At 40.5% G+C, this 256,174-nt stretch overlaps 10 protein-coding genes across 15 annotated transcripts; 7 read left to right on the forward strand and 3 right to left on the reverse strand.

The window, feature by feature from the left end:
• Window positions 1–7,775: 7,775 nt before the first annotated feature.
• On the reverse strand, window positions 7,776–36,186 carry LOC121899278 (WT1 interacting protein). Its single transcript, XM_042414995.1, has 8 exons — window positions 34,363–36,186; window positions 25,190–25,291; window positions 15,002–15,069; window positions 13,505–13,567; window positions 13,006–13,136; window positions 12,635–12,686; window positions 12,101–12,169; window positions 7,776–10,509 (listed from the first exon to the last, which is right to left on the reverse strand). The coding sequence occupies exons 1-8, from the start codon at window positions 35,864–35,866 to the stop codon at window positions 10,357–10,359; spliced, it is 2,142 nt and encodes a 713-aa protein (XP_042270929.1). The 5' UTR covers window positions 35,867–36,186; the 3' UTR covers window positions 7,776–10,356.
• Window positions 36,187–37,194: 1,008 nt separating this feature from the next.
• Window positions 37,195–39,703, reverse strand: sdr42e1 (short chain dehydrogenase/reductase family 42E, member 1). 2 transcript variants are annotated; one of them, XM_042418003.1, is made up of 3 exons: window positions 39,488–39,703; window positions 39,005–39,081; window positions 37,195–38,708 (listed from the first exon to the last, which is right to left on the reverse strand). In XM_042418003.1, exons 2-3 carry the CDS (start codon window positions 39,064–39,066, stop codon window positions 37,610–37,612), a joined length of 1,161 nt encoding a protein of 386 aa, XP_042273937.1. In that variant the 5' UTR covers window positions 39,067–39,081; window positions 39,488–39,703; the 3' UTR covers window positions 37,195–37,609. The 2 variants fall into 2 exon arrangements, with proteins under 2 accessions (XP_042273937.1, XP_042273940.1); XM_042418006.1 differs by lacking the exon at window positions 39,488–39,703 and adding an exon at window positions 39,346–39,446.
• Window positions 39,704–40,931: 1,228 nt separating this feature from the next.
• On the forward strand, window positions 40,932–43,293 carry LOC121901313 (arylamine N-acetyltransferase, pineal gland isozyme NAT-10-like). Of its 2 annotated transcripts, none has more exons than XM_042418038.1 (2): window positions 40,932–41,077; window positions 41,876–43,293. In XM_042418038.1, exon 2 carries the CDS (start codon window positions 41,881–41,883, stop codon window positions 42,751–42,753), a length of 873 nt encoding a protein of 290 aa, XP_042273972.1. In that variant the 5' UTR covers window positions 40,932–41,077; window positions 41,876–41,880; the 3' UTR covers window positions 42,754–43,293. The 2 variants fall into 2 exon arrangements, with proteins under 2 accessions (XP_042273972.1, XP_042273963.1); XM_042418029.1 differs by having other exon boundaries at window positions 40,948–41,106.
• Window positions 43,294–43,819: 526 nt separating this feature from the next.
• On the forward strand, window positions 43,820–46,575 carry LOC121901307 (arylamine N-acetyltransferase, pineal gland isozyme NAT-10-like). The gene is made up of 2 exons (XM_042418014.1): window positions 43,820–44,801; window positions 44,968–46,575. Exons 1-2 carry the CDS (start codon window positions 44,795–44,797, stop codon window positions 45,843–45,845), a joined length of 885 nt encoding a protein of 294 aa, XP_042273948.1. The 5' UTR covers window positions 43,820–44,794; the 3' UTR covers window positions 45,846–46,575.
• A 387-nt stretch (window positions 46,576–46,962) lies between these two features.
• On the forward strand, window positions 46,963–49,905 carry cnep1r1 (CTD nuclear envelope phosphatase 1 regulatory subunit 1). The gene is made up of 6 exons (XM_042412477.1): window positions 46,963–47,069; window positions 47,489–47,560; window positions 47,952–48,025; window positions 49,005–49,114; window positions 49,331–49,385; window positions 49,486–49,905. Exons 1-6 carry the CDS (start codon window positions 47,045–47,047, stop codon window positions 49,525–49,527), a joined length of 378 nt encoding a protein of 125 aa, XP_042268411.1. The 5' UTR covers window positions 46,963–47,044; the 3' UTR covers window positions 49,528–49,905.
• A 167-nt stretch (window positions 49,906–50,072) lies between these two features.
• On the forward strand, window positions 50,073–62,429 carry heatr3 (HEAT repeat containing 3). The gene is made up of 15 exons (XM_042417575.1): window positions 50,073–50,369; window positions 50,749–50,921; window positions 53,893–53,980; window positions 54,370–54,470; window positions 54,904–55,013; window positions 55,886–56,026; window positions 56,323–56,615; window positions 58,133–58,223; window positions 58,469–58,623; window positions 58,949–59,031; window positions 59,161–59,297; window positions 59,738–59,826; window positions 60,346–60,489; window positions 60,560–60,736; window positions 61,072–62,429. The coding sequence occupies exons 1-15, from the start codon at window positions 50,223–50,225 to the stop codon at window positions 61,183–61,185; spliced, it is 2,043 nt and encodes a 680-aa protein (XP_042273509.1). The 5' UTR covers window positions 50,073–50,222; the 3' UTR covers window positions 61,186–62,429.
• Window positions 62,430–63,530: 1,101 nt separating this feature from the next.
• tent4b (terminal nucleotidyltransferase 4B) lies at window positions 63,531–89,529 on the forward strand. Its single transcript, XM_042410432.1, has 12 exons — window positions 63,531–64,448; window positions 80,542–80,665; window positions 82,198–82,244; window positions 83,493–83,613; window positions 84,457–84,564; window positions 84,935–85,063; window positions 85,275–85,488; window positions 85,590–85,716; window positions 85,922–86,025; window positions 86,121–86,320; window positions 86,660–86,806; window positions 87,114–89,529. Exons 1-12 carry the CDS (start codon window positions 63,877–63,879, stop codon window positions 87,267–87,269), a joined length of 2,049 nt encoding a protein of 682 aa, XP_042266366.1. The 5' UTR covers window positions 63,531–63,876; the 3' UTR covers window positions 87,270–89,529.
• Window positions 89,530–89,977: 448 nt separating this feature from the next.
• Window positions 89,978–151,426, forward strand: adcy7 (adenylate cyclase 7). Of its 4 annotated transcripts, none has more exons than XR_006095424.1 (28): window positions 89,978–90,069; window positions 117,511–118,275; window positions 123,911–124,108; window positions 124,284–124,451; window positions 124,716–124,865; window positions 128,222–128,382; window positions 130,615–130,726; window positions 131,109–131,236; window positions 131,868–132,026; window positions 132,706–132,838; window positions 133,286–133,474; window positions 134,153–134,196; window positions 136,092–136,151; window positions 137,081–137,158; window positions 139,184–139,253; window positions 139,373–139,470; window positions 139,728–139,812; window positions 144,161–144,298; window positions 144,422–144,523; window positions 145,040–145,242; window positions 146,001–146,109; window positions 146,210–146,368; window positions 147,429–147,575; window positions 147,872–147,979; window positions 148,259–148,373; window positions 149,437–149,561; window positions 150,116–150,511; window positions 151,027–151,426. XR_006095424.1 is itself a non-coding variant. In XM_042405751.1 (28 exons), the coding sequence occupies exons 3-28, from the start codon at window positions 118,111–118,113 to the stop codon at window positions 150,260–150,262; spliced, it is 3,351 nt and encodes a 1,116-aa protein (XP_042261685.1). In that variant the 5' UTR covers window positions 89,988–90,069; window positions 115,796–115,902; window positions 117,511–118,110; the 3' UTR covers window positions 150,263–151,426. The 4 variants fall into 4 exon arrangements, 3 of the variants coding, with proteins under 3 accessions (XP_042261677.1, XP_042261694.1, XP_042261685.1); XM_042405751.1 differs by adding an exon at window positions 115,796–115,902 and having other exon boundaries at window positions 89,988–90,069; window positions 150,116–151,426; XM_042405743.1 differs by having other exon boundaries at window positions 150,116–151,426.
• Window positions 151,427–151,478: 52 nt separating this feature from the next.
• Window positions 151,479–160,280, reverse strand: brd7 (bromodomain containing 7). The gene is made up of 17 exons (XM_042405774.1): window positions 160,153–160,280; window positions 159,569–159,762; window positions 159,343–159,436; window positions 159,193–159,253; window positions 158,929–159,073; window positions 158,457–158,567; window positions 157,918–158,087; window positions 156,996–157,110; window positions 156,651–156,726; window positions 156,112–156,219; window positions 155,870–156,005; window positions 154,618–154,729; window positions 154,472–154,519; window positions 153,593–153,680; window positions 152,402–152,545; window positions 151,897–152,028; window positions 151,479–151,653 (listed from the first exon to the last, which is right to left on the reverse strand). The coding sequence occupies exons 1-17, from the start codon at window positions 160,199–160,201 to the stop codon at window positions 151,583–151,585; spliced, it is 1,854 nt and encodes a 617-aa protein (XP_042261708.1). The 5' UTR covers window positions 160,202–160,280; the 3' UTR covers window positions 151,479–151,582.
• Window positions 160,281–217,025: 56,745 nt separating this feature from the next.
• Window positions 217,026–250,770, forward strand: nkd1 (NKD inhibitor of WNT signaling pathway 1). Its single transcript, XM_042405969.1, has 10 exons — window positions 217,026–217,226; window positions 217,334–217,366; window positions 217,579–217,718; window positions 237,927–237,984; window positions 243,564–243,667; window positions 243,823–243,918; window positions 245,814–245,961; window positions 246,831–246,912; window positions 247,365–247,492; window positions 248,104–250,770. The coding sequence occupies exons 1-10, from the start codon at window positions 217,202–217,204 to the stop codon at window positions 248,634–248,636; spliced, it is 1,347 nt and encodes a 448-aa protein (XP_042261903.1). The 5' UTR covers window positions 217,026–217,201; the 3' UTR covers window positions 248,637–250,770.
• Window positions 250,771–256,174: the final 5,404 nt, after the last annotated feature.

Raw genomic sequence — 256,174 nt, forward strand, 5'->3', positions numbered from 1 at the left:
CTGGGTCAGTTATCTGGTTATCTGTGTGGGTTTCTGCATACTGAGCACCCATTGTAAGATTTTTGTTTTCACTGTCTATCCTGATATACAGATACACTGACCGACATCTGGCTCTTATTCAGGATCACAATGTTAGAGATTGAAAAAAAAGAAGAAAGAACACTCCCACACTGATTTCAGCGTCTGTTGGTCTGCTGGCGATACAAAATATCCTGATCAGAGTGACGGTTGTTATCTCACATTTTTTAGATCAAGGCTGTTTCTAATTGTGATGACGTATTTGGTGCCAAGCGGACATGACTGTGGGGTTTTTGTAGCCAGCAGCGGAGGCAGGATCAATTACTTTAACCTTCACAGCATCTCATGGAAATGACGCTGGCAAGCATTACTGAAAATAGAACAGTTTGTTCAGTCCTTTTTTTTTTTGACAAAAAGCAACTTAACCCCAAAGTCGAAACTGAGCCACACACTTTCTTCATGGATGCAACTTTTTGTTTTAAAGGCTCTGTTCAGTGAAATCACAAAAAGCACTTTTTTTCACCTTCACCTTTTGTTATCTGACCAGCAACCACATTACTCTCATCAATCCAGAGGAACCTGGGTGTTGTGTCTAGTAAGGCACATTGGCGCTGAGTCTTTCAGATGTAATTTTTCTAGTCCTTTAAGCAATTAGTGTCAAATCAGCTCCATTGTATTGACATAGCATCACAAGTTTCAGAGGTGAATGTCTCATCACGTAGGAATTTTTTATTTTCTGTGAGTGAGTTTGATTTTAACTGTAAAGAATGGGTCCAAACACAATATGACTCATTTTCTTAAAAATAAATCTTTTATGAAGTGACTCATCCCTACTATCCACTTTGATGTCTTTTCAGTTGGATTTTCTGTGGATGAAGTTTGATTCTCTTCAGGTGATGCTCTCAGTTTTTCCAAGAAAAAACAGACATGTTCAGAACATCGTCTACGTTTATTAGTTTACTCACTGCTGTATCTTTCTGCTAAAGAGAATACTTAAAAATGATGTGTATAAATGAGTGAAGAATCAGACAGATTGTAAGAATCAGGAGGCTAAATTTTTTTTGCTATAGGAAGGGGACAAAGTGTCAGTAACCAGAGATTCAGAGGGTATGAGGTAATCCTGTAGCGAGCATATTTTCACTCGTTTCCTGGCAGTGGAAGGACCTGTGTTCTCCAGAAGGAAGGTACTCTTTTGTGCGGTGTAACAGAGCTCACCTCACAGCGGATCCCCTGGGGCTCCGCTACCTCCACACACACACACACACACACATACGGCTCCCTGAGTCACAGGGTGGAACCCTCATACACATAAAGGGCGCTTTGTGCCCCAACTCATGGAGCTGTCAACCAACACCAGAGAGCTCCTCACACTGAACACCACTGTTCAGCTCACAGGAGAGCTCAGTCAGAGGGCAGACTGCGCTTTTATGTTCGCCCACGCAAAATGAATCTGCACCCCTAACTATCTGTGTATCAGTGGCTTATAAATACTGCTGTGCCTCATGTAATTGAAATTTGAGACTGAAGGGATGAAAGGGCTGTGCCTGTTTTGAATTTTTCTTTTGCGTGTTTTATTCCCGGTGCAGGTGCAGCCACTGCGACAGTCTGCTTGCTTAATTTTTCCTTTTTGTTTTTTGAAAGTTATACAGTCTGGTATCTGCAAGTATTTTCCGTAACTGAAAAGAGAGGATGACTTGGTTTCTTCCCACAGTTCCTCTTGGGGATTGAGCCAGGCAGCAGAAATTTTAGCATGTGAGCAATAAAAAGTGGGACTTCTACTTATACTGAAACCCACCCACTCACCTGCAAGATCTCCAGGGAAATGACAGCAGTACAGCCTGTATATGTCATGGTCTTGTCATAGTCTGGCTCTGTGTTCCTTTGTTGTTATTCTCCTCCGTTCCACCAGAGACTCTCAGCCTTTTCTTCTTGTTGTTAAACCATGTTAAGTCTGGACTGAGTGGGAGAAGGACAGATACCTTGAATATTAAGATGTTTAATCCTGCGTTGTGCTCTTACACTGCCATAGATGCCCTTTGTCTTTGCCCTTTGTATCTGTTCTCTATCGATATTCAGGAATAGATTGAAGGGGAATCTGTAGGTGGACAGAAGGTGGATGTTCTGTAAATATCTAACATGCTAAAATGATTCGACAGTGTCAGTCTGTCAGAATTTTGTTGTTCTGTATGTTGGTTTCACTTGTAGGTTTGAAAGTTTTAAATGTTAGTGTGACATATTGAGGAGAGGATTTAGTTTCTGGGTTTTTGGTTCGCTCAGTGTTTTTCCTCCTGTGTCCTCAGCCTGCTTTTCCCTCCACACTCGCCCTGCTCCCTGTGTCTTCCCCAGCCTGTCAGCTCTTTTCCTGTTCTCCTATTCCACCTGCACCTCATCCCCTTGTCACTTTAGTTTGTATTTAAGTCCTGGTTTTCAGTTTAGTGTTGTTGGGATCATTTGTTCTGCTCTGCCTTGTTCTGTTTCTGGTTTGCTCTGTTCTGCCAGCTGTACTTTGCCTACAAGCCTTGAATAAAGAAGTTATTCTTCAGCCTTACTCTGCCTACAGTCTCCTACATTTGGGTCCACCTGCTCTGCTCCACCCAACAGTATGTGCCTGTATTTTCCATCTGTACAACCGGCCTCACACATGGAGATAATATCTTTTAAAGCTGCTATAATTAATATTTTTTATATTGACAGCGGTTCAAATAACTAGTGTGGAAAAGGTCGCTTCTACTGATGAAGCGACCATATGAAGCTGCAGTTTCTCTCAGCTCTATGTAGTGTTTTAGCATCTTTTAGCAGTTTGTTTTGGTTTTCCAGCCCACATCTTAACAGTTTTACTCTCAGGCAGCTATTTTCAGTGAAACCCCTCTGATCAACACACTGTTCACTACCTGCCCAGCACAAAAGTGAACATAGTGGATCATTTAGCAGCTTAAGAGCCATATTTCCCTCTGTAGTTGTTGATGAAGATGATGATGAAAACAGAGCTAAAATGAGAGAGAAAGTTAGACTTAGATTTGTCAGGTGACCAGAAACACAACTACAAATCAATGCTAATGCTGCTCTGTGTCTGCTGGATGTGCTAACACGTTCACCATAGCAACTTTATAAGGTGGAAATATGTCATTGTTGTGTTTACAGCAAAAAAGTCAACAAATGCAGGTTTAAAGATATAATTATAACGTTTACATGCAACCGCATGTATGGCCAGGTGTCCTAAGAAAAAGATGCAGGGTCTATTCTTAGTTTAAATCCAACTCCAGCTTGGAAACGTTGGCAGAGTTTAAAAATATGAAATGTTTAGTTTAGTTTTTGTCATTTTGACCTGCTGTACTGTGGTAAAACCTTCCTGACTTGGATCCACTACATTGTCCAGAAACCCACAAACACCTTTCATTAAATGTCACTAAATGTCCTAAATGTGCCTTTGTTTCTTCTGTTGAGGTTGTTTCTTTTCTAGATAATATTTATTTCAAATCAAATGAAACATTTTCAACCTGCATTTCTCTTACTGTCTGCCTCCTCCGCAAAGATACTTTGCTTTATGATCTCAATTAACCTGCCTGGTTACATCACCGCTGATATCTGGTGGAGATGTAATCAAGAGTGTCTCTGAGTATTTATAGAGTGGCGAATGTGAGAGAGTGAGACCAGAGTTATTATATTTTTGTGTTTTTCATTAGTTTTCATTTTTATTTTTTTTTAAATGTTCATCTTCAATTCAGTTTAGTCTCAGTTAGTTTCCAGGGTGAGTTTGCTCGTTTAAGTTTAGTTTTTTTTAGTTTCAGTATTTATTTTAGTTTTTTATTATAATATGGTGAGGTATTTGTCAGGGGCAACATTTAAGAAGTTCAGAATAGGTATTACAATACAAACATAGTCATGTAGATATCAGTCTCATGCACCAATGCCTCCTCAGGCTTGTTGTGTTGACAAATTTGACCAAACTGACAAAGACTAAAACTAAAGAGATTTTTCTGTGTATTTTTATTTTAGTTTAGTTAGTTCTGTAAGTACACAATATCGTTTCAGTTAGTTTTTTTTCTAAAGTCTTTCAGTTAACTAAAATGGTTTTTTCACACCTAGTTTTTAGTTTTATTAACTATAATAACCTTGAGTGAAACACATTTCGAATGAGCTTCTCTACCAACCCTTAACAAGTGTCTATGTGATGACATTTCAGAAACTCTTGTTCAGCTTAAGGGTTGGATGAAGATTCACACTTTCATATTTGACATTAGGAGGAGAATTGGTGTAATCAACCTACTTTATGCTCCAATTAGCCCAAATGTTGTACAATACAGCACCACAGGGGTGCAGTCTCCTCATTCATCTCAACAGCTCAACAGTTTTTATTCAGGTTGTAAAACCTAAACAGCCATTTAAAGACCATCATGAAACAGCAACAGGAACTTTAACAGCCTAAGAATGGGCTCCTCAAAAAATATTCTCTTATTCTGAAAATATCTGCATCTCCTGCTTAGTATTTAGTCTAATTCTAAACTGAGATAACAGCTTTTATAGAAAAGTGGAAGTTCCTATTACCAAATGATTAATAATATGAAATTGAAGACAATATATGTGCTTCTAAATATATAGAAGCTAGAGCATTTCATGGTTGACAAAACTTTGATGCATTTCTTTTCTATTTTTGCAACTGAAAAGCTTCAGTCCACGGAGGTCCCCGCAGCAGTTTATCATGCGTGTGGTATTTCCAGGAATGTTTACATACTGGAGCAATTCACTAAAAGAGTCAGTACCAAGAGAACCGCCTCATCTGTGACAGTGTGTGTGTGTGTGTTTCTGCTGGTTGCTCTGTATCTTCTCATACTATCGTGTTTCAAATTCACATTTGTCAGTCATTTGTCTCTAGACCTTTGCCACCAAGCTCAGTGTCAGTATGGTTTTAAACCTTTAGCTGGATAAAAGGTTTTCAGCATCTAATGTCTGCACAAGGCATCAGATTATCTGACCATCAGAGTGCCGGGCCACATCCCACAGGGGACCAGGGCTGCGTGCATAGATGTAATTATGCAAGCGTTTTACTTAACTGTGGACAGAACCCACCAGAGCACATATTTTATATTCTAAGCATTTATTGTAGCCAGTAATGCTTTGCGCTGGGGTTTCTGTCCTCCCAGTGAGGGCCTGAAATTGGGAGATGTAGTTGTACTTATTAAGTAAAATGTATTATTTTATAATTTGGGAGATGTGAAGACTCGAGAACTTGACACGAGCTTTAACAGAAAATTTAAGAGCCAGTTGGAAGGCAGGGCAACGACATGAGATCTGACTCTCATCTACATCCAACCACACTTCAAATCTGGCCCAGCCATGGGAAAACCACTTACATGTGGTCAACTGCAAGCCATTCTTGACCGGACTCCATATGTTGCTCCAGTCCGTACCCCTAAACTTTTACAGTACTGTACCATTACTTTGGCTCCGTTCCAATAAGCAAAAGTCTTCATGCAAAGAGCTAAACTGATGGCTAAATTTGTATCTTAAAAATTAAAATGTTGTCCTCACATTCAAAGTGCAAAACATAAATCATATGCTGAGTTCTAGGAATACAGATGCCTCATATAAGCAAAAGTCTCAATACTTTACAGCGTGTAAGATCACAGATTCAATAAAACATTTGTCTACAAACATTATTTTAAAATTGAACATTACCTTGGTGAGCAGCAACAGACTGGAATCACTTCACCACCAGTATCACTTACTTCAAATGGAAAACAGTAGTGAAAAAGGGGGAAAAAAGAAGGAAAAAGAAATGCATTTTCTTTCCTTTGATTACTGTCAAAATGTTGCAATATAATGAGTGTCTGTTACAGTAGCGTAGCGGCTCAATGTTGTATTGCAGCTTTCCTGTAGCTTTAATGCAGTTTAGATGAGTAAACTTACAAGTGATTGACTAACATTTACAATAAAAACTAACTTTGTGGTTGATGCAGACCAGTAAAAGTCAGCTGATGCAGTTAAGTGCAATCAGTCATCAGTTGTTAACTGTAGTGCTGTCAGACTCTAGACTTTCATGAATTCCTGAGTGTGCTGTGAGATCTTTAAACTTTTTTAACTCTGACTGCAAACATGATTGTAAAAAAGAAAAACACACCATCATTGACCATCCTGTCAATGAGATGTAGTTAATATTCCATACATAGTTTTTTAATTTCTGCATTGTGTAGCATTAACATTTTAAAGTGATCATATGATGAGTGCTCAAATGTCAGCGAGATGTCAGCAAATTAAGACAACAATAATCAGACGTTTTTATGCAGTTAGCTACAAAACCACTTTATTGAAAAAGCAGATTATGTCATCTACAGTTAAATGATACGTCCCGATTTTTAATACATTAAATAACTTTAGACTTTTTTCATGTTTAGATAAATAGATCTAGTTTCCATTTTTATGAACCATCTAGGTAATCAAAACACTTAGCGATACAAAAGATGTGTGACAGGTGTCGAGATGTGCTTATTGGAACTACCAGTAGGAGAAGAAGTCTTCTCTTTCCAAGTGATTTTTGACAGAAAAATAAAATACAACTAGCCTCTTTATGTACAGGGTAACTAGCTGTGTGCTATGCAATAGAAACTTAAGTAGTACTTTTAAAAGAGGTGATTTTTTTTTTAAAGACATCTTTAAAAAGGGGGATACACTCTGGTCTTACGTTTTTTCTTGGGGTTGATATTGTGCCTCATTCTTCAAGTACAGCACACATTACTTGACCAGAACCCTTGTACAAAGTCAAGGTTAAACACATCAAACGACAAGGGGAATGTCTCACGTATGCAGTCCTTTGTTCTTTTCTGCTTTTACAAATATACAACAGGGAGGAGGACAAACACTAATCATTATTACATTCGAATGAATCTCATTACATCAGGTTAGAAAGCACTTTCTGCCTGTGTTGACCCCTGCCGTCAATCCCCGCTTCAGTCTCTTTGACAGATTCAGTAGTATTTAATCAGGCCTGTGTGTGTGTGTAACAGTGTGAATAAGAGCTGAGCCAGTGTTTGAAAATAATAGTTAGTGATTGTTTCACGACATGATGCCAGCTGCTAGAATATGTTGGACAATCAGATTTGAGAGTCAAATGAGAACAACTTAACTGACTCTGAACTGTGTTAATGTGGTAAACTGCACTCAGGATGTAAAACAAAACACCAAGAATTAGACACAAACAGCTGGAACGAGTAACGTGATCATCAAAATCATCACTGGGTTGGCAACAGAGAGAGCGGAGAGGGGGGTGGGGGTCATTGTGTTGGATGCTGCGCTGCCCTGCAAACACAGTGAGGTGCATGTGCCATGGCCCTGCCACTAGTACACACACACACACACACACACATACACACACATACACACACACACTTGACACATTCACACAATTTGCTCATACTTGACATAAGCAGACATGGTTGGGATTTATCTGCATAAATAAATGTGCAGCAGGTCAGATTTTTGCTCAGTTTTCCTCAAAAAGAGAAGTTCCCCAAAATATCTTCAATAGCTTGCAACCTTTCATGTAAATGGAATGTGACTGATCTGCTGAACGCCAATCCAACAAAACTCATTGATGACAGAAGCTTAGAATCCCAGTTGGGAGAGGTGAGACTTTTTTTTTTTCCAGCACCACCACATCTTGGTGTTTCAAGTGTTTTTGTCTCACGTAGTTTTTTTTTGTGTTGCATATATACACATACACACATGCAAGCACCTGCCCATGCACACACACACACACACACACACACACACACACACACACACACACACACACACACACACACACACACACACACACACACACACACAACCAGCATGGGAAACACTGGGGGATTCCCTAAAAAACGCGGGTGGGACCAGCAGCTCCGGGTTTTCAGGGACATCCCCCCCCCGAAAACACGACAGCAGACTTCATGGCGGACCAGAGCGAGACACACAAACATACCTGTTCTGTCTTAAGGCATGCGGACAAGTGGAGGTTCCTTGTAGTAACGCACCATGTTCTCAGTGCTCAAATGACAAAACCAGTGTCTGGTAAAACATACCAGGAAACAGTGTCATGAACAGACCTGGAGCAAAAGGTATTTGCAAATAATCATTTCATTTTTTCTGTATCTGCTCTTTGAGTACCAGATGGGCCAGATGCCACATTCAGACATTAGCAGGGGAGGTGTCGGTGACGGAAAATTACTCTCAAATTCACGCAAGACCTTTAATGTTTACTTCTCATTTGAGGAAAAGTAACTATTTCTTGCTATTTGGTAAAAAAAAACCCCATTAAAGTCACCAGATGACTTCATATGCTAACCTGCATATCAATACAGACTACCAGTTACTTTAAGCATTTGTCAATGTTTCAAATTCTTTTATTGGAAATGCTTCAGATATTTATGTCTCTGATGAGGCACCTGTAACACACAACATGCTGCACTATCTGTCACATCTAACACTCTCTATATAACATATAGTTGGTCCAAATCTTGTCCAGTCAGAGTTCTGTTTCTAAATTCCTTTTCAAAGTTTAACACAGATACTTTGCTGTAAGACAATCTGTCAGAGTGATAACAGTTAATATTTTCTCTGCTGTATTCAGACATTTGCCTTCTGTGAGTACTGAGTGTTCAGTGTTCCACCAAAGAGCCTAAATCTTTGTACTTAAAGACCTATTTCTTGGTGGATTTTAAGATTATGCTTGATCTTAATCTTAGTGCTCTGTGTGATACTTGGTAAAAGGTCAGAATTTGCTATTTTGAAGGGTCTAAAGTTAAGATAAATGCATTCGTTACAGTTTGTTGGAATTAAATACAACACTGGTAAAAAAAATAACAATTAAGTTAACACATAGAGCTTTAATTACTGCCTCATTAAAGGCTGGAATGTTTATCCTGATAAGTCTATATGTGCTGGCATCAATTGTAACATAAATATGTAGATTGATCTACATCTACTCCATTTCCACTTAAATAAATAATTCAAATATCTAATAAGTATATTGCCTAAGACTTAAAGACAACTGTAGATTTGTTTGACTAGCAGTGTTTTACAGCTTTCTACAGTCAGTGAAGGGAGGGCTTCTGCTGTGTAAGAGAATAAAAATGTGTAGCCATTACTCAGCTCAAGTACTAACCATTTGGTACTCAAAGTGGGAAAAAAAACTATCAAAGGCAAATAATATTTGAACCAGGTCTGCTCCTATAAAGCCTGTGGATCTCTAACCCACTGACAGACACAAGGAAGCTCTGTGTCCTGGAGGAGAAATGATACAACACACCCAAAAGTTTCAGAGGTTTCAGACTGTGTGACACACAGTGTGTTTATCCTCTGAATCTATCATGAGCGCAGCAACAAAAAAAACAAGAATCTACATCTAGCATCTTATGTGGAAAACATCTGCAAAATATATATTCATATATAAAAGACAATCTATGTGCATCTAAAATTTTCTTTTTCTGTCATAATATAATCATTAATTAAGACACTGCTTGTGAATCTCTCAAGGTCTCGTCTAAGACTTCTAAGTGGAATGTCAGTCGGTCCTCCGGGCTTGTGGTGCTACGGTGCATCTGTTATTTCGGGGTTTGGTGCGGGGCGAGGAGCGATGAGAGCCCTGTGTCCTGATGCTGGGTGTCCTTTGCATAGCCTTTAGCAGGGCTCCATTTCAGTGTTAGAAGCTGCACGGAGAGCGACCTGCTCTGAAGGCACAGCATGCCCACCCTGGGGCCTGTCCGGTCCAGCCAGTACTGGAATGTAGCGGGCTCGTTCCCTGGCCTTCCTGACGCCGACATCAGCAGCGTTCTCAGCCGTGACAGCCCTGGTGAATTCACTGCGGTAAACCGCTTCAGTCAGAGCACAGGAATGAAAAACATGGAAAGGAAGAGAGGGGAAGCAAGGAAGAGAGTCAAGTTTGCATTCTCTCCTCCAGTCCAAAAACCCTCTTTTGATGAATGTGCAGGGGTCAGGAGACGTGACGTCACCGGGGGCCTCTGGGTGAGGCGGCGTGTTGGCTTTCAGGGTTAGGCACCCAAGGGGAAGGGGGAGGAAAGGACCACAGATGGAGGAGGAGAGGAACCCTTTTTTCCCAGCCCTGTCATGTGACAGAAGGGCTTGTGGTGGGAGCTGCACAGTGTGTGTAAGTCCACGGCCGGGCCGTCCAGTTGAGGACAGGGGTGGTGGCTCAGATGGCCACACAGAGGCCTCCCTGGAACTGCTGGGTGTGCGGGCCGAGGGGGTGCAGGCCTTTTTTTTTTTTTCTTTACCCGCTGCTGGTGTCTCAGGTCACCTGGGAGGGAGGGCTTGGTTGCTGCCCACCCTCCTCCCCCTCCCTCACAGCTCGGTTACATGGAGGGGGTAGTTGGGGGGCGGGTGTGCAGGGACCTGGGACTGGAGACGGTGAATGTGGCAGCCATGGCAGAGAAGGTGGCCTTCCAGAGGATAACAGCGGTGGCCCTCCTCGTCGTTTAGCTGGAGACCACAGTCCTGATAAAGAGTGACAGAAACATGAACACAAAAACAATCAATAATCAAACCTAGATGCTTTGGTATCATGAAATCTATTTAAGCCTGTGCCTAGTGAATGAGCATATTTACAGTAGGCACACTCCTACCTACCAGGGTCTCATTGGCAATTAAAGGTTCAAGGAGGTGCAGGAAGGACTGATGCATTAATGTAGCGACTCTGGTCACGCGGATATCTTACAAGACTCTCGTGGTGAAAAGAAACCTGAGCCTGAAGGCAAAGCTTTGACACGAGTGACTGAAATGTGTTGCTAACAGTGTGTGCAGGTTCATCCTTGGGGGATTTCTGAGTAGACTCCTTCATACTGAGAGAATGATTCAGACATCTGAGTACACCTCACAGACAGGTCCCTATCTGTGCTGGCTGACAAGTACAGACGTTCTATGCATTTATGAATGAAAACATTGAACCTTGAACCTGCAGAAGAACTCTGTGCACGTCTGACAGGGATGAGACCCTCGTGGTAGACTCTGAACATGCTGGAGGGATTACACAAACTCACTGTCACCACTCTGCTGTCATGATTTAAAGCTGGATAAGCAGCTGAAAATTCATGTGTAAGAAATGAATTTTCACATGTTGCTGCTGCTCAGCATTGTCAGGTCCCGTTGAATAATGATAAAGTTTCAGTCATGTGTTTCAGTGTTTGAAAAATGTGAATTCTTTTCAATATGTAATGAATTTACCACCTCCCAGGAAGATTCAGCTCAGGACTTTACCCTTCCTCTGTCTACACCCCCTCACCCCCACATCCAGAGCTCGGCTGAATGATTACCCATTGCTTACATAATGATCTGATCCATTTCCATGAAGTGGAATGTCAGCCATTCAGAGAAGTCTCATCCTGCTTGTGCAGCATACAAATAATGTTTTTCTGCAATTCAATATTCAAGATTCAGAAAAAAAAAGCAGAGTCACTGCATGGTGGTGTAATATTTATGTTTGTTTTACTTTCTGACCAGAAATTACACTTGAACTGCGAACAGTCTGACGGAGTGTAGTGGCAAGATGACTGGGATATAACAAGTCTGGTTGAAGCAACAAGTCCCCAGCTGAGTTCAGAGCTCAACGCTGGAATGTGCTTTGTCAATGAGTCACAGTGTTGATCTGTAACCTTGGGTTGGTATCTGTCTGTGTTTGGTTTTTTTTGGTGTGTATGTGCGTGTGTGTCTCTTTCATTACACAAGAGACAGCAGCAGTGATTCACACTCGCCAGTAAATAACAGTCTAGTCTCGTCCCACAATTTGCTGCTATTACCGAGGTTCACTGTGTCTGAGTGGGTGTGCACGTGTGTGTGTGTGTGTGTGTGTGTGTGTGTGTGTGTGTATATAACAAGGAGAGTGTGGCTTTGTGTGCCAAGAACAGTGTGAACTGTGTGTGTGTGGCATCTTGTTCATTTTACAACTGCCTAAAAAGTTGAATCATACACAGTGATGCTAAATTGACTCTAGTCAAATCACATGCATGTTAGGCTGCTCTTACTCATCCTGTGTGTGTGTGTGTGTGTGTGTGTGTGTGAGGACAGAGTGCAGGCAGGAGCAGCGTCTCACCTCACAGTGGTAACACTCCACATGGTAGTCCTTGTCCATAGAAACAACTCGTATTGTTTCCTCAGAGCCCTGCAGAGACAAATACACAGTCAGACCGTCACATTACATCAGTCTAGTGTCTCATTAAAGTGATGGTCCAATAACCAGCAGGTCTCAGGTTTGATCCTCGCAGCTGCCATGTGTCCTGAAGCAACACACACATGACCTGCTCCACTTCCTGCCTCCTCTCCTTGTAAAGATACATGATACTCCAGAGCTGCTTTAAGTATACTGAACAAGTTTTTTGGTAAATAGAAGAAGAAAATTTGGATTTTTCGGTTTTGTTTTACCTTTTTTTTTATTATTATTATCTCATCTGATCTTTATCTTTAAATCTGTCTGATTAAGCCTGTAAAAGTTTTCTCAGTTACAAAGTTTTTAGCTTTGCTAACAAGGGTGTATCTTTATAAATGGTGGTGTTTCTTGAGGAAATAACAAAACTAACAGCTATTTCAGATATTTTGGAGCCTGCATGCATTTGGATGTGCTTGTTACCTGTGCTGGAAGGATGGGTTGGTTGCAGGAGGCACACTTGGGAGCAAAAACCCTGTCATGGAAGAGACAACATACATTAGAAACTGGAATATTCACACCAGTCTTTATGTAGTGTGTAAAACCTTTCACTTGCACATTTTCTACACTTTTCCAAATAAATATCAGGACTTTTCCTGTGGCATCGACGTTACTTCAAACAAACAGACAGCAGGAGTAGAGCGAGAACCACACATCTCATTTCATGAGCGACTGTGCTATTTCCATGTCCCAGTTTTTCCTCTTCATGCTGATCTGCTTGTTTCCAAATTCCAGGCCTATCTTGCAATAATCCAATTTTATCAGTGTACCGAGCAGAGAGATGTTCTCCTTACGTGTGGTAGTCTTTGACACAGTAGATATTGTTCTCAACGTCCACGGTGAAAGGCACTCCATCTAGACCCTCTTTACACACCACGCAGCGAAAACAGCCAGGATGGTAGGACTTGCCCAGCGCCTGGAGGATCTAAACACCCACACAAACACACAGAGAAAAAAACACATAACAATAACACTCAGGAGTGAGGCCACGGGATTCATGCAGTATCATACAATGTGCTGCCGTCAGGAAGGTTTCTTAAAGTCCAGATTAAAAACTAAAACTTAATGAGGGTGGTGTGATGTCATGTATCTAGGGAATTGAAAATGTTGTTACAAAGCAATGAAGAGTAAAAGAAAATGAAGATTTTTAAATTTAATATACTAAGTTAGGATGCGAGCTATGTCGGCACAATATCATAACAACTCTACTTCATTTATGATGAAATATTCTCTTGCAGTGCAGCTGTATACTGAGTCCCCTGCTCTACCTATTTCCTTTAATAAAGCTCTTACCATCTCCATGATGAGGTGACCGCACACAAAGCACTTCTCAGCCGTCTGCTGGAAACCAGAGTACTGTGGGCGAGAGAAGACGCAGGATTATTATCCTCAGTGGTGAATATGGGAGAAATTGACTTCATTAAAGGAAGAGAGCATGTGAGAAAACTCAATCACGACTGCTTTTGCTGTCAGTGAAACATGTACCTCTTCACACCTGAGGCATTAACTCATTTCAGTCTTAAAGTCATCTATAGAGGGTGCTGCTGCGCTCTTTAAATTGACATGAAAAGGAGTTTGTGCAGAATCCTTTGCCTCTCAGCTGACAGGTTCATCAAGCTTAATGCATTTTTAAACTTTATTTGGGGAAGGGTTCTGCTGTTTTTCTACATGCATACAGTTGTGTCCATTCACATTTAGGAATTGCTGTGTGTTGGCCAGTGAGCATCTCCGATCCCTCAACCAACTGGGGGTTAAGTTCCTTCTGTGTGTTACAGGAAACAAAACCTTAAACTCAGAGTGCAGGCAGATAATGAAGGTGACCATCTGCAGCTCACAATCACCTCAGGGTCATGACCTGATGACTCGGGTTGGGTGGGGGGGGGGGGTCTGGTAGAAGAGACATGACTACCAGGTGGAGGTGGGAGGTGGTGATGGGCAGACTGGCCCCTGCCCTGACATCTCCACTCCAGATCTACCATCTGCCGCCACATCCCCCCACGCCCCCCTAAACACCCCTGGGGTGACTTGTCAAATCTCAGCCATATGAGGGAGGCGGAAGGAGATTAGTCTCATCCCGTCATTCGACCTCTAGTATCACCGAGGCAGTGATTGCAAACGCAAAGCAGGAATTTAAGTATTTCCTTACAGAACAAGGGGTTAAAATATAAGCAGGCGCTGCCTCTAAACAGGAAATATTGATAACAGATGAGGTCATTTGGGTCATAAAGTTGTTTTCAACATTTCTGTTACAGGAACGTCTCATAAGCTCCTTCCTTTATATTCAAATGTTCTTGGACTATAAAAAAACATCACTCAAAAACGTTCAGAACAACCACAGTACACAAACAATTTGTTGTCAGAAACATCCATCTTTCATACGTTAAATGTACAATATTTCTGACAGTAAGTGAAGGCATCGTGAGAGCAGGCTCTGTTGTCTGTCCTGTTAACCTGAAGCAGATGGACCAGGAGCCTGAGAGCTGCAGCTGTCCCACACGCCTCCTCCCTCTTCTTAATTGTAAGTGCCGGAGAGCAGCTCGTGGGGTAATTGAGCTCCTCTGGGACATTTGGGGAAATTAGTGTGAATTGGAGGGGTGGTCCTAGGCTCTAATTGTAGCTGTGATGTCCGCTTCCTCTGGAAGCTTGCAGAATTCATCCTGAGATCTTTATCCCTTGCTCTGCTCCACCGGCTCCTCTGTCACCCCACCATGAGGCAATGGATACGGTGCTACCAGCTGATCTACTCATCACAAAGCTAAATCAATAATCGTGAGCACATATGCCACTTACCAGGAAGTCCTCCTCACAGTAGACCTTGCCATTGACGTTGTAGAACGCTTTCCCTCTCAGCCTCCTCCCTGAAAAGAACACAACATATGAAATTTACACATTCAAGTACATCCAGGTTTTCAGGAGTTCTGCTCATTTTTTTTTATCTGTTATGAACTTGTGGTCTGGGGTTGGTTTTTACAGTTTAAAGTTAGTTCCCTCCCATGAAGGGAAATCCTAATGCTACAGAATAGGAAGGTATTTTACACAATAGTGTGTTTCTAACTCAGGCTGCAGTTTGGGGAAGGTCCTTTTCCTGTTTCAACATGACACACAAAGTCCATAAAGCAAGAAGATGAACTGGAAGTAGGGCTGCAACCAAAAATGATTTTTCTTATTGATAAAACTGCAGATTATTTTCTCAATTAATCATCAATTAATAGTTTGGTCTATGAAAAGTCAGAAAATAGAGAAAAATGGTCTAAAAAAACAGACATCTATTAGTAGTTAAAGAAAAGAAAAGGCTGGTTGATCTCTCAAATATGTCTACTTTCATTGCTGATAAATACTTGTGTTATGTCTTCTTTCTCTAAAAGAGCTTATTTATAGGGGCAAGACCAGTTTGTATTTTCTGCCTTAAATGTGCTTAAAATGGTCCTATTTGTCTGACTAGTCAAAAGCTCACGTTCTAGGATGGACTAATAGTTGGTATAACTTGTCTTGTCTCATCATGGAATCAATAAGTGTTGTAAAAAGTATGATAATAAATTTCAGAAATGACCACTCACTTAATGAGGCTCTTATTAAAAATACATCATACAGTATGCCTCTTCTTTAGTCTCTCTCCTTTACAGCCACAGCAGCAGGTCAGTGCAGAGCAGATGGCTGGCTGAGAGTAGGCGACACTCTGCTTGTGTCTCCGTTTAATTACTTCGACCATTGATCCCAACAGCATCTCCATTCACATCCCATACACAATCAATACAGCAGGCTGCTCTCCAAACCCCCCCCCACCTGCCCCCACCCCCAAATCTCTCCTCTTCCCTTCCTTGCCATTGTGCACCGCTCACCGACTGGAGGGAGGATGTCCCCAACTTTGACATACGCAGGAACACCAGCGCTGGAACCATGAATCCACTGACAGAAAATGACAGAGAATTATCCATTTAGAATTCTGGTTTGAATTTTGGTCAGCTTTCGTCATTGTTTTTGGCATACTGAGACAAAATATCTCGAGAATAATCCATAGTTTAAGCCCAACGCCATACAAACACATCCATAGAAACATGCCCACAGCACAGCGGGCCCAGGTTCAACACGCTGAGCTTCCAGCTCCGAGTGTGAAGGCTGAATTCCTCTGGGTGAGCCTTCATTCATCAGAATCCAAGTCTGAATCCAATCTAAAAGGAAATTCTGCTGCAAGCTGGCTTCTGCAGCCCCCTGCCATGCATCCCTCACAGCTCACCCATTCAAATTCATTTAACAGCAGCGGTGTCTCTCTGGCAGCGCGATGACTTCACCCGAGCCTGGCAGACGATGCACACAGATCTCATAAATCTGCTGGATTAGTCAGATTTAATTGTCGTCCCGAGCCACCATTGATTTTATGGGTGTTCCAGCATGGGAAAGACATGCCCCCCCGCCCCCCCATTACCCCCCCCCCTTCTCTCTTTTTAACACTGAAATTTATGCAATCGCTGTATTTCACACACAAACACAGTGTCACAATGCTGGGAGATGGCAATACATTAACACCCACATAAATGGCTGGAGCAGCCGAGGAATGCTGTCCACACAATAGGTGAGACTTTTAAGACTTTGAGACTGAGGAGCAATTAGCATTTCGGTAGCGTGGAGCAAAGAGAAAAGCAGGATTGAGGAAGAACTCCATGTGAAGCGACTCATAAGAGACACCGTTTAAAACCGAGACTTTGGAGAGGCTAAACTTGCAGGAACAGTGAGATTATAGAGAACAGCACAGCAGCGGGGGCTGCGAGGTGTTGCTGTGTGCTCGTCTGTGGCCTCTGCTCTGGAGTTTGGGGTCTGGAAGGTGAACACAAAGGCCCCAGCGCTGATGACTGTGTGGTGCGCTGCTAGGGGAGCGGGCCGACTGAGCAAACGGGGACATTCTTTCTGCCTGAGGTCACTAGCTGGTCCCATTCAACCCCCCGCACCTCTCCAACACCCGCTCTCTGCCCGCTTCCCTCACCGAGAAAGGGAGGGGGAGGGCTCCGTGCCTCCCTCTCTCACTCTCTCCTCTGGCCTTTTGTCACCAGACAGCACTGCAGAGAGGCAGAACCTCCTCGCAGCACTGCAAGTTATAGAACCTGCAGCTCCATTTACAATTTGCTAACCAAAAACTCAAATACTTCAAGCCTGTAAAAATATTAAATGTAATTGGATATAACACAAAATTAAATGCACAATCCAAGATCCAACTGTAAACATAATGGATGTGAGACTGGAGCCTAAATTCTGACCTTCATTTTGAAATAATAATGTGTTAAAAACAAAGAAATTCTTTCGGTGTGAACATGCAGTTTGTCAAACATATATGGCAAGACTGACTGGACCTAAACAAGCTGGAAAAACACTTTTTACCAAGTGAACAGCCAACGAAACTGATAATTTACCCCATAAATGGTAACTTGGATGGTACATAAGACAGTTGCCTCACAATAATTAATAATGTTACTTTTGACCTCTAAACTCCCTAATGTTGGTTGCTTGTAATTTTTGGTCATTTAGGAATTAGAGCTCTCTCTGCTAATGCACTCATTTCTAATGTTGCTGTTGCCATGGAAATGAAAATTGGTCTGGTGAAAAGAGGACTCGTGTGTTACCGTGGCAAAGATGTTATTTGGATAAATTTTCCTCAGGTGCAGCGGTTGTGTATAGACTGTATTGAGCCAGTTGACACATAAACTGGAGGACACTCGGTTTGGTGAATAAACCAGCAACATTTACTGGTTGCCATAGCAGGCTGTTGAAGATGAGTTTAATTTAAAAGGGGCTATTGGTGGGGGAGTGTTGCTACAGGTACCAGTGACACAATGGTTTGAGTAGTATATCCATGAGTTTGAAGGCTTATCAGATGCCAGTAAAACTGCTCTGTGCACAGTTTATATTGGACTGGATTATCTGGAAAAGTCTGGGAGGTTATTTCTGCATGTTACCACATTATACTCTAAACTGTGCAATAAGGCTGTTCACATTACAAACATTACAAAGAAAATTTACAGCTGGTGCTCTATGTTCCTTCACCAGTTGAACTTGTGAAACCACCAAGCAAATTCACCACTACTCAAAGAGTTTCCAATGAATTTATTTGAAATCAGTCCAAATTGTTTGCTTTACTAAATGCTGGTGTGACCAAACCCTTAGTTTATAAATGTGAAAGTTATTGAACGCATGCCAGCAGCTTTACCCACTGAATGCAAAACTCTTCTTCTACGGTGAATAAACAGGACTGAATGTATTGTGACGCACAGACCAACACTATGCTGAATAAAATATCTCATTCTCAACCCGTGAATCATTTTAAATTTAACATTTAAATACTGATCTCCTGAGAGTGCACACACACGTTATTTAAAAACACTGAATAAATGTTCATGTTAGTGTGTGTTTGTTCACTGGATAAACCACTTAGTAGTCTTCTATCTTTGCAACATCTAAATCTACATTGCAAGTACAAAACCATTGCAAAAAAGGACCACATCGTGTCACATTCCGAGCAGAAGTATTTCTCAACTTCCCATTTGTCATATGCCTGTTTATGTGCTTCAACATGTGATCACTGTTCCTCTTTGCCAGTTTTTTTTTTTATAAACGGACACACCTGCAGTTTACGCCCAAATGATCTGACTTCTTCTAAAGCTCTGTTAGTTGGCAGAAAAGCTAATATTACCAACATTTGAAGAAGTGAAATTATCTTCATAGTTGAACACTTTTTCACTAACTCCTTCCATTATTCATCCCCATGTAAATAATGATAAACTGACTGGTTTGGACAAACTCGTCTCATTTAGGATTAGAAATGTAATCTCTGGATTGGAGAATCTATAAAACTTGGGGGAAAAAAGGGCTAAATGCAGAGTGATGAAGCAGACTCGCTGACTGTTTGTAACGGAGTCTTGCACCAGCACCCTGCACATCCTCAAGTAAGACATTTTTGGTGCTGCCTGACTGACCGAATGAGTAGATTACACTTGACGCTGGTCGCAGCTGATAAACCTACAAGCAGACACATCTCTGGTTGTGCAATCGGATTGATAAGTCAGAATGATTGACAGTTTTTGAGTATCCAATGACAGCCTGGACCTGCCTGCATTCACACTGAGGCTGTCTTGTATATACTACACCGTGCACTATATTTACTGTCCACCACAAACCCAATCCTCAATAATCCCATGATGTAATGTTCTGCATTTCATAGATGCAAAAAATACTTGTGTGCGACTCTGATAGACAATAATTAATGAGTGTCCAGAATCTTGATTGACTGCTCACTACAGGATACTATTTAGTGTCTATTATAGAGAGTGTAGTGAATGAATAACAGCCTGTTCAAAAGAACTCATCACAATCAGAGTGTTTTCTAAAATTTAGACATCCACACTGAAAGAGCAAAACAACAGGACGTCTTCTGATGTCTTCCTCACCTCAGTATTGTATATTCCACTGCTTCTATGTTTTGTGACTGACTATAAACTGGTCTAATGAGATGTATTGCTCTTGCTCCTGCTGGTGGAAGGCATCACTCAGTCTCTCTGTTCTCTCTCTCTCTCTCTCTCCTCTCAGCTCTGGCCTGGCTAGAAGGGTGGATAAATCCGGTGACTCGCTCACAAGGGAGCTTCAAATGGATTTTTTTTTTTTAAAAACCATGCAATTGGCCTGCAGCCTCAACAAGATTTTAAGTATTTTTGGTGAAAACTCTGCAGTAGAAGGTATAACTCAAGCAGCATTAAGCATACAGTATAATCCGGTATGGATGAAACAGTTCTCTACTAAGATAAGTTACATATCACCATGTTTTGACCAGTAATTGCTGCCACACCCATTTAGCCAGACAAGGCAATACTGAAACCAAACAACACATTCCAGCACTGTCTCATGTCATGCTCAGATTACAAGATATTTTTTATATTTACCCCAACTTTACCACAGCATAGAGTTGGGGGAGAGGTGTGCTCCAGGTCCTCGGTCTGAGTCTGTGTTCAGCACATAACATCTGGTAAGATGAGGCCTTTACAGGAAAGATTTTCACTTCCCAAACTGCTGTGATATTTTCAAAAATTTGGATTAAATTTCACTGTTCTCAAAGCACACAAGAGTGAAGCAGCTATGGACAATGAGAGACAGATCTACAAAGACAACGGCAAAGCTGGTTTGACCTTTAACGGACAGCTGTGGGAGAAACGCTTTTGGAAATGTGGCAAGAAAAAGAAGAGATGCGGAGAAGATGAGAGTGAGAGAGAAAGCTTCCTCGCTGTACCTCCCGCTGGAAATATAATGTTAATAATATCCTCCAGTCTGTGGTGCACTGGTATTGTATCATCTTGCAGTGTTGAGTGTGTTCACCATTTGCAAGCAGATAAGCTGTGAAATTTCTACTGATGTGTTTTTGTGTGTTTCGAAATGAGACAGGATTTTCATCTTGAGCCCGATTTACTGACAATAAAATGTTTCAGCTCCCATCACCATTATATCTGTCCAGATCACGTTCAGAGGAAGATGCACTGGTAGTTTGGTAATGCAGCTGAGAGTGCAGAGTGAAATTTCCAAAAAGCAAACTAATACTGTAAAGAAAGTATTAGGTGTGATGGTGAGGTATTGTACACAGCTGAGATGTGCAAATGTACAACAGCACTTGCCTGCACTAAAGCAGAACCGTAAAAATTCACCTGCAGTCACCTTTTCCATGACAACAAATGCAGACATGAAGCATCATGGTTGACTTTGGCCCACGCATCGCTGCTCAAACACAATGAAGAGACTTCTCATTGCGTTTTCGAGCAGCTTGTATTGTGAATACAATTACTCATAATGAAGACAATCACCTTGTTTACATACAGCATAACCTGAAATCTATGAGGAACCAATAATATAACATTTTGATCAATGTTTTTATAGCTGGTAATCATTGAATTTCCCCAATAATCGGGCTAATGTGATGAGTTTGATAATCAATTTTAAGTGTTCCTCCTGAATCATCTGTTCTGGTGATTAAAGCAACAACTGGGGTGACTGATGATCAATTTGCCAATTTATGTTATTCATTGCCAATTTTTGATTATCATGTAACCATTAACGTCATTCGGCAGGTAAAATTCCAAACATAACTGCTTCTCAAACTGCTCTTCTACAACTCAGAGCTATCTGAGTATATATAAGAATTCACTTTGGCCTTTAATGACATGTAATAGTCATTTGTCATGATTTTGACACTTTATTTACTATATAATCTCTCTTTTTCTAAAAAAAACAAAACAAAATACATTACCACATTTAGCTGCAGTCCAAATAGAGGGCACATTTATGATACAGCTGCTAGCTGCAACATGTCTCACAGCATCCATTCTGCCTATTGTTCATTATATGAAGAGGAGGAACTCAACACCAAGTCCAAACAAACCAGAAAGGTTGAAATGGGGATGTGAAAAACACAACACTGCTACAGGCTTGTTAGGTGTTGGCTCGCTGACCACCTGCTAATGGGAACACTTGTAAGCTGTTAGTATCTAACAAGCTACTGACTTTTATAGCAGTATATTTGATATGTATACAGAACATCGGTCAGATCTGTACAGAATATTTTATTCTTTTAGTGACCAGAGGTATGTTCAGTAGCGAAGAGTAAACACCTTATCAGCACAAAATAAGATCTGGTGTTTGTTTTAGTTTATCTTCACAGTATCGTCCTCAGTCTTCTTACCTGCAGTGATTGTGCATAAAAACACCACATTGGCAGTATTGCCTTGTTCTGATCATAATCCAATTATTTCTAATAACACTGCTATAATTAGTGTGCATGTAAACATACCGCATGACACCAGGAGCGAAACACAAAGAACTGAACGTTTCTGATTTCCGCTGCCTGGCAGGTGCAACTGGTGGCGGTGAATGATATGAGAAATTTAAGCCCCTGAGCTCTCTTCTCCTGCCAGCGCTTTCAGAGGCCCTTTGGATTACTGTAACACAGGAATGAGTCATCAGCCTTGCGGCAGACAGACTGCTCATCCAGCCTGAAGCGGCGTGTTTATTTTTTTTATTTTATCCTGAGAAGGCATGCTTATTTTCAACAACACCCTGCCTCACAGTCGCATGGAAATAAATATGCACTCCAGTGAGCGTGCATTTTTGTGGGAAAATAAATCCAGCGGCAAAGCTAACTCAACTTTAGCTGCAGAGGAAGACAAGTGCCTTGCTCAGTGGCATTTTAATTAATATTTACCTGACAGGACCCACTTATTTAAGGCCACCATTTCTAGTACGTACAAAAAGAAATAAATGAAGGCCTTAAATCCCTAAAACTGTGTCTGTTTGTGTGTTTAAGTGTACGTATGTTTGCTGTTTAATGTGAGCCCATGCCCGGCCTGCCCCTTCTGATAAGCAGGTCTGGTACACTTTGTGACTGTCTGATCGAGGTCCTCCAGGGAAGGCCGGCTGAAGTGGAGGGGGGTAGTTTGCATTCTTGGCCATTTCATGAAAAAAAAGGGTGCAACCATGGGAGTAAGCCAAGAGGAGGGCTCAATTATGCATGGTTAAACAAAGCCCAAGGCTACCAGCAAGCAATGTCTCAGCAAACTCAGCCTCACTCTGGAGCTCCAGACTCCAGGAGGACCCTACTCAGGGGCACGGGGGGGGTGGCGGGGGAGAAAAAAAAGAGAGAGAAACCAAAAAACAAACAGGGACATAAGCTCCTGATAAATCACTGGATTGTGTTATGACAAGTGCAGCCACTTTGAAACTAAACTTCTCAGAGGTCTTCGAAACTCTGCTTAAAAGAAAACATTCCCATTCACATGAGGTCAAATGATACACCACACAGTTTACGTTACCAATAAACCATCTCGAGAGACGAGATGGCCTGTGAAGTTCTCAACGACGACCTACGCTGAGCACGGAAAATTACTTGTTAACTAATCGCGGACACAATTTCTCCAATAAATGGGACAATAATTCTCTCGGGAGCTGTCTTTGGTTTTTGTCAAACAGCAATAAAGTCCCACATAGTTGTTTTATGATGTAATCACCACACCTCCACAAATAATCCAGTCAGAGTATTTTTAGTCTCGGGGGGGAAATAAATAATCTTGTTGTTTAACAAGTTTGCTTGAACAATCTGATCATGAGAACAACCATTTTCAGCACTAAATAAAGCCTAAAAAAATTATTACCAGGACTAAATGAACGACTGTTACACCTGAAACAGGTCAGAGGCTATTTTTTCCACAGCGAACCCTACAACTAGGGCAACTGGACACTCAGCATCTGGCCCCTCTTTCTTCAGACACACAATAAATCGGAAAGTATGTGGGTTTGGTTACATGTAAATTATAGGCAGTTCTTCCAGAGCCGGAGGGGGTGGGGTGGAGGATCAGTATCCATGTATAGTACACATATGAATGGAAGCAACCTGGCTAAAAAGCTCTCTCCCGACATCTTCCTCTTGTTTCCCTGGGAAACAGGAGAGGCGGGCTGGAGTCGGGTGACAAGAACATCCAAAACACACTCACACTCACACACACACACACAATCTATACTGTACTCAGAGCTCAAAAACAGATTTAATTACAGTCCTAAAGACCAAATATTATCAGCATTTTTTTCTTTGTGTCCTGCTGCAAAGAGTACCGTTATTCAACTAAACGGACTTGAGGCTGGAGGATTTTTTTTTAAAGCACTAGATGTTTTGATCCAGACCACAGCCCCACCTCTGGCAGCAAGCTGGTGATACTAATGATGATTTTTCAGCAGAGGCAGCAGCTGCTGAAGCTTAGAGCAAGAGTGTATGAGGGAACACAGAGATCTGCAGACAGAGTAGGTGGTGGAGGTGGGGATCCCAGACACAAACTGAAGCAGACGTATGTATCGGCACACGTTTCCCCCCCTCTTTCCTATGTTCTCAGTGCGATATGTGAGCGATGCTGCACATTTGAAGCAACAGACTCATGGATTTTAAACACATGACTTGTCTTCAATCACCCAAAGAATACTAAAGTGTTAAGCAGCAAACTAACAATGCATTAGCCTGGTTCCACATCTTTCAATCACTATTCACATCTGTGATTATTTTCAGTAATTCAATCAGGTTTAATATTGTGCTAATTGATGAATGATTTCCCCGGGTGGAGAGACAAATTGACCTATCAGAGCTTTGTAGAATGAGGACACCATCTTTCTGTGCCAAAACCAGAGAAATAGCAACATCTGTGGCAACAGAAACACAACCACAATAAAGGTGATAAGTGTGGATGAGATGAATGCATCAGTTGTTGTAACTTATAGAAAATTACAACTTAAATTGTCATATTTCTTCGATTATCATAAAAAATGTGAAATGCTCTGAGCGATCGCTGCTGCAGCTTCTGTGTTGACTGAAAATGACGCCTGCTGGATGAATACGTCACTCACTAATGATTAATTAGGGAAAAATAACAACCCCCTCCAAAATAGAAATCAGCAAACATGAACATGACAACAGGCTGAATGAATGAAGAAAAACAACATGATGATTCAGTTGGATTATCAGGCAAAAAATGAAGCCAGCCCTTTCGTAGGTGCAGTCCAATACTGCAGGGATCAAATATAGTACAACAATCTAAATAGGTGATTTATTACCAAGAAGTTAACTGTTCAGATTTTTATGACAAGCTGTTAACACTGAATACAGTAACTCTGCTCCACCACTGTGGTCTCCAGATAAAGAAAACAAGCAAACTGTAAAACAAGCTACCTGCAACCTTCAGGGTCACTATAGAAAATAGTCAAATATAGAAATAATGTCAAATAAAACACTTCAGTCAGCTAAAATGAAAACCAAGGACAAATGCAACAACACACAATGGTGCCATGACCAGATTCCATGTTTCAGCAGCGGGAAACAGTTAAGCTTATGTTTTTTTCATTGAGTCATTTCTGGAATCTACCACATTTGCAGACTGGATGGATGGTTTTCGTCACTGATTTGCAAGTCTTACTCACCGCAGGAGCAGCAGGTGAAGCAGTTTGTGTGATACAGGTTCCCCATGGCCTGGCATGCTTGGCTGGCTCCGTACACACCCTTCCCACATTTGACGCAGATACCTGTTGGTAACACATCAGTTAGTTGAGTAAACTACAGTGTATGCAAGAATAAAATAAAAGCATCTTACATCCAGTGTGGAAAAGAAATCTCCTGAGAATCACTTTATACTGAGAATTATTCATCATTCTTTGACTCCAAAGCAAAGCACTTTGTGATGTGTGAACACTGATTTATCCCTGCATTAAGATTGAGTGGATGTTGAGCTATTCGATGAATATACTGCCTGCTACTAGAGTGCACAGTTATGATCCAAACTATTACTGGTCATGCTGCCAGCTTTGTTGGAGTGTTGTTGAAAAGCTGATCAAAAAACTGACTCTGCCAAATCCTCAGTGCACTCCTTTAATTATGCAACAGTCGAAGCAAACATGATCATGAGTCTGAAAACCAGCATAACAATTTCACAAAAACCCAGAGATATCAAACCCTGAAAGCCAACCGTGTCAAATGAAAACATTTCACAGATTATTAAAGATGTGTTTGCTTGAAAATTTAGATCGTCCAAAATTTCAGTGACATCCTCGACTCGCAAGCAATACTTCTTGTAATGATTTCTTCTCGATATGCATAAATCAAACTCACACTGCTGAAATTTCCATGCATTACATCATCATCAAAGCAACACTACTTGAGGAGAGGCGATGATTATATTAAAATGCGTTGACAGGAAATGCCGCAGATGTGGGAGGATTGTCAGGAAGGGCAGGACAGAAACACGGCCTGAGCCCAAACATCTTTCTGTGCTTTTCCTGGTTCCAAGTAAAAGCTGAGTGAGCGTCAGTACAGTTTCTGAAGGTTTTCCAGAGGGGAATTCTTGCACCCTGAATTGACTTTTTAGAGTGTTTTGGTCATTTCTGTTTTCATTTTTTTGATTGAACTATGAAATAGAACAGCTGTATTGCACATAAGTAAATAAACACCCAACTTGTACAACTAGAATCTGTTTTACAGGCTTTACAGATTTCAGAGGATGTTGACGTTTTTCTTACTCTTCCACTATTTTAACGGTGGTTACATTTTTGAGTTGCCACACTGTTCAAACCCCTTCAGTCCTATAAACAATACTGAGAACATGACCTTGGTGTCTTCCATTATTTTCATTATTGATTAATCTGCCGATTATTTTCTTGCTTAATTAATTAGTCATTTGGTCAATAAAATGCCAGTAAAAGGTGAAAAATGTTGATCACTGTTTTCCAAAGCCAAAGGAGACGTCCTAAAATGTTTTGTCCACAACCCAAAGATATTCAGTTCACTATTATAGAAGCTAACAGGGAATTTTGACTCAAAACGATGAATCAATTATCAAAAAAGTTAGTGATTAATCTTCTGTTGATCGACTAATTGTTGCAGCTGTAGCTATGCACCCTGACTTAAATGATTTTTGATCTGTGATAATATAGTGATTAGTAAGGAGTCGACTTTTTTCTCTTATGGGCACTACCAAAGTGGGAAAAACCACCTGTAGTGTTCAACAACAGAGGACCATGCAGGACATGGTGCATTCACACACAATTAACAACTTAACAAAAAATGCAGGAGACTTTTTCTCCTTTGTTTTTCATGTCATGGACATTTTATGCACTTCAAAGCTCCAGTCCAACAAAATGTCTAGCACGAACTGTTTCGCACATTCATGACGGGAAGCTTCACAGTCCAACCAGCACACTGAGCAGTTTAATTGGAGATACTGAGGTTTACCTGCCATGCTTAAGGGTAGCTTGACAAAAAGTCGTCAAGGAACTTACATTCTTAATCATTCACTTTTCTCATCTGTTCCAAAAGTCAATCCTTCTCTTGTAGAAATGTATTTTTACCATCAAGGTTACTGTCAGTCACAAAACACTGTATGGAGGATGAGTGATGCACTGACCAGCACAAGGAGGAAATGCTCAGCTATCCACAGGTACACAGGGTGAATGGAAACCTGAGGTGTATACACTTAAACCTGAACTAACCAATTACAGAGCATTGTGACCTTAGTGAAAAAAACAAACTAAAACAGTGGCTAAAACTATTTGGATGCAGCAGCAGCAGTCTAATGATCTCCAAACTCTCACGCACAAGACAACCTCTGCTGGGGTCACATTCCTCAAGGAGTGCAGGGTCAAAGCCTGGGTGGGGTGAGTCCAGGGTCACAGTGCCTACAGGACACAAGATCTCACAAGATCCCAACAGGGGATCTACAAGCAAAGTCCCCCCCCCCCCACACACCCCTCCTCCCACACGCAAATTATTACATTTTACATATTTACAAATCTTTAAAATAAACATTTTTTCTGAATAGTTTCAGTGACGCAATCATGGAATTCCCTGACTATCTGAGGCAATCATTTCCTTTTCATAACAGCTGCAGCTGCAGTCTGTGACATTGTAAAAAGAGATAAAGTGCAAGGGTACTGGAAAACCACCCAAAGGTTACATGTCTTCCCTTTAAACCTGAGTGTTTGAACATATTAATTCATTCGAAGTCAAATATTGGCATTTCCTGGTGTGACCTGAACTCGTGACTGCACTCAAAAATAACAGAACAAAACAGGTGGTACGAATGAAAAGGTAAGCTTTAAATGATTAATTGTTCGCTTCTATGATGAAAAATCATCAATCTCACTCAAACAGAACCAATCTAACTGTTAAAAAGATGGATGTTTACATGACGCAGAGTGAGCAGAGGTCCAGCAGGCTCCCTGGACATCCTGATTAACGTGTCTTTTCGTTCCTCAATGGACATCTGACAGTAACTAGTTCAGCAAAGGTAACCTTCATGTTTCTTATTCATTACTGCAGCTCAGGGGAACATGAGGCTCCTTTGTAAATAGAAAACATTTTTATAAACTGAATGAGACAATGACTGTAAATAAATATGCCCTCTTGTTGGCTTCTTTCATTAGAGGAACAAGCACACACTAACATCCTAGTCAATTATACGAGCTACATTTCTGGTCAGAATTGATCAAGTATAAATCTGTTCTTCAAGCCTTTTTCATTTACAGTGTCACAACATGTTTTCCTCTTTGACTTCTGCAACACAAACAGTACATTTGTTCATTGTAATACAGAGAAGAACTGTGACAGTAAGCCTTTATAATAATGATCATACTTGGTATTTGGTCACTGTATTAGTTCTGCTACTTCTATCTCTCCTTATTCTACTCTAGCTGCGTCACTATAATTTATATCTATTCCTTTGCTCATTACTCCCTGCTACTATAATGACCTAATTTTCTCTCTCACCTTATCTTGTACACTATTAAACCAGCCACTATTAAGCTAGTATTGTTGTGTTTAATTGCCTTGTAATTAAGAACGCTACCCTTTTCAATGTGTGCGTATAGTTAACAGAACCAGTGTTAAGTTTAGTGGCTGAAAGAGATCCAAACTGAACTCTATGTTAATACGAGGTGTTTCCTCTCTGCTACAGCATTAGGGCAGGATACTTCTCTTTCTGGTTATGTGCAATTAAACCAGTGGTCTTTTACCTTCCTTTTTACTCCTGCATCTGTATGAAATGTTTAACTATACGTAAGCACACTGTCCTGAAAGCACAAACTTTTATTCCTCTCTATGGTCTTTTGTGTACTGTAATTCCCTTTTTAAAGTATTGTCATCCTGCCACCTGTCGCCCCCGTACACTAAGCCCAACATGTAGCCTTGACACCAAGGTTACTTCCAACATTTCAACATGTATTCACAGACCAACCAGAAACAACTGACTCACTACACACACATCCTCTCTGTACGATGAGCAAAGTCACCACTTCTCTGCATTACACGGTCTACAGCCAGCAGACTGGCATAATGACAAAAATATGACAATGAGTGTATTTTTCAGACAACTACCTAAGAAACATTTTCAGTGTGTACCCGATAAACAGATGAGTATGTATTTTTAACCTCAAAGCCTTCTCTTATATACAATTATCCAGCTTCATGAGTTATTGAGTTTAATAACTGGTTATAAGCAGCATTCATTAAAAGAAAAAAAAAATCAGCTCCCCGCTCCTTTCTTAGGTCTTATTTTCATTTCTTTCCCCCAGAACTAATCTATGGCCATGCAGTTACTGATGATGCTCTTGAGGTTTGACTCTACCCAAAGGCTAAACTGAAAAGAATGATTTATTTATAAAGCCACATTGATTTATCTTCATTACTTTATTCCATCTGGTTGCAACTATATTGCAGTTACTTAAAAACTATACCATGTGTCGGCCTGACTGCAGACATTTGATTTGTTAAAATGGAAACTTTCTTTGTCATGAGAAAACAAATTTGAAAACACAAATGTACATGGGGACAAACACTGTGTTCTGTTGATTTCCACACAAATGCTAAAAATCCTTAAAGGTCCTATGAGTATGTGGTTAGCATTTTACAGGACAGTAGGGAACTCTCTGAGGCACTCTTGTTATTCATTTAAAACAGGATGCTGATTCCCTCATGTGCCCATTTCATAACATGTCCATGTGGCAAGGACAGGATGTTGTGCATTCACTGGGGTTAAAAATAAAACTGCATCGCTTGATGCACACATTCCTGCACCTTTGAACTAGTAAGATCAGACTAAACTGTTTAGTTTTTAGATAGCTGTGCAGAAATACACTGAGAATCAAGCTCGAATTGATCAGTCTGATGATGGAAAAACAAATCAAGTGATGAACCACTTTGATTCATGATATGTTCATCAGTATAAAGAAATTATTTAATTTCCAAAAGAGGAAAGTCAGGAAAAGTGATGTGGAAGATCAAGCAAAAGGAAACCTTTCTGATCTTTCTGATGTAATAGTAACACGTTGTGTGAAATCAATATTAATATCTTGAATATAAAATATGAATAATAATCATTCATTTCTGCATGTGTATTATAAACGTACTGGACTTAATGTTCCACCATCACTCAAAACAACACAGAAGGTGCTGTGAGTTGTAAGAGGGTTTGCACAGCCTGAGTCATGAAACTTTAATGACCACTCGGTGTGTCTTTGACTTCTTGAAGTATAATATCAAACCGATCTCCGAAGATATAGGCAGATTAAGTAAAAGCTGTTTGTCATACAAATACAGGGTGAAATTCACAGAAATGCGGCCAAATGCTTAAAACAGCTCTGTACGTCTGATAGGAGTGATTCAGTTACTGCAGACAGAGCAGGTACATTTTTCCACTATAAAATAATCATGTATGGTAGATCATATGAAGCTTAACACTATCAGGGCGTGTGGTTGAAACCCAGCTGGGGCCACCTCTTCTATAAAAAAAGACAATATAGTTCAAGGGTACTTGTTACGCTCATTTCCAGCTCTATATTTTTATTCTGGGACTCCACTAGAGTACCTTTGTATGATTCATAGTTAAAAAAAAAAACCTCCTTATTTATCTTAAAGTGGCCCTTTATGCAGCCCCTCAGTTCAGCCTCTGACTTTTAACAGGCAGTCTTAGCTCCTGTCTCTTTAACCTTGTTTCTAGACAGCAAACATAGTGTGCGCAGCACGCAGTGTGTCTACACTGGAAGTGTTCAGGTGAAGTATTGAGTGTAGGTCACTTGCGTGATGGAAGCGTTCAGAGCTCAAAACACAACTGTAGTGACACACATAAAACAGAAAAATAGACTTGACGCATAAATGAACACTTTAGGTTGCTGTTATGCCTGTGAGATGCGGCTGAGATGCAAGCCTGCATGGAGGCAGTGTAAACAGCTGCACAGATTAAAGTGAGAGTATGGGACATGTGCGTGAAAAACGCTTGCTATCTAGACATGGGGTAAGACCCCCCTCCCAATGAGCCCGCTCTGTTCTGATTGGCCAGCTTTCGTGAAGCCTGCTAAGGGGCAGCTGTATCAGAGTTGTGTTAAGTTACCGCTGATGAAAACCCAACATTTCCTGCTTTACTGCTTCAAATTAAAAGCTTTTAAATTACTAAATAAAGTGAGACTTTTGTTGTGAGAAATTTAAAGGAAATGAAACACGTTCCTCACTGAATTAGCGGCGCTTCGTTAGCGGTCAACACAACAACATATGGACATATTTGGAGCTCTTTGTTCAGCAGATCAGTTAGAAATAATGAAAGGAGGAATAGTACAAGCAGAAACAACCACAACGATGATGATGTTTGATGAAGAGCTGCAGACGACCAGCACACCTCTACCAGGTAAACAACTTATTTTACTTTGCCTGCTGTATAATGGAAAAACACTCTTAGGATGCCACCTCAACTTGAGTCATGGCTCGGCGTGTCTACTCCCAAAACAATGGAAAAACACCATAATGTTAGTGGAGCGGAGCAGTGAACTTGTGCGCTGTGTGTGGAGCAGATGACCATATAAAGAAATCTGTCACGAGCTGATGACGGCTCGGGCTGAAAGTAGAAAAAAAACGTTGGAAAACGAGTGTTCAGAGCAGTCTGAAGCTGGTGCTTTTTGCTCACAGGGATTACTGCTACATACATTTACCTCAAAATTTGAACCTTTGGCCACATTTAATATGAACATCTGACACTGTAACATTATAAATATGATGGAAAATAAGGAAAAGCAGAATAGGTCCCCTTTAAATATACTTGGATCAACGAGCATCAAAAGAAAGCTGTGATGGTATGCTTAGGTGCATATGTTGAAAAAGACTACAGCAATTAACTTCCCATCAAGCTGCGACATCCCAAATTTATTCAATCAAGTTTCAGACACTTGAAGAATAACCGCCCTGGTGTTTTATGGATGTTCTTGTGGCTTTTGGGGGCCACAATTATAGAATTCTGCAGCTGGTGTTTCCTTTGATTAAAAACATACTGACACAGTGATGTGAAAAAATTGAGCATTTCTACATTGAAATCTGCAATAAGGAACAGTAAAAAATGTGTAGCAGGTAGCCTTTCCAGCATCAAAGCCTGGAAATATGACATAATATCAGGAGGAGTCTTCCCTTATAAGACATCTAAGAGAATTTCACACATCAGAGAATAATGTAGGGTTTAAACTTAAAGTGAGACCTAATAAATTATACATATATTATCTAATCTTATGTCAACTCCAGCTTCTGCAGTACAGTATATATTTTGTTAATCACACTGAGGACGCAGGGCAGGCCGAAGTGCAGTTGTTCACAAGTCAGCATCTGTGTGTGTCAGGCATGTGCATGACTACTGCCATTATAATTCTGGGCAGGTGATCAGACTTGACCCCCACCAACTATGTCTGGCCCGCCAGCCAAGATCGTGTGCCAAGTGTCTGGTGTTGCCCGACTCCCCACTGGCTGGTTAATGAAGGGCTTCGCGGGGGAGTCAGGGCGGGGTGGTGGTAGTGGAGAGGAGGAGGGGGGGTGGGGTGGGCCTCACTCCGCTGCCTCAATTGCAGGCCTGTATTGGGCCAGCTGTTGATTCACAGCTCCTTCGCCACCACAACAAACAGAGGCCACACAAGGGCCGGCCGGCAGAGCAGAGTGGGCAGTGTGGGACACTGGCAGGCAGCACTGCCCCCCCCTCACCAAAAAAAGCCCCGGCGATCAATTTCTCCACTGTCGCTACGGAAACAGAGCTGTCTCTATTGGGCTTGGACTGACTGCATTCTTCTATCGCCCTCCCTTTCCTTTCTCTCTACCATCTCTATCTATTTCCACCCTGTTACTTCTTTCTCCTTTATCTCTTCTGCTCTCCCCCCTTGCCATCTTCCTTATTTCTCCCGCCTGTCTTCCATCCTCCTCCTCCTCCTCTCACCTGCTCCTCAGGAACAAATCAACAGCTGTCTCAGCCTCTCTCTCTGAGCAAGTGCACCAGCTATAAAACGTGCCGCTGTTCTGTGACTGCAGCCGTTTGTCTGGCTGCTGATTCAAAGGTAGACAGCAACTTCCTCTGCAGGCTTTCTGTAGCTGTGTTGCTGCTGCTGAAGCAAACATATTTGGTCTCAAAGTCCTAAATCACAGAAACCTGCCACAATGTTCATTACTAGAAATCAGAAAAAAAACAAACCTTTAAAAGCCTAAATGGCAAGAGGAGGGCATACTTCAAACTGTTTTCATTCCAAAATACCTTTCAGATGGCTAACATTTTCAGTCTGATGGCTCCAATAACAATCACATCCCTACTGTAACACCACCACAATATATACTCCAAGAGAGGATAACCGCATTTTCATCAAATCGAGACCACACTGCTCTGAATGACCGAAGGCTGTCTGCCCCAGCAGAACAGAAGGTTCCATTGAGCATGGCGCAGCGCTGTGCAAATGTTAGCTCTGCCAAGACAGAAATTACTATTGCCCTGCAAAGCCACTCTTATCTGCCACAGAGGGACCTGTTAGTGGTAATGTAGCTTTAGCCACTTGCAAATACAACTTGAAGAGAGGACAAATCTGTGACTGTGATTCTTCCAAAAAGCCCTCCCTACACAGAAAAATAAACATAAGGACTGTTTACTAGTAGTATTCTTTCTATACAGAGGAATTAATTAATGACATTTTGCACTAGTAATACTACTACATGTTTGTTCAATTATAGCCATGGAGAATTATTTGTATTCACTGGAATAAAAGAAAACAATGAGAGGATTTGGAAAGCTTTCATCTTGGACCATTGTTTTGGATTTTCAAGCTCTATCTGCCCAGAACCGAAACCTTCAGCAGAGGTTTCAACAGTGAAAGCGGAGCTCTCCCAGACACCTGTATAGGGTCAGAGCATCAATGCCTTACACAAGTATGTGAGGAGAAACACTAAGTGTGGACAGTTAAGTGCCAGCCAGTTAAACAAGAAAGCAGGTCAGAATCTCACTCAAATAACTCAGATTATTGGATATAATCTCCTAGGATGCAAAACCTTTGGTGGTGCATGTGTGCAGTTACTTTAAAAGCAGCATGTACAATGCACCTTTGGCAGTCTTCTACTGTTAAGCTTAATATTGTAGTTTAATACTGAGTGAATGTAAGCTATGCGGAAACCACTTCCTTATAATAAAATTGATATCTGTAACACAGGTTTTTTTGCATGTTGTGATAGTTTTTTCCACTATGCTTCCTTGTAAAAACTGTAACATAAATCCCCAGATGCAAACATTTGACTACACAAACCTCTTCCACTTAATATTACCTACCAAAGTATTCCTTTTTCATATGCATCTCTAACTCCTTTTCCAGCTCCAAGGTGAGCGCTTCCAGCCGTCTCTCCGCCTGGCTTGGCCCACTCTCTCGACTCGGGGTCACCTGGTAAGGCAGCTTAAACCTCTGGCTTGAGGAAGCTGCTTTTGAGGACACCCCATAACTAAACGACGACGGCGACCCCGCAGTCATCTCCGCAGCAGTCAGCCCCGTCTGTGCTGACTGCTGCTGGGGCTCTGGCACCGCCGAGATGCCCTGGAGATGGATGCGATTTTGGATGCCGCTGGAGTCTCCAAACTCCTGCAACAGCGTGTCCTCGTGTAAACCGCTGCCCAGCATCGACGACCTGGGTGAAGGTAGCTGCAGGTCCGGGTAGGTGCTCATAGAGCCCCTGGAGCTGCGGGAGCTTCTGGAGCTGTGGCTGGAGATGCTGGACCGGGGACTGACCACACAGTTCGCGGTGGTGCCCGGTCTTGCGCTCCCGTCCTGGCTGCAGATGCTCGAGCGTGGACTCGCCAGCGGGGCCGCGTGTAAAATCGCTCCCTCCAGATCATGGTTGACCACGGGCCCGTACCGGGAGTCAGAGTAACTGGATCTCGGGCTGGTTGTGAAGGAGTACTGGCTCGCCGTGCTCGACCTGGGGCTGGTGTGCCTCTGGTCGTAGCCCATGCTGATGCCGCTGGTGCGGTTGCTGCTGGGCTTGCTGCAGCAGTCGCAGCTGTTGAGGCTGGCTCGGGGGCTGGAGTGTTTGCTCGTATCGCTGGCGGTGCTTGCATAGCTGGACCTGGGACTGAGGACATTGTTTCCCTCACAGTGAACCAAACTGGACCTGGGGCTCGTGTACCTGTCCTGGCCCGGCACCACTAAACTAGTACGCGGGCTGCTGATGCTCGACCTGGGGCTGGCATGCTTGCTGTGCTCTTGGGAGGACAGGGAAGATGCCAGGCTGGACCGGGGACTGGTGGCGTTGTATCTCCCGTCGTGGCTGCTGGTAATGCACACACTGTTGCACCTGTTGCCGGGCAGAGCCACCGGCTTGTTGAGGGGCACGCCATCGAAAGCGGAGCCGGTGCTGTACCTGTGGCCCTGCACCTCCAGAGAGTATCTCCTGTGTCTCTCGGAAGCGCCCGTGTAGCACGGCAGAGCCACTTCGGATTTGGTGCAACAGCCCTCCTCACTGTAAACCGCGTCTCTTTGAGGGGCACAAAAATCCACGGGAACGGTCCGGTTGCAGTTGACTGGGCGCACTGGAGCCGCGGTGTACACTTTATTCCCAGACGTGAAATTCTCCACTGTGTGATGCTGCTGGTGGAGCACAGAGGTACCATTCATTGGCTTACTTTTATGCTCTGCCACAGCCGGAGCCGAAAAGTCTAAATCGGGGTTAATCACCAAGTCTCTCCTCGCGGTGTACATCCCGTCTTTATACGCATCATACAAGGAAAGGTCCTCCATCAATTTACTGGCCCGGAGTCCCAAATCTTCCTGATAATGCTCCATGTTGTGCTCCCGAGGCGAGGAACAAGTTGAGAGTGTGCTCCGCTCCGCGAGCCAAACTAGCGAGCACCGCGGAGCACTAATTGCGTTTCACATGGAAATCAAAACACAACGCCGCGGTACAGCCGTCGCTCATTTACAGAAAACCACCAACGTACTGAGAAAGCTCCACCGAGAGCCGCATCGTCTTCTTCTGCTTTGCCCTCTTCGCCGAAAAAACAAACTCTTTCTCAGTGTTTCAGCCGACAGGGATACGTTTGTCAACTTCAGTTTTTGTTAAGTTGAAAGGTCTTTACAGTCAATGGCGCGCTGCGCGGAGGAATTTCCCCTTGTTGGTTTTTTCTCTAGATTTCTCTTACGCTCACTATGCTGGAAATCAAAGTAGGCTGAATAATCGGATACGCCATAAATACCGGTTGTATATCCATCTGAGCCCAGCAGGAGAGCGAAAATCCAAATAAAATAGCGTTTTACGCAGGGGACTCGTTTGCGCCAAAGGAATGCGGGGATGAAGACAGGATGCGCTGCGCCTCTCTGGAATGTGGTTAATGCTGCAGAGAAACAATGATTGCGACCAACTCAGCAAGGGGCTGCCGGCTCTGAAAAGAGAATAGTTTAGAGAGAAGGGGACGTCTGCATTCATCCCGGGCAGACTAAAATACCACACAAAGCACGCCTCACCTGGTCCGACTCTTTTTACACCAGGAATAAGCTGCAGTGAATTGGTAATATGGAGAGCAAATTCACTTTTTTTCAGTCTGACAAAGATTCTCAGGTCGCCCAAACTAAAGTGAATCAATATTTCTTTCCTTAAGATGATGTATTATAGCTATGACTATGAGCCGTTATTTTAATATTAAATAGATATCATGTTGGTGAGAAAATAGGAAATAAAGGTGGCCCATGTATCACAAGGAGGTAAAGGATTGTTCTGAGGTTGCATAAAAATATTATATTGAATTTTAAATAGGATTAAACTCAATGCAACGTGTGTGAGCCAATTAAGGAAACCAAATAAAAAGCTGTGGGGAAAACGGTTGTTTGTCTTATTATGACCACAAATGGAGCTTCAGTTTATTGTTGTTACAGTGTGGCTGTGACATATTGAGTATAAATGCTATAGCCATAAATGAATGAATAGCTAAATGAATAAGTAACCACTAATTCTTTACAAAGGGCTTGACTACCTGTCTTAATTTGTCTCTGAAGTAATAATTCGACCTTATTCTGAATTTTGATTTAGGTTAAATTATACATGTAAGCTGCAGTTGGTTAGTGTAGATTGTTGAACTGACATTTGTGAAAAATTGTTAAATGAAAAACAAACTGCATTTGCCTTGTAAAGTTTTATTTATTACAGAACATTTCTTACTATTTATTACAGTTTCACACATACAGCATGTAAAACATTGGAACGTATTCAGTAATTATCAGTTTTTGCCCCAAGAGATTTTCACTGTTGAGGAGAAAAGAGGTAGCATTTGACTTACAGTCTCTGGAATGAAGACATGAGGTTACAGACATTATAAGATTCTTTTCACATATGATAGGTATTACAGTATCAAAGCAGCTGCTTCTTGTGTCTGAAGCACCTGCCAATAATTACCATTTTGAAATAAAATATGTACTTGTCATATTAATGTAAGTTGACATGTAAACAACCTCGTTATGAACCAGTCTTTATACAGAAGGCTACATGTGGCATTTTGGAAAATGTCAGAATGATATTTTTGCTTTAGCTGCTAATCAACTGCCAACGACTGGAAGAAAAGAGAGAGCGACAGACACACAGGCAGCGATGACCAGGAAGTTTAGCATGAATCGACTGAGGACGGAGCTGTGACGTTTTTTCACATGTCCTCTGCTTCTAAACCACTGTACAACCTCATCCAGGTTGTGCTTCTGAGGATCATAACCGAGCTCCGCCTTAGCTTTTGCCATGCTAAAGTAATGCGTCACACCAGTTTTATACACCTCTGTACGTGTCAGCAGTGGCTGGAAATTATAGAAGGGGCCGATGATGTGATGGATCATTTCTGTGAGAAAGGCAAAAAAGTAAATGAGAGAGATAGGTAGGCGCAGTTTGGGGAAAGGATAGCCCAAGCCCTCCACCAGAGGTCTGAAGAACTCAAAATTGTTGACAGGCTGGCCGTCTGAGATGAAGTAGGCCTGGCCAGCAGAGCAGTGCTGCTTCTCTGCAGTCAGAGCATCTGCAGCCAGCTCATGTGCTGACACCAGGTTGTCCACATGGACAAACTCCACCAGGCTGCTGGGTTCACCATAAACAAACCTGAAGATCCCCTTCTCTATGTAGCTCACTATCCTGGGCAGGTGCCTCTGCTCTCCAGGCCCGTAGATGCCTGCTGGGCGCAGGGCACAGGTTCTCAGCACCTCAGAGCCGTCCTTCAGTTCCGTGCCGCTGGCTTTTAGCACTGCCATCTCAGCCAGGGACTTGGTTCTGGAGTAGTGGTCGGGGTGAAGATGGAGAGGTAGATAAGGGAGGCTTTCATCTCCGTTCTCTATCACCTGGCCTCCGAACACCACATTGAAGGTGCTGGTGTACACCAGCCTGGACACTCCTTGCTCCATGCAGGCCTTCAGGATGTTCTGTGTGCCTTGAACATTCACTGCCTCAATCAGATGCCGGTTCAGCTGCTCCCTGCCAGACATGCCATAAGAAGCAATGTGGAATACACAGTCCACACCAGTGACTGCCTTCTCAACTTGTGCATAGTCACGTAGATCTCCTTGCACAAACGCAATGTCCTCTGGCACTTCTTGGTTTGGAGGGACTTTGTCAAACAGAATGATTTTGGCTCCTTTTTTATGCAGGGAGCATGCCAGGCTGCAGGGGAAACATGTTACTAAATATGAGTAAATCTTCAGCACAAGTCTCTCATTTTACATAAATCATTCTATGTATATTCATGACAAAAATACAATAATTATATATATTTCTATTTTCAAATTTACCACTGTTCTGTACGTTACATAAAAACTAACAGAAAACTGGTGCGACAACGCCACCCTGCTGTGATAAGCGGTATAACTGCACAAGGAAAGTGAAATCAATTACTGTAGGTTTACTGACTGTATTTTAATCTTTCTCATTAGTTTAAATCAACATGAGATTGTGCTTACCGATAACCAAAATACCCACATCCCCCGGTGATCAGAAACGTGTCGGTACGTGTATTTCCCATTGCAGGAGGACGAATCTGTGAGTTCATAGAAACGAGGATTAGATGTAGGTATCAACAGGAAAAAGACAACGCGTTTTAGTAGATAATTTAGTACAATGCAGTCTATGAAAAGTACACATGAAGCTTTCTCGTAAATGTGGAAATTGTACAGTTCCAAACCAAAAAATCAAGAATGGCGATAACTAGGTAGTTACAGTTCACACTAGTTATTAAACTGTGTGTTATTATCGAAGTTAAAGTGTGTTATTCCAATGTGGGCTACAGTTTATGTTAACTTACATAAGTCAAGTCTATTACACCGGTGTTACATATGAACCACACACAGACGGTTACTTATTTTCCTTAAGGAGTATTTCAGCATGCCGTGCCTCAAACTAAGACAACAAACACGCACAGACACGTGAGTTCTGGCGGTACCAACCTCAACATAAACCGAGTAGAAAACCAGTGAAATGCCTTTTGAATAAAACTCATTCAAGAATGACTTGATCTCCAATGTGGCACCGGTGTATGGTCTGCTCTTCCTTGGTCGGAGTGGTACGTGCTTACGTAGCCTAGTTTACGCAAAAATGTGTCTCAAAGCGACGCAACCCAACCAGCTGCGTCAAGTGAACGTACAAACAGGCAGAATAACAAAGGAAGCGAGGCGGCTGCACTTCCACAATATGAGGTGAGATAGATATATACTTATGGACGTTTTTATACAGTTAACATTTTTTCTATACTGAACATATGCTCTTTAACATTTTAATACTTATATTAGGCTACATATATTTATATATTTTTCTGTGAAAATTTGTCTTTGATATTTATTGTTTCTAATCAAGTGAAGTCAATTTTATTTATATAGCGCCAAATCACAACAGAAGTTATCTCAGGGCACTTTTCACATTGAGCAGGTCTAGACTGTACTCTTTAATTTACAGAGATGAGCAAGCACTTGGTGACAGCAACAAGGAAAAACTCTTTAATGGGAAGTAACCTCGAGCAGAACTGGGCTCAGGTGGGTGGCTATCTGCTTCAACCCAGTTGGGTTGAGAGAGAAAGAGGGAGGGAGAGGGGAGAGAGAGACACACAGAGAAGCACAGCAACAACAATAACAATAGCAATAACATTAACAACAATAATAGAAATATGACTACAATAATAGTGGTAGCAGTGGGCAAGTATGACTAATAATAATTAGTAGACTAATAAAAAAAAGTAGTAGCTATTTTTTAAAACTCTTATTCCATTTATTATGTTTTCACATTCAGCCTTTTAGCACATCCTCTAGACTATGCCACCCTCACATTACACTGCACATATTGAAAATATGTGAGTACATGACAAATAAAGTTTTGAATCTTACTTGAAAAATCAATCCGAGATACATCAAATACAATTAAAAGTGAATTGGAGAGCTTTATCGCGTATAATTCTGAAATTATACTGGTCTGTACGTTTTTGCCATAGGTTTTTGCCCATGTTTTTGCTCATAGGGATTTTATTTCGAAAGTCAGTTTGATGCGCTCAGGCAGCAAAAATGAAACTTCCGGTATGAGACCCGTGCCCTCAGAATAAAAGCGAAGAATTAAAAAAGTCACGAAATGAACTGTTTTATCCTATTTAACAAAAACGTAATAAAAGTAATAACAGAAATATTGTCATCTGCGGAAGTTTTTGACTGCAGGGGCAACATGTAGTAGATATAATAATGTAAAAGTGTCTGAACTAGACACTGTAAATTTATCTTAAATTAAATCTATCTTAATGCATAAATTATATGGTTAAGGACTCCCACTGAACGATATCCCCACAGTATTATTTAATCTGTGGTCATGTAAAACAAAAAAAAACTAGTGAGACTTTCTACTAAAGTGGACTCTGTGTGTGTTAAAGCGTCCTCCAGCGGTGACCGTGAAGCCCTACAACTGCAAACAAGCTCACGGATAACGTCGTCATGTTTTACCTCCAGCTCTAAACTTCAACAACGATTACTACAAGCTGCAGGTTACATCACAGTTTGTGGGTAAGAGGTCATTTCAAACGCTGGACCAGGTGATTTGAGATAGGATCAATTAATTAAGGGGTTCAATAAACTACTTAACGAAATACTGCTAACTCTGCTGCCAACTGAGGGGCGAGGCATGTTTACCACTAGTTTTGAGCCTATACGAGTGTTAATGCGACATTAGACGATCTTGTTAAGAACTATCTATAACTTTTGCAGGTACAAAGCTTTGTATTGGTTAAAGAGGAGCGGAAGGTATGCAGCTCTCAAAGAAAATAGCTGGATGGCATTTCCTTTGTCTTTTTACGGAAGAGGATCAGGGCCACGTGAAAATTTTATTTGAGTTCTGACTTTAAAGTCAGAACTCAAATAAAATTTTCACATGCGGCCCTGATCCTCTTCCGTACGTTTTTGATCACATACTCTTACGAATTACTAATTTAAATGGCAAAGTTAAGCTTCTACACATTTCATAACTGCCTTTTATTATTAATAATATATTTATTATAACGTAATATGCATATTCAAATATGCATATTACGAACCCTTTCTAATTATGACAAATTGTCATTGATGAAGAAAAACATAACTAGAAACATTTGGTTTGTTCATGTTGGACTAGAGCAAGTGATGAAATGGTTTAAAACGGATTTTTAAGAAGTAATTGAGACTGGTCTTTTAAATTCATGGCTATCATTATCTAGTAATACTTTGTACATGTTTTATACGTGTTTTTTTTTTTTTTTGAGTTAAAAAACTTTTATTATGGGCCAGTAGAAAGTGGCATCAATTCACGCAATATCCTGTATTTTGCAGGCAAGATGAATTTGGAGGATTACTTCAAAAGGATTGGGTTCCATGGCTCTTATGATAAACCTGATCTTGCGACACTGACATTGATCCACAAACAGCATGTCATGTCAATTCCATTTGAAAACCTCAGCATTCACTGTGGTGAGAGGAACGTCATGGACCTTGAGGTCATTTTCAATAAGATAGTTAGGAACAACCGTGGGGGCTGGTGCCTTGAGAACAACTTCCTGTTTGGCTGGGTGCTGAGAGAAATGGGCTATGACACCACCACATTGGGCGCCAGAGTTTTCAACAGTATCATCAATAACTTTGTCCCCCATGAATCTCATCTTATCAACAAGGTGGTCATCGATGGAGAGGCTTACATAACAGATGTAAGCTTTGGGGTGTCTTCTCAAGTGCGTGGGCCCCTGGAGCTCATCTCTGGAAAGGACCAACCTCAGGCAGCAGGTGTCTTTCGTCTGATACACAAGGAGGATGTCTGGGTGCTGGAGAAGACTGGTAGAAAGCCAAAGGTTCTCAATCCAGACTTTGCCATATCAAGTCTGGTGAACAGGAAGGAAACGAAGATGATCTACTGCTTCACCTTGATGCCCCGAGAAGCAAAAGATTTCTTTGATAAAAGCGACATGCTTCAAACAGATCCTAGTTCACTGTTCACCAATAAGTCCATCTGCTCATTGCAGACACCTACAGGATTCAGAGCTCTTGTTGGCTGGACCTACAGTGAGGTCACCTTCAAACCTGAGGATGGTGTTGATCTCTTAGACATGAGGGACATATCAGATGATGAGATAGAGCAAATTCTGAGGGAAAAGTTCGGTATAAAGCTGCAGAACAAACTGCAGCCTGTAAACAACAAAGCTTCTTACACTCTCTGAAAAGTAGATCCTGTTGTTGTCCTTTGCAACTTTTGTTGCTTTCATGCCTGAGCGGGTGGAACAGCTTGTTGAAGGATCATCTAATTTAAACATTAACAGTGCTTTGAGTGATGATTTCCATGTGTTGTTGTATCAAGGAGTTAGCAGACTGTTGGAGCCCTCTGGATATATCTGGGATCTGAGGGTGGTTGAATGACATGTCTTGGATTTATGATTTTGGTATATGTGTGTAGAAGAGCAAACTATCTAGAATTGATAGAAGGAGCAAAATGCCTTTCTTAAAGAAAGTACAAACCTAAGAAAAAGTTATTTTATATCTGAGAAAATCTACATCATAAGCAAGGCTGTTTGCTGGTATTATACTGTTGTAATACCATTGCTGCTTGCTTTAGTTAAAGTTGTATATTTAGCATTTTTAAATACATGCTGTAAGACCTAATGAATAGTAGGGAAAGCTAAGCCCCAGTTGGAGAGTTTAATGCTAATTTGTTATCCTAGGGTATTCTTGCAACTGTACTCATAAATAATGCTACAAAATTATACTCATAAACTTGTGTATTTTTTTCCCTTTAAAACATGACTGAGCCTGTGGTTTTCTTAGAAGGCTGTAGGAGAAAACTGAGTTTCATGATGAGAGAGTGCAGTGGAGTCCTTTATATAATCTGAAAAATCATAGAAAACAGGCCAATAAAATGGTCAGTGACCCTTTTGGGGTTGTTTTTGGAGCATTATCAGATTTATTGTTGCCTGTAGGTTTGAGTATTGGGTGAATAGTCTGTTCTTGCTGATCAAGATCAAGAGGAGAAGGCATCCATCTCCTGCTGACAGAAACTCAGATCCTCCTCTTGTCCTCTTGGCCACACAAAGGCAAATCGTAGCATAGATCAACAAGTGTTTGACAGAACAACCTAAACTGTTTTTTTTACGATTACATTTGAAAACCTTGTGTTTATACCTGCTGGTGGGTCTTATTAAAGTCATTTAACTTACTTGTTTCATAGTGTTTTCTGTGAGGAGGCACCTAAAACTCTTTGCTACTGGTGTGCACACAGTCTGCCTTTTCTCCACATTTTATTTTCCCTGATTTGGGGAGGGTGCTTATTCCAGTTCAGTATTTATACCTACCCAGTTACACCAAACCTCTGCCAGATTGTCAAAGTTGCTGCAGAGTTGTAGTCATTCCCCCCTGTTCTCGCCTGCCTTTACCTGCTTCTTCCATCACAACATTTATGTAGACCTGCAGCCTGCCTTGCCCTTATGGACTTGTTGCCCGAGCGGACTGATCCAAGCTCCCAACCTTTAAGCCTCTCCTTAACCAAGTTCCTTTACTTAACTTACAGGAATCCTTAACAACGGGCTTTTGTTTTTCCTTTGTGAAACTCCCTGCTCATTCACAGCCAGCTCACAGGTAGTTTTCCACCTGTCTTTGAACGTGGCATCATACTGTAAAAGCCCAGTTGATCCATTTGGCTCCAATGATTTCTCCTTTGCCATCTGAAGAGGCCCTCTCCCTTCATGCCCATAAACAAGTTCAAATGGGCTGAAACCAGTTGATTCATTGACAAAATCCTGGAAGAACATCATGGCTACATCCCAGTCTCCTGGGCAGTACACAGTGTCGGCTTTAATCAGGGCCTTGAGAGTCTGATGGTAGTTCTCAGTGACACCTTGAGACTGAGGTGCAGGTTTACAACCCTCTAGAAGGTTGTAAACCTGCACATGAACTTAGACCCTGCCAACACACCGCATATCATATTAAATCACAGAAGGTACATTTATCTGTCTGCTACCTGTATATTTTGTAGCATAGCAGGGTAGCAGTGGAGCAACACCTCTTGTACAGTGGAACATGTGGCCCAGGTAAATCAGTAACCCAAACACAGTCATGTTTTACTGACTACATATGCTCCACCTCTTTACAGCTCATTAGACTTCCTAGAAAAAGTAGCCGATTTGCATTTCCTTTTTGGTGCAGCCTTTGCTCTGTGCAAATACTCCGTCCAACACGATTTTGATTGCTAGCCAGTCAACCTACAGTAACATGACAGGTAAGGCTGAACACTGCTGCTTACGTAGAATTTGAAATTTTCAGATATCTGATTTATTAAGGTTAGGGTTAGGTTTTGAGACAGTTAGGAAATGACTTTGCAAAATTGTGCAACTGTAATGGGTAGATCAGTCTTGTAAATTTATGCAATTTCCTGTATTTTGCAGGCAAAATGAATTTGGAGGAGTACTTCAAAAGGATTGGGTTCCATGGCTCATATGATAAACCTGATCTTGCGACACTGCAGTTGATCCACAAACAGCATGTCATGTCAATTCCATTTGAAAACCTCAGTGTTCACTGTGGTGAGAGAAACGTCATGGACCTTGAGGCCATTTTCAATAAGGTAGTTAGGAACAACCGTGGGGGCTGGTGCCTTGAGAACAACTTCCTGTTCAGCTGGGTGCTGAGAGAAATGGGCTACGACACCACCACATTGGGCGCCAGAGTCTTCAACAGTATCATCAAAAACTTTGGCCCCCGTGAAAATCATCTCATCAACAAGGTGGTCATTGATGGAGAGGCTTACATAGCAGATGTAAGCTTTGGGGTGTCTTCTCAAATATTGGAGCCCCTGGAGCTCATCTCTGGAAAGGACCAACCTCAGGCAGCAGGTGTCTTTCGTCTGATAGACAAGGAGGGTGTCTGGGTGCTGGAGAAGACTGGTAGAAAGCCAAAGGTTCTCAATCCAGACTTTGCCTCGTCAAGTCTGGTGAACAAGAAGGAGATAACTACAATCTACTGCTTCACCTTGATGCCCCGAGAAGCAAAAGACTTCTTTGAGATAAACGACACACTTCAAACAGATCCTAGTTCACTGTTTACCTGTAAGTCCATCTGCTCTTTGGAAACATCTACAGGATTCAGAGCCCTTGTTGGCTGGACCTACAGTGAGGTCACCTTCAAACCCGAGGAAGGTGTTGATCTCTTAGACATGAGGAAAATAACAGATGATGAGATAGAGCAAATTCTGAGGGAAAAGTTCAGTGTAAAACTGCAGAACAAACTGCAGCCTGCAAATAAAAAAGCAGACTACTCACTCTGAAAAACAACACACATTCTGTTTTTTAATTGTTGTGGAATGTGCTGATTTTTTTGAATGACCAGGTAGGGCAACTTGTTGAAGAAATGCCTATTTAATTAATGCCAATAATAATGCTTTCAATCAAATTGTAAAATGTAAATGATGCAATTGTATTAGAACTGAAAGAAGTAAAAATAGAGAGTAAACAAGTTGACCCGTATGATGGGATCAACCTGTGTTGATTTCATTTCATTAACTATGCTTTGAACTTTTTGCGCCATTAACAATGCCATTGTGTAACGACTGAAAGTGAAAATAAACACTTCGCAGATCCAGAGTTGTGTGGTAAGTAAGCAAGTACATTTAAAGCAGGTACCCAAGCATGCCTCATAATATAAATATTTGCAGAAAAGTAAAGAAAACTAGGATGTAGAGGTCTGAAATAAAGCATTATGGACAGATGAAACCAATATGAATCTGTACCTAAAATGATGGAAAGATGAAAATGTGGAAAGAAAAAGGAGCTAATTCATTCTTTTCTAAATATCATCATAAAAATGTAATTCATGTAGTATGGTCCTGAATAAATAAAATGATACTCAAGCTGTCTAGACTATTTCCTATACTGAATATATCCATAATAATTCAGCTTTGAGAATTATGGAGAGGGGTGTACTTTTTTTTTTCTTTTCTTTATTGAGAACAATAAAGAACAAGGTACATTCTGGTGAACAAAATGTCAGTGGGCACCACGAACGACACATAAGAAATAGAAAGAAAAAAATAAAGAATAAATATAATGAATAACAAAATAAAATAAAAACAGTTAAAGACACAAAAATATACTCTAACAGTTTTTACAGCCTTATTAGTGCAAGATTTGATAGTCTGTAAGTACTGTTCACATTCTTTAACAAAAACTGAGAAGGTTTTTTTTGTTGTTGCTGTCGTTGGCAAACTAATTTTTATGAATATTAAACTTTTAGCTGAAATAAATGTGTCTGACCCTCACCTGCCACCTGAGAACAACATCACAGGCGTCCATAGGCTCCTTATTGGACAATGAGACAGAGGCGGGACTTTAGCTCTCAGTCCCCACCCATTACTTAATTTTCATCCAATCATGTTAGAGCTGAACACACAGGCAATGCGGATTGGCTTATTCGGCCTGTCCTTCAGCTGAGAGGGGCGCAGGCGCACAGGAAGGACGAGGCTCAGACATGAACTCGCTGGAACAGGCCGAAGGTAACCAGCACAGAAAACAAATTACCACCTTTTTATATAGCCCTCGACTTGTGTTAGCCCCGTTGCTGTAATTACAGGATACATTCAAAACAAACGGCTTTGGTTGTGATTTTAAAGTTAGCTGCAACAGTAAGGTAACTAGCTGGCTAGTCTGCTTACGACACTTAGCATGTTTGTTAGCTTAACTGACAGCAGACAGTCGCTTGTGTTGTGGGTAACGTTAGTTAACAAGATAACATCAGTTAAATCTGTTATTTATTGACATCATGTCAGCTACTGTATATATTACTTTACATATTCTTCAGAGGGGAAAGAGCATTTCACAGGAAAGTGTATTCCCTAAGTTGCCAGGTGATACACCAGTGATACAAAATCCCTTTACACAATGTGTATTTATGTGCCTTTGTCTTTGTTGCCAGACCTGAAGGCCTTTGAGAGAAGATTGACAGAGTATGTCTCCTGTTTGCAACCTGCAACAGGCAGGTGGAGAAGTAAGTAACTGTGAGAGTGGTGATCACCCAAACCAGGGTGGTGAACATGTTGCACCCTGTGGCTCACAAGCTACTATTATTTGCCAGATTTTTTAGTTATTTGATAAATCCCATGTATTTCTGTTCATTGACGTCAACCTGACCCCTACTTCTGATGATTTACCAAAGAGAAGAATCGAGTAAAAAATGTATAGCAAGTATAGTAAAAGCAGAAGTTGGTGCAGACATAATTACAAGTTTCAGACGTCAAAGTTTGTGTGTGTGAGCAAAACTGAGGATGATACAGCAGTTAAGTGTCACTAGCATTGAGGAGAAGATGTATAGAGGTTTGTTTTTGGTGAAATACATTTCACGTTGCGGCACTGGGCCTAATTCTCTTGTCTTATCTCAGTGATTTTGATAGTGGTGTCTGTCTGCACGGCTACTGGGGCTTGGAACTGGTTAATAGACCCTGACACACAAAAGGTATGTATTAATGGGCAAACATGTCTAGTTGTGAGGACTGAAACATAAAGGGGAAACTCAGCATGGAGGTGACAGTTTTGTTTTATTTTATAATTTGTGCACTGATGCTGGTTGTTTGCATCAGAGCTAGCGTCATCAAAAAATATGATGGCCCCATATCCCAACAAAACCATGCCAGGCTTTAGCTCAGTTTTAGACCTAAGCTATTATGTCTCATGAAAAAATTGATGTGGAACTGTTTTTCTTGCACAGTCATATCAGAACTGACTGTTACTAAACCTCAAGTAAATGAAGCAGCATTTACTTGGTCATCGGCATAATAAAAAAACAAAACTGTGTGGTTGAATTATACTGTTCTTCACTGAACAGCAACGTGACTCAGACTTAATGCCGATGGGCCAATACGCAGTATGTAGCTACTGTCTTAAGTTTTTAGTTCAGATTGTTAGATAGATATTGCCTCTGTTAGCTTTAATTTGCCTTATCCTTTTTTCTACTGCGGAATAATCACATTTCTTCTGGAAGCCAGTCATTTTTCTTTTTTTATGTTCCATAACTGAGAACTTCCATATTTCACTATAAATAAGTACTGTAAAAGTGAAAGTGTTGCCCTCAGGACTGTAGTCTATTCACCTCTAAACAGTCAGACACTTTAGCTTTCACATTTTTATTAGTATGATAACATCTTCTACTCTAGTGCAAATCTAATCGAGTCCCATCCATCTCTCAATGGCTTCAGGATGTCATGCAACCCTTGATAACATACTTCAACTCACCACCAGACTTTTTCCTTTTTCCCTTCTCCCTTTTTTTGTCTTTCTCCATCAGCTCTGGTGAGGGTGGATGATTGGGAGCTGTGGGGGAATTGGAATAAACAAATGGGGGGGGTATCGGAATTAAATTTTTCCTGTAATTTGTTGTTTTGTTATCGACATAATGAGTAACAGTTGCTGTGGCTTTGTTCCTCTTTGTTCTGCAGGTCTCTTTCTTCTCATCACTGTGGAATCATCCCTTCTTCACCATCAGCTGCATCACTCTCATAGCTCTTTTCTTTGCTGGGATACACAAACGAGTTGTTGCACCATCAATGTATCCTTTTGTCTTATTTCAATTCATATGAAGTAGTGTGAATATCTTGGCATATATTTTCCAGACATAATAGTCCAAAAAATAATTTGGCATTTGCACTTCGGCTCATATGAACCCTTCTTGTGCTACATTGTACAGCTTTAATTCAGAAAGGTCTGTGATACGCTTTTTGTCTGACTTACTGTTGGTTAACATCTTTGACCTCTACGCCTTCAGTATCGCTGCCCGCTGTCGGACGGTTTTAGCAGAATACAACATGTCCTGTGACGATGTGAGTTAACAAATCCTTTCGATGTTGTGACCTGTAGCCTTCAGATGACTTGTTTTTGTGTAAAAATGTTAACACTCGTCTTATGTGTGTCTTTTTACAGACGGGGAAGCTTATTCTCAAACCTCGACCGAATATCCAATAACCACAGGCTTGTGTATGTGTGTGGTGGTCAGACAGTGTATCTGGTCTTTGTGAAAAAAATCCGCTGATGGATCACCCTGTATCTTGAGTCCTTTGGGTGATCGGAGTGGATGAAAGGGGAACAGTAACCAAGGCAGATTTTGTCAGCATGATGGAAATGCTTTTGGAAGAAGGAAGAAGAAATGAACGGGGCCTTTTTTTTAACAGTTTTGAAGTGGAAGCTGCTGATCTGCTCACATAAGTCTTTGATATATATTTGACTCATTGAGTGTGAGTTCAGATGTGTTGATCTCTGTTTCTGATGTTGAGCATGTATTTTATCTAAATGTTTCTATTTTTTAAAGTTATTTACCTAATAAATTCTTAAGGTGTATAAAAAGTCTCATTTGTATTATTATTATTATTATTATTATTTTACATGTCATGCTTTCGACTAGTTTATTTGATATAGACGACTGTGACTATGGATACGTCTTGCGCATACAGTCTATGGTCTTGCATATGAGAGATTTTGCGACAGAATTTTCTGCTTTCCGTTAGCATCGAGCACTTTACGGCAGGGAGCAGTCTTCCACATGGCCTGCTGCTCCAACCAGGCTGAGGTGTGTTGGAGGTTTGTTCGTCACGCCGGTGTGTAATATTACAAGAGGAAAAACGACACGTTTATGCGCCGCTCGCACTTGAAATAAGACTGAAATGGGTAAAAGTAAAACCACGAAGTTCAAGCGTCCGCAGTTCAACACGGTTGGTTTGCCGGCGAATGCTGTGAAGGAAGTGGACGCTGAGGAAGAAGACCACGATGATGATGATGATGGGTGTCCAGCTGCAGAGTTGTTGGAGAAAGTATGAGCACAGTCCAGTCGTGTTTTCTCACCAGAATGACTTTATGTTTAAGATGTTTTGTAATTAAGTTGTAGTAAACACATCCCTGCCTATGTCTAAATGGTTGAATATAGATATACAGCTTCTAAGTTGATCTAGTGTTTGTATTTATGTCAAAATTCTTTACTTTGGCATTTGTTATGTTAAGAATTATTGCTCTCATCCACTTGACATTTGTCAGTCTGAAGTGACCTGTCTTCAAGCCAGATCTGACACTTTTATTTCTTGTGCCAAAGGAGTGCAGCTGGGGATTCATCTGTGTTTCTGATGTTGAACAGACTGCAGGAAGTCTGAGGTGGGCCAGGTTTTTATGGTTTATTCCATATTATTCCTTCCACAGTTGCAGAGTCCCAGTGCAGACGTGCGAGAGTTTGCATGTGCCAGCATTTCTCGGGTGGTGCAACAGAGCCAGACTATCCCGGGCTTCCTGCAGAGGGATGCTGTGAGGCGCCTCGGGCCCATGCTTTTGGACAGCAGCCTGTCTGTCAGGGAGACCGCCACTGGAGCACTCAGGTGAGTCAGTAGTACTGTGGTGGGCTGTTAACTGCACCAACAGAACCCTGTTTCTGCAGAAGCATTTGTTGACTCAGATGATCTTATTTCATCTTGGCCTTCAGGTGCTTTTGGGAAAACAGCAGGAGAGGAATCACTCATCAGGTCACTATGTGAAGGAGAATTTATAACAAACAGGAGTGTCAGCAGGGGGAGAAAGAGTGAGTTTATAACAGTGACGGTGACGCTCAGTGGGCTGACATCTATGAATCCAGGAATCCTGGGTCAAGTCCTGTTTCACCTAGAAACATGCATGTTTTGAGTCTTTCGGTTGCAACAGTCCTCCAAAATCTCTATCAAGGGTTCTTGAATAGACACCTTTTTTAACTATTAACCAACACCAACGTCACCAGGCTTCCACAGCAAATTTTGACCTGTCAACAACAGGAGGAGGAAGCACTGCATGGTTCTGATGACCCATATGACAGGTGCTCTTCATTGGGGCAGGTAAAAGTACAAAAAACAAAGTCCAGGAAGTATTGCTAAATATTTGTCCTTAAGTAGTGCAGACAACCATGGAAAAAAGGCATCCTGTTGTCAGGTGAAATAATATAGTGAATTTATATATATATACATATATATAATTATAGGCAATCAAGCAGACCAAGGCGTATCGACTCTAAGTCTTCATCAGGGTCTGATGAGACCCTGATTTTTGTATTTTGACTTGTCAAATTAGAAAATATCCAGGTGGAGCTAATAACACTAATGATGGCAATGCTCCATCCCAGGAAGCTACGTGCAAGCACGCAGAATAACTGGCAAAACTTATTGGGATGCAGCATATTACTAGTGGTGTTAATTGCACCTTGGCTCCTCCTGCAGTGACTTGTCAAAACGTCTGCTGTAAGTAACTGTGGCAACCCCCTAATGTAAAGTGAGAAAAATGATTCAGTATAGTGCTTCTTTTCAATTTATGTTTTTTTTTTTTTTTTTTTTTTAATCTTAATGAGAATATTTCTGAGGGTTATTAGTATATTTACAATATGAATAGAGTTTGTTTTCTTTGAAAAAGACCTATTGAGGGATCAAGGCAGAATCTACTGTCTGCCAAATTAGAAATCCCTGCTCAGTCCAGTCAGTGTCACCAGCTGATCCAGGATGTTACCCTGTGGTGAAGGTGGGAAGTCCTGCTTAAAGATACCCCGTGGAGATTTTGGCTATGTTCACATTACATGCTGAAGTGGCCTAAATCTGTTCTTTTTTGCCTCCAAGTGACTTAAATAGGATTTTTTCATGGAAGTGTGAACAAACCAATTTTTACAGATGAGATCTGGGCCACATGCATATGTGATCCTAGATCTGATTCATATCCGATCTCTGGTTATGCGACCGCTGTCGGAACGGTCAGATCGGAATTCACATACCGACAAATAATCCTGGACATGACATGTATGCTAGCACAGCTATGACATCCACGTTTATGATTTGACTGTCACACGAATGACATTATTGTTGCTGTTCTTGTGCACATACGGCTCACATTTCAGTTAAATCAGCACATGTCACTTACAAACATGAATGTGGACCATCAACACAAATAAAAATTCGGAATTGAGCATTAAGGCCAGTGGTGTTAACGCAGCCTGTCACCAGCAGTAAATCAGTTCGACAATGTTTTTACGAGTGAGTGCCTGTTTTTTTTTAAAACATCTTGCATGCAGTTGCACCAGTTTCAGTTCTGCTGGTCAACAGTTGGCGGCGGTGATGTGCCAGAAAACGTAACAATTTGCCAACAAAACCATTGAAGAGCAGCAGCAGGATGTAGGACAGATTATATAGTAATGCTTATAATAAACAGTAAAGAAAATTAGGTTCATATCATGTGTCTTTTACACTCTGCACACCCACGCAGGTGTTTTCAGTTAACCTGACTGATCTCACACACACCTCTCACATGCCTCTTCTGTCCTGAAAAGAGTCTAATCAGGCACATAAGTGAAAACACCTGTGAGTGTGTAGAGCCGGCTATAATAAACGCTCAACTTTTGGGCAGCTTGCAACTGCTGGCACAGACAGCACAATATTTTTTTTTTCTATTAGGATTTACTGATACCAAACCATGTAGAGACGTATGTGTTAACAGCCTCTGCAGTCTGTTATACTGTTAGCCTTCCCATGGTTTTTGTTTACTTGCTGCACAAGCTACGTGTTATGTCGGGATATGCTGTATGTGCTCTTGATGATTTTTTTTTTTTTTTACAAAAGATCAAAAAAGTTTAAGGGAAAATATGTGTTGCAACAGAAATAGCCTGCAGCTAGAGAATATAAACAGAAGATTACAGTAGAGGAAAAATAAGCTTTGCTTCCAATAAGATTCAGAGCACATTATTTCAATCAATTAGGTTCTTTCATGTGGGATATTTCTGTTTTCTGTAGCATTTCGTGTATGGGGTACAGAGGTATTTGTCATATTATTTCTATAGGGGGCGCCATGCTCCAATAAAAGGTACGACTGTAAGAAGATACTGGGAATTGTTCATGATTTGATGGCCTGTGTTATTAGTGTCTCATGACATAATGTACGCAATTATACACTTACTGGTGTTCATAATGTTCTTTTTTTTGTGGGAATCTGACATATTCTCATACCTGTTACATGTCCATCCCTTATTCTAATTAGTTTTACCCCTAAATAACTATCTAAACTCCCCCCAAAGAAACTTCAGTTATGATGACAATCTAAACTGTTTCAAACATCATCCTCTTTAATCAACACTTGTTTTTGTGCCAGAGTACAACCTGAACCCCTGCACTGATTATTGTCCTCCAGCACACCTCAAATCAGCTTACATGTCCTGAATACACACACACACACACACACACACACACACACACACATACACACATACACACATACAAACAAACAGCATTTCTGACAGCAAATCCCCTCCGTCTGAATGATGAGTGTGCGTCTCCCTCTCCATGACAGAAATCTGAGTGCATGCGGAGGTCAGGAGGTATGTGAGGACATGGTGAAGCACGACGTCATGACGCCTCTGACAGCACTGCTTCGGGAGGTGAGACTCCGCCACTGCTTTTAGCTCATCCCATCACTTCAGTTCCTCCTCATCAGCAGCTGCTCCAGCAGGCGAACCATATCCTCAGCAATTAGGTCTCACTCCACACCAAAGATATTCACGATATGTAAATGAGCTACCATTGACCTGTGGTTGAAGCTGACAGTTGAAATATGCGAATCACGTATTTTTATAGATTTTACGAGTTTTTACGTAATAGTTCCTGGTGACTGAGCAGGTAAGTATTTGAATGTAGGTGGATGTACAGTATGTTGCCACGGGAAAAATCTTGCCAGTTTACATTTTAACATTTTTTGGATGGGTGTTGGCAAAAACAAAGTTCATACCTGTTTCGCTTTCATCTGAACACAGTCTGGTTTTCTTTCCAGAGCTGTGCTGGTTTTGATGGCGCTGCAGTACAGATGAATGACCAGAAAAATGCAGTGGAGGACGTAGCCAATGAGGCTGTGAACCTCCTGTGGAATCTCTGGTGAGCCGAGAAGTCATGCAAGCTGGTTGACAGCAGTGTGTTTCTCACTTTTTACTGTATTTATCAAAGGACAGTTTGCTGAACATGCATTCCCTACCACTTACTCCATAGATGCACACAGGTTCTCTCTTGTGAGCTAAACGCCCTGTATTACCAGTCTTCTACTGTTGTCTACTTGGTAGCTCATGAAGCTATTAGGTGTTAAAAAATAAAGGTACATTTGCTACAGCTGTGGAAGAAGCAGAAAACAATCTTTATATACTTTAACCTCCTTAAATTATCTCAGCTAGTCCAGAAAATCACCTGCCCTCTACTTGAATTTTTGTTTCTGCCATTGTTGCTGACCTGAAATCATAGTTATTGACCCAAAGATGATGCAAAATGTCCCTCTATGAGTATTAATTTCTGGTATTCCACCCCCTCGTCCTGCCAGTGAGAGCAGCAACCAGGCGCTGACTGTGTTCAACAAATCGGGTCTTCTCGATGTGGTCATCCAGTGTCTGGACAGACACCCACACAACGTGGAACTGGCTATATCTGCTGGTAGGTCTAAATGATGTAGTGTTAACTTGTTATAATTGGTATTTTTAGTAAGGGTGTATTTATAAAGGTGTTGAGTACATCTCATCTGGACATATGTTCACTCATGGTCACCTTCAATTTTCTCCAAATATCAGGACACAGAGTTCTCTTTCTCCTGGTACTGGTCCTGTTGACATAAACGTGATTGTACCTCCAAACAGTGCTGACAGTCAGATCCTCACCAATGCTAAACTATACATGTACATAGCTGTTAACTTCACTGCTGAGTCAGTGAAGCAGGCAGGTGAGACTCCAGGAAGTCACTGTGGGCTCTTTGGACAGAGCCAGGCTAGCTGTTTCCCTCTGTTTCAAGTCTTTATGCTAAGCTAGGTTAAACAGGCTGCTTATTGTAGCTTCGTATTTATGGTACAGACATGAGAGTGGTATTAATCTTTGCATCTAATTCTCCAAAGCGAATAAACTAATCAAATCTCCCAAAATGTCTAACTGTTCCTTTTAGATCCAGTCCAGCAGATAACATAGACTCACCTGAACATCAGGTGGATTTATGAAAATTGATATTCTCAAACATTATGTGTGACGTGGGAAACGTTTTTGATGTGATGACAATGTGTAAATAGAGCAGACACTGCGAGCTCTGTAATTAGGGTGATCACAGAAATGACTTACAATGTGTGAACTGATCATTGACATTTACACGTGTCCTATAATAGCTATAACTGTACAGGCTCTGTCCTCCCAAATAGGACTTTCACCATTGTTATTGGCAATAAAGGCCTTTGGCAGACCTAACCTTTAACTAATTTGGTTTCTCAACTTTGAGAAGCCAGCTTTTAAGAGAGTCTTTTTTTTTCCATCCTGTGTTCTTCCAGCCCACTGTTTGCACACTGTGACTGAGGATAACCCAGAGCTGCTATGTAGCATGAACACTGCTGTGCTTGGAGCCCTGGAGACTGTGCTGTTGTCATCTCAGCCTGGCATGGCACACACTCTCCTCAGGACATTGGCTGCAGGTAGAATTTGTCACTTGTCATGCCCCCCTTTTTTCCCCCTAAATTGTACAAAACTGAAACTTGGCACTATTACACATTTTGAAAGAGACATTAGATAGTTGAAGCTGTGTATAAATATAGGAAAGAAGAAAAAATATAATCTGAGAAAATACCCTTTTTAGTGCTCTTGATTGAGCTTTATAGAAGTTGCCAAAGCTGCAGCACCCAGATAAACACATCAATTGATGAATCCTTTAACTGTAATACTCATAATATTCCTCCTTTAAGCCCTAACTGAGCCTTCTGTATCACCTCAGGGACACTGTGGAACGTGAAGGGCAGCCTTCCCGCTGCCCGCCAGGCCCAGACCCTCAGCACCGCGGTGGCCACCTTGTCACAGTGCCTGGAACTGGACGCAGGTACGCTGATCCCTGAACTCAGACAAGCAGAAGAGGCGCGCCACAGTAACGCACCGGCTGTGACAGACATGGACGACCAGGCTGCAGGAGAGCTTGCTGTGGAAGAGATGGACGACGACGAGGAAGCACCTAAACACAAGAGGAACGGAAAAGCTGCAAGAGTCGATAACGACTTCTCTGACCTCTTGCCTGTAAGTGGTGTCTCTTACTGCCACCCCTACCCCCGGTACTAATTTGTTAACGCTGTTAGAATGTATCTTTTACATGTCACTATGAGACACGCATTCATGTCAAAACAAGCTGAAGACACTTAGAGATGGAGGCTTTGGCTGTTATGTCAAACCTGTCTGGACATTAACGTCTTAACTTCCTATCAGTGTTTCACAGATAAATGCCGGGAGATCATAATGTCCAAGTTGGTATTTAATTCCAGTACTCTAGATGTCGCTTTTCCTCGTTATGCATACAGTGAGCTTGAGCCCCTCTGGCCATAGAGGTTGACCTGTGAACACAGTGAATCACACTTGTCAGAGAGACTAAAAACCCCTTTCCATTCTCCGTAGCATCCGTCATCCGCTGCCGTCATCAGCAGATTGCAGGAGGATAAAACATAGACGTAAAGACCCAGATGTAAATCAACACCCAATGAAGAGCTCTGGTCTGTTTTCTGATGATCGATCTTAGAAATTGAAGTGTTTCTATGAACGATCTTTTTAACACACTTTTCCCAAATCAGCACTTAAAAGCGAGTGCTCATGCATGCTGTCAAGAGCTGCTTAACGTCAGCTGTCTGTGCTGCTGAAGAAAATGCTGAACAAACTTTAAATTAACGCTGCGTATTCAACTTTCTGTAAGCAGTGCTATGTATGTGTATATAAACAATAAGTAAACAACAAAGCGGAGGTGCAATCCTGATCTGTTCAAGGACTGATTTGGACACTTTGAAAATACAAATAAAAGGCAAAGTGCCCTAAGCTTAAATATAATCATGTAAAATGACACAAATGGACAGAAACGCTGCAACAGTAATGGTATGACATGCACAGAGGTTTGTATTTACGGCGATCCACTTTTGTATTTTGGCGGCGCATGTTAATGGCAGGTGAAAAGGTGACGTATGAGTCATCCAGCAGTGCAAGCCAGACTGACAGAGCAGACAAACCGCCGGGTTCGGAGGGAGCAGACTAGGGACACTCAACCAGGGTTCAACTAGGGACCGGCTTCTGGCTTCCACCACGCTGACAGTCCCCAGACCTGACCTCGGCGAGACAGAGCTGTCCCTCTCAGCTCAGTCACAGCCAGAGCCCCAAGATTGCGGCTGACATTCACGATGATGTTCCAAAATACCCTGTAATATTGTGGGTTACACAATGGGGTTATTTCGATCCAGGCTTCGGTTTTTCTTGCGCAGCAGTGTAAATCTACAGCTACGGAGAGCAACTCTCTGTCACAACACTGCTAAACAGACACAGTTGCAATCAGTAGACTGAATAGATAAGCAAAAATTTCCCTTCTAAAGTAACACCCTCAATGCAGGTTTTCACTCGCATCACCAGTTCAAAATGTGCAATTTGAAACGTCTGGGTACAACCGTTGAAAGAAATCTCTTCTTTGTGGCGGGTAGCTGAGCTCCAACTGGGTGATAACAGTGATAACAGTCATCGTTTTGGGAGGATGTTGACTCACATGGCTGGTTGTTTTTGTCCAGAGGGGCAAGGAGGAGCTGAGGGAGGCTATGGCCTTGCTGACAGCCCAGCAAACGTCCCTAGAGATCATCGTCAACATGTGCTGCTCTGACGGTGAGTGTAGTGGGCACGGACAGCAGTGCTGACCCCGGGCACTTTTCCTATCAACATTATTTCCTGTGACATGGCCACCCAGTATGTGTTTTGTCTATCGTAAAGGCTATTATAGCATGAAATACATGAAAAGAGTTAATTTGAGAACCTAGGAATGCCTTTTGTCGCTCCGCATTAGCCATGTTCGACTTGAATCTGTGTCACGATTGCCCTGATCATAACGTATTGTACGTGTGCCTGTTCAGACCCATCTGACGATGAGTGGGAGGAGACGTCAAGCAGCGATGAAAGTGAAATGGGTGCTGATGGCCTTTGTGATGGAGTGTCCAATCTCATGTCTCCACTGTGTTTGTCTGCTGAGGTTCACGGGGCCTTGATCAATCACAGCATCCCAGAAAAGGCAAATAACCTGTCTGCTTCTTCAGTCACACCTCACCTCGGTCAAAGAGTATCTGCAACTAATCCTCAGTGGAGCTATCACACAAAGTTCATCACAGCGTCAGAAAGTTTAGACAATAATCAGAATATAGTCAATAATAAAAAGTTAATGTTTCTATAATTACCAATCTAAAATATGGTTTAATTATGAGGTGAACCCCAGTCATCTTATACTCCAGGCAGAACGGATTTAATTATTTGGATCTATTTACATATATACACCTATGTGACCACACTGAATAGCATGAAGATGTTTTTAATGTCGTTTTTTTCCCTCTTGATTCAAGGTCCTCAAAAAGACTCAGTTCCCCAAACAGGAAGCCATGGATGTGTGCCATCAGAATCCCTCCTGGAAAAGCCTGATAAAAAAGTAACTCTCTCACTTAAAGTTTCTCTTAAAATCCACTGATCAGAAGTTGTTAAAGGCACTCTTGCACTTTCTGTTGTCACATCTTCACTGTTAAGTTTTTTTCTTCTTTTCTTATCTGCTTTCTTTCAGGATGCAGCGGGTACAGTCCCGGGCGCTGACGTGCCTCCATAGCATCCTCTCCACCATGGACGCTGAGTCTCTGGGAGGAGCAGCAGCCCTGCAGGGAGCGGCACAGCACCTGTCCACACTGGTGTTTGGCACAGCAGGTCTCATATTTATGTCACAGCACTGTAACGTAGCACACAAGTCACATTTGATATTTCTGTGTTTAGCAGAATTTTATATTTATTTTTTATATTTATAATACACACAAAAATGTGAAGAGAAGGGAAAAAATACAAATTTAAGTAATTTCAAGTCTAGATTTTGAATCAAAATTGTGATGAAAAGTGAAAACCACAAGTAAATGTGACACAATCTGATCTGTTTGTAGAATGATCATTTAAAATTGTCAGATGGAAAAAAAGCATTCAAATGTTTAATAAAGATATTTATGTCATAACAGATGACACACAGCACAAATAGCATGGCACACAAATGAAAAACACAGCAGGTATACAGTGTATAGAGTTGCAGTAGTGAAGTATTTAATTCATATGCCAAGTAAATACAGTTGACCTTTTTTTTTTTTTTTTTTAATTTTCAGAGCTACCCAAAGATGAGGAGTTCCTAGAGGCTGTCATCAGTGCCATGCGATCTCTTCTACAGATGATTGCCTCTAAAAATATCCCCCAGGTACAGAATACATCACAGCTTTGGCCTCTCCTCTGGTGATTTTAAGCATTTCCTTTTATGGGTGGTTTTAAAATGTGCACTCCAGTGATTAAGTGTTGCACTTCCATATATCTGGGGATCTCACAAGAGACAGATTAAAAAAAAAAGAGGAATCAAAATCTATGCAGTTAGTAGCTAATACGGGTTAAGCTCCCAACATCCTGGATCCTACATTTCCCATAATGCAACTAAGTGACATCTTTAGTTATTCCTCTCCTGCCTGGTAAATGTCCACACTTTTCAAACCCACTAATCCAGTTTGAAATGCAGACTTTGTGTAAAATTGGTGGAGTGTCTCATAAACTTTGGTTCCATGTTCATCAACAGTGAATAAATACCATGCAAAATAAATACAGAGGCAACACAGAGGCAAGACTTTGTATTCCTCTCAAAGTTAAAAAGCCAGTTCACACCAAACACTGTTAACCATGTTTATTTTGGACAGCTCAATATCTGTGCGGTTGGTTTTGTTTTTGTTAGCACATGACCCCCCAGCAGCTGATGAGCCTGAGCGAAGCAGCCACCCGCTGTGAGGTTGTCAGTGTGAGGGTCAACGCCGTCGCCATTCTAGGCATCACCGGCAGCACATTAGCCAAAGAGAAGGGCACTGCTGAAACCCTTCAGGTAACATTTTTCTCTCCTTTTTCTTCTTCTGGAGTATCTGTTCTGCCTCTAAGAAACTTTGCCCCCACAGTTGATCGGAAACGCCTTACTTCAAATTGCTACAAGAGATGTCGACCTGGTTGTAAACGGAGAAGCACTCGACGCCTTGTTTGATGTTTTCGCGGATGGAGACGAGGCGGAGACGGCAGCTAAAAACATCCAGTTACTACCTGCATTGAAGGCACTTCAACCTGTGTTTAAGGCCAAGGTACCAGATTCATTTCTTCTCTGAATCCTGTTCTTTTTGTTTTATCCGCGTTTGGCTATAAGATATTTCAAATGCATTTGAAGCATTATTAAACCAACCCTCCCACCACAGGAATTTTTGTTTTTTCCTCCTTGTAAACGGTACTGCTCACTATGGCCTCGTCAGTTTTAGGGAACAATAATAGTTTAGCAAGTCACAGGTGCAAAATATTTGTTGTCCTTCTTGTTTTGAGAAATAAAAAAGATTCAAACATTCTCTCGTTATCTTTCCAGTCGGTTGTGAGATTTTTTTTTTTTTTTAACCTTTTTTAATACCATCATCTTTTCTTCTCCTAGATTCGTAAAGAAGGGAGAGGCAAGTACAGCCCTCAGCAGCTGTGTGTGCTGGACAACATCAAAATCAACCTGAGAAGATTCATCGGTTATCTGGAGAAGGTGGTGAAGAAATGAGAACCTGTATGATTTGGAGAGACGTTTGCAGGACCTTAGAATGAGACAGAATATGGTTGTGAAACCATTAAGTATTTATTATGTTGGTAATAGACCGTTTGTTATTGCTTGATTTCAATGTTTATTTTCTCTAAATAATGATTTACTTAGTGATGTGAACGTGTATTTGCTGTGAAGAGAGACAGGGTGGAATCTATTCATTTTTAGTTACTGCATGTTGCAGTAAAGTTTTTTTTTTTTTATTTTCTCCTTCTTCAGTTCATATTCATCATTCAAACCAAAATAGTTGTCAGACTTGAATTTGTATATTTCCACCACATATGTTCCAAGTAACATTTTAATAGATCTGGTGTGGAGACCTGACACCAGATTTTGACACAAATACCCTGATTCTTGTCCCATATTTCAGAGGGCCAAACATTAGAATGAGTTGGAGGCAGAGCTGTTGAAAACTGCTCATTGCAGGCCTGTATAGGAAACATTCTAGTCTCTGCTACTTAATGAGAAAGAGAGGATTTTGTGGATATGAATATTGTGTAATTGAATTTTGTTAATTGATTGGCATGCCTAAAGAAGGAAGAAAAAAAAATCAGTAACTGACTAAGCTGAAAGGGTTTGGTAAGCTCACTGCCAAGTTTGTAATAAGACTAAAATGGATTTAAACAAGACATTCTCTACCTCTTCCTCTCTGTGCCTCCTCCACCTCCCGTCTGTGTTCACAGCAGTAATTGCACACTTTGCGAAGCACTACTGTGTGTATGGAGTTGTAGCTGCTCTTGCAGTGCTACATTTTCAAACTGTTCTGTCTGCAAGTTGCCACAGTGGTGAATAAATAAACTGAAAGCATTCTTGTCAAAAGTACAAATAGATTAATAGTGATCAGTCAGCATCCATAAATGCTGCTACAACAAACCAACCTGCTCTACAACAGAGGAGGTTTGAATAATGTACATGCAGGATAGGGTCATCTCTTTTGCACATGTTCCATTGTTTATCATAATTTAAGAAGCTTACAAAGTAACAATCATCAGCTTTCGATTATCCTCTAAATAAAGGTGACTTTCACCCACAAATGAGTCAGACATGCTTGCCAGATTTGGGTTTCCGGCAACTTTTCAGGGGAATATCAATAAAATTGCATATCACTAAAAAAAAAAGAAACAATTTCAGAGATACATTTGAGGGAGAATGTGTCTTTAGGCTATGAATAAATGCCTTTTTTGAAATAAATCCTGATTTCTTAAGTATGTTGTGAAAAGTGTTTTCTTTGCATAATATGAAGATTATCTGGAGTAGGTATGCATGTGGATTTTCTTATGTCCTCCCAAATGCTGTCATGGAAAAAAAGATGGTTCAACTATAATGATCAGTACTAAGGTTTGATACGAAACATTGCTGTTGCTTTATACTGTAAGGAATTTCTTAAAGGTAATTTCTTATTGAGATTAAACAATAGAAAAACACAAAACAGTAAGCAGCAACACAGAATGCATCATACCAGTGGGGGAAAAAGACAAGGTTATAAAGTATTAGGAATTAGTGCAGAAACGAGTTTTCAGCTGATCAAGTTATTTTCCAGTTATCCAAAATACTTATACTGGTCTCACCACCTCAGTGAGGATATGCCGTTTTTCCTGTTCTGGTCAGATAAAACAAGCAATTTGAAGTTGTCCCTGGGCTCCGAGAGAGCAGATTCAGACATTTTGTCATCAAAAGGATTAATTAACTTGGTGAAAAGAAAGATTAATCACTAATCAGAATCATTTTTACTGGCCCAGTATGTTTACGCATTCAAGGAATTTGACTTTAGGTTAGTGGCTTCCAGTGTTCTTAGACAGAATAACAACACAACAATCTTCAGAAATATACACAAGGAATGACTGTACACAGGTTTAACCGTTTCTGTGAAATGTAAACAGGATACAAATAGTGCAAAAAAGTGATGAGTGCAAGGAATGCTGAGATTTATATTAAATGGTAAAAATCTTATTTCTCTTATCTCCAAGAGTTTTAACACAACCTAGTATGTATTATTATTTACATTATGGGTAGTTTTGTTTTAAATTCATTCTAAAAAGTGGGTAAAACGCTAAGATGTTAGATAAAGCGGAACATAAACTTTTAAGCAAGAAGACCAGTAAAATTAAGAAATATGTTTGGCTTAAGGAGAAGTACAAAGGGGAAATATTCTTGTACATTTACACCTTGTCCATTTCACTTTGATGAGAGAATAATAAATCAGATATTACGTAACAAAAAAACAGTTGTCCGTTGCGTAACAACTGTTTCCCCGCCCCCCTTTTTTCATTCGCTCCGCGCCTGCGCAGTAGCTCCGTTCACTCCGCCATTGAGGGACGTACGATCCGGAGGAAAAAGGGTCAGAGAGGCTCTTCGACAGGCAGCCGCTACACGCTTCTACAGCCTTCACCCGTAACTTTGGCCTCAGATATCATTTTTAACACTTGACTCGCACTCTTGTCTTATCTCCGGTGTATGAACTTGTTTTACTACTGACTATCGTCACTACTTGAGGAGCGTCTTTTTTCAACGGATTGTAGAAGTAACGGGCAGCTATAACGAGGCTATAGCAGGCTAGCTAACGTTAGCTAGCGACCTGGCTAGCTGCACACGAGCTGAGCGCTGCTCGGTGGAGGTGGTGGGGTGGGGGGGCGGTGTGCCTACTGTCGTTTGATGGATCCAAGAATTGCCTGGTTTCAACCAGAACAACGCGGACCAGCTAACAACCTGTGGATGCAGATTTGGGAGACGACACAGGGGCTCGGGTACTTGCATGTAAATAACAGCTACACCGCTGGACCTCAGAGCGCGTCGAGCCTGAAAGCGACCGTCAACGGGGCGTCGGGAGCCGTCCTCACCAGCAGAAACGGAGCACTTGACTCAAACACCGGCAGCGGGGAAGCTAGGACTCAGGGGATGTCGACCTCAATGGGGGACGGAGAAATAACGGAACAGCGAGACTTTATACCACTAGAAACCAATAGCAACCACAACAACCGAGCCGCTGGCAGGGGCGGTGTCGGCGGCGGAGGAGGGGGGCAGCAGCAGCAGGGCGGCGGGGTCGCTGTGGTTTGGAGGGGGCCGACGGACGGACACCCCAACAAAAGGAAAAGAGACAACAAAGCTAGCACTTTCGGATTCAATTCCAGCCTCTTGAACAGTGACAGCGGCTCCAACACAGGAGGCTACGATGGTTACACGGGCACGCCATGGAAAGTGAGGAACTACTCAGAAGGAATTGTAGGGTAAGAGAGAGTTTATTCAAGATTGGCTGTCTCATTTTTGAAAACCCGCTGCTGGCAGCGGAGGCGCTCCCACAGAGCAAGAGCCCTCATAAATCAGATTTTACTGAGACTGGCGCACAGTGGATCCAACAGGCGTGAGGCTGTTTCAGGGCATCCCATGTGTAGACTAAGAGTTGGTTACTTTGACTCTTTTAAACGCCTGCACCCTGAAATGACACGCAGGGAGATGACTGAGTTGTCAGTCTCACCCCACCCACTTTTTCACTGTTTCCTAACCCATTGAATAGACAGTTGGATAACTCTGTAAAGTTACATGTGACACTGACATGATCTACCAGAGTGAGTCTGTCTACACATTTAGTCTGCACATTTCCAAATTTTATGAAGTTTCACACAGAAAGTTTTAAGCTGCAGAGCATTTTAATTTAGAAATTAAATTGAATAAAACTACTTTTAGTGACTCACCACTTCAGAAGGTGGGGGATGTAACTAGAAAACTGGGCCTGAAACAAGATGAATGATTATTTTATTCAGATTTAGAAGAACACCATCGTGGATTAGCTATATGAAACCAACTGTGTCAAACTGCAGGTCAATTGTTCCAACACTTTTGAATTCTGTGTAACTTTTCAAAAAATGCACATTTCAGAATGCATGATGATGGATGTATGTTCAAACAGCTTGGAGGGTTAACCATTTACTTTTTCTTACCACTGGTTTTCAGTGTTCTTTAGGTGTTACTGTATGAACACAGAACAGAGCTCTATTGTTTTAAACCTGGCTTGTTAAGATTATATTATTCATTGAAGGTTACAAATCAAACACTGTGTAAAGGAACATGCATAAATTACACCTACATAGTTTATATATTGCTAGGTAAGATGCGTATTTGAGTATGCTGCTCTGTCATCAACAGATAGTTTAAAGGGAGAGGACAAATAGAGCATACAGGAGGTAACACGTTGCCACCTAGGGGTGGTTGAAAAAAAATTGATTCACATAAGAATCGCGATTCTTATCTTCTACGATTCTGAATTGATTCACAAATGTCAAAAATCGATATTCCAAATAAATAACGTGATATTCAGGGAACAAAAAAGGTGGAACTCAACTGTGAGGGCAGTGCAGCACCTGGACAGCTCACAGTGCGCACATGCTAAAGTTATCTTGTAGTTCATCTTCAAAAAATGCAGCGTTTGGGCACATTTTTTGATTTAATGACTAAATAATTACCTTTGTTAGACGAACGTAAAGTGTATTGTGAATGTGTTCACTCAGAGACTAATGCTAGTGGAGCGGAGTAGTGAACTCCAGCAGTAACAAAGGAGACCTGCTGACCAACACACTGCAGCATTAAACAACTTAAACCAACTTTGAGGTGAAGAAAATAACTTTGTACTGGTCTGTTTCACCTCAAAAACCCTGTGCCCACTCAGTGTCTTGGACAATGATGCAGCCGAGGCTAGAGCTAGAGGCCACTGTTAGATACGTGACGTTAGTAACAACACAGTGGAGCAGTCCGCCTCTCCTTACTCTAGAGTGAACACACCAACTTCTGTTTTTACAAAAGACATTTAACCAGTGATCTTGGTCAGTAAGTTACACTTCTCATAGACTTTAAAATGCTTTTTAATTAATTAACTCTGTTAACTTTTTAAAATCAAAAAGCTGCGGACCATTTATAACTGTCAGTTATGTTCCATGTTGCATTTCAGTGGAATAAAGACACAGTGAATGGTTTGGCACACAGTGTACCGGATTAAGAGACTAAAACTTGCGCCCCCCTTTCTATTCATTCAATCGAGAATCAATTTTGAATCGAGACTCAAGAATCGATTCTGAATCAAATCAGACACCAAGAATAGGGATCAAATTGTGAGATTCCCAAAGATTCCCAACCCTATTGTCACCCTAAACAACAGTGACACTTTTATTGGGCTTCTTCACTGGCCCTCCCCTAGCCGCCTCAAAGTCACAGATATTAGGTTGCCAGTATATCAAAGGAAATAAAGTTTATTGTTGGTTAAACTTGTTCAACTGTGCTGTGAGTAATGATCAGTATGCTCACTATGACCGAAATGATGTACTAGCACGAAGTTGTACATCCTCAACACTCAGCTGAAATGACACAGATAAAGACTACAACCAATTACACAACATTGTTGACTAATTGCAGGCGATGTTGTGTTTTGGGAAACCAAACAAGTCTCAACCAAGCTGGCACATCAGAATGTGCCTCTGATGGGAAAGGAGGATCCCTTGTTTGCTCCTTCATGAAGAACAGCAGTTGTGGTGACAAGTTTTCACATTCTAAAAGTATCAAAATGCTTACAAATCATCAAAACACACATAGTATTCTCAAATTATGGCTGAATTCACAGCGTCATTCAGACAATTTTTGTTGCGTTTGGAACAACTCAGCACATACAGATGGATGAGGGAGTTTAGAGGTTTTAACACTGTTTTAAACAGTGAGAACATGTTTTAATATTTTTGAAAACATTGTAACTGATTGTATTTCATCTGATCACAGCTGCTGTTTTTTGAGGAAACTTAAACACTGATTACAAGCATGATTCAAACCTACAGGGGCTGAGTGTTTGTTACTCAAAAGGTGTTGGGTGAAGTATAATTTAACTATGGTATAACTCTTCTCTGTGTGCTAACCTTTGCATAATGTCAACAGGTATAGTTAATCAAATCAAATCCAACAAAGTGGCAGGACTTTTATTTTGAAATCAGTTGAAGGGCAGGGTGTGTAGTCGCGGTTAATGCCAACGTCAGTGATCCTGTGGTTCATGCTTCATGTGCTTCAGCTTCTGTCAGTTCATGAACCACGCTTCATTCAGTGAGTGACTCAGTGACTCGTTCACAAACAAGAGAGCCCCGCTTCATTCACTGAGTGTGAGATTTGAGATCGAGATTGAGATTGTACATTAGTACATTTATCTAAGCCTACACTGTTGCTCATACTAGGGTTAGTCCTCTGACATTGGCTGATGTCAGAGGACTAACTTAGTACAGTATTAAATCACAAAGTACAATAAATGCACAAGACATTTGTTAACTTGTAATCGCGTCAGGGGACCGCCTTTCCCCCGGAGGCTCTTTTAGATGTAATAACTGGAGAGAAATGTTTTGGTGGGTGGGGCTCTGTTTTAAAGACCTTTTAGGTGCAGAGATTTGTCCCCACCACCACCACCCCTTTCTATTGGACATGTGTAGACAAGCAGAACACCAGAGTGTGGAGCTCAGTCTTTGGTTGATCCTCATTTATAGTAATATGGAAGCTCTGTGTTTGCATAAGGACATTCCTTAGTGATTAGCTCTGCTAATACCAGAACCTGAACCTCAGAGCCATGATCACACTCACCACCACTGAGGGCTCTCTGTCTGGCCATACTCTGGCAATTCACAATGCCAGCATGCTCTCTGGCTGTGTGTTTCGAAATGCTCTTGTAAAGTCCAGTCTGTGTGGATGTGAAAGCTGCTTTTGTTATGTTAATTCCATGTTTAAATCTCCTCTCATATAACAAATGTCTTGTTGCTTGTGAGATACAGTCTGAATGTGTGATGTGTAGGAGAGTGATAAACATCCAGTTTCATAGTTTCATCGTGTCAGTTTAGTTAGTTACTATAGTAAGCCTTGCCATTATGGGTGATAGCTTTGAATAATATGATGGTCATGAGCACGCCTGTTTTGTTGAATTCGCAAAGCCTCTTTTGACCACATTTCCCACTTCTCATGCCTGCTTGGCTTTTGCTTAACGATACACATACACTTTTTTTTAGCACCCACCCCTGCTTCCAAATCCCCAAATTTCCTTCCATCTCTCTGCTGACATTACAGTTTGGTTTCTATGTGTCAAAGGATGAGAAGCGAGAGGGATTTGGGAGTGTGATTGGTTGCTGTATCAAAATCAGGGAGTGGATCTACATTTAGCAGTTGCATGAGAATAAAAAGAACAAAAAAAGTAACAAACTACACAGTCCTGGGATGGTGGTGTTTTTTCCACTGGCTAGCTTACCTCAGCTGTGAGTGTTGACTAGAGCATTGTTGTAATGGACATTCAGTGGTAGTGATGAGCATTCTGACTTTAAGGATAAACAAAGAAATAGAATATTAAGGAGCTCTATTATGAATATTTCAGTTTTGTAGATTCTTGAACAGGATTTATAATCTAAAGCTGAACCTTTCTTGCCATTTTTGCTTACACTTCCCTTTTTGTACCGTCATACATTTGGATGCAGGGCATTAAAAAAATATTTGCCAACTCAGTCAGGGTGAGTGACTTGGATAGTGTACAAACATAACTCTAGGAATCATTGTTGCATTTGATTTGCAAGTAGCAAAAAGGGTGAAGGAGGGTGTGTGTTCAGATGCATTTTTCCATGGGACAGTCAGTACACTATACACTATATTTGGCCATGGGGGTTGGCTAGAGAGACAGAGGCATGTGCTTATTTGTGTTTTACGCTCCTCCAGTCTTTCTGGAAGTGAGTGGGTCTAAGCAATTGGCCCGCCTCATGATGGAAAAGGATCAGTGTTTACATGCTCCACACAGCCTCGCTTCCACAAAACAAAGCCACCCCTCCGAGAGAGAAACCCTAGCTCCTTCAGTGTCTGTCCAATCAGACTGGGAGTTTTAAGGGAGTGTTTCCACCTCATTTTTTGGTCTTGTAGGACAGCTATTTAGATTCTTTATATGGGCACAGGAAGTTAGTGTAGCCTGGGGGAGCTGTGGCCCATTTCTGTCCTTCTGAACTGTGTCCTGGTCTGGTATTGTGTTTCATTACTGTGTTGTCAAGGTACAATATTCCAAAGTTCCTATCATTTTATAACAGAGAAAGCCCTTGTAAATCAATTAATTAGACAGTGAAAGATTAATTTACTAGAGGAATCTGTTGCTTTCTGTTTAACTTCCCAGTGTCATTCTAAATTGACACATTACTTTGCGTAAAATCAACATCAGTTTTGAGATTGATTTGAGCACACTTAGTTCACAGTTCAGTTAATTTGTCATTTCCAAGTAGATGTCACACAAACCCAGTTTAACACTGAAATAGCAAGCCCTGCTAACAAAGTCTGGGGGTGGTTTACAAGTAGTCTAAGGCTGAATTCACACCAAATCAGGCATTGTGGTGCACCTCCACAGGGTTGTGCGGAGGTGCAGGGTGGGGGTGTGTTTATTTGTAACCGCCATGAACAATCAGAAAATAACCTTTTATTCCTCTCATTCACCGACTTTCTTGCTACCACTGCTCGCTCTCTTCATTCACTCTCTGGCTTTCTCTCTCTCTCTCACACTGGTGCTCTCAGCTCGCTTGAACTCTCTCTCTCTTTTTTCTTGTCTTTTTTAAATGAGTCGGGAAGCCGACAGCAAAGCCTAACTTAACTTTTAATGTTATCAAACGAAGAGAAATGTCCTCCCCTCTTCCTAATAACGTCCTTGTCCTCCCTCATGGCAGGGTTGTTTAGCTCTGATCAGTCTCATCTCCAGCCGTGATTGGCCACCGCAGTGTGATGTTGGGTTGTGTTTCTCCAAAAGTTGATTCTGGCTCAACTTTCTTGCTGCAGGCCGCTGTGGTGCCCCTGCGGCCCCTACCCTTGCAGCCTAAATGTGCTCCGCCATTCAGATGAATGGGAGGACTGGTGTTTTCGCCGCGATGTCTGATTTGGTGTGAATTCAGTCTAAAGGCCCGGTCACTATAGCCTTTGTGACAAAAAAATGTATTATCATATTGACTTTCATTTAAATTGAATTGCTGCTGTAAGTGGATTCAAATAAAGAAAAGTACATCTCTAGCTGGTGAGTGCTCGGATTTGTTGTCATAGAGTAAGACAGCTGCTTCAAAGTTGGCAAACAACCTTGTCATAGTTGGTAATTTCGCCATCTACGACGTAACCCCCCACAATACTTCCACACACTGCATCTCAGATGCTTCAGTGGACCATGCAATAGGTCAAGCTGATAGTGAATTTTAAGAACGCCCTCTGCTGGATCACAAGGCAAACTACTGCAAAACTTGCCGTTAGCTACCGTAAGTCAGCCAGCCTAGCCATCCTAGTCTGTCTGCTAAATGGATGAAACACTAGCTAGGTTGACTGGGCACAGTCTTTTATAAATAATAATATTTTAGTTCCCTTTTGTTTCTTTTGTCTTAAATTGGTTATCATATCTGTCATGGTACGAAAAATGCATATTGTTATCGGACATGGGTCACGTAAATATTTGATCAGTCTAGAGCACCAGGTCCATCATTTTGTGCTGAAGTTCACATAACAATATTTGGGAAGCCTACAGACGATATTCTTGCACAACCTGAGCCCATCTGGCCCTGTAAGCAGGGTAAAATAAAGTTTCACAAGATTTTTTTTTACTATTATGTGAATTTAACTGTTGCATCTATGGGAGAGACTGGCTGAAAAAAGACACTGGTATGCGCCCTTGGGTTGTGTTTGTAGATGAGGCATCACCTGGTTACGATAGATGAAGCCACAGGAGTCTGCTAATATGAACTTAATTCATTCTTTTCCTGACAGGTAGCTAAAGCTAACTAGCCGGCAGTCTGCAGATATCAAGCTGATGTCATGTCAAAATGCAAGCAGCATGAGCAGGTGAATTAGTGGATGGACTTTTTTGAAAATGATTAAACCTGATGTCTGTGCTCTACTTGAAGTATCTGATACTGACAGTCCATAGCTGTTGGGCATAACCTGTATTTGTAATATGCTTAACAATGACAGCCTTGAAGGTGGTGCAGCCCTTTTGTTGTTCTTGTTCAACGGTGTTGCACATAAAGTTCTAAAAATATGACGCTTCACCCATGTTTTAGTCTTCCTGCATTTTGCAGGGGAAAAACTGTGAATCTTCTTGACCTTAAAAAAAATCAAATTTTTTTGGCCATGTCTGCCAGACCTACTTGAGTAGTTGTTGTGTGAAAGAATGTGTCAGTTCTTATTTTGCTAGCTTTCTTGAGAATGCAAAGGCATGAGCTTCTGCTCGTTTCTTCTGACGTCTTCATTTAAATGTGGTGAATGTCTTATTCATGTGAAGCACTTTATTCCTGTGGCCCAAAATGGTTATAATAACAGAGCAACCTGCAGTTGATTTATTTTAGTGAAGCCTGGTGTTGGCAGCTAGTTCTGAGTAGTGAAGCAGGACATCACTTGCAGGCTAATGAAGTGTGTGGTTAATCGCTCACTAATGAGTAGCCCTGGCTCATGAGTTTATTGCCATTTATTACCACTGTCTTTTGGAAATTTATGACTCCCAGCTAGCGCACAGATAGCACCTCTGTGACTGAAGCTCCATTATTAGAACGGTGGTTCATCCAGTCTCTACTGGCTTTGACGTCTGTCACGCTCTCCTCTCTCTTTCTCTGCTCGCTGGCTGGCTCTCGGCCAAAGCGTGTAAGCCTGCGGAGAGAGAGAGAGAGAGAGAGAGTGAGAAGCCTGCATGCTGGTCCTTTGGACTGTAGGTGAAACAGGCCCCCTCTGAACAGCACGTGTGGGCAGCTCTCCATAACTCAGCCTTCCCATGTGTAGTGAGGAATGTGTTTTTCTTTTTTTTCCTCTTCCTGTCCAAACCCTTCCTATGCTCCAGACTGATGCAGTCAGCATGCGACACATGGCGTTCTGAGGCTTTTTTTTCATAGCCCGTGTTTAGACTGTGACCTTCTGAGCCTGTGTACAGAGTACTGGACTTTGACCGTTTCCTTTTGCATTTTGTCTATGATAATATTGTTTTTTAGTGATGATTAAAAGCCATGTGAAAATCATTATCATCAAGTGCAGTAATTTAACAAGTTATTTTGCTCATTTATATTGGCCTTTTAATTTGAATGAAATGTAAAGAACAACAACAAAAAAAAACTATTGTTATTTAGGGCCTGGACAGTTTGTGCTGAAGTGGAACTTTACTCTTGATTACTTAAGGCAAAACAACATAGTCATATTTGAGGCTTGAACATGCTTCACGTGCCAGTGCTTTTGCCAGTGTTTGGGAAAACTACTTTGGACCCATAACCAGTGAAGCTATAAGCTACTTCTCATTGGAAGTAGTTAAGCTACAGCTGTGCACACTTTGTTGCAGTGTAGCAAGCTGTGCTATTTTGCTACAAAGTTAGTTTCAGAAAGCTTAGACAAGCAACAAGAAGTATTTAAATGTATGATTGACACCTTATCAGATACTGTAAGCCCTGCTGATGTGATACTCCAAGCCCAGTTCTGGCACCAAATATTTTTACTCCAACTATTCCTGTTTTGACCACAGTCAACCCCTGCATCACTCAGGCATGACCAGGCTTATCACTAGCAGCCTGCAGTGTTTGGGCTTCTGTGTAACCGGAGACGTTTTGTCCCAGTGGCCAACAGTTAGCACCCCAGATCAGTTCATTGATGAAACATTAACGAATCTGCCATCTGCGAGACACTGACACCGTAGCCTCTGTTTGTGGTTGTCCTAATTTTGAAAAGCAGTGTGTGATCTGACGTGTTTGCCTACTGGCAACACTGTCAACCTGAAGCTGTTCTTCGTTACTTAGGTACTCTATTGTCACAGCAGTGTCACATAACACACACCACCATCTTTTGTTGCAAAGGTTGGCAAGGCCCAAAATTTCAAGCCTTTGTGAAAATAGGGTCATGATGTTCGGACTCTTTCTGGGACACAATGGCCACAACACTGGTGACAATAGTTTCATTAAGACCAATTAGGGGAAGGCAATAACTAAACATTATTGTTAATCATCTTTCACAATAATCATTTTGGAATGCCATCATCATCTCAGGTTATTGCCTAGGCCCACTTATGTATTCTATTTTTACTAGCGATTTACCTCTCGTACTAAAAACTTGTAAATTAACTATGTATGCAGATGACATTACAGTACATGCATCAGCAACAACACCTGCTGATTTGACTGCTATCTTGAACAGGGAGCTAGATATTATCGGAAAATGGATCCTTGTATTTGGTTCAAATCATTCTCTAAGGCGAGAGTCAGAGCTTAAACTCTTTAGAAATAAAACACCCATCCAGCAAGTAAAGGAAACCAAGCTATTGGGCATCACAACAAATTGTCCTGGTCAAAACACATCAACACTATTGTCAATAGAATGGGCAAGGCATTAGCTGTAGTAAGGAGATGCAGAAAATGTAAGATGCCTTACACCCGATTTAACTAAACTAAGTACTCTTATTCTTTCACAGCTTGATTACTGTCAGATAATATGGGTGAATGCCAGAAAAAAAAAATATAAGCAAACTTCAGCTAGTACAGAACAAGGCCTTGCTCTCCAGTGTCCGTACAGCATCAACAGCATACACTTCTGGCTGATCACTGCACTTCTACTCTCAACATGGAAAGTTTCACAATCCAAAGTCCAATCATATCAGTACAGTTAATTAAAACACAGTTTATAGTCATAAACATATTCCACCAGACAGGCTACAGAAAGATGGTTTTCACTTTCCAAGGCAAACACTAATTTCCTTAAGCGCACTGTAGTATAAAGAGCAATGAAAACATGGAATTCTTTTCCACTAACTGACCAAATTAATACAGAAATGAATGTTTAAAAAGCAAATAAGGAAACTCCTAGGAACAACATATTTATAGGATGCTATGCATATGCCTATTTGTGGTTTTTTGCAGTGTAGGTTTTATTCATACATATTAAAGTTATTCTCTAATATATGTCTTATGTTTGCCAGTTGTGTTGACTGTAATATTTCATGTATGTTTTTAAATGTGGACCCCAGGAAGATTAGCTGTGCTTTAGGACACAGCTAATGGGGATCCTAACAAATAAACAAAATGTCTTGATACATGCTATTACACTATGTTGTACTGAATTCTAAAGCTATGCTACAGGCAGTTGTAGTGCTCAGTGTGAAGGGACAATAACCTCTTTTTCCTCCATCCTACCCAACTTAACAGATGGCTCTCGTTCACATGAAGGCATTTCAGCACCACACCCATTCCAGTCTGCCCCTCTCTTTCCACTTTTCTGTTTCACCTTTAATGCTCGTTTCTATCCAGTTACCTCTCTGTTTCTTCATTTCCTAGCTTTAACTCACTCTGTCTTTCTTTTTCTTTACCTTCACAGTCTCACATTATCCCTTGTTTTCTGTTTTTTTTTTTACTTTTCCTTCCCATTCCTCCTCCTTCTGGCAGCCTAAAGGCTGAATTACGCTCCTTTGATAGGGTGTTGTGGTGCCTTCATGTGGAGGCTGTACAAGAATGGCGAGAGTCTGCTGTAGTTTCTTGTTACACAAAAATGCGATATCACAGAGCTCAAAAAAGGTTGGATAGCAATATGTATGGAGTGATTCCACTTTTTCTCCCCTGATACCAGTTCCAATACATAAAAACTCAGTTTTGATCCAATACCATGGGCAAATGTGACTTATTTATCCATTTAAGAGAGTTTTTCCATTTTCCATTTATCAGTGAGTTTTCCATTTGTGGTGTCATATCCAAAATGCCTTCACACATTACTACTTATGGTTTGGTGTCATGATTATCAAATTTTGCGTTAATGAACACCCACTGTTCAAGGAGTACAAGACATGGCCTGTTGCTCTTAAACACTGAATTTTGAATTTGAACACACATCAACAGAATATTAGATTTTTTCCCAACATTGAAACGGTACAACAGTAAAATTAAAAAAAAACAAAAAGTAACTAGTTCTACTTCCACACAGGTACCAGATCAAAACAAGGTTAGTTTAAGAAAGCTAAGACAATCAACAATGAGTTGTTTGTTGAGTTTTTAGTCAAACCTTGTTTAAAAATATGATTGAAGTAAACATAACTGTAAATTTGTATTGTGAATTGCAGCGAACCGTGAGCTGATTGTGTCTTTATACATCTACTTAGGGTATACAATGAAAGCACAACACTGTGATAATGTGCAACATATTCATGTAACCTTGGCAGGAGTGCTACAGGAGCTCAATTACTGATCAAATGATCCATCATAAATTAAGGCATGTGTAAACATCCCAATATTAGACACAGAAGCACCATCTGTATCTTTCTATACATAAAATATACAGGACAAGCTTTAACTCCTACAGCAGTAACATTACAATCAACCATCAGTAAGAGTGTCACAGTACCCTGGCAAAATTTCAGTGGCATTAAAATAATCTTGTCAGAGAGAAATGCTAGGAAAAGAATAAATCCTAAGTAAGAAAGATAACATTTTTTTCTCTCCTATTGGAGCTCCAGCTCTATGGAAACCTGTTCCACAAGATTACATAACATTACCGTGATATAGGCAAGCGGGATTATCTGATAAGCTGTGCCAAGGGTCCATGTGCTCTCTAGGCAGGAGCAAGACAGACATGCAATTTGATCCTAGGAGGTGGGGCGTGAGTTGTGTTTTGTCCTATCACGTGACAACAAGGGAGCATTAGTGGCCTGTTTGCTGTGAAATGAAACCTATTGCTGCTGTTGTGGAGTGGAAATGCTTACAACGCAGGGATGTCAGATTTTCTGAAAATGGCTTTTAGTTTATCATACTGCACTGTAAAAGTCTTTTTTTAGCTTGGTGTTTGTGGACGTTTGAAAATACATCGGACCTTTAAAGCTAAAGGGAATCATGCATGTCCCCAACCTATAGAATTCAATTTCAGCACACATTAAATGACCTTAATTTGCTGTAAGGGTTGTGGTATGTATATGATATAAATGGAGCAACACAGAGGTTTTTCTGTTTACCATGAAATCAAAACAAATGCAGCAGAGAGTAGCAGCTGAGTTTCTTTTACCCTTAAATGAAACCTAGTGTCTCGGTGATGTAGGCTGGAGTCTCTACAGTTTGCACTAAGAAAAGAGATTAGTCATTAAAATATAGAGTGCTTGTCAGATGTTGGAGAGGCGGTGACAAATGGAAACAGAAACTATTTGCCTCTACCTCCCTGGCAAAAACAAACAAATGATATTTTGAATAGTGCTAGTTTTGGTATTTCTGTTGAGTAAGTCTTCGAAACAACCTGTTACCCAATATTATATGTTGATCAAAAATTTTTAAAATCAAAATACATATGATGAATACAAAGCTTAAGTTCTCAGGCACCATGCCTGATGTTAGGCATACAACAGTTTTAAATTCATATAATAGTTAATTCAATACATTGTACACATTTCCTGCTGGACAACTTTTCAGGCTCACAATTTTTTTTCTTGCTTTAATTCCTGCAAATAGTCATATGTAATGCTGGGAACACCTCATTACTATTAATGCACCGATTCATTTAGTAGATGTAAGTGACTGTTGTGTGTGTGTTTTAAAGCAGTCATAACAAATAGAAATTCAGTTTCTCTTGGTATGAACAAAGGAAGTCACTGAAATGAAATCGTGCCATTCACTTCACTTCAATGTGGTCGGCTCTGTGTGAAGATTTCCCAGAGATGAAACCACCATATATATCTATATAATACATATACACACCAGTATATTCATGTGATACAGTATGCAACACAGGGCAGGGAACTTGTGTTGTTGTTTACTTGATATAGCGGTTGGTTGTTTCCAGTGAGTGCTACCCCCAGTTTCCTCAATTCATCTGCACTTTGAGTCACGCCCTACATTTACATTCAGTACATTCAGACTTGTGAGCAGTCAGTTAAGCTGGGCTCAGACTACAGGAGTTTTTGGCCGGTTTATCTCTGATTCACCCCTCCCGACAATCAGAGGAGAAATCTGGTCTGGGACCTTGGTCAGTACCAGATTATCTGGTAATGTGAGGGATTTACAGATCCAATCTTAAACCTCCAGAACTGCTTGCAGACTCATCGGGGCCGCCCAATAATTTCAAACATGTTTGATATTTAGGATATAAAATCTGGAAGATTACGTCACTACATTGTGAGCACGACCACAATACAGTAAACATTCAAGAATTTGAGGCTAACGTTAGCTAGCATACATACTACTATTAACAGATTAAAACTGAGAGTTAAAATCTCACCTCCAGGTCTCACTAACTAAAGAACAGATGACCTGTGTTGACCAACCATTTTTTCATCCAGACTCGTTTAGCCTTCTGCTTTTGTTTTTTCTCTCTGCGAAGTATTAAGGAAGTTGTTGATGATGACCATGTCAGTCTCCATTTCGTTTACATCTGCTTTCCCTTGAGATCATGTGAGATGATGCATCGCTCCCTCTGGCACGATAATCTTAATAATATCCTGTAGTGTGTGATGCGCCATTATTTCCAAATCTTGTAGTGTGTGAATGTTTGAGATTAGAGAGAACATCTGTGAAGTTTCTCCGTATGTGTGTGATGCAACCCAATTTCAAAATTGTTTAGGATTTTAAAACTCCTGTAGTCTGAGCCCAGCATTAGGCTGCATTCAGAGGGACAACAGCTATGCATTAAAGATGCAGCCTCTTCATTCATTTCCATAAGACCACATCCATGGAGCAGAATGCAGCACGCCCCCCAAAAATGTTAATCCTGGCTTTATTTTGCTGCAGTGCATTCCAACATCATCCATCAGTGCCAATCAAATACCTGCAAGCGAACTTTTCAGATAGAATAATTCTCAGCATGTGCTGTATATTTTGCAAATTTGACTGTTAATCTCATAAGTGTTGAGACTTTTCTAGAGTATAAAATGCTGGTAAGCCTTCAAACTAGTTGTCCTGTTTTATTTTACATCTTCCCACTGGTAACTGTAGCAATGTGCAGACACTAATGTTGTGTCTTGGGGTTTTTTTTTTTTTTTTGATGCAGTGTTGCTGTCTGTCTGATCACAGCCTTACAGTGAGACCACTGGCTGCAGCAACTGCGGGTTTAGTTTTTTCTCTCAAGGTCACCATGGAAGCATTTGTGTAGGGAGGAGATGGTTCTATTCTGCAAGTATTTTCCCTAGATGGTTCGTGGACCGGCAACCTCGCTCTGCTGCTTCTGTATCCTGAGCTTCTACTACTCTGAGATCCAAGAAATTATATCGGTGAAACCCAGTCAACTTTCACTGCTGTCAGGTGAAGAGTGCTGGTTACGTAAAACCCAGACAGTAGACACACACACACGTTGTCCTAGGTCATTTTTGGGGACATGACATAGACTTTCATTCATTTCCTGGAGACTTACCCTAACCTAAACCACTACCTGCCTGACCCTAACCCTAACCCTAACCTTAAGCTAACCGTAACCTTAACCACTGACCTAAAAACCAGCGTTTTACAAATTGGGGACACGGCTTTTGTCCCCAGTTGGACAAGCCATCCTGAATTAATTGGTTTTTAGTCTGAAATTTGTCCCTGAAAGTAGCCTATGACAGACCCACATACACACACAGTGCTCTTTGAGGCGTAATCCAAAAATCATTCACTCAGCTGCAAGTGTTTCTCTTGTCCAGCTTTCTGTGGTGTATGTGCAGGAATTTTTTTTGTTTGTATTATTTATAAATGCAGAAATATCTTTTTCCCTCTCTCTATTTCTGTGGTTTGCCAAAGGGAGCAAGCCTGTTATTAGCCTAATTCTTGGTTTATATGGTTGTTTGTGCACATGCACGTGTGTTTGTGTTCTTATTTGTCCACCCACAGAGACTTGTCCCTCCGTCTGTGTGTATGTAGACAAACTGGTCAGTGAAAAGGTCATCGCATGTGGGCAGAGCGACCTGTTCCAAGGACAAATGCGGTACTCTTGCTTAGTCTGCCCTTATTGAGTGCAACTTATGTACTGACATTACGCTGTGGCACAGCAGGGGTTCCTGGTTTGTTTTTTGCTCTGCCCTTACAAAAAAGAAATGGTTGGTTTGAGATAATGTTGAACACACAGCTGCCTCTCTTAGGGGGAGATAAAACCCTCGCTTTCATAGTGTGCCTAAGACAAACCTTTTGTATTTTTTTTCTGTCTTTCCTTTGTTTTCAGTAATTATTAACTTCCTATCAGTAAAGGTCAGTCCATGTGTGGAGGAATATTTTTTTTTCTTGCTCTATAGTCAGAGAAATTGACCTGTAGGACTTGAGAAATGTGATTGCCCAAGTAGGTGACTCATAAAATCATACTATTAGGACATATCAGTCAAGCTAATATTCCAACCAGTGATTTTGCTGATGGGCATGAATCTACCTGTACCTGATAATGGAACTATTCAGAGAACTCAGCCACTCCTGGAGACTCTTGCTCTTTTTTTAGAAACTTTTGTTTGCCAAAGGAAGGCTGACGTGTTTTTGGCAGCACCCTGCTTCACATTCTGCTCTTACATAAATCCATATCTTGGAACTAACTTGTACAAAAACTCTTCAGCTGTTGGTCACAGGAATTGTCAAGTTAAGCTGCCTGGCTGAGTGACACCTTTGTATTATTTCATCCTGAAGATTTGAACCAGCCATCTATCAGTCAAAAGCCTTGTTCGCTAACCTCTTTAGATATCACATCCCCATTACCAAGCATATGTGATTTATTTTTATTTCAGTGCTTTGATTATTTAGCCTATCTGAGATGGGAGGAAAGTGATCGAAAATTGATGCCTGTGTGTGGTGTATGAAATGAGATGTGGCTAAATCTTGAGTTGTAAAAACAAACATACTTAACTGATCTATTCAGTAAACTATCAGTTACACTAAGCTGCACTGTTTGACCTGTTCAGTTGTCTAATCTATGTCTTACAGTTCTTATCACTATAAACCTGCTAGAGTATAAGTAAGATGGTACCTGCTGTGTGCATGTCTGTTCTTGACGTCTGTCTTAAAAAATCAATTTGTGACATGGTTTGAGTAAAGCTGATTTGTAAATGAAACCATGCAAATTAATTGTACTCAAGCCACAAATGTCACAAATGGATGCTGAATGTAAAATAAAGCCATGTCATATTTGGCATCCTATTGAACTTAATGTGCTATTTATTATCTGACTGGAAATTATGATTAATGTTTAATTCATTGGATTACCACAAAAAAAACAGAATCCCATCTGGTGATTGTATTTATAAATGGATTATGTGAAAGCATTCATCTTCTAGTCTTTTAGGATATAACTGCTCTGTGACTGTCAACTTATATTTTCCCCTTATGTGTTTATATTTGACCCTTCTTACAATGATATGTCCTGTGTGATGTGCAGGTTACATGAAGAGATCAGCGACTTCTATGAGTACATCTCCCCGCGGCCGGAGGAGGAGAAGATGAGGCTGGAGGTGGTGGACAGAATCAAAGGAGTCATCCACGACCTATGGCCAAGTGCTGAGGTACACATGGGTTGTTCTTTATATCATAGGGTGTGACAGACAGGATTTTTCGGCGTGCCACTGATAATCAGGGTGGGAATTGCCTCCAGCTGTTAGCAAGAAAATCTTGGCTGTAATCTAAAAGCCTCTTTTGAGGGATGCCATGCATCACTGGAGGTTATTTTCTTTTGGCAGAAACAAATGGATTTGTAGAAAAGTGAAATTAGTTGAATTACACTGAAGACAGTGGTTTGTGCATTTGTTCAACACTGTGATCAGACTACTTTGGACACAATGATCTCCGTAATTTTCCAACATTCAGTAGCCACAATTACTATAAAAGCCAGACTGTATGCAATCAAGCAAATGACTTGGAGCTCCAGCCTTTCATGAAGCTTGCGCTTGTTTTTCTATTATCTCTCTGCTGCACGGTACTCTGTTGTGGTCATGTTATCAACAACACCTCAGGCATTCTTGTACCCACTGACTTTGATCCTGCTGTTAGAGCATTGTGCTTGAAAGTACGTCTGCTCTGAGCTTAGCAGCTCCTAAATTAAGGAGCACAGTACTGTCCCAAGCTGTATTCCATTTCCACTGCAATCGGTGGAGTGAGCAAGGGCAATTTGGTCAACCACTTAGTGTTATGCTAGGTTAATTGATGAGCTTAGATGCCTAGACATCCACCAGACACTCTGGAGTGTTTCTGTAGTCTGTCACAGAATCATGAACTTGCCAGGTATCTTCAGAAGCTTGTTTTAACCAGCCGTACCCAAACATATGATGGAAAGCTTCTCTGTCATAGGTCATCTCAGGCCCTGAAAATGTTTTGTTACCACCTGTAGTTACCTCAGCTTTAGCAGAAGTCTAAAGGACTTCCTATTCATTCATTCACAAACATGGCTCTGCAATCAGCTTAGCCCGGGACATGTGACTGTGCTGTACACCAGAGTTTATACTACGGCTTGATGCAAGATGGAGGGAGGAGGTTTAAGCGAATAAGAAGGGGGGTCAAGGCTTAAGTCTATTTCTGTTCAGACACCAATTTGTGTGCTGCTCAGTGGGAGGTTTAAAAGGTAGAAGGTTGGAGTTATTTCTGTCACTTCTATAGCGTGCAGGTTAGGAGATCAGTGGTTTAAAAGGATTGTCTTGTATGTAAACAAGCTGCAAATCATTTCCTCAGCATTCAATTTCCTCATCAGTGCAGAGAGTTTAAGTTTAAGCTCTGGTCTTTGATTCCTCTGTCCAAACGATTTTAAAATATTCAAATTACAAACTTTCTCTTACCCCTGATAGGTAGTTTTTGTACCACGCCCGTGCAGTTTGTTTGAACTTGTCATTAACTTAACACCATGTTAAGATGTGGAATAGTAATATCTGTGCAGCTTGGAGAACAGGTTTTTGTAATAGTGAAACTTGGCATGGGAAAATCAAAGAATGCCAACTCGATGCTCACTGTCACCAAGCAAACATCAAGGTGTCTGAGTGAAGAGAACTGTATGTCTATTTGTGTTTTGTAGTGTAATTATTGTGTTTTTTATGTCTTGTCTCTCCAGGTCCAAGTGTTTGGGAGCTTCAGCACTGGTCTTTATCTGCCAACAAGGTGAGCCACTTGGTTTCCTGAACCAGCCTAGAGATTAAAACTCATGCTCTCTGTCTTGATCTTTGCCAGACTGTGAGTCTTACCAGAAGTACTTAACTGGGTTATGGAGAAAGTGCTCTCTCTAGCCAGCAAATCATTATTTGCTTGTGTTTTGAGGATCAAGTAGTTTAGGTAATTTTAGCACTGCTGATCCTGGATCTTTTTAAAACTTAATTCTGAGGCCTGCAACTGCTGACCACTTAAAAACAACAACAAAGAACTGCCTCCTTAACACAAACACACATACATGTCACTTGGATTAGTGGACTCTTGACACTGTACCAAGAACTCTAATGGGACTAAGCTGTGTGTGGGGATGCATGCATGTCAGTGGGTGGTGTGTATGTCTGTGCTCCGGATTTTCTGAGTGTCTGTTTCTGTGTGCCTCTCTCTGTCTGGAAACATTTATAAAAAAGCATTTATTGAAGTTACAAGGTACTGATGATTTACTCTGTGTGCACATGTATTTGTGTGTTCATGTGGGTTTTTTTTAGAGTGGTGCTTGTGTGTAACATTCTGTATGTAGTGAACACACACGTTGCTAATTTACTACACACGTTGGTTAGCTTCCTGAAGTTCTGTCTGAAGTTAAGTTAAGTATCCACAAGAGGGGAGCAAAGCCACCTGTCTGCAGAGATCTACCATGTGGAGGATATTTAAAAATGGCTGTTAGGCTGCAGTAATAAGGAGACCTTACTACTGCATATAAGCTTAGATCGCACTGAAAGAAACAGGGAAAAAAATGCTGTTGATAATGCAAGTTGAGGAAGATTATTTTCTGGTTTTATCTGTGAAAAAAACTTATTTTGAAATAGGCAGATATCATTAGCAGATGTGAATCAAATTTAGAAAACCCCTATTGTATGTCTTGTTTACTTATGACAACCAATGCAAACCAGAGAGGCATCTGTTAGTGAGCTGTTGTTGAGTTATTTAGTGAGCGACATCAGTTAATAGGCATGTGCAGCCACTGTAGTTACATTGGGAAGCCTATCAGTTGTTGTTGGTTTGTGTGTGTGTGTGTGTGTGTGTTTACAACAGAAAGGTGTTTTTGCTCATAGCTGTACATTTCAGCCACTTGTTTTTTGCTCTTCTGTATGTTGCACTGTGTTTGTCACGTGACTCATTGAAAAGTTTGAATTAAACATTTTGCAGTGTGAGAAAGAATGGGCCTAAGTGTTACCTGCCATGTCTCTCTCTTTCCTCCAGTGACATTGACTTGGTAGTTTTTGGGAAGTGGGAGACACTCCCACTCTGGACGCTGGAAGAGGCTCTCCGGAAGAGAAATGTTGCAGATGAGAACTCCATCAAAGTTTTGGACAAGGCAACGGTAAGATTGTACTGACTCACAAGTGAACATTGTGTTGCTAAATTAGATTTCCTTTGTTTTTATAAGAGTTTTCTAGATAGTGGAGTTAGGAAGTTGGTACAGGGATCATTTCTTTAAAAAAAAGTATGTATAAAAGTATGCAGTATTTTAGATTGTGGGTTTACTTTTCAGATTTCTTTTCAACACTTATCTATTCTCAGAAATTCACTTGTGCAACCCAAGATTTTGACTCATTACACATTCACAGTTCTCTGTAACAACTACACTAAATGAAATAAGTTTGTACATTAATTTCTAGAGGGCGGGCAGTTTTCTGCTACCCAGAAATTCTTCCTACCTTAACAGAAAGCATTATTATTAAAGTTGAGAATATTATAATTACTTCACTGTAATGATTTTATACGTTTGACTGTCAGTTGTGCGCCATGTAAATCCACAAGTAAAAATGCCAGAATGTGGTAGATAATATGATCGATAATCATCAATCATTCATTAAGTCATTAGTCAGTATGATGCAGACAAGTTCATGTGAATGTTAGCTGTCAGATAGTCAGTTACACAAACTATAAATCACATTAGTACAAGCTGTTGTGACATCTCCAAAACTCTGACTACACTGGTTTAGCATACATGCTTTGTTTTCAGGCATGTACACTGGCATGTGCATCAAGGCAAATGCCAAAAGTGGATTATTGTGTGTGTTGTTTCTAGGTTTACAATGGACTTAAAGTAAAGGGAATATTTACAAGTGCTTAAAGCGTCTTTAACAAGTGTCAGGAGGCATTTAGGCAAGCTTGGCCGTAAGTGATTTCCTGTCTGAATGTGTGTATCGTGTGTTCCCAGGTTCCCATCATCAAACTGACTGACTCCTTCACTGAAGTCAAAGTGGACATCAGCTTCAACGTGAAAAGTGGTGTTAAAGCTGCTCTGCTCATCAAGGAATTCAAAGAGGTACAGTATGCAGTGCCTGGGCACCTAAAAACCCCACAGAGATGGGCAGAGCAAATTTCAAGGCCAGGAAAATACAAGACTGTTGGAGTACTGCTTGAGCTGTTCGTTGTACTTCCACAAAAACAGGACTTTTTATGTCTTGTATGACATGTTGAGATGTTTCATTACCCACTGGCAAACACAAGGAGATGTATTTGTAATAAAATGTTTTAAATGTCTCAAGTGGGCTGTACCTTTTTATACACCAGTGATCAGGCCAATGAAAACCCTGGATCTTTTAGACTTTAATGATCATTTTCCCTCTAGAGGGTGCTGTAGACATCAAAATGCATTCATTATGTCCTTGCTGTGTCTGTCTCTTGTCCCGCAGAAATACCCTGTGCTGCCTTACCTGGTGCTGGTGCTGAAGCAGTTCCTACTGCAGAGGGACCTCAATGAAGTTTTCACAGGAGGAATCGGTTCCTACAGTCTCTTCCTCATGGCTGTCAGCTTCCTGCAGGTAAGTTATACTCTGTGATTAATACTGACAACTCTAGGGGAAAAAAAATCAATATATAAATATATATTCATAAACTATTCTACCTAAAACAAAACTGTTAATCTACTATGTATATGTAGCATGACAGATTAATAATTCTGTCAGGAATTGGTCCACAGTCAGCGCCATTTACAGTAATTCTGACATCAAGCTGTACTGTGTTCTTGTCCAGCTTCACTACAGGGAGGATGTCTGCAGTCCTAACATCAACATCGGTGTTCTGCTCATTGAATTCTTTGAGCTCTACGGTCGCCACTTCAACTACCTGAAAACAGGCATCAGGATAAAAGATGGAGGCTGCTATGTTGCCAAAGATGAGGTTCAGAAGAACATGATGGATGGCTACAGGCCCTCCATGCTCTACATTGAGGATCCACTGCAGCCAGGTATATCTCTCTCACAGCACTTCGTTCCTACTGCACACAGTAGAAACAAAGGTGTGTCAAGTATATTTACACAAATCGACCATCTGTCTTGTGTCCAATAGACAACGATGTCGGCCGGAGTTCATATGGTGCCATGCAGGTGAAGCAGGCATTTGACTACGCCTACGTGGTGCTCAGCCACGCTGTGTCACCCATTGCCAAGTACTACCCCAATAACGAGACGGAGAGGTAAGGCGCTAATTAAAGAAGCTGTCGATCACATATCACGGAAGAATTGTTTCTTCTTAATAGTCAGTCAGTCTATTGTTGCAATATTCAGTCAAGCTATTGTTCTCGTCCGGGTCGGCTTTTTCGTGTCACGCTGAAAATATTAGGTCAGTACCAGTAACTGCTTTATAAACACTTGTATACCTCTTTCCATATCTCATGGCAGCATACTTGGCCGAATAATCCGGGTGACTCAGGAAGTGGACGAGTACAGGGAATGGATCAGAAAAAACTGGGGGAGCCAGTCTCAGAACGATCTGACACTCAACAGTACGTTCAAACGGTTTTCGCAACTTTTTTCTGAATTTATATTTCTTGAAGTCCTGTTGTAACTGACTTCACCTTTGTGTTTGTCTTTCTGATAGGAAATGACGTCACGCTCTTTGAGTCCCAGCAGCTCGATGAATGCAACAACAACGTCCCAGATGACGACGTTGTGGTTCTACCGTCTGCTCCTCACAGCAAAACCTCCTCTAACTCCTCCTCTCCATCCCCTTCACTGCGCTCCTCTCCCTCCTCTTCCCCGCTGTCGCCCTCCACCTCGTCCTCCAGCTCTAGCGATGCGGTCAGTCCTGAAACCACACACACACACCGTTCAAATGCTGCACTATTGCCTATATCTGTAGCATTTAGTAGATTTTCAAGTACTGTTCAGTTTTAGGTTTATTTAAAGAATAGTGCTACTAAATATGTAACCATTTCTAAATCTCTCAAATGCTAAATAGAACTATGTTATTGACACAAATACAGTACTTTTGGTCTCTAATTTTTTTCTACATAAATTACAAAATTGAAACAGCGATATCAACAATGTGTATTTCTAAGCAGTATGCATGTATGTACGCATGATGAGCCGATGTGAAAGGAAGGCAGGTTGTTACATCACATTGCTGGTTTTCTCCAGGACTCTGACGGCACGCCGTGTAAGACAGCCAAGCAGCAGTCTGGTCGGGGCCCCAGCACCCACAGAGAAAAGTCTGCGGTTGTCACTAATCACCGGACACAGAGCCACACTACCAGCACTCCACCTGGAAGCAACAAGGGAGGAAAGGTATGCTCGGCTTTACCTTATACATACGCACACAACACATTATACACCACAAAATTTAAAAAGCAACAGAGAGAAAAACAATACTGTAGTAAATGTAATAACACTGAACACACATAATAAAAAAGTGGGTCTTTCTGATAGCTGTTAAGTATTTTGTGGTATTTTCTTATAAAGAATAATTGATATAGAGCTTTAAAATGAGATCTTTATTGTCATACTTCTCCTTTATTGCAAGGCTGTGTTGTATCAAGTAACTAATCAATAATCCTGCAGGAACACTCATCTTGCTTTTATGCTCTTCCCTCAGGCCAGGATGTCTCGTTCCCACCACAAGAGCGGCCACCACCCGCAGCAGAGCTCCTCCAGCACCAAAAGTCAACAGAGCAACAAGCCACACCACCAGGGCAACAGCAAGAAGAGGAAAAATGTGCGAGACTCCACACAAGAAGACCTCTGCAGATAGGGGTGACCTCGCCTGCCCCCCCCTCCCCCCTCCCCAGCCTCTCCCCCCTTCCCCCAATCCTTGTCTGCAACTGACTGACTGTCCCACTTCTGCTGCCAGACTCCAGCCTTGGGAGGTTGTTAGTAGTATTAAAACTTCTACAGTATCTGTCTCTCTGTCAAGCTTTTCGGGGTGACAAGCAACAATTTCTAGCAGGAGAAAAAAAAAAGAACAAAAAAATAATTGTTTTAGGAAATGGGGTCTAATTTCTCAGACCTTGAACTGAAATCATAAAGGATAGTCGCTCATCTGCTTCCCAACAGCTTCTTTGACGGAGCGGTTTCCCCTTCCACAGCCAGCACCTACACAACATGCCTCTTGCGCCTCCTGCTGTACAGGAATAGACAGGTCAGGTGTCTGGAATCTACTCTGGAGCAATACGTGGAACTGCTGGCTGTACTTTTCACAGACGAAAATAGGATCAAAAATTTTATCAAAAACAAAAAAAGACGAAAAAAGGCAAATGGCTTAAAATGTACAAAAACAAAAATGTTGAACAACAAACATGTACACTGATTTTTTTAAAGATGGTAACTTACAAATGCAATCAGTAAGAGTGGGATATAACTTATGCATGAGATTTCTTTCCGTTGGTTGATTTTTCTGTTGGTTTAATCTGTTTTGTTATGTCTAAACAGGTTATACAAAGATTTGTACAAAAAACCGCAAATGCAAAAGAAAAAAAAAAAAAAAGGAAAAAAAACACTAAAAAACACATGACACAAGTAAGGGGAAATTGTTTCATATGACCTTTTTACAAGATATACCGATTGAAGACATGTAAACGTACACATCTTGTGCCCGCAACTTTTTGGCAAAAGCCAAGAGCTGGTTTGGGTCCCATTGCCAACATCAATCATCAGCATCAACGTTTACTCCTGGTTGCTCTCTGTGAGTGTGTAACAGTGTTAACATTTAGCCTTGAGTGAGCCAACGCTCACACGCAGCCCTATAGACGACTGGATGGAGCCTGATCTCTCACCCAGCTCAATAGCACAGCCACAGAAATGTAGAGGCTTTAAGACTACAGGTTTAAACTAGCAAGGGGTCATTATGGTTTTATTGAAAAATCCTACACTTGAAAAAAAAAAAAGTGTTAATACAACTGTGGGTGATAATCTGTTTCTTTGGTAATCTACCTACTACAAAATCATTTGTATTTGTTAAATGTATTTATTTTTTTATTAATTATATGAACATAGTATGGATATGTGTATTATTAACATTAGAGCCCATATCTTTGAGTCCTATATTTGAAATAGGATAAGTTGCTGGGAGGTGGGGGGGCGGGTAGAGGTATATTGAGGTACAGCAAAATGCCACCTTTATTATTTCATTGGGATGTTTTTTTTTTGTTTTTTTTTTCCTCAGTGACAGTTGAGTGACCAAGTTACTTTGAAACGTTTGAGAGACCATTTTACTAGTTAATGGTGAGAATTTTGTTTTAATATGTGGCTGGTCTACTTACTTTAAAAGGGAGCTGTATTTTTTTTTTTTTTTTTTAAATTTCATTTTATAAATTATCATCGCAACAAACACACTATGTCAATCCCCCTCTGTCATTGCAGTACAACAACTTAACCTCTAGATGGAGTCATCGCTCCAGTCTGAGTCCACACAGAGTTTGGGCTTTTATACTGCATTTGATTGGTTCATCTCTGCGTTATATTTGTGTTTGACTCATAATATTTAAACTGAAGGAGCAGCTGCACATAGAAAACATGTTAAGCTGAGTACTTGCTGGAGGGAGTAACACACCAAAGCACACCACAGTCCTCTTATTGTCTCTATCCCAGATGTCACCCCCCAAATCACCCACAGTAATATGAAACAAATAGCCAGCAATAATTACCACCTGACATTATACATTATTAAGGACAACATGCTCATCCCTGAGCAAGTTTTAAAAAAGCACATCCATGCACTAACTTACAGCCTTTTAGATTTGGTGTTGAAATGCGTGTTATTTAGTTGTTTTTTTTTCTTTTCTTTTTTTTTGCCCCCTACTCCTCAGTGCTACAATTTTAGCGGTTTAAATAAATGCAGTATATAAGCGCTGGTCTTGTGGTAGACGGACAGGGAGAAAGGTGAATTAAGTTAGCCGTGCCATCTGAATGTCCACTTACCATCTCTATATTCACCGCAGGAAGGCTTCAAACCCAACTGTACCCATCTCTGCAGCTATTACAATTCATGCAATAAAAACAGTACAATGAAACCACGTATTGAGACATGGTCCTGCTTTTCTTGCAAGCTGTTTTTTCTCTCTATTTCTGCTAAAATGTCAACAGTTCACCATAACATTCATATACTGCGATGATAATTAGATATGAAAAGGAGGGTTACATTACAATTGGAAAAAGAAAGTGTGAGAGCGTTTTTTGTGTGTTTTTGTTCTCCATCTCTATATAAAACATCACGACAATAACTGAAAACAGACATAAAATATAACAACTTCATTACTTAACTTTCAATTGGTTGATACATTCAACATGGTAACAGGACACAAGGTAAAAGTAATAATAATAAAATAAATAAAAAGTATATTTAAAAAAACAACAATAGAAAAGGTAGGTAAAAACATCAGTTTTTATCAAAACGTGAGAGAGGGAGCGTTTTGCAGGCGCGTGGGTGTGCGCGTGACAGACACATGAAGGAGGGGCGTCCCCGCTCGGAGGAGCAGCGCGCGCACGGACAGTTGGGAGAAGGAGCACGGGGACCTTGATACATCTCCGGGACGTTGTTTTAAGATCTTTCACAGGTAAGAGACTAAAATTGTGTTTAAACAGAGAAATGACGGCTCTCTTGTGAGACCTTTAAAACCTGAGACCACGCTGGCTGCTGCCACACCGCGTAAAGGATAAATGTTGCTGAAACAAACAAAAACCGTTAAAAAACGTGTTTCTTAGCCAAAAATATTCACCTTTGACAACAGCTTTCGATGCGAGTTCAAGTGTATAAATTACAAATGTGTGGTTTTTGACAGATTTTGGGGTTAAAATTGACGACTTTCTTCGGTCTTTTCCTGCCGCCTTTTCACCTGGCAGCCCTGTCATCTTCAGTCTTGATGTTGAGTTTTAGGGCATGTCGGCTGTTGACTTTGACTCACTTGAACTTAAGCTGCCGTTAAGTTAGAGAAATGCTCCGACATTGTAGATAAAACTGTATCAAGTCTACGGGGGTCAACTTGTGTTGTCTTTCGTCAGTGACATGGTGTTCTTCCACCCTAAGTCTGACTCAAAATATTTTCGGGGACAGGAAACGTTTTTTTTTTTTTTTTTTTACAAGTATGCAGAAGTGCTGCTGTGCTGTCTTGAGATGCTGACTTGAAAGAGCTTATCTCTTCATATCTCTTAACTAGAACATTTTACTCATGTTTGACGGGACCAGCCCCCCTGCCTGTGTGCATGCACGCACACTCATTACACTTATCAGTAATTTCAGTCTCAGTAAAAACTGACACAAAAAACAAGATTTTTAAGCTATATTACGGGTTGCATCTTCAGTCCTTATTCTCAGTTTACATTACTGGTATTGGTTTTATCTCCTGTCTCATTGTTGGTCAAATGCTTTCAGTCTTTGCTGTTCACAAGTAGAATTTTTTAAAAATGAACATAGTTTGGCTTAAACCAGTCATACACAATATGACCTGTGTTCATGTGACATGCCGTTCATAAGAATGGTGTCCTGTCCAGTTTTTAATAATTATTACTACAGTAGAGCTTTTGATTATGTGAGGCTATGGCATGAGATGGCAGGGGGCAGCAAAGTTTGTTACTTTATATCAATGAAAAGCTTTGACCATTAAACCTAAAGGGCACGTTTGCCTAACATAGAAAAAAATCTCACCTACCTACTGCATGTACAGATACAGAAATCCATCTCTGCAGTTTCTGCCATCGTGCCAGTACAATGGGGGTGGACGAAATCTCGTGGTGGTTCACAGTATTGAGAAATTACACTTAAAAAGTTCAACAGCAACATATTTTTCCAGTGTAGCAGTCATAAATTCAGAGTAATCCACAGACTTGTCAGGAGTTTTCATTGGAACTACTTTCTATTGAAGAAATAGGCCTGAAAAGTGGTTGATTTGTAGTTTATTTCTGTCAGTACATCAGAATTGCTGTTTAGAGCCATAGTTTTATGGCTTCTTCCAAGGTAAATGCGTATATTAAAGGGTTGTTTTGATGTGGAGTTGACAGCCGAAGTGTTTTCTAAATGGATATCACTGATCCGTGAGGTCAGTGCCAAACTCACATTGTCAACCCATGTTTTTACTAACCCAGCTGTGTGCAGCATTTTGCATGCATGTAATGTTGCATTTGCGCACAAATCCAACTAACAGACAGAGATTATTATGGTTGGATTTTTGTTAATGTTTACATGCTAGCAAACTCTCTATTCCCAGCTATTGCTTTTATTTCAAATTAGGAGAATACATTAATTAAGATGCCACGTTACCACGACACAACATATTGGCTTCCGCTGCAGTGCTGCTTTGCTCTAATATATTAGGAAGAATCTGGGGGCTAATATATAAATATTATCACATGTCAATGTGTGTATTTCACTCCTCATTTACATGTCAGCCATGCTTCATTTAATTCAGTTCTTTGGCTGACTTTTCTTAAGTAGAGTTGCAAAGTGGACTTTTCCTGATATCATTATATTGTTTAAACACTGGATGAAAGGAAATCCTGAGGTTTCTCTTAAGTGGCAATGAGAGAGATTGTGTAGCTGTACAAACACAAATGTCTTGTGAAAACATCATGTTGCGCTTTGTTTATTCACTAGAAAAATAAAAGTACAATTCTGCTGATTAAAGTTGTTTGCTCAAACTTAATACCTATTGCTGTTTGCATTGCAAACTGAATTCCATGTTTCATGTTCACTGTAGCAAAGAATGGGAGTTTGTAAAATGTGTAAACCCACGGACAGGATGATTAATGCACTCCTGCCACTACAACTGTGCACATAGATCACATTTTACCTCATGTTTCTGTCTATATGGAGCATACATAGTGTCACCATCTGCATAAAGATGACAGCCATGGTGTGTGTGTGTGTGTGGCGAGCGGGGGGTGTATCATTTGGATGATTACATCACTAATCCCTTTGTCAATAGCTTATGGGGTTACAAGTAGCTGGTTTTCTGTGGTGAAGACAGAGCTTCAGCAGTTCCATTATTCAGCCAGAATAAAATATTAACATCAAATGTATTTAAATAGTGAGTGTAATAAAACTGAGTTCTCACAAAGGTGAGGGGAAAAAAAGCAATGCAAAGGGTTAAAAACCAAGTGAGGAGCAAACAGGGCATTGATTTTGAAGTATGGAGCTTGTTTGTGTGACTATAATAGGCATACAAGACTACAGAGCGGCACCACATTAGGCTGGGGTTGAATTCTTGGTCATGGCTCAGTGGATCAATGCACTGCTGCGATGGTTAGGCCCTTTCATTGAAAAGCTGTAATCTAAATTGGTGACATACATTGACATTTACCATTGGTGTGCAGTTATCCATGGTGATGCTGTGGTGTATCTCATTTTGACACGATGGGAAGCTTGTTGTGATTGTGCATGTTATTAGATAGATTTTACAGTTAGATGGATCTGGACAGGGACCGTCTGTTGAGGGTTATGCAGCATGGACACACACGCGCTCACGCAGAACAAAAAACCCAGGGACAGATCTGTACTGTTTAGAGTGACGCCAGAGTCTACTATCCTCAGTGTTGTTTTGTGACGAGTCTCTTAATAACCAGTGGTAGAGTTGTTTTGTGTTTCTTTTTCCTCTGTCATGCAGCCTCAGCTGACCAGTGGTTCCTTGAATGAGGTTGAAGTACTTTCGTTAGCAGTTCTCCAAAACTTTTATTTTATTTAAGAAAATCTTTAATTTTCAGATTATATATTAACTGCCTGCACTGTTATGTCACATTCACTGTAAAAAAAAACAGTGTTGCATTTGCAGTCCTTGAGACAAAATTAATCAGGTCATTTGGCCTTTTGTGGACTAATGTGTATCTATTGGTGCATCATCTGTATCCTGTGGTGTATTGTTAATCTGATCATGTAGTGGCCATAGTTTCTGACTAACTGATGCTTTTTCTTCCAAACCAAAGTAAGAAGAAGCGTTTGGTCTGTTCAGTTTAACTCCTGAGTTTTGTTTGATTTATACAAAATATACTCTTTGGTGCTCAAATTTGTGTGCTGGTGCTTAAGAGAATGCTGATGGCTTGTGTGGCTTACCTAAACATACACCAACCTCCTGATGCAAACACACATGCATTCAGCACATACATAGTCAAGGCCTGCACTTGACAGTTATGGTGACCTTGACAGGAAGTATGGGGAACCTTCACAGGAAATGTGAATGTGACTTCTGGCAGGTTTTCTTCGGGGTTAACACCATCTGACAGACAGAAACGCTCTCTTCTTGTACTACTTTCAGTATCTTCCCTGCTCTGCAACCATCTTGTCTTTTCTGTTTATAAAGGATAGAATATTTATTTATTCCCAATTAGTTATTCATAAAGTAGTATACAATCACATTAAAGTATCTAATTTAAAATATCTGATTTTGTGCAGTAATAACACAGTAAACACCACCCACATCCCAAAATAGCATTATTCTTATTAATTATTTCTCTCTTGTCCTCAGGCTTGAAATGAGAAGGGCTCCTCTTGGTGGACAGTGTGCTAATCCCTGAACACACACTGGGGACTAATCGGACTCATTAACTCTGACTCGGGTGCTTCTAGCCAGAGATCAGCACTAATCCGTCTTTCACACAGCCTTTGCCGTGTATGTTATAAATGCTCTTTCTCTTTTCTTGCGCTCCATTTATCATGCAAATTTAGAAAGACATCAAACTTAGCAGACGAAAAATCAAGTCGCCTGTACATAGTGATTTTGTGACGTTGTATTTAAAGGTATATTATGCATGATTTTCCTTAAAAACAATGTATGGACTCATACAAAATAATCCCTCTCAAACATCACTTATGACCCACTAGAAGTTTGTGGCGGTGTATTTATCTGCAGAGACTCTGCCTGTATTTTCTTATTATTTTGCTGTGTTCGTGGTGCTTCTGGGGATCAACAGCATGCACGGTGTGAGGACTCGTGGCATAGCCACAGCGGACAGGATGAAGCTCTGCATTCACACAAAATCCGCCAATTTGGGTTGTGCTGAGGTGCGGCATGTTTATTTGTGTTTTAGAACATAACTTCGTGAAACAATCAGAAAATAATGTTTTAATTATCTGATTCACGGCTTTGTTCTTGACAGCGCCACTCGCTCTCTTCATTCACTTTCTAGCTTGTTCGACCACCACTGCTCTCTCTCTCTCGCTCTCGCTCTCGCTCTCACTCATTGACCTTTTAATGCTGTGATTATAAACACCAACCAACAAATCCTGCGTAGAATGTCTTTAAGCTTTTCAAGAAGACGCAGTGGCCCACTTTAAGCGTGAGGTCAGACATCATCTCAGAATTATTTCTGACACAATGTATTCACTTTTTACAACAGGTGTCATGTGAGATTGTTTAACATGGCCTTGGTGGAAGGCATACACAAGAGCAAAAACACTGGTCATCAGGTCATTGGTCAGTGATTCAGGCCACTTAGTACCACTCACACCGGAGCCACCATTCTCTGGATTGTTTTTACACTGCTTAAGCTTGTTTGATCTATTTAAAGTGAACCTAACCTCATCTCAGTACCCACTGGTCTAAGCTTGTGAGGCTCGGGTGTAGGTTAGAGATGACCTTTAGTTGGGTGATGCCTCTCTCCATCTTTCACTCCCAGGATTTCCCCCATATTGTGTTGTGAAATTGTAGGAAGCTTCCCCACTGTAGAAAAATAACACACATAAGCAGGACGCCACTGGGACCGGGTTCTCTAATGTCACTCAAGGTTCAAAGGTTTCTGTCATTGACGTCATCAAATCTGCGGGAGACTCAATCTCACTGTTTAAACTGACTAATGGAATCTATGAGCAGCTGTTTATATATATTTTTTTTTTTACACTGAATACATATTTTTCTTATCTCAACCGCTTGACAGTTTAAAATCAGCAACTTCAACTTGATAAAACCCTAATTGATTTTGCATCACACATTTTCTCATGATTCTGAAAGCCTGTGAACTAGATACATAACACATACTGACTGATTATCTGCCCTTTTTTACAAACCACATCTAATTTCTACCAAATCTCTACAAACTGATCTAAATTAACTACAAATTTAGATTAAAAAAAACAATTGATTGCAAGTATTCTCTTCCTTACGAATTCCACACGAATTATCACTGCTGCAGCAAGTTGTTTTTTGTATAATAAGTTGAATCCAGATCCTTTGTGTGTAATCAATGTATGTTTAGTGGTTTTAGGTTAAATACACCTGTATGTTGAGGGTCTGGTTAATAAATTTCCTGGTTAAAAAAAACTACATTGTGAAGACAAAGGAACATTGGAACAACAAATCTGTGACAAAGTTTCTGAAAAGCACTAATTGAGGAAATGATACATGGAAATTTTCAAGGCACTGAGGGGCAGCACAGGGGACTCTGGGTGTTAATCAGACTTGATTGGCTGAGGGCTTTTCTGTGTCAGGGGTTTCTTCAAGTGCAGACATGCAGGGTAGGTCAAGTGGAAACTAAACAATTGACAATAGGTAGGCCTAAATGTTAGTGTAAATGCACAGTATTTGTCTGTAAATGTGTTAGTCTTGTGACAAAGTGGTGAATTTGTTCCATTTATAGTCTATAAGTGATGCACATTGTCAAAGTTTTATTACAGGTGTTAGAGGCAGTGACGTCCTCAGGACACATTAGAGACAGTTACTAGGAAAGTTATTGAACAATTTAAACTTCTCTCTCCTCTTTGCATGACTGAAACCCCTTGTGTTCATTCCCGCTTACCAAATCTAGGTTACAAGGGCAACAGCTGTGTGTATATTGTGTTGCACAGGTCTGACAAAAGCAGTGCCTGAAGCGTTATAATTTTTATTGCAATAGTGTGTGGCCTGTGGTTGGGCTGAACAACATGAAGTGAAGTTGATTTAAGGCTGTTACTATATCTGTATTAGATTTCATAGCAGTGTGAGATGAAACAAGGATTTGTTGTAAAAGAAAAGAATTACATGTGGATGGTAAACACAGTCATTACAGGAACTTTGAATTCACGCAGATAAGGTCTTAAACTGACACTGTGGCAGCAGTGACATCACTGTTGCAAGTAGACTTAGTCAAACATAACTGAATACAACCCTAATAATCATTTAAGTAAAAAATGTGTTAATTCAGCCTGCAAAACACTTGATTACATTTTTATTTTTATTTTTTACTTTTATTTGCTGTACAGCAATGTATTTTAACTGCCAGCATGGTTATTGTGTGGTTCACTGCACATCATTACACATGGAAACCTGGTGACCTCCTAAGATTTGATGTTTCCAGGAATTTGAATTAAAAGAGACATTGTCTGCCATTGGCATCATTTCTGGGTTGATATATTGGCAACTTTCCTTGTCCCAGAGTCCCAGATAAGTTTCTCTTCTGACTCTCTGCTCCTCAAGTGCTATGTGGAGCAACAGCTAGAGCATCAATTTGTAGAGAGCACTGCTATTAAAGGCAATGAGAAGACCTAATGTGATCACCCATACTTGTTACAAGTCCCTATCACACCCAGTAGTGAAAAGTAACTAAGTACATTAACTCAAGTGCTGTGCTTAAGTAATTTGAGGTACTTGTGCGTGTTATATGTCTATATATGTATACATGTATGTATGTATGTATGTATGTATGTGTGTATACACACACACACACACACACACACACACACATAGATGGGTGACAAATTAAAGGAAAAACCAAAATTAAGTGTCTTAGTAAGGTGTTGGGCCACCATGTGCTGCCAGAACAGCTTCAATGTGCCTTGGCATTGATTCTACAGTCTCTGAACTCCTCTGGAGGGATGAACACCATTCTTCCAAAAAATATTCCCTCATTTGGTGTTTTGATGATGGTAGAGAGCGCTGTCTAATACTTCGGTCCAAAATTTCCCATAAGTGTTCAATTGGGTTGAGATCTGGTGACTGTGAAGGCCTTAGCATATGATTCACATCATTTTCATACTAATCAAACCATTCAGTTTCCGTCGCAGTTTCCACACAGTTTCCTTCCGTATTTACTGATTTCTTTCCCATAGATCTAAATGCAGATGTCACTTTAGTCACTGTTACTAATGAAACACCAGCCAGCTTCTGCCATTCGTGCCCCAACCATTAACTCGTTCAGAGTCACTTACATCTTTTCCTCTTGCTATCTTGATACGAAATCAAAATCAACTGGGCCTGCTCAGCATTTCTATACATGCCACAGAGCATGATTGGATGTCAATTGCTTAACTGTACCTTACAGTGCATCTGTTTGGAAGCAGATGTTTCTCCACTCATTTATTTAGGTTTTATGTATGTATGTGTATATATATACACTTTTTATTGCACTACATTAATTTTACACTTTACCTACTTTACCTTACAAATGAAGATTTTACATTAAAAACATATGAACTTATAAAATTTGGTGTATTATTATAGATTAAGCTACCTAACAGTTTATAAAGTAGTTAAAATCAGCTCCTTTTCAACCAGCTACACAACAGTTAAATAGCACGTAGACGTAAATGTATATAATAATAATCTAATAATAAAATATTTAAAAGTACAACATGCACAGGTATAGTTTTTCCTGCATTGAATACTTTTACTTTTCATACTTTAAGTAATGATACATAATTTTACTTAAAGGTACAGTATATAGGATTGAATAGCATCTACTGGTGAGGTTGCAGATTGCAACAAACTGAATAGCCCCCTTTGCCCTAAGCGATTATCCATTTCTGCCAAGTCTGTTCAGCTAGATACCACTAAATTCTACACACTGCACTTTTAAGTAACATTTTCACTGCAGGACTTTTACTTGTTATGAAATATTTTTTTGCAATGTGGTATTGCTACTTTTACTAAAGTAAAGTAATGTGAATACGTCTTCTGCCTCTGACCACACCTGTTCCTTCCTGATACCATCCTTTTTTCATGTACGCCCTGTGCCCCGGGTGCATTTCATGCCTGCCACTATAAAGATGTCACGGTATTTTCTCACCTCATGACCACACTTTGTACCCTGATACACAAGACTGGCCCCCTCAATAAAATATTCTGAGCATGTACATGACATTTGATAATCATAATCTGGATTATTTTTACATGAACATTTATATTATATATCATTATGCAGGCCCAAATAACTAATATCTACAACCATAGTTGTGGTTTGTTTTGTGGTTCTGATAATTCATGTTTATATCCAGTGTCCCTGTACACACCTTACAGCACTTTTTAGCTAAACTCATTTGTTTTTATGAGGGAGTAGGTCTGCAGAAATTTGAATAGTTGAATCTATTGTGACATTTTTTTCTCAGAGCATGTGCTTCAATATTTGAAAAAGGTGGAAGGCCAAAAAAGAAACTATATGATCTGTGATAGGACTTGAAAGCAAGTATCCCTGTTTCATGTGTGTTGTTCAGCTTTGTAGCTAGCAGTGAGCAGTCATGCTACAATAAAGGTAGCACTGTAACACCCTGTGTGTATACATTGTTGGGGTATTAATTTATGAATTGTGTTTTCATCGTATATTCTATTGACATCATCTAGCCTCTAATTTTCAGTCACAAACAACTTGTTCAAGACTGCTAATGTATCTTGCTCAGAAAAGCATTTGAGGGGCCATAACAGGCCATGCCCTCTTTTACTTCTGTTGTTTGGAGAGGATCAGTGTTGCTGAGATAGGATGCTTTGGAGTGCCATTAGAGGAATGCCTCTTCACCTATTGTCTGTTAAATTGTTCCATTTACCGGGCATCTTCCCCGCCCACAGCCCCTTTGTGAAAACACTAATTGCAATCGGCCTTCAGCAGTTTGGTGATAAAATGTATTTTAACGCAAACACACACTCCAAAAGAATCTTTTATTTATAACCAAAAAGATACAATCAACTATACATTCAAACTTCTAAAACCATGTATAATGTGCCTATAATACATTGGCATGAAATAATGTGTTGACCATAACCTGCTTTTATATGTGTGTGTGTATATATATATATATAATATCCTGGTGTGGTTAACTTCTAGACTGAATGCTATGTCGAATGTTGAAACACCCTGCAGCCAGTGTGAGCTGATCCATGCCTCCTGTGAGCACTCGTTTGAGTGTGGATGGTGCAGATGTGTGGGTGTCTTGCTCTCTCTCTCTTTTCCCCATTTTAATTTCAGTATTTTTGTGTTTTTTTTGTGGTTGAAGGACATTATGTAATGCTTATGAGAGCACCCCATCTGGAGAAGTGCCGTTGAGATGCAGAGTTTGCAGAACTCACTTTAGAACTGAAAAACAGCTTACCTGTGAAAGACATTAGTAACTGAGGACACTAAAGGAAAAGGAATTTGCAGTGCAGCAGGTAAACAGCTCTTAGGCATGAATAATCTCTGTAATTCTGTGATCACCCATTTTGAGTATTTTTGATGGATATTTGGCAAGTGTTAATATTTGAGATATTGCTAATATTCCTTGACTTTTTTTTATGTAGTAAATCTAAACTTGTTCTAAAACATCAGCTTGTCATTTAGTGTTTAAATGAGTTTAGAGGTTTGCGCTTGGTGGATGATGTTTTGTGGTGTTACTGTGTGGGTATGCATGTTCGCTCTTTCAGAAATATGTAATGTTTGAATGCCACAGAGAGGTTTGTGGCACTTTGCTGCTTCAACAAGCCACTCATTGTGCTCAGCTGGTTAATGAGTGATTAGCCAGGATTCTCTCTCTGTTTGAGAAGAAGAGCTGGTAGACAGTTACATGAATAAAGTGGAAACCCCAACATTAAGGGGGATATAACTGGGTAGAGGCTGGCTGACATTAGGGATGCGCAATTAAAACGGCACTAGATAAAATTTTATACATTTGTAGCTTGAATAGAGAAATACAATAATTATCTGTTAGTGAAATGTCATAGGTGTGCCTTGTCTACAAAAAATATTATCATTCAAAGATTTTTATTGAGTTAAGTGTTTTAGTTGTTTTAATTTGAGGTGTGTTATTACATTATCCAGCCAGTGTTTATGAGATGGTGATACAGTCTTTTTCCATTTTAGGAGATTGATTTGTTGAGCCAGCAGTGTATAAAAGGCCACAATTATAGCTTGGTTATCTTGGTGATCTTTAGCCCCTCGTCAAACACTCCAAATATGGCCATGAAATGGTTGGGGAAGACTTAAGAAACCAGAAAATAATCACATTTAAGAAACTGGAATAAGACAATTTGGACATTTTTGTCTTAAAAATGGCTTGGAATGATTAATTGATTATCAACATAGTTGGTGATTAATTTAATAGTTGGCAACTAATCGATTAATCGACTAATTATTGCAGATGTAGAATGAACTAGACCAACCGCTAACTGCCAGGACATTTCTGATTTTTTTTTTTTTTTTTGAGCCGAGCTCCTTCTCCCATTGCACCTTAATGTGGTCCAGGGAAGAAGATGTGGCTGTGTGGATTGTCTCATATAGGATAGATACTACACCCTTTTGCAGTGGATTCATTTCCAAGCATTCAAACTGCTCTGTTGTTGAAGAAAAGAAATATTTTTTGACAAAACTTCTGACCTGTAGGTATCAGCAGAAGTTAGACTAGAAAGGCTAAACTCTGACTGCAATCTTTAGAATGAGAGAAAGCATATCTACAAAAATGAGTGAGTGACATTTACAAGTAGAACAACCAATTTTACGTGTTTGTTTAATGGGAATATTATAATTTATCAACTATAATTTATAATTGTAATTTTATTGAACATTGCAATGAAACTAATGAATTCCTCATTTTGTTGTTGCACCCTTTTGACCTTGTTTTGGCAACCACTTTTAAAAGATCTGGTTTCTGTAGTTTCACACACACACACACACACACACACACACACTGCATCCTTTGTGAGACTGTCACAGGCCGCTGCTGTCACCATTTGTGAAGCAGTGGTCCAGTAGAACAACCCAAAGCTTTAGGCTCAGGTGTCAAGGGAAGCTATTCCATTAATGAAGTGTGGTTAGTGATCCTGTTCTGTGATGTTATCCTGTCTTTTTTTTATTCAAAAAAGTTTTTGCAGAGAAGAATGACTTGTGTTACGTATTGAGACTACATCCCTCTTATTTGTCAGTGCTGCTCCTCTCAAGGGCAGAAACCATGTGCCCATAAATCAAAAATAAATCAGCATCTGCGCATATCCATCCTAAGTAGATCATTGTTTGTCCCCACATAACTTAAAATCAGTGGTTGCTTTCATAACAGAATCCATCTGTGACTAATTGTGCTGTGGCTGTAGGTTCCCTTTTTATGAAGCTGTCCTTGCAGTGTTGTTAGGGAAATGAGTCATGGTTGCCAAGGAAGTGAGATGGTGTGTGGTCGACTGTATGTCACAAGGTATGGTTGGCCTTCACTCAAGAGAGCTCTCAGAGCATGAAGACTTGTATTCTTGCTTAATGTTAGAGCTCTGTAGAAATGCATTCAGATTTGGAGGAATAAAGAAACAGAGAGAGGAAAGTAGAAAGGGTGAGAGTGCAAAAAGAGTGGGAGGGATAAAATTTTTAAACTTGTGGAAAAAAGTGTTTGTCTTTGTGCTGTCAGCTCATTTGCAATATTCTGAAACCCCAGCACTTAAATATGGTGCAATCTGCTATAGGTTGAAAACCACACACACATACCAGAAAGACTGGCTGCAACGACACATTTACAGAGGCTGCTTAGACTGGCTAAGTTCTACATCTTGAAGTTTTTAAGGTGGCAATTTAATCCAGAACTTGTAGTTACACATTTACAGTATAAATCAATTACTCTGCTCTGTGTAACTAAATTAACTTAATTCAAAGCAATTATTGCTAACAGCTGGCAGTTTGTTGAACATAAATCTCTCTGTCTTCCTCTTTCTAATGTGTGATGCGAGAAAGTGTGTTTGTGTGTCTCTCCGTGTGTGTGCCGTTGCTCAGTACAGGGTGGTCTGCGAACATTTGAAAGGTCGATTGATTTTGGTGTTTTTAGAAAATTCCAGTATCTTCCAAGCTCAATGTGCTAGACACTCAAGCTGTTCTTCAAGTAGTTTTAAATTAAGTTTATTGTTTATTTATTTGTATCTCCATTAGCTGTTTCTAGCATCTGTAACATCTACTCTGCCTGGGGTCGATGTGAAGTCTATGGTGTCAAGCAATTAGACAGAGACAGTCAAACAATCAGGCCAGTAGCCTACTGCCATGTCTCTTCCTTTGATTTCTGTTAATGAACTGCGTTGATGAATTTGAATAACGTGGTTACAGTTGTACGTTGTACATTTATGTTGGAACAGCTGCACAGAAACTTTGCCTAAATAAAATGCAGTATAAAATAAATATCATTTTAATTTAGGCATTATAAGTGGAATCTCTGTAGCCGCCATAGCTCTGATGTAGTTAAGTTTATTAGGAGGCACATGTCAACTATGGTGTAGCCTACAAAGTAGCTTCAAAGCCTACGCACATACTGTAGCAGCATTAGGCACAGCGTAACGCAGAATATAAATCCAGTTTAAGCATCTGGTGCCACTTTCAGTACTTGCCCTGTCCCTGCGTCAGGAATAGTCCTATTGTCCCAGTGCTGAGATGTGTCAGTTCCCACATTTGCTCCCCAGATTGACCCATCACGGCTACTGTACTAAGCTAAGTTTCAGGGTTTAAGGACTGTCAGCATGCAGGTCGATGCAGTTTTCTTAATATTTCTACAGTAAAATACCTTAGGCAGAAGTTTTAACAGGTGCCAAATTTTCAGTCATCTTGTGAAGATTTGGAGATTGTGTTCTTTGTTGGCTGTTCTCCGTTTAATTGATGAAGTGGCTGTTTTTTATTTCATGTTTTACTGAATACTATTGGGTGTGTTTTCTCAGTGGGTAGAGGTTTAAAGAGACTTAGCACTGTGCAGTATTTTCATATTGCTATTTCTACAGTAAAATATTAGGAAAAAGATGGGATTTTTAAGCAGTTGTTTTTTCGTTGTTGTTGTTGTTGTGGTTATGTGTGTTTTATCAGAGGGCCTAGGTTTAAAAATTGTGTGATGTTGGATAAGGCCTGCTGCGAGATACACTGCATTGCTGAACTCTGATATATGAATCAGCACAGGTCACTTAACCATGATGTATCGGTGTTTGTAGAGTCTGATTTTTGTTGTAAATTCACTTCAGACGGATTGTCTAATAACTGAGAGAGAGAGAGAGCTGCTTTGAGTTGATTTTGATCCCTCTGATATTAAATCATGTCTTCAGATTGCCCTTGGTGTCTTTCCTCAGGTTGTTGTCAAATTTGTGGTGTTTTCTAATTGCAAATATTAATCCTCAGTACTCAGCCAATAGTCTACTTGTGCCCAGAAAAAAACTTGTAAAACTGGAGTTTCTGCATCACTCCTATAATGTACAGTGACAAGTCCAATGTGTGTTATGGTCATCAACTGATGTGGGTCATGATGCCTCCTATGTGTGTTGGCCTGAACTGATACTTTACGCCTGGGACACACAAGATGCGTGAGCAGTGCGTCTGCGTTGCAGAACCTCTTGCTTTTCATTTCAGCGCCCATAATAACAGGTTAGAGCAGCCACACAGCTATGTCGCGTTATCTAGAGATTAGAGGTCTCGCCTATTTTCTCTGCGTGATGCGTTCGGTTCTCAGCAGAAATAGGGAAAACGATAGAAAGATAGGGCTGCCATTAGCAGCGCAGCAGAAGCACCGCAGCAGACACGCTGCCTGTGTGGATGCTGCAAGCATACGAGACGCAGCAGTTTAGCGATGCACACGCACTGCTCACGCATCCTGTATGTCCCAGGCGTTATTTATGTAAACAAATCAGTCCACACCTAAAAAGTGCTGAAATTTGATACCCAGGCCAAGCTATAGTTTTAATCATGTTTTTAAGGAGTGATATCTACAGCTACATATGAAACTAGCCATTTGTTAGTGAGTTAACCTGACTTCACATTACCCCTGTTGAATATGCAGACAAAATACTCTTTTATGCCTTTGGTTGGGGACTTACCCTTAACACATACGGTGAGTTCTTCACACCTGGATGTGGCAAAGTGAGACTGTGACTCACGTTTGGGAGGGGCTGCAATGAAACTTCAGTCATCTCAAACCAGTTCCTTTGAGCAATACTGCACAGCAGAAAGATTCTCAGTGGGAGTAAGCTCGCCTTCACCCATCTCAGCCAAAAACTCCTCTTCCCACTCGGCCGCAGAAACCCCGGGAAGGGTGCCGCTGCCTCCAGACATTCCTGGCTGTTTGACTGTTCAACAGCGATGCTTTCCTGCACATTCCTTGGCTCGCAGTGGCAAAACATAGGGGGTGGCTTTTACAAAACATGTAACTCTAGCCCTGTCACATACTGTATGGCTGCCACAGACAAGGCCTCCATTGAGAATCAGGAAGAGTAGTGTGCCACAGGTGAAGGCAGAGCCAATGTAAAGTCCATGAGGTGGAGTAAAGAGGCTCTACTAAGGTTGTTCAACACAGGTCTGATGTTAGTTGTATTTAAAGGCTGATACAGGAATACAAATGATAAGAGTATGTCTCATAAACAATGCTAATAAAGACACTCTGTGGGAAGACAAGGATGCTATTAGTTAAATCTTCAGGCTTCATCCACTCCAGTTATCCATAGCTCCCAGGAGGCATTTGAGGTAATGAGATCCCTCAGTGCTCCTTCTGCGTCACTGCCACCGTCTGACCTCTCAGCTGCTGCACAGCTGTAATTGAAGGCTTAGCAGAATGTGACGTGCCATGCAGCGCTTATAGCACATACAGTCAGCATTTCTTTTTCCCGTTACATGTATGGTTTTTCTTAGCACAGCTATTCAAGTGGTTCTACCATGTACACCAGGGAGTCAGTCGATCAGCCTTGTTCAGTGGCAGTGAGGCATTAAGTGCTTGGCTTACATCAAACCCAAAAGCTGTTTAAAATTGAGTTAGTTAAGTTATATATTGTTTACCTCTGTGGTGATATTTGTCCCATGCATTTGAGCTATCCTAATTAAAAGCAACACCAGTTCTGAAGCTTGTGCCTTAATCAAGGGCAATGGCTGGAGTATTCCTAATACCTAACACCTAACATTCCTGTCTTTTGGCGTCGGAGGAATCCTATGTGATGAAACACTGCACCACCAATCAGTTTTATGCTGATGGGTCTCTGAGCAACTCTGTTGTGGCACTTAGGGTTTAAGTGCTTGGTGCAAGGGCAACTTATCAGTAGGAATGGGAGAGAGTATATCAACACTCCGTCACCTCACCCAACCTCACTTCTTTTGTAATAGCACTGTTGGCTGCAGTCACCTGTGCTTAGACTACACACTGGCTCGATGGTGTGGTGTAAGTGTGTGTGATGGTGTGCGGACAGGGTGTGTTTCACAACACTCATTGGTCCTCCATGTTTGGGCCAGAGCCAGGCAGCTGTTCTCCTATGCAGACAAGCTGACTCCTCCCTGAGTTCACACCCATGTCATTTAGAGTCCAGAGTAAAGTACAGACCTTACATCCTTTTTACCACTTGTTCCTGGCTTTAAACATACTGGTGACTTTTTTATATGCAGTTAAGTTTTTGTCGACCGCTCAGATGACCTTATGACCTGTTGTGTCCATGTTGATGGGTTACAATCTACTGTAACATCTTGTCCATACAAATAGTGTTTCAGCTGCATTTTTCTGTCCATCTCATGCATGTCTTGATTTAACAGATATGCATCTATTTTAATCAACACAGCTGTCTATACAGGATGTCTATCACCTCACATTTCACTCATGCTTTATGTGCGTAAGTGCAACCTGAAGTGCGTTTATACACTTAAAGTTTATTGTGTTTCGTTTTATGCACAATAACAGGGATTGTGTGCTGTGTCAAAATGTGCCCTAAACATTGTGCCTGAAGGCATTCTGTATGGACTCTGATGGAGGGCTGAAGCTGCTGCTGCTGCTCTGCTACAATAACATGCTGGTTTCACTACACCGCCTGTGTAAATTCAAAAGAAGAGTACATATCTTTTTATTTAGATAAGACCAGTTACATGTACAGAGGTTCATACTACTCCCTAGACACCTCCCTCCTCTGCACAGATGCTTTGGCAAACAATATGCTTGTGCATTCTTCCTGACTTCCCACTCAGAAGCACTGCATGATCAAATGCTGTAGAATGTTAAAAGCATTTAAGAAATTGTTGTCTACTAGGATATGGCTATGGTAAAGTCTAATTTTGAAGCTTTGCAAATGTCCACAACAGGTGTAGCAAAGAAAATGAAAAGACCTGAGAAAAAAAAAACTGGCACCCAGGAGAAAGTTCAGACAAATAAAAGTTGACCATTGCCCTTTCACACATGTAGCATACAACAGGAGATTGTCCGTGTCAGATGTTTTCTCACCTACTGGAAATACTCTGTTTGGTTTGGGCGAAGGGTGGTGCCTGGGTAGAGCGTGCAGGGGACAAAACATGATGCAAAAAGTACACCACGGAAATAGCTGGGTTTTCTTTATATTCCTTCAGTTTTGCGCCAGTCACATGATCAAAACTCCGGACAATGGCCTGCTCTATTCACATATGGGCTCAAGCGAACATTACACAGACTTTGTAGTAGGGAGCTGGCAGGATAAAGTTCGTTTAATGTCCAGTCCAACTGATTCGGACATTTGTGTTCTCACATACAGCTACTCCAGGTAATGTCCAGATAAGTTCAGGGTTGCAGTGCATGTGTGAAAGGGACTTATGACAGTTGATAAACTGCCACTGAATACAAGATAAACATAACCCTGCACATTTTTGACTACACATTTTCTGCTAATTTAACACACAGTTACTCTTTATGTGCTTAATATAATGGACTGGGGTAAAATACAACAGTAAATGGGGTATTTGCAAAGGTTTATTGTCAGTCAGTAGTAAGTCAAACCTTCTTTGGCAGAAATAATAGACTCCAAATGATTCTTGTCACCTGCTAATAAGCTGTGTACTCTTGCACGCAGAACACTTATTGTACTGAAACATTCTTAGTTTGCACTGTATGTTTGAGATCAAACCTAATCTAATTCGGAGGCACCTAACCTAACTGTTTCGTTCCACTTGAGTTTGAAGGCCTGTATCAGCTAACCATTTTTTTCAGTTTCAGTTTCCTCACTGGAACATTACCTTCCAGGATACATTTATACGTATTTGAATCCATTTTCCAGTATATGCTGTTCAAATGCAAACCTGCATATTTTAAGTACACCACATATGGTACTTTGAGCTCTGTACATTTTCAATTAAAAATCAAATCAGAATCTCAAATTTTAATTTTTTTCATCGAAAAACTCCAGGGATGTAACTGGAGTGGAATGTGTTGCTTTTGCTAAAGGATGACAGATATGGCCTTGAGAGAAAAAGGCATTAAAATCTTGTTTAAAACCCAAGCCAAGCTTGTTTTACATATTATTTTTGTCATTCATGTTCACAATGCTTCATTTGGAGACCTTGAAGACTGCAGGAATAGAAAAGAGCCTGATGTGCAGCATAGAGTTGGAATGCTATCATGGCCACATCATTTTATATATCCTGACACAAGAATTAAATATTGCAGGGGATGAAGTCGCAGTCTGTACATGGACTCACCCAGGGAATTTTAATCCCTTCAATCTAAAAGCTTTGGTCTAATGTCACACTAATGCACCACTATATTTGAACATTAGATCCACCGGTATGAGAACTGCTGTTTTGTATTCCAATAAAAGCTGTGTGAGAATTGGTGGTCTTATCCGTCTCATGCTATGTACAACCGTAGTACAGACTACATCTTCAGTAAATAGTACCGGATTTCATCGATGTTCTTCTTCGTGTACTCTGAATGACTCATCATTTGATGTGAAGGGATTTTTTTGTCAGTGGTATTTGTGCATTAATTCATATAGTAGCACAATACTCTGACACATAGTATGACCCTACCCACAGAGGAAAGGGATAATACATGACGTTAGACAGTAAACTACAGGTACAGTATTCTTCCACTGTAAATACTGCATAGGGCTTTTGGCTTTCAGCAGGGCGTATGAACATATTGTGTTATTGTCACAAAATTCAAATGAAGTACAAGCAAATGGACCAAATTGCTGATAAAACCTAGAACACTGAGAATGCTAAATAAATCACATAAATTTGAACATGTACAATAAAAGAAACATACACAATAAGAGAGAAAAAACAATCACAGTCAGCAGGCAGTTTTAAACATAGTCCACACGTAGCACACACCCTAAGTAAACAGTACACAAAAACTACACAGCATTGTCATGCAGTGCTTTACAGATTCAACATTGGAAAGAAACTAATGTTAATTTCATGCACGTTTTGGCAATGCAGGCAAAGTCCATTTACATTATAGGTTTATTTAACCTTGAGTTGTCAGTTGACACAAACAGCAGATACGTGTTATAATTAAGGTTACATATGTCAAATTTCCTTTAGTTAAATGGTTCATACATTTTTTTTCTCATTTACTTTAGACATTGCCATCATAGTGTGAAGTGTAAAAAAAAGAAAAGAAAATTGAACACAGTACTCGGTCACAGACACATACACACTCTTACAGTACAATGTCTGAAAGCAGATTGGTTGCCTCCCATTTTCCTGTGATGTTGTAGATATTATGTAATTCCATTGTCAATGCAGTGTGTAAATCACTGCTGTCAAGACCCGTTTAACCTTAATTTGTTTTTTGATATGGAACAAAGCCTCACCCTGTTGTACAAACACTCCTGACTCAATATTAAGAATTTAAAATTCTCTATAAATACAGACACAGTACATAAACACATGATGGGGTTGTAATATAAGTTAGAAAAGGCAATGTTTCACTGTTAAATTTGTCTTTTTATGCAACTGAATAACTTGAAAGCATTTTACTGTATATTTAGTCAGCTTTCTCTGTATGTTTACTCACTATGAGCAAATCAGCTACATGTGTGAGTAACTGTTAAAGATTCTGCCATGAGACACATGTTTGCTTTTCCATTCAACATTTTCCCATTTTCTTTCTGTTTCATTATCTTATCTCCCATGAGAACTACTCACAGAAATGAAGAAGACATCTTGCTCATACGTTTTTTTATAGACTTGCATCTTTCAGTGACCGTGCCACAGGATGCAGGTCAGACATCACACAGTGGACAGATGAGGGTGTGGTGGTGATATAGCACTTCACTCATCTACACACATACACAAAAACAAGAAGAAGAGTTGGTTTGCAGGTCAAACAATTACAACACTACTGGGGTTTTCCTAAAGCTATAGCTCTATCCAATCCTGCCAATTCCTGGCGTGGCCTCTATTGTCTATACTTCCCAAAGATAACAGAGAATGTGTTTTAATGAGGACAATCATCATGGAATATGTTTCCCTCTAATGCCTGGCAGTTGCATATGGGGAATTCTTAATCCTTGCTCCTTTAGCATCAAAGGGCCTCCCTCATTAGCACTGTAGGCTGGCTTGTAAACCTGTGCACTTACACTGCAGTGTAAACCTCATTCATCCTCCACATATTAGCTTCTGATGTTAAAAGGAATTTCTTCCTCCTCAAAACATGCTGTTTGATAGTGAAAGTTAACCAGTGCACTTATGGGTGCATGTACAGTATGCTAGTTATGACAGTAGATTGTAGAAAAGATGCACCAGATGGCCCTGTCAACTGTCAACAGCCAGAGATTTATGGTAGCCTGGAAAATTACCATCATTAGTCCAATCTCAAGCTGCCACCTATTTCTGTTGCAGCAGCTCTGCATGGGATCCACGTTAGGTATTGTTTAGCCATGTAAACAGCTCTCTACTGTGCTGGTTGCAGATGTTGAGGTTTCTTTTTGAATGGTAGTGCTGGCGGTAAGCTGGCTGGCATACTAAGGGATAATTATGGTTTTCTTATTGGTGATGGTGGTGGTGGTAGTGGTGGAAGGGGCTGGGCATATAGAGGGGCCCTACTGCTCCACAGTTAACAGGATGGAGCGGGTCCAGTTATGAAACCTGAAATGGGGATGTGGCTGGCTACACCAGCTGGAAACAATGGTCTCTCTCTCTGTAGTGCATTCTTTCCACGCTTTTTTCCTTCTCAAGTTTGTTTCCAAATTATGTATCTCTTAGAAAAAAAAATCAAACAAAAAGGAACAAAACATTCCATGAGGCTCATCTTTCAGTGTCCATAATTGTACATTACATAGACTCTATATATGCTAAAAGTTTAAGCACAAACCAAAACACTGCAACTCTGAGCTGGATAAAAGCTACAGTAATATTTCTAAATAACATATATCCCCAGAACAAATAACAGTGTTGAAGTCTTAATGTGAAATGGTTAAACTTTTTATTGAGTCTGTCTTGTCAGTAAATGCACTGTTAAATAAAGAGAAAAAACCTACATAACTCTAACACTACATACACATTCTCACACAAAAGTAAGAGATTAACAATAAGGTCTGTTGGATGCTGTTTATCCACTAAATGCAGCAAGTTGCAATAAGATCCTTTTACTAGTCATGGCTGTATCTGTCAAACAGAAGTTGAGTGTACAGAGAATTCTCCTTAAGGAAGTTGTTGGTTATTTTGTCGAGAGCCCTCTTACTACCACTCTGCAACACAGAAAAATAACGTGAAATCATTTTCTTTTTAACCAAAATGACCGGTTGCATTGAATAAGACAAATCTCTTCTCAGTTTGTGCGACTGTGCTGACATAATGCAAAGGACGACTTGGGTAAATGATAGATTATACTGTAATTTTACTTTGTGAGTGTGCAGGTGTTTTCAAATCCAAACAGCATATGAGAAGGAAATGGCTTAGACAAATTCAATCAATACTATTTCTATATTGAATTTGCCTCATGGCTGATATGTTTAGATCTAAATTCTATGTATCTTTAAATCAATAAACCCCTCTTTGGGCTGCAGCAAAATTGATGGCTTCACTTGTGGTGGTGCGACACGGCTCTCGTTTGTGGAAGTAAATGTGAAACACTTGAGCAGTAACATTGTGCTCTTGCTTGCACTTCCTGTATTTATTATAAGCAATGGCATTTGAAGCTTAAATCCGTGCTGAGACAGTGTCCTGTTAATATTGTTAGGTTTCAGCAGCTCCCTCTGGTGAATGAGGCTAATTCAATACCAGTAGACAGTACTGGGAGGAGAAGAGGGAAGATGGGAAAGGACAGAAGGCCTAATCTAATCTTCCCGGTGCATTGCTGTACATACATCAGTCATCTGTTTATGGAAAGGCTCTGTGTATGGTCAAGCTCCTGCAAGATTATAAAGGTAGCCTACCCTAAACCCAAATCTGACCACGATAGAACTTTTACTTGAACCATCTTTTTCAATCCAGTTGCACTGATAACACGTATACAGATTGGGTAACACTAGATAATTTCCTCTTGTTAAGTCACGGATTATATCATGGTAAGTACTAATATTTGTCATGAATACAAATACAATATGCCTTTTTAGTGGTATGTGTTTTACAGCCGTAGTCATTCAGGACCCTCTAACATTTTCAAGTCGTTTACTCCTGTGAAATCTTCATCTTCTCAGCCAAATCATCAAATAGCCATCCTTTAAATTCCCCATGCATCACTGTCCACAACAAAGAAGGAAAGCATACAGTAGGCTAAAAAGTTTTGTCTTATCAAAATGAATCAGAGAAGAAAGAAAGAAAGTTTCAAGTTGGGATGCACTTTACAAATATCTAAACATCTTAACCTAACAACCAACAAGGCAGCCAACACATTTTGAAGCCTTATTAAGCCTTTTTTCCAGGCACCCATTGATCTCTGTTCATTGGTAAAACTCAAATGATCAGTAAATATTTAATCAAAGATCAGTATAATTTACTCTCTTGGAGATTGATTCCTCAATAATGCCCTAACCTGTATAAGCGTTGCCCACTAACAATACCTTAACTTGTACAATACTGTAAAACTAGTGAGTTAACTGGAGGAGGGTCACATTCAAGAGTTTCACAATCTGCAGTTGTATTCAACTGGCAAAGAATATCTTTACTGAAGAAGATGGTAGATCTTATTTATTCTTTTGCTAATTTAGAGAAATGATAAGTCTCCCAAAAGTTGTACATAAATGAGTGTTGATGACTAACTACACATTGAATTTAGAAGGTTGAGTTCCCTCTTGTACCCCAAGTATAAGAGGGCAGCCAACCAGGTTTCAGGACCCTTGTTCCAATCTGGGTTGAATGTAGGCTTGACACAGACAGGCTTTGGTGAATATGAGTCTTAACTATGGACAGACATGTAAATTAATTAATGACATTTAAACGTAATTTAAATAAGACAGACAAAAAGAAAGATGTGGATGAGTGAGACGGAGTGAGTGTACCGAGAATAGAGTGAGGGTACATAGAGAATTGAAACTGAAATGAACTATAGTTGGTAATTATGTCATTCTGTATATGTCAATGGTTTTGCATAAAAGTGTAGCTATGACAGTACTTTGCAGGAAGAAGTCAAATTCAGACGATGACAACTAGAGATTAACCTGTCTGATATGAATGGGTTCAATATGGATTGAAAGCATGTTCAGTATACATGTGTCTACTGTATGAAAGGAGTAATTAGAGGCCAAAAGGCATGTTTCAGTGTTCTTAAACGTGAATGTTTTGTTGGTGCAAGTGAGCTCTACGGCTGATGTCTGAGTCTGGTTCCTTGGTTTAGCCTAGCTGACCTTTAACCCCATCACCTTTAACCCTGAATCATGTGCACCATGGGCTGAAAAATGTGTTTCTCCATTTTCTTTTACGGAGGTCACTCTTTGTCTTTTTTTTGTCCACGCTTATTGAATGCCAACACAAAGACTGCCATAAAGCAGTGATTTGTTTAGGAAAGAGACCTGCCTGTTTTCTCTGCATGAAAAGGCTTGGGATTGGGTGTAGGTTAGGTGAAGATCTGACCAGATCTTTAGATAAGATTGGTTTATTATCAGTGGGGTGCTTATTTATGATAAAGGCAATTAGGCATTCAACCAGACAAGTAAATTGCACAGTCTCAAATGAGGAACTTCCTTGAAAGCTTCCTTGAAATTAAAATCTCAAATTCAGGTTGGACGAAAATGCCAACAAATTAATTTATTTATATGGATTCACTGCATAAAGTTGGTACTCTGACCACATAGTCAAGTACGTAGCCAAAACAACAGAATTGTGTCAATTTCTGTCCAAACACTTAGGTAGTGCACTGCAACTGCTTGACCGATCCTTCAATAGCTTTGCTTCCTGTTAGGCATCCGGCATTGTCTAGCATTGTTTAGGCTGCCCAGCAGATATGTACTCCTACTTTGTCTCCTGTGAGGCTGGACATGTCATCCTGCAGCAATGTTATATAACCATTTCTGGAAGCTTTTCCGTGATTTTCTATGCACCTGGTATCAGATAATGAAATAGCACACAGAAGTACAATTATTACAATAACTGTACTTACTTATACAATACAAGTTATTAACATTTTGTTAGGAAAAAATAGGAAGCAAATTGTGTGCTTGGCATTATTACCCACTAGATAAAGTAATGACAGAAACTTCACCTTCATCATCAGAAAAACCTAAGGTTTCAGTTGTTAACAGTACCAATGACCCAGATAACCAAAATATTTTCAGAAATGCAGTGCAAAACCACCACAGCAAAGATGCCTTTGCACAAAAGATGAAAAAAGGAACTCACAGACTGTTGATGATTTGAGTAATGCATAGTCATAAAAATAGTCAGTACAGTAATCTGGTGTTTCCTCCACAGTATTACCCCTTTGTATTCAATGAAGAACCACCCAGCATGGTTTCCACTCTCATCATAGTCGCGTTGTTGTTTTTCTAAACCAGTCTACAAAATACCCACTCACACACACACACACACTGCTCCCAGTCTCTGTTACACTTCATCTACTCTTTTCTTTGACACGAGGGCCTGTACGTTCCTGCATCTCAGCAGCAAGCGCACAGTGACGTTAGTTGGTTTTGTACGGCTGCCGTTCCAGGATTCAGTGACGCCAGTTTACAAGGCTGCTATGTGATTCCCTCAATTGCCAAGCTTTCATAGTGAAAGACCTGGCAGTCAAAGCAGCACAGTTTCAGCTATTCATCCCTGCTCACTGAGAGCCTCGGCTCTATTGAAGCGTACATCCCTGTCTGTTCTCCCAGCTCAGGTCTGACGGCGCTGCTTTTTGCCATGGTAACTTTAGACTTGGAGCACAAAAAGCACCATCAGGGCCGGGAGCTTTAACATCTGGTAAATGAGAGTTTTTGCAGTGTCAAATGGCTGTCTAAAGACTAGACATCCTCTACAGGCTGAAGTATTGGGGTCATCTGACCTCCATCCTCAATTTGAGAACATTTTATTAACCTGTTCACTTCTCTTACTTGTTGTGCTCAGTCCATATAGAGCCTATGGTTCAGTCATTTTGGAAAAATGTGCTTGGGTAGCTTAGAGGCTTTACACCACAGTTGCTCGTCAACTTGTTTCATGGTCATGTTCAGTCTTGCCATTTACTGGTTGTCAATGGGCAAGAGAATTTCTAAAAAACTATGAAACACATTTTCACGTCATTTGATCATAAGAACACAGGTTACAGAAAAAAAAAACCTGCATGAGAGTTATCACTCTGAAAAGGACAGTTGATGATACCTTTTTTACTTTTTTTATTTTTGTTTGCATTGTTTCTTCTAAGTGTGAGAGGAAGAACAGATAGAGAGAAGCACCATCCTGTGGTCACTTGATAAGTAGTTCCCTTGAGCTCGACCATGATAACAGCTCCTTTGTTCCCTCTCAGACACATAGTGTCTTGACTGTTAACTGCTTCGTGTGCCCAAGCTAAGTTGTCCCTTAATGCACTAAATTGGATTCCTGCTGCATTTCCCCTCTTAACTAAACAATGTTAACAATTGTAATGCTTGTGTTTAGCTTTCAGGTGTTGCTACCACCTTGTTTAATGTCCTGAACCATCAAATGCGTACGTTAACCTGAAATTAACATTCCCGTGGATGTGATCACATAAAAAAAATATATGAATATGGCTGAAATATTTATTCTTACTTTGTCTACTATTTATGGTGACATTTACAGTAACAGGTGTTTAAGAATGTATGCTAGCGCTGAATACAGTTGTTCAGATGTTAAAGATATAGACATGGCATTTAGTAGGTACGTAGAGTAAATGATTCCCCCCAGTGTAAACATCCAATAAGCATCTACTTTGGGTCCCCCTCTCACAGACCAGCTGGTTCTTATTGGTGTAAGAGGAGGACACAATCCCCCACCACCGCCCTGTGCTTTGTTTTACCTCCCTGCTCTCACTCTTGCTTTTACTACCCTCAGACTGTCTGTGGTGTGTTATCTGAGGCTGGGGAGAGCCGGCTGGTTGCTGTTCTGTCCAGCAGTAGCAGTGAAAGGGAAAGTTAAAAGTGGTCGTAAACTGCCAGCAGGTCAGTCATCATGGTGCTTACTGTGGCAATGTGTTTTATCACTACAAGAATGAAACTGACTCGATGCAACAGTTGTATGTGTCCTTTCCTTTTTTACTTTCCTCTTCACTGTGCAGTCTTTTTATGACACATAGCATCTGTGGCAGTTGCTATGTGAGGGACAAACATGAAGCGATGTCTTACACACTCTGTACACCAGGACAGTGATATTAGCAACTGGAGAAATAAGGTTTCTATTGACAGCAGTGCAAAGTCCAAATTGTTTCTATCAAGCTTGAAGCCAGGGTCTCCTCCTCTCTCCTAAATTAATATGTGGAACTAGCTAGAAGTGGACAGTTAACATGGAAAAATACAGACTTTATAGAATATTTACAGTTAGAGAAACTGAATAAGGAAAACCTTCTTCCATTTCTTCCAGTTCTCCTGTATTGTTTTTTTTTTGCAATTAATTTACAATCTCAGCATTTCTAAAATAATCGCAATAGGATTTATATATCAACATAATGCAGCCCTTACCTTTTCCCCTGCCTCTCCTCTCAGACTCTGCTGTCTTTAGATTGTAAGATGTTCTTATTGGGTATTTTTGTACCTCGGCCAAAGGGTAGTAATTGTTTGAAGAGATAAGGACAGTCTATATCCACAGTGTGTGTTTTGACAGAGTCTTCCTGGCATCTTTCCTCAGATTCAATAGTGTAAATACAACGCGGTCCCTTACTCAGCAAACAAACACACTGTGGACATAAATGGATCTTATTTCAGATTTTATTTTGTGTTTACAGTTGATTTTTTGATCAGAACAGTAAAAAACACTTGATGGAAGCTTTACTGCTGTTATTTGGATTAAACTTTCATGTTTAACATCACCGCAGATGCTCAGATTGTTTTGATATTGATCATCCTCCAGTTTCCTCCAGTTATGAGCACGTAATCAAAGGCCATCCTCTTCCACTTTACATGCAATGATGCATATAGTCATGGATTGCATGAATTCGCACACAAATTCACAACTCCTCTTCTCTTTGGTTTGGCAGTCTGTTGCCCCCTTTTATTACTATAAACTCAGCTGTGGATCTGTGTTGTTTGTTAGTTCATCTGGGGAAATGAAGTCATTTGTGTGGCTTGCGGGCAGCTGTATAGGAGTTCATTCCACAATGTTCTATTTTTTGGTAAATGGCTCCAAAACGCATTAACAGTGTTAACTATCATTACGACTGCCTTCAGGTTCTGGCCAAAATGAGCCAGGACCCCTTGGTAAACAGAGAGCGGGTTTTCTGGAGTGTAGAAACTGAGGAGTTCAGGTATGAATAAGCATGTGATCATCGAGGGATCCAGATATTTATATTTCACTCTCACACAGTTTTCCCAGTGAGTCACATGAAGTGCCTGGTTTCATTTCGACTTTTATGAGTTAGAGCCTTTAACGTTTCTTTTTAAAATCTGTTAAGCCATTTAGTTGCTTATATATGATGTGCATGTCTATGAGAAAAATGTAGCTTTAGTTTTAGTTTCATTATAGTGGTGTTTGTATTTGACACCCTACCATCATAGCTTTGAGAAAATACTTACCCTTCTCTCCCTCTCTATTTCTTGCCCTCCCCCTCCATTCAGGTGCAACATTTGTGCTGCCTCGAAGGAGTGGAGCTGCCGACCTCACCGCTCTGTTACATCCTGGATCCTGGTGGGATCACTGATGACCTTTGTTGCTGCCCTCATCAGCTCCTGTTTTCCTTCTGCTCTTCCTCCTTATCCCTCTCCTCCCCTTTCTTAAACTCCCCTCCCCTCCTCCTCTGTGACTCCCAGCCTCGGGCTTATTACTCAAACCCACTGGAGGGAGCAACACAGTAGCTGGCAAAGGATGAAGCAGATCTGCCTGCCAACACCAGACAGAGCATAGAAGACACAAAAGGACTAGCGAAGGGGAGAGAGACAGAGAGAGAGAAGGGGGGAGAGAGAGAACGCCTAGTAGAGAGAGCTACAACGAAGCTGTGAGAGAAGCAACCACAACATTCAAGATGCCACAGCGAGGGAAAAACACAAGTTTCACTTGAGCGTCATGAGCTAACAAGGTGCCCCTAACAGATCGTGAACTGTGGACTTTTTAACAATCTTCTGGTCTGCCTGCGCACAAAAAAAGTTGTGGAGACACACACTCCTGCTCTCTGGGGCTCCTTGTTAACACCTGCTATGCCCTTGTAAGAAGTGTAAGCCATGCCAGCCAAGGGGAAGTACTTGTTGAATGACCAGGAGCTGAAAAATGAGGCACTGTACCGCAAATTCTGCTGCATCAGCCAGTATCAGCCGCTGGTGCTCCTGCTGGGCCTCTCCATGCTCTCCTGTGTAATCCTCCTCATCCTCTTCTTTGCCCTACAACTGGTGAGTCTTTACATCCACACGTTTATTAGTTATTGTGAGAAACTGGCCTGTGGATAATTTACAGATTTCACATTGGTCATGGAGATTGTCGAATATCATGGAGGATTTTGACTGGTATTATTGACCACAGGCTAATGTTTGTCCATGAGCTACTGTTGAGCGTTTTTCTAAATAAATGTAATAAGGTATCTTTATTTTTTCCCTACTGTACAGAAAACAAATTTTACTGTGACTCAGAAACTGTGCATCAGACTGTGAATTTACACATTACAACCTTACTCAGCAGCCACTGAGGCAGAGGAGTGATTGGCTTTGATCAGCAGTTCTTGTGAGCTTCAGATTAACTTTTGAAAACACACTTTTTAGATGCAGAAGTGCACAGAGCGGTCATGGATGCATTTTACAAGGCAAAGACTAGCATTTGCCATGCTGTGACATATTTCCGACCTTGAAATGTGCTTTGTATTTTGTGCCCATTCCCAACTAGTTGTACTTATTTCATTAAGGTGAGTTCACAATTCAAGTACATTCAGATGGATGTCTGTTCTTGAACAAGGAACAGTCCTACAGCAGCTTAATCTCTGTCATCGCTGCCAATTGGTGCAAAATGCATTCTGGGATACTTAGCTTCGGCAGCCTCCAGCCTCCTTCTGCACTACTGGTGCACTAGCGCGGGAATGTCATACCAGACACAAGATTTAAATACTCCGTGTACTGTGAAATACAGAGAGGTTTATCTGGTGGAGAGTATAACAGATGTTCATTTATATGTAAAAGTCTTTAACTCCAGCTTTAACTTTATTATAATAGTACTTTATTCAACTTTATTGTAACAGTAGTTTATTTAACCTCTTAAACTCCACAAGGACACCGGTGGAGCCCACTACTGAAAGGTGGACACCCTTTCAGTTGTGGGCTCAGTTTCAAAGCTAGAATGAAGGTTCTTATATCATATGAAACTAGATGACCTAATGCATCCATTGGTACCAACCATGTCATGCCAGCTAGCGGGAAGGGGGCTAAATAACGTTCCAAAGTTAGGCTAAATTTTGGCAAGGGGAAAACTTGCATGGCAAAACTTGCCGTATGAATGTGTTATTTTCACCTATTCTAAAAATGATGTATGTGAATATTTCCAGTGTTAGTGTCCCCAATAATCATACAGGTGGGCCACAAAGCTGACGAGAACCCCCACTAGCCCAAAAAAATATTTTTTTAATGCCAGAAATAACACCAAAGAACCATTCATTCAGAAATCAACAATCAATAGCATTTGGGAGCCTCTGTGCAGCACTGTTCTGAAATGTGAGTCAACCTCTGTGTCGTTGCCTGGGAAACGTTCGGTAGCGTTGCTCCTTTAAGGAATAGGGCAGTGCGTAATGTGCGTGCGTAGGGAGTGTGAGAGACTGAGCGGCTGAGAGAGCAAGTGGGTGGTGGTGGTGGTGTACTGGACTGCATTATATTGAAAAGTGTTCCTAATATTTTGCCCCCCTCATGTATGTCATGGAGTGGATAAAATATTAGGAACACCATTGCACTCCAGTACACCACCACCACCTACTACAACCTCAATAATAAACATAAAGTAGAATTATCACCTTTCTGACAATGTCAACAAAAACTAAAAATGTATAAGCTTCATAAATGTAGAATTTATGGCAGAGCTGTTGTATTGGATGCATTAGATTGCACAGGTGTACTGAATGAAGTGGCCGGTGAGTGTATATGTGGGCATGGGATTCATTCTCTAAAACATTTTGACCTGACAAAGATCTGACTTGGATCGAAACGTCTATTTGAATTAAAATGGTGGTTTTGGAGTGAGTGTGTGGGCGTAACTATTTATAACTATTATAATAGCCCTGCACCTACGTGATGTGCATGTAATTGTACCGCTTCAAACAAAACTTAACTTGCCAGTTGGCATAGTTCTTTTATATTAAATGATTATCAACTTTTATCATGATGTTATTATCGTGATATTATTGGGTATGCTAAAAATGCACAGGGAATTGTTTCAGAGATTCACAGCATAGGACTTTGTCTTTTTCTGCCCACATTGGCTTTAATGTTGCAGAGAGGTTTAATTGAGCTGGATGAGGATTAAGTTCTGTCCTCTGTGTCACATAAGGACAGCAGCAGTACCCTAATGTGTAGGTAAGCAGGCTTGTGACTACAGTAGATGGTCAGTTTGAATCCCTATGCTGGCTTATGATATTATGACAAAATTACAAACTCTCTTCTCTCCCTTGACAATTTATTTAAATAAAGTACTTCACTCCCCTTCACTACCACTGCAGTAGTTCAGAAGTGTGAATGAGTGAGTGATTGTGTAACTGAATGTGAAGGAGGACACTGCTGAAACAGTGCATATTTTAGTTGCTTTCCTTGAATTAGATAAGGGAACAGGTTAGAAATGCACGTATTAAATAACATCAAGTGCGTGTTTAATAATGCTAATGATGCGTCTCTGTCAGGAAGTTGTTTTGCTTTTCTTCACAGGTAGATCAGAGATCAGGTTTAGTCAAAGAACAGTAGCCTTGGAGCTAGTACTGATTCAGTTTTGCTTAAAAATACTTCAACAAAGGAGATGCCTGCTGACATTGGGACTTGAGCATGGATCCTTTCACTGAGGCAGTCTGCCTACAAACTACACCACCCTGCTGCACTCAAATCAAAATCAACATTATAAGTAATGTTTGAAAACTAAATAAAAGAAAATGAATCGAGAGAGGACTAAGACAAAAGACAATGGTGGTTAAAACAATGTAGCTGTCAGAGTGAACAGAGTGTAATTGTGGTTCTGACAGTGACAGGAGAACGCAGGCATTCATTGACTTCTGCTGATCGGTGGCATGTTGTTGATTTTGGCATGATAGCAGGTAGCAGAGCAGTCAGTCATATAGTGAACTGACAGCTTCTGTCACCTGAGATTATATTACTTTTCCTTGTTGGAAAAACCATCGTAACCTTCCTTCTATTGTGTTGCTGCTGACTCTGGCACACTCCCTATCTCTTGTCTTTGTACTCGTATAAAGATCTTTGTCTCACCCTCACACAGTCCTTAGAAATGGCTCCATTCTTCATGTACATACACATGCATTGATTTTGTCTCTTGCTCATGCACACACGCACACACACACACAATTCCCTGCAACTTTCTCATTTATTTTAGTTACTTTCGGCTTGTAAATTGTGACTTTAAATATGCAAAATACTCACTCACTCACTTATCCATTCCCGGACATACTGTCACTCACTCTTTCCATTCCTATTTTCTCGTTTCCCTTAAGCTGTTTCTCTCATGTACAGACAGTTGCCGGGGGTACAGAGGAGTTAAGAGAAAATGTTTGGATGGAGCTTGTATAACGCTGCTGTTAAATGCAAAGGGAGGCGCAGGCTGTCTGTTAGAGAGTGGCTACTGGTGTCAGAAAGTCACTGTCCACTTATATAACTCCTCTCCACTCATGGACACCGGATGAAGAGCAATGCTGAGAGGAAAACTGGCTGAGCCGATGTTCCAAGTGCCACTTGTACCACCAATCTCAGGCCCTGATTGGATAGAGAGATGGTATTAGGCAGCCTGTTGCTTGGGCTCTTTAAATTGTTATCTAAATACAATAGCATGTTTCTGCATGTTTCATCTGTGAAGTGTATATTTCACATAACACATCAGTGTCCTCAATAGATGGCTCTTGTTTTGCCATCTTGCATTTTTTTTAATTTTCAGACACTGTGGATTTGACTTCTGCCCTTGCTGTCTGTAATTGCTTAGAATCATGATGATCTGGCAGTTTAGCATTTCCCGACTATTGACCTTATTGTAACAATAAGACCGTATAATATCCACTTTATTTTTCACTTGTCTGTGTAATAATAAATACAAAAGAAATGTTCTTATGTATGTACATACTATTGTCAGGAATTTTCCGTGGTTACGTTACTGCAGTAAGAAATGACAGCTCACAGTGTGCACTGACAGGAACAGTACGGGAACAACAGGACCATTGCAAAGGGACAGTGGGCATAAAATACACAGCGCAATATAAATATTACTGTTCGTCTAAATAAATAAAGTGTTCTCAGTAAGAACTTCATAAATACTGAAAGATCGTACAGACAACAATGCTAAATCAAAATAATTATAATAATGTCCTCAGTTGACAAATGGAAAGAAAAGTAAAATGCAAATACAACATAAGAATACAGTGGGTTACATATGAGTTTTTTAGTCCTCGGTGTACAAAGGTGCTGAACAGTATAGCTGTATCCGTTCACATGGTTTTAGCTCCTATTCATATAGAATAATTGTTCTTTTTCCGCCTACAAAAAGGTTTTGTCAAGACTCACAGCTACATAGGGAGCACAAAGTGCCTTAGTTGAGATCTGGCCTTTTAGAACGCTGCCATGGTAACCAGAAAGCTCAACATACAATGCAGAGATGGCCTTCTCCAAGCAGAGATCTATTAACACTGACTTTGTGCATCTGTCTCACTCTTGAGCGCTCTTTTAACCCCTTGTTTTCTCTCATGCTCTCCCCCTCACCACCCACTCTCTTTCCCACTCCACTCACCCAGAAAATCACACAATTACACACACGTGCACACTTGGATAAACTTCTCTTTTTTTTTTTTTTTTGCTTTCATTCATGCATGGATGTACATGCACAGCGCACACACAAACAGATATTCAAACAGACACACGTGGGTGCATACACATGCGCACAAGTGCACAATCTTTTTCCCTCGTGCTTGCTTCTCACTGTACACTAACTCAGTCAGAAAGATGGTGGCCAGGAGCAAGCAGGACATGACGCAGAGACAGATGAGGTGAAAAACCTGAGTAATCCTACATAAGCCATAATGCTCGAGCTGGGTATGGATCGCTCTCAGGAGCATCTTGTACTTGTCTAGAACCTCAGGTTTTCACTTCAGAGTACAAATTCACCAGTTAGCCACACAAGCTATGAACAACTTAAAAATGTGTACAAACATTTTATGAATTTCACAGTAGATTCTATTGTATATACAGGGAGATGGATAGAATAGCAGACTTGCCATACAATCCAAAACAAAAGCCCTGCTGAATACCAGTTTGGTGAAGCCTATAATGTTTGGTTTGAAAGTGTTGATTAAACTACATAGGCTATTTTAATGCTGTAGTTTTTCCTGTGTTTGGCCCACAGTATTTCATCATGATTTTTTTATCTTTCCCACTTGACACGTTACATAATTTTTCAATGTTGCGGCTGATGTACCTGCGAGTCAGGCAGTAATTGTGTGGTCTCTTTTTCCCTTTGCATGTTGACTTAAGTTGCCTTGAAAACTCTTTTTTCATGGTAACTGCCAGACATTTATTAAAGCTGAAAATGTTATTACTAATTAGTGTCAAATTGACTATGACTTGCACAGAAGAACAAAGGAGTGAGATGGCTGCTGCCTGAGTTGCTAGTCAGCACTGCAAATGTATGAAATCAGTTCATAGGGAAAATCTCACAAACATGATATGCCAAACACAGGAAACCTGCACTAAGAAAAAACAACCAATTGTGGACCTAACCTCACTCTTACCAACTTAGTATGACTGTAATAAAAGATGTGTTTATGTTTCTCCTTCTCCCTTGCTGCTGGAGCAGGACACACACTTTCACTGTGCCTTTGTGAGCGTGGTGAGCAGCAGCCTGTGTGTGTTCCTGGCCGTGTTTCTGCTGGTGTGTACAGAGATGATTTCACAGCGATGGAGACGTCTGTTTGGCCTGATTGTCTGGGCCACACATCTCACTATGGGTTACACCTTCATCTTCAGCGGCCCCATCATCCTGCCTTGGGACCAGGTAACTTCATCTCCCAGCAGAGTTCACATTTAGGTCATATTTTTGTTGTAAGTGACTTATAATATGATCCTCCTAGGCAATGCAAACTTGCAGGCCTACAGAGAAAATATAGAAAATTAGATTTTGTTATTTATGATATCTTGAAATGACTGAACCTGATCCTTTATGTTTCCAGGTGCCTTTCTTCCTCTTCATCATCTTCACCGTGTACACCATGCTGCCATTCCAGCTGTGGTACGCTGTGGTGCTGAGCGTCATCTCCTCACTGTCCCACATCATGGTCCTCACACTGTACTTCACCATTCACAAGATTACATACCCTCCTCGCTACCTTGCCAACCAGGTGAAACCAGTTGGATAAAAACTATGGCATTTTATTTTAGAATAGAATTATCTTCCCTCCATCAGGGTGGTGAATGTTGGAATATATTTTGTTTGGACACACAAAACAAAGAAAATATTCAAGTAAAGGCATTGATGAAGTTAATGATTATTTAAAATTTTACAAGTCCTAATCTAGGAGGGACTCTCAGAGATGCATATGTGTGCATAACAGGTGTTTCCATTTGAGCTCTAATGTCTGTGTCTCCTGTGTCTGTTTTTGTAGCTGCTGTCCAATGCAGTGGTGTTTCTGTGTGGCAGTGTGGTCGGAGCCTTCCATAAGGTCCTCATGGAGAAAACCCTGAGACAGACCTTTCAAGACACCCTGAGGTGCCTGAGCATGCGCATGAAGCTGGAGATAGAGAAGAGACAACAGGTTAGTGTAATACACTGGCTTTCTGTGAGTGGTTCATCATGAGTTGCACGTAGTAATAGCTACAGTATGCTACCAAAGCCTATCAAAGTTTGGCCAATGTAAGCTGCACTGGTTAAATATGTTATCATTTTTAGTATACTTTGCTGTGTCACTATATTGGTGTTAATATCCTAAAAATAAACATATTTATATTTATGTTGGATTATTTTAGAAAGTTGTGCAATGCAGTCCACATAAATCCTCATTAATGAAGGTATATTAAATTGACAAACAACACATGCATTAAGAAACAAAAGATACAATCACACTAAACAAGAAAAATATCTCTGTCTACTTTACATATATGTAATAAAAGAAGCAAAATATAAATAGTGATGTGCAATAGTCTCTCTCACTGAGTTATAATCCATTATAAAATCTTGAGGGTAAAACCAAGGCAATAGTTCTTTATAAGGAATAGGGTGGCATACCACTATTTTATTGGAGCAAGAGGAAGATTGTTTTGTATGTTCTAAGCCAGCGATGATGAGCATTTTAATACAACTGTTTTACTGCTTTGTAAAGTAGTAACCTCACTGAATGAAAACAAATGATGAAAATAGCTTGTCAATAATTGTTACTGCCATACCCTTATAATTTTATTTCATCTCTAAGCTTTGCCTTTGGCTGGCCTCATGTTGACTCTCCCATGGATGTTTTCATTGCAACTAACAAATCCTTCTCAAATTAGATTTTCCTGTGATGCTTTTTAAATTAGATGCATCTGTGCTGACTTTCTTTGACTTCAGAGCCCTTAAAATATTTTTTCCCCATTTGCCGTTTGTTTTGACTGTTGCTTAGTATGGGACATAAAACGTGCTGACAGGGATAGCTGATGTGTTGCCTAGCAGGACAGACAGGAATGATATAATCGTTAACATTTAAACCTCCTGTTGTATTTGAATTGGGACTGAAAAAAGGGAGCCTGGTGCACACAGTTAGCTAAAGAGAGCAGGGACATAATAGCACGGTGGGGGAAACTCCAAAACTGCTCCAAATGAGGAACCAAGGAGAAACTAACATTGTGTTCCCACATTAATTCCACCAGGAGGAGCCCAGTGTGTTCCCCCTGAAATGTTTCTTGGCAGGGTGTGAAGGACGTCAAAAATGACATTTAAACTGTGTGACGTTAACACTCCCCTTTGAAACCAACACTAATGAAATTCTCTGAAGCGCTATTGACCCCTCTACACTTACTGCTTTCCCATAAATCAAAGTAAATGTGTGTCACTGCATGCATTCAGTGACAACACATTTCCATGTTTAAGATGTGTAATATACATAAGTAATCTATTAAACAGATTAAGTGTAATGGATAGCATTTACAGCAGCATTATGTCATGTGATCCATTCGCACACATCTACACAAAGGCCACTTTAGTGAGTTTTCATGTTTAAGACTCAGTGGGAAACTAAAAGGGTCATTTGAACCCTGGAAGAGGTCATCCAGACCAAATGGTAGCAGTTCAGGTTGCAGCAGTGAGGAGCAAGTTCACACACACACACACACACACACACGCAGCGAGACACACATGCACACAAAATACCATTGCCTTAGGTGAGTATTTAACCCTGTTGACCTGTTAAACTCTGAATTAAAAATGGACTCAATTTTGATTTTTTTGTTTGTTTGTTTTATATACACACTAACTCCAAATGTCAATTTCAATTTCTATATTTATTTTTATTTTTAAAAATTAATCAAGAGTGAAAAGCTGGAATGTTTTCAGTCAAAACATGTTCACCTCTTTGCAATAACACTCCAAATTAAGTTAAGGTGCAATTTAATTCTTTATAGTCCTTGAGGTGTCTTTACAACCTGGAGAGTGTCCAGAAACACTCCAGGGAAATAAAGGGCTTGTGACAACACACTTTGCGTTTGCAAAAAGCTGCATGGAAAAGTCTGACATGATACAGCACAAGATCTTGCGGTCTGATGAAATCTGAACTCTTGCTGTAATGCAAAGCATTGTCTCGGACCAAAACGGGGCACAAATCATTAGCCATATAACACATCTCGCATATCATGAAATATGGTAATGGTAGCATCATGCCAGTTTTTGGGGAGTATTTTCAGTTTAATGGACTTGCAGAAGAGAACAGAAGGACCAATGGATAGAGCAAGTTCTAAAAGCAAATTTGTACTTTTGTCGGGAGTTCAGTCTAATCTCTTTTTAATTCATTTTGCAACACTACGAAATGTGGAAAAAGTCAAAGAAGCTGAATACTTGAGCATTATACAGTATACTCACTAATCTGTGTGTGCAAATTAATTTATTCATACACACAGAAACACACACACAAAGATCTCCCTTTTTTTTCTTCCTTCTCAAACACACATATTGGTACACATATACACACACTCCGCTCTGGTCTCATATCTTTAAATTTGTCATATGTTTATTCTCTCATGTATTCATCTCTATTTACATCCAAAGCACTTTGCGGTGCATGTATTATGTAAAAAGCATTGTGGTGGTAAATTTAACAAGCCTTGACTCAGCCAGTTAGTCAGATGATCTTGCCTGATGCTCCTTTAATGGTATGAAGAGGGATTGAGCATTTCTTGAGAAGCCGCCTCTTCAGATTCTTATCTTAATCAAGCCATTGAACTTTGAACACTTCTCAGGCCTCTTGCTATTGTGCCAGACTGATTCCAATGTGTTATTTTTACTGCATTAACACATTAGCATTCCCATACTGGCACTGTTTACCATAATTTGGCTATGATAGTAACATGTTGATATTTTGTTTGAATGTATTTGGTGTCAGTTCACTTTTAAACATGTATGAACATGCTGGTTCCTTTCATAAACCACTCCTGCTATGAATACCAATGAGCAGCTTAAGGTTGCAGGGACAGTACTGAGGCACTAATAGTGCCACTACAGGTACAGATTGGTGACTGCAATAGAAGTTGAGATGGGCACAGGTGACATTTAAAAAAATGTTAATTCCTTCACTGGTAATTGGATGGAATGAAAGCAAGTGAAAGGTTCTCTGATAGATAATTGATGAGACAAACATTCATAGCTGGATATTCAAGAGTGAGATGTTGATGAGGTGGGTCTGAGAGTCTGAGCTTGTGTGCTTGTGATCATGCTTGTATACTCTATGTGTGTGTGTATTCTGGCTGTGCCCGGGTAGACCTTTTTTCATTTCAGGGCTTTACTAGTCATCACTGTAAATTGAGTGCAACCATCAAATAATCTTAATTTCCAAGAACACCTAAATTGCAGCGGAGCAGTTATATAACTAATTGTGTGTGTGTGTGTGTGTGTGTGTGTGTGTGTGTGTGTGTGTGTGTGTGGTTGCAGGAGAACCTGCTGCAGTCTGTGCTGCCAGTCTACATCTCCATGAAGATGAAGCTGGCAATCATGGAACGGTTACAAGACTGTAAAGACAAAGAAGAGCAACAGCGACTGGTCAAAGATAACAACTTCCACAGCCTTTATGTCAAGAGGCATGAAAATGTCAGGTACAATCACAAGCCACCTTGAAATACAGGCAAAGCCATAGAGTTCAGATTTAATTATCAATAATGAGCCCTTGTCGTAAAGGAGCACCTTTTGGAATAGAAGCCCTTAAGGTGAAGGTTAAATAGCCTGTCTTATTGATCCACCATCAAGACCTTTTGAAGACTTTCAGAGGTCCTCCTGCATGTTTTCTTTTTCCTTTGTATAGCATCACTTTATTTGTGGAAATGAATTTACTGTCCTATCTGAGGTTTAGAAAGTAACAATTAAAATTAACCTTAACCTGCTCTGCTAATAGTTGGTAACAGGAGACAGTTTATTATCCCAGAAAAGAATACATATTTGAAAAATTCCTTCAGATGGGTCATGATTTATAATTAGTATGACGGGCTTATGAAAATCATATATCTTACATGTTAATTTAAATAAATTTCATAATGTATAATCAGAAAGGAGAAGAAATAATCAAACTTTTTAAAATCTTGCTATAGTTCCATGTTATTTAAAAACTAAGTTTAAGTAACTGAGTTCTTTATTTTCCTCTCTGTCTACTTTGTTAATATTCTCAATATTATAAAGTTCTAGTGTCTCTCAGGGACACTTGTATTTAAGCTTTCTTTGTACATCACTTTATAAAACATAAACTAGGCATAAAAGCTGATTTTCCTGGCCGCTTCTGGTAACGATGGAGATTAGTATGTCTGTTTGTTTTCAGAGCAGTGACCCAGTTAGAGCTCTTTGTTTTATGAGGGTTTCATTAATTTAGTAAGTGCTGACAGGTATTGGGTCAGCTTAAACTGAACTTTGGCAGATGTCTCACCAGCTCATTTTTTCCAATAAATGCAGGCAAGACACACTCTTTGCCATACCTCAATAAAGGAACTGCATTGTACTGTTTCTTAAGAACATTAAGAGTAATCTGGAGGAAAGCTCAGTTGCGCCTTCATTTTTTCACTATTGGCACATTTATTTTAAAGAGCAATTGCAGTTCTGATGAGGTGGTTTTTGCTAATCAAGAGGTGATTGCAATGGCATCAGTCATGTTTGCTGCTGTGCTCACTTAAGGCCACAGTAAGAAGTTCAAGTCAAGTCCCTTTTATTTATATAGCACCAGATCATAACAGAAGTAATCTCAGAGCACTTTTCATATAGAGCAGGTCTAGCCCATACTATTCACAACATTTACAACCAACATTCCCCCATGAGCAAGCACTTGGCGACAGTGGCAAGGAAAAACTCCCTTTAACAGAAAGAAACCTCAAGCAGAACCAAGTTCTAGGTGGGCGGCCATCTGCCTCGACCGGTTGGGTTGAGAGACAGCGAGAGGGAGAGAGAGAAGGTGTTGAATGATAGGCTGCATCCCTGACCTATCCCTATAATTACCCTAGTCAGACCATTCATTATAGCTGTGTTGTCTGTCTCATGAAGCACCTGGCCATTTTCATTCAAGTCAGTCAGTGGAGCAAGTCAGGTCAGGTGCAGAATCTGTGTTCTTCTGCTGGTCAGCTGACAAGCAGTTGTACCCAGGCCAGGCTGGGTGCTCTGTTGATAATCAGCCATGCTAAGACAGGGAGAGGCAGGTCAGATGCTCTGTGTGGTTTGGGCTTTTGTCTAACTTTCAGCCAGTTTTTCTAGCGCCGTTGGGGTCTTTCACAGGTCAGATGAGATATCAGTGTTCTTCCTGTTGTGATCTGCTGACTGGCAGCTTTAATGATGCCTAGGCTATGATTCAGCATTGTACCAGACAGGCCTTTTAATCAGTCACTGATCAGGTCTACTGGAAGTTAATGGAAAGTGGGTCAGATGCTTTTTCCCTGAAAAGGCTAATTCAGAGGCCATAATGGGTTGGCAAGGCAGTGCAGAGACATGCAGCATTTTTTTTTTTTGTGCCCAAATTCGGAGGACACAACATATGTAAGCTTTGCGGGCCCCAGTATCCCCCATTTGTTTACCCAAATTGTTTAACAGTGTGTTCAGATGGTCCTTATCAGTTAGGAAATGTCATGTGATCATGTCATATTTAATACCAGGTATTGGCCTTCACATGTTCATCATTCACTGGTAAATGCTGACAACCAAACAGAAAATAAAAACTGTTCTTGTTAGCAGCCTGGACATGTAAATCACAGGGCATTACAGATGAGCAGTTGTGAAGTTGTGTAGACATTGTTTCTGTTTGTGTACATGTGTTTGCGTATGTGTTGAATTTTCATGGTAACATTTCTTTCTTCCAGTATTCTATATGCAGACATTGTTGGCTTCACCCAGTTGGCCAGTGACTGTTCTCCCAAGGAGCTTGTCATTATGCTTAATGAATTGTTTGGCAAGTTTGACCAAATTGCCAAGGTGAGTTATCATTAAGACTTTATGAAATTATTCCACATAACACTGACCTCTAAGCCTAACCTGCAGTTGACAGTTTTCCTCTTTAAGAGCAATTATCTAATAATCTAATGAATCTTGAATTAGAGTAAGTTATGTTGTGACAGGAAGATTGCTACTAAACTCATACTAGCTTGGAAAATCCAGGCAGTTGAACAAGGAAACTCTATCTTCTTATAAAGACATGACAAAGGCACTTAAACCCCAGCAGTGCAAGTTTGGGGTTGTATTTAGCAGCTCCCATACTGGCGTGTGCATCCTCGTAACCTGTCCATTGCCCACTCACGTTTGAAGTTTGCCTGGTTGAATGAAACCTTTGTCCTTTGTTCTGGTTCTTTTCTTTTAGGAAAATGAGTGTATGAGAATCAAGATCCTTGGCGATTGCTACTACTGTGTATCAGGGCTGCCGGTCTCTTTGCCTAAGCATGCTAAAAACTGCGTCAAAATGGGCCTGGACATGTGTGAAGCCATCAAGTGAGTTTGTGCAAACCAAAGTGCTATAACCTGACTGAAACATATACTGTCTTGATTTACCTCTTGAGATGTGCTAAGCACACGCATTTCTGACATAAATTAAGGGAAAAATGTGTTGAAAGCAATTTGTGGAAACTCTCAGAGAATATTGTGGTATATTAATATGTAAGGGTAGACTGTATGGTGGGTCACTCTCAGTTCTGTCTCTCATTTAGGGAAACACAGTTTGTGTTACTTGACAATTTGAAATGCCTAGTATAGCATATGTTAAAAATGACATTCCATTTTTAACAATGCATTACAACAGTAGGAAAAACTGCTCTAGGGGAAGATATTGCTTAACCAGGTGTTTAGAAAAGGACTCTGATGGTCTGCCAAGGACTAAACGGATAAAATGACAAGCCCATAACTCCGTAAGAATTAATTGGTTTTATTGACATCAGTACAAATTGGTAAAGAGAAACAGTTTTGCCATTCACAGACAACATGTGGAAAGCACATTAGACTTTTATGTAATTTCATCCTCCACGGAAAAAGACTGTTTATGTGCATTAAATGATTGCAGTCTGCACACAGAGACGACCTGGTTTCAACTACAAAGAGCTTTAGTATTTCTGTGAAACTCCCCCAGGCAGGTACGGGAGGCCACAGGGGTGGATATCAACATGAGAGTCGGTGTACACTCAGGCAATGTGCTCTGTGGAGTGATTGGCCTTCGCAAGTGGCAGTTTGATGTGTGGTCACATGATGTCACTCTGGCCAATCACATGGAGTCAGGAGGCCTTGCGGGGTAGGTGGTTATTATTACCATGAAACATCAAAAATACACACATCCCTCCTTACTACATGGTACACGACAATAAATGTTATTTCGTAATATGTTCACGTTTAAGTTTATTTTATAAAGGGAAATATTTTGATTAATTTTAATATTGCAACACTTATAATGTTAAGCCCCAAATCTTGCAAATACTGAATCATGAATTATCGTGTTACAAGCTGTTTGATTTTCATTGCTTTTGTTTATGTTTATTTAGCTGCAGCTGTCACATAATCCAAGTTGGAAACATTTCACTTTCAATTTCTGTGAAAATTTAGTTGCATAAAACAATTTACATTAAGTAATCCATATCCTAGATACTCAATAATATTCTGTAGTTTTTTCATAACATTGTGTCATCGTAAATGTTACTTAAAGGGTGGTGTATCGTTTGGAATAAAAGTGTTAATATATAAAACCTCCACAACAAAATATTTCAATCACATTGATGAAGGTAAAATTGTCACTGCAATGAATGATTTGCATCAACATTAAGTTACAATTACTGTGCAGCTTTGCAACTTTTTCTTTTAGTTGTAATTAAACTGAATTAAAATGCTGAGCTCCATCCAGTATTTGAAATAAAGGTATTACACATGCTGTGCCAAGTATTTCATTGCTTCTCCTGCTCTTTCCCTCACTCACTCAGACGTGTCCACATCACAGAAGCTACTCTGAAGCACCTGAACAAGGCTTATGAAGTGGAAGAGGGTGATGGCCACCTCAGGGACCCCTACTTGAAAGAGCTCAATGTCCAAACCTACCTAGTCATTGACCCACGAGTGAGTTCTCTGCCGGTCTTCCTCGAAAATGCACATGATGTTGTAGACAGTGAGAAATATTTAGCATTTGAAAATACTTGAAAATGGCAAGATGGTGCCGCGCTGGATGGCAGCCTGTTGCAACAGCTCCCGTTGAGTGTTCGTGTGTGTCAAGAATTTCCTATCTATCTATCTATCTATTGACACCTACTTTTACAAATGATTGCTGGTATGATGATGAAGCATTTTATGAGTAAAATAATTTTAAACATATTAATGATTTTAAAATTTGTGCTTGCATGTTTTGGGCATAGACTTGTATGTTTTTTTGTGCAGAAGATGTACTCCCTGACTGGTTTCTAGTTATTTTGATGTATTCACTGTAGTTGAGTACAATTCCTTAAAGTGTCAAATAAATGCATACAGTGTACTGTAGATGTAATACGCAATGTGTGTGTATATCTTAAGTCTAAAGATCCATCGCTGACCAACCGTACCGTGCCTAAACCTCGGGTGAACGATGGTCTGAAGATGCGGGCATCTGTGCGTATGACCCGCTACCTGGAATCCTGGGGGGCCGTCAAACCTTTCGCCCACCTCCAGAACCGAGAGGGCTTCACCCCAGACACCATTGTTAATGGCAAGCCACGCTGCAAAGTGAGCAGATGATGCTTTTCTTGTTTATTTGGATCATTATTAGTTGTTATCAAGGTGACATATAACATAGTGCACACTTGCAAAGCATGGTCTTGCAGCTTTAATTATTTACATTTATAAGTAAAGTGGTCCAGGAAATAACAGCTATGTAAAATACTGATAGAACTACTACAGAATGGCCTCTTTTTACTATGAAAAGTAAAAATGCTGCTGCACTGTTCCTCTACACATAATGGAAAAAGTTTTGCCGTATTTTCTGAGCCGTTGAATATTAAAAGCATTTGGCTAACAAGTACAATATGAGAAAGTTGTAAGTTGTTAATTTCTGTTCTGATTTAGCATAACAAATTTAGAATATCATAGTGATTTGAGAGGTACCTACAGTAGCAATGCAAAATCAATGCAGAAAACATACATGTGGATGGATTTCTACAATGAGTCACACTGTATAAAGTTTTCCAGAAATTCGCTGTATACAGTAGACATACAGTATATAGTTTTTGTTTTGAAAAGGCACATTTTTCCCAGCTTACATCTACTAGATAAGTAACTTACACACAGTGACTTAAGATGATAATCTTGTGGGAGGGTAATTTATGTCACAAACAAAAAAGTTTGATAAATTGAGTTTATGTAGGTGGTGTATTAGTGTCTGAATGTGGTCATTGTCTTTTTCAGGACATCCCCCTGCGAACCAACCCCGGCAGCAAGATCACTGAGAGGTAAGAACTCTTAGCTGGTAGTCAAATCCACATTTGGTGACTATTTTTATGTTCAAGGCATTGGGGAGTGGGAGTGAAACATGTCATGAATGAAGATACAGTGTGCTCACACACATTCACCCTGGAAGTTGGCCTGTGTAACAACGCTGTTGCTCAATAGCATCTTGATGGTCATTGCTGAAACAGGGAAGAGTGCTTTCTGTCAGCTTTCCCATCTGTTCACAGGATCTGAACTGCTCATCGCTCCATCACATTTCATTAATAAGATTGTGTAATACAGTACATCAAACCATTTAGAGGGATATTATTTTTCTGACTTGGATCATTGGAAGTGTTCAACGATGCACACAGAGATTATCACAGTGTGTAAGATGTACGCTTTTCATGGGAGCTTAGAAAAATCTTGTTGGAGTGATGTCACTATTAGCTAAGCTTTATGTTTGTAATCAGGGCTTGAGAGTCATGCTGGAGGACTGGTTACACACAAGATGTTCCTTTTGACTCACATTTTCTCACACTTCTATTCTTTGACTTTTTCTCTTCTATTTATGAATGTGTGATCTAAAGTTTTAATGTTAAGTATCAAGTCGAGGGTCTTATCTAGAGTGATTTTCAGTGAGAATACAGGCATGTTCATTTTCTTACTTATATTCCCACACATGAAATGGAGGTGTTTGCAATAAAACAACTCTTTAAAGACAAAATGGAAACATCTGCTCATAGAATAAAGTGTATTTAAATAAGGCATTACTTGTTGAGTTCATACCAACCCATAATATTTGGTATTATCTGAATATTCCCAAAAAAAAGCATTATAGTTGTCAAACCTCCGAAGCCACCTCTGCTGCCATGTATGTTCAAGTCTGTAAGTGCCAGGTAACAGAGCAGGGAAATAAAAAGAGATACAGTTTGACCCTCAAGTTTGAGTGGCAGTTGGTCGATATAGATACTTCAAGTGGAGATTTAGATGTGCTTAGCCGTGTTTGGTAAAACTTTGCACTAACTTTATGAATCATTGTGTTTTTGATGATGCTGCAATATTAATGTCATTGAGTCATTTGTAAGTTTATACAGTTTAAACAAATGAGCATAACAGAGGATGTGATATAAATACTGTAAGGGTAAAATGTTCCTTAAAAATGTTATATTATTTGACAAGAAGTCAATTTATGTTCTCAATTCAGGAAGTGTGTTACATCACAAAGCAGAGGAGTCAACCGCAACCTCCAAACAAAACAAAATGTCCTAACTGAGGGTCTACTTTGTACAGCTGTGCTTTATTGGCAGTCATTCCTGCAGAGTGGTGGGAGTGCTGAGCTCTGTGACAAGCCCCTTCATTAGTTTCAAATAATGCATAGACAAATTGATTATGGTTATAGCTTCTAATGGTTAATTCTCTTTGCCTGTTTGGCACAGGCAGTAAGTGTATGGACAAATATTTAAATTGTAGCTACTGATTAGTGGGCAGGACTCACCTACACAACCAGTGTGGGCTGAAGTAATGTGATTAGAAGAGATAAGTGTGTGCCTAAAAGCACAATCATTCCACTCTGTGAGAATTGAGGTTTGTTTTATCTTGGAAATTGTTAATTTCATTCATGTATTCACAGTCCACTGTAGCAGAGGCAGCAGCTGGTGAACATGTCTGAGGCTTGAAGTGACAGTGAAGTGTGGTTCACCTACTCAAGCTTGACGACATTACAGAGCTGAATATTTTTCTCTGCGGTCAAAATGAACAGTAGTGAGCATTACTGCTCCTGTTGACAAGCGTATATCTACAGTGGCTGTTTTGGATGGATTTTCATATTTATACAATCATCGGGCCTGTGTTTATCGCTCCCTACTGCTGTGTTATGATGAATTTGTGTTTGTGTCTTACTGTTGGACCCTGACAGCTTTGATGAGTCTCTAGAAGAGCCGTTCTCCTTGCCCACCCCTCCATTCAGCAGCTATAAGTGAGTGGGGCCTTCATGGTCCGCAAGGTCCTCATTCCTTAAGTGCAGTAGTTCTCAATCTTTTGGCTTGTGACTCCTAAAAAGAAAAAAGATGCCTGCTCATAGTCACTTGTTTAAAGTGTGAAAACAAAAGATGGTGGGCTTTCACTTTAGTTTCTACCCATTTTTAAATTTATTTTATTCATTGCTCATAAATACTCCACAATCTGCATGCTTCAAATGATTAATTGATTTGTGGGAGTAAAGGCTAACTTACTCATCTCTCACAACTATTAAAGAGAGATAACACATTGGAATATTATTTTCAATATGACAATCACAATTCACTACTACCATTAATTAATTTATGACCCCCCACCTCCAAATTCCCCCATGTGGTGAGAACTACTGCCTTAGTGGAGAGCCTTGCAATCCCAACACTAACCTGAGCAGTGGTGGTGTACTGCTGTTCTTATCTCACTGTTTCTCACTGCTACCTCTTTGTAACAGGGCAACATGTGATCTGAAAAGCCATCAGACACCCTGTAACCTCTGTTAGTGGACTGACATGCTCCTATTAACACTGATCACTGACTGGGGCTTCTGTGTATCTGGGGCTGTGCATCTGTGCAAGTATTTCCTTCCTGATAGAATAGGGAGTTTCCAAGCAGAAGCACGGCAGAAGCACTCCTGCTGAATCCCACAGAGATCATCTAACACACTTTTCTGCGTCCGCTCTACATAACTCTCTCACAGGCACAAACCAAATCTCTCTTTTCCCACTAATGCTCCGAATGGCATCAACCAAGTTACCTCCAAGCACAGCTAAACTGGACCTGAGTAACCTGCATGACCTGATCTGGTTTTCCAGCATCTGTTCCAGTCATCCTTTGTGTTTCATTGTCTGTACATCAGCCTCTTCCTAATTGTCTCTGTACTTTCCGGCGCAGGAACAAGTCCCAGAAGAGTAAGTTTGATGAGGAGCTGCACAATGAGATGACTACGACCATAGACGAGCTTAGCAGCAAGTAGGTCAATTTAATAACCAGTCAAATCTCATTTTATGTTTACATTTAATAAAAGAAGAAAATGTAGTAAAAGGTTAAATCAGCAGCGAATCATATAAGGCAGATAACCTCTTCTAAATAGTTTTTAATGGGTTGAAATTTTCCAGCAGGGTGCACTACATTATTGTCAATGATAAAGTAGGTGTTTTGATTGGTGATGGAAAACATTTGCTGTGACATCACTGATTGTGGTTTCAAGTAGTGTGCACTACATTCTTGTCAATGATGATAAAGTAGGTGTTTTGATTGGTGTTGGAAAACACTTGCTGTGACATCACTGATTGAGGTTTGCGTAAAATAGTGTAAAATATTCAGAGAAGTGTAAAATATTTCAAATGGGACAAATGTATCATATTAAGATATTATGGTTCCCAGTTTTTATGTCTATGTGAAACATATCAAGGTAAACTTTACCCAAATCTATCACAAGAACATGTTTGGTCCGACATAACCGCTGGCCTGATGGCCCAGGGCCAGTAAAAGTTTAAACAGGGAAAGTTGATTGGCAGTCACTGGCCTGGACGGGTAGAGCAGTAGTGGTCGAGTGAGGAGAGGGAGCGGCGGTAGTGAGAACAAAGCAAATGAGAGAAATAAAACGTCATTTTCTGATTGTTTCATGACGGTTACATTCTAAAGCACAAATAATTAACCATCAAACCCTCAACAGATGATTTCCTGTGAAGACAGACGCTCTTAGTTTCTATTTCATTTTCCTCCTCCGCATTTCTCCTTTTCATTCATTCATTACAGTTCAGCTCCATGTCTGTAGTGGACAAATGGCTGCAGACAGAAGGAGCTTGGAGTGAACATGCGCACACAAACAAATGTCATTATGTTCTTTGTCTCATTATTCTATCTTAATGAGTACATTTCTGCAGATCTCTCAGCATTGTCTCAGTTCTTGACACATGACTTTATTATCAAGGTCATCCATACTCGCTGAAATATTATCATAAATTCTGTTCTCTTCTCTCTGGCTTTACACAAAACATGGAGAAACCTACATTTATACACCATTTACTGATCCAATATGTGCCTAATTGCATATTTGTGTAATATCAACATTTCATATCCATAACTAAGGGAAAAAAAACAAATCTAAATGGAACCTTACTGTTGTACATATTAGGCATAGAATGAACAAATCGACAAAATTATGGAAAAAAAGACTTATTTTATTTTTGTGGAAAAAATATTACGTTGGATACAGCATACAGTATATTTTTGGAATATTATAGGATTTTTGTTGCGTAAAATACTAAATACTATTTGACAACATGAGATGAACATAAGTTTAACTTTTTACCTTGTGATTGTGAATACTTTATGGTGTTATATGGTAATTTATCAATATCAAGATGATGCTGCAATAATTATTGCACAACTAATTTTCCCCATAACAGTCATTCCTGAATAAGGCTCTATTTTTTCACTTTTAATTTTTTACCAGGAGTGTATTTGACTCCTATAAGATGTTACAAAACATAGTAGCTTAACTCACGAGACTTGATAATTGCTTATATATGGATCGTTGGCGTATGGGGTCATTTTTGTGGTCTTTGATTATAATAAGTAGAAATGATAAATACATTGTTGTTACCTTTCCAAATGTTTCTTGATTAACAATGATCTGTGAGCACCAGGCAGTACACACTTGTTTATTGAACAATGCCATCACAAGTGCAACAGACTGCAGTTGAAAAATCAAACCTTATTTCAAAGGTGTTGCTTATTGTGTCAGGTTATCACAAAGAGCTTTGAAAGTGTGATCCCAGAGAGAGCAGTGCTGCAGCTGTTCATGCCCTATGTGAGCCAGCGCTGATTTACCCTTTAAAACACTTTAGAGTGCAGATGTTACACTTGTTATATTGGAAGTGTAAATGTCAGAGCAATTATCTTTTATTCTTATTATTCTTTTTTATTCCCTCCCTTCCTTTCTTCTTTCTTCTCTTGCTTCCTTCCTTCCCTCCTTCCTCACTCACTCAGGCAGTGGTCTAAGTCTGAGGAGAGTGGTAGTTTAGCTCTGTGGTTTCCGAAGAAAGACCTGGAGAAACAGGTTAGTTCAACACAAAGCTGCAAATTGATCACTTATAGAATTTATATTTTTACATCTGCATTAAAGTATCCCACTGCTAAACAAGCAGTTCAGTTTTGTTCTGTTTCTCCCCCTCTAAGTACCGAGCCCTGGATCTGCCAATGTTCAAACACTACGTTGGCTGTGCCACCTTCATCTTCCTCTGCATCTTTCTGATTCAGATGTTAGTCACAAAGGAGTGAGTATGACCAGAATTTACTCTGTTATTTACTGTCAAAAATCTATCACAAAGTTGTTCAGCATTATTATCGTACTCTGCAACTGGGAAGAAGAAACAATACCTCTTTTTCTTTCTGACTGAGTCCTGAGATGTATGAGGCATCATTTGTCACATGTCAAGTATTACTTCAAAAGCAAGCTATGAAGATTATACTGATGGGAGAAGGAGAGGTGGGAGACTGATTTTGATTTTGACATACTTTTTGTCTCTCTAAGTCGACAGATGCTGGGGACATCATTTGGAGTGTTGGTTTGTGTCCTGCTGCTGACCCTGGCCATCTGTTTCGCAGGTCACCTGCAGGTCAGTGTGTTAAGTCTTACATTCATATTTTATATTCACATTTAGATATTCAGGAGATTAAGTTCAAGTTTCAGCTCTTTTCAGGCAGTTTGTCCTAGTTAGCATTTGGGTTGTAAAAAGTAGAAAAATATGCCCCTTAAGCCCCGCTGGATGCAGCTCAGGCATTCCTGTAAAAGGTTTGTCATGGTGTATTTAGTGAACATGGGTTGGAAATATATGAAATATATTTCTAGACAATAAGTTGCTCCTCTAGTTCTTGGTAATTTCAGGGACTCTGATATTACACACACAAATGTGATAATTTATCTCTAATAAATAGTAAGTTATATATATTATTTACATATACAACAAAACTGAGTACACCCCTGTGCAATATCACTAAAATAGTAAATGATTAAAATTGTATCATCTTACAATAATTAGTAGTAGTATTTTTAGGGTGGGGTGTAGAGTATTTGATCTTATTTATAATTAAGAACAAACAGCTTAGATAGACTAAGTTGAAAATACAGGCCTCAAAGTACAACCACAATGCAACTAAAATGATTACACCTGTGACCACTGAAACTAAAGTGAGTACACCTGTGACTTCCTATTAAGAAAATCTGCCTGAACAAGGTTATAAAAGAACCTGTGAACAGCACAACTTTCTCAGGTTTGGCCTGATGCAACATGGCTCCATAAGGAACTGAATGAACAAGTAAGAAACCAGATTGTAAGACTTCATAAAGATGAAAGAGGGTACAGGGCTACTGAACAGAAGCCAAAACACAGTTGCAGCAGTGGTTAGGAGATACAGGAGGACCCATACTACCAATAACCGAAGGCGCAGTGGCCATCCTCAGAAAATGACGACATGCACGATTCGCTATTTACGCAACCTTGCATTGAAAAACAGATGGGCAAGTGCTTCTGACTTGGCACAAGGATTTTATCTGTGGAAACTGCTGTTTCAGTGTCTGCTTGGACAGTGCGAAGGACATTGCATGAAGTCAACCTCTACGGACAACGTCCAAAATAAAAACGTTGCTCACAAAACAGTCCAAAACTGCAAGATTAAACTTTGCCAAAGAACATGAAAAGAAGCCTGATGAATACTTGCAGTACGTTCTGTGGTCAAGATGAAAACAATAATTTTGTTTGGGTCAGATGAGGTCCAGCATGTTTGGGAGTTGCTGATATGGGGCTACATGAGTCCAAAAGCTGTAGGGGAGATGACATTTATAGATGGAACTATGAATGCAAGTTTGTAAACCCAAATACTGAATGAAAAGATGACTCCCAGGCTCAAGAAGGTTGTCAGGAGAGGAATTTTCCAACATGACAATGATCCCAAACACACTGCAAAAATCTCACAAGAGTTTTTAAAGAAGAAAAAAGTGAAAACTATGACCTGGCCAAGTATGTCCCCTGACTTGAATCCAACAGAACACCTTTATAGTATTTTAAGCGAAAAGTAGAGCAACAAAACCCTCCAGCAAAGAGCAGCTGAAAAGAATTATCTGTGAAGAATGACAGAACATCTCTCCACAGATTTATGCAAGATCATCTCTGCCCAGGAGGATCAAATCTGTCATCAAAAACAAAGGCAGCCATATAAAATATAAAAAATAAAAGAATGGAGTCTGAGTAATGAAGGGTGTGCTGACTTTTGTTGCAGTTTGTTCTTAAATATGGACCTTTCATTATAGTTTAATTAGTCAAACATTCTGTTTTTCAAGTGAATTGACTAAATTCTTCTTGAGTATTGTCTAATAACAAATGAAATTGTATTAAATGGACAGGATTTGTCAGGGTTCCTGCGGATCCTTAAAAAGTCTTAAATTAGATTTTCATAATTTAAGGTCAAAAAATATCTTAAACAGTCTTAGTTTTTAATTATGGTATAGGTCTGAAATGTTTAGGTGATGCCTAGCTGCATGAGAAATATCTCCCCAGGAGATGGGAAGATGAGGGGAGATAAAGATTCACTAATTTAAATATGGTTTAGTCTTCGATCGCGAGTCAGTCCAACTCTTTCTTTTTCTGGTAATGTTTCGATTGGTTCTCCAGAGGCCATCTGCTCTCATGAAGCTAACAGGATTAAAGAAGTATACAAAACAATAGAAATGATGCTAAGTTAAAGACAGTTAGCAAAGTCCTCTGTCATTTCTGATAGTTGCTAGAATCTGGATAGTAATGTTTTTAGTGCGGAACCTCAATGGCCAACATGCGACATGAAGGAGAGGATAATACTGACCGCTTAGCTAGAGTTGACAGATTTAATGGAGTGTTAAAGTGGATGAAAGGTAGATCTACTATAACATGTATGTGTCATAATATGGAGAATTAACTACAGCCTATTCTGTGAGTGCGAGAACGACCAGAACAGCCTTATTGTTTCACACAGTGTTGTCAAAATTAAATTAAAATTTAAATGTTAAATTAAAATTATTTTTTATTTTTAACAAAAAGAATTTTATCTAATGTAAAGCATAACAGTGGAACACAGTTCATTGCATTTGCCATTAATTTGATTAAGATTTTACATATGATTGTTATATGGAGATACAAAAATATCCAGAAAAATATCCCTATTAATATTGTCAGGTTGATTTCAAACATTAAGCTCAGCCCTAATGTGCATCTGTTTTGCTGTGGAAAGGGTCTGTAATTTTCTCTGCTGAGGTCTTAAAAACGTCTCAAAAAGCACAAATTTGATATCAAAAAGTGTGCAGCAACCCTGTTTATAAATACTTAACATTTTAGTGATATTGACAAGGGATGTACTCAGTTTTGTTATAAACTGTATAATGAAGGCACAGAGAAGATTCAATTTGATGAACAGAGATATGACAAGGATAATGCCAGAAATGAATTTGCATCTTCAAGACTGACTATTAAAATCAAAGGTGGGAGAGCAAGAGAGTATTCAATGACTGAACCAACTTAGTATATGAATAAAAAATAGATTAAAACAAGGAAGACACAAAGTTAAGCCAGATTTAACAACAACAGAGAAATCTATGACTGTTTAGAGGTGCTACTAACATAAGAGGTGAAATTTAGATTGACAGATGTCATGTTCAGTGTTCAAGCAGGTGAGATTGTCAGCCAGATGTAGCTGGTAAATGCAGCTTTTAATGTGGGTATAGGACAAACCCTCAAGTTACACCTCTCTTAACAGATGATCTCAAGTATTCTCTTTGAGGGAAACGGTCTTTGAGTCACTGTTACTTTGTTTTATGATGTGATGTTAGAGATGGTTTAAGGGGAACAGGGAGAGGCAGGCTGTATGCACTACACTGGCCTGGGCCTGACCCACATTACATGTGCATGACTCACAAGTGTTGTGGCCTAAAGTTTCAATTCTACTTAAAGCCATCTATTCTATTCTATTAATTTAATTTCCTAGTGTATAAGAAGAGAAAATTAAATGTGGAATTATTAATAGAGGATTTTATTGCTGTAGTGTCACGGCTACACAAGATAAATGTCATAATACAGCAGGCCTTTAGGAAAAATGTAATTTTTACTCACCATCTGTCGGTAGCTTTTCTTAAGCTCCCTCTCTGTTATTTGGGCCGGGTTATCCAACCAGCAACGAACAGATGAGATTTTCTAAATTAAAAACAAAATAAATAGAAGATTGTGTGATAAGATCAAAAGCTCCAGAACAGCTACTAACCTTGTGGTGAGATTGTTGTGTCAACGCCTGTTTCCGAGGTCAAGAATACATTTTCAATCTCAAAATAAGTACATGCATACTGGGTCAGGTGGTGTGTGATTTGCAATACACAGCCATTTCTCTCTCTCATTTTTACTTTAAAAAAATTTGTTGCATTTGACTGTGTATTTCTCATGCTTAATTATTGCATATGATGTCATGTTTCATAGTGATCATCTATTATATATGCAGAGGCCTGTGGCAGTAGGACAAAGGAGTCTTTATACAACAGAAAATTAAACAATAAAAGATTCATTGGTCAAAAACATGCATGTTACTAAGGAAGTGCTTTGGAAATGAATAAAGGAAAGGGTGAATACATGTGTTAGTGTAGTTGTGTACATACAGTATGTGTTTCACTGTGCCAGAATTAGCCAGTGTGAGAATGGAAACATGTCATGGAAGCTATGTCCTCATTCACTGTGCTGTAGCTTTCAATAGCTAACCTACAGACTTGGTGGAGGACACCTGACATTCAGTCCTTGACTGGCAGTGTTTCCTCCTCTCAGACAGATTCCTTCACTGGAAATAGCCAGCGCAAAGTCACTCACATGATGTCTAGAGATAGATGACTGTGTAAAAGTCACATGCTCCTCATACCTGTTTGATTCCATCTTTCCTTTTCTTTCTCTTCGTCTGCAGCGCCTGTTTCCAGAGAAGCTGTCAAGTTGCCAGTGGTTGCCAGCTGTGTCGGAGGCAGTGGTGAAGCGACCGTGTGTGCGCCTCCCTCTGGCCACCATAACGGCTGCGGTCATCATTATCTTGGCAATGTTCAACCTGGTAAGAGGGACATTACATACTCTGCTATTTCTAGCTGTGCTACACTTCATAGCTGTCATGCCAACTTCAGAGCGTGCTGTCCAGTGGCTGCTTGTCAGTCAAATCTTTTTTATCCCCCTGCAGTGCTGGACACCTTCTACACAATATGTCTCGTCTAACTCAAGTGACTTGGCCTGCAAAAATTATTCAAGAAAGGGATCAGAGGAAGACCTCTTCTACCTGCCTGTGAGTGATGGATTTGTTAAACATACACCACACTAGAACAGAAATATTTAATATTATTCATATCAAACTGGATTAATAGGTATTTGCAAATAGTTCTGGCATGTGTTTAATGGAGTGTCAGAGAATGCATGATTGTGGTTGCCAGGAGGGAAGATTTGTGCATCGCAATGACTGGAGAGTTGCAACAATGCCAAAAGGATACAATGCATGAACCAAACATCAGACACCTCATCAAAGTGTTTGATATGTTGGATGTAGGCCCTGTGAGACGAATTTAGGGGATTACTGGGTGACTGGAGCTACAATAAGTAACTGCCAGTCCACAGTATGACAGTATTAAAATCACAATGCACTTGTTGGATACCGATACTTATTGATTTTTCATTTACTGCCTATAAAGGTTAAATAAGGTTAACCTATCACATTACGCTCTTGTTACCAATAAATCTACAAATCTGTGTATAGTTAATGTTAATGTTATTTGTCTCAGGTCTGTTCCCTCTTTCTCTCCCTCAGTACTCTGTATACTGCTGTATCCTGTCACTCATTGCATGTGGAGTCTTCCTGCGGGTGAGCTTTGAGCTCAAAGTGCTCTTCCTCACCCTAGCCTCCACCGTATACTACATCATCATCCTCAGCACTAAGGAGGATCTATTTGTGTGCTACGGAAAATTCCTCTATCATCAGATTCCACCAGATATCATCGGGAACTGCAGCAGGTAGGACTGAATGTCGACAGTAAATCCTCAAGCCTAAGAATTATAATTATATCAAGTTATATTAGATATTAGTCATTGTCACGAACCGGGCCGCACGGTCATGACAAAGAAGGGAGACGCACACAACAAAGCCAATTAATAATCAATTTATTTAAAAAAAGAAAGTAACCTAAGAGAAAAACCCAACCTAACAATGGCATGTGTAGTCAGTGAGATCAGTAGTGTAGGTGAGTGCATGAGTGGAACAGTGTGTGAATGTAGTGTTGTATGGTGCAAAAAAACAAGTCAAATATCAACCCAAAAGCCAAAAGGTGTCTCAGGGAGGAGAGCACACCAGCAACTGCACTACAAAGGGTTTTTGAAGAGGCACTGGCATCCAGAGCCCCAGGTGTTGCCAGTGTTCCTGATGATGCTGCCACATCCACCTCCAGTACCTGCAGAAACAACAGAGAGCAGCCACACAAATTGAAGCCACAGGCAGACTGGGCAGAGAGGGTCGTAACAGTCATTTTCTTAGATTTCATGCATCCTTTGGTTAACTTGATCCAAAATAATTGCAACTGGCAATTGTTTAGTTAGTGTCATCTCATAATAATATATTGCAGTTAATGGGTGAAATAATAGCACAGTGATAATAGCACTATGGGAGTGGTCGAGATATATTACGGGTATTAACTTCAGTTTACATACAGTAATCATATATGAAATATGTCAATTGAAGTGAAGGCCAGACATGGATGTTCTCATTTGTTCTACAGCACAGATGACTGCATCCTGAAATGCATCGGCCTGGTAAAACACCCCCAGGTGATGAGCTGCATCTACATCACCCTGTTCCTGGTCACTATGCTCATCATCTCACAACAGGTAATCACACTCTTTGTCTTTTTCTCTTCATTTGATTTCCTTCCCATTCCCATTTCCCATTTCCCATTTCTTTCAACCTCACTGTGTTTCTCTTTCCTAGAACGAGTCCTGCTTCCGCCAGGACTTCCTGCTGAAGTACAAGAACCGCACAGAGCAGGATGAAATCGAGACCAGGGAGAACCTGAACCGCCTGCTGCTGGAGAACGTGCTGCCAGCGCATGTGGCAGCGCTGTTTGTTGGGGAGAATAAAAAGAATGAGGTGTGACTTCACTCAATTTATTCTCTTAATGAGGAATTACGTGGTGGGGGGCAGGTTTTTGGTTGGATCTTGCCCTCTGTTATGTACTGTTTGATTGGTGATAAAGGGAAGCAAAAAAAATCCTCAATGGGAAACTAAATTTAAACTAAAATTCATGTTGTATCATAATCAGTGATAATTTAGCCATCATTAAAAGGGAAATTATCATCATTTTTTGTGTTCTAGAGACAGTCAGTCAAACTTTGTGTTACCTTGCCGAGTGGACGCACGCATTTTGTGAAACGTAAAATAAAAGTTAGATATTCATCATGTTAATGTGCAGTAAGTCAGTTGAATTTTTCTCAGATTTTATAAGCCACTGTTTCAGCAAGTATGTATTGGTAATGTTCTGAAAAGCAGCATATTCAGGTCATATGCGTTAACTTGTTAAGTTATTAAGTGATTCCAAATGTCGACGGGAGTTTTATCATTGCTTTCACTCAGGGACAAAAGCAGACTGAATCTCTTGCCCTTAAGAAGCACAATACTGTGAACATTAACAGTGCGAGCTGTTTACTAATGAGGTCATCAGCTTATTACTGACAGTGGTGAAAAATGATGCCAAGCATCGTACTAACGTACTGGACCTATTTGAAAACACAGTGTTTATAAGAAGTGGTTTTGTGCACTGATGCCTTCCAGTATCTTGTTTTCCTTCTGTGTTTCATTTTAATTACTTGTGCTAACAGAGGTGTTGTGTGGTAATATTCTGCTGAGGCAGAAGTAGTATTACTTGGATGATGCTTTTTGGGGTCTGTCATGAAATTTAAAATGTCTTCACTTAATGTTGTACTATATAGTAATGTGTATGGAAATGATTTAAAAGTACTACATACTACATAAAATTTTGCGCTGAATTGCAAATTGATCTTTTATATTGGCAGACAACAGAACTAGCAGTAGGTGTGGGAGGTGTGTCTGTACAGTAAAGCCTAACAATTCCGGTCATGTCCTTGGTAAAATTATTTATTGTGCTTCTTGTATTTTGGGTTTATTTTTTATTTTGCGTTTCCCCCAACAGGACCTATACTACAAGTCTTATGACTGTGTGTGTGTGATGTTCGCCTCGGTGCCAGATTTCAAAGAATTTTACACGGAGTGTGATATCAACAAGGAGGGCCTGGAATGCCTCAGGCTCCTCAACGAGATCATCGCCGACTTTGACGAGGTCAGGAAGACAAAGCAGGAAAAGAAAGAGCTCTCCTTCATCCTCATCTCTCAAGTCTCACTGGTCCCACTGTTTATGCGCAGCTATCAAACACTGACTCAAAATGTAGCCCATATAATTATAGCATGTACATTTTCAAATGCAGAACATGTGGACCCTGACTGGGCTGAAACAGCACAGTATTATTATCTCAAATTCTAATGGTAGCAGAAATAAATACTGTAAATGAAGAAAACAGGGATGATGAAGTTCTAACATTATCATTTCTGTATTTTGTTTTTTCTCTAACCCGACAGCTGCTGTCCAAGCCAAAGTTCAGCGGTGTGGAGAAGATCAAGACAATTGGCAGCACTTACATGGCTGCTGCAGGGCTTAGTGGGACGCCTGGTCAGGAGAACAATCAGGTGAACTAACTACTGCTTTAGATCAGGGTCAGACTGGGTCAGATTGGTTGTGTTAACTGTTTATTATCAGAGATACGGTAAATACTTGTGTGTTGTGGACATATACTTGTGTGTTGTGGTCATATTTTAAAAATGTATCACATTTCTTAAATCCTTTTATTCAAAGTGCTTTACCACCAAAAATACCAAACGCATCATTTTGCAATAGTAGTCACTTGTTGACGTGTCATAAAACAGGAAGCTTTCGTAATGAAGTTGTTGAATGACATATTCTTTCAGGACCGCGAGAGGCAACAGGCCCAGATCGGGATCATGGTGGAGTTTGCTATCGCTTTGATTGGCAAGTTGGATGGCATCAACAGACATTCCTTCAATAGCTTCAGGCTTCGTGTGGGTGAGTGCGCTCAGCCGCTTGGCAGCTTCAGCATCGAACTTTCATTGACTGAATACTGCACTGTATCCAGCTCTGTTAGTGCTGACACAATAACCCTGCAGGTTTCCCTGGTTACACTGTGCATGACTGGCACTTATTTACTGTTCTTGCAATGAGAGCAGAAGCATTTACTGACAGTCGATTATTTAGCTGTCATGTCACACTCAGGATCTTCTTAACTGAGTGAAGCCATCTTTTATACGCTAATTTAATCTTTGACAGAAATTTGCTGTATACAGTATTATTAGTAGAGTGGCAACACAGTATCCACCTAACGTGAATGGTCGGTATAAGCCTGCCCCATATACTGATGTTATACTCAAACAATGAGACAGACAGAAAAAATTCACCTCTGTCTATTGTGTCTGCGGTCTTGACACAGTCATCCTCAGCCAGATGACTCTGATCTTGGATAAAAGTTGTGGTTAAAACATTTACATTTTTAGGAGATAAAAACATACAGAAGACGTAAGCTTTCAAGTTTGGCTCAGAGCAGAACATTCTTATCAGCAGTTGTGTCAAAACACTTTGTGACTGAGAAACAAAATCCGGTAACTCTTGAAATATATGTTTATTGAAAAGCTATTAAAGGGTTTAAAACCCTTTCTTATGTTTCATGTTGTATTTGATTAAAACCTCTCAATCATCAGTCCTTAAAGTCCCCCTCCGCTCAAAAATACGTTTGATTGTCCCTACAGTTGTTTGTTTGAGCTTCACTGTGCAGAATGATGTATGTGCAGAGTTTGTTTTCACATTCATCTGCAGAAAGTGGAAAGTTTCTCTGACTCATTGAACATCTGATTTTAAGAATGGGCCTATGAGCATGATTTGTGACATCATAAATAGTTTGGAAGCCAATCCTGGTCCAATATTCAACTCACACAAGTGTGATGTGGAAACTTGAATCCAGTGAACAAACACTGAGAATGAACTTTACAGTGAAGTAGGAGACTTGAGTCCAGCAGTTAAGGAGTGTCTCCTCTCAGTTTAACCTGAATTGTCTGCCTTTGTTGTTTTTGCACAGGCATTAATCATGGCCCGGTGATAGCCGGAGTGATCGGTGCGAGGAAACCTCAGTATGACATCTGGGGCAACACGGTCAATGTGGCCAGCAGGATGGAGAGCACCGGGGAGCTCGGCAAAATCCAGGTACATTCAGCACAGTCCGACCAAGGCAAACAGCAATATGTCATGTGGTCTCAAAGGTCAAACATCCACATGTCAATTCTCACATAGTCACTGCAAATCTCAACACAATCACAGCTGGATTTACAAAGATCCAATTTCTAACTCTGGTCCAGATTAGATTTTCTTTATCCACCTCAAGAGTGACAGAAAAAATCTTTTCTCATATTTTGACAGTCAAAGGAGCATCTCATAAAATGAACATTTTGTTGGTTTTTCCCATGCAATAGCACCTTATTGCTCTGTGGATTGAAAGCGAATTATGCTTTAACTTGAGTTAAATCAGTTCAGCCTCACATAATGGCATTATTCCCAAACTGTAATATTACCATAGCGATTATGCTGCCATATTAAAGTTGTAAATTGATACATGTATTCATTAAGGAAAGTCAGGAGTTTCTTTTGCTGCAAGGATGGTCTCACAGCAGATTTGGGACTTTGTCATTTGGCTTTTATGATGAAATTTCAAAGTCTAATCAGCTGCAGGTGTGCGTTACGTCCTCCGTGTCTATTTCCAGGTGACAGAGGAAACATCTGACGTGCTGCACAAGCTGGGCTACTCGTGCGATTGTCGAGGATTAATCAACGTCAAGGGGAAAGGGGAGCTGAAAACCTTCTTTGTGTGTACCGACATGAGCAAGCAGCAAGGTATGGGGCTGAGCTGAGGCCAAGTGGCCGCAGCCAACAGGACTGGAGAGAGACTCATGTACACAAGTCAAGAGTTTACAGACTCCTGCACGTCTTGTTGAGACAGACCTGACTGTACTACAGCTGCGCTCCTGTGATATCGCTGAATAAAAATGCTGAAAGGAACTGCTGCCTCGCTGTGTGTGGACGTCACATTGAATCAACACTTTGTACTCGGGACCTGTCGGACAGATCAGCATGTGGCATGTGTCGTTTCTGGAGGGATGGTCAGTACGTACAATCAACATCTTTTTCTATTCACCAACACATATCTGTCCAGTGATCCGTCACTTTTGTACTTTTTTCTGTCTTTAACTTAGATGTTGTTTGTGATAGAAAAACGTGTATCGTACTAATGCCAAATACAGCCGTGTCATTTTTGAAGACCTCTTGTGTCCTTTAAAAACAAAACAATAGATTCTGTTTGGATCATATTTTGAAACTCATCAGGTTTTCCTGTTAGAGAAGAGGTGGACACTCTGCTCTGTTACTGTGTAATGAGCAAGACACATGTTGAGCTGTTTCAATGTCACAAACTGGCTGAATCTTCAGATAACTAAAAGTAGTTTCACTTCCTGCCAAATTCAAATAATTAAGTTACTATACTGTCACACAAAATCATCTCTGATAACCATTAGAGCCCCATAGGTTTAGGTTCCAGTGTCACAATTTTTTAAACATCTTTTAGGTTCCAGCTGTGCAACAACTATTTAATACATATACGTCATTTGCTTCATTTCAGGAGGAAATACATAAATCCATGTGCTGTCTATGCCATCTGTTTCTTTATTCTGCACAGACAATAATTCAATTATCATGTCTTCAGCTGCCTGTCTGCATATATGCTGCAATGAGGGGAAACCTGTGACACTCTCCTTAGTGTCCTTAAGTCTGTGTGTGTGTGTGTGTGTATGATCCAACATCCTGCCTGCTGTGAATGTTTTTCTGGCTCCAGCTCAGGTAATCACCTGAATTGATCTGGATCATTCTCTGTGCCTCTGAAAACTTGATTAGTCTTGTGGCCTTACCATGAACATCATCTTGTCTGTAACTGTGGTTACATAATACATTGGCCTTTATGTGAACAAATGTGACATTGAATTTTGTACAGTTAAAGAATGTAATAAATGTTTTCCTAAGTCTGTGGTTTGCCTTTCTATGATTCACAACAGCCAAGGTTTTGTTTTGTTTTTAAAAAAAAAAGAGGTTTATTGATTGAAATGCATACAAATGTCACACAAAAAGCACCTTTTGTACAAAATTTATGTTATTAAACTGTGTGGGTGGTTGGAGTTTCATTATACAGCCGCAACAGGAACTGCATCTTGACAACATGACAAGGTCTCCATTGGTTCAGCCATCTCCTGCACTGAAAACAAGAAGTATTAATATTAGATGTGCTATGCTCTTGTTGAATTGTACAATATTTGTAAGGTCAAGTTTAGAACTTAAAGTAGATGAAAGTAGATTTTAGAAAACTTTTATGTAATACTAGGAGTGCAGATATGTTAGTATATTTATTTATTTCACAACTCTAATATGTCTTTGCCTTACTGCTCTCAACATGTAACACTGAGTCAAAGTTAAGCTGTTGGTGCGGTCAGGTGGTTACCTGTGGTGAGGTCTATGAAGGATTCAGGAGGTAGAGCGACGCCCATGGCCTTCCTGATGCCGTAGACGCTGCTGACGTCACATGGGGCCACTTGGCTAGTCAGCGCGGCCAAGTTCCCTGTCACCTTCTCAGCTGCAGACGAGAGGAGTCCAGAGGAAATGTGATCAAGACAACAGGAAATTATATGAGTTTGTCTTCTTTTATTCCCAGGGGAGAGGATAATTCAATTCAAAAGAGGCAGCTGGGGTCAATCATAGGTAGGCAGACAAAAGGCTTCACATCATAGTTTTTATAGTAATAATGTGACTTTTTAAAATATCCCTTTACTAGTTTCATGCTAGTTTTTCCTAGTACAGAATCCTCAATGTTGCTGAAAGCTAAAGGACAAACCACATCTGTGTATCTGGGAACTAAAGAGGTAAATGAAGTGTTGTTAGAGGTCTACAGCTGGCCACGGCTTCAGTAAGGGGGGGAACAAAGGGGGCCATGCATAGGGGCTTCTTACCCAAATCCAGCTCTTTGGTAGTCGGGGCCAGCAAGCAGATCATGTTAGGTGGTTGCTTGGCACTCAGACGCTCCTTCTGTGCTTCCTGCAAGTCACGCAGGAGCTTTGTAGTCTCGTCCAGTTTCTGCTGGATGTGCAGGGCCTCTATGACGGGAGAGAGAAAGACCACACACACACACACACACAGTTGGTACTTCCTCTCACATTCATTCTTTATAGACCCTGACTCAGACTGGTTTTCTCTTTTTTTGCTTCATTAATATCAGAGTGCTGAGAGAGAAGAGGGAGAGAAAAAAAAAAACTTTGAGCTGTTAGAAGGATTTAAGAGGACAGATAATGGGATGCTGAGTGCTAAATGGCCCATCTAACTGCTTCCGATGAGAGCTTTCTTTTTTGTAATTACTTCAATAGAAATACCATTATAGTAGAGAGTTATTAGGAATTACTTTGTTTCCTTTGAGACACAAAAAGCACAAACATTCAGATATCAGTGTTCTGCTTGACTGTCAAATTTGTGATGTTTCATTAAAAAGTTAATTATTGTGGAGTTGTTTTGGTTTTACTGTCAGATTCTGAACTGAGGACGCAATGAGCCATTTGATGTGTGCAGTTTCCCTTAATTCTTGTGTATTTTCATCTATATGTGGCTGGTTTACACTCTAATGCAAAACTATGAGACTACTTGGATATGCAATGTAACTACAGCTGCAAGAAGTGAAAATCTTGATCATACATCATTTTAAGTCATTGTTCAAGCAAAGATGCCAAACATGTTCTGTGAGGATTTTCCTGATTTTCTGTGTTTATTGTTAAGTTAAATATTTTGAGGGTTTTGGACTGTTGGTCAGAAAAAAAGAAATTTAAAGTCGTCACTTTGTGCTCCAGGAAAGTTTATCTGAGCATTGTTAACTACCTTCCAATATTTTACACTAAAGGATTGATTAATTGACAGAATTACTGCTAGATTATTGTAAGGGGTTAGGGTGCGGGCCATTAAACACAACATCCCTTGTTTGTGTCTGGCTGGAGTTTTTGTTGCATGTTTATCACCATCTCTTTCTCCACTCATTTCCTGTCAGCTATCAAATCAAGGTATAACAAAAGCACCCAAAAAAAATCACTTTAAACTTTATAAATATGTAATTAGTTGCAGCCCTAAATGTAACAAACTAAATTTGTTGGCAGTTTTACCCCCAGACAGCTCCTCAGCCTCCTGCAGGCCTGCAGCAGGGCGCAGGAAGTCGAGCCTGTTACAGCTGGTTGCTTCGGGTTCAGCTACCTACAAGAGATTGGGGGGTGGGTGGGGGAGAACAACGTGTTTAGTCAGATTAGAAAAATACATTCCACACTAGACAGCTGACGCTCAGACGGAACATCTAGGCCTTTTGAAGCCTCTTTAGTCACGCCGCTTCTTCGCTCCAATAAAATCAAACGTAATGAAAAGCTGCAACACCCGAGCAGGGGATGAGAGTAAACTGGAGAGCGGCCAAGAACAGCAAACAGCCAGGACAGAGGGTTGCTGTGTGCCTGATGGAGGGGCCTCGACTTCGGTTTCCTCCGCTGCTCTGAGGAGCGATTCAGCCGCGCAGCCAGCGGGCACTGAAAGAAAACACAGGCCTCTCCAAAAAAGCGGGGGCCTTGAGCGAGTAGCACCGCTGTGTTTAGAGGGGAAATGTTCTTTCCATGCGTGGATGGATCGCAGCTACAGGCAGGCCTCTGCTATGTTGACACAGCTGGTTGATGCAGCAACCATCTGCAAAAGCCATCTATGATGACAAAATGAAATGAAAAGTATCCACACACGAGGTGTAATGCAAGAACACGTGCTCTGCACCAAACAACGGCATGGCGGGAGCTCACACATCGCATCAAACACTCATGAGGGTGAATGGCTGTGGTTTTGTGTTACATAGCGCACGCTGATATCTCACATTATGAACTTGATATCATTTCCATTTCTACTGTAATGTGAGACACAAAGTACAGAAGCTATTTATCATGGGGGGGGGGGGGGGGGGGACAGAGCAGGTTTGGATCTGGAATTTAGCTCCAGATCTTTTCATCTCTCACCTCCATGTCATCCTTGTCCTCTTGTGTATTTGCTGGCTCTTCCACCTGCTGGAAAAAAAACCAATCCATTCAGTCAACTGATACTCTTTTTGTTTCTGTCCTGTGTTGCTAAACTAAGTAGTAAAGACATCACAGTAGGTGCTTACTGGCTGAGTGTCCTTCAGGGTTTTTGAATGTTCTCCGTTCGTCATTGCATCCAGAAGATTGTCTGCCAGCTTGTATACGTACTCGTCTGATTTGGTCAGGAACTCTGACATGCTGCAAACACACAAACATTTACCACTTGTTTTCTAAGCAGCAGGGTTAAAAAAAAAAAAAAAAACAATCATTCGCAGGCTAAGAATAATGAGAAGTCGATATCGACTCTGCTGACACTTGCTGAACCTCCTACACACTGTGAGACGGAGACATATGCAGCTAACAATTAATTACACATTTTCACACACTGGAAAACAAAGGTCAATGCTGCTCCATGAAGAGAAATGAAGGACTGAATCGACGACACAACAGACAATGACCACGCGTTGACCTAACAACAGAGTAAACTAAATAAATAAGTGCTTTCCGCTGTTATGACTCAACTGATACAATAAAAAAAGCAGACACACATACAGTGAAGCCACATACACACAATACATGTCCCTTGACGGCCTCTCACAAACTAAATGTTTCCAAAGATTTATTGTAGTTCAGAAATGTAGTAAAATACATGTGAAAAATCTGAAAGACAAAAACTTGTGTTTAATTCAAATAACACCAGTAACAAAGCGTTTCTATGTTGTTACTTAATACATCTGTTTAAAAGATTAGACTGACTGCCAGAGAAAGTTGACTGGAGCTGTTCATTCACTTTTATGCTTTTTGGACACTGCAGCATAGAGAAAAGTGTTTAAATCTTTCTGTATTGTTTTCTTTCAGTAGATTTCTTACCTTTGGCTGACATGTATCCAGAGCAATATATATATATATATTCTGTCAAAGAATAAGTGGCACTTGCTCGATCACCATTACAAGCGGCCAAAGGGCAGAAATACAGTAGTGAGCATCGTAACACACCAACAAGAGTTTTACTTCTGCTACAGCAGAATGGTGTAATGCAGTGAAGAAGGCAATAACTGAGGGGGACGCCGTTCAGGGACATAATTACACGAGCACGACCAAGTACAGCTGCTGTTGCTGCCTCTGTAATGACAGTCCTGTTGAGACCAAAGTGTAAGAATTGATGGGTTGTAGTCAGTTTGAAGCTCAGTCTACAGCTGACAGCTGACATCCTGCAGACTGACTAAACTCAGTGCAAAAAGAGAAACATCTGGAGAGTAATCAGCCAGGAATGCCTGAAGTGACGTTTTGTGTGAATGCCACGGAGCTGGGGTGCGTTCCTCGTCATACTGTACATACCTGTCTGAGCTCTGCTGACTGGACTCCTCTCCATAGAAGGCGTAGATGAGGTCAGAATCCTCCTTGCTGATGTTAGCGAAACTGGAGTCGTAGGTGGGTGCGTAAGAGGTGAACGGCCCGTAGTTCATGTAGGACACTGGGGGACGTGTATGACAAACAGACAGCTCATTACCACCGAACCAGCAGAGAGGAGAGATCAGATATTGGTTCTTTTCACTCGTTCATTCAGCGTAGTCCAGTACCTGGAGTGATCCTGTTCCTCTTGTCCTCCCTGAAGCCCTGCAGAGTGTTCACACCGCTCTGCAGTCGATTGGACATCATGCCCAGCTTCACGGGACAGTAACCCACATCTGTAACGGGAAACTCATTTTACCAACTTCAAAAAATTCTGCCTCAAACTCATTTTCTTTTCCAATTTACAGACTAGGGCTGCAACTAATAATTAATTTCATCATTGATTAGTCTGCTGATTATTTCTTCAATTAACTGACTTATCATTTAGTCTATAAAATGTCTGAATATGGTGAAAAATGTCTCAGAATCCAAGGTAACATCTACAATTTTGTCCAAGCAGCACTGCAGCATTCAAAGATATTCACTTTTAACTGGGAAAATCAGTATATATTCACATTTTTCTTTAAAAAATTTTTTTTTTCCTCAAGTTAAATTGAATGTCAAACTTTTTATTAAAAATGAATTGATTTTCATAATAGCAGCTTGTTGATGGTCAACTTATAATGGACTAATTATTAAGCTCTATTAATGTCCCAGATGGATTTACCTCCTGCTGAAAGATCTGCTGGGTTGAGAATAGCCAGAGTGGTGGAGCCGTCAGCCTTCCGCCTCGCAAACCCCAACTACACAACAAAAAGAAATTGTGAACTAGGACTCAGTGACAGGAAATTTTTTTGTGTATGAGAACTGATTTGATTGTATGTGTCGCCGGTCTGACTTAATAGTTTAAAACACTTAAAACAACAGACCCTCTATTAGGATAAAAGAAAAGGATTCATATTTTCTCAACATTTCCTGCCATCACTCTGAAAGAATGGGTGTCATAATGTTTTTAATGATGGATATGTCCGTTTGAAAGGGAAAAATCCAGAGTTTAACTCTGGTTCCTCACATCACACTGCAGCACTCTGTTGGACAGCTTTCCTCCAGACTCCTCGATGACCTTGCGGATTTCCTCAAGCTCTTTCTCTGCCTTTGCCGCTTCGTCCTTGGAGTCTTTGTCCTGTCTGTAAAGGAAACACAAATTGAAAGACGACAGATGAGACACTCTGACCATGAATGAAAAGGTTTTTGCTTTGTAGCAAGAAAAGGAAGCATGCACACATTATGAGACACAGCAATCTGCGTGAGCGCTTCTGTTCATTAAACGCCTACGTTCTTGTGTCATTCTTCAGATGATCTACCGGTAAGCGTTGTGCTGATGTCAATGAAAGCCATCAAAATGTTTTTACACAATATCTTCTTTTGTGAGACACAAAGGTAAAAGGTGGTTGAATGAAAGCCAGCGGAGTGGAGGTGAATCACGAGCAACACGTGATTTTAATTGTCAGGTTGTGTTACATCACTGGGCAACAGTACACTGATTTCAAAGATGCACAGCCACGAGAGAAAACAAGACACGGCATGCTGTAAGGCATTCCTCACATTCTCAAAGCTCTACAGTGGAAAGCTGATTCACTGCAGAGGAAAACAAGCTCACAGAAATTGACACTGTGTACTGACAGAGTGGGAAAATGTTTCCATCAACATGCCACGTTTTTAGTTCTCATTAGGTATCTTTATCTTAACGTTATTGATGTGTAACTTATAATTCCAGCTTTCATTTCAGATTTTAAAACATGTGATTTAGCAGGAAAGCTGGAAACTGTAGTTAATGGACTAATTAAAAAAAAAAAAAACTCATTTGTTCAAGATCAGGGAGGGCATTTATCCATTTCTGGACTGACACATCTGTGAGAAATCTCTGAGATATCACCTATGTTACACTACGTTAAGATGGTGACTTAAGGAAACAAGTCAGCAGGTTGAAGGACCTGGGTGTGCTGGGTGTCTGGGAGCGTTCGCTGGTGTCTGTGGTTGTAGGTCCCTCTTTTTTCTGGTCCAGGCTGGTACTCCCTTGTTCCTCAGTCTTCCCCGGCAGTTTGGTTGAAGGGTCGAGGCCGGACATGAATTCTATGCTCTGCTTCAGGCTCTCCAGCCTCTCCTATAGGAAAGACAATGGGAAGTTATTTATTTTTTCCACTCAGGATAAGGAAAGACAGTTGAATCATAGGAGACAAACATGCCTATAAACTGGTTGGTGATGATACTGTATGAGGATCATTTGAAGCTATCTGCTGCCCCCATCTGTTGCAGTACAGCAAAAGCAAGGTCATTTAACAGCACTGCTACACTCTGCTGAATGAGTGCAGAAGTTGAATAATGTTACCACAAACTTATAAATACAGTAAATACCATCCGGATTGAAGGGTCTCTCTCACTATTTATCATAAAAACTGATACATTGCTCCAAAATAAACACGGCTACAATTTATTCTTTTAAAGAACTTGTCCTGAATCTTCAGTTTCGTACCTGGCTTAAGATCTTCATCCCAGAGTGTAACAGTTTCCGAGCAGCTTTATGGTAGATGGTTTCAGGTTTGTTGTAAATCATGGCGTTTTCACACATGATCCTGAAATCAACCTGCATCAACGACACATCACACGTCAAACACAAAAAACAGCAGTTATGAAACAAAAAGACACAAACCTTATGCCTTGGAGTACACTATGGTTTTGGGGGCACTGCTTGATTGACTGCTTGACACCAGCTGACCAACACTCATAGCATAGTTGGTGCTAGATGCACATTTGGCCCTACATACACACAGATTTAAAACTTGCCCTTTCTTGACTTTAGTAAAATTTTGAGATTTTATTTTGACTGAAATGCTATCCACTATCAACCTCTTCCATGTTGCATTTATTTTAGTTTACCCTTTTGTGCGATTATTTGACATGCACTATAACACCTGTGTGCAGTGCAGAAGTATATATATATATACCTTGAGTTCATCCAACGACTGGTAGCACTCTTTCTTCACTTTGTCCTTCATTGTGCTGAAGTCCATAGGACGCTTGATAATTGAGGAGTAGCCGGGAGCAATAAGGTCCGTCACTGGAAATGTGAAAAACGCACTGGGGTCTTTCCTACACAGAAAACACAGTTTATAAAACACATGGGGTCAGCTAATAATACAATAAACAGCTAAAAAAAAAAAAAAACTATAACAAGCAAGCAGACAAACAATAAATGATCAATGCTGCACCTTTGGAGCTGCCTGATGAGTTGGTTCAAAGCTTCCTGCAGAGGAGTCTGCTCTTTCTCCGCTAAATATCAACACAAAGAAAAGTCAAGGAACGCTCTGAGAAGAAGTGACAACAAACTTCAAACAAGAGATGATGTGGGATTTCTGTACCTTCCAGTTTATCCAGCTCTGAACGGACAGGAGTTCTGCTCTGTTCCCGGTCATCATCTCCATCTGCATCTTGGCCTTTCTTCTTCTTTGTCATCTATCATTATAAAAAACAAACTTTAAATATGATGTCACGCAAACATGTTGATGCAGACTACTGATTTCAAGCAGTCAAAAGAGAATCACTGACTCTCTCATATAGAAGTAGTAGAAAGTGTGTTTCAGGTACCTTTTTCTTTCCTCGGTCATCCTCTGGTGACCCAAAGCTCCTCTCTTTGTCCTTCTTCTTTTTCTTCTTCTTGTCCTTGGGTTTGTCATACTCCGCCGGCTGTTCGTCGTAAAAAGTGTCCCGACTCGAGCTTCCCGTCGTCACTTCGTTCCCGGACACTTTCAGCACCAGCTTCAGTGGCCTCTCTCCGTACTCTGCAGACCACCAAGTCAACAAGACAAGCGTTATTATCATCGAGCTAACTGCAGCTGACAGCAGAAGATGGGGAGTCATAGAAACAATAGCCGCTAACACTTAGCTTAACCTAAGTTACACAGCAAGCGTTACAATTAAACTGTAGCAACATGTAACGTCGTGCAGTAATGTTAAATCGCTGAACTTATGTGCATACCGAATTGTAGCATCAAGACAGAAACAGGCGGAAAATAAACAGCTAATTTAGCTCAGTAGCTATCTTAGCAGCTAAGTCACCAGCTAGCACGGCTAACAAGCGCGAAACCGGATTATTTCAGCACATATATTGAAAACTAAAACATTAAATAGCTCAGGTTGACAAATGCTTGAACTATCTGTTTCTTAAATACCTTCATATCCGTGTTTTTCGGACTTGTGTTTTTTATGCTTCTTGCCCATTGTTTGTGTTTTCTGGCTGTTTGTTTTCTGTTACCGGTGCCGGCAGGAAGAGCGATGACGGACCCTACCGCCACCTACCGGAGAGGCGGTGATAACGCGAGAGGATATGACTCCCTTTATCGCCGGTAGGGGGCGTAATAAACCTATGATTCACATAGACCACCAAAGACCCGCAAAACTTTTATCCTGTGATGAGTATTCCTGTGATAGCAGATTTGTAAATGTCCATCTCTATCTCCTCCCCTCAGTTCAGCTCAGTAGCTTCCCATGCCTGGAAGATGCCTGCCTCTCTCTCTCTAACTCCATGCTCAGTTTGGATCTCAGGTTTTCTGTTATTGTAAAAGAAAATAGCCCTGATGACATCTTCTCAGACTTTACAAAACTCTGCCCAGAACCACAGAAGACATCATACACTGTTTTCACAGACTAAGCATACTCCCATGTGTAAAACTGGTGCAGTGCCCCTTTGACACTGATTTGTGTCACAGCGCTATTAAAGTCCCCCTCTACTCAAAAATGTGTTTTGCTCATTGTTACTTCACTGTGATGTTTGAGCTTCACCGTGCAGGATAATGTATGTACAGAGGTTGACACATGAAGGCTGTTTTCACATTAATCTGCTGCAGTGTTGACGGGTCGTGGTCATCTGCTGCACCTGCTGGGTGCAGAAAAAAAGTGGTTTCAATGGCACTTGAGTAGTTTAGAAATTAATTACTTATTATTCCATATTACTGAATGACATAAAATACTTGATTGCTGTTGTTATTTAATATTATTTGTAAAATTTGAGGTCAGTGGTTTGATACAATAGTTTTAAAGGAGTGTTTTTAACTGTGTTTGACTCCAGAAGCTGCTATGTGGAATAGCCTCACTCTCGCAACAACAAATGCTTTGAGTACAACAATACGCAAGCCTTTGGCAATAAAAAGCAAAGAACTTACATTCTATACCTGATAAAAGCAGCTGGCAAAGCAGCCAAGTGGGGCTGATTGCCTGTTGTCCCGCTGCTATTTGATTGGCTATTTTTGCTTAGTAAATTGGCGTCATTTGCTTGTAGTTAGCTGTTAGCAGAAAGTGCATTTCTCCTGGAAGGTAACTGCCATCATGAGTGAAGTGGATTATCCTCTAGAACACATATTTGAAACTCTGTCTTTTGAAGAAAAGCGTGGGATTAAACGCCTCTACGGAAGCCAAGAATGGCTGTGTTTGCAATACTTTTTTTTAATGCCGTTATCTTGAGATAACAAGTTAATTACTTTGTTATCTTGAGAAAATATAGTGTTTATCAGAGATCAGGAATTCCATGCCAGCATTAGTGATGGGAGAAACAAAGCTTTCTGAAGCAGTGAATCATTCACTGATTTGCTGTTTCGAAGCATTTAATACAGTCAAAATGGTGACATCTGCTGGGCAACTTCGACATTGCTTTTATATGTAAAGATTCAGGACAAGACGTCATGAAACAGGCAAAATATATGTAAACTCACTGCTGTCATCTGTCTAATGTTTTTTGTCATACTTTATTCAATAAGGGTTATTTACCAAAAACTGTCTCAGTGCATGGATGTACAAATATGTATGGAGATAATTATTCATTTGTTAATAAGACTTGTAGTAACCCATTACTACCTTTATAAACTTTTTGGTGAATTAGGGATGAATCCTCTCCGACAGTCATGACAGTGATCTTGAAGGCTGAAATCAGATACTCAAAAATGAGTATCTGGTTCATTTTCTTCATAATTAACCTGAGTTCTCCAGAAAACAAAGTTGTTATCTCAAGAAATTGGCCTTTTGCTGAGATAACTAGATAAATTAATCCATTATTACAAGAAAACAAGCTTTGTTATCTCAAGATAACGGCATCAAAGAAATAATTGCGAGCACGGCCGTTCTCGACTTCCGTACGCCTCAGTGCCCACCAGCAAAAATAATCACGGAAGAACCAGTGTGTAGGATTTAGTGACATCTAGCTGTGACATTACAGATTGCAACCTCCCTGCCACCTCTACCTCCAAGTGTGTAGGAGAACCCATGGTGGGGATACTGCCCGCCTCTCTACTACTACTCCACTACTGCTACTGTAGAAACATGGCAGTACAACATGGCGGGTTCTGTGGAAGGGGACCCGCTCCCTATGTAGATATAGAGGGCTCATTCTAAGGTAATGGAAACACAACAATTCTTATTTTCAGGTGATTGTACACTAATTAAAACATACTTATGAATATTATATTCCATTTCTGCCAAGTCCGTTCCACTAGATGTCACTAGATGACATAAATACGAAAAGTGCCCTGAGATGACTTTTTGTTGTGATTTGGCGCTATATAAATAAAATTGAATTGAATTGAATTAAATTCTACACACTGGTCCTTTAATGTGGGGTGGTTCTCCAGGAAAAATGGCTACCTTGTCCAAGAAGGCCCTTTTTGCTTCCCGTGGGCGTTTTCAGAGGGCATGGCACATGGTCAAGAGCAGGTTTCGTAGAATGTTGAGCTAAAAAGTGCGAAGGAATCAGGATGTTTGTGGAACAGTAACATTGCGTTGGCGAAGGCTCACCGTATGGGGATATGACTTGGTGGCCACAGGGGGCCACCCACGTGGAATATTTGGTGGCCACAGAGTAACTTTTTGTGGCCACAGCCATCTGGCCATGGTTAATGTTGAACCCTGTAGTGGCTCGTGGCTGGATTTTATGGTGAATCAAAGGCTTGGTGGAAAACTCACTGCTGCTGAACTGTTTAATCCTGTGAATAGCGAGATACTTGTTTGGCTTTACTTATGTCTACCCCTGTTCCCCCTCTTCCTCCAGTCATCTGCTGCTCTCCTTCCTGCATTTACTTAAAACATGCATTCCCTGGCAAATGTCACTCCCCTCCTCCTCCTATTGCTATTCTTCAGCCTGCAAACAGCTTTTGTATTGACAGTCACATTGCCATATTTTATCTAGTCCTGTAGTGTTCGTGTTCCTGTAGTGTTATGCTGTAGAAGAGTCAAAATATTATTATTTCAGGGGAGATATGAAGCATTATATCAAATTGTAAAATCATGCAACTTTCTGATCATGCCTCTGTCCAAAGTAGTTGTTGCCCCACCATTTCTTTCCACCTAAAAACACCACTGATCTGCTGAAGGAGGAAAATTTGCTACGAGCATGATTTGTGACATCACAACTAGTTTGGAAGTCAATCCCGATCCAGTATGCAACTTACACAAGTGTGATGTGTAACTTGAAGCCTCCAGTGCACAAACACTGAGAATGGACTTTCCAGTGAAGTAGGAAACATCTTAATTCCAGCAGTTAAACTTTTAAAATTAACAATATTTGTGAATTCATAGATTCTGGATTTTTTCTGGAGAGAAGGAGTAGATGTAATTTTAAGGATTTTAAAAAGGTAATTGTACTGTTTTTTGCGGAAAACCGTATTAGATACAAATAATTATTCAAGGCAGCATGTTTTTTATATATCTTAAAACATGCCTGGACGGGATCTTTGAGTTATCTTGGATAGACTTTTTTCATATTTTGCATTGCAAACATTCGCATTGTCTAACATAGGCTTACATAGGGAGCCTTTTTTGCTAACCCAAATGCATAAACTGAATCTCATTTAAATAAACCAGACTATTCTCCAAGGGGAGACAGATGACACTTGGTTGCGTTTGGGCCTCGCAGGACACTGTACAGTCTGGAGCTTCCCTGCCTTGCAGAGCTGTTATGCTCTGTTAAATCAGCACATATTGTACCGGCTGATGAATGACAGATGTTTTATTCATGGAGGAAAGATAGTGTGCATTCTTTGAAGCACATTCCAGGTTTTATGAAGAGGGCAAAGGATGGGGGTAGAAGGTTTGAAAGAAATGAAGACTGACTGAATCCACCATTTCAGCCATTCCAGCCCTCAGATGAAGAGGTGATTCTGATGCTCTGTTGATGTCTGAGTCTCCTATCCAAGCAAACCTATCCCTAACAAATTACCCTCTCATCTGTGTCATGAAAAACCAGCCTCAGTGCACTCTTTACATACCCTTAGGATTACTAACTGATACTCGTATTGAGAAGGCGTCAGTTACAAGGCCGACAAATTTTCTATCTGTGGAATTCAAAGGTCAGAGTAACATCCTGACAATATGCAACTCAATCAGGGAGGGTGGTAGAAGTTTAAAGTTACTACATTTTCTGTGATTATAGCATCTTTCAAATTATTCTGATGTTTTTCTTTCTTCTACTACCACAGTAAGAAATTTTCAGATCCTACTCATAGTGGCTTTAAGTGACCTCAGTTGAAAAGGAGGAGCAAATCTCATAAAGTCAAGTATACTTTTACACTCACATTTGAAGCATTTAGCAGACCCTGTCTGATGAGCGATTTAGGATGAGCACAACAGGTGAACAAATTTAAATTCATAGAGGGCCATCATTATAAGCAATGATTACCACTAAGTGCAGTGGGTGCCTCAGTGCTCTGTGTCCAGGGCCTGAAAAGGGGAAGGGCAGGATGTACCAGCCCTGGCCGGCCCACTGCAGCCCCAGAGAGGCCGTGGGATCCATCTGCTTCATTCCAGCTGCGGAGCTGCACACGTGTTGGAAGTCCACGGATTAAAAGATCAGTTACACCAAACAGGGCTAACAAATGGCAGATGTTGTGAAATTCATTATCCTCTGTCACAACAGAGGGGCTAAAGGGACCCTGAGATTGTTTCCACATGAAAGCAGCATCCCATCAGAACCATGGGAAACCACGTCCCGCTCTGCGGACTGGATGGAACTGGGGTGTTTGGTCTTTCCACATATACACAACAAAAATACAAACAGGCTTATAAAGGCAGGCTTTGAACGGTTTATCTGTCATGCACATGGTTCGACTGAACTGGCATTAGAGATAAAATGTTCTATTTGGACGCCACTGAGCCAGAGCACTGTGGTCATTTTACATTGTTAAGGTGCTGGAACAATCCAGTTTGAGCTGTTCTGAAATAACATGGGAGTTGCGTTGGAGGATTTTAGTTCCAACTTCCATCAAGCCAAGGTGACCTTACAACACTTATATGCTAGTGACTGTTGTTAAATCTGCACTGCCTCCTGTGTTCTTCCTTTTCTTTCACTTATTAAAAATAACTCTTGCCTTGATGTCTCTTATCACTCTTCTGCCTTCACATTAATATAAATAACATTTTTGGTCTGAGTTTAGTAGCTGTGCTCCATAAAATCTGTTTCTTGTACTGTTTGAAATATTGAATTTTAATACTGTACTATTAGTAATTGACTTTGGGTAATTACATCAAACTTAAGGCCCGTGCCAAATGCAAATTAACAACTCTTCTCCCTATGGATAGATGTTAGAAGATGGCATGAAGTTTGGTCATAGAAGTATATTCTTTTCACTAGAAGTTGTCAGAGTGCTGCTCAAATATGACAGATGAAATGTTTGGGGTCATTACAACTGTCAACGCAGAACGGGTTTGAAGATGTAACCAGCCATCACAAGTAAGTCAGACAGAAACATCAAAGACGAGAAGCCAATCATTCTGCCTCAGTGTTTTTCTCCCGCCTGCCAGTCTGTCATGGTAACATCTTTGAGCATCAATCACTCATCCCAGTCAAAGCGTGATGTGTATGGTGACTCTATTTTTATCAGCAACCAAAACACTTCATGTGTGTGCCTTTGATTATCAATTTTTACAACTCGGCGCTGTCTCCGTGATGTTCCAGTACTGTGGTCCTCTCTGACATCCCATCCAGGTCTGTGGATGAAGGTCTGGGCCGATCCCATGCTGCAATAACCCAATACTAGCATGTTGTAACATACAGACTGTAATATGTTTTAAATATAATAAGAATTTCTGGAATTTCTACAATTTTCTGGACAATCAAAAATGGGAAGCTGCAAGAAACACATGGATGCGACAAAGGACAAAGCACCATAGACCACTGGCCAAGTTATTTGAAGCTACTGAATGTATTCTGAATGTGTTCGTATTAGCATCTTCCATCGTCTTCTCTGATCCAATTACTCTAATGTATATTTCATTGGGCTTGCTTAATGTTTCTGTATCTTAACGTCACCCTCTGCTTTAAGGTACTTAATGTATTATTCTGTTTTTGAAAACTCCATTACAACGGAGGATTTTTTTAAGGAGGCTGGTCTGATGTGTGACTCTACAGGGGATGCTTGTTGGGAGTTGTCTGTGTGTATTTTCAGGGAGAACACATATTAAAATACTTGCAAGTGTGTGCATTTGTGACAGTGCAAGCAAGGTGGGGGTAGAAGTGGGGGAGGTGGGAGAGAGAGAGGGGGGTGTGACCAGTGATTTCTGTCGATCTGAGCCTTTATTCTCCCCAAGCCTCTGAAGACAGTGGTCCTGGGGTGGGAAAAATACACAGGGGAGACGTGTTCAAAGCCTGCGAGCTTGGTGACGATCCTCCGTCAGATCCTTAGCCGTTTGAAAAGTTCATATAAACTGAAAGACAGCCACTGGGAAATGGTTTTTGCAAACTCAATGAGAGTTTCATCTCAACACAGGGAGAGGCACCGTTTGAGGTGGAAACGCGCTGTCTGTAATCTCGCTCTCCTTCAGAGGTTTATCAGGAACCCCTCCTTCCCCCCCAAAAAATGGGTAAATCTGGGTCCTTATAACAAGGTAGCCTATCTCAGAATGGTAGCTGTCATCCTTCTTAGTCTGTAGCCCCCTAAAAACTACTACAACTGCAACTCCTGTTTGTGGCCTGCTGATGCTGAAACAGAATGATGAATAGTAAATATCAATATTTTTTTTCTCCATTTTTGGGCCATTTTAGCAAACTAACTTTTAGAAGAAGCCCTTAGGCCAGAAAATGACAATTATTTCGATAGGACGTTGCATTTATTCACAATATCAAAGTACTTAATTATGTATCTACCTAATTAAGTCCCAAGTGGGGTGTTTGTGTCAATTAAAGGCTGCTGCCTGCATGTCAAATTGCCTTTATAAATGTTTTTCAAATCCGATCTTAACACTGATTCAGTATTAAAGGACGGGTTCACAATTTGTGTGCCCTAAAACAACAGTCAGGTGCCCAATTTCTAAAGTAATCATTCAGCCTGTTCATGCTGGCCTTTAAGAGATCACTTCATAATGCACTGTCAGTGTAAGTGGTGGCGGACAAAATTCACAGCCCTCCTTCTGTACATATTTAAAAGTTTATTTGAAGCTCATATGATGCTTCAGCTGCCCAAATTAGTCAAATAAAGTCAATATATTTCAAAGTTGCAGTCATTTTTAGTGCCACATTTCTTCTTTTTGTTACGATCCACTGCAGCTGAACTGGAAAACACAGTCCGTCGAGACACAAAAATTGATTTATTTTTACTAAAAAGAGTGTAAGTGTGGAAGAGATCCACTTTATTTGACTAACTCAGATGGCTGAAGCCTCATATTATCTTCAGATAAACCTTTAAACACATTTTTGTAAGGACTGTGGATTTTATCCACCATCACTTTAAGCATATTTGGAGGGGATCTTCTAATGATCAGTATGAACAATTACAGCAAGCAAAAATCTGTTTCAGTGTTCATATGGGCACCTAACTGTTGTTTTAAGACAGACTTGAAAAATTGTGAATCTGTCCTATAACACCCATTTACCTACAGTTGGACAAAAAATCAATCAGTATATTTCTCTCTGATTGTCAACTTTCTTGAAAAGTAAACCTTGAGCTGCTGGTGGCTGGTTGTTTTGCAGTCTTTTCCAGCCTGGAACAGACAAACTTGCAGTCTCCTGTAAGCTCATGAACAATCAAATCCTTCCCACTGGTTAGGCATAAAAAGACCCACATGACAGTGATTTCCAGGGCCTTGGAAAAGTGGGAGGAAACCAGAGATCACTGTGAGGGGATGACGGTAATTGTCTCATTTAAAGACTGATGCCCACAGGTAAGAGTAATTACGGAGGACCATTATTCTCTCCTGTCTGTGGGTGTGTGTGTTTGTGTGCTGCAGAGGCCAGTCTTTCAGGCGGGTCCCAGCAGCAGATTACAAAGGTGTGGCTGCCGCGCGACATCCAAATGTGACACATAAAAGACAAAAGTGTGGATCAACAGAGGGTGTCTCAGCCCCATTCCACTACTTTGCCGTCAATCTGACAGATGGCATGGGCCTGTCTGAGGCCCTGGCAATGAGGAGAGCAGTGGCTTCAAAGGCCCTCTGTAATCTGCAGAAACATCACAGGCTGGGAGAAAGTGACTGTCTCCCAGACTAAGAGGGCGAGCGAGGCGCTAATGAAAGGCAGATAAAGGGATTGCAGGCACAGACAGTGCCTCATGAAAAAGAGAGAGAAAACATCAGGTAGGCTCGCCTTTTTTCTTTGCCTTTTCTTTTTCTTTTAAAGAATCTGCAGATAAATGGTCCTGTCAGTCCTTTTGTGTTCCCTGAAAAACAGCAACACACAGATAAAGAGTTATTTTCAAAGCTCTCCTCCCCCATTGAGTGTGACTCAATTCAGACTAAATGGTCAGCACTGAGTATGGGGTAAAGTTAGTGATGATAGACGAAGGATGAAGATTGTGCTTTTTTTTCGTTGTTGTTGGAAATGCCACCAGTTCCTTGTGTTTTTGGCGGCTTTGATGTGACAGTCAGGCTTGGCGCTCGCTGTGAGCCACAGCATTAATCAGAGGAACTTGGTTCCTTGTCACACCTTGCTGCATTCATTCAATTACAGGAAGGAGCCACATCCCTTCATATGGACTAATCAGTTCTTGCTTTTTAGTGAACTGCAGGTTCACACCTTCTTCTGGGTAAAACACCTTACAGCACCAATATCAAAGGCACAATATGTTCTTTTACTTTATAGGAAGGCTCTTATTTTCAGGGAATATACACAGTCCTATGTCATCCATCCATTGCAGTGCGTAAAACACAGAAATGTGCAGCAAAGAAAAGAGAAACAAAGTTTCAACAACTAGGTTAAATCACCCGCTGACCTTGTATTTGTTCTTCAACCATACAGAATTCTTCTTTGTGAGATACATGCTGCAATTAATGGGATTCTCACTCTGATATGGACTAACCTTGCTGTCAGTGCTGAATCATCTTAAAGTGAAATGCTTCAAATGCTGCTTCTTATATTTGATTGGCAGGACATGTTGTTTTTGTGAATCTATTTTGGAGACAGTCTGCCATCAGTCAGTGTTACTTTTGATGTTCAGAAACAGCTGAGGAAATTAAATGGACTGTTTTATTCATATTGATTGAGATGAGGACAACAAAAACTTCCAGCATCAATAGGAGTGGGAGAGTGGAAAACAAAATATTCCCTAAAATGTTTCAGAGTTTAATGTTTTATTGAAAAGTCTATGATAAAAATGTGAATGAAGATGCATATGCGAGGGTGTGTCTAGGGAGGGGCCTGGAGAGGCACAGCCCTCATAGAAATGTCAATGGAAGCCATGGCTGCCCCCTAATAAATGTTACATTTATATCCCCTGTTTTAAAGTTTATCGTTTAATAGATTGTTAGTCATGCTGGCAGCGTGACTCTGCAGATGGCAGCGTCAGTTGGTTCACCATTTTGGTCCAGGCTGAAATATCTCAACAACTGTTGGATGGATTGCCATGCAATTTTTGACAAATATGGTCTCCAAAGGATTAAGTGTACTGACTTTGGAGATCCTCTGACTTTCCCTCTAGTGCCACCCGCAGGTTGTTATTTGTGGTTTCACTTTGAGTGAAATCGACGCCTCGGAATTATAAGTTTCTATCTGCATTCCTAGTGGTTTTGAGTCATTTAGGTTCAAAGTTTTTACATCTTAGTTAGCAAAACTGACATACGGTACACTTCTCTTTTATTAGTCAAAAAACAGACACCCGTAATGCACGTTAAATATATAATATCAAAATATCACATTTTAAATGGATAAATGGGTTTTTATGATCAGGTGATTTCCAGATAGAACCTTCTTACTCTAACAAATCACTTTTCACTTGGATTATAAATTTCTATCTGCTGAGGCTTCACAAAGTGACTTTGTTGAAACAAGCAGACAGATTAATCTTACTTTGTTTTACTTTGTTTACACCAAATCAGTGTATGAACTATTGAAGAGAGTTATGATTTACAATATGTGGGTGCAGACAACAATTTAGCTGCATGTTTTAGATTTAGACATGACTACACTGGGTTTTCCCTGACAGATTTGAACTCATAATACAGTTCATAAAGTTTTACCAACAACAAAATTCGAAACAATTCCCAAATTTACTTTACTTATTTTTTGACAAACTGGGGTCACTGTCAGTGTCTGAGCTCTGAATGTAGTCTCTATTATCACTGTGTCTGCTGCAGGACTCAAGTTATAATGTTAAACAGACATAAACAAATCTGCTTCTCACTGAGTTCAAATAAGATAAAAAACTGACTTTAACTCAGCTGGTGTTTGTATCGGTGTCATACATAAATGTTTTGATAAAATAATCAGATTGGAGGTCTCAGAACGTAAGATTGGGCAACATTTCATAATCTTTTCAGCTCCTTTAACCACAGTTACAAAGCAGTGAGGTCACATGGTAAAGAGGCAGAACCTGATTGGTCCTTCACGCTATTCCAAGCTCTGATTGGTGCTTTACAGATGTAACCTTTATAGCAACAAGTTTGAGATTGATTTTTGAGATAGAACCAATAATGCAGAAAACAATAAATAAACTGACACAACTTGTCATAGAATAGTTCCATGTGAATAACTAATTTTTGTCAAAATTGTCAGATAGAACCTTATAATTCTAGGGTCATGAAATGTCTCAACAACAATTGGATGGATTGCCCATAAATATTTGGTTCTCCTAAGGGGGACATGAGTGTCCCCCTTAGGATGAACTGTAATAACTTTGTGGATCCCTTAACTTTTCATGTAGCGTTTGGTTTTTGACCAAATACTTATAAACCGAACGATAATCCAATTAGCCTCAGCTGCACCTTTTATTTATGTGCTAAACAGCAAATTCTTGCATGTTAAAACACTAAGCTAAGATGGTGAACATGGCTAACATTACACCTGCTAAACATTAGCATGTTAGCATTGTCATTGTGAGTCTGTCAGCATGTGGACGTTTAGCGCCAAGCACCACTTACCGCCACAATACTTAAGCACTACTGCATGTCTGTACCCAGTCTGGTTATAAAGGAAATGTACTTTATGTAATTAAGTCTTCTGTTCTTAATGGTTTCGGGAACTCATTATTGTTTAAAGCAAAGGTATTAGGGTTTAGTCCGGGAATAAGGGCCACACCTGTAAGTAAACATCCTCAGTGACTTTCAGAACAATTATTTTCCTTTACTGATAAAAAGCTCCCCTAAAAATGATGTGCTACAATATGAAAGAAAAGAATAACAAAGCATCACCACTTCAAAGGCATCTAACTGACACAACAATGAGTTAAGCTCATAGATCACCAGAATTACACTCAACCAGCACCAGCTTGAATTCTCTGCAGACGAGAAATGTGTCCATAAAGCTCTGGTTTTGAGTTAGGGCGGCATAAAATGTCTGGGTGTCAGCTGCTGTTGCACTTTTAGCTCTGCCAGATTCCTCTCCTCCCCACGCCCAGCCGGGGATACAAAAGTCATTCAAGAGTTGTGTAATTAGCTGGAGTTTAATTAAAGGCCCATTTGGAAAAAAAAGGCAGACAAAAAGGCAAATTAAAGAGACTTGTAAAAGAGAAAATGAAATGCTTAACAAGCTCAGTATCACCATTCAGGGATATAATTTACATGGCAAACCTTTTACAGTCGGGATGTTTACAATCTTGCGGTTTCAGCGTTACTATAAAGTTGTGACAAAAATGGATTCTATAATTGAAATATGACACAGCAAACATTTTATAGTGTGTCACACCTTAAACATTTTATATATAAATAATAATCTGTTTCTTCATGAGTCTCATGAAAATTTCACTTGAGTGCATTTTGTGAGCTTGCATGCATCACTTCATGAGTGAGGCATTTTGAATATTGCCTAACGTTTCATAATCTTTTTGCTGTATAAATCACCCATAAATCACCCATTAAATCCACTAAGGTTAATGAATATGATGATGTAGTTAGTAAGTTAAGTATTTTCCCAAAACTCCTACACCTCTGTTAAATCAGTTATAATTAATATAAGTAAGAAACAGCAGCCTGTCTACCCTCAGTGCAGCTAATTGCCCCAGAGGGAGTCCAAAAAAAGCCACAAGCTGTTCTACTCCCTGTCATCACTGCAAATGGCTTGTTCCTGTTCACACAGACTGCACATTTTTCAGTTAGCATTAAACACAAATGGTACAGTTTTCTAAAAAAAAAAAAAAAAGGTTTAAAAACTTAATTTATTCTGACAAAATAATTGATGCTTTAGAAGTAAAGAAACTATTTCACTATCATTGAGGCTGATAACGATCCTGTGCTTTACTGAGTTTTGAACATGATGATCTGATTTTTTTTTATTATTGGCAAAGAGTATTTAGCAATATTTTCCTTTTGCTAAAAAATTGGATTTTTTCAAAAGACGCTCTTCGTGTGAGGATTGTGCCAATTTTGGAAATGATTGAAACAGGTTCGTAATGAATTACAGATAGCCCGCGTGATTTAAAGAGTCTTCTAAAGATGTGGAAAAAAAAGCAAAACAGAAAGCATGCCATGAACCCTGTGATTGATAAGTTAAATGAATACATGTGTTTAGTGTAATACAGTCAGTGTGGAGATCTTGGCAATTTTCATGCTGTTTTAGACCAGGAATCTCTCAACTCATTACAAAGTGGTGAAAATGTGAAACGGAACCGCCCAACCATGAAAATATGTGCCATGGGGACATGCATCCAAAATGACAATATTGAGCTTAAAAACCCACAAATCTCCTGATGTTTTTCAGAGCATATAATATGTGACCTGTCAAAAATCTGTTTGGCAGACATTTAAGGTGGAATTATACTCCCCCCCCCCCTCCCAATTAAATGAATTTAGAGGATCACAACTTTCAGCAAATGATAAAAACATGATTACCATCTGCGCGTTTGAGGGGCTCTTTCCCTGCCAAGCCTTTTGAAGAGGCTGCAGACTTACCCAACAGCTTTAGCAGATGTTGTGGTATTGAGCTGAAAAGCAGTTCTCAGACATTTGGGTCCTGTTGAGAGATTGTTTTCAACTGGTAGACTTTGAATCTAAGAAAAGGTTAACTTGGATCTGCAGCAGTGACAGCAGCAGTGTTCAGATCTGTTAGAATCTCAGCAACTTGTTCTCTGCTCTCTGAAAAAGCCTCCGAATAGTGTCTGGAACCACCACACCCACCCCTTCAAATAACACACATGAAGGCAAAGCTTTCACACTCAAACAAGAGGAGGAAGGGATTACATGTGACAGGATTACAGTAAACTTTTTCACCCAATACTGTTGACTGGTGAGATTATTTGCAATTTTTTTATGTGCTCAAATGACATTTTTGGAACCTCAAATGAGAAATATGAGTAGAAATATAATTTTTGAACAATAATAACACTAACATTTCAATCTGCATGAACAAATCACACATAATCCATAATATGCTATACATTTTCAGGCAAATAATTGCTGAAGTAACTGTGAATAATCACATTATGCCATGAAGCTGGACTAACTCAGTGAAATTTTCAGTCATGTGTAGCACATTACACTGTGAAAGTGATATTTACAACTTGACAGACACACTCAATGGGGTGGCGGTCAGTTGAATGAAGCAGCCCATCAACTTTTTTGATGTAAAATAAGAAAAATGGCGTTGATTCTGGAATAGCTGCTCCTTCAAAGCAGCTTCCTTTTTACGGAGAAGCTGGCATGACCTTGTTTCCTTCGGAGTAAAAGATACAGAGAGCTGGAGGGGCTGGGCGAGGAAGAGGAGGGGAGAAGGAAGGAGGGGGGGGAGTGGAGGGGGGGCACAGTGGAAGAGGTGGGGTAACTTCAAAACCCACATCAAAAGGAATAAATAATTGTTTCTGCTGGTTTTGTTGTTGTGATACGGATCGGCGAAGCAGCAAGTGGCGAGCAGGAAGCTTTGATTTGAGGCAGCCTTCCTGGAGAGGGCTCCTTCTGTCGGCAGCTGAGCAGAGAGAAGCAGGGCGCACTGATTAAAGTCCTGTTTGTTTTAATCTTCTCTTTTGCCCAGGGGAGGCCCACAGAGAGGGAGAGATCCTGCTGGGGGGTGGGACCCTCCTCTGGGGATCAATTCCAAAAAGGAGGCAACGTGTGCAGCATCCAGACGCAGGGTGAGGAGAACAAGTGAAGGGTAGAGGAAGGAGAGAAGCCTGGGTCGGAGTGGGGTGTGTTATGGGGTTGGAGGCAGGACTGGGGCTGAAGGGTTTCAGGTCAAGTGGAAATGACACATTATGAAGATAATCTTGTATTCAGTAAACTCACTTCTTAATTTTCCACAAAACTAGATTCATGTTACATAAAAATTCCATCAGTGATTTTTCAACAATCTTATCTCCAACTCTCTCTCTCTCTTTTTCTCTGACACTGGTGTCCTTCTAGTTTATCCCTTTGACCACCTTCCCATGCTATGACCTGCCTCTACATCCTGTTTCAACTGCAAATTACAATTGTGACTTTAAACGTGTATTAATTATATTTTCAGCCAGAATAAGGGCAGTGCAACAAAAACACAACATTGACATATTATCACCTTATAGAGTTGATTTGGTGAATATGCGAGCAAACAGTTGCTTACTGTATGTACAAATCCAGCAGAATCGTGTTTATGAGCACCTGATGAATGTAAGTCCCTTGTTTTGGCTTTCTAACTCTTCAGAGAAATATCTGGCTCTTTAGCTGCTAAATGTGCTGCTGTGTTCACTAGCTAGTTGGTAATTTTGTCTGTCTGCTGTTTAGTACTGGGCAGGCAGTGTACACAGTGTTTATCTGACATTTGTAGCACAAAACAGCTGCCTCTTGCAGCTGGAAAGGATGCTGACGAGAGTGGTGAGAATGAACCAAAACAATTAGTGGAAAGATGCTAAAACACTCTGTAGAGCTCAGGGGAACTGCAAAGTTGGGTAGTAATTCCTTAGGAAATCTGTCACTATGAGAGACCCCTTTCATGATACATATAACCATTTCAACCTTTTTTAATATAACAAAACTCAAACAAAGCTCTGTGAGACGGTGGCAATGCTAACATAGTTATGTTTGGAAATATTTACCATGTTCACCATCTTATTTAAACTTAATAGCATTGTAATATTTGCTAATTAGCACTAAACACAGTTGAGGCTGATGGGAATGATTAGTTTTGCAAGTTTAAAAAAAAAAAAAGTATTTATTTTTTTGCCACAAACCAAATTGGACAATTTATAGATGAATGTATATGTGGCACTAACACTGCAGGTGGTTAGCAGCAACTGGGGCCAGTTATATGAACGATGTATGTACTCATGCTGTTATACAGCTGTTCAGATAAAATGATCACCACATGACATATGTTAATAGGCAGCTGCTTAGATATATAGATACATTTTCTGCTTACCTTTCCTGCTGACTTACTGATTAAAAGACCTCACATATGTTCTCCTTCATGAGCTCCATAGCAGCACATAAAGAAGATATGTATGAAAGTATAGAGAGGACCTCCTGCTCACAGCTTCTGTGGAAAATGGCAGATTTTAAGGTTCACGTTGACATAGGTCAAACGTCATATAGTGTAAGACAGCAGTGCAGTGTGGGGGGAGTGGGAGTGGGGGGTCTGCATCATGTTGAATATGTGTTTAGGGGGGTGAAAGCCATTCACACCGGAGTCTCAACAGATGAGACACACACAGACCCGCAGAGCCTTAAGCTTCATAAATCCTCCTGTGCGTGACAGTGACATGATGAGAGATGACATATAACATGTGAGGTAGAATAACTTGACACTGCAAGAGATCAACTGTTTGTGTGCGTGCGACAATAAATATCATGGATTTTGCCATAGGTTAATTGCATTTAAGTCACACATAATGCCCCAAGTTTGTTTTTTTTTAAAAAACACACCACAGTAAATGGTAATTTTGTATGAATTCAACTTCAGTCCTCAGAATAAGAATCAAACAGGCTGAATGTTTGAATTGACTAGTCTTTACCTTCCAAACCAGAGAGAATTTATGAAAATAAGCTGTTAAATAATTCTTGCTGTTTGCAGGAATTATTTCAACATAGCATGCATATACATTTATGCTACATGTCACTATGAAAAGCTGAAGCATCCTGTTCCCTGCTGCCAGACCTCTTGCCTTGAATACTCTGAATATTTGCACTGTGATATAATCTGAGCGGTTCCCTCTGATTTGCATCAACTGATATATGCGACACCAACTCTTTGATTCTGACAGAACTCCAGTATTGGCAAAAGTGTCATCAGAATTGCTGAAAGAAGGAAATAGACTTGCTGAAGCGCACATTGCTTCGAGCCCTTTATGCAGTTATTCAAACAAAGTAGTCTCATTGGATCTTATCGACATATGACGAAACAACGGAAGGCAGCGTTTTCCATCCTTGACAGTAAACAGCCACTCCGTCCACGGGCCTGTCAGTGCAAGAGACAGAGCTCGTTAAGAGCTAACATCAAACGCTTATGGAGACTGATGATTTAAATATTGAATCGACTAGCGGCAGCACGCAGACAGAGGAGAGCTGGTATGTGCTGACACTAAGACAGATGTATATTTTAGCAGCCGTTTCCCTGCTAAACTGCCTAATGGCCTTGGGGATGAGGCAGATGAAAGTCAGACCTGCAGATCTGCTGGGACGTCTCCGGGGTTTGGTGTACTGTAAGTGGCAAAGACCCCATTGCCCTCCCCCGTCACCCTTCCTCTGTCCCTGCCCCAGTCCCCCCTTACATGCTGCTTCACTCTCAGTAGGATCAGAGGAGAGGTTCCCCAAACGGAGGCCCCTTGCCAGGCCCCGGGCAGCGGGGACACTAACAAGCACTAATGATCTCCAGCCAGGCCTGTCTCTCTGCTCTTCCTCCACTCACTCACACCACAACCTGCAGAACAGGCCTCTGAGCAGACAGACTGAACCCGCTGCCACCAGCGCTGCCTGTACTGTGCATGTCCTGTCCAGCTACTTTCAGCTTAGGATCAAGATGAGACAACATCAGCTGAGACTGGATGGACGTTTCTTTATGGAACGCTCCTCAAGAATGTGCGCTGATAAATGTACGTAGAAGTAGGAAAATAAAATGTTTGGTATGATAAAAACTCAATGACCCCCTTTTTCTCTCTGCACTTCTGGTGTGCAGACTTTTGTTGGCATGTCTGCTCTCAAAGGGGAGACCAGATGTGAGGCACTGGAGGGATTGAAGATAAACTTGTTTTAGTCTGCTTCTTATCTTGATGGGTCCAAGTATATCTATCTAAGACGAAAGAAGAAGAGAGAACGATAGTCTCCCACATCACCATGACTGAGGGGCCAGGAGCTTCAAGGGCAGGTTACAACTGCATGAATCTCAGACTGCTGGCCATTAACCAATTCTTATTAGAGTTATTAAAGGTCCACCCTAAAACAGTTTAACACTGCTGAAAGGCATTTGTTGGCGAGGGATGCTGCATCTCTGGGTTCCTTTTGTTTTTATACCATGACATTATGCTGAGATATTTTCAGTGCAGCTACAATGTGGCTTAATGGGACATAATTTTTCAGTTATCTAAATCATCAACATTAAATGTCAGCTTTTGGTTTCAGTCCACAGAGTTAAAAAGAAAGAGCTGCTCTAGACTTTTCTTATTGCACCAACAGAGCGATTTCCATAATAAAACCTGCAATGAAGCTAATGTAGTAAGATGTGTTTGTAGGACAGAGATGGAAAAACTCACCCCTTCATCCTTAATATCAATCATCACCTCTGAAATTTCATGAAATGAGCAAATGTCATCAAAATGCAAATACATGTGCCAGGCATGAAAAAGGTGAGAGAAATGTCATGACTCAGAGCAGACATTCAAATGAGTAGAGAGCACAGCTGTGGACGTTGTGGTGGTGGAGGAGGTGGATGTCTTCATCTCCTACAGTAGGAGTTCATTTTGTTCTTTTTTTTTCTGTGAATGACTGTTGTAAAAAACATGTAATTTCTGTGGAAGTTCCAGAAAGTACAAACAAATATGACATTATATCTTTAGGATACACTTAGTAGTGTTCTCCTAATTCTGTTGTTATCAAAAAAATTGTTGTAGTACTCCAAAATATGTTACTTCTTTTATCTCAGAATTTTGGTAACTTGGCACTACAATCAATGTAGGAGGTGTATCTTTAAATTAATACTCATATTCTGACCAAAATACTTGGTAAGCCCTAAGCAGTTTCCTTGTTGGCTAATACTTTTGGCCAGTGGTGGGAAAATGTAGGTACGAAGACATGGCTGAAAGAAGGTGGATAATGACAGAAGAAATACATAGCATAGCTGGAGATCATAGCAAGTGCTCTTGGAGTGCACTGAGCATCATAAACTGAGACCCTGTTTACACTTGGTTTTAAAAGTGGACAGCGCTAAATACAAGTGTAAATGACCACCAAGACGCACTGTGATCTGATCACTCAAACCACTTGCCGAGGTGGTCTGGGATGCATTTGACCATATATCTTTTGTAGTGTAAATGCAGATGTGCCCTGATGCATCCCTGACAAGGACATAACAGGAAAATACGTCATCAATGCAGGACATGGTGGTTGTTTTGGTGACAGTGTGCCAACACAAAATGACAAAGTCGAATAGCCTGTACATGATGAAACATTTTTGTTTTCTTAGCTAACCCGTGCATAACATATCTGGCACTTGTCTCGCGACAGACTGACCTAATAACTGTGTGTGGGGCCCTTGGACCTTCTAGCGGAAGTGACGTAGGCAGTAATGAAATCTGAACACATGTGGTCAGCGGGACACCTTGGAGACGGCGATGTGTCTCGGCTGTCCACTTGTGTTTGGATCACCGAAACACATTTCAAAACCAAGTGTAAACAGCCTCTGAGTGTCAGTTAGGTGAAGAGCAATATTTTCTTCATCTTAACTCCTTAAGTGGAGATTAACTCCTGCTTTGTAGATGTTAGACTGCAGTGTGACTGTAAAATAAATATAAAACTAATTCAATTCAATTCAATTTTATTTATATACTGTAGTGCTAAATCACAACAGAAGTCTTAGAGCACTTTTCACATAGAGCAGGTCTAGACTGTACTCTTTATTTTACAGAGACCCAACATTCCCATAAACTAAGAAATAAAAGTTTCACAGATTTTGTTCCTCTTGTTGTTTTGATGTTTGCTGTTAAAAATCAAAAGATCAGGTTCATACTGCACTGGAATAAAGGGGGCATTTGTCACAAGCGGCCACTTTTGTAGCATAAAGGTACAGTGCCTGTCAGAACTTTCTCATTCTCTTGTATGTTCACACCTCTATTGGAAATAAACTAATTACATTTTTTCTATTTTCACACAAACATAAGGTACTTGGTTTTAGTTGTCAGATCTCATTGTAATTTGGGTAAAAAACAAAAAAACAAAAACTGGACTGATGAACAATGTGCTAATGTGCTTTTGAGTTGTTTACTGTACATTGATGTTGTGGTGCTGCCAGTCTGCTCTACTGGCTTTTGAAAGACAAAAAACAGTTGGTCTCACCAACAAGACCAAATTCAGTCCCTGCAAACCATCAAAAAGACCGCGTGGATGCTGGCATGCAAACCAGGCCGGATGGACCCACTTAAAAAAAAAAAGAGTGCATTAGCAGCACATTGTTTAGATGCTGCTTGAAGTCCAGGACTATAAATGAGTTTAGATTTAGTCTCTGGGGCAGGATTGCTTCCAGTCTGTCTGTGTAGTTAGACAGAGTCGCCCTCAGACAGAGACACTCGTTGCAAAAATGTCCTCTGCATGTCATCTAACCTAATATTCTGACACTAGATAGATCATATCAGTTAATTTTCCTATTTGCTTGTTCTCTTGTGCTTTGTCTAAAGCTATGGAGGAAATAGGCACATACAGATAAATTAAACACTGAAATAGATTAAAACCACATTGGAAACAAGTGAAATTGTAAGATCTTTCACTTGATTTAAGAATAATGTAATTTTAGGACTGAATAACGATAAACGATTACTTATTCAGGGCATTTTTGCACCATACTGTCTGCTACAAGTCAGTGTCCTCTTTTGTTATGGAGTACATTCTCCTCGGGGAGTAATGAGCGTGAGGCGATCAGACAGCAAAGCTGGTTTTACTCTCTGAAGTTTGTGCCAGAAACGCACATCCTCGTTAGACTGGTCCACAGCTACTGGGAACAGAAAGTTCCCAACTTTGGTTTTTGTGAGCCATTGTGTCTGCATCACTCTCTAACCCCTAAACCTTCAAGTGTATAATTGAGTGGTTACAGAATATTTTCATTAAGTCAGAAGTTGCTGTCCAGCCCTGGCAAGCAGCATGTCTCTGCTCTCAGCTTAGTGTACTTCAAAGTTCTCTTGAAACTTAGCTCTGTGTTTATTTCTGTCAGTCTTGAAGCCCGTGTAATCAACGGGGAATTGACTTGAAGGTCTTAAAGGGTCCACTTTGAAATAGATCAGTACCCGCTTACATCCACCCTCTCATATCCTCACTGGATGTGAGAGGTGTGGACATAAATTTCGCATTGGACAGTGGATGAAATGAATATGAAATTTCAACATTTTGATCTAAGCATTGAGAACGGATAAAAGGCACAGTCCAAAGCGCATCTGAAAAAGGAGCTTACATTTTCTATAATATTAAACCTAAGTCAGCCTTTGATCTTTTAATCCTGTGCTCATAAGGTTGTGAGATAAGCAGGCATGACTAACGTCTCTTTCTAATAGTCAAGAAAGAGCAGAGCCCACATAATGAGCTCTTTTACCCCTTTTGAAGACAAATTGGACTGAAATTCCATATTTAATGGATCTTCCTTTCAATATAATTCTGTTTAAAGTCGAGGGAGAGATGGCCAGTCACGTTAACAGTGCTGTTAAACACAGTGTGGGTGCCCGGCCTTGTTTTTCTCTCAGCCTCCCAGATGTCTGTCTGGACTGCCTGCCGCTGTCTTTGTGGTATCATCCTTGTCATTTCTTTCTTTAGCCAAAACTGTCACTTGGAGTGACTCGCAGGGTTTATGTGGATATAAAAGTGGAACTCAAGTCCTGTGCAGCACACAGACTGTCAGTGTTTCTCGTAATCACATCCACAGATCTGCTGATGCCAGCCGTGGTCACCTATCTGTCCTCAGTCAACATCAACATGTTCGTTAGAGTATTAAGGTTACTGGACTGAACTCAAACCAAAATTATACCCATACATGTAAAAATATTTTTTAATATAGAATTTAAACAAAAATTTAAGGAAGCCTATCCAACCAAAGTATATGCAATTTCACACAAGAAAAAACAATTTTGAATGAATGAAAAATAGAGAGAGAACTTAGCTGTTCTTTGATCTTACCACTGGTTGAGCAAAAGATGTAAAGTTTGGCCTGAGGGTGGTGCCAGAGGGAACACTTGGGTGTTACTTTGACATTTTTAGAAATATCAATATCACTCTCATGTCTGATTGTTAAGCATGAAGCTGGGGCTGGGAGGCGATTAGTCTAGTTTAGGATAAGGACAGGAAGCAGGGTGAAACAGCTACTCTGACTCTAAAAAGTTAAAGAAATCTGCTTAAAAGCTTAATTAACATGTTGTATCTCATCTGTTTAATCCTTACACAAACAAAAATGAAAAAATTACAGTTTGTGGTTTTAAGGGGGAGTTATGTGCTGTTACTATTTCTTGGCGAACAATAGGCTAATCATCTCCCGGCTCTTGCTCCATATTTAATGCACAGACATGAGACAATCTTGTCATCTCACTCAAGTAAATGTATTTTCCAAAATATTAAACTATTCTTATAAATCAAAAGTATTTGCCATTTCATACTAAGCTTGTCAGGCAATATCAGCTCTGTTTTGTCATTTGCTTTAATCATTAGCTTTAGTATGTTAACTGGCTCCTGCTAGCATGTTAATATCTTAAATTAGCATTAAGTTTGGTCAGTAGTTTTTGTAGTGTAACATATGTATGTCATGATTTGACAAGAAGAAACTTTCATCTTCTGGTAGTGGTAAATGTTAAGAATTAAAGTATTGATCCTTTAAAGTATCATATAAACTTCTCACTAACATTTAGGTTAATAATGCTGTTTTTAGGAGCTGTACAGATGAGCTAGCTTCCTTCTTAATGATTTTCTCACAACTACAGTTGATGTGACCACTAGTTACTACAAGTGTTGCCAAACCCCCTAAAACAGATGTTCTTCAGGATTAACACTTTAATGAGGTAAGTCATGAAAGAATTAAATCTACCAAACCTCAAAGTTAAAAATTAAATTCAAATTAAACTTGATGCAGATCACTAAACTTTTAAAATCCTCCGTCTGCCTGATTGCTGCTCTGCGCCTGAGCAGCTGGTTCGAGAATATGCTTGATCATTTTTGACATGAAATCTAAATTGTAATTCCGATCTTTGACCTTTTAAAGACACAAAACATAGTTTGACACTATTAGCCTTTGCGGGGCATAGCAGGGCATCTACTTCCCCTTCTCTCAGTCTAATCACTTTTAAAGATTAGAGCCCTCTGTGCTTGGCTTTGTAACTTCAGCCGGGTAATAGTTTCTTCTAGCACAGGCTGTGCTGAACCTTTAATTGGGTGACACTCATTCCTGTTGCTCTCTCTCTCTCTCTCTCTCTCTCTCTCTCTCTCTGTTTCACAAGCAGACAAAGTTATTTAAATTGCTCTAATACCTTCATCTCATATTCTCTTTGTCTCGTTGTTATGCAACCGCATGGAGTCAGATGTAAAAGACACTAAGGGTACAAAGACAGGATTCTTTTCTGATTTTATGCATTACCTCTTTTCACATATCTTGTATTCTCTCCAGGCAAATTACAGTCCAGATATGAATTGGTGGAGGGTGGGAGAGGTTGAACAAGGCCAATTTGTTTAAAGGCTGGTCTTCAGGACGATTGAGGCACACCACAGAGCTATATTCATATATTACATTTGCGTTTTTACACTTCTGACAGGCGCTCTATCGTGTGGCCGTTTTCATCTCTCCTTTTGATGCTGGTTAAAGGAGAAGGCAGCCATTGTCCTATGTGGCCTGCAGGCATGTTTTGAGCTAAGCAGAGTGAGTCAATGGAGAGTCGGGGGCCGGCTAAATGTCAGGACCACATGGCCATGCTCGCATAGCTTAATGCAGGCCTGTGTCCGGCCCTTGTCCTTGTCCCCCTCCAACTCTGTGTGTCTTTATCCCTCTGTCTCCAGCTTCTCTCTCTGTCTCAGATGTACATGCCATCTGGTCTGGCTTCACATCTGTGGATATCCTGTCTACAAAGCCCGGACAGCAGCACTCTTTATGCAGTGACTCTTAGCGCTCTGAGGCACCTGCCATGGTGTAAATCACTTTACCCATGCAAAAGAGGCAAGCCCATTAATAGTGTCCACCACTAAACACTGCATGTTGTAAAGCACTTGCTGGAATATCGTTTATAGCCACAGGCCGAGATGCGGCTCTGCTTAGGAATACCAAAGCAGCTCATAGACATGTCGTCGACCTGTGCAGCTACAGAACACACAGTTATTTCAATGTCAAATCTTTGCCAAGGAGGGAAATGTGCCAGCAACTATAGAGAGAAGACAAATTGTCTTTGGAGAAAAAATAAGCGCAGTTCAATCATTAATTACTATTTATCAAATAAGCTCAAATCTGCTTTCTCTCTTTCCGTAGCTTTTTTTCTTCTCTTTTGCTGGCACAATAATGTGAATGCAAAGACTGATTAATGTTCACTGTGTTTGGCCTTGCCATCACTTTGTTCCCCAGATGTGTTCAATATGGGAGCGGTGACAGCAAGTACGTGCGGAATGAAAAGCCATGTGCCATGGATGCTTCCCACTGGGACAAGTGAGTAGACGTTTGATTCATTATACAACACTACAATATCCAACATGGACCATCTTATATAAGTCTTTTTGTGAAATGTGTTTTAGTGAAGATGCCTTTGTGATTGCATCAAAACCATTGTCAGATAGAATGAATTACAAATAAATATAATTTTAGTTTTTGTGTCCTGGTTTAAACTGGGCATCAAAAGAAGACACTGTTGACAATTATTTAATCATCAGATGTTTGACATCTAACAAGAACTCCAGATACTAGATCCCATTACTTTGAAGATGTAATTAAAGGCCCAGTCATTCTTTTTATTATTAACATGTGTTAATGTACCAATCAGAAAGCATGGATGACCACAGAGGTGTGTACGATATTAAGAGCACGAAATGCTGCCTTCAAATCTGGTGACATGGTGGCCCTGAGATCAGCAAGCACCAACCTGAACCAAGCCATGCCTTTCATGATACCAGGGACACCAGGCGCATGTAGCAGGGAATCCAAACTATCACAGACTACAAGACTGCTCCTCTGCCCTGTGATGACAACACTGACTTCCTCAATGAGCTCAATAAGTATTTTAGGCAGTTTGTGGCACTCAAAGACCAGGTACTCTGTCTTGAACCAGCTGATGTCCAAAGGACCCTGAAGAGATTCAACTCATGGAAGGCTGCAGGTCCCAACAATATACCAGGTTGTTTGCTCAGAGAATGTGCTGAACAACTGGGACATGTCCTCTCAGACATTTTCAACACCTTACTGAGGCAGGCTGTTGTCCAATCATACTTCAAGACCGCCACCATTATACCAGTGCCAAAAAAATCCACAATTACATGTCTCAATGACTACTGCCCCATAGCACTCACTCCCATAATGATGAATTGCTTTGAGAGGCTAGTAAAGGACCACATAATATCCAGTCTCCCACCCACACTTGACCCGTTCCAGTTCACATACCACCCTAACCACTCCATTGAAAATGCCATATACTCTGCACTCCACCTTAGCCTGGCACATTTGGAGGAAAAAAACATCCATGTGCAAATGCTGTTCATAGACTTCAGTTTAGATACAATCATCCCCCAACACTTGGTAAGCAAACTGGGTCCACTGGGCTTGAGCATCCCCCTCTGTAACTGGCTATTGAACTTCCACACCAACAGACCCCAGTCAGTACGGGTTGAAAACAACACTTCACACACCATCTCACGGAGCACCGGTTCCCCTCAGGGCTGTGTACTGAGTCTACTGCTGTTTACCCTGATGACCCATGACTGTTGTACCAAGTTCAGCTTCAACCACATCATAAAGTAAGTGGATGACACAACAGTAGTGGGCCTCATCTGGGACGACAATGAGCTGGCTTACAGAGAGGAGATGAAACAGCTAATGGACTGGTGCAACAATCTGTCCCTGAATGTCGATAAAATGAAAGAGTTCATTGTTGACTTCAGGAGGAACTGTCCCAATCACACTCCACTTAATTAATTTTAATTTTTTCATATTCCACTCAGTGTGTGCAATATACTCATGGTTTTTTTATAGTATGTTTATAAAGTAACTTTTTTCTTTTGAACTTTTGCCAGTCTTTTAGCATTTTTAAATTACATTCGTGAGCTAGATGCAACATAATTTCATTTTGCTGTGCATTTGTCCTGTGTATAATCTGAATGACAATAAAGTTAATCATGAATCATGAAACATTACATTGACATTACAGCCACATTCACACTCATTACATTATCGATGCATACAAACTTTTAATTGCCCAAGTCAGTTGACTATTGTAGCAGTACATGAAATATTGTGTTTGCATATTTGCAATGATTGCAGAGATGCTTGCTCTAAAACCAAAGTTTTCTTGTTAAAATGTTATGCACATTTGAAAATAACTGGACATGTATTTGACTGGATGAATTTTGTGTTGTTTCTGTAAAAACAGCTGATACAGAACAATGACAAACACAAAATCAACATAATATCATTTAACTAGTTAAAAATATATAGTAAATGAATAAGACCATCGTTAAGATGACAGTGATGCTTCTCATACTTCCCAAAATTACAGCACATTTCCCATAAACCTTGTTGCTTGTTGTCATAAAGCTAAAGTTGCTTCTTGCTCCCCAGTAGTGTTACTTGACATTCTTATGTTTTCACTACTGCTCCACTGGTGAAGATGTTTCCCAACGGCCTTTGACTTCTTCCAGCATCTGCCATCACTAGTAGAGAGATTTAGCTCTGCTTGTGTTGAAAGAGCAGTGCCTGTTTATGCTATGAAACATTCCTGGAGTTTCCCTGCAAAGTCAAATCTGGTTGCACACAAAGTACTGTAAAATACTGTGCAGAAACCAGTAATCATATGGCAAATGCAATGTCCGCATTTAATATGCTAATGTATCAGTATCAATATTGTAATGGATTATCAATGTTAAAAAATGACATGTAACACCTTTATAAGTGTGCAGGAAGAAGAATAGTTACATAAGAACTATAAATACACTCCATTGGGATACTTAAAAACAAACAGTCTGAGAAGAGCACTACAGTGGTTAATCAAACAAGTGAAGAAGATGAGGAGATGAAACATTCATAATACTCCAACAGACTTAAACCAAAGCAGCTCAGAGAAAGATGAAAAGGCCTTTATTAAACTGCTGGTTCATAATAGAACACTAGAAACTCTAACCACCATGTTTCAGTGTTGATGTCTTTTTTTAGAGCTGAAGATCATTCCTTGTTATTCTCTATATGGTCACATTCAATATATTTCATCATAGACATCATAGATTTTTTTTTACCTGTTAATTCAGACTCATGAGGAGCAAGAGCCACATGAAGAGGTGCAGAAAGTCAAACATGACCCTAATAATGTAGAAAGTATTTTGACGGGCATTTTTTTATTCCTTGAAAAAAAAATTGCACTGGAAAAAAATATCTTTTCAGTATAGAAATATGCCACATGCTGTGGTGGGAAAATTATCCAGATTTTTTTAAATCTTAAATTTGACATTAAATAATTTTATGCTCCTCTCAACAAAATTAAAGTTTCACATACTGGATGACAGGATTGTACTGTGCTTTCATTAGTCTAAAAATCTAGATATAGTAGGCAGAGGAACTGCCAAGAGTTCGTCTTCATCCTTGTATGTCACATAATAAACTCAATGTATATGTATATGTAGCCTAAGCACCTGGCAAACACATCCATGGAAGACATTTCTTTCAACATATTTACATGCACTTACTGTATATCAGTCACAGAAAATAATTATTTCTGTTTGGCTGACAGGTGTATTGTTTGATTTTTGAGCTACCATTTATAAATGACAAACATTTATTGTGTTAAGATATAAAGAGGTTTCTCTGAACACCTAAACAACTCTTAAGGCTGCAACATCATATATCATTACACTTTGAATTTACCAGCCAAAATATTGTATCAGGGAGAAACTGATTACTGACCAGTTGCATGTAAGCGTGTGTAACCTGATTTCTCTCAATAAGCATGTGTCTTGATTGCATGTACATGTTATGGGTGATAGTCAGGATAGTCCATACATACACACACATAAATTGTTTGGAAAATGTTAATATGTTTGATTTATTAAATTGTCATGTGATTGCACCGTGCATAACACTGTACCTGTCATATTACTAGTTCAGATTTCTCTTGAGTCTTTCAATTTGATAAGTTGACTAATAATTACAAATTTTCTTATGACAAATGATAGTTAGCATTAACTATTGTTTTTCAGTGCTGTCTGCAGTTTTCTGTCCTTCTGTTTTGCTGTTAAAAAGACTCCATTCATTGCCTCCACATGCCATCATCTTCATCACGCCCCATATCTCCTTCAGCCTCCAGGTCCATGTGCTGCTTTTTATAGTTCTAATGAACATGAAGCCATAGACACCTTAGTTTACATCTTAGCAGCTCAAAAATACCAATAAGGTAGAGCTTATTGGTTGTGAACCCATGGGAATTAAGGGAGTAAAGTGTATTAGTTGGATGGTTATCTGAGTCATCACCATCCAGCCAGCAAGTTGATCTGCTTGCCTTTTTTGGTTCCCTTTTGTCTGCTTACAGAGATATAAGAGCAGCATGAGTTCGCCAGGGTTTGATCCAAAGCTGGAGTGGAGGGGTGTTTTCTGCTAGTATAAATACCACAGGACACACCCAACTCTTACGTGTATTTCAGAAATACTGCCATGTTTTCAACACATCCTTTTTTGGCAGAAAAATGATAAATGATAAGTGTGCGCACACACACCAGTGTCAGAACACTCTGCGGCCTCTCATAGTTTCAACTCTCCAGTGCTGGTTCTTCTTATTTTTGGAGGTTCCATTTTATTATGCAGAAAAAAAATCACACATCTGGAATCAGAGCACCAAAGAGACAAAACTGGGGCCCTCTCAGTGGTTTGATGGTGGTACTGAAGTCCCTTGGGAGTGGCAGTGTGGAAATACCACCCGGCTACAGAGCTGACATGGTGAAAGTGATTGCCCAGTTAATTAGTGCTGTGAAAATATATATGTGCATTTGAGAGCTGCAGGCAGCAAAAAACCCATTGTGCTGTAATCTTACCCCTGCATCTCCATCAAACGGCCTGAGTCGGGAGAGACTCTGATCACAGCGAGCTGTGTACTCTCTGATAATGCTGTTTCAGGCCCTCTGTGGGCTCACACGGGCCTTTCATATGTGTTATTTATGTAATTATTATGCTCATGAATTGGGGATTGTCAACAGTAGTTTGAAGATGAAGCACTGTGTCAATTAAAGTGATCCGCATTTGAAGTCCGCATCATCCACCACTACAGAGGGAGCAGCTTCTCTGATGTGCAGGCATGAATACAAGCAAATGCATGTGATTAAATATTGTTTCCTATTATTGTTTACTTGGAGATTTCTCTGAAGTTAATTCAGAAAGTCTTTCACATTGAATCACTTTGAGCTGTACATCAGAGAGAGAACTTGAAATCAAATGCTTTTAGTTTTCGGCTTTCTCATGGAAAGTTATTTGAGAGATTTATTTCAAACAGTTACTCTTGTCAGACTGATCTAAAGCTTTGGAATTTCAGAAATGTGTGATTCTCTCCAGAGCCATCATCAAACCAGACTGAACTCAAACTTTCCACAACATGTGTTCAGTCAAACACATGTTGGCTTCTTAGAATTCCTCTCCAGAGTGGACATGTGTATCTTGTTGTTGTTGTTACACTGACTTTTCATTTAACATCACAATATACCTCTGACTTGGAATCTGATCATGCATTTTGCCAATGTTGGGTGGTCACTGACATACATCCTCACCCCATTTAGACAAGGTATTAACAAGCCATCCGTGTCTCGATCGTTACATGGATAACTTGTTTGGCTGTTTTATTCTCTCAAAGGAATAGTTCAACATTTTGGGAAATATGCTTATTCACTTTCTTTCCTTAACATAAAGACTGGAAGCAAGGAGAAACAGCTAGCCTAAAATATGATAAATTGTGTTTATATGGGGAGTTACACCCCGTCAGAACTGGTTTGTATGTTTTGAACCTAGGACAGAGCCAGGCAAGCTGTTCCCCTTGCTTCCAGTCTTTATGCTAAGCTAAGCTCACATCTATCATGTCCCGGCTCTAGCTCCATATTCAACACACAGATGCGTGACATATGAGAGTGGTATTTATCTTCTCATCTAACTCTTAGCAAGGAAGCAAATGAGCGGATTTCTCAAAATGACAAACTTTTCATTTAAAAATGTGGCATCAGAATCTGAGTCAGACAACCTCCAGATGTTGTCTGGTGGATCCAATAGCAATCTGATTGCAGTGTGCTCTGTGAGTGTTTACAGCTCGTATTAACATGTGTTTTTAAGATTTCCGCAGATACTGATCACATGTTAACACCAGGTGTAAGTGGGGTCCTTCACTCACATAATCAATAATAACACTGTAGTTTCTGCTGATATCATACTCATACAAGGCTTCATTCTCTGATATTCATACAATATTATGACTTCTTTGATCAATTTTTTACATTTGCTCTCTCAATTGACATTGCTGAAGGGCCCTCAAACATGTGCATACTGCTTGAGACAAACCAAAAGCGTCCAACCCCTTGGTCACCCTACTATTCACCCCGACAGATCAGACTGCTTTGTACTTTTCAGTCCTTATTCTCCATCCTATTTGGATATTCAGCACACCCTAGCTGTTCCAAGAGACTTGTGTTTACAGTTTTCAGAGGACTTGGTGACCATGTGTTCCAACAAAACGAAGTCTGAGGTCTCAAAGAGCTCAGCAACACAATACAATCCCCAGCGCACAGCTAAGCATCACAGCACGCCAAAGTAATTAACAATTAACATTGTACAAATTCTCTCTGCTTGCTTGCTTTTAATAGGAGGAGGAGGAAAGAGGAGTGGGTGTGGGTGGGGGTATTGAAGAACTTTGAGGTTTCAGAAAACAAACTTTGCCAGACATTCTTTAGACTTCGTTTGGCCAAGTCTGAATCAAAGCTAGCAGACAATCTTCCCTTTCATCTCTCTGAGGCTGTGAAGGAGCGGACTGCGTCCTGCCATGGCTGTGAACTTGTACAGCTTAGCACTGTGAAGGCCACGATTTTTTTTCAGAGGGTCGTCCTTTGAGTGTATTTTTTTCCCTTTCTAACCTTTTGATCTAAATCTTCTTAACTTTAAATGAAGTGCTTCAGCCTCTTGAGGATTCACAGCTTTCATGTCACTGTTCGTCTTGAGATGTAAATCCTCTAAGAGACATCATGACTTGACCATGTTGATCAAGTGCGGTCGAAACTTAAGTATGGACATTCAGTCTCATTGTTCTCTTCAATAAAAATAACCTGTCGAACAAAAAGAGAATACAATTTCACTTTGAGCCAAGGATCACATCTCCAGATCTGACATTTGTTGAATGTTATTTATTTGATCTTTAGTTACAGTAACAGGGATGAATACATTTTGGGGCTTGATGACCCAAAGTGTAAATTTAACCTCTTAATCCTCTTGATTCTGACATCTAATATTGCATCTCCTGCTGTATCAGCTGGAGCTAATCTCCTTCATTTAGCTCAACTACCTTCAAATATACAAATCACTATGCATTTAGTACAAAGGCTAGTACTGTACTTTACATCTACACCTCAGTCATTTAGGGAATGTTTTCTGTCTTTACTCACACCTACTTGTCCATTTGCTGCTATCTTGCTGAAATTAGCATGCAGGTGGGGTTGAGATGACCTCACTGTGAGAAGCTACAGGTTTTCATCATCACATCAACAACTGAAACACTACTACTACTATTAATAAGAATAATAATATAACTGTGTCCACATAAACATATCATTAGTGATTATAAACAGCTGGATGTCATTTCCATAAAAATTGGAAGACGTGTTATGATTCCCAATCAAGTGTTCCATTAGTAACATGTACAATGATGAAAAAATAGAGGGCCCAGGATTGAGCCATGGGGAACACCACAGTCAAGAAGTCCTGATGATATTTTGAAGCTTCTCATGATGACAGACATTTGTATGTGTGTTTGAAAGGATGGAGGAATAGCTGAAGTGCTGCATCTGTAATTCCCACATAATTCTAAAAATGTTCAATAATATTTTTGTCATCAAACATTGACAGGCAGTGCTGAGTTCAAGGACGAGATAGGACACTGCCCAGGGTCAACATTCATATGATAGCCACTACTGACTGTTGGCAGAGCTGTTTCTGTGCTGTTTTTTATATATAAAACAAGATTTGATTTTTTGTCTGAACTTGTAATATCGAGGTTCACATCCTGTCCCATGTGTGGTTAGGTTTAGGCAACAAAAGCACTTTGGATAAGGTTAATGAAAGATAATGGTTTTGGTTAAATGTTAAGAAATATGTAATGTCCTGGCTTTACAGTGTATGTCACTGCCAACAATCATTCTCTATCCTTAATCCTTAACCAAGTACTTCCAGTGCCCGAACAGAACCATAAAAAAGTTAATTTAATTCTATAGTCACCAGAGGATATTGTACTGCAAGATCAGATATTTTGGCAGAACAAAACGAGGGAAATACGTTGTCTCTGGAAAGCTTACTTACCAACACTTTTGCCAGCATTATGTTTCTTGGAAAAGGTATTTGCTGTTGCAGCTTTGTTGTGTATCAACATATTTTCTGGGAGACAGGGTTGTCAGGCAGGCTGTTCTAAAATCTGGAGGCTAATAGCAAAAGCCAGGTCTCCTTGGGGCCAAGCAAAGAAACGTACACTAATCTGACAATAAAGTCTAGTGGATGTCCAAACTTTCTGCTAACTTTCCTTTCTGCTGACAGAAAATCCAAATCAGAAAACCCATTATCTATGCACATACAGTATGTATACAGATATACTATATTAACTCTTACCTATCATATCTGTTTTGTAGTGGTAGAAAGCTATGTTCAGTACATCATTTTTTTTGTTAGTATTTCTTGTAGCATGAGGGAGCACCCGCGCACATAGTACTGAGGAGCATATAGAATGACTTTTCTTTCTTCACTGTACACAGTTTACAGGATGGTGAGGAATAGACATTCCTGCACCCGGGCCTATCCTGACCAAGGGAAATAAGAGGAATCCCTGGTGCTCTGTGCTTAGTGCTGCTAAACAGGCTTTTGTATGTGCTATACACAATGCTCCATCACTGGCACTTGGGACAGCGTGAGGGCTCTGCTGCCAAGGGAGCTCCTAGCTGTTGTTCTTTTCATCTAAGTTAAGCCACTTGGCCCGCGGCAGAATGGACATGGAGAAGAAAGGACGAGCAGAGAGGCTTGTGGGAGATGGCAGGATTCTTCCCCGTCTCCCTCTGGGACACGTTTCCCCTGCATTTTATCCTCGCACCCTTGGTCTGATTCACCATGAATTCTTTGGAACACTTTCGTACCGCTTAATTTACATGTATGCCAACAGGCTTTTAATGTATTTAAAACTTGGATGATGTTCAAAGGACGCTATAATTCCTCTGAAATAGGCCTTTTGAAGGCTTTATCTTGTTCTTTCTCTTCTGGCTAATCTTGGAGCCCCCTCAGTATGCCAGAGCAATTTTTCTAATGCCAATTAAGCTTGACATTAGCATAAAACAGCTTTCAAAGTTTTTTTTCTTTTTGAATGAAAGAGTGATGTTAAATGGACACTTATTTACACTCCACTCGTCTTTCTTTGGAGACTCAACATTGAACAACCTCAGTAGAATAAAAGACCCCGATCTTTGTTTCTGTTGTCTCGATATTAGCAAATGGGAATATGAAGGCCAAGAATTCCCTTAATAACAACTCAACATATTTTTTGTTGCAAATTAGCAGTCCCTGTGGTACAACACCACAAATTCTGCTTTGTGTCCAAATGAAGGTTATGCTATTAATGCAGAACATGTTGGCAGTCGCTTTCATTTCTCCCTAGAACTGTAGTAATTGCCACAGAGTGCTAGGAATCAATTAATTACCATTAGGGCCTCATTCCAAAGCTCAGTGAAACACACAGCAAACGTTTTTTCATTAGCCACAAATGTGCAAATGTGACCCAGAGGAGAAACATAAATTCTTAGCAGATTTCTTTCATTTTTGAGTGGAAGTTAAAAGCCTTGTTCTTTCCCTACACGGAGAGCTGGGACACATTCCACTCCCAGGGAAAAAGTGCAGGTCCCACTCAGGGGAGCGCGGTGGGGAAACTCAAGCTGTTGCCTTTTTGGGCTCTTGTTCATCAGAGCTGAGGACTATAGAACCAAATAAATCTGCAGTATAACTTCTATTACTTCATGTGGATTATTTAAATTGTGATGAACAACTTCATTAACCAGATCCTTTGAAGTGAAATTGTTTATTTAGTCAATTTCAAAATGTAGGAGAGTTAAGTGGACAAGGGACCAAAGGCAGTGGTGCCGTTGAGCTGCAAGCTCTTACAAATTTGTGAATACTTGCTTTAAATTCACTTTATTTCTTCATTTGACACATGACAATATAAGTGGTAACTATAACTGAGCTACAATAGTAATGACTGCATTCATGCAAGACTTTGCTGACTGATATATATTTGTTTTTTTACTATATTTGTTCAACCAACCCACTTATTTGCTTGCTATATTTGGATATAGTGCTAAATTTGATAACCGCTGTGGTAATCAAATTAATATATTCAATGAATGGTTCTACAATGACCAAATGATTTGAACAGAACAAATGTATCATTTGTTCATCAAACAAAACATTTAATCATTTCCTCCTTCTGTCACTTTCCTTTTGAAGTACATATGTGTAAATCTGTGATTGTATATTTATGATTACAGTGGCACGTATTGCTGTCTTGCAAAATTAACACTTGCCCTTTGCCAAAGGCAGGTAAATTTAGTCCTTGGCGAGTAAATCATGGAGACCACCCACCACCAAATAGATTTCCTACATGTGCTGGAGAAAGCTGCCGGTTCGCTGTGTTTGTTTGTGGGGGTAGATAACTCTGGTTCTCACTCCAGCATAGTGGGTGGCAGTGATGCACCTTAACACTGGTTGCCATCTGTCATAAAATGGAAAAAAAGAAGAAGACAGCGCTGCACACCTGATGGCAGGCCAAGGAGACAACCGCAAACCAGGGTGAGTCTGAGATGGGGACAGGAGCAGGAGTATGAGGCGCCGAAGAGGACAAAAGCTGAGCAAAAATTGCGAGAGGAAATGAATGTGCGTGAGAGATGTTGAAGGTGCGTGAGAGAGAACAAGTTATTATTGTGCGTTGAAGGACCTTTTAGTTCTTTTGAGTCAAACAGCTGAACCTTAGCCTCTGTTGACTCATTCTATTTCACATGATACAATGCAATGATTTGCAGCAGTATCTCATTGAAATAAACACCTGTGTGCTGTTTGCCAAAGAGAGTGTGCAAACATGCAATTATAATGATCTTGAGCACAGCCACTGTTTCTTGCAGCAACACATTGAAATGCCGTCCACACTTACCATTTCTAAATTATACAAAAAATGTTAAAAGCTTTCCAAAATTACAGACCATAAAACTTTATTTTTCAACACTTAAGCTCACACATTCTAATGCCATGTCCACTGTTCCACAAAATTGAGTTTATTCTTTGAATTTTGAAAATAGATATGATTCTTAATGTTATGCTAATTTAACTGTATGGAAACTCAATTTTATTATTTTATGTGAAGATTGATACATTTTTAATAACTACATGAGGCATCAACCTCCTGGCAAAAAGGGAAGTTGAGAAGTCTTATTTTGAAGGCCTGTCTTTTTGATGAATTTGTCCTTTGTCGCGCGGTATAACTGAGTCTCTCACGCAGTTACTCAGTCTTTCTCACACCAAATGCTAATTCAACCTCTCTCGTGCAGTAACTCATCCCCTCTCTCTCTGTCTCTCTCTTACACACACACACACACACACACTCACACACACACACACACAATAACTTGGTCTCGCTTGTGCAGTAAACAGCAGTTTAACCTGTCTTGCGCGGTAACTTGCCCTTTCTCTCACATGTATCACTGTCTCCTCTTGCAATTTTCACTTGGCTTTTGTCCAGCCTTGTCTGGGCTTGTCAGGCTCTGAGATAAGGTTATCTTCTGCCTTCTGCTTAGAAATGGTGGATTTACAGTCACAGCAGCTTAATGCAATACAGTCTCTGGCTTTTGTTTTATATCTAGTGGTGGCAAAAAATTTCTGATGCCCATTAGCTCAGAGGGCTAACTTGGCTTGTTAACTATATTATGTGAATGTCGCTGTTACCCTGAACGTCCCGCTGAACCCTGTTCAAAAATCTGGCAGCTCAATGAAGTGTTGCTTGTTGTCACACATATAATGTACAAGGAGTAAATAATTTAAAGTATTTTGGTAATCATGATCCTTCTTGGATATTTGGCATTCAATTGAGATGCAAAATCGTACATAATTAAATCATCACTGAAACTCATGCCAGTGGATTTCCTGATTGCTTGTGCTGCTTTAGTCTTTACATTAATGTGATGCCAATTCCAACTTGAAGTGCATGTTTGCACACTACTATAATATTGATTGAGAATCATATATGAGACCAAAATGACATGATAAATAGTAATAATAGCAAATTGCAATACTAAAAAGCAATTTATTATTTTGGCTGGTAAAAAATCAGTCTAGCCAGTAATTTTTTTCATCTACCAGCCACCTTAGCTGGTAAGCTGAAAAGTTAATTTTGGACCCTGCTGGCAGTGTCTTTTGTTTTTTTAAATTTCAAATCCTACACATAGGTGCTTTAATTTCTATTTAGGTGTCCAAGTAGTAAGACATGCCATTGAGCCATGGAAGGTGGGACCTGTAAGTGGTACACCTGAATGGAATTCAGCCATAATTACTTATTAATTATGCCCTATATGTTGAACCATCACACTGATGATACTTACATCTGAATCATTAACCTGTGTGTAGGTTATGTTGTGATGAAGGTTGATTGACTCAAAGTTTGACAGTTTGGCTATGGAGTGACCATTGTCTCAGTAGACATTTTGAGATGTCTAACACAGTTGTAACTAATTACATTAATAAAGACTGTATTATATTCAGGCATGCCAGATCACGGGCAGGGGTATTACTGATGTGGCTCACCTGAACATCTAAATGGAGCAGTGCCATCATTAATGATATTTGTAACACCTGTGCCTTTCCTAAAAGTACAAGTCAAAATGTCCACTGGTCTATTTAATATTTTCTAGATTATAAACAGATTGAAACATTAGATGTTGCGTGATAGATTGTGTGTGTAATAGTTCCGCTTACTGGTAGAGGAACATATTTTTATCTTCATGTGACTGAGTCATTTCCAGTCATTGTGATGCTATTTCTCATTTTGTGCTTAGTTTTTTTCCAGTCAACACAGCACAAATGGCAGCCTTTAAGTTAAAATGTCCCCAAAGCGTTCAACTGAGAGACATGCAACTGTCAATTATAAACCTTTTATGAAGAACTACTGTACCTTATATTATAGGATGTACATCCTGTTCAGTAACTTTCCTTCCCCTGCAAACATCTTACTCATCACTGAGTGTATTTCTAGACTGGGGAAAAAAGGAAGAAGAGAGAAGAGATGAAATAGTATTTTCTTTTACTGTTTTTAATGTTTTTATGTCAGTCTCTCATTCACTCATTCAGTCATTTTACCTTTAATCTGCATGCTCTAGAAGAAATAAAACTGAACAAAAAGCTACTGTAAAGTACATCTGCTAAAATGTTTCCAGTTGTATTTAGTATTAACAAGTTGAGGAATAAATAGATGTCAAATTATTTTCAGTTGAATGTATTTTCTCAAAGACCTGAAGCATATCATAAAACCTTCCATTTTCAAAAAGTAGGTGCCATTAAGTATGTAATTGGCACCCCATATGTGCAAGAAAATGACACTGTGATTTGCTGGCTGTAATCTGAAGATATATTTAAACTTGCAGCTACAGTCCTTCTCTGTGTTTTATGTTTGTCGTTTGGCTCCAGAGCCACATAAGTGACTTCAATGCTGTGATTAATGTTTTTATGACCCAACCATTCACCCTGACCTTCTCTGTCTGTGGATTTTGTTAAACTATAATAGCATCACCAGACTTCCTTGTCTTATTCCAATGGTCATAATTGTTACAGACGCTAGAGGACTTTGTCACCAGAGTTTGGATGGAATCTAAATGGAGATCATAAATAGAGGTCATTGATATAGAAGCAGGAGCTCCATGAGCCTTTCCCAGATTGTCTGTGTTTCCTTGGATTCCAGTCACCTACCTGTTTCTCTCTCTATGTTTCCCACAGAATATATTTTGGTGGCAATAAATTCACACATACCCACAAAGATGTTCTTGTATTTTTATTTATTTCTTCCTTTGAAAAGTCATGGAAATGCAGTTTAAATATTAACTGGAAATAACTTTCTTAATTAGAAATGAGTTGTTTTGATGTTGAATGTTGGCGGGTCTCATCTGGGGGTCAACAACCACAAAGAAAACCTGCCTCCCTCTTCTGAGTACTTGTTGGAAATGTGCACCTGCCAATTTATTTTCTGAGTTTTTTTGTTGACCACCCCCCCACTCCCCTTTCCTTTTAACTCTACCTGCAGTGCATTTTATTCTTGTTGCCTGTTGTTACCTTCTGCCAAACTGCCAGTTTGATCATGAAGTATTGATAACCTGTAACAAGCCCAGCAAGCCAAACCTCAGAATCATTTTGACTTCATTTTGAAGACTTGACATATGTTTGCTCGGAGATGTATACAGAGACAATGATGCAAAATCATTGTAATCTTTGCATATTTTAGACTGGAGTCTTGCACTGGCAGCTGGTGTGTGATGAATTTATATTTCTGCCATACTGCAGAGACTGATGCCAAAACAGCACTTTACTGCCAGAGTTGTTTCCACAGCAAGTAAAACGGGACCATAAGCTGAAACAGGTACTTCAGTAATATCAGCTAAGTGGGAAAAAGTGACCTATCCATCAACAATGAGGGATGAGAACAGCATCTGCAGTATGAAGCTGAAGTGTAAACCTTTTGCTCCGGAAGAGCAAAGGGTTTCTGAGTAAAGTAAACTCAGAGTGCTGCTCACACATTCCTGAAAAAAGTTGAAGAAGTGAGTAGTGCTGACAGGGAACAGGTCTCCAAGTAAAGAGGCTTTGAGATCACTTCTGAAGAGTCCGTGAACACGTCTCTCAACACTCTCTTGTGTTTCTGTCTCGTTATCTGATTCTTTAATCACATTTCTGTTCCTTTGTGACGCTGCTGTGACAGTGCTTTGCTGCTGTCACCTCACAGCTACTGTGGGGTACCGTTGCGAATCCAAGCCGATTCACCGCCTCAGAACAGAGCAGCCAGAATCACAGTAAGAGAGACTTTAAAAGGCGCGCCACATAAAGCGGGCTGTCATTCTGTCTCAGCAAAAGCCAGAGGAATACAAGAGCAAACAAGATAATTTGCAAACTTCATAATTTTCTTGAAAGGAAATAAAGAACTGTTCCTGTCTTAAAGTATGAGACAGAACCCCCCTTCCTCCTCCCACCCCTCAAAAAAAAAAAAAAAAAAAAAGTGGGAGTGCAACCCATTAGCAGCAAGTCACTCGCACTGATCGTCAGCATTAGAAAGTGCTTTCAACTCTGCTGGCTGTCAGCAACTCTGGCAGCTTGGAAGAGCTTTAGCTTCTACTCTGAATCTTAGCAGAGAGGTTGTGGTCGGCGATGACAAAATCAGTTTGAACTCTTGTGTGGAGGATCTGTTAAAAGGGGCTTCGGATCAAAGCAGCCTAAGTGGGTCAAAATTACCTTGACCATCTGAGAACAGTCACATTTTGAAGAGGGGCGGGGGTAATCTGCAATGTAGAGGGTAGATTAACATTTTGCCGAGAAGATTCCTCCCAAAGACGTCAGATCAAAGCAGAGCGAAACTTTTATTTCTTCTCTTCCGACGTTCCACTGACTCAGTGTTAATTTGGTAATTTGGCTGGTGTTTTATACTGTGCCTATCAAGGCGAAAATGTGTTTACCTTTTGAGTATTTGGAGAAATGTCCTTTTGCTTTACTTTTCATATGAAATACAACAAAGAACTCAACGTTTATTTTGGTCTTAAAGAATATGAATGTGCTCAGTGTCACCTCCAGTATGTGATAATGTAAACTTTTTAGAGTGAGACATGTTTTATTGTACACTTCTGAGAGAAATGACTGCTGAGTGCAAACGATCTGCTTTAATTTGGAAGAGATACTGATAAACAAAATTACAAACAGTACTGGGACATTATTTAAAAGGACAGGAATTTTTATGTTTATCTTTTATTTTATTAGCCCCCCCCTGTCGCTTTTCTTGTTTTTTTGTTCTTGATCTCATCCTCTGGCATGATTTAAAACCAAGATTTTTATTTTTTTTCATCTCACCTTACTTTTCATAAAGGTCAAGAGCAGCCCTCGCCTCTCTCGCCGCCAGTGTGAGCTTTGTGGAAGAGGAGCGAGATCTCAGGCAAAATCTAATCTGGCCTGTCCGGGCAAAATTTGTTTGGCATTGAAACAGTAATGAGCCATGGCAGTTACTCAATGGGAGCTTTGTATGAGCAAATGGACAAGAGGAGAGGAGCCATAATAGATTAAAATCAGACAAAAACCTGTATTGACAAATCACTGCAGCTCTTCCTGTGCTTTCAGCAAAATCACCAGGAGGGAACAAATACCTGTTTGCTTTCCCTCCCTCCTGAAGACCTGTCTGCTCTGTTTAAAGCACCTTTAGCTGTACACTGTAGCCGCGGTGCTTTCTTTTAACTCTGCAAGCAAATAAATCTGTACCGGTGGCATGGAAAACAACCTTCTGTATATTTATCTGTATTATACATAGATATTCTTAGAATCAAATCTTGTTATGTTTTTTTTAATTGCACCAATTTCTGTGGCTCCTTTCTGTGTGTATCCTTTTTAATAAATGATAAATGACATAGAGACACTCTTTTACCTTAATGGAGGATTTACTTAATTCATCTTGCTGCAGTTCAGTAGCAGAGGTAATTTTTGTTTTAACCTAGGCTGTGCTAATTCCAGCCTGGCCTTTGGTATATGTGAGGCAGTCCTTTAAAGACCACTCGCTTTTGAAGCCTGCTGGTCGAGCTGTTCAAAGCTGCAGCTGTTTTTGGTGGTGTTTGACAGCTTTAATTGATGTTTATTTTGGCATTGAGTTCCATTCCTTTCATGCAAATGTCCTGCATGCAGCGAAATGGGTCAGGGCAGCACTAGGTGGGCACAGTTTGTGTGTACCAGGATAAGAGCAAAGTGCTTAACGAATTTACATTTTAGATCACAGAGTCTCGACAAGCAGAGCGCAACAGAAAGCAGCCACAATAACGCTTAAAATTTAAAAAGGCTTCACGAGTCTCTCTTTGATTAGATAATGGATGGTGAACAAATTGTGCAGCATATTAATACATCTTGTATTACAAAGAAGCCTTTTCTTCACTTTCCAGAACCAGATAATGAGGCTTTAATGTTCTGTGAGAAAAAAAAAATCCATCCCATTAACTTTTCTTTAAGAGGGATTTTTTAAAATTGTTTCTTTGATATCTGTGTGAGCTCTGGCACTGTTTTGGAGTGGTGTCGTTGCCAGTCTGCCCACCTGTGAACCTGCGGAGAGTCAGCCGCCTCTCAGACATTCTGGCTCACCGCATGTCCCCCCCCACCCCACTCCTCCTCCCCCAGCTCCCACCCCCATCCCGACTATGCTTTTCCCTCCACCAGGGCTGACATCACCATGGAGGCACGCAGGGGCCTCCTCATCTGCTCCCAATTACAGCCTCGCAAACTCCTCCGCGGAAAAGACTTCAAACTGTTATGAAACCGAGAGGAACAACCTGAGACCTCGAGAAAACAAACCGCTGACGACACTCGCCACCAGCGGGTCTGGAAAGGTGTGGATCTGTGTGATCATCAAACGACGCTTTGCTTCAAATTAAGGCATCAGCAGTGATAATTATCACAGGCGGCATTATGGATGAAGAGATGTTCTGAAATAGCATGTGAGGTCTGGATGAGCAGCAACCCAGTAAGGAAGAACAGAAGTATGATGTTTGTCGTCCCATTCCCACTGAATTGTGTGAGAATAAACAGGACAGTCCGACTGACTTGTATTTGAACCCCGGGGCTGTCCTGTGCCAAGTACATAGTAGGACATAAAATCCAAAGAGGTCAAAAACTAAACGACACAAATGGCCCTTTCATATTTGTTGCTGTTTTTGGTTCAGCGTCAACATCTTTTTATCTTCACAGATTTATCCTGAGCCATTTCTTAATTTTTCAAAAGCATTTCAGCTTTGATAGATGGAGGGAGATTTGTCCTTCGTACTGAGAAAACATGCCTAATCTTGGATTAAGCTGCACTACCATTTTAAGGTCAGAGGTCTACTAGCAGTCATCATACATCAAAGTACAGTAAGTAGAAACAACACAGATACCATGGAAAGCTATCTTTGAATCTGCTCTGGTCACAGTTACTTTGTGTTGTCCCCATAGACAGTACATGTTCCATAACTGAGCAAAGATGTGTAATTTATTTCCAAAACTGCATTCTTTTCTTTTCTGACATTTTAACATAGCATTGTTATCAAAAAAACCCTGCACTTCTGCTCTCAGTACATATGTTGGGAAAAGCACACGGATTATTCGTTAGCAGATCTTCATGCTCTACACTCAAGATATATCTGAATATGAAAAAACTGTCATGACTAAGATCATAATAGACTGGTAAACATATGAAAATCTTGACATTTATGCGATTTGGATGTTTTATCTGCATATGGATAAAGTACATATGCACCCCTGCCATGTTTCTACTGTTTACCCATCCCATTCTCTGGATCTATCTTTTGGATCTATGTATAAATCCAGTATTTCCACATGAAGCTATGAGCACTGCAGGGATTCTGTGCTTTCATTGTAAGCGGAACTTCCCGTGTTTTAACTGTGTAAACCAGAGCCAGTGAAAGTGTGACGTCACCAAGTGTGCATCAAGTAGCTGGCACACACAATGTTTTAACAGGTGATCGTGAAGGTCTTTGACATTGAGAATCTCCCATTAAGGGATTGTGCTGTGACCCATACACTCTCCAGATGTTTCCCAACAGTAAAGGGAGACCAAATCTGACCCCACAACACATCTGAAAACTAGAAATCACTCAGAAAGCTCTTGCTTTTGCCAGAGATTCACAATGCTTTAGATTTCATCGTAGTAATAGAAATGTTTAATCTGGATCTGGACTTGCTTCAAACTACAAATAGTAGGGCTGTCATTTTTCATTCGAAATACAAACTACCATTTGAATGTGGGAAAAAAATAAAAATTCAATCTGTAATCTGTTCATTTTGACTGTGTAAATGTAACTGCTTTGTAACTTCAGCTTGTCACTCATGTGGAGTCACTGCGGAATTAATGAAAAATGATCAAATCTGATTTCATCTGGCTAAATTTACTCGCCTGTTGAGGCAAAAAACTGGCAGAACAGGCAAATAACGTGCGCATTGTAGTATTTGGCTGTAGAAAAATGTTAAACTCTGTAAACTGCAGGATCTAGTGAGGTTAACAATGGAAAATTATACTATTTTTTACTAAACACTTTATTGTCATTAATCTAAGTAACCATGCATCATCCTCCCTTCTCTGTCGCTTGCGATATCTTGTCATGCACTTACATAAACAAGGATATTAAAAAAATCTGTATTTCCTGGTTGAGAGGTCAATCCCACCCATTTTCTCAAACTAGCTGGACATGGGAGAGCCTGGTCATTTCATGAGTGCAATCTGATTTAACTCTTTGTGAAGCAAATGCTGCAGCAATTTGGGAACAGCAGCAAATGTGACATGTTTTAGGACAGGCTACGTGGGTTACGTGCTAATTAAAAATTCATTTGAACCTGATTTTTTTGAAACACTGACAATACACATAGTGATAGTGATATCAATCACGTGATCCATGGGATAATTTTTTTGTCATTCGCCTAAATGTAGTACTTTATGATTATATTGTGAATATATATATTCTAAATTTTAGTGTCTTGCAAGGATAAAAAGGCACTGCTCCCATTCCATACCAACTTGTGTATTTTTAGCATGTTGTCTTTGCAGTGTGCGTCCTTGTACTCTGTGTGTGTATGTGTTACTACTCACGTTCTCAGTACATATGCATCTCAACAGCAGTGACAAATTCCAGTTCCTATTCCACTCCAAATTTTCTCCTTTGTACGAGTGGGAAACCTCCAGCAGGATGACATCACTGGCCTCCATGGACCCTCCACTGCCTCTCCTCCCACCTTCACCCCCACCCCCACCTTTAGAGCCTGTTGTTGGACCAACCGGCCAGCCTTTCTCTCTCTGGGAACACGACTTCATTACGGGGATGAATTGTCTTATTGTGAAGACCCAACTGCCCCCTCTTGCAGGAGAGGGTGGAGCCGCGCTGGACATCGGGGCATCATGCGGTGACCCGGCTTCAGGGGTCAGTTCACCCACTGTTTGAAAAGCATCTCACGTAACGCATCAGTGGATGACTGCCCCCTCTTCTCAGCCGAGGGCCCTCTCACAGCCACACCAAGCATCAGTGTGCCGAACATTGTACATCTTGTACAATACTTAATGAGTGCGCACTACATATATGTAAAATATGACATTTTTTATGCCAAAATGACCAATCTGTTTGTCTTAGTGAGGATTCTGAAATACTAAGAAATGATTTCTGACAAAAGAAGTTTATAATATTTTCAATGAGGGGTTTTCTTATATTTGATGATTTTTTCAGATGTATACTCTCCCTTGCAGCTGTACATTTGAGAAATATTTTTCAGTGTATGCTTAATTCCTGCACTTAAAATTAGATTTTCTGCTCCTCAATGTGACCCTAAAGAAACTCCCTTCTCTCATGATGAAAGGAGCTTGCGGATGGTCTTTTACTGGTGCAGGCAGAATTTAATGTCTTTGATGGTGGTCTATTTGAGGACTAGCAGCTGACCTTTGTTTCCATTGTGTGGACAAGAGGACAGTTACTTCCCAAGGCATATGCAGTTGTCTGTCAGGTAGAGCCAGCTTTATCAAGTGTGAATGGAAAATCCGTCCTTTTTTGCAAAGTAGGCAGTAGACATGTAAACACTTAAAGGCAGACAACTGTGGGGTGAATGTTGAAGAGTCAGGATGGTTGGAAAGTGTTTGCTCCTGGAGGAAGCAGCAGTTTCCTCCTGTGGAGGACACAGTCCATGTATGTTCCTGTAAACTATACAAGCCTGCACAGATGGGACAGTGATCTACAGCACAGTTACATAGACATAATACTAAAGTGTCATGAATTGGCTCACGGTTCAGACAAAGAAGGATGGAGAGCACAGAGAAGGTTGGAGGTCATCAAAGTAAACGATGTATTAAATTAAACTATTTATAAAAACTAATAAATAAGGTGTGACAAAGTCAGTGATGTGCGTGAGTGTGTGGGTGAGTGGAAAATAATGCAGGAAGATTAGATGCTGAAAGAAATGACAACTGAAACTCTCCTGAAAGCAAATTTCGAGCAGCTTCAGTTTGGGGTCTCATCTTTCTTCAAGATGGAAGAAGGCCATTTAGTTGACTCTAGGGATAGCAGTATGGCAGTTGGTTGGTTGGTCGTTCCTCCACTTTGGTCAAGATTGATGAATCTTGACAAATGCCACCAGCACGTTGACAGAAGGAAATGTCTCAACAACTATGGGATGGTTTTCCATGAAATTTGAAAGAGGCACTCATCCCAACATGATCAATTGTGATAACGTTGCCTGACTTTTCATCCAGTGCCATCTTCAGGTCAAAAATGAAATTTGACCTGTACTTTGGTTTATCACGTAATCCCTGCAAAACCAATAACATTTCAAATTCATGAATTGCTAATGTTAGCAGATGTTAGCATGCTAACATGCTAAACTAAGTTAGTGACCATGGTAAACAGTAATGCTAAAGTTTAAACATTAACATGTTAGCATTGGCATCATTAGCATGCTAAAATCAACATTTAGCTCAAAGCACTATTGCAGTCTCTGCTAGCGTGGCTCTTAATCTTGTTAAATCTGTTTAACCAGGGAAGCAAATTGTTAACTATCTTAACTGTTTCCTAAGACCAACCTATCATATTCATTGTTACATGCATGTATTGAATACATACCTGGAACTGTCTGTGCCACCACAGGATCCATAAAGTGTTGTCTAGTATTTGCTATTGCTATTCTATTCCTTTCACTTGGCACTTGTTTTGAAAGAAAGAAGCCTGCTCGGAGATGAAAACTGAAACTGTCAAAATCTTTGTTGTCATTAGTGGGACAATATTCATGTTCTGAAGCTGGCACTTACACTGTTTGGCTTGTGCCAGAAATACCGCTGTAAAAAGAATCAATATTTATTTGTTCATTGTAACGTACAGTCGTTGAAACATTTTATAGAGGTAAAAACCAGCCAGTAAAGAATTAGTTTGCCTTTATTGCTTTTCTTCTGAAATGTCCTCACTGCTTTCTTGCCAAGCAGCTAAAGGCAGAATTCTGTGGGGGTGGCCATGAGCCAACTCCGAAATGTTTTATTGTTGTGGAAAAATTATTTTAAGTACTTGCTTTACAATGCTGCTTGAGGCATGCCTGTTTCTGCTGACAGCACTCTGTAGCTTTTGTCTGGTTAAATGATATGCTTTACAAGATTTTTTTTTAGGTAAACACATAAAAAGAACAATGTCAAAACACTGTTGTGAAATGCTCCTTTGAATAGTTCTGTTCAGAAAGTGTTCCATATAATGTTGTATTTTTCTGCTGAGCTAGATCAGTGATTGCATGAGGCTGTCAGTGTACCTGATCACTTCTCAACATAAAACTGATCCCTTTGAGGAAGAGCACTGTTCAGATATGTGTTATATTCATGCATGTTGGGAAAACTCAAACTTAAATTCTTACCTGAATAACTTTATTAGGCTCTTTATACAATTGCCAAGACTCTCAAGTAAAAAGTGTAAAATTTAAATTTAATGAAGTAATGACAAAAGCATGTTTGCTGCTTAAAGCTTTTGGTTTATATATATATATATATTTTTAACTGTCATTTATACTTTGGTAAATAATCCTTAGTATCTCACCTAGAGGTATGTAAAGACCGTCAAGTCTTTTTAGAGTCAGGACTTTCCAAATAAGGAGTATGGGGTATTTCCTTTAATGATACACACACCACTACCTCGGACCAAAGCAACCGCTAGCTTACTTGGAATACTGAGTACTTGGGCTAATGTTAGCTAATTTAGCCAAATTGTGCTAAAAGGACAGGTACTGTGATCAGATAACATTAAACTTACCGAAATATTGAACCCCGAACGTTTTGAGTGTAGCCTGAATATAATTCTAAATGTTAACCTATGTGAAGCTCTACAAAAAACATGCAGACGCACTTTAGCCACCTCTCAAATTCAGAAATAGCGTAACTTACGCAGACTTTCATCACTTCACAGCTGTTAGCTTAGACTGGCTTCCTACTGCAGTTTCTGATGTAGCTTCTAGGAGCGCTCGTTTTGTTTATCATTTGAACATTGTATCCTCATATGAAACACGGAGACGAGTGTTACTATTAACATGGACCAGCAAACCACCACCCACTCGTGCTATGCGGGTTTCAAAACAAATGAACCCTCTGTGCAGAAGCCAATAGGCAGACTGGAGCAGCTTTCATAGGGCAGACAAATGAATCAGAGGATATGACTGACATGTAAGCCATTAAATAATAATCTGTTAGACAAAATACAATGAAGTAAGTAGCTAGCAAACATTCTGAAGTGGAGCTTAAGTTTTTTAAATTGACATTATTGTTTAACTGCCCAGTTTGCCGCTGCTTTACATTACAGTAATGTTAATGTAGCTTGACAGTTTGAGTAGCTTGACTGCTGATGCATTCCCACTGTGTGTTGTTTGTCCACAATTACTGTAATTAACACCATACAAGTTAAAGTTCTGCTTCATGCTCTGTCAGATTTTTAAAAGGAAAGCTTTTAGCATTTTCAGAGTGAAGGAATCAGGAGAGAGGAGACCGAAGTGAGGAGGAATTGCAGGATGTGTGATGTTGAAAGAAAAACAAGGAGAAAGTAAAGACGCAACTGATTCAAGATTCAAGGAGGAAAGAGAAACACATAGAAGTGGCCCAGGTTTCAAGTGAAGGAGAGACATGAACAAATTCAAAGCAGGGGGCAGAAACAACTGGTAAAGTCTGACTTCTACCTGTATTTAGATGAATTACTTATTTTTTAAAAGCACAAAACACAAAAGGACATCCCAACAAACAAAACAAAGCACAAAATGAATACCTGCTATAAAAGGACTTACAGATCTTTTATTACAGGCACAAACACTATACAACAACTCTACTAACTCAATGTTTTCTTCAGCTGTTAAAAGGTTGTTGACCTCAGTAACAGTTGTAAACAGCACTAAAACAGATAGTGTCAGTTATTATGAATATATAAAATGCTGATTCATCATTCATCTGACAGATTCATCTATCAGTCAAACTTAAACTTAACTAACTTTTGTCTTGATTTGGCTTTAAGTTTGAGCAAATTAATTCCCCATAAATCAGTTTAGTTATTTTGTTATTTTAGAAACATTGATCTATACTAAAGACCTGATAGACACTGTGAGAATGGAGATTTGTTTTTAAGATAGAGACTCACTGGTCCATCTATCCATCCATAAGGCCTACGTTTATTTATGTGATGTAAATAAATATTGTTAATATTTATTTACCTAATTTATGTGCACTTGTTTCATTTCAGCTCAGTGTAGAGAAATACACCGATACGGACAACCGCCTTACTGCGCGCATCTATGACAGCATTGTCGACACCATGCATCCGTATCCGTGACATGCCTGCCCTGCGACATAACTAGTAGTTCTGGGGGACCTACCACCCCCCTGAAAAAAATCTTAGGGGAAACACTGAAGAGAAATACAGACAGACAGCAGCAGATGATGGAGAGGTGAACAGTGTAGCACTACACTGTATGAACTGTATCTGAAAATTGTGTGTGTGTGTATGTGAGTAAAAGAAATTTTAATATTAATATTGTTAACATAAATACGTTTTTCTCTAGTCTGGTACTGTAGCATGTCAATAAATGTTTAATGATAGCAGTTGTGAAATATTCTGCTTCTACCCGATATTAATACTAATTACTAACAACTACTAATATTTTCATCATCACAACTCATAATTCATCTGGAAAGTAAACAACAATTTTTAAGGTACACATTTCAATTTCTCAATTATTAAGACGTACTTTGAATGTAAACAAGGTGCCAGAATGATCAAAAAAATGTTCCAGAGGAGGAACCCCTGGACCCCCCGACAGAGTCCTGAATGTTCTCAAATCCTAGACACACCCCTGTGGTAGTTGTCTATGGTCAACAAATATTCATCATGGCAATGTGTAGAACTGCTTGAACCACCTCTATGTTGTTGGCCTGTTGCATACAAGTGTCTTTCTTATTTCACTCCTTCATTAATTGTAGAAGCCCCTCAGTTTCCTCCATTCAGGTTCCACTAATGCTGCCATGTTGCTCCACCTTTGAGGCGAACTATTAAGAAAATTTAAGATGATGTTCCAGTGCTAAAGCCATTTTCACCTGTCAGTAAGTGGAGATGTTTGACAAAGCACTGCTTACAGGTTTGTATCATTGTGGTCAAGCTCATTTCTGCGGTATCTACAGGGTTGAAAGACATTAAAAAAATAGGAGGTACTAGATAAAACTCGTTTTTGTTGGTGGGATATGTGTATTTAGGTTTTTCATCTTCCCAAAAGAAAGCGAAGCATCCTTGTGTCAAACTGGATGAGACCACACCACTAGTTTCATGTGCGCTTGTATATTCCTGCTTTTATGCTCTTGCTGATGTCATCAATTTTGTCATGGGTTATACCAAGTATGGTGGGGGGAAATGCCATTAGGTTAAATGTTGTGCTGATTAGAAATTGTTTGATTATTGAGTTTACTTGCAAAAGGGTGAGAAACACTGAACGCCTTGTCTACTGATACATGTAACATTTTGCCATTCACCTTTAAATGATTTAAAGGTAAACGTTATTTAAAAGTTTTAAATGATTAATTTAAAGTGGTTCTGCCTAGATTGATTATACAGTACAGTGAAGGGCCTTTATAAGGGAGTTTGTCAGTCAAAAGAGAAGGATGTCCATGAAGCTGTGTGTGCTTGATTTAGGCCAAGTTTGCAATTTTGTAATGTGTGATCGTTCAGCATGTTGTAACTAAATCACCCTTTTTAGTGACTGAACAAGTCAGTCATCAAGTCACTCTGGTCAGGCTTCCCCACAGTCCTGCATGTTTTCCTTTGGATCTGTAGGTGAAAGGTCACAGGTCTGTGGACAGGAAACCTTTCTGACACAAGAACCCAGAGTCTCAGTGCGTCAAGCCATAGCCATGTTATTCCGAAACAGGCCTCTTCACTGTGGAAAGCTCTGCTAAATATTTAGGTATTAGCCTGCCATTGTTTTCCTCAAGCCGAATGCCCTAAAGATGATATAACACTCGGTGCAATTTGATCGCGGCCTCTGCGATTGAACCCAAGCAGAGAGTGCGATTTCAAAGCCTGCTGAAACTATTCAAAACACCAGCGGCCCGTTAACGGTCCAGGATAATGAATTCCATGGCAGTGCGGGCCTCTATGTGTGGGAGACTCAGAGCTTAGCTAAATAAACCTTGTCTGGCTGAGTGGCCCCACTGGTGCCCGGCCCTATGGGGACGAGAGCAGCCTGGTCGCTCACAGGTCACTGGACGGGCTCAGTGTTAATGACAGCCTCATTTACCCTAAACTCACCGTGACATCCACTAGCAACATCCCACAAGTCACACCTCTACTCTGTCACAAAGGATAGGCTACTGTTGGCAAGGGCATTGTTAGCGGCTCAGCTTGAAATGACAAACTGCGTCTACAGAAGGTTCATAGGAGTTGTGCTGGTTGAAGCTGATAGCAGAGATCACTAGTATTCCCTGTGGTGGGAGTGACAGCCTCTGATTTTTTTTTCTTCTCTCTTCATTAACTATTCACATTTGCACCTTATGTGCAGATCACCATCGCCACTCGACATGAGTCCAAACAGTTCAAAGGCAGCGTTGCTTGGAAGTGTGCACGCCACCCCAGGAGTCGCCGGGCCTCGGACACCTGCAGAGTGGTGGGTGCTGAGAGCTTGGGCGTGTGTGGATCAGGGACTGAATTTTCCTCTGAAGATGAGGAAAAGGTTTATGGCACGCTCCCATGAGAGTGTCTCCTGCTCTTTGAAGCTCCTGTCGTGGTGGCTGCTCTTATCTCGGGAAAGGATTATTCTATCTCCTCCTGTTCCTTTCTTTCTCTTCTTCTTCCTCTTCCACTCTTCTCTCTCGCTTTACATCAACTCAGGTTTTGTGCGGATCTCTTAGGAGATCTTCTCCTTGTCCTTGCTCTTTCACTCCACTCGTTTCCAATTTCCCCCTTACACCCAGACCTCTTTTCACTGCCACCCCCACTCTCTTCCCTCTGTTTCCTCTGTTGCTCCCCACTCTATTTTTCTTTTTCCTATCTCCTCTATTCTACCCTTCCAACACATGACAGACTGTGTAATTAATGAGCATCATAAACCTCTCTTTCTATTAGCTACCCATTAGTAAACCTGGCAAGCCTGTCATTTTGGACAAAAACACACAGCTCCTTCATTTGATCCCCACATCAAAGGGGGAACCCCACTGTTTTCGGCTGAATACACTAATTGTGTCCTCGTTCTGGATGGGGCTACACCCCCACCGCTTCAAAAAAGCAGCCAGTGCCGAGTGCAGATAGTAGAGAGAAGTACAGAAGCAGAAAGTATTGATTATACAGGCCTAAATTTGGAGAGTTTTTGACGTTGGAGCAATTACCACTCATTCAGCTGCGTGCCTAAATGTCTAACACAAGTGTTTCTTTATTTACCGCAAATCACTGTCTCTGTTCAGTTTTACTGTAGACACATTTTGCAAAAACGAATGAGTGTTTTATATGCTGCTGTAAAGATAAAAAGGAATTTTTAAGTGAGATATAAGGATTCCCCTACTTTACACTACAAGCCAAAAATAATTACAAGGTCAGCAATATTATCAAGATAAGTCCCATACAGATTTTTTATTTTTCACTTATGAGGTTTGCATTCATTAAAGTCTCACCACCTTCACTGTCATTTTGTGCAGTTTAATCAATTTTTGTGCTAATATGACAAAACAAATTCAGATCAAAACAAGATTAGAGGAGATGATGTAACTCTTTGAAGTGCAAATGCAGTTCTTGAATACTTGTTTGATGAATATGTATAGGGCTGCAACTAATGATTATTTTCCTTATTGATTAATCAGTCCATTTTCTTGATTGGTTTATAAAATGTCAGAAAATGGTGAAAAATGTTGATCACCATTTCCCAAAGTCCAAATTGCAACCTCAAATGTCTTGTTTTGTCCTGACCAACAGTCCATACCATGAAGATATTCAGTTTACTAACACAGACCACTAAAGAAACCAGAAAATATTCACATTTAAGAAGCTGGAACTAGAGAATTTTAGTACGTTTTCCTAAAAAAATGACTCAAAACGATTAATCGATTATTATTGGTGAGTAATTTTCTGTAAATCAACTAATTGTTGCAGCTCTAAATATGTATACATGTACACAAAATACACACACACGTTTTTTTTTACACATACACAACCCCTAATAATAGTCTTTAATATTAAGTGCATAAGTTTCAAATGAAACTTATGCCAGGAAAGTTAATGTGCTACTGATCATAAATACATCAAAGGTGTTATTAGCAGTATACGGTTGCATTTGCTCTGACAGTGAATTTTACTCAAATTAGCAACCACGAAACAGTTTATGTAAAATAGACTTATTGCTGTAAAAACTCAAAATATACCAGTGTGTCCAAAAATATTCCAAATCCAGGTTATTTCCACTGTGTCCAGTATGCAGAAAGGCAAGCGGATGCCAGGCTGTCTTTCCCTCCGCGCAGACACTTCGCCTGACACATCACACACTGGGCCACCACAATGGGCTGAGTCACCGCCGCTGCAGGAATCAACACTGTACTTCGGTCGCGATTGTCTTCTGCCCTTTACAACATCTATGCCCTTTTGTTCCTCAAGATAAAGGCAACAGTCACATGTTTGAGCTCTAAGCGCCCAGCAGCTGCTCTTCTCTCCCTCTATATGCTTCACATCCCCCTCTTCACCACCAGGCAGCATTCCCTCCGGTGGGCTCTCCAGGCATCAGGCCCCTAACATTGTTACAAGGACATAAACACAGACAAACCATTAGATCCCCCTGAATCTGGCAGTCTGAATGCCCCCCATTATGCCTGTTTCCAGGGAGAATGCCGGGTTTTATGGTGGAATGAACCAGAGTTGGCCACCAAGGTAGGAGCTCCCCCAGGTCAATAAATACCAACATCAATCAGGCAGGTGTCTAAAGAATTTAGCTTTTGTTCCATGAAGCTTTTCCGCCATAAAAAAAGGAAACACAACAGAAATCAGGAGGCAGATTTCCACTGGATTTGACAAATGCCTCAAATAAGAACCAGATATTTGTTTCATTTATTCTCTGATTTGATGATGTGTCGAGCTAAAATAAGCGCATCCCACGATAATGGGGACTGATTGGAGGTTTGGGGGTCCCATGTCCATGAGATGGAACTCTAGCTCTAAACCCCCGCCACCTCCTTTCTCACAGGCATCAAAGGCGAAGCTTGGAAATGGGGCCCGCAAAGCCATCTCTCCGTTGGCCTCTTCAAAGGACAGGAAGTGTGTCAGAGGGACAGGCCTTATTTCCCAGCAAATTCAGGCGAGTTGCTATAATAACAAGCTCATCTGTGTGTCTGTGGCAGACTAGTTCAAAGGGGAGACTGATTCCTCTTGGTACAACATGTGATGATAGAGTCAGGATGCGGAAACCACTGTTTAGTAGAAATGCAACTGAAGGGCAGCATTAGAGACATGTGCCCAGTATATAGTCACATCCCTTAAAATGTGAAAATTGTTCCCTGAAAATCGGGGCCAGATTACTTTTTTGATGTTAACTTCGCCAGAAATCATCCCAGCTCAGTGTATTTATGTCACCTTTGGTTATCAGCTGCTTTTTAAGATGCAGGAATTTATAGGATCTCTTGTGCACATAGCTGGTACAATTAATTCTCACATTGGCATGCTCTCTATGAAGGCGTGAGCTTGTTTTGCAGCTGTGTATTAAGGGTTACATAGCCTATGGCGTCAAGGACATTGTGTCTACTGAGATATCACGTGGCGACAGCAAGAAGTATGACTCACTCGGGCTGCTTGGGATTTCTCCTACAGGTTACTGCTGGAGACTATTGAGGGTGAAGACTATCTTCAGGAGGTTGAAGAAATACTGTTTTCAGTAACACACATATAACAAAGACATCTCCACTCCAGATCTGTTCATCATGATTACTGTTCTCAATCACAGTGAATGAACGTAAACACAACAATTGAATGGCAGTAGTCTCCTATTCAGTATTGAGACATGGATGTTGCTGCAGCTCTGTAAGTATGTGCATGCATAGCTGTACCATACTTCCCACTTGAGTTTCTGCAGTGGGTATGCCATAGATACCCACAGCATGAAGTATCTATGTAGGCATGTACCAACTAAGATAATGCATAAAGTACTGCAATACACTGATGGATTCTGCCTTTAGTTTTTCATGAGGCGTGTGGCAGTATGCACCACAAAGTTTACCAATAGGGAAACTTTACACTTCTTTACATTTGCCAGATTTTTCCTGTGTGATTTTAAATGGTACAAATGGGCAGCGTTGTATATCCAGTGTAATGCTAGAGACAGGAACACTTTTAGGAGTTTCAACTAGTAACTTAAAACGAGTAATTTACAATATATGGAAGCTTGCATGAACTGCTGTTTGCAAGTGATGCCAAAATTTCTTAAGGTGCATGTGGTAAAGTGACTAATGTCTTGGAGAAAGGTAAATGGTAAATGCTTGCCTCCTATGTTTTTAAATTTCAATGAATAAACAGAGATAGATGATATTTAGGGGCCGTTACTGTATCCAAAGAATTGGGAGCCATCTACTGAAATGGTGATATATTCTGCAATTTAAGCAGCATGCTGACAAGTCCGTTTGCTTTAACAGACATTTAGTTTTAAGATTTTGTTCTAAAACTGAACAAAGCCTCCCATAAGATTTTAATCTGCTGTTTTTAGAATTAAAACGGAAAAATCCACCGTGACACAGAAGTGACAAGAGAAGTGCTTTGCTCTAAAATTAGATATCCAACATTTAAACAACATGACGTCTATTTTGGCAACTCGATTGATAGCACAAATAACACTACCTTTTAAGACTTTGTTTGACAAAGGGATGAGAGTATTCCAGTATTACTGTGGATAACACCAGATTACAAAGCATTTTAGCACTAGTTGGCAGCCTTTCCGGTAAACCTTTTCTGAAATATGTTGCTAAATGTAGTGTTTTTGAAGTGTGTTTGAAGTGATGTGGAGTGAATTCATAAAACTTAATTACACTACATTCTTGACAGTTGACTTTTCATTTGTTATTCTTAGATGATTGATCAGTTATTTGAGATTTGAAAAGGCACAACAGTGTTTAAAGACTAACCAAAAACCTCATAGAAGAGCTGCAATAAGTAAAAAGAAAGGAAAAATACCCAAATTACCATTCAATTAATGTGTAATTCCATATATGTATGGCATATTTGTACTATTTCTTCGGTACATTTCATTTCCATATTTAATCCTAACACATGATCAGTCACACACGATCAAGGAAACATATTTTAAATGACATAAACTGGTTGTCCATTTGCCATCAGCAGAGCAGAAAATATTCCATGACAGATACAAAATCTGTGTTCGTAGTTCAAAAAGATACTTTATGTGCATGTGTTCTTCTAAATTGTGTGATTGACATGGATGATTTCTCTTTTGAGGGCTGGCTTGTGCTTTATTCCAATGAAAAAGATGAAAAAATGTTAATCTGGTGTCATTCAACAGTCACAGATGGAAGATTTGCAAAAAAACTTGCACCAAAAAAAAAAAAAAAGATGAAACAAATTTAAAAAACTTGATTCGTGCTTCATTTTGGGTCATGCATAGATAACTATCAGAGGATTGATGTGTTATTTCTTCAAAATGTCCGGACTTTTGCTTTGTCACAAGATGTTGTCTAGTGTGTTTATATCACTGTCACATTGAGCTGCTGGCAGCTTGGCATGAAATGGCACAGTGGCTTCTGTCTTTTATTATATATTTGAAGACTTCAAAAGAATCTTAGCCTGCTTTCATCTGCTGCCTCGGTCCAATAAGACTGTGATTTCTAAACCTTCTCATGTCAAAGACCCCAAACAGATGATGCACACTGACCACAGAGCCCCATATGATATGATTGTTGTCCCCAGGAACCCCATCTGAGAGGATTATTGCTGATATGGTTTATTACTTAAGACTGATCCAAACAATAATTTATTTGTACGCTGGCATTCTCTAATAAGAAAATATCTATAGTTAATGCTTTGTGATGTCACTTCATTAATCTTTCCTATAAGTTTCAATGGAGTTTTGTTTATATTATTTGCTTTCAAATAAAATGTTACAAACTACATGGTGTGATTTGGACTCACTTGAGAAGGGGCCAATTGGGGTCCGACCTGCTCGGGTCCTGGGACCCCGGTGCCCGTGCAGAGACCCTGAATGGTCCCCAAACGTTATTTTAGTGAACAACTGCAGTGACACTGCTGCGAATCGTCCAGTCTGGGATGAGGTGTCAATCCTGATTCATCGGGTTAATGTTTTCGTGACGCCTCTGCGCTTTGAAGAGAGACAAGACGCGGAAAAGCTGAGTGAGCTGCGTCACGTCAGCCAGAGAAAGTGAAACAACACCGGAACTTATGACGTTTAACTTTCATAATAAAATGTAAGATAGAAATATGAAATTGACTCAACATAGGTTTCTGTGGGGTTGTTCTTTACCGGTTGGTTCAGTCTATAGTTGAAACAACATATAAGTTAAAATAGCATTTTCAGCGCAGGCGTCAGGAATAGACTCTCTGAATATTTTATTTTCTGACCTCATCAATCATAACCTTCAATTACAGCATAAGGCTGTCATAGACAAAATGCTTTTTTCCAAAACATCTTTATTTTTCGTTTCCCCAATCATGACTTTCTAACTCCAACATGTCTCATCAATGAAACGTGTTATTGTGAAGCGTTGACAGGAAGTCGTATGTTTGCGTGTGTATGTGTGTGTGCGTGTGTGTCTGTGTGTGTGTGTTGTCAGTGGAGGGGCTCTGGATGGATCAAAGGCTCTTTGCGCTCTCTCTCCAGCCGTACTGAGCGCAGTCTGCTCTGGGTCTCCACGGACGCGCCTCTGTCATCGCAGGCTGTTTCTTTTTTTTCTTCTTCTTCTTATTTGGATTATATTCATCTGATGGTTTTCACCTCCAACTCAATGCATAGAAATGGGTAAACTGCACTCGAAACATGGTAAGGTTTCTTATTCCTGAGAGAAAGCGCAGCTGTAGTTGTCCTGCTGGTGCTGCGATACTTTGGAGTAACCGTATTCATTGTCTCCTGTCTTTCTTTCTCTCAAGCTGCTATTTGTAAACCGAGGGAGAGCCCAGAAGGTGAGCGCACTTATCTTTCTATCCTATATAAAACAGTTTCATATGTCTTGAGCATTTCGGCCAGTTTGTGAACAGCAGAGCATTTTTTTTCCGAGTTCAGGTCTCAGCTCAAATATACTCTTTGAAGATGGACTGCTTCTGGAAAACACGAGTGTACAGCGAGAAAATAGAGTTTATACAGTAGCTGTAATAATGCGCTCCTTTTGTTTCAGGCGACAGTTTTGTAGTCAATGCCTGTTTGGCGAGGAAGGGAATCGACGACTGGCTCGTGAAGCAGAAATACTACTGCACGAGCTCTCGCCTCGAGCAACAGGACTGTCACCACAAGAATAACTGCGGTTTGACTACACGGGTGAGTACGACGCTGTCCACGAGGTCTACCTATTTATGGTGAAGTAGCGCACTTGAGCTGCTTGTTTAATTCACATTTAAGTATTTTGTTGCTTCCTGACGGCGCGTGTGCGCATTTTAACATGAACTGAAAATCGGCTTCTCGTCTGCGCGCCTCTAGACTTAACACTTTATTCGTAGTTTGCGTTACGCTGAGTCTCCAGTCTGTCTGTCTTTGCCGAAATCTTTACTCCTCTAATTCGCTCAAAGCCTTGAAAACTCTCCCAAAGCTTTTGGTGGACAAGTTTTAACAATTGAGCTTATATCTATTGTATGTTGGCTGCTGTTAGAGTGAAATGTTGCTGACTTCAGAGTGAAATGTTTGCAAGTGTCACCAATCGGTGATGTAAAGTAGAAAATTTACACATAACTGCAAAACTCTCGAAGTTAACCACGCACCTCAGTTATATGTCTGTTGCAGTCTTACCTCTGTCTTTCTGTTGACTGAAATGAAACAAGGATTCAGTTTTAATACTCATATAGGGATTGGAACAAATGCTGGTATCAGCCAGTGCACTGATTTGAGTTTTTTTTTTTTTTAAAGGTAACAATAGATCAAGCTTGAGTTGAAAGCATTGTGGTGTGACAGTCTGGTGACAAGTGTGGATTGTAAAGGCTGGGGAGAAATGTTGGAGGTCATGCTTGTTTTGTATTTTGGCATTGCCGTAAACAGTGCTGTTGTTGTCAAGTGGGGAAATCCTTTGGAATTGCTTCAGAGGAGCCTTAAGCCTCTTTGGTTAGCGATGCCTTCCTCAAAGGCAGCATGTTTGAGGAATTGGAGCCCATCAAGAAAAAAAAAAAAGGAAAATCAGTTCCTCCACCCACGATCGAGACACTTTGAGCAGAAATGCATTTATCTATTGAATGCAGACTAGAATCCAGGATTGCTTGCATTTAGAACACATTACAGCACATCCTGTGATATCCTGTTGTGATGATGTGTGGCATGATTTTACTTTCAAATAACTGGAAGTTCCTTTAGTTGATCACAATTTGAGAAAAAAAAGAATCCTATCATCAGTGGCATGCAGCTGCTTCGTGTAATAAACAGTCAATCATATTTTCTTGTCTCTTTCCCTCTCATTTGCTTTTTATGATGCTAAGACATTTGCTCTTACAGCCTGCAGCAGTGCTTGTGTAAAGGTTATGTTATGCCATGCATTTAAACTGATTATCATGCAAGCAAGACACAACTGCACATGCTGTGTTCCTGGAAAAATTTGCCTTTGGATTTATTGGCATGCTGGTGAGGAGAAGGGCAAACATCAAACATGAGGTGGTGACTACCCGTCTTAGGCAACTGAAATATCTACAAATTTGTGCCCACGTCAGGTCTAAAGTCCACCATTGTTCTGTCTTCTGCCGCAAGGGCAGCCACGGTGTTGCATGGTCCAGTCTGAGGTGACGTGAGTAATTGAGTTTGTTACGGACTGCTGGGAGGAGGGCAGTGGCTTTACATGTTGCACCCACCTGGTGCCAAAGTTGCTAATCCTGACATGTGCCCAAAGCTGCAATAAACATCTTTATATAGTAACAGGATCCCACTCACTGCAGGCGCTGTGTCTTTGGGATATTTTTTGGGGGACTGGTTGTATGAGAAACACCTGAAACTTGGTCAGTTTTGCAGAGCATGTTGATGCTGCTGCAGCAGAAAATATCTGCCATTTACGTGGTTGTTCATGTGTTAAGTGGGTTTCATAAGCTTTGGATTATTACCATGCAATTACCATATATTATTACCACAAAAACAAACATTCATTACTCTATTCTTGGAAATATGCATGCACTTCTGTGTGAGTTTTGGCCCAGGATGGAAAAGGAGCTGCTGAAAGAGTTGGATGTTTTTGAACAATTTGGAGTTGGCGGAGTTCAGTGTGTATAAATAATTCAAGTCTGGGTGCCTAATGGCTTTTATAGCTCAAAGGGAAAATGAATAAAAGAAGAAAGGTGTTTCTGACATCAATATTTATTTGGGTGCCTTTGTTTTGTGATAATAGAGTGGATGCAAAATCTTTCATTTTTATTTTAAAGTTTAAACAATTGCTGTGGTTTTCCAGAGTGCATTGAACATATTTTATTACACATATGAAGTTACAAGCAATGCTGAGGGGGAAGAAAAATCCATGTTCACACACAGAGATTTTTTTGACTTTGCAACAATCAAATATCCAAGATTTCAGCATTCAAAAAATAGATTTCTGAATGTGATGATTCCACGTTAGGTCTGTTCATATGTGGCGCGATTGTCTGCTTTTCTTCTCACCACGGCGGCACCATTACTGCAGGGCAGCACCGAGTTGTAAAATAAGGACATCAAAAAAATATCGTTCATTCTCGCACAGGATAAGTAAATGGTTGATTTTACCAACGGATTACATTTTGCACTGCTGTGTGGAGGATTTCTCTCGCACCGCCATGAATTTTCAATCCACCCCCAGCCACACCTCAGTGAATTTTCTTATCAACCTGAACATCAGCCAGACTGATGGAGCGCACAAAAAGGGTGGAGTATCTGAAGGCCTGCACAAAAACTAGCTTTCCTAAAACCTAATAAATCATCACAAATGATACTAGTACTTTTTAATTCGTCATGTGTGGTAAAAGCACCGTGCTTAATATTATGATTAAAACATGTATATTTCTCGAAACAATGTAAGCTTAGCTGTGTATCCAAAAAAGGAAAGAAAATGGTAATCGTAATAGAAGTCTTAATGCGCCGTGAGAAGTGTTTAAAAAGCCTTCTGAAAACAGAAGCTAACCTCTTAGTTGAGAGAATGTGAGTCAAGTCTCTTAGCTTTAAAAGCTGTTTATATTGTATAGAATACCTGGTGAGACAGTTTTTTATAGCCGCTGTTCTTTGAGCCCCCCTCCCAGCTGAGCCAGGGTCCCAGAGAATGTGGGTCGGGTGTCAACAGTAGGGAGTCCACGCTTGGAATTCTTTTGATCCGATCCTCTCCAAACTATAGTCCCTGTTGGAACAAAGCTGGTGTTATAGAAGTCATTGTTTTGTTGAGCTGCTCACATTAGCAGTTGGCGTTAATACCAGGATAGACTGAGGCATAGAGGTGCACTTGAAGGCTTAATGATGTTATCTCGCAGACCCCGTACCCTTTCATGAGTTCTGCAGTCAGATGGCTGGCAGACAGTGACTGAGTGGTGCGGGCAGGTGGATCTGTGGGTCTCAACATTTGAGATCCGGGTCATGTGAGTCTCAGCACACTTTCTCCCCCTGTGTAGTGTGGTGTCCACACCTACCCATAAAATTGATATGTTATGTGCGCCCTGTAAAATTATGTCGCTGACATAGACACTGATAGGGCTGAAGGTTTTCACAACTTATGACTTGGAAGTTCAAATTTCTGTTGGCTAGTTTATTAGGTTGCTCCTGACGCTTCTCTTGGCACGAGTTGAAAGGGAAGTCTAGTATTTTTGTAGCATGTTAAGAATCACTTCAAGAAAAATTTATTTTAATGCTTTGCTCAAACATTATGATTATTTCTCCCCAAGTCACCCCATTCTATTCTTAAAATTCCCCTCCCCCCCCCCCCTCTCCCTTCTCCTCCTTTCTCCCCTCCTAGACTCCATCTGTTTCTTGCGTTTACCCTGTGGCCCTGTGTTGGTTGTGGCTGATGAAATGAGACTGCATTTGAAGTGGGCCACGCAGGGAGGTGTTTGTAGTGACACTGATGGCTCCTCCTCCGCCATGAAGCCCTACCCTCTGTGTAGTAAAAGGACCCCCTCCACCTCCAGTCTTCCCAAGCCACTGCTCTTACAATTCCAAGGCTTACAGTTTATTCTTTAAACCGAGCTTCTATCAACTTGTATGGGATCCTAGACAAAAAGCAAAGGTGCATCTGACGACAGAATGCAACTCAAAAGTGAATCACAGTGGAACTTCTGCCCCCAACCCCCTTGTCTCGTAGTTGGTTGCCAGTTCTTTGATTTTTTTTTTTTTTTTTTTTTTTTTTGCAAGTAGAAAAGTTTTTTTGGAAGTATGTAGGCCTGAAGCTTTCAAACGCATTCCCTCAGCCTCCGAGTCTGATAAAAGACACGGCAGGTTTTGCGCCCCCTTCTTCTTTCGCTTCTGCTGTTGTGCTTTTTCTCTCCTTGTCGTTTTCACAAAGCGAGGGCCCTTGTCTAGAAGCTGAAAGCACCTTTCAAATGCAGACTCCTCTTCCTCTTTCTCTCCTTCTTTCTGTCTTCTCCCTGTGCGTTTTCTTTTCCCACCGGCTGGCCTCTTGTGCGTGCTGTGTGACGTATGCCCCTCTCCCGCCGGGCTCTACCCCCTCTGTGCTCCCAAGGGACCAAGGGCCTGTTGTTGCTCTTTGAAGAGGCTGGGAGAAAAGTTTGGAGCCACACTCTAAAGAGAAGAAAAGCCTTAGCCTTTGGGGAGGAGGGGTAGCACCTGGCCATAGAGGGGCTCTGTGATTTAAAAAAAAAATGTTCCCATGAGAAGATGGGGTGGAAGTCTTTGGCTGACATCAACGTAGCTGGGGGACTGGGAGGTTCGAGGACATGCAGGTGGCTTTAATGTCACATCCGGCATTGTATGTCACATAGATTAGTAAAAGCTGGAAGAGTCTCTCCTGTGTGACAAAGCAGAGCGGATAACTCAATGAATGGTGCCCTCTGGAAAGGATTTCTGTGAAAGAATGATGGTGGTTTAGAGTAAGGCAAAGCTCTAGTGGCATGTAGACATTTGATCAGGTTTATCCACCTTTTTCTCTTTTTTTGTGCTAAAGCATCTCCTCTCCATCTCTCTGTGTGTTTCACACTGACTACTACACATTGCATATCGTTTTCTGATTTTAGAAATGCAATATTGAAGTTCAGTTTTAGGTGACTGTCACTTGGAGGTGTAATTAGAAATAAAACTATGCATTTGGCATATTAGTAGTAAGAGTGAAATGGTGCTCATGTATGTGCAAATCTGTTCATGCATGTGCATGTAAGTGTGCAGTGTGTCTGGAGTCAGCTGTCCGGATGCACTCCAGAGATCAAAGGCTTCTGCGGGAATGTGCTCTGAATCTCAGGGGATTAGCAGCTGAGATTGTGCTTTGTTTCCCCAAATATATGCTCAGTTTGGAGCAACATAGCTGTTGATCAAAGTGTCTCTCACCACCCCTTTCACAGTTACATTTTAGGCTGGAGGGTTTTGTTCCACACTTGAGTGTGGCATTTATTTCAAAATCTTATGGAATAGTCAGATTTTTAGGACGTGAAGATATTTTGTTTGCCTTGTTTTGCAACTGGACTCAGCCTCAGATTGAAATGGTTTGCAATTGATAAATGTGTGCATAGTAAATAGTTTAAATAGTGTGACACTTCAGGCAGACAATCCATCTAAATATAGAGTTCTTTTAACTGACATCATCATCTTGCTGAATTTATGCTCACATATTATATTCAACCTTTTGATCTGTGTGTATACTTTTGACATGATAATGTATTTTAAAAAGCATCAGGAAAATGTTCCTTCCCCTTCTGACTTGAAATATTAAGTTCAAAAGGAGACCAATTAAGTGATAAATATTGTAGTTGATAGATAATGGCCAGTTTCATTCAACCAATGTGATTGAATCCAAGTTATGCAAGAGGGAGTACGTGCCTTGACTCTACTCTACTGTATATGACTTAGAGCACTTTCAGCCACATTCCGAAACCAAAATATCTGTTACAAGAGCAAAAATTCTGACTGTTTACATTTTGATTTTATCATAATTAAGAACACTAATGATGGCTCAGTTACATTAAGTGTCCCAGTAAATCAAATCAATTACACCTGTGCTTCTGCTATGACAAATGTCTGTAGTGAGAAAGGTCTATAGAGACGTGTTGTGGACTGAGGAGGGCAGAAAGCAGTGATGATGGTTTATTTAGTGAGGATGGTGATGATGATGATGTTAGTATAGTTTTGAATGTGAGAATTAGGTTAGTGATTGACAGGGTTGTTTGTGTATGTGTGTGTGTGTGTGTATGTGTGTGAATGTGTGGGTCTGGGAGAAACTCTAGGTGACTCAGGCTCCTGTGGTGGCGCTGAGCTCCTTTGAGCTTTCTGTAGGAGCTCAGTGCCCATTTTAATCACCCACTTAAAAGGCTCTGCTGAAGTGGGTGTTTAAGTGTTTAAACCCTGAATAATTCTCTCTTGTTTGTTTATCAGGTTCCCCTGCGGGTTGCGCTCTGGCCCGTGCAGTAAGTGCTGAATAATTTGACTGAGCACTCAAAGTGGCTCTCAAATAGGACGAGATCAACATCTGCATAAAACTGCTATCAGGCTCTCATGAGATTGCGCGCATGCACAGGAGCGTGCATGCACACTCATGTGCCATGAAGTAGGCAGGCATTCACAAATATATACTAGACACACATTACCAATTTGTTTATCCTAATATGTGAATCCATTTATCGCTGCTAACAGACACGCAGTCCCAGTGTGATTCCCTTCCACTTGTTTTTCTTACAAACTGGACGTAGGGAAACACCAGTGATGGACTCCACAGCTTCCATGAGCCCTGCTGTTGTATTTATCCTCCTTGTGTTTGAGAGCTTTGGTGACCAGAGTCCTAAGGCCACCTGAGGTAGAGGGAATGGAGGAAGTAGATTTAGGTAAACAGAGCTGGAAGAGCATTGTGCCTCCCACAGACAGAGGTTCCAGGGCTCTTCAGCTCTTCCTGTGGCGCCAGGCCTGGAGGAGGTCTGGATTGTCTGTTAGGGGATGTTTTTGGTGGAAGGAAAGCTAAACAGAAGAGCGGCCCTGCTGAAAGGAAAGCTGTCCTCCCCTGGTGTGTTTATGCTCCACAGGTGCCACAACCCAAAGAGGACCTCACCCTGTAGACTCAATGAAGCAGACCAACCCTGTGCTCCCCAAAGGGCCATTTGCCCTGTCTGTCAAACCCACCACTCCTCCACCCAGTTTCTTGCTCAAGTTTGCAAAAACAGCAGCCCTGATGGGTATAGAGTATTACACTGCATAGGACAGAGTTTTTTAAGCCTTCAGGGGCCTGCAATAGTAACTGCAAGACCCCCAAACCTTGTGATGTAGTTGGCTTATCAAATTTGAGTAAGTTTAGATTTACCTCTAAGAGTATGTTAAATACATTTCTGTTGGATGTATGTAGGTGTGTGTTTGTAGCATTCCTATACCTCTATTAATAGATATCGTGCTGTTTTGGAACAAAAACTGTTCTCTCATTTTCTCTCATTCTGTGGCTCAAACAAGACAATTACGTTAAATTTGATCCCTTTCTCTCTCAGCTGCTGTTTACTTTTGTGGATGTAACTTTTAACTTTTCACTGTGTCATAAATGGTGAAAAATATCAGTACTGTTTCCTGTATGCTGATGATGTGATTCTTTCGCTTCTAATCAAGACACAATATAATAAAGCTGTGAAACCAACAGTAGTGATTCCCCTTTTAACTGAATTCAGAGATTTAATGGAGAGACCATGGACTGGGTTTTAGCTTTTTCATCATGGTTTCCTGGTTCTTGGTTTGTGTGTACGCTTGTATTCGAGTTTATGTGTTTCTACGTGTGTGATATGTGAGTGAAATGCATGTATAAGCATCAGTAGTGGAATTTGGTAGCAGTTTGCTAAGCAACTAAGTAAACTACTCCGCTTTAAGTTCATTATGGTGAGCAGTGACACAAGCCACTAATTCCAGTCAGCTATGAATAGAAACCTGCCTCTGGCACCAGCGTACTTGTATATAGTAGTTGAAGTGTCTATTTCTGCTGCTGTGTTTACTTGCTAAGTTGAAACACTCTCTGTAATTACAGAGATTTTAGGTCCACAGTTAAAAGGTCAGATATGACGGATGTTTGGAGGTAGTGGCTTGTGGCTGGCAGGATGTCTGCTCCAAACATGCTGTGTGCATATGCGTGTGTGAGTGTATGGATATGTGTGTGCATCGGCACAGAGGGAGAATGGCCACCTTGGTGTTGAGGTCGGTCCCATCTGGTCAGCATGCACACGTCAGAGGTTTTCAAAACGTCGAACCTACCACATGGAGCTTTGCTGACGAGTGCAGAGACAAGGAAATGGTTTTGAAGAGGAACATTCTTAATCTTTTAAATTTTTAAAATAATGTTAGACACTGTGGAAACATCAAGAATCAGCAGTCTCAAGATGAATATACATTATTTTGGAGTGAAATCCTAAGGCTGTAGCCATTGACATGACAAATCACAGAAGTGTTTCTTCTCATTTGGCTGTGCTGAAAGGTTGAAGTGCCTGTCACTTTCTTGCTGCCCTCAAGGTAGACTTCTTGACTAAAACCCTGTTCCTCCCACACTTTGCACCACTTGAGGCTGGCGTCTGAAGGCACCCAGACGACTGAAGGACTGTCTCTCCTCAAAGAGAGCTTTGACTAATTACTAAGACCCTCTAGACACTGTGTAGCACACTCACTGTTAAAACACAACACTCAGACACTTAAACAGGGAGGCAGGCATGTTGCCAACCATTTGTCTGGACTGTATAAACCATACTCTTCTTGCAATAATGATTGACACACATGCACATGCTCCGCAAACCCATATCACCCCAGCAGGGCTGCTCTGCCCTTTTTGTAGAGGAAGTTAAAGGTTCCAGAGATAACTAATTTCCTTCAGCGAGGGTGAGATATCCAATTGCCGTACTAACCGCACAAGCTTTTGGAGATGAGGTGTGTCATTTTGCATAAGACTCCCTCTCTTCTCTTTCTCTCATTCTTTGGAACTGAGCTTCACTGTGAATTCGGAGGGCCATAATGTTGTGATTTGTTACTCTTGGCAGGCGGAGACCACCTGTAAATCAAGGCCAAGCGACAGGCTGTCTCCATTCCCTTCCAAACCACAGCTTCCTCTTGGGAATGTAAGGTCCCAAAGTGGAGTTCATTGGCTGGTGGAGAATGTGTTTTAAGGATTCACCTCTAGCTCAGATTCCCTGTTAACCCTCTGACTCCTGAGGAAAGTTTAGGATAAAAACAGAAGAGGCTTAGCTCATGCAGTCTGCACAAACTTAACCTTCATGCTGGTGTGTGCTTATAAGTGCAAATCATCAAAAGAAGACTCAAAATGACAATAATTAACATGTAGTAACAGTAGTAGTATTGATCTATTGATTGTCCTGAAGAATGCAGTAGTTACTAATTGCTGGCACGGTTTCTCTAAATTGCAGTTAGACTCTTGATCTTGACACCTTATATCTTCTCCCTCTGCTTCTCTCTGGTGAGATAAGGCTTTGATAAAGAGTGTGATAAATGTTAATTTTAGTGACTACATATTTTTGAAACGCTAATAAAGGCTGTTACCTTGAATAACAGGTAGGGTTTAGTGCTCGAGGGGCTGGCTGAGTTGTAAAAGCTTATCTTTGCAGGTGTAAAAGTTTTGTAAATGGGTCATTAAAGTGTTGGCCAACTTCACACATAAAACACAAAAAAGGGAGAGGAGGAGAGAGATTACTTCAGATCAGCATGTTTCTGAAGCACAGAGATGAGGGCTGTAAATCTCTGCTAATATTCCACTGAGCCTTTCAGGAGGCAGCCTTTGATGTGGGTGAGGTAATGTGACCAGCAGTGTTTGCAGTGTTAATCTGACGTGGAGAAATGACTGGTGGCTGTGCACTATCGCTCTATAAAAGGAAAGCATCCAATCACTGCACTTGTGGGTCCTGTAAAAAAAAAAAGAAAAAAAAAAAGAGGAAGAAATGAATGCAGAGAACAAACAACACATGCACAAATATTCACACATTCACATGAATGTACACACACATGCATGTGCTCACACACTACGCAGACATGTGTCTTTGCAACCTCTTATCTGGCAATGTCAGAGAGTTAATTTACACAGACATAGTGTATAATTTAGCTTAATATACAGCACACACAGCGCAACTCTACAGAACAACACCTCCTCCATATGCAGTGCCTTTTTTTTTTTTTTAAACCTCTCCTTTCTCTTCTGTGTGTTTTTGTGTGGAGAATCTCTCAACGACCTGTGTCATGAACTAGAGTTAACACGGTAAGCCCTCTGGCATGCGACGCCTCCTCAAACCCCTCCAGCCTCGGTGTTGCTGATCATGCACACTTTAATCATAGAGCGGCTTCGTCCAACCTGCCTAGTGATGGATCCCAACTCCGTGGCTATAATTTCCTTCCTGGGGTGCAGGAAGAGAAGTAGGTGTGCCGTGACTGAGGGGTGTCAGGCGTGTGGCCGCAGAGTCTACAGAGAAGATGTCTGTCTTTGATGCTCCCTCTGAGATGTCAAATGACACATTAGCCCTCTTAAGTGGGCAGAATTAAAGACTTAATATTTATCCAGTTTATGTGTTAATTCAAGTATTACCATTTCTTTAGACAAGGTGACAAATTAAAGTGGACAGATTGGTTAAGACACAAGAGAGAAAGCTTCGGTAGGTTTTGATTGCTGGCCAGATGCGGCCTACATGTGGTCTCAAAGTTGGGTGTTGTAGCAGCCTGATGATATTTGTACAATTTTGCTGTTATTTCCCATCTGACCAAGCCCCTGAATGTGAAATTTTTTTTGCATAGTGAACTGGTAATAACACTGTTCAGCAGTGTAATATTTCTACTTTTATTCTGAAAAATAAAACTTGTGCACTAAATGTACTGTAAGTTGCTTGAGATTAAAGGCACCCACCAGATAGCTTATGTTTTGTTAATGGAGTATGTGAAAAGCTCAACATCAAAAGATTTACAGTCTGTGACCTCTGGAAAGGCATTCAGTTTCTTATCAAAGGCATAAAATTGCATTGTAAAGCACAGCAGATATGACTTCCTCTGGGCACTGCTGACTGCTCATGAGATCAGTTTTACGCATTTGCTCAGTTTGTAAAGCATCGACATTTTAGAGAACCCAAGCATCTGTTCTACTGGAGCAAATTCAATAAACTACCTCAGTGCATCATGTGATGATGAGCCTGATAGTCCCTGTGTAAAAAACAGATTTATCTTGTTGTCTTCAGAGAAATGTAGAAGCGTTCATTTGCCACGGCTCTCAGTCAGGAGGTGTTGTGTAAAAATTGGCCCCATCTCCCCTCCCTCCGTAAATGGGACTGTCTCGCGTCAGCTTTGCTATGCTATATGATTATCTGAGATCTTTATTTCATGTGTGAAAACTGATCCCCTTTGAAGCCACACTCACAGGCAGTGCACTGCTTCACTACCTCACATCAACACCCTCTATCTTGGCTCCATCTCGGGGCGTCATGTTTTACTGCTGCGTGGTGCTTTTGAATGAGGCTGTTTAATGTTGCTGGAAGGTGCATGGACTGGACCCAGGTTTAAAGTGCTGTATGGTGATGACGGATGGTCCATTTTGTTTCCTTGTTTTGTTTTTCCTTCAATGGTATCACCACATTTACCACACATTGCAGGATGGGCACTGCTTCAGATTCCCGGAGTTGCTGCTTTCCTCCTGTGTATCTCACTTTACTATTTGGGATGGTGGAGGGGGATGGGTATTTCCTCTCTTGAGGGCTTGTCTGTGTAACACTACATCTATAAGCTAATTTGCAGCTCTAAAACTAATAAGAGTTTTTTGTTTTTTTACTTATTGGTTTTCAACATAGGGACTGTGTCTGCACTAGAGTTTTTGGACATTTCCATGCTATACGGCTGTTTTCTCCATTAGTAATTCATCAACTTTAGCTAATGGTTGCTATCCAAGTTATACAGAATCAGTCAAAATCATTTTATTCACCAAATGCGCTAACTATATAGGACAAAGTACAAAGATGTGATGACAAGTCAAGTGTATCTTGGCTATTCTGTTACAAGGACAGCAAGGCATCACATGTATTGCACTATTCTTTGTAGGGCTGTAGTCAACCAAAGAAAATCTTGGTCGACTAAAATCGTATATAATCTTCAACTAATCGATTAGTCGTGGGGACAGAGTGCACAGTAATCTCAGCAGCCACACATTTCTCTGTTCTGTATTTCTCTGTTTTGTGTCTTCAGGTTATGCTAACCCATTGTTGCTAACTTTGGAGCTAACCTCCTTTACTTTTCCAGCATTTGGGGAAACAACAGACGTGACTTTTTAGCATTTATTAACTGACACACTGTAGTCTGTGCTGTACATTTACTGCCAGATTGACAACTTACTACTAACCTTTTCCACTGTCCCGCTCGCATCCACTGTCACTTCTCTGCCCCTCGGTCTTTCCCATTTGCTATGCAAACATACTCCTTAACGGACGGAGTTACGCTACCAGTAGTTTCCCAGGCAATGACAGAGGTTGACTCACGTACGGAACAGCGCTGCACAGAGACTCCCAAACACTATCGATCTCCGAATGAATGGATATTCGATATCAAATATTAAAAAATATTTTTTTTGGCCTGGCGGGGGTTCTCATTGTGTCATTATGGAGAAACGTTCAGTACGTTCAGTAAACGTACAGTACAGTTAGACCCAGCGGTCTCCATTAGGTTGGGCGAGTTCAAAGTTGTGAAAACAACGGGGGTGTTTTCAATACACCCCCGTTTTTACAGGTAATTTGTTAGTCTGTCCCTCCCGCTGCAGGAAATATTGGATTACTCCTGGAAAGCTATTGATGTAGCACTTTTCTCCTTATGAAAATAACATGGAGATTATTCAACCAATGAGAATTTAGTTGGACGAGAGCATATTGCCCAACTAATCGACTAGTCGACCAGCAGACTACAGCCCTAAGTCTTTGGTATGTCATGATACTTCCTATAGTCTACTATACATAAAAATCTACATACTGTAGGTGTTCAGATATTGAACACAATGTAGCTGTTAGACATGCATGAGATTAATAGCTTCTCACTTTCTGTAAAGCTCTGTTTCTCCCTCTCTAGTGCTGGGTGGATTTTATGAGAGTGTCAGCAAGCTCAGTTGTCTCCAGAGGAAGCAGACATGTACTTGGAGAAACACCACCACTATTCCCACATTCTCCCTTGTCTCTGTCACTCTGCCTGTCTTTCTCACTTGGCTAAATGGCCTTTCATGTGTGTCGCTCCCCACTTCATGCCGGCACCGCTGCTCCGAATGTTGCAGTCCTGAAGGTGTTTTCTTGCACCGGGTGAGGGACGGAGCAGGAGGCACCCATCCGCAGTCCTAATGAGATTTTTCCCGGGTTTTGATGGAGTGCCAGTAGCGCTGCCATTGCTCCAGAGGCCTGCCTCCACTGAGCCCTGGCGCGCGATCAGGGGGAGCTGTCGTCGGCCGCATAAATTGTCAGCCTGTGTGGCGGGTCGTGGAGGCAGACAGCATCAAGACCAAGAAGCCTTGTGGGACTTTCCCACAATCACATACAAGTACATATTACTTGCACTTTAATGTGCCCTTTTGCTTTCAAACACAGACTCACAGAAAAAAAATTGGCCCAGTGGGTCCATGTCTGCAGTGTCAGAGTAAGGATGACGCTAGAGGCAACTTTCTGTCTTAACTCACCAAGTTGGTTCTGTGCCAGCATGCGCTCACTGTCTTTCTCACTTTCTCTAACTCTCTTGCTCTCTATCCTGGGGAATACGATAAAACACCATCATACAATGTGGACCCTGAAATGGCAAAAGCTGTTTTTTAGCCTTATTTTATTCAGTGTAGGCTAGCTGGGCAGAGTGCTCTTTTCAGCGGCACCCCAATCTAAGTTAGTTCAGGATGTGTACAATCATTGATCTATTTTATTTACATTCATGTTGAATAAAGATGAGCAACCAAGTGATACATTGGCAAGGTTGCCATATTTGACTCACCAGGCATAATGAAAATGCCCAGTTTTAAAAGGAATGTGGCATTTTAATTAAATTTCCTCCAGAATGTGGCCTCAGACTGACTGTGCTTATATGGACATAAGTGTCAGGCTACAACTCTTCCATTTACGATGCATCTTGGTGACTTTCAGCCTCATTGATGAGATGAAGTTACAAAAGGTTTGTAACTGGAATAAAATGTATGTCATTCATGTCATGTCCACACATGTATACCATTTACACAAACAAAGTAAGATAATGTAAAGTAAGTGAACACCAGAAAGAGGAGATGTTTAATTCATTAAACCATGTAAATTACTTTGCTTTTTCATTTCAATTGATTATTAATTATAAATAATTGTTAAGTTGAACATGAGTTGGTCAAAGGACTGGTGTTAAATGAGCATCCTTAATTATAATGTTTTAGAGCTGATGTTTTCATTAATAAGGAAAACACACTTAGTGGAGTAGAATTGTCAACTGGATATAATGTTAGTTCAGTAAATATTATTATTCTTAAATATGTTAATCTGTTTTTGGCATGTCCAAATCCATATTCATAATGTGTGCCATTGATGAAGTTTGCCAAATAGTTACAATGGCCAAACCAAACAGGCCTTTGGGCCGGCGAGTAATGTAGATGGGATGTTGTAATGGGGCAGGCACACTGTGTTCTGTGTTGTAGCCCAGCAATAAATCACTTTTGGTGAGGGGGCTTGAACAACTTTAAAACACACAGGGGCCATACAACCCCTTGTCCTAGAGGCCCTGAAGAAGCTCTGAAGGACCTGGCTGCTGTTGAAAGCAGAATGCTTTATGCTCTGGTTTCCACAGAACATTTAACATCATGTCTGGAAAATTGTTTTAGCTGGTCCCAAGTGCAGTAGAGAGATGCTTGTTTGTGCCCCGAAGCCCGCACCTCTGACCGAATCCTGCGGAGTCTCGGGGAAGTGACACCTCGCTGTAAGCTTTCATAAAACTGTCTGGACCACAAGCCGTAAAGCAGGGCTATTCAATTACAAATTCAATTGGACCAGATTTTAAAACCAGGAAATGTAGCTGGGCCAGACATTTTCAGCAGCCTATTTAAAAACCTTTTTTTTTTTTAGCTTTTCGTAATGACAAATTTTAAACAAATGCAAATGAATGTAGTAAAAATAGCAATGTTTATTGTTTCACTTTAAAAAGTGTCTGACAACATTATGGAAAGGACCATACAGAGAAATGAAACTTTTTTCTTTACTTTTCACTTGATCCGGTCTGTTTGTTATTGTGTCTAACCAAGTCTCGCTCAAGGAGAAGTATCGCTCTGAAAGCTTGCAAGAGTTGTAGGAAATCAGCTAAATATTCAGCCATGACTTTGTAAATCTTTTGGATAACACTAAGCTATGCTGCTGTGCTCCAACACAAAAAAACTCTTCCTGGCACTCCTCTCTCCAACTCTCACTCACGTTTCCACCGCTGTCTTCCTGCAACAACTCACCTCTCATGAGATTTCAGAGCAATACTTCTCCTTGAGTGAGACTTGTTTAGACACAATAACAAACAGACCAGATCAAGTGAAAGGTAAAGAAAAAAGTTTTTTTTTCTCTGTATGGTCCTTTCCATAATGTTGTCTGACACTTAAATAATAATCTGAGCGTGTCAGTGACAAAAACAAGCATTTTTAGTGGACGTACATTGATGGGGTGCAATTGAATCAGATGGTTGTATGTGGTTTGTCCAAGTGGTGTTGCCGTACCTAACTGTCCAAGATGGCGGACCCACTTGCCCATGCATGACTCAAATCAACAGTTGACTCAGATCCTGTAGTCACAGGCGGAATATGTTTCTCCCACTGATTTTCTTTCCTGACTGCTTACAGATTGTAGACAGCTTACAGCTGCAGTGCTGTAACCATTTGAGCTACACAATAACATTGCTATTAACAAATAATTTTAATAAAATAATATTACAATTAAACTATTAAAATTGCTATTAAAATAGCCTATTTAATTCAAGCTTGCAGGGTCACTTGGAGGTTGCTTCTGGGCCGGATGTGGCCCACGGGCTGCCAGTTGATTAGGCCAGCCGTAAAGACAAGCAGCAACAAAACGTTCAAATACTGCATCACTCAGTGTATAGCAGCAGTAATCAGCAGTGCATTGAATCATACAGTGTTCATTTTATTCTACCGCTGCCAATACTGGCTCCATGGAAGTTTACCACCCTACATTTTCATTGTTTAGATTGTGGTTGGTTCACTGGAGGTGGGAGGGTGGGGAGCTCTTCTGGCCTGAAATGCTCTCCCACAATGACCTCTGACCCTTAAATTAGCAAGGGTCCCAAGGGAAGCCCGTCATTGACTCATTGTTTGACCAAAAGAGATTGATGGCTCTTTTGTGGTCGCCATTTTACATATAGTTTGGTCATTGTGCACACATACCATGTGTGCTGAAACTAATGAGACATGGTTTTCTCATTGATGGCAATGAGCATTCGGATTCACTAACTGTTTATAAATGTTGCATCAGTCGAGCCTCTTCTTTACTCATTAGATGAAAAATCTCATTAGAGAGGGATGACCAGCATTGCAGTTTGGGCAAATCCACTTTGAGCTCTTTCATTTGAAGTGGAACTGAATGAGTGAGATCAAGCCTTTATTCTCTGTGGCTTAATAAACTGGACTGACTTACTCTATTCTAGTGTGTTTAAAAGCAGCTCGCACATTCACTCAATACTACTGTTACAACTACTGCTTTAACTTTTTGATATTACTAATGGGAAGTTTAGTTTTAGAATTGCAAATGTGAGGGAATATGAATGTAAGGTGATGTAATTTTTTAGCTCTTCACAAAATATATTCACAACATTTCACAGTGTCTTCAGTGGTGTCTGTAGAGCTTCCTGTCTAAAAGGATTTAGTATACTTAATACCATCAAAACTTCCCTTTTCTAGAGCTGGACAAAGACATCTTCCTCATTGTTCCCCTGACCAATTGGCTGATGGGAACACAGGAAACTTAGAAGAAAACACTGCTTATTTTTAGAACGCCTGCATGTTTCTTTTTGGCTCAGGACGATCTGATCAGTCATTGCGAACAGCTCCCTGCCAAAGCCAGAAACTAGAGACCGAAGCTTTAAAGTGGTAATGTCATCAGGTCAGTTGGTCTGGAGCTGCTCCATAGAGACTGTATCATTACAGATTGTAAGGATGAGTATGTGAGAACAGTTAGGACCAGGGTGATGGATGCAGTCTTTACATGAAAGCTGTATCACTGGCTGTAGAAACTGAGAGCAAAAAAAAAATCAAGCGAATATTTCTATTTATTTTTATGAAGCAGATCTAGATTTTATGGATTCTTAATCAGGTTGCAAGATTCAAAGCAAGTTTCTGCTTCTTCCTCTGCTTCCTCGTTGTCTTTAGAAACTTTGCATGAGAGGATGGGGAAGTGCCTATTTGTATGAGTGTGTGTGTGTGTGTGTGTGAGTGTGTAAAGTTTAAAAAAAGCATGGGATATTTTTTTCTTAACACTGACCAGAGCAAATCCCAGAGTAACCCCAGTATACTAATAATACGGCTCCCATCCATCACCAAAGACAACAACCAATTAGCACATTCCTCTTCCCCCATTTCTCATGTTCTTGGCTAACCCCTAAATAATTTTGGATCATTCATCAAAAAAAAAAAAAAACGGAAATACATTCAAGACGGTGTATCTGTGTGTGTGTATCTTTGTGTGTCAGGAATTAGGGGAATGTTGATGGTGGAGTGATTTTATTTTTCTGTGGGGCTCTGTGGAAATGGAGGTCAGTGTGAGTGTTACTCCTTTTAGACTGACACAGTAACGTGGGTCCATCTGAATGAGACAACCCGACCATATCTCTGACATGTGTTGAATGCAGGCTGCTGCCCAGCTTTGGTGAGCAAACATCTCTGGTTAAGAAGTTACTAAAAATGAATGATTCTGATAATAGTATTTAGGTTTAAAAGTAATTTAATCTTTTATTTAAAGAGAAAGGGCAAGCAGAGAAAGCAAGTGAGTGTTTGGACAGAAGGAGAGTTACTTTTACAATAAATCTTAACAAAGAATAATATTGTTTAAGGCTTATTTTTCTTTCGTTCTATCAAAGTTTACATAATAAAGTGCAATAAGCACTAATTAAATATTTAAATCACCACGAAGCTGGCAAGTACCATAAACTCTACAAATTCAAGACTTGAAGAAGTAGCTGTATTCCATTTAACATGAATAAATTGCCCATTGAAAATGATGCATTAAGTGTGACTGTTAAACTGACTAATTGACTGTCGTCAATTAGTGGTCATAAGCATAAAAGCAAGCCTAAAGCATAAACGTTCATTCTTGACCTTGCAAAGAAAAATGAAGTGAAGTAAAACACACAGGCTTTTGGTCACACTGGTTGTCAATTCAAGTAAAGTTAAAGCTGCCTGTATTCTTAAGTGACCCTATTGTAATCCTACAGTTACCATAGAGACTACTTGTGACCCTTTTATCACACCAAAGCTAAGCAGTGTCAGTCCTGCATTAAAACCAGTTCAGGAGCAGGGTTATGAAGCCAGGCTGGAACGCATGTTGACCTGTTCATACCAACAACAAACACAGGTTTATCCTGGGTTCCTGCTTTGGGGTATCAGTCTATCAGTCAGTTAGTCCTGTGGTTTTCTGCTTTCTCTTCCTGAGGCCACCCACAGCGCTGCAGCCTGGACGGCACTAGTTTGAGGAGGGTAGGATCACACCATCTGACCTTCTACCTCTCTGGATTACACAAAAATCCGTCTGTCATGCTGTCACAGCTTCGCCTCTGTATCACACACACACACACACACAGACATATAAATGAACACACAAGCATGTATACAATAAAAACTTTACAAGGTTAATCATTAATTATCAAGGTTATTCATCAGCTATAATAAGTGTCTGTTATTGTTCTGCAATCCTGTTAAAGGTACAGTCAGTCATTCTGGAGAAAGATCGTTAATGTGTGAACTTCACACCCAAACAAGTACACTCCCTCCCTTTGTGCTGATTCAGAAGCTCCGCCTCCCAAATTAATCGATGTGCATTGCCAAGGCAACAACCAAAAGATAAATATGGTAGAATCCAGAGTGTTGTGTCAGCTGTAGAGTCACTTCTGTTCCTCTTACACATTATCACAAGCGGAAAAACAAAAATTCGTCTCACGAGCACAAGAGTATACCTCTCTGCGGCCTCCCCACTTCTCACTCAACCTCGAACGGCCGAATAAATTGCCTTCTCCAGGCTGACTGACAGCAGAAATTTACTGACCCAAAATAGTTTGCATGTCGACTCCACGGGGAGATATTGACAGTGTTTGTGTTTATTGATTCATTGATATGGTAAAACACATATACAGCGGGATATTTCTGTGATTTAAACAGCTGCCTGCTCAGATTACACGTCACTAAGAGAAACAGACTCGGAGCGTAAAAAAACGAAGTGGGTTCTGTTTCCCCTGCCCTGTGCGCGAGCATGAACGCCCACTGCTGCTGATTGGCCGGCGTAGTGTTTTGCGGCTCACTTCAAGCCACTGTGTTTACATGCCTATTTACAGAGCCAGTGCCGTGTATGAACACCAAACACCGCACACACAGAACGGACAGCTAGCAGACCGTGAGGAGATATTCGCTGAATTTGACAAAAAGTGTAATGGATTACAATCACTGACTCTACCTTTAATATGTTGTGGCTCTTCTGATGAATCTGTGTGCAATTTGTCTAGTTTTTGATGTCAGACAGAAATGTTTTTGCAGTAGTATGTTTGCAATGGAAAACTTAAAAATGAGACCATGGGTAGGTCTTTGAATTTGTGTGTGTATGTTTGCACGGATGTGGGCATGTATACGTGTTTGTCAGCTCGTGAGTAATGGTTTTTCAGCCAGATGACTGCCACATGGATACCTGAGCCAGACTTTTCCATAGTGAAACCCAGGGATCACATGTCCCTCCAGTCTCTGTGGTATGCACTAACAGACAGAGCTGCCAGGAGAGGGGGCCCGGGTGAATAGAAACAAGCCTCCGAACGTATCGCTGCAACGATAGTCCGCCACCGAAATAGCCCTACTACCAGCCCTCTTTCCCAGAATTCACTGCAGGGCAGACGGCGGTGATTTAGATACTTTTTTCATGGTCTCAATTCTGACTGCCAGTCTTGTGCTCAGTTTGTTTCAGTCCTGCAATTACTATCCTCTTAAACTTTCCACTGCTGTTTAAGCTCAGCGTGCAGTTGTCAAACTTTGTTCATATATAGACATATAAACGCTGTAATTTTGATTTGGGCATATCGCTCTGTGTTGGAAAGCTGTGCTGTGGATTTGCACCGTTAAAGATGTTTGTTTTTATGTGACAAAAATATGATACTTCGCCATTATATGACTTGAAACAGTGATATATGGGTTTTCTCTCTCTCTCTTGCCAGGAATCTATGGATGAAGCATGTGCTGAGCGGATTGGTGATGAACACTACCGTTTAGAAGGTAGGCTCTCTGCTGATTTGAATGAAAACCTGCAAACACACGAACACAAGTGCAGTACTTATGTGGTTCTTTTTTGCTGTGGTTCATCCTTTCCCCTCCACTCCACACCCACTCTTTAAGCCCAAACAATGTGCTGATGAGGTCCCCTTTACCTTCCCTCCTGCTTCTGCACCTCCTCCTCCCTCTCTGATCCGCCCCTCCCCCAGCAGTGCTCTGCAAAGTGCCTCCATTCCCCATGTTTTTTCCCCGCTGTGATGTGATCCTGAATTAAGAACTCCGGGAGGAGACAGTCTTTCCCTCCCATTTAAAGACAGGATTGGACGTGAGGTGCAGGCTGAAATGTAGAGTTGAATGAGACCAGCCCAGAATTTGGAAGCGTGGCAGAAAATTCACTTTTTATTTCAGTTCTGCTTCACTGGGTAACAGACAAAGTTGACAGACAAGAGATAACATGACTGATAAATGGAGTTTGGAATGGTTTTTAGTCTCTGGGCTGAACCTGAGTCTGGGCTGCGGCAGGGGCGTTGGCTGGACTGTTAACCATTAGGGGCTGAGCCCAGATTCTTCTCCATCAAAAAACTTTTAAAAACATACTTCTAAATAGACTGTTTCAATGCATTTTTTCTTGCATGTTTAAAAAATGTGAAAATTGTAGAATAAAGGAAGGGTTTGGATTTGATTTACCATATAATCTGTACATGAATATTCCAGCCACTCAAATGTCTCAAACCACAATGAGCGTTATATCAGACACCTACTACCATTATTACTAGGCCTACATAATGGAAAATCCTCAAAACCCATAATACAATGGCAGTTTCCCAAATGAGAGTTGAAAATGGCTAAATACTCAAAGTGACTGAGTAAACTTTCATAATTTGTTGGCAAAGTCATTGCTGATGGACTTGCTGATGGTTGATATGAACCACAATCCCCACCTCAATGGTACAGGTAGTAAAACATGAGAAAATATTGCTACTTGTGGAAAAATTAAGACAATGACAATGAGTTCTGTCTTTTTAAAATGATATTATCTGGTTAAATTTTGTCATCAGTATTGTTATGACCCAACTTGTCCAGGCTGCAATATAAGAAGGGAAACAGACATAAGGTTAAGATCTAACATGAGACTAGGCTAGTTTGGTGTCACTAGCCAAGGGGAGGCACAGCTAAGCTATCATTGCTAAGCTGGCTACAGTGCAATGCAAACTACGTATATAGCTGTATATAACTTATGCTCTGCTCATATCATGTTCACGTAATTTTGAACTCATACAGACATTTACACACCTTGTTTTCCTGTCTCAGTATGAGAGGATGTTTGTACCACTGCTTCAGCTTCAACCCCTTTACTGGTAAAAAATCTTACATATCCATTTTTTGCTCACACTGACTGACTGTGTGAGCTAGTGTTTGGCATTTTTTTAGTTTAGTAACCCCATCCATTGAAGAATTGACAGAGACCTGTTAGCCAATAAAACACAAGTTCACGTATTTTTCTGTAAACCCTCTCTGATTGGTCTAACCTCCATTCTGTTCACTGAAGATACAAAATTACAACACTGTCATCTTCTATAGTGACAACTCGCTCAAAGTGGAGAATTAGTCGGGGTTAAAGAAAATATCTTCGGGGCTACAGCCACGAATGCCCAGGCCAGGCAACGCCCGTGGGCTGTGGTTGTCCTCCCTTCAAGACAGATGTTGTTAATTAGAAAATGCTGCTCTGTTCATTCTCCATGATTAACAGGAGAAGACAAGATAATTAGAATAGATAATTTGCTTCAATAAAACATTCCGTAGTTTAGTTAGGGAGAATGGGAGAAGGTTTGGCTACCCTACTTTGCAATGTAGGTTATGTTGAGTGGACAGCAACATCAAATCTGGATGATTTCACCTTTAAGAAATTAGGAAAGGTAAAAACAAGTCTGCGTTTCATGCCTGCAGGCTTTTTTCAACCATCACACCAAAATAATGTCAATCAGAATTTGGAATCTTACTTTTTGATCCATGTTATTCTTTCCTTCAGAGAAACTGTCAAACGTTTGATTTGCAGCCACTGTATTATTGTCCTTTTATAAACTACCTCTAATGAAAACAATTTGTTATGAAATGGTTCTTCGTTTCAGTTTGGAATAAATTGTCCTCATGTTCACATAGCAAGCCATTTTGTACCTCCTCAGGCACACTAAGACCCAAATAAAGACAGCTGTGGAGGATTTATGATGTCCGCTGCATGAACTGCATTTAGTGCAGTGATCACATCCATTGTCCATGGATCTAACAAAGTGGAATAAAGTAAAAGTGAGAGAGAAAACAGGGAGAGAAGAGATGATAGGACAACCGGTGCACTTGAAAGCCTTCCATTCTGTGGGTTTAAGGAAGCTCTTCCAGTAAGTTTTCTGAGGATTAAAAAAGAACTTGCTGGCAAAAATTGCAAAGGAGGGAAGAAGGGCTCAATGATGAAAGTGTCTTAAGGATACTTAACATCGCTACTGCAAGCATGCAAGAAGAATAGCCTACATGGGCTTTTTATCCACTTCTTTTAACCTTTCGTTAACAAGGGAGGAGTTTGCTGAGGACACTCTTGCTTCAGATTATATTACATGTGTTCAGCGCCTTGCACATGAGCACTCCATTAGTGGCTTTTTGGCTTCGGCGGGAGGAGAAGAAGTTACTTTCACCACAAAGGCTTTCTTATCCTACCCATCCTAAAATCACCATTGTTCCCAGCAGAGTGTTTGAGGGGGGACAGACCCAGTTATATGTAATACAGTAGCCAAGCTAAGCTGGGTGTGATTGCTCCCAGTGTGTGGCAGCTTTCCTGAACTGCCTGTGCTTGCGCGTGCGTGTGTTTGTCATGCACGTGTGTGTAGCTGCAGGAATAGGTTTGGCATGGAGGGTGCGAGCCTCGGCTGCCCTCTTCTTGCCCCGCAGATCTGATGTGCAGCCAATCCCCTGGCGGCAGCGTCTCTCATAAAGAACCGGCTTATGTCTGTGGTGGTGGTGGTGGTGGTGGTGGTGGGGGGGGGGGTCAGAGGGGGAGGAGGGTGATAGCAGATTACTGTTACTCCTCCCGGCATTTCATTAGCTCCGAGATAAGCATCTCTCCACCATATTGAGCCTGCTACGGAACAGATTTGCCCTCGCACACAATGTTCCCTTTGAGCACCTCAGATGATCAAACAGCGGGACCCCAAATGCTGCTCCTCTCCAAAAAGTTGGTAAAAGCTCCCTGGGATGATGCCTTTCATTTCTGGCATTTTCCCCTACCCAGGGATGAGACAGGTCTGCTTTGATCTACTTTGGATCAGGAGGAAAGAAATTGTGCTGTTGTGTCTGCTCCGTTGGCGAGCAAACAAACAGTGTTTCAGATTTGACTTGGCTTAATTAATTAGTGATTCTGTTTTACAGCCGGTCTGATCCTCTTCCAAAAGGTTTGAGAATGGAACTTCAAAGTGTGGCGGGAGGAGAGAGGAGCAGGGGCGGGTGGAGAGAGAGAGAGGGGTGTGGTCTGTGTGGGTTTATGGGTGTGTGTGAGGCCTGCAGGACTGTGATTGGATGAGGGGGGCTGATGCTCATGCAAAATGCTAAATGACCAGAGGCGAAACATACAGAGGCTGTGACTGGGTAAAAGCTACAACAAGCTACAAAAACACATCAACATCTTTGCATAGAGGTGGATTCTGGGTAACTGTAACTCATAGAGGCTTGCAAAGGAGCCGACATGTATGCCACCCAAATCTCAGTTACATGTTGTGTGTAGCTGCGGTCTCATGTGTCAAACAAATGCTGGTTTTCAAAGCAGAGAAGGATATCCGGTAGCATTACAGCTGGGCTAACATCCAACACTGAAACTAAAACATCGAACCAGACAGTGACAGTCGTGTTATTTTTGTCCAACAGTGTGGACCACCTTTCAATATAATGCAGTATAAAAATAGACCACCGCAAACTGTGGCCTCAAACATTAACATAGTGTTGAAATGACACCCATCTGACAGTTTGAACACAAAAATTAACATTATATTTATATATTTAGCCACACTAAATCATTAAATGCATTATTGTAATGGGTTGTGGTAGGTAGTAAAGTATTTGTTTTTTTTTGTCTACACTTAATGACCTGTTGTCTCAGTTCATAGAGTGAATTGTGTTTACTGCTTACCAAAGCAGGGTCATTGATTCAGTTTGAAACCCAGTATTGATGCATTCATATCAGTGGCACATATAGCTCTTTCCTGGCTCAGTGCCTCTGTGTTAAACAAGTATTCAGTTCTGACAGCTTACCTCACGAGGACATTCTCAGTTTGCATCCCGTCTGGGAAAATCTCTGTGTTAGAGTTTGGTAGAGTAAAAAATACATGACTTCTACAGTTTATCAGGAAATTCTATCTGATTTGACGCAGGTGGGTTTGACCGTGTGCGAGTGCCACATTAACTGGCAAAGTGCATATGACAGATTAATGCTCCCTCTGGACCGTCTGCCTTTTCTGTACGTGTGGATGGTAATGTACGGTGAATGTCATTCCATAAAATGATGAGCTCTGCTGCACTGAGCCTGGGACTCCAGGCCTTTTGATGTTCAGGTGCTGTTCTCGTTCCACCATTTATATTCGAATGCCACCTAATATTCTATCATGTTTTAGGCATGTTATGGCATTCAGTTTCATGTTTGACATCCCTTCTCAGTGTGAACCAACTGGGATATCTATATTGTAGCTCAGAGCTTAAAAACTATTACCATATGAGTGAATGACTGAGGAGCTTTTGCCATTTGAGACTTAGTGCTGTCACACTTCCAACATTTTTTTGCTCTCAATTGACATTTTGGATTGTAGTTTCAGCCTTGGTATCACTATATTGACTTTCAAACACTGCTGTTGAATGATGAAACAATGAACTTCTTACCTGACACGAAACTCGGCAAAATAAGAAATTCTTTTAAAAGTTAGAATATAGTACAATTTATCTAATCTGTGTGCATTTTCAGTACTCATAGAAGAAAGAGCCTGAAAATCTTGGATTTTGTTGAATCTTGTTGTGACTGGAAACTCCAAATTCTCACACATCAGTTTGCTCCCAGTTGCTTCTCTGTAATATTTTTGACATGAAATTTTCCAAAGACTGTGAGAACCAAACTGTGCTTTGCTTTTCTGCTAAGCAGTCACAAATACGATAAACAGAGCCTACAAGTTGAGTTTGAGTAGCCCAACCAAATTTAAAATACAAGTTCTGTTGGCATTACTGTGTATGATTTACATATGTGAAGCACAACAAAGCTCTGCACTGCCTTCAAGAATATGGCATTAATAAATATGATAATATTAAAAATACAATTTCAGAACACAGGCAGTGAGACAAAAACTGTGAAGAGTTTGGCTGTGTAGGGCTATTTCCAACCAGGAGCACTTGAATGTGTGACCCATCTTAATTGCGGCTGCCAAACTCGGAAGTAGGAGCTTACAAGGAACACTCGAAGGCGACAACATATCCTCAGGTTATGACTGCACCCAACGTTTCCATCCTCAGGCTCTCTCTTTTATCTTTGTGTGTGTGTGTGTGTGTGTGTGTCACTGCAGTGGCTTTACCCCCGGAGAAGACAGACAGCTGCTGTGTGGAGGAGAAGATGCAGGAGAGGGACAGCCAATCTCCCGCAGGGCCACAGAAACAGCTCCAGTTTGAAGTGAGTGTCAACACTGAACCGGACGTTTATTACTTCCCTTCTGGATGAAACTAGGGCAATGGCAGGACACACACACACACACACACACACACACAAATATGGACACACGTGTACACACTGTATGATGCTGATAGCTCATTGCTGTGCTGTTTCAGGAGTTGGAGTGTGCTGTGTCTGTGGAGGAGGATAACAGGCAGGAATGGACCTTCACCCTCTATGACTTTGACAACAACGGAAAAGTCACCAGGGAGGTAATAATCTTCTGCCCTGAGAGGGTTTAAATATTGAGATATAACGAATGAATGAATATGTAAATAAATACAAAACAATAAATATTTCATAACATCTGCCATCACCACACAGATATAGTAGAAATGACTTCACTTCAAGCGTCATATTTTCAATTTCTTGTACTTTTTAATTGCATTTTGAATCTTTTGAACTATCATAAAAGAGTGCTGTTCGGCAGCTCACTACTAGAAAAACCGGAAATGAATCAACGACTTCCCTGTTAACTTAAAAATTTTCCCGACTCTGGTATCACCACACCCAAAAAGAAAGTGAGGTAGAAGTTATAAGCCCAATCTCACTCCCAAGAACCGAATCCAGCAAAGCTCGTGTGTTTCTGCTCCTCCGAGGTACCTTGTGGCTTGCGTCTGCCTGGTACAGATCTGAGAGAACATCCAGAAAGGCCCGTGTTTTTTGAGAACAACTTGAAACAGCGCAAAGAGACTGGAGCTGTCCTCTGTGTGGTTGGCTGCGCAGTTTTTTTGGCATTGCCTGTGGCTCCACGGCTCATGAGACGGCAGGCGGGCGGCTTGGAGAGGGAAAGAAGAGCTTTCTTCTCCAACTCTTTTTTTTTTCATCCTGTCACACAAATAAAAAAAGAGAGGGAAACCAAAAATGACACAGGAAGCTTTTATTCTATTTCATTTTCTTTCTTTCTTTTTTCTTTTTCTTTTTCTTTTTTTTTTTTTTTTTTTTTTACAGTGCGTCTATCTGAAACCAGTATGTGGAGCCGGTCTCTGAAGAATAGTCATAATAGTCCTTTTTGTTATGAGTCAGAGTAGTATAGTTAGTGAAAATCATACTATTGGAGTCTTTGTGTGGGCTAAATTCTCAGCAGTTTTGTGAAAGTGGCTCTGACGGTGAAGCTGTGTTACCTCTGAGGTAAAACAATAATAAGATTTGAGATACTACTGTATATGAGTCAGTTCATTTCATGTCCATACCAGGTGAATTTTTTTTTATAATTTTTATAGATGGTTAGAATTTGATTTGCAATGAAAATATCCAGCACAGTTGCTAACACTCAATAGGGAGTAATTAGCTCAGTATGGTGCACAAAAACACCCATCAGTGCAAGTCACAGCCATATGAGACCACATTATTTCATGTGCAAATCAATCAGTCCAAATATGGTCAATTACCTCTTTCTTAAGTAAACATTGCATCCCTTTTAATTTGAAAGTTGTTCCTTGTTAACTTTTTGTAATTTTTCTTTGTTTCTCTCTCATCCCTCCTTTTCCTCTGCCTTTACTGGCCTGAGTTAGAGATCTTTATAACATGGATGAACTTCTACAGTATGTGTGTACTCCCACATATATGGACATGAGGTGCTTTGCATTTGAATGTCATTTCAGAGAAATAGAGAGAGAGTTAAATAGCAAAAGTGTAAAGCTCACAGAGCTGTAACTCCAATCATATCAGGCCTGACATCTCAGTCAGCCTCCTCTGCTGCTGCCAAGCCGTTCCTTTTCATGAATTTATAACTTGTCTTTACACACTGTCTGATTGCTGCACTTGAAATGCCGAACTCAAACAACTGACATCAGTTTGGGTTTCTGTTCACCAATGTCTGAGTCACTTCTTTAAATTCATTGCTAGCACGAGATTTATAATACAGACTTTTAATGCACAAAGCTACAGAATATTGAATTCAAACTGTATAGTGACAAGACTAGTTCTTTTTTCTTGGTTTTTATTTGGGTATGTGCACTGAAAATCTGTCTCTGCACCACTCACTGAGAATCTATATAATCTTTTTTTTATTTTTTTTTGCACTTGGTTACCCTTCTAGATATAATTGGAAGCTGTGTTTCAAAAAGCCCAGATTAAACATACCTCCACCTCCTCTCTCGTGCAGGATATCACCAGCCTGCTCCATACCATCTATGAGGTCGTCGATGCCTCCGTCAACCATTCTCCCAGCAGCAGCAAGACATTGCGGGTCAAGCTGTCGGTGGCTCCTGACTCCAGCCAGCGGTGGAGGAGTTGTACACAGGGTGCTGCAGGTAAAGCTTGCATTAACACAGTGGGTGGGGCGGAGGAGAAGAGAGGGCCTTTTGGGGTCCCCCTTGTGTTGCCTGTTGTCAGCTCACCCAGAGATGTGTTTGTTGTCATGCAGAAAGGCGGCTGCTTCAGGCCTGTCAGAGCTTTGTTCCTTGCAGTCTCGGCGTCGCTCCATCTCTCCTACTCAATGGGGTTCATTTTTAATGATGGGGGGAGTGACAGAGCCAAGAGAGGCCCCCCCCCCCCACCCCTCAGTGCCTTCAAATACTCTGAAAGAAACCTTAAGAGATGTGCCGAGTCCTTTTGATAACCACAGCCATTTTTCTTTTCTCCAAAGTTCCCTTTTTTTCCCCTCTTCTACCCCTGTTTTCCTCCCCCGTTCTCAGAGCTGCCGGGAAAATATAGCTGCGTTCAACTTAACTTTTCTCACTGACGACTTGGTAAACAAGTAGTCAGGGAAAAATATCTCAAAAAGTATATATTCCTGCGTATTTGCGTCCTATTGTTTCAGCTATAAATATCCATCAAGAGATTCAAACAGAGCAAGCTTTGAAAATATCGCGGGTTGCCTTCATGCTAATTTCAAACTGCATCAGATCTTGGGTCTTTAATAAACTATTTCTGAAGTCTGCATGTTTTTTATTTCATTCCATGCCTTATAAGAGGCAGGGAGTTGAAAATAGAATAAATGAAGCATTGTTGTTTTTTCTTTTCTATAGATCTTCAAAGTAAAACCCCAAAACAAAGGTTGCTTTCTTCTGAGGCTTGTGTGACTGTTGTCGTGTGTGTGTGTGTGTGTGTGTGTGTGTTTGTGTGGCTGCTCTGTGTAGCTCTCTTTGATAATAGCCTCCTGTCTTTCTCACATACACAGACACGTCCCACCCCAGAGAGAAAAATGACAAGTGCATAGAAGACCCCAAGAGTGCAGATAAGAAGACTCGAGCACTCCTAAGGTAAACCCACCTCCCCTGTTCACTTCAGTTTCTATTGTTTAAGCTTGTGAAGAGGAAAAATATGGAGCTCATTATAATATCATATATTTTTTATTACATCACTCATCACATCCACTTTTTAAAACAGAAAACTATAAACTTTCTCATTCAAAGTGGCTATAGGGAGAGGTCGTTTAAGGAAGGATTCACACGTTGAATCTACAATAGTCCTCTACTCCTTAGGTAGTTGTGCCCATATTTACAGTTAACAGTGGAGGGGAGACTGTGCTGTTCAAACACTCCCAGTTGAGATTTAAACCTGTGATTTTCCAGTCACAATCTCACTTCTCTAACAATTACTCTGCTACTGCTTGATCATAAGGAACACTTGTTTAACTTTCTCCAAACACTACCATACTGAACCTTACTGGCCCAAACTGCTACCTAATGAGAGGTGCCGCTTGTGTCCACAGGCGCCACCACAGTGACCACCACACCCAGCCGGGCTGCCAGCGCCACTGTGTGGATGAGAACCTGGAACGCAGGAACCACTACTTGGACCTGGCAGGAATTGAAAACTACACTTCCCGCTTCGGAGCCGGTGAGTGGACCGGGGCCAGGGGTGTAGAGGGGAGAGGGGAGGGAGAAACACAGTCCGTGGCCCTTTGAAGCTTCATCCAGGGGCCCTCATTACTGCGGCACCTGCTTGGAGCCATTAGGTGGAACTACCAACTCACTACTCCTCGCCAGTATAAACATCTGGGCTCAGGCAAGCACAATACATCAAGTGTTCAAGGCCAAAGCCCATCAGCAGTATGGGCTGTTGTGAAGTGAAATATTAGGTTTAATAAGCAGCAGCCTTGATCTGATGGTCAGTGATGACATGTGATTATTTTAATGTTGGTCCTGTTAGGGAAGTGCTAACAGAGATCTGCTCTATGTCACATTGTGTCAGGGTTATCCGCATGAAGAAAGAACCTGAAATGAAGCTGCCAGCGTCTTATCATTGAGATTTCCAGCTGTTCGTTATTAGTGAGCCGTTGGCACAGTAATTTGCACATTATGGGTTATTTTCCCTACACCCACATAATGAATTTTGACACTGGACACCAGTCCTAGGACAGCATTGTTGTTTGGTCTGCAGCTTTGAAGTTTGTCATATCTGATGCTGCTTTCTCAGTTAAAATAAACACCTGTCTGTCTCTCTCACAGCCCCCGCCTCAGAGCCAGCGAAGGCAGAGCCTCAGACCCGCTCGTCGAACCAGACTCGCTCTCGCTCCCACGAACCAGAAAATGGCCACTCCCATTCCCACCACCGCCGCTTGCAGACTGTCGTGGACGCTGTCGCTCCGGACAACCTCCACCCCACCCGGCTGCGAGGCCAAGACTCAGGGAAACATGCCCTCCGCTCTCCCAAGACCCACAGCCGCACACCTCCTGCACAGATCAGCAGTAGGGTGATGAGGAGCCGAGGTGCCCCTCCTCCCCCGGCACTACCCAGCCAGACACCCCCTCACCAGTCCGCAGCCCCCTACCGCAAGCACAAGCAGCGGTCCAAGGAGAGCCAGGGCTACCGGGCCTTAGGCTCTCTGGCAGCTCCGGGACCTGTGGTGGAGAAGGAGCAGGTGAGGGACCTGCCCAGCGTGCTGCTCTACGAGGGGGGGCTGGCGCAAGTAGTGCAGCGGCATGAGCATCATCACCACCATGAACACCATCACCACTACCACCACTTTTACCAGTCCTGAATTTCCACCCTGGAACCCCAGAAAACCTAGCCAGGCCAGCAGACACTGACTGCTATGAGCTTCCTCCTCAAACACTTTGTAGTGGAGATAGGACATGGGGAGAAGAGGAGGATCATGGGAGGTGCAGTCCAGTGCTGAGAGCTTATTAACCAGTGTTATAAAGAGGTTGGTCAGACATACAGAGGTTCGGGTATGCAGCAGGAAGGTGATTCAGGGCCACAGTAAGGCCAGGACTGAGGATCATGGCTGGGGCAAGAGAGGAGGCACAGGAGAGGAGGATGGATTTAGAAAAAGTTCCTCTCCCCCCCTGGCCCTGAATCCCACTACCTGATGAACTCTACGGCTGCAAACCAGCACCACAACCCTTCCAGACCACTAAGCCAAATGGTTTTTAAAGAGAAGGAGGGACGAGAGGAAGAAAGACTGTGATGTAAAGATGAAAATATATGAAGGAAATATTGGTGATAGGAGAGCAGGGCATAGTGTGTATGTGAGAATGTGTGCGTGTGGTTGTGTAAAGCAGTGTGTGAATGTGTGGGTGTAGCAAGAGTGTGTGTGTCTGTGTGTATGTATGTATGTGAGTGTCACGACACTGGTGTCTGTCGAAAACCACTCAAGTGCGCTCCTGGGTGCGTGAGTATTTAAAGTAGGCTGTCAGGCAGGTTTTAGAAGATGAAAATGAAGATTATGATTTAAACACGCAATACCCTGTAAGCAAAAGTGGGAAGGAAAATTTTGAAATGTTAAAGTTTAAAAAAAAAGAACAGAGCTCCCAAATCCGCTGCTACCTCTAATTTTATCCTAATTGTTGTTGTAATTGTGACTTTAAGCATTCAGAGGTTATTTTCAAATTACTTCAAGACGTTTTTGAAAGAAGAGAAATCGTGTCACAATCTGCAGTACTGAAGTGTCGAAAAGCTCCTTACTTTTACTAACTTTTACTGTAAATAAGGTATATATTGTTATCAATTTTATAAGCTTTGTTGATAATGTGATATCTTTGTATTCACTATCTTTTATGTTTGTTTTCCTTCACAACTGCATTTTTATAAGACCATGAGGAGCCTCATTTTGACTAGAATATGTACATCTGTAGTAGCATCAGACACACCCTCTCTCTCCATCTCACACACTCCCTCATTCTCTCTCTGTTTGAACTTTCTGACCATGTGATCAGATTCACAACTGTGGCTGAATGACTAAAACCCCAACTCTCAACAGTGCTGTTCAGTAGCTTGACATCACATCACATTACAAGTGTTAATAGAACACAAGCTTATCATTCAATGGAAACAAAAAGAACAAGGAATTATTTGAAGATACATGACTGTAGTGTGAAATAGGATGTTACTTGAGTTTAGTTCAGGTAAACGTGGCTGTATATTAATGGCCTTCAGGTAGACTGTTATGCACAGCACTCGTATTATGGTTCTGCATATAGATGAATTCAAAACTCCATCTCTGGTCTTTCATTATTGGTTTCATACAAAATGTAGAATCAGTTTGTTAACCACTGAAAAAAAACATACTCTTTGCAGCTCACATATGTTTCCACATTATTTGAAGTACCAGCTTCAAATAATCTTATGTTTCTTCTTCAAACAGCAATTAACTTTTATAATACTGCCAGTATAAAACTCTTGTTGAGCTGTGAAACTCTTTTTATTTCAATGTCTAAAATGTCAGCAGTTGAATCACATGTTCTCAGTCCCATGATACACTCAACTAGAGATGGTGTGACCTTGACATCAGAGCAATAGAGTACTCATGTTCTGGCTCAGGCCTTGTGGCATATCTGCATGAATTGAACTCCAAACCCTGAAGCACACGGTGTTACCCCCAGTTAGAGGTTGGTGTATTCATTAATCAGTATGGAGCAGCCCAGTATCATGCCAAAGTGTGTAATACACACACCAATCCACTAGAGGATACCATGTCAGCGTCACCTTTTGCCTCACCTAGGTGTAAAAAGTACACACCTGTATGACTTTCAAAGAGCCTGTCAAGTGGTGCAGTTCAGACGACGTGTATATAAGGTGATAAATTTCCATATTCGGAGGTGGTGGGTTGGGTGGATGGATAGAATCAAACTTGCAAAAAATGCACTCAGTAAACTTTGCTGCAGGAGACCACTGTTCGCTTCCCGTTTCCAACCACGAGTGTCATGTTTCCAACAGCAACTTGGGACAGTTTTTTAAAAACCGCAACTATGATTGTCGTGGTGTTTACCGTTGCCATGACGAAGAAGGTTGTCTGACTTTAAGGAAGTAGCTTTAAAGGTGCAGTGTGTAGAATTTAGTGGCATTTAGTGGAACGGACTCGGCAGAAAGTGAGTATATTATTCATAAGTATGTTTTAATTAGTATATAATCACCTGAAAATAAGAACTGTTGTGTTTAGAATGAGCCCTTTATATCAACAGAGGGAGCAGGTCCTCTCCCACAGAGCCTGCCATGTTGCACCATCATGTTTCTACAGTAGCCTAGAATGGACAAACCAAACACTGGCATTAGAGAGGGGCTTTTGTGTTTTTACAAGTTTTGCGGCCATCGTAGGTTCTCCTACACGCATGGAAGGGGAGAGTGAGGGGAGGGGTATTCAGTTGGTTGCAATCTGCAGCCTCACTGCTAGATGCCACTAAATCTTACACACTGGTCCTTTAATCCACACCACATTTCAAGTGATAATTTTAACCCAAACTGATCTTTCCCGAAACCCTAGGCGAGGCAAAACGTGACAATGACACATTGGACCAATGTGTGAATTACATGCTTTGGCATGGTACTGGGTTGTATGGAGTTTGCCCTTTACTAACTGTTAATTATGCAGGGAAATGTTTTACTGAGCACACATGTAATTTTTCACCACCACAATGCTTCAGATTGAAGCAGTTACACATATTCTCACCTGGGAGTTGCCCAGCACCATGGTTTTCTTGACTTACAGACTCTCACTTTCCCTAGCTCGTAGCAGCTCTGTTGTCCAGCCCTCGGCCTGGTCGGGGTCACAAGACTGCTCCCTCTGTTTCCATGGCATCTTCCTGTCCCCCAGCTGTCAGCAGGTCTTTCACCGTGCCGCCATGTGGCCTCAGTCCTCAGCCAACAAGGGTCTGTTTGTGGTGCGGCAGGGCGAGGGCTCTTTCAGCTGTCTCATTCCTCTGGTGCTGGATAACACTGGGCCCAGCCCACAGTCTCCACTAGTCCCATAACTCACCACTGCTGCTCTCGTGCCAGCACCCGACATGCAGGGCTGTCTGTTCATCCTGTCCCATGATGCTCTAGAGGCGCTGCTATAAACATGCAGATGTTGATGCACCAACATGCTAGAATTTTCAAATTTCTGCATGTGTCACATCTGGTTTAACCAGAGCAGAGAGAAGGAGTGAACTGAGAGCTGCAGGTGTGAGGGAGTAAACTATCTTGTGCCAAAATTAAGTTTCTACAGGACTGTTCACTGTTTTTCTCCCTGGTATTTTTGGTAAGCACACATGCTCATTTTCAGCACTTCCCAGCATCACATTTATACATAACCTGCCTTTTGTACAGTCTTTTGCAAGGTTTTAAGTGCCTTGCTCATCGGCAACCTCCTCCATACAGAGGAAATGATAGTTGTGGATTGTGTGCACTAGACCCCAGGGCCCACTAGTGTTCAAACTATATCCACTATGTTTTGTTGCGTTAGTCTGTCATAAGTGTGCGTGTGTTTTGGATGAGCAAGAATGCTGTGTATGCCAGTCTTGCCCTCAGCCCTGTGGTGTCCACTCACAGCTGCAGGCCATCCTTAAGCAGAGGCACCAGCCAGACGGGCCATCTCACGGGACCCGCTGGAAACGGCGTCATTCCCCAAGGGGGGCTCACAGCTGCGCTCCATACCTCATACCTCAGCTCCCTCACCTCACACTGCTTTTCCCGGACAAGTCTTTGCCACTGGAGCCCTCATAACACTGTAACTCCTTTGTCAACGTTTTTCGCCTCACCCGAAACGGTGTTGATACCAGCGTATGACTCCAAATATAAGAAGTGTGTAATTGGTCGTCTGCTTGTGTTAACGGGCAGCAGGCAGGCGACTTTTTGTCCTGCAGGGTGGTCTAATTCGACACGGTGAGCGAGGTCTTCTGAAGGAATTTGGTTGAAAGGCTCAGTCAGACCCACAGCCAGGTTGCAATTTTTAAACTTCTTTTAACTGAAGAGAGATTTACAGAACACACACAAGTAATTTTTTAAACTTCCCACTTCACATTTATAGAATTACCTTAACTCACACTAGAAAGCTGCCCACGACAAACACATTTCATACTGTCAAGAGTATTTGTTGAGGGTTGGGAAAGCAGATTTTTTTTCTTTAATCTCTGTCACAGTTTCCAGAAACTCTGGGAAGTTAACTTCCCTTTGAAACCTTGTGGTCTTAAAATAATAAGTTTTTTTCAACCTGTCTGCAGCCAAGTCATCAGCTATCCCCATAAAACTACCAGAATGTTTTATTTATTATTAATTTGGCCTCTTTTTGGAACAAAAAATTTCAAACCTTCCATGTCATAAACCTTTCTAGACCCACTGTCCTCTCCCCTGTTGTAAAGGACTGTCAGCACTCAGAGCCACTTCTCCATCTTGAAATGTATTGCACCACTAATTTGCTTTGTAAGATCCATGTATCATCATTTTTAAAAATCCGATGTATATAGTGGACTGCAGAACGGTTAAACCAGCATCATGTAGAAAGAATATAAGGCTTATTTATAATTAAATGTCTATCAAGCTATCTCACTTGCCTCTACTGTCAGCTAGTACTCCAGTATCTGCCATGCCAATCCCACTTAGCAGGGAGAAATAATTATATCTGCCTCTAACACAAGCTGTCTCTCTCTCTCTCTCTCTCTCTCTCTCTCTCTCTCTCTCCACACAAAGACACACTTTCACTTGGTGTTTGTTGTAAAAGAAACTTGTTTAGCACTAGCTGTTTTTTCCCCGTTTACCCTTCCTCCTAATGTTTTTTTCATGACTTTGTTTTAGTTTATATAGATTGTATTTGATTAATTGCTTTATTTATTTGATAGCAGATCTGTGCCAGGGGAAAATACCCTTTTATTAAAGTATGAACCTGTTCCTTATAAACACAGACCTCTGGAGTCATTTCATTTTTTTTTATTACTGCTCATGCCCATAGTAGTGTGAAGAATTGCGTTTGTATGGAACACTATACTGACATCTGGGTCTTTCATTGCCTTACTGTCACTCACATTTGTCATTGTCATACCAATCATACCTCTTCTGTCTGCACTCTGTGAAAAGCTGATGAACACATCTGCCATATTGTCATGATATATTTTATCAATCTATATCGACACATATTTGGAATATTAACAATGGTGAACATGTTATAAACGATCAGATATATGGGGCTATCCACCGATGCGTTTTCTATACCCACTTATCCTGTGCAGTCACATAAAGCCACTCTCAAACCACATTCATGCCTACTATAAACCTCCAGTTCATGGAACCTCTATGTCTTTGGTCTGAGGGAGAAAACTAACACAAAATGAGGAGAACATTCACACTCCAAACAGAAAGGCTCAAACCATTGTTGCTGTGCCACTTACGGCCACATGGGGCCTTAAAGATCAAAACAAGATGACACCAAATTTGCCAACAGAGAATTTGTACTATTTGCGACAATATTTCATCATTGAAAATATTTTTTTCATTACAGTGGTGTATTTTTTCCTTTTATCTACTTTTTTTTATTTCCTGTAAGTGAGCTGGATTGATGTGTGAGGGTGCATGGGGAAATCTGTGTATGTGTGTGTGTGTGTGTGGTGAAGGAAAGATGGTAGTGGTGACCGTGGTGTCACAGAGGGCTCCCAAATCTGGCTGACTACAGCTGCTCACCACGCCACGCTCTCTACATGCACACACACTTTCATCTGCAGCTTAGCAGCTTATCTCTGGTCAGGGCAACCACAGAGTGTCCGCCTCTTGGCAATGTGATACGCTTTCCTCTCACGAACATGGCTATTTGTGTGAGCAAGGCAGCGTAGCCGCAGAACTTGTATCATTATTACAAATGGTTTCCATCCTAACACAGCTTACTAGGCCATTATTACCACCACTTTACACATTTCAGCTATTAAAGGCATCAGTCATCCATATAAAGTAAGTGGTTACAGTTATATAGCATATTTACCCTTAACGGTTAAGGTATGTGAAATATAAAATATAACCAGTTTCATCATACAGAAAAATAGTATATTTTCATATATTTGACATACTTTTATTGGGATTAAAGTGCAACATTTCACATAAGTTCCCAAAGTATTTTAAATATATGCAAATATAGTATTTTTTTCTGTATGATGAAACAAATCTCTTAATTTCCACCGTGCTTTTTTTTAGTTGATGATGTGGCACATTTTCTGTTAGGGATTAAACTGTCAGAATCAGAAATGCAGTAGCCTTTAAACTATGATTTTGAGAGATCTCCATGTATTTGGCCATTTATAGGCATCAGATGCACGCTTAAAGTCACCTCCTATGATGAAACAGGCTTACTCGTGCTTATCCCTGAGATTTTTCAATTTCAAAGACGAAGGAGCAAGTATAGTCCTGGCTTTAGTCGTACCATTAGGTGCATACAAATTGCAAACAATAGAAAAGAGAAAGAAATGGCTTTTACAACTTATAGCCATCATCCTCTGAAAGTGATGATCCTGAAGCATTAAGCCTGTGCAGGTTGATGGCACAGTAACTGCAGAATGGGGCTATTCATGGGAAAAATAAGCTTTCGTCACTTTTCTGTTTGTTGCTGCAGGGTTGAATTTTTTTAAAGAAAAATATCTTGTGTCACTAATATCTAAAGTCTAAAGAGTTACGTGTTCCTCTTACTTCCAAGTGATAGTAGAATATTTTATGTAATTTTCAAAACAATATAGTTCAAGCTGTGTTTGATACAGTATGTCCACAACTGTGAGAACAAAGAAGTGTCACTGGCCAGATTTGTAAGACTTCTCAATGAGAAACAGTCTTCTTGTTCACACAGAAACACTTTCTGAAGAGACAATTTGTAAAGTCTAATTTACACAAAGGTAACAACAAGATATAACTTATCTGGGTAATTACATCATTCACCAGTGTTTGTCCAAAAGAAGAGATAGATAACTACTTCTCCACTCCAGAAGGTTAGCTCTTTTTAAGCCTCATTGCCTGTTAGCTAAACATTTTTGTTCACCTTGTTGGAAACTAGACAGAGATAACAAATATTTGAAGTGATTGAAATGTTGCACAAGTGAAATAGCACTGTTTCATAAGCACATGGCAAACCCAGAAAAATCCATACTTTCTCTGCATAATACTGCTTTGTTATATTTGCCAAAACTAATGAAAGCCATGACAGCTGAGTTTAACATTCTACAGGAAAAACATAAGTGTGAAGACTGGTCATAACTGTATGTAGGCCTAATCTCTTAAGGTGAAAGACCCTTAATGCAATAAAAGTTCTAAAACCACAAAGCAAGCAAACAATGAATAATCCTAAACCAGTTA

Source organism: Thunnus maccoyii, chromosome 1 (assembly GCF_910596095.1).
Source record: "Thunnus maccoyii chromosome 1, fThuMac1.1, whole genome shotgun sequence".
NCBI classification, from domain to species: domain Eukaryota; kingdom Metazoa; phylum Chordata; class Actinopteri; order Scombriformes; family Scombridae; genus Thunnus; species Thunnus maccoyii.

What these genes read in the sequence shown, in the direction of transcription:
- LOC121899278 (XM_042414995.1), bottom strand. Translation starts at nt 35,866, where the DNA reads ATGGAGCATTATCAGGAAGATTTGGGACTCCGGGCCAGTAAATTGATG. An exon ending in GTCACCTCATCATGGAGATG is followed by an intron (nt 13,137 to 13,504) that starts GTAAGAGCTTTA and finishes GTGGGTGTTTAG; the next exon opens with ATCCTCCAGGCGCTGGGCAA. An exon ending in AACCCATCCTTCCAGCACAG is followed by an intron (nt 12,170 to 12,634) that starts GTAACAAGCACA and finishes TTGTCTCTGCAG; the next exon opens with GGCTCTGAGGAAACAATACG.
- sdr42e1 (XM_042418003.1), bottom strand. Translation starts at nt 39,066, where the DNA reads ATGGGAAATACACGTACCGACACGTTTCTGATCACCGGGGGATGTGGG. An exon ending in TGTGGGTATTTTGGTTATCG is followed by an intron (nt 38,709 to 39,004) that starts GTAAGCACAATC and finishes TTTCCCCTGCAG; the next exon opens with CCTGGCATGCTCCCTGCATA.
- LOC121901313 (XM_042418038.1), top strand. Translation starts at nt 41,881, where the DNA reads ATGAATTTGGAGGATTACTTCAAAAGGATTGGGTTCCATGGCTCTTAT.
- cnep1r1 (XM_042412477.1), top strand. Translation starts at nt 47,045, where the DNA reads ATGAACTCGCTGGAACAGGCCGAAG. An exon ending in CGAGTTGTTGCACCATCAAT is followed by an intron (nt 49,115 to 49,330) that starts GTATCCTTTTGT and finishes CTACGCCTTCAG; the next exon opens with TATCGCTGCCCGCTGTCGGA. An exon ending in ACAACATGTCCTGTGACGAT is followed by an intron (nt 49,386 to 49,485) that starts GTGAGTTAACAA and finishes GTCTTTTTACAG; the next exon opens with ACGGGGAAGCTTATTCTCAA.
- heatr3 (XM_042417575.1), top strand. Translation starts at nt 50,223, where the DNA reads ATGGGTAAAAGTAAAACCACGAAGTTCAAGCGTCCGCAGTTCAACACG. An exon ending in TGACAGCACTGCTTCGGGAG is followed by an intron (nt 53,981 to 54,369) that starts GTGAGACTCCGC and finishes TTTTCTTTCCAG; the next exon opens with AGCTGTGCTGGTTTTGATGG. An exon ending in AACCTCCTGTGGAATCTCTG is followed by an intron (nt 54,471 to 54,903) that starts GTGAGCCGAGAA and finishes TCGTCCTGCCAG; the next exon opens with TGAGAGCAGCAACCAGGCGC.
- tent4b (XM_042410432.1), top strand. Translation starts at nt 63,877, where the DNA reads ATGGATCCAAGAATTGCCTGGTTTCAACCAGAACAACGCGGACCAGCT. An exon ending in TCATCAAGGAATTCAAAGAG is followed by an intron (nt 84,565 to 84,934) that starts GTACAGTATGCA and finishes CTTGTCCCGCAG; the next exon opens with AAATACCCTGTGCTGCCTTA. An exon ending in CCCAATAACGAGACGGAGAG is followed by an intron (nt 85,717 to 85,921) that starts GTAAGGCGCTAA and finishes ATCTCATGGCAG; the next exon opens with CATACTTGGCCGAATAATCC.
- adcy7 (XM_042405743.1), top strand. Translation starts at nt 118,111, where the DNA reads ATGCCAGCCAAGGGGAAGTACTTGTTGAATGACCAGGAGCTGAAAAAT. An exon ending in AGATAGAGAAGAGACAACAG is followed by an intron (nt 124,866 to 128,221) that starts GTTAGTGTAATA and finishes GTGTGGTTGCAG; the next exon opens with GAGAACCTGCTGCAGTCTGT. An exon ending in AAGAGGCATGAAAATGTCAG is followed by an intron (nt 128,383 to 130,614) that starts GTACAATCACAA and finishes TCTTTCTTCCAG; the next exon opens with TATTCTATATGCAGACATTG.
- brd7 (XM_042405774.1), bottom strand. Translation starts at nt 160,201, where the DNA reads ATGGGCAAGAAGCATAAAAAACACAAGTCCGAAAAACACGGATATGAA. An exon ending in GAGGAACAGGATCACTCCAG is followed by an intron (nt 156,006 to 156,111) that starts GTACTGGACTAC and finishes CACGTCCCCCAG; the next exon opens with TGTCCTACATGAACTACGGG. An exon ending in GGCTGAGGAGCTGTCTGGGG is followed by an intron (nt 152,546 to 153,592) that starts GTAAAACTGCCA and finishes CTCCCGTCATAG; the next exon opens with AGGCCCTGCACATCCAGCAG.
- nkd1 (XM_042405969.1), top strand. Translation starts at nt 217,202, where the DNA reads ATGGGTAAACTGCACTCGAAACATG. An exon ending in ACCGAGGGAGAGCCCAGAAG is followed by an intron (nt 217,367 to 217,578) that starts GTGAGCGCACTT and finishes CTTTTGTTTCAG; the next exon opens with GCGACAGTTTTGTAGTCAAT. An exon ending in AAGACTCGAGCACTCCTAAG is followed by an intron (nt 246,913 to 247,364) that starts GTAAACCCACCT and finishes TTGTGTCCACAG; the next exon opens with GCGCCACCACAGTGACCACC.